At 46.4% G+C, this 288358-nt stretch overlaps 3 protein-coding genes and 1 pseudogene across 3 annotated transcripts; 3 read left to right on the forward strand and 1 right to left on the reverse strand.

Annotated features, from left to right (window-relative positions):
* The first annotated feature begins 14878 nt into the window (after nucleotides 1–14878).
* On the forward strand, nucleotides 14879–32732 carry LOC146355532 (vomeronasal type-2 receptor 26-like; annotated as a pseudogene).
* Nucleotides 32733–116473: 83741 nt separating this feature from the next.
* LOC146355533 (vomeronasal type-2 receptor 26-like) lies at nucleotides 116474–177457 on the reverse strand. The gene is made up of 13 exons (XM_084829930.1): nucleotides 177375–177457; nucleotides 169795–169942; nucleotides 158984–159088; nucleotides 157256–157391; nucleotides 154387–154582; nucleotides 151911–152109; nucleotides 145103–145346; nucleotides 134505–134613; nucleotides 133860–134151; nucleotides 126343–126639; nucleotides 123110–123337; nucleotides 120601–120727; nucleotides 116474–117372 (listed from the first exon to the last, which is right to left on the reverse strand). Exons 1-13 carry the CDS (start codon nucleotides 177455–177457, stop codon nucleotides 116474–116476), a joined length of 3063 nt encoding a protein of 1020 aa, XP_084686056.1.
* Nucleotides 177458–187550: 10093 nt separating this feature from the next.
* Nucleotides 187551–220194, forward strand: LOC146355534 (vomeronasal type-2 receptor 26-like). Its single transcript, XM_084832574.1, has 3 exons — nucleotides 187551–187606; nucleotides 213913–214204; nucleotides 218943–220194. The coding sequence occupies exons 2-3, from the start codon at nucleotides 213923–213925 to the stop codon at nucleotides 219804–219806; spliced, it is 1146 nt and encodes a 381-aa protein (XP_084688700.1). The 5' UTR covers nucleotides 187551–187606; nucleotides 213913–213922; the 3' UTR covers nucleotides 219807–220194.
* On the forward strand, nucleotides 219939–239355 carry LOC146355535 (vomeronasal type-2 receptor 26-like). Its single transcript, XM_084829931.1, has 5 exons — nucleotides 219939–219968; nucleotides 220768–220968; nucleotides 221667–221901; nucleotides 231560–231633; nucleotides 238426–239355. Exons 1-5 carry the CDS (start codon nucleotides 219939–219941, stop codon nucleotides 239353–239355), a joined length of 1470 nt encoding a protein of 489 aa, XP_084686057.1.
* Nucleotides 239356–288358: the final 49003 nt, after the last annotated feature.

Below are 288358 nucleotides of genomic sequence, written 5' to 3' on the forward strand. Positions count from 1 at the left end.
TGTGTGCTAGGACTATTTAATGCGAAAGGAGGGAAAACGCTTCTGTGATGGGTTTCTGACGATCTCAGGCAAGGCGTAGATCCTCCCCCTGTTAGCTCATTTCCAAGAAGCAGAGAGCTTGACTACAGAGTGGATATGCTCTGATAAGTCCTTTGTTGTTGTTCAGTCATTCAGTCGTGTCCGACTCTTCGTGACCCCATGGACCATAGCACGCCAGGCCTTCCTGTCCTGCGCTCTCTCCCGGAGTGTGCTCAAGTCCATATTCATTGCATCAGTGATGCTATCTAGCCATCTCATGCTCTGCCGTCCCCTTCTCCTTTTGCCTTCAGTCTTTCCCAGCATCAGGGTCTTTTCCTGAGAGTTTTCTCTTCGCATTAGGTGGCCAAAATATTGGAGCTTCAGCTTCAGGATCTGTCCTTCCAATGAGCAGTCAGGGTTGATTTCCTTTAGGATGGACTGATTTGACCTCCTTGCAGTCCAGGGGACTCGTAAGAATCTTCTCCAGCACCACAGTTCGAAAGCATCAGTTATTCGCCGCTCAGCCTTCCTTATAGTCCAGCTCTCACAGCCATACGTTACTACTGGGAAAACCATAGCTTGATGGACCTTTGTCGGCAAGGTGATGTCTCTGCTTCTTACTATGCTGTCTAGGTTTGCCATTGCTTTCCTCCCCAGGAGCAAGCATCTTTTAATTTCATGGCTACAGTCACCGTCTGCGGTGATCTTGGAGCCCAAGAAAATAAAATCTGTCACTGCTTCCATTTCTTCCCCTTCCATATGCCAGGAACTGATAAGTCCTAGCCCTGGGCTATTGCCCCATTAAGGCTTTCCTAGCAGCAAGCTGCAACAACTGGCCCAACAGTCAAACCTCCACCCCCAACTCAAACAAGCAGTTTAGAAAAAGAAATTGGGGGGGGGGCAACCATAGTATCAGTCAGGTGACTCAGCAGCTGAAGCAAAGACAGAAAGAGGGAGGTGGATGCAGCCTTAAATAGAGAGAAAGAATGTGTTCCAAATAAGCCCCAAACTCAACTCTAAGTGCACAAATCCACACACACCCCTGCTGCCTTGTTACTTAGTGCAGTCCTGTGCAAGACTTTCTGGTTTGCTCACCCTGATCCCATGAAATGCTGAGAACTGACTCACTCACTCTGGGTGCTCACTCCCAGGAAACAGAGAGCTCTGCTGCAGAGGTAATCTGATTAGCCCCAACTGTGATGGGAAAGTGTCTTCCAGCAAGCCTGAGGCAGTGGACTCGTTTAAGGGGCCCAGTTCCTTCTATGTGACATAGATGGATCTGTCCTCCAATACAAGTGAATAGCCGAGGGGGCTGAAGAGGAATAGCTGGGGTGCTACCACTGCTGCCTCCTAAACTCTGCTCCCCGAGGGGTTCACCACACTCTGCCTAATGGTAGGGCTGCCCCTGCAGACATGTGGGAATGGGCCTAGCTCTCAGCCCAACCACAAGCCAGCCACACTGTCCTTGACTGCTCTAAACGTCTTCCTTCCAGAAGACAGTGAGCTTTTCTATATGAGGCTGTTAATCAGCTGTATCTACTTTCAGTTTCATTGCAGAACTGAGATCCAAGCACTGCACAAAGAGCATTTCCTTTCCGGGTTTTTTAATTACAGAACCTCTAGGTGGCATGGTGGCATCACAAAATAGCACAAATGCACAAGTGAAGACAGTGGTTTCTTTCACTTTCACAATTAAATGCTGCATTTTTCCTGCTCTAAAAATGTGCCCAAAGTGCTGGTTAGACACAGAAGTGAAACTGGAGGGTCATGATATTGTCTAAAGAACCTGTGAACAACCCTGAGTAGGGAATGATGAACACACGATAAATGGCTCATGTAGAGAAGCCCAGTGGAAGAATTAGTAAAAGGTATCTGAATGGTTACTCAAGATGAGATATGGCCTCTCTGATAAGGCCTTCTGGGGCATGGACCTTGAAGTTAGAAGGATGAATGCCTCATCCACAACAAAGCTCAGGGTGATGAAGAATTACCACAGAGGGTTTTTCATCTGTGTGTTTTTAGATCTTTTCTCAAAGTTCAAATGCAAAAACAACACATATTTTAATAATGGGATTCATCTAGGTGTTTGTTTTCCAGTAGAATGTTTCCTTTAAATGCTGAGAGTTCATTACATAGCCCGAGACTGCATTCTTAGGTAGCACCATCTCCAAAACTGTCTCTCCATGCTTTTCCAGGTGTGTTTGGAGGTCTCCTTGTGGTGTTTGTTTCATTATACCATATATAAAATGATACAAGGTTGTCATATATTCATTTGTCTCCTGTTGCCCCCTTGGTGTTTTAGATTGCTTGGCTAGCTGCTCCCCTACTGAAACATTCCATACATTATTCTACTGTTTCCTGCCTCCCAGCTGAGCAGAGCAGAGCAGAGCAAGCTGCTCCAGCTGGTCAAGGGACTACAGAAGCAGGCAAGCTCCCAGAGAGCAAGAGACCAGGGGGAGCAAACAGGGGTTGGCCAGGGGAGTTCGGCAGGGGAGGTCAAGGGGGAGGCCCCTAACATGTTTTTTATTTTTTTAACTAACTTTTTTCCAGTTATTTGTCTTGTAACACACACTTCCACACCAGTGGGACTCTGCTTTTAACCTCTACTGAGTAGAGGAGCAGGCACAGGCTAGTCTAGAACAATCACAAAGCTAGACACAAAAAGGGAAAAGAGGCAATGGAAGGACAAGACTCTCCAGTGGTGGTGACCTGCAAGGTGTGTGCCATGTTTGTTTTCTTGCCTGAGAACAACATGGCCTACACCTGCAACAAGTGCAAGTTGATCACGCTGCTGGAAGAAAAAGTAAGTGGACTGGAGTGGCGACTGTCGACCCTCCGGGGAATAAGAGAACATGAAGAGTTCTTGGACAGAATGGGGGAACTACAGCAGCAAAGGGAAGACCAGAAGCTTGAAGAGCAACAGCAAGATGAGGCAGTGGGAAATGCTGAGGTGAAGAAAAATGGAGTAGAGGATACTCCTTGGAAAAGGGTGACAGTTAGGAGAAGAAGAACTAGACGCCACTCTGCACCAGTGGAAGCAGTGCAGCTGTGGAACCGATTCCAGGTACTTGCGGATGAGACTGGAGGACAGCCTGCAGAGGAAGAATCACAGGGGAACCTATATGAGAGTGAGCAAGAGGCTGAAGGTCAGTCAAACAGAAGCGATGAAACCCAGGCCTACAAGAAGAAGAAGAGAAGAGTGGTAGTAGTGGGAGACTCCTTGCTGCGTGGGATTGAGACCCAAGTATGTCGCGAAGACCCGTGGACTCTCCAGGTAAGTTGTCTCCCAGGAGGACAGATTAGAGATGTGACTGAAAGGTTGCCTGCACTCATAAAGCCCACTGACAGGTATCCCTTTCTTCTCATCCATGTGGGAACAAATGATACGGCCAAGCGGAGCTACGAAGAGATCACGTCAGACTTTGAAGCTTTGGGAAGGAAACTGAAGAACTTTGGGGCCCAGATAGTTTTCTCATCCATCCTTCCAGTAGTTAGAAGAGGGATAGAAAGGGAACGAAAAATACTCCGGGTGAATGACCGGCTACGAAGGTGGTGCCGATGAGAGAGATTTGGATTCTGGGACCATGGGCTATACTTCCTGGAAGATGGGCTGTTGGCTAGGGATGGGTTGCACCTCACAAAGGATGGGAAGAATGTGTTTGGCCACAGCATGAAGAACTTCATCAGGAGGGCTTTAAACTGAATCCTACGGGGAAGGGAGATGTAATGTTGGGGGTAACAATGGACGTAGGCGCATGCACTGCAATGGAGAGAACAGCTCTGATAGCACCCAATAATAGTCTTCAGACACATGTAGGAAGAAAGCCAGACTATGAAGCACATGGTCTTCGATGTCTATATACTAATGCCCAGAGTATGGGAAACGAACAGAACGAACTTGAACTCTTAATACAAGAGGGAAATTATGACCTGATAGGTATAATTGAGACTTGGTGGGATGACTCTCATGACTGGAATACAGCAATTGAAGGATATAACTTGTTCAAAAAGAACAGGAGGAACAGAAAGGGAGGTGGGGTTGCACTGTATGTGAAAAATACATATCTCTGCACAGAAATACAGGAAGAGGAGCTTGGTAGCCCCATCGAGAGGATCTGGGTTGAAATAAATGGAGCAAAGAATAAAAGGAATCTGGTGGTCGGAGTCTACTACCAGCCACCTAATCACGGAGAAGACAAGGATGAAACTTTTGAAAAGCAAATACCCAATGTTTTAAGGAAGCATGATGTAGTAGTAATGGGGGACTTCAATTTCCCTGATATTTGTTGGGAGACAAATTCTGCAAAACATGGCCCCTCCAGGAAATTCCTGACTTGTGTGGCAGAGAACTTCCTCCTACAGAAAGTAGAGGAAGGAACTAGAGGATTGGCTATCCTTGACTTGATACTTACTAACAGAGATGACTTAGTGGATAAAGTAGCAGTTACAGGAACCCTGGGGGAAAGCGACCATGTTGTACTTGAGTTCTTGGTTCTAAGGGAAGCAAAAGCTGAGTGTAGTCAAACGTGTATCCTGGATTTTAGGAAAGCTGATTTTAGTAAACTCAGAACAATGATCAGTAAGGTCCCATGGCAAGCGACGCTAACGAGAAAAGGAGTCCAAGATGGGTGGGAGCTTTTAAAAAAGGAAATTCTCAAGACACAATCACAAACAATTCCAACAAGAAGAAAAGGTGGAAGACAACAGAAGAAGCCAATGTGGCTTCACAAAAAGCTACGAGATGACCTGAAAACAAAAAAGGACACATCTAGGAAGTGGAAAGAAGGCCAAATAACAAAGGAAGAGTACAGGCAGATAGCACAGAATTGCAGGGATGGCGTCAGGAAGGCTAAAGCTGAGAATGAGCTGAGGTTAGCAAGGGATGCTAAAAACAACACAAAGGCTTTCTTCAGCTACGTGCATAGTAAAAGGCAGAGGAAAGAAATGGTGGTTCAGCTATTAAATAAGGATGGCAAAATGATAACAGATGACAAAGAAAAGGCAGAGGTGCTCAATTCCTACTTTGGCTCAGTCTTCTCCCAAAAGAGGGTCTATGACCCCCCTGGCAAAGGCGAAGTACAGGCTGAAGGGGCAGGATTGCAGCTTGAGATCGATAGGCATATGGTCAAGGAACACCTAATGACTTTGAATGAGTTCAAATCTCCAAGGCAAGATGAACTGCATCCTAGAGTAATAAAGGAACTGGCAGAAGAACTCTCAGAACCGCTGTCTATTCTCTTTGAGAAATCATGGAGGATGGGGGAAGTGCTAGATGACTGGAGGAGGGCTAACGTTGTCCTTAACTTCAAAAAGGGTAAAAAGGAGGAACCTGGGAACTACAGACCAGTCAGTCTGACATCAATCCCTGGGAAAATTCTGGAGCAGATCACAAAGCAATCCATCTGGAAGCACCTTGACAACAATGCCATGATTACTCGAAGCCAACATGGATTTGTCAAAAACAAGTCCTGCCAGACAAATCTGATCTCATTTTTTGATCAAGTCACCTCCCTTGTAGACCGTGGGAATGCTGTAGACATCATATACCTCGACTTCAGCAAAGCTTTCGACAAAGTGCCCCATGATGATATCCTGATGAGCAAACTAGCTCCAAGTGGGCTAGATGAAACAACGATCCGGTGGATCCACAGTTGGCTACAGAATCGGACTCAAAGAGTGCTTATCAATGGGACCTTCTCAAACTGGGAGAGGTAACGAGTGGGGTACCGCAGGGCTCAGTCCTGGGCCCAGTGCTCTTCAACATTTTTATTAATGACTTGGAGGAGGAGGTGCAGGGAATGCTGATCAAATTTGCAGATGACACAACATTGGGCGGGATAGCTAATACTTTGGAAGACAGAAACAAAATGCAAAGTGATCTGAATAGACTGGAGCAGTGGGCAGAAAACAACAGAATGACATTTAATAGGGATAAATGCCAAGTTCTGCACCTAGGAAAAAGAAACCAAATGCACAGTTACAGAATGGGGGATACGTGGCTCAACCACACTACAAGCGAGAAGGATCTTGGAATTGTTGTCGATCACAAGTTGAATATGAGCCAACAATGTGATGTGGGTGCAAAAAAGGCAAATGCTCTTTTGGGCTTCATTAATAGAAGCATCGCTTCCAAATCCCGGGAAGTACTAGTTCCCCTCTACTCAGCACTGGTAAGGCCTCATCTGGAGTACTGTGTCCAGTTCTGGGCATCACACTTTAAGAAGGATGCAGACAAACTGGAGAGGGTTCAGAGGAGGGCAACAAAGATGATCAGGGGACTGGAAACAAAGGCCTATGAAGAGAGACTGAAAGAACTGGGCATGTTTAGCCTTGAGAAGAGAAGACTGAGGGGAGGTATGACAGCACGCTTCAAGTACTTGAAAGGTTGTCACAGAGAAGAAGGCCAGGATCTCTTCTTGATCATCGCAGAGTGCAGGACATGGAAGAATGGGCTCCAGTTACAGGAAGCCAGATTCCGGCTGAACATCAGGAAAAATGACCTGACTGTAAGAGCAATACGACAATGGAACCAATTACCTGGGGAGGTGGTGGGCTCTCCCACCCTGGAGGCCTTCAAGACGAAGCTGGACAGCCATTTGTCAGGGATGCTCTGACTTGGATTCCTGCATTGAGCAGGGGGTTGGACTCGATGGCCTTGTAGGCTCCTTCCGACATTACTATTCTATGATTCTATGATTCTATGACATACATATTTATTGTTAGACTTGCCTCTCTCTTCCAGTTCTTAGCAATCACTTGCCATGCTGCTAGAAATAGGAATGCTGTTCTTAGGTAGTTTATCATTATTGCCTTTAAAGATGCCTAACAAAGCCAGTTTAAGCTCCGTATGGATTTCTGTTTTTAATATTTACCATAGTTTTGGAAAATCTCAGTCCAGAATTTTCACATTATGACAAATTCCCATCACAGGCAGTAAAATGTAGCCCGGAAATTATATCACCTCCATAATTAGGGTTGATACCACTATAAATTCTACTCCTTGTTACAGGATGTAGATGCCATTTATGCACCAACTTCAGTGAGTTTTCCATAATTTTCTCTAACAGTGATTTGAAAGGTTGTTTATAGGGATGTCAGAGCATTCCGCCATGGATCTCGGGGAGGCCGAATGCCAGCGCATTCGGCCCCCCGAAATTGGTGGGGGAACGGTCTGCCTCCCCCCGGGATGAGACTTACCTGGGGCAGATCTTCCTGGCGGTGGCTCCGGTGGCGGTTCGGCGGCAGCGGCTGCAGCGGCCGATCTTCCGACCGGCTGATGCCACCACCATTTCCAGTTAAAAAATAAAAAAGAAGAACGTTATAGGCTAGGTAAAGATTTACATAGCCTATCATGGCTACGTTTAAAAAAAACCATGATAGGCTACATAAACATTTAGCGTAAGCATTACGTAAACATTTAGCATCACTACGCTATTTATGTTCCCCTTATTTTCGCCGTCTTAGTCTACGTAAATCTTGACGTAGACTAAGACGTGCCAAAATAAGGAACGCAAATGGAGGCTGCCGTGGCCACCGCTATTTGCGTACGCATGTTGTTGTTGTTGTTGTTGTTTTAAGTCAGCTGTGATAGGCTACGTAAACATTAACGTAGCCTATCACGGCTGACTGCAGGGATGCAAACGACGGCGGCTATGGCCGCCGCCATTTGCGTCCCTGCTAGCCAGCAGCCGGATGTCTGGCTGCTGGCGAAGCTGTCTGGTGGCTCCGCAGAATCCCTGTGAAGCACAGCCGGCTGGCCAGGATTCTGGGGGGGGGGAGGAATGGAGCGCCTCCCCCCCATCCAGGATTCCGGGGGGAGGGACAGAGTGCCTCCCCCCCCACCATCAACATAATCCAAGAAAGGTAAGTACCTTTCGCACATCCCTAGTTGTTTGTGCAAAATGGTATTCCATATTTTGTCATCTAGCTTTCTTTCTGGTCTTTTTCCCATGCTTCTTTTCAGTCTCAAGTACTTAGTTCCCGGTAGCTAGAGTTGGGGGGCTGCTTGGTTTAGGGTATAAACAGAAAGGCCATCCTAGTATTTGGCTGAACATGGTACTGCTGCTATAAGAAATGCAGCCTAATGCCCAACAGCCAATATCCCTGGATGACTGGGCCAAGCACTCAGCAAGCAATCTTGTCATGAGGTCATTAGCCTTTGGTCACAGACCTAGGACAGAAATTCAGCAGTTATAATTCACCCGCACTAGACTGAGAGGCTGCCTCATAATTGGATTAGGCACTGCAGTCAGGAAGTAGAAAACAAATGCACCTGAAGTATAGGGTGGCTACACTCCAGATGTTACATAATTATGGATAAGTGTGGTAGTACAGCTCTTTCCCCAACCTGAAACATCAGTCCTCAAGTCGACATAAATAAATAATAATCAAATTGTTTCAACTTAACAAAATATAAAAAAGAATGTGTTTGAGATTATATGCACCTCTTCTCTTCAATAAAATGTTAAGCCTTTCATTGACTTGTTGAATCTAAAGAAGGGACAGAATTTAGGTAGAATTTCAATCCAGAGGGGAAAACAACAACTGCAAGAACTTCTACACTAAAGAGATGGATTGAAAAGTCCCTCTTTGGAGGAATGATTTGGTGACCTGGCTGGCCATACACCAGACAAACATCTTATGAATAATGATATATAATGGATGAAATGTTGTGTAATGAAAATATATGAATTGTTATATTGCTGGAAGTTTTGTCTTATGCTAAAGATTGAATACTTTATGTGTGTTTTCAAAATGCCTCATGTAGAAGTTGTGGAAATGCTTTTATTGTATATAAAGAGTAATAAACAGTATGAATGGTTTTGAAATGTCAAGAATTTTCAAAATCCCTAGGTATAATCTCTAAATAAGGATGATCATGATGTAGAAAACCAAGGAGAGGGTGTGGCAAATATTTGCCCTAGAACATTTTGCAAGACTCCTGCATCAACCTGCATAATCAGCTACCTTGCAAATATTTATCCTAAGAGAAATGGGTCTTCCACACCTCTATCAGAAGTTAGTATTTTCATTTAAAAACAAAAACCATAAAAAAGGAAGGGCATGATCTTTTTTGGAAACAAGATAAAGTTATATTATTTCCGGATTACACCAAAGAAGTTGCTGATAAAAGAAGGCAATTCACCAAGGCGAAAAATCTGGCAAAACTAGAGATGTCAGAGAAATCCACTGCGGATTCAAATGTAGGGATGGGGGAGAATTTCTCCCCGAAACTTCAGGGGGCCGAGTGCCAACACATTCGGCCCCCCGAAATCGGTGGTGACATTCTCTGCCTCCCCACCGCCCACCGGGATGGGACTTACCTTTCATGAATGTCTTTCCCGGAGGCGGGTCCCAGCGGCGGTTCGGCAGGTTTTCGGCAGGTTTTCGGCAGGGGCGGGGGCGGCAGCCGGTCTTTTGACCGGCTGCCGCTGCCGCCATTACAAGTGAAGTAAAAAAAAAAAAAAAACCCGTGTAGGCTACGTAACGATTAACGTAGCCTATCACGGCTAGATCTCCAAAGTCAGCCGTGATAGGCTACGTTAATCGTTACGTAGCCTATCACGGGTGACTTTGAAAAAAAAAAAAGCGCGTACGCAAATGGCGGCCCCCATAGGGGCCGCCATTCTATGCAAAGATTTACGTAGACTACAGGGACCAAATAAGGAACGCAAATGGCGGTGCCCTATGGGGGCCGCCATTTACGTACGCGCTTTTTTTTTTTTTCAAAGTCACCCGTGATAGGCTACGTGATGATTTACGTAGCCTATCATGGCTGACTTTGGAAATCTAGCTGTGATAGGCTACGTAAATCGTCATGTAGCCTATCACGGGGGTGTTTTGTTTTTTTTTACTTTTTTTTTCGTGGCCGGGTAGACGGGGCGCTTCTACCCGGCCTGAATTTCGCCGGTGAGGGATGGGGCACCTCCCCCCCGGCCTGAATTTCGGCTGGGCGAGGCAGGGTGCCTCCCCCCCTTGCCTGAACTTTGGAGGGAGAACCAAAGCGCCTCCCCCCCACCGCGAAGCAAGCTTCGAGAACAGGTAAGGGACTTTCGTCCATCCCTATTCAAATGAGGAATCCGCAGTGGATCAGGACCACTCACCTCTGATCCAGGAGCCAGAACAGCACTGGAGGTGGAACGGCACTCAGCTGCGTCTTGCCAGCCAGAGCCGTTCGCCTCCTCCCTGTCCCTGCTGATTGTCATGTCTTTAAAAAAAAAAAGCGATTGGGAGGATGTGCCCATAGACTTATATGCAAAATAGAGCAGTGAATCTTCCATGTAAGCCTCTGGACATGTAGATTTATATGCAAGATTCATGACTATTTGTGTATACGTCTATGGGCACATTCTCCTGATCACTTTTTTTTTTTTTAAGACATGGCAATCAGCAGGGACAGGGAAGAAGTGAACAGCTCTGGCTGGCAGGAGGGAAGGTAAGCGCCCCCAAGCCAGTCCTGCTCCCGGAATCCGAGCAGAGCAGAGCTGCTCTGGAGGATTCTAGGGGGGAGGAATGGATTGCCTCCCCCCACCATGGATTCCCCACCAGAACAGATGGTGGGGAATCTGTACAACCCTAGGCAAAACAAATGAACTTACAATAACACTTAAAATATCCTGCTACATTTTGCATTGTTTCTGAAGGTCAGATGAAGAAGTTCCTAAATCATGAAATGGCGGAGGCGTGGCTAAATGCAAAAATGCGTGAGATTTCTGTTCCAGCCCCATGAACTGGAATCTACAAACATGTTTGTTAACTGGCTATGTTTAGTCTGTATGATTCAGGCTAGGCCAGAGATAATGGCTCATACATAGGGATGTACGAAAGTCACTTACCTTTTTGAAGGGTGACATTCGCGGTGGCGGGGAGGTGTTCCGTCACTCCCCCCCCAATTCTCCGTGGCTGGCTTCACTCCGCAGTGACTCCATGGAGCCACCAGCTGGGGCTGCCCACAGCCGGACATCTGCACAGGGACACAAATGGCAGCCGCCGTAGCCGCCGCCATTTGCATCCCTGTATTTTGCCATGATAGGCTACATAAATATTTACATAGCCTATCACGGCCTCCGCAGGGATACAAATGGCATCCCTGCATTAGCCGTGATAGGCTACACTATTATTTCCGTAGCCTATCACAGCTATATTGAAGAAGTGAATGGCGGCCGCAGACGCGGCCGCCATTCGCAAAGCAGCACAAACAGCAGCAGGTAAGTGCTCTGTTTCACATGCCTTTAGCAGGGTGGGGGGTGGGGGGCTTCATTCTGCCATGGATTTTGGGGGGCCAAATGCACTGGCATTCGGCCTCACCGAGATCCATGGCAGAATTCTCTGACATCCCTCCTTATACATATATCCATTTGCTTTCTCTCATTTCTCTCTCTTTTTTCTTTTTTCTTTAAATCCTTTCTCTTTAAAATGGATATGATATACTGTACTTAAGTATACTGTTTGAGCGTGTACAGAAATGTGCACACTCATTTACATATCTAGTATAGGGATGTCAGAGAATTCTGCCACAGACTCCAGTGAGGCTGGTTTCCTTAAAATCCGCCCCCCCCGGAATCCGTGGCGGAACGGCCTCCCCCCCCACCCCACAGAATCCCCCTGGGACAGAGCTTACCTGGTGGTGGATGCAGTGGCAGTGGAGGATGCAGCGGCGGATGCAGCAGTGGCTCCGGCTGGTCTCCCAGCTGCTGCCGGGTTGCGGCGGCCACAAACGGTGGCTGTCATAGCAGCTGCCATTTGCATGGCTTCCTTTTGCCATGATAGGCTACATAAATACTTATGTAGCCTATCACGGCAAAGAGCAGGGATGCAAATGGCGGCCGCTATGCCATTTGCACCCCTGCTCTTTGCTGTAATAGGCTATGTAAATGCTACGTAGCTTATCATGGCAAAAAGCAGCTATGCAAATGGCATAGCAGCTGCCATTTGCCTGGCTGCCTTTTGCTTTGATAGGCTACATAAATACTTACGTAGCCTACCACAGCTTGACAGCCATGCAAATGGTGGCCGGTGTAGCAGCCGCCATTTGCAGCCGCAGCAGGCCGGCCGCAGCTGGAATTCTGGCTGTAGCCATCCCCTGCCTGCGGCTCTGCGGAGTCACCATGGAGCAGAGCCAGCCGGGGAAGATTCCAGGGGGAGGGACAGATCACCTCCCCCTCACTGCCGATGCCCCAGAACAGACGGGTGAGTGGGATTCGTACATCCCTAATCTAGTATAAAATATATTGCTGATTGTTATAAGGTTGTTTCTAAGCTTTATTATTATATAACATTGTAAAATTTATTAGTGATTTGTTATTATTATTATTATTTATCCTTTTTAATCTCCTATTATTATTATTATTATTATTATCACTACTATAAAACTGGTTGGTAAGATTTTTGACTGGTTAAATGGTTAAGCTTTACTATTATATTTTTACTTAAGGGAAATATATGGTTACTGGAAATGAATTGTAGGCTGGCCTGCTTCCTTGCTATAAGACTGATGATATGATATTGAAATATAAGGTTGATTATTTATGCTGTATTGAATTGTAATATTGCCAGTGTTATAGGTATACTTTTTAAGAATGGGATCTGAAGCCCATGCGTACTGGAGTTTAAATTTAATCCTTTAAAAAAAAAACACTTTTTTTCCTTCTCCTTTTTTTATTGCTGTGTCCTCCTAAGAATATTGTATTGTTGGGAAATGGTAGTTACCGATTAGGTTGTTTGTACTGTTTATTTCATTTATAAAGACAAAAATAAAATTAAAAAAAGGAAAGGCATGTATCTCTATATTAATATGAAGCAGTTTGACTGTAACAGAAGCATTCTTGCTGGCATTCTGTCAGTTTCCATTGAAGTTCTCACTGACGTCTGAGCCTGTTATTTTTCAAGTGACATAGGCAAAGCAAGTTGAAAGATTTTCATCATTTCAGTTTGAAATGATGAAATTGATTTTCATCCCATCTAAAGTCAGGAAAAGGCAACAGGCACATTAGAGAAGAAGTTTGAAGGCAGGAGGTCTGCTTAAGTGTAGTATTGTTCATATCTTCTGCTTATGATTAAAATGAGTAAAGATGACATAAAATATTTTGGGAAGTAAATAAAACAAAGAGACAGCTTAGGATGAAAACAGCAAGAACAAAGAAGTTGTGGAAGGGAATACAGATTGTATCCTGTTCTGGGAACTTCAGCAAATGTGTCTCAGCAAAGCTGACAATGATATAAAATAAATATAGTACTCCAAATCGTAGCTGGGAATTTTGGAAAAACCAAAACCAAAAAAACAATTCATTGTTAAAATGCTGAGCTGAAGTTCTGTTCTTTGCGAAATGTCTTTCCCAGCGATGGATATCCATACACATGAATCTGAACAAGCTTTGAGATGGAATTTGGGGGGAGATGAAAGCTGGCAATCTGATATGGACCTGAGTCAGAACAAGCTTTGAGGTTTAACTCAGAGAAATCCAGCAAGCTCAATTTTTCCTGATTCACCCAGCCCCAGTTGTAGCCCATTATATGTATATCAAAGATATGTTTCTTCAGTAAAGGTCAGTTTAAATTTGCACCACCCATGAGTTTAATAACTTCAGTGCCTGAACACATCAGAATCCAGACTTATGGCTTGTACTTAAGAGAGAAGGACAGGCCCTGATTCCCAAGATCCCCCTTAAACTCCTTAAAAACCAGGTTACTTCATGCCAAGTGGTCTAGGTGTAAGTAAGACCAACCTCAACATAGGCCAAATAACTAAATCAACTCCAGTGCCCAATCGCATATGTATGTATTCATGAATCCAGCAGAGAGAAGTTCTGAAATGTTTGGCTACTTTGACAGTAAAAAGAAGCATAAAATTAACTACCTAAGGTCATTCAAACTTTGCTGAACAGCTCCCTCACTGTCCTATGAAATAGACCTACAGTGGTGAGTTGTGCAGGTATGTTTCCTCCTGATGCGCACCAGCCCATGAGCCACAGGGAGCATCAACAAGGTTGCAGAAGTGATTTTTACTCCCTTCTGATTATAAAGATAATAGTAATTTATTCTGCTTCTCATCAAAGCTCAAGGGACTTTTAACTGCAAAGTATTTTGAAACCTATTCAACAAATCTCAACTCAAGAGCAACACTTTCGAACTCCTCATAGACGAAGCTTGAAATGCTGGGGCATAAATACCTCCTGACCCTCTGAGAGCCTGGGGTGAGAGTTAGGGAAGGCAGGGACTGTGCCAGGGTGAGGTTTAATATGATCCCCTGAAGATCTGAAGCCATGGCTGGACTCCATCTTGATTAACACAGAGTCTACAGTGATGCTGCTGGGAGAGGGTTTGGGTTCTAATCAGCTGGCTTTCAGAGCAGTCACATAGGGGGATATGCATGAACACTCAACAGTGAGAAAAAAAGGGGCTCCAACTGGCATCTCCAGCATGATAATGCTGCTGTTACATATTCTGGTGCCCTATGTTTCCTGTGTGATATTTAAGACAAAGTGCCCATTCGATTTGTTAATTAATCAAAAAGATCCATTGAACTATTACAGGCCAGGAGAGTACGTGATTAGTGGGATCACATCTACACTAAATATTAGATATGATCCTTATGTTTTCTTTGAGCCACCATCTCCCAGATTTGTCCTGTAAGTATTAATGTGACCAACTAAGAATTCAGAGTTGCCAGCCGTCCTTTATAGCAGGGTCAGTGCGTCGGGTAAATCTCATCCCTATTGTGCCTTGCTTTGCTTCAGGGAATGTTTTCTCATGGATTGTCAAGTGCTCAGCTTCTGGTCTTTTTTTGCAGTGATGTCATGTTTTTAGTCAAGTATTTTCATTATGCAAGCTACAGCTAGATCAACAGTGCTTCAGGTTAAACATGGAATCTACGAAGAGCAGCGAGGGAGCTAAGTTCACTACTCAGCTTTGCATAATTCAAGACTTTTCCAATGAGAGGTAGCTAACTTTGCTTAACTGCAAAAGTCAGCTGTGACAAAACTTCTGCTGGCTGTCTCTTCACAAGCTGAGTCGCTCTTTAAGTCTTGCCTTCAAGGTGGCTCTCTCTAAGGACTCCTCTCCCAGGTTGCCAGCCTCTTGGAATGTCTCACCTTCTGGCGTCGCATCTCCCTCTTGATCTGATGCCTCACTCTTGGATCTCTCACTCCCAGCTTCTCCTCCTCTTCAAGGTCTTGCATTCTTCTGGGTGGACAGGGCCCTGGTTATAATCCAACTGATTGGTCTGCAGCTGGACATCCCCCTCTCTGTCACTGTCATCTCATCAATCTCTTGCAGCCTTGGCCCCTCACAAACCCCTTCCTCTTCCACCCCATCTGACTTTGAATCAGCCCCTCTGTCTTCTTGCAGTGCATCTCCAGTGGTGCTGGGCCAACCCCTACAAGGACGATGCGGGAATGCTAAGGGACCACTCAGAGCTCTTCTGTCAGGAGCAGCATCAGCAACTACCATCTTTCAGAAGCTGCCACTCCCAGCAGTGGTGCCGTTAGGGCTAGAGCTCAGGGTGAGAGTCCAGGTCGTTGCAGCCCAGGTGCAATGCAGATGAGTACCCAGAGAACAGCACATGATTGGAGCTGTGACCTCAAAAGGCAGGGAATTCCATAGGAAGGGGGCCACCACACTAAAGGCTTTTTTCCTGGTGGACTCTAGTCATGGGTCCATGTGCACATACCAGGGACATGCCCCATGATGACCTCAGTGATCAGGTAGATTGGTAAGGAAGAATGAGCTATCTCAGGTATCCTTGTCCTAAGCTGTTTAGAGCTTTGTACACTAGTACCAAAACCTTAAACCTTGCCTGATAGCAAATAGGTAGCCAGTGCAGTTCCCTCAGCAAAGGAGTTGAATGCAGAAAAGGGGCAGCTCCTGACAACAGTCGAGCTGCTACATTCTGCACAAGCTCTAGCTTCTGGACTGCCCTTAAGGGCAGCCCCACATAGAGCTCATTGCACGATTCTAGTCTTGAGCTTACTAATGCTGGTACCATCATTGCCAAGCTATCCCTGTCCAGGAGAGGCCACAGCTGCTGAACCAGCCAAAGCTGGTGAAAGGCATTCCAAGCTGCTGTGGCCACTTGGGCCTCCAGTGACAATGACAGATCTAGGAGCACCCCCAGACTATGAACCTGATCTTTCAGAGGGAGTGCAACCCCATCCAGAACAGGCAGTGAGCCTATCTCCCAGACTCGGGAACCACTCACTCACAGGGCTTCTCTCTTGCCAGAATTCAGCTTCAGCTTATTGGCACTCTTCCAGCCCATGACTGTGTCTAGGCACTGATCCAGGGCTTGCATAGAGGCTTGGTCTAATATCTCAGGAACGTACAAGGAGATCTAAAGCATGGCCATTGGGATGGGGAGAACAGAAATGGTATCTTTATACTTCACAACTGAAGCAATACACAAGGTCATCTGAAGGGTGGAAGGCCCCTGAGACCATTTGTTCCATGGTCTAGAACCACCCAGCAGCAACACTGTCTAATAGAGCTCCATGGCCCTGGGCCATGGCATGGTCCCCTTGCTGATGCCCCCACCCCAATGTTTCTTCTGGGCAAGGAATCAGAGCAGTGCCAGGCAGCTAGATGTAGCCACCATTTCACTTTCCAAAAGTGCCCTGGAAGTAGTGCCATTTTGGGGGAGTGCGTGTGCGGAATTACAAGGGTGACCAGACACAGAGTGCTGCTCAGAGTGCTGCCAGTGCAGCCAGATCAGATATATGGAGAGCTGATGTATTGTAGTGGAGAAAGTTTAGATTGCTGGGACTAGGAGTGGGGAGACCAGGGTTCAAATGTTCCCACTTTTAAGTAGCACCCACCCAAAACTATCCCTCTTCCTGAAACTCCATCCCACCATCTCAGGAATCTCTTCAGCATATATTTTGGCTGGATCTGCAGTGCAATTATCCTATGCATGCTCACCGAGACATTAATCCCATGTGCCCAGTAAGGCTTACTCCCTAGTCAATGAATTTAGGATCACAGGCCCAGTTCCTTGAAGCTTCTGCATAACCTTTTCCAGCTGCCCTGGGATTGCAAAGGGCTGTGCACTGTGTTATGGCCACGGTGGCTTAGTGGTTAAGACGCTGAACTGCAGACTGGAAGGTCGGCAGGACAGCAATTCGAGACCCGAGTGCTGCGTGATGGAGTGAGCTCCCGTCTTCAGTCCCAGCTTCTGCCAACCTAGCAGTTCGAAAGCAAGAAATTGCAAGTAGATAAATAGGTACCGCTTCGGCGGGAAAGGTGACAGTGTTCCGTGCACCTCGGTGTTCAGTCATGCCGGCCACATGACCACGGAAGCATCTTCGGACAGCGCTGGCTCTTCGGCTTAGAAATGGAGACGAGCACCACACCCTAGAGTCGGACACGACTGGTTGGGGACACCTTTACCTTTTTTTATGCACTTTGTTGCAAGGAGGTCTCCTTTGTGCAAACCCAGTAATGTCGGGATCAACTCTGAGGCTGTCAGCTCTACAGCTGAGTTAGCGGAAGGCTGAAAATAAACAAGACATGAAATTTGTTATATTGCACAATATCCACATATTTTAAAACAGCAATACAAGCTGAGGGGTGCAAAGTGACCCAGAACTGGTCTGGGGCATCTGAGCTTTCACACACTGCCATTATCTCAACAAGAATCACTCCTCTTCTCACTCTGCTATTTGCATTTGGAAGAAAACTTTCATCAGCATCAATTCAATAGGAGTAGAGTTCTAAGAGTAAAATCCATAGTTTCTAAGTTAATATGTAATGTGGACAATTGATATCTTTTCATTGCATAGAGGATGAAAATCTGATGACATCTATTTTGTCGTAGTAAGCAAGGTATAAGCTACTGGTACATCCTTCCCTTCTTGTTTGCCATTCATGAGATCAACCGGAATCCGGTGCTCTTGCCCAATATCACCCTGGGCTACAACGTCTATGAGAACTATTTCAATGCAAGAATGACTTACGAGGCCATGGTAGACATGATGTCTTTCGGGGAGCAGAATATTCCAAACTACAGCTGTGGAAGACAGAATAACCTCTTGGCAGTTTTTCAAGGGGCTGACGCTGAACTCTCCAAGCAGATTTCAACCCTGCTGGACATCTACAAAACCCCACAGGTAGGAAAGGGGATGCAGAAAGAGTATTCTTCCACTTTGCCATCTCTCCAGAGAAGTCCAGTAGGTGGCTTTGGGCTTTGCATCACCAAGCAGGGCTGGAGACAGGCAGTACCAATTTAAAAAGCTGAATATGGATGGAGAGAGGTTTTAGTTTTCCAAGCACACTCCAATGTCTTTTGTCCCTCTGACACCTCTGTATAGGGGAGGTTTGGATGTTTGGAAGAGTACAGAGGGTGCAGATAATTTTCAGTTTTGGAGATTGGGTTGAATCCAGACTAAGGTGCTTCCAAACAGAGGGCTCCTGAGAAAAAGCAGTGGGAAAACATGGGAGGGGTACAAATTGAAGACATCATCCTCTCTAAACCCCATACAAATCCTCATCAGGAAGCACCTTAAATCAGTCACACACAATCCCATAAATTTTCAATTGGACCTGATTTAGACACATGCAGGCTTGATCTGACTTCGTATTCTTAAGGTTTATGTAAAGCACCCTGGAAGCTCTGAAGCTGAAGGGTGGGATATAAGTGATCCAAATATATAAGTAAAAAGAAAGCTGGAATAAGTTTCCAGGAGTAGATACCCCTCTTTCAAATGGCATTCAACTCTCTCTCCCTCCCTCTCTCTCTCTCTCTCTCTCTCTCTCTGGATTATATATAAAATCTCTCATTATTGAACTACCATTGAAACACTTTCTTTTTGTATTAAGGACAAAGAATCTTCTGGCACCTGGAAAAATAAGAGATTGATTATAACATATGCTTTTTTCAACAAAGGTGTCCACTCTTTTTTTTTTCTTTTCTTGTTTTGGTAATGTAAATCCCCCCCCCCCAGTTTTTACATGCAATGTAAAATTGCCCTGGCTTCCCTCCCATCCTAGGACAAAGAATCACTGGTGACCTCTGCCAGAGAAAACAGGGGAAACAACTGCACAGTACACAGTAGAGGAGTCTCCTGACTCCGAGATTCAACTTGGACCCTGATTCGGTGCTCCAGAAATGCCCCAAATCTGCTCAGTACCAAACCTGAGCCGAAATTCAGAAATCCGTGCTACCCTTTGAATATCATGGAAATTGAAAAAAGAAATGAGTATAACTCCCTCACCCCTTTGGCAGAACTGGATGTTTACTTCAGGTGTAGCAGCCACTTAGGAGGGGATTATGCCACCAAATGTCAGGAAAAAACAGTGGCAGGGATTTCTTTCTGAGCTCCCAGGAGACCATGTGACCTTTCCCTCTCCAACAGGCATTCTGGAGGAACTCCTGGCTGGAGAAGAGGCCTCAACTCCTGGAAGTGCAGGGTGTTTGTTTGTTTGTTTGTTTTAAATAAAAATAGAAAGAATAACCCTCAAGCTTCACCTAAACTTAAAAAAAAGGTATGAGGAAACCTTGTCCCCCTCCCCAAAAGGAAAATTCTCTGAGATTCTCCCCCTCCCCACCTGAGAGGCAAAAAGAAGAAAAGAAAAAGCCTCTTCCCAGGGAGAGAAAAAGTTCCCAAAAGAGGGGGCAGGGTTCGGCACAGCATTATATTTGGTGAGGGAGAAACCCATCCCTTTGCATTCCTTGCACTTTCTTTCATTTGTACAAAGTGAGAGGAGTTTCATTTTCATAGAAATCACTCAATCTGTATAACCCATTTTGTTTCCACTTTGAATATTGCTCTTGCTGATCTGCATGAGGAGAAATTGGGTGAATTATTTATCTTATTTCGAATCCTCTGGTGTGACAAAGTATGACTAGAAGTATGATGAAAGTTGAAGGATGTTTTTTTTTTTGCCAGGGGACATGGATAAGACAAAAGGATTAGTCACTAAAATGTGTTTACAACTTACTGAAATAGACACAGATCTGTCAGGTGGATTTAAAATCATCCATGAAGTTGGCATTGGAATAACAATTCAGCAAAATGTAAAGGATAAATCAGGTCTGAAAACCTCCGGTTTGCAGGTCTACTCTCGGGCTGACTTGCTGTGCTGGGAAGAGTGACCACACTGTCTAGCACTGGGCAAGTAGCTTCATGCAGCCCCAGAAGCCATGTGAAGCCAGGGGCTCTGGTAGCCCTGAGAGAAGCAGTTGCTCTTCCTCACACCAGCCAAGTTCCTTTCTTCATAGAATCATAGAAGAGTAGGGTTGGAAGGGGCCTATAAGGCCATCGAGTCCAACCCCCTGCTCAGTGCAGGAATCCAAGTCAGAGCATCCCTGATAGATGGCTGTCCAGCCTCATCTTGAATGCCTCCAGTGTGGGAGAGCCCACCACCTCCCTAGGTAATGAACGTAAGAAGAGCCATGCTGAATCAGACCAAAGGTCCATCTAGTCTGGCATTCTGTTCACACAGTGGCCAACAAGCTGTTGACCAGGAACCCACAAGCAGAACATGAGTGCAACAGTACCCTCCCACCCATGTTCCCCAGCAACTGGTGTACAGAGGCCCTCTGGATCTGGTACTGGAGGTAGCACATACAGAGCAATACTTGTCAAAGTCATTCCTCAGACTAAGGAAAAGGATAAATAAATACAAGTTGTTAGAACCATAAAGAACACTTCAAAGTAGACAATGGATTCTACCTATGTTTTGATAAATGTACTACCCCCTGTCAATAATTAGATTTAAATATGATATTTGTTTCTATTTGTTTATCCTTGTTTTGGAAAAAAAATTAAATTAAAGGAACAGCAAAGGGGCTTCACTAATTTTCATAGTGAAGCCTGTTTGCTGTTGGAAGAAGGGCTATCTCACAGACCCATCTTTGTGATCCCCCAAAGAGCAATGACTGGAGCCCCTATTAAACAGGCCCTAGGATAAGAAGGTGGACCTGTCACTCACTAAACTGCATTCCCTTCTGCACTCATCAGCACTGTAGAGAAACAGAAGCAAAAATAGATACTTGGAGAGGAAGCAGAATGTCTGTGTCGCCAAGCATGACTCAGGAATGCAGCCTCAATCTGGCCTAGGTTCAGTTCTGGTGGCTTGAAAGGAAGTATGATCCACCCTGGGAAGCACCAGAAAAGCTCCCAGGGGGTCTGCTTATTCTTGTGCACTGTGCTTCCTCCAATCCTGTTGCACATCCTCACTGCACACGTGCAGAATATATAGGAGAAGACCTGTACAGGATGCCACTGGGCTGCAAATTTAGAGTAGCTGTGAATACGTCAATTAGAAGTGTGAAGTGAGCATTCCTCCAAGGAGTTATGGATGAATGCCCTTCATTTCTTTGATCTGGACAGTGTATACTTGTGTGCTTAACACAGATATCCAATATGGAAGCACAGGCAGAAATGGGGGGATGGGTTGGGGGTGCTGTGGGGAGAATGGGAATGAGGAAAAGGGCTTTAACATTCAAGATTCATTGAAATTCAGAAAGATCCACGATTTTACAGAAGCTAAGTGGCAGTGGATGGCTGACTATTATTTTCAAATTAACAAACATCTGAGCCTTGTCCTTAAACGCTATATAAAACACCACTGTGTTTCTATCGTCATTAGATCGGTTATGGTTTTGTTAGTCAAGTTCCAGAGCACAGAACAAAGTTCCCATTTCTCTACCGGATGGTCCCAAAACAAGAACCTCCATACCTGGGGATTGTCAAACTGCTCCTGCATTTCAGATGGACCTGGTCTCCTGGCTCCAGAAAATGACAGTGGAGAGAGGTTCCTGAGCACCTTCCCGCTTCTGGTCTCAAAGAATGGGATTTGCGTTGCCTTCTCAGGAAGCCTCCCAGTGCTGTCTCTAAAAAGACTAAACCGGAACTTGCTTTTCAAATTACTGGACACTCAAGTCAATGTAGTTGTTTGTCCAGTAGACTCTCAGATCATGGTAAAAATAGGAGCACTAATGTTTGCAGTTGAAAAAATCAAAAAATCAACTGTGGGGAAAGTTTGGATTGCAACAGCTTTTCAGGACCACACCCTCCGAATTTTATATGACGCATTTGATCTCCAGCACACTCATGTTTCTATCAGTTTTTTAATCAAGGCACCCAGAAGGACACAGCATGACAATAATAACCCATATTTCTTTGCTATTGAGCAGTTTGCGGAGACAGCATTTCATTGTTCACATTCCAGGCATGCGTTGTCTTTAAAAGTCTTGAAAAGATGCAGAGAAAAAGAGAACTGGGAGAACCTGCCCCAGGATGTGATTGAAGGGATCCTGTCTCAAGATGCCTTCAGTATTTACCATTCCATCCAGGCTGTGGCATGGACCTTACATGCTGCATGCTCATCCCAACGGAATCAGATGGGGATGGTGGGAGACAAGATGGGACTTCAGAGGGTACAGTCATGGCAGGTATTCCTTCTCTGTCACAGCTTGTATTTATTCATTTAATGCACTACATTTATAGCCCACCTTTTGAACAGGAGCTGGATTTGTCTTACTGTTGATTGTTTGAAATTGTTTAGATATATGTTGTCTGTGTGTGTGCTGTGTTTTTATATGCTTGTATGTAAACTTAGTATGTATGTAAACAAATGTAATCTTTGAATGATGCATTTTTAGTGGTTTTTAATTTTTGCAAGCTGCCCAGATAGCTTAGGCTATTGAGTGGTATAGAAATGTAATGGATGACATGCAATGAGATGAAAAAAGCTCAAGGTGGTACACTTGGTCCTCCACCGCATTTTTATCTGCGCAACAACCCTGTGAGGCAGGTTAGGAGGAGAGTTGATGATTGTCCCAAGGTCCCCCACTGAGCTCCATGACTGAGAGGGCCTTTGAGCCTACATTGTGGCAGGGATGGGGAAGCAGAGTTGCTGTGGTCTGTCAGGTGCCCCATTCACCAGTCCTCCAGTTTCGAATGTCAGGGCAAAATAGGGATTCTGCTGATGTGCCACCCACCCCACTCCTCAACCATCTGAGAATCTGAGCTATTTGTGCTGTTCCCAGCTGTGGTAGCGCTGTGTCCTGAGCTTATTTTGTTGGGTCAGTTCAACATCCGTGTAGTAGATGTGGTGTTTGGAGTGATACAGGACCAGGAGGGATTCTCTGGACACTGGCTTGCCACTCGTCTCAGGCACAATTCCCCTTCACATTGCAATTGCTGCTCACTCTGCATGAACAAGGAAATTGAGCAAATCGAGCAGGGATCGAATGTGAATTTTGCACAAATTTCCCAGAGGTTCTGCATATTCCCTCCAGAGACAAAAGCGAGGCTGATTCACTCCATGGGGTAAGTTCATGGAAATCCAACAGGGAAAGTTGTGTGCATCGAACACAAGGACATGTCTGCCAATTCACAAACAGTTTTGGCAGACCTGTGTTCACTGTCGCTATTGTGTATGGTTGGAGTTGCAAACAGGCCACGATCGCATGTTTTCTGAGCAAAACTGAAATTCTGCAACATCCTTCCTCAGGACTTCTTGGCCTCCATGTGGGAGTCCCAGTCTCACTCAGGCAGCAGGAGACAGTCTGTTTCTCATTGTTGTATGAGAATGAATGATGGTGATCTGAGGATTGAGGGACAGGATGTCGTCTGTGTGTCATGAAACCATCACTACTTGGTAGTGTTTCAAGACTGGCAAGAGCTGCCTGAATTTGCCTAATAGTGAGACCACCATCCTCTGCTATCAGAAATGCTCTACTCCTGCATCTGGCTTGCCTGGCCACTGGGGGGGGGGTATTGTGGGTGCAGGGGGGTGAGAGGACATGCTTTGCTGCCATTGGTGGACCTTGGTTGTCCCACCAAAGGTGGGTGGGGTTGGAGAGGTGTGTTAGCTCTCCACACCCCTCCCAATCATCTCTTCCTCACGTAGCTTCCTCCAGCCCTCCCTTAGGCAGTGTGGGTTTCAACTGGTTGCCCTTTTGGGGGCCAAATAGGAATTTTTGGCTCACACTCCGATTGGCCTGGGAGGTGTGTCTTTTCACCTACTTCACACTGTTAATGGGGTGGGTGAGTCTTTTAGGTAAATCTGGTCTAATTCATGTTTAAGTTTGGTTCGTATTTACAGATGAGATTAGGGATGGTGGGCATTCAGAGGCACTGTTCTGGTGACAGGTGATGCCTGAGGCCTCGCATTCTGGGTTTTGTGGCACATCAGAGGGATAACGGCTACCTGTGAGGCTGACTCACCCCCGTGTTTTGGGCACAGGAGGGGGTGACAGGGGAAGGCCTGCCTCCCCCATAAGGGGTAGGCCTGAGGGGTGGTAATGCTGACTCGCCACTCCTCAGGCTGTGAATGCTTTCACCCATTTCAGTGCCAGCTAACGGCTGGCACAGTTCAGTACCCATCCTGGGTTTCCCCCTTGCAGATATTCCAATAAATGTGGTCCAATTAGAATCCAAGCACTCGTGTCTGCCTCATTATTACCCAGCTCCACCTGCAATTATCTTTAGGATGCCAGACTAAGCTCATATGACACTGTCACTAGTTCTTCTCCATCACGGTGAATTAGAAAGATGAAAGTCAAGAATAGACCTGAAGTCCAGTATCAATGTGAACAATGAAAAGAAACAATTCTCATAGCAACTGTATGTGTAAGGAGCGGCATGCCCCCCCCGTCCATCAAGTGCACTGTGGCCCCCACCTCATGTGCTCCTGATCCTACTGGATTCGGGTCTGAAGGGGTTTTTTTACTCACTTGAATGTAAGTAGAACTCTCCATGGAATCGGGGACTCTGCATACAGGTTCACATACCAACAGGATTTCCTGTTTCCAAACTGTGTGTGCGTTTTCTATGACATTGCAGTTTCACCCTTTCCTGAGAAACTTCCAGCTCTACAATATTTCTTGGGATGGAACTTCCTTGGATGAAAATGGGGATTTGGCAGCTGACTTCTATATCATGCAACTGGTGGCGTTTCCCAACAGGTCGATTGCTAGAGTGAGAGTTGGGAGCATAGAGAGACAGGCTTCCTCGGAAATAAAGCTCACCATGGATCAGAATGCCATTGTGTGGCCTAGGTGGTTTAGCCAGGTGAGGGGAAGCACTTGTTTCCTTTGATGCCCTTTTACATCTCTTTCCAGGCAATCTAAAACATGTCTTCTCTGAAGTACGTCCCACTGATTTCAATAGGGCTTACCCACTGAATTCAGTGGGGCTTACTCTGAGGTAAATGGGCATGGCTTTGCAGTGCTAAGCTTTATGAATTTATTAGGTATTGCACATAATGATTAAAAGCTGTGATTCCTATCCCATTGATCTCCAATGAAATATCACACTTAACAGAAATAGAAAAGTTTCACATCATTTTAAGGAACCCTCAGAGGCCTGCAGTGAATTTCTTTTACAAATCATCTAGCGTGACGAGGTATGATTGGAAGTGTGCCAAATTTCAAGGAATCGTATTGGGACGTTTGGTTTATACAAAATGATTCATTTCTAACATTTATTAAGACATCATTGAAATATACAGAAGTATGTCAGATGGATTGAAAAAAAAATATATGGGAAAATGATCCTGGCATAACAACACAGCCTAGAAGTATTCTGGGAACATGAAGTTGGAGGCTGAATTTTTAAAAAAATGGTAGGGGTAGAGGGCGTTGCAAGATACTATTAAGATACCTACATTTTATTAAGATAAAATAGACAGAGGTATGTCAGATGGATTGAAAAATAATATGGGAAGGTGATCCTGGGATAACAAGAGAGCCTAGAGACATTCTGGGAACATGAAGCTGGGAGCTGAATTAAAATAAATAAAAATAAAAATGGGTGGGGTAGCGGGCATTATGAGTGCCAAAAGCTTTCTGAAAGCACCCTGGAATCTCTGGGCACCACATTGGATACATTCTGGATGCACATTGGACACACCAGTTGCAATGCACTTTGGTGGCGAAATGGCTCACATGTGCCTAAACATAGATGTGGGTCAGAGAGATGATGTGTCCAGAGCACCAAGAACCATCATTTTGCTGAGTAGATTTCAGTTGCTGCAGTTTGAGGCCAGATGTAAGAGTTGCATATTGGAAAATTGAGGCCTGTTTGTTTGACTGTAGGAATGTACGGGTTTTGCTAAATCCCTTCAGTCTGTGTTTCATAGGTTCTCAGGCATCTTTCACTCCATTGTCCCTGTTCATTAATGGAATCAGATCTTTTTTAGGGGTGTATGAGAATTTCATTCCACTTGCACTGCACTAATGTCAGGTCCAGAGCCCCACAGTTAAGGGGACCCCCAAATCATTGAAGCTTAGAGTTGGAAGGGGCGATTTGGGCCATCAGATTCAACCCCCTGCTCAGTGCAGGAATCCAGTTTAAAGCATCCCTGATGGATGGCTGTCCAATCTCTACTTGAATGTCTCCAGGGACCGATATTGTACAACTGCTCTGACAGTTAGGATGTTTTTCTCAACCAAAATTTCCCTTCCTGTCATTTATGCCAGTTATTTTGTGTCCTGCAGTCTGGGATGAAAGAGAACAGGTTACAGCCCTCTTCTGTGTGTGACAAGCCTTTAGGTACTTGAAAAGTGATATCACATCCTCCCTCAGTCTGTCTTCTCAAGGCTAAACACATGCCTAGTTCCCTCAAACTTCCCTCCCTCATAGATTTTAAGCCCCTCATCATCTTTGTTGCCCTTCCCTAAACTTCTTCCAATTTATCTGAGTCCTTCTTAAAGTGTGGTATCCAGAAGTGGACACAGTAATCCAGGGGAGGTCTGACCAGCACAGAGTAGACTGCAATTATCACTTCCCATGATTTTGAAACTGAACTTCTGTTGATGAAACTAAAATGGTATTTGCATTTTTTGCAGCCATATCACAGTTCCTCAAAAATGTACTTTCAGGATACTATGGAAGAGACACTGAAAGGGTATTATTGATTAAATGGGATTTAACTGGTGTACCAGAATTATGGCATAGGTAGACCTTTTGCCCCTAAGGAAAACTATGGCCTGGAACATCTTGGGAAAGCTTCTTGCAAAGAATTCTTCCTTCCAAGCACCAGCTTGATGCCTACCTCTGCCTTGCTCCATCATCACAAATATAGCCCTCAAAAATAGGTCTGGCAAAACTGGGTGATAAAAACAGGTGTGGGACTCACTAAAGCTTTGCTGTTCTATGCCCACCCCAACTGTATAGGTCATTTCCTCTGATATAGATGAAACCTCCTATCTAACACATTTTTTCTGGATGCTCTTTCTCTTTATGGTTAGACAGTGCCTCTCTCTAGATGTACTAAAAGTTGTCACCCTGGAGACGCCAAGGTAGTTGCGGAAGGAAAGCCAACCTGTTGTTACAATTGTGCCCCATGTACAGAAGGAACCATCTCCACTGAGGAAGGTAGGTGACTCCAGAGCAAAGTGCTCCCCTTGAGGAATAGGACAAACATCCACGGACATGTGTTCTGGGATGTGGTTTTTTTTTTTTAAGCTTTGGGTTCTTTCTGGTTTCCTGTATAGTTAATTGTTAGTATATTCATGAATTAATTTCACAAAGTGAGTTGAAACGAACATCCTGTGGTAATGGAGTTCAGGGAGAAAATTGAGCAGCTGGGGGAGTGTTCACTTTTGCACTTTCTGGCACATGCCCACTGTCCACTCTACACATGAATGGGAGTGAATTTAGAAGCAGTCGTAGGTGCAGTTTGGCCCCAGTAATATGGGGCAGGAGGGTTAATGCTCCTGGCAAGGTAGTAGAACTTGATGAAGCCTGAGGTACTTTTGAAGTATTACAGGGAAGTGGCTACAGTGTGGGACTTTGACTGGGGAGACCAGAGTGACAAGATGGGAGATACTTGGCTCAACGATACTACAAGTGAGAAGTATCTTGGAATTGTGGTAGACCACAAGCTGAATATGAGCCAACAATGTGATGTGGCTGCAAAAAAGGCAAATGCTATTTTTGGCTACATTAATAGAAGTATAGCTTCCAAATCATGTGTAGAACTAGTTTCCCTCTACTCAGTATTGGTTAGGTCTCATCTGGAGTACTGGGTCCAGTTCTCGGTGCCACACTTTAAGAAGGATGCAGACAAACTGGAGAGGGTTCAGAGGAGGGCAACAAAGATGATCAGGGGACTGGAAACAAAGCCCTATGGGGAGAGACTGAAAGAACTGGGCATGTTTAGCCTTGAGAAGAGAAGACTGAGGGGAGAGATGATAGTGCTCCTCAAGTACTTGAAATGTTTTCACAGAGAGGAAGGTCAGGATTGGGGTTGGACGATGGTCTTATGGGCCCCTTCCAACCCTGCTGCACTATGATCTCTTCTGGATCATCCCAGAGTGCAGGACATGGAATAATGGGCTCAAGGTACAGGAAGCCAGATTCAGGCTGATCAACAGGAAAAACCTCCTGATGGTTAGAGCACTACAACAATGGAACCAACCTAGGAAGGTGGTGGGCTCTCCCACCTTGGAGGCATTCAAGATGGGGGTGGACAGCCATCTGTCAGTGATGTTTTGACTTGGACTCCTGCACTGAGCAGAGGATTGGACTTGATGGCCCTTCCAACCCTCCTATTCCATGATTCTATGATTCTAAGCTATAAAATTAACCACTTTGGCTCTCACGCTAAGCTAACACACAGCTTGTGTGGGTAGAATGGGACAACTTTTTTTTTTATCCTGCCCAGAGCTCTGTGGAGGAATGCCAGGATACAAATATAAAATTAATAAGGAATTAAAATATTAAATTAATGAGAACAAAATGTTCATCAACGTCTTGCCCACAGCAACGACACTGCATTCCCAGGACAGATGCAATAGAAATATTTATCTTAACTAATCCACTATTAACCTGTGAATGTAATGCTTTGTTATATGAGTCCAGTCCATTGGATTGTCGTTAGATTCAATATTGTCTGCTTTGACAGTTTCAGGCAAGTGTTGGACTGGGACCTGGGGGATCCGGGTTCTAGTCCCCACTTGGCCACAGAAGCTCTTTGGGTGACTTTGGACCTGTCACAGACTCTCAGCCCAACCTACCTCACAGGGTTGTTGTTGTGAGGATAAAATGGAGCGGAGGAGGTTAATGTATGCTGCCTTGGGTTGCTTAAGGAGAAAAAAGGGTGGGATATAAATCTAATCAATCAATAAAATTAAAAATGGAGATGCTGCATAAGTTTGAACCTGTAAATTTCTGTATACTACACATATCCCAAGAAACTGAACAAACCCTGCTGGATCACACGAGTGAACCATCTAATCCAGTCTCCTGTTCCCAAAGTGGCCATCTGAATACATCTGGAAAGCCCATAGAAAGGATGTGAAGGCCATAGGCCTCTCCTGTGGTTGTTCCTCTCAGCAGATGCTATGCAATGACATGCTGCCTCTGAAACTGAAGGATGTATATAACCATCGTAATTAGGGATGGTGGAGAATTCCGCCATGGATTTCAGTGAGGCCGAATGCACTGGCTTTCGCCCCCCCGAAGCCCATGGCGGAATGGACTCCCACCCCCCACCCCCCCACAGAATCCCCCCCGGGATGAAGCTTACCTGGGGCGGATGTTCCGGTGGCGGCAGCAGCGGTGGCAGTGGCGGCAGCTGGTCTTTCGACCAGCTGCTGTGGCCACTATTTGTGTCTGCTGTTTGCCATGATAGGCTACGTAAGTATTTACATAGCCTATCACGGCAGTAAAAAAAAACAACTGTGTATGCAAATGGCAGCGGCTACGGCGGACGCCATTTGTGTTCCCTTTTTTTCGCAGTTTTAGCCTATGTAAATATTTACATAAGCTATTATGGCGAAAAAAAGGGGACCACAAATAGCGTAGTGGGCGCTATTTGCGTTCCTTTTTTTCCCCACCGTAATAGCTTACTTAAATATTTATGAAGGCTAAAACTGTGGGGAAAAAAGGAACGCAAATGGCGCCCGCTACGCTATTTGCATCCCCCTTTTTTTCACCATAATAGCTTACGTAAATATTTACGTACCATAAAACGGCGAAAAAAAGGGGACCGCAAATAGCATAGTGGGCGCTATTTGCGTTCCTTTTTTTCCCACCGTAATAGCTTACTTAAATATTTATGTAGGCTAAAACTGTGGGGAAAAAAGGAAAGCAAATGGTGCCCGCTACGCTATTTGCATCCCCCCTTTTTTCACCATAATAGCTTACGTAAATATTTATGTACCATAAAATGGCGAAAAAAATAGAATGCAAATGGCGGCTGCCGTAGCCTCCACCATTTGTGTACATGTTTTTTTCTGGAAGGCTGCCCAGCGGCCAGATGACTGGCTGTAGGCGGCCCCGGCCGGTGGCTCTGTGGAATCCCAGCAGAGCGGAGCCAGCCAGATCAGGATTTCGGGGGAAGGTGCGGAGCGCCTCCCCCCCCACGAATCACCCCGTCGAAAAGGTAAGTGACTTTCGTACTTCCCTAATTGTAATTACAGGACACAGATAGAACTACCTTCTGTGAATTTCTCTGACTCTTTTTTGGCCAGAGCCATCACCATATATGTATTTATTTAAAAGTTTCTTGGTCACCTTTCAGGCCAGGAGTCCTCCCAAGGGGGTGTACAACAAGAAAAAATTTAATAAAAGCCAATACCGCATTAAAAACAGTCAACCCACATAATAAAAACAGCAGCACCACCAAACCTAAAAAACAGCAAAGACCAGCATAATACTGGGGAGTGAGTTTTGAAATGACCCTCTTAACATCCCTTTTCCCCATTGGTAATTCATGCCCTCTCCAGCGTCTCTTTCTTTATTATGTTCTTAAGGCATATAAGCTCTCACCCCACAAATACATGTTATAGGGAATAGAATGGACCACAGGCTATAACTGATGTAGGGGTGGACGAAAGTCCCTTACCTGTCGTCGAAGGCCGTTCGTGGTGGGGGGGAGCGCTTCGCTGCTCCCCCCGCGAAGTTCAGGCCGGGGGGGGGAGGCTTCCCTTCTCGCCCGGCCGAAATTCAGGACGGGGGTGAGGCTTCCCGCCTCACCCGGCCGAAATTCAGGCCGGGGAGGAGGCTTCCCGCCTCGCCCGGCCGCGAACGCGAAAGTTTAAAAAAAAACAAAAACGCCCCCTGATAGGCTATGTGACGATTCACGTAGCCTATCACGGCTAGATCTGCAAAGTCAGCCGTGATAGGCTACGTGAATTGTCACGTAGCCTATCACGGGTGACTTTAAAAAAAAAAAAAAAAGCGCGTACGCGAATGGCGGCCCCCATAGGGAGCCGCCATTCGCGTTCCTTATTTGGCTGTAGTCTACGTAAATGTTTACGTATACTACGGCGAAAATAAGGGCAACGCAAATAGCATTGCCCTTATTTTCGCCGTAGTCTACGTAAACATTTACGTAGACTACAGCCACCAAATAAGGAACAGGAATGGCGGCTCCCTATGGGGGCCGCCATTATCCGTACACTCTTTTTTTTTTTTTAAAGTCACCCGTGATAGTCTACGTGACGATTCACGTAGCCTATCACGGCTGACTTTGCAAATGTAGCTGTGATAGGCTACGTGAATCGTCACGTAGCCTATCAGGGGGTGTTCTTTTTTTTTTTTCTTTCATTACAATGGCGGCGGCGGCAGCCGGTCGAAAGACCAGCTGCCGCTCCCACCTCGCTCGAACACCCGCCGAACCGCCGGCCGGACCAGCCACCGGGAGGGACATTCGCAAAAGGTAAGTCCCGTCCCGGGGAGGGTGCGGGGGGCGGGGGGGTGCGGAGGATTTCTCTCCGAAACTTGTTCGGGGGGCCGAACGCGTTGGCGCTCGGCCCCCGAAGTTTCAGGGAGAAATTCTCCACCATCCCTAAACTGATGGAAGGGAAATTCTTGTAATGATGCTGCAGCTGCTCTTGTTCTTTCTTTTCTTTCTTTTTTTCAGATTCTGGTCATTGCAACAAGTGTCCAGACGATCAGCATCCGAACAGGGCCCGGGATCACTGTGTTCCTAAGCGGATCAACTTCCTCTCCTACCAAGAAACTTTGGGGATCACCCTCACTCTCTCTTCCCTAATCTTGTCCCTAACCACTGGCTTTGTTTTAGGAATCTTTATTAAATGCCGGAAAACCCCAGTCGTCAAAGCCAACAACCGTGACCTCACCTACATGCTCCTCATCTCTCTCCTGCTTTCCTTCTTGTCCTCCTTCCTATTCATTGGTCGTCCCCAGAAGGTGACCTGCCTTCTCCAACAAACGGCCTTCAGCATCATCTTCTCAATTGCTGTCTCTTCTTTATTGGCAAAAACAATCACTGTTGTGGTGGCATTTATGGCCACAAAACCAGGGAGCAGGATGAGGAAATGGCTGGGGAAGAGTCTGGCAAACTCCATTGTGATGTCTTGTTCTAGTGTCCAAGTTGGCATGTGCATTGTCTGGCTGGGAATCTCTCCTCCATTTCCGGATATTGACATGCTTTCCCAACCTGGGCAGATCATTCTGCAATGCAATGAAGGCTCTGTCATCATGTTTTATATCACTCTTGGCTACATGGGCTTTCTGGCTGCTGTCTGTTTCACAGTGGCTTTCCTTGCCAGGAAGCTGCCTGGGGCATTCAATGAAGCCAAGTTGATCACCTTCAGTATGTTGGTCTTTTGCAGTGTTTGGGTGTCCTTTGTGCCAGCCTACCTGAGCACCAAAGGGAAATACATGGTAGCTGTGCAGATCTTCTCGATCTGGTCCTCCAGTTTGGGTTTACTGGGTTGCATCTTTATCCCCAAATGCTACATTATCATATTGAAGCCAGGTCTGAATAAAAAAGAGCATCTAACGAAGACACTCTAAAATGGCATCTGATTTTTTTTGGTACATATTTTTTGGACAGCATAGTGGTAGTAAAGCCAATGTATTTCCTTTGGGAGTGATCTATACTGTCCAAATTAGATCTCTTCTTACATGTGTGCACTTTTTTTTTAGGGCCTTCTTTTACATGCTGCAGAAATGGGTTTGGGCCCATTGTAAACATGGTCAAATTGTTTTTGTGAAGATGCCTTGCAAATTCTCAGTGTCATGATTATTTCATTTCCCTTACTGGACCTGTGATCCAATTTTGCAAATATTTGCTCCTCGCCTCTTTAGGGAGCTAATTTATCTATATGTACCAGTTCATCATTACTGCATTAAACTTTCTGCTGTACTGTCTATTGACATTTTCAATTGATTTTCGAGATGGATTATAATGTCTTTTTTGAAATTACATTTGGTCTGGCTTGAGCTTTTGGGATCATTTGTGTTTGTACTGACCCCACTCTGCTCCCAGGTTTAAATGAGTTTAATTATATCTTTATTTGGTGTGTTTTTATTCTAGGGATGGCGGAGAATTTCTCCCTGAAACTTCGGGGGGCCGAGTGCCAATGTGTTTGGCTCCCCGAACAAGTTTCAGGGAGAAATTCTCCACACACCCCCACCCCCCGCACCCCCCCCGGGACGGGACTTACCTTTGCCGAATGTCCCTCCCGGCGACGGGTCCCGGCGGCGGTTCGTCGGGTCTTCGTCAGGGGCGGGGGCAGCAGCCGATCTTTCGACCGGCTGCCTCCGCCGCCATTCCAATAAAAGTAAAAAATAAACAAACACGCCCCCGTGATAGGCTACGTGACGATTAACGTAGCCTATCATGGCTAGATCTGCAAAGTCAGCCGTGATAGGCTACGTAAATCGTCACTTAGCCTATCACGGGTGACTTAAAAAAAAAAAAAAGCACGTGCGCTAATGGCGGCCCCCATAGGGAGCCGCCATTCACGTTCCTTATTTGGTTGCTGTAGTCTACGTAAATGTTTACATAGACTACGGTGAAAATAAGGGCAACGCAAATAGCGGTACCCTTATTTTCACCGTAGTCTACGTAAATCTTTACGTAGACTACAGCAACCAAATAAGGAATGCGAATAGCGGCTCCCTATGGGGGCCGCCATTATCCGTACGCGCTTTTTTTAAAAAAAAAAGTCACCCGTGATAGGCTACATGACGATTGACGTAGCCTATCACGGCTGACTTTGCAGATCTAGCCGTGATAGGCTACGTTAATCGTCACGTAGCCTATCACGGGGGCATTTTTTTTTTCTTTGATTGCAATGGCGGCAGCGGCAGCCGGTCGAAAGATCGGCTGCCGCCCCCACCCAGGACAAACACCCGCCGAACCGCCGGCCAGACCCGCCGCCGGGAGGGACATTCAGCAAAGGTAAGTCCCGTCCCGGGGGGGTGCAGGGGGCAGGGGGTGTGTGGAGAATTTCTCCCCAAAACTTGTTCGGGGGGCAGAACACATTGGCGCTTGGCCCCCCGAAGTTTCAGGGAGACATTCTCCACCATCCTTACCTCCAGTGCCTCAAAGAACTTGGCATTGATGGCTCTGAACTTTGTTCTGGCTTGCATACTGGTTCAGGAGTGGACGGTGTTTGTGAGACCTCTTGTCACTGCATGAAAGATGAGAGATGGCTGTAGGCTGGAGCTAGGGATGCATGAAAGTCACTTACCTTTCTGCGGATTCTGTTGATGGTGGGGGGGAGGCGATCTGGTCCTCTCCCCCGGAATCCTGCCCGGCCGGCTGTGCTCCACGGCGGCTCTGCGGAGCAGCCGGCCAGGCCCAGGCCAGGGCCATCTGCAGCCAGATTTCCGGCCGTGGAGGGCTCTGGGTAAAAAAAAATAAAAAATAAAAATGCGTACACAAATGGCAGCAGCTACGGCTGCCACCATTTCCATTCCTTATTTTTCGCCGTCTTAGTCTACGTAAATATTTATGTAGACGATTATGGCGAAAATAAAGGGGAATGCAAATAGCGTAGTGGGCACTATTTGCATCCTTTTTTGATTCGCCATTTTAGCCTATGTAAATATTTTCGTAGACTAAGACGGCAAAAAATAAGGAACGCAAATGGCGGCGGCCGTAGCCGCCGCCATTTGCATACGCATTGTTGTTGTTGTTTTTTAACCGGGATGTGATAGGCTACATAAGTCTTTACGTAGCCTATCACATCTCTGTAAAAAACAACAACAACAACAACCAACGACCAGACTGCAAATGGTGGCGGCGGCAGCCAGTCGGAAGACCAGCTGCCACCAAAGCCGCTGCCAGAGCCGCCGCTGCCCAGAACATCCGCCCCAGGTAAGTCTCATCCCAGGAGGGATCTGCGGGGTGGCGGGGGGGTGGCAGGCCATTCCGCCACAGATTTTGGGGGGCTGAATGCACTGGCATTCGGCCTCATCGAGATCCGTGGCGGAATTCTCTGACATCCCTAGCTGGAGCTTCCCATGATCCCCTCCGCTATGCAGCTTTGAAGTAGAAGCTCCAAGAGCAGATCCACTTCTCCATCCTGCCAATATGCAAGCCTTCTGGAAGCCATGTTTTTCAGGGAGGTCCAAAGCACCATAGAGGCTAAAATAGTATTTCAGAAAGGACAGCGCCACCTACAGAGGAGGCTTCATTTAGCCAGGTCTTAAGACATGAGCAGAACGAGTGTTGAATCAGGGACCAAGTGTGTTTTTAAACAAACTTTAGTACTAAATGATCACAGTGGAAGTATAACAAAGTATGTGCTGAAACTGCAGGTTATAAACCGACACACAAACGCCACAATGACAGCACAGCGCAAGCAATGTGAGATACCAGCCAGCCGCCTTTCATTTATCGCCCCCTTCGCCCGGTTCTCCCCAAGGAAAGCAGCAATGGCACCACGAGCAGCCTTGCCTTGATCCAAGTGTACCTTGCCATCATTTGTGTAAGGGAGACCCAATGGTCAAGATTCTCTTGGCCCCCTCTTTCCTCAAGCACTCACAACTGCACAAGGGGAGAGCTTCAGTCTCACACCTTTAATTCATTATTCACAGGTTGATTACAGATGCAAATCCCCAAAGACTCTCTGGCAACAAAGGAATGCCTCCTGGGGATTCAAATGGGTTCATTGGAAGTTGCCCGCCATTTGAAAGGGTGGCTGCCTGGCTAGGCTAACTTAGGAAGGGAGGTCCTGCCCCTCACGGCTGCTTCCCTGCATAGCCTCTCACGCATTGCTACCTGGGTCGACCCTCTGAGCTCTGCCTCCAACGCTTCCCTCTCAGCTCTGCATTGCCGCCTCATGTCTCTTAGGTCACAGTCCTCAAGCCCCTCCTCCTCCTGCTTGCTGCTTCTCACAGAGGGGGGTGAGGGGGAAGCTTCATGCCCTGCCATCTGGGAGTTGGGAACTTGAGAAGCACGCCTACCCATATCTGAACTGGCTTGTGAAAAAGCCTCCCCCAGGTCTGGCTGCTCCTCTTCTGAATCTGAGCTGCTAACTATCTCCCTGTGCCCAGAATCAATCCTGACACCAATATTTCCAGAACAATCTTGCTCTGTTGCTCGAGATTCTCAGTCAGAACATGTCCCTTCGATTCACGTATATTGTGGAGGATTGCAGAAGCACTAACTGCTGAGGAAACATTTTCCTCTGCCACATCTAATCTTCCTGCAATGCAGCACCATCTGCTGTTTAGCCTTCCCAAAACCAGCTTCACAACGTTTCTTGCTCTACTGAGACAGCAATTAAAATGAGATTGCTCTGGAGACACGTTGCCGCCATAGGTCTTCATCAACCAGCATCTACCTGGAGAAGCACCATCTAGGACTATTACAGGTAGTACTTGCAGACCTCCCAGAGTCCACGTGGGGTTTCCTGGCACAAACACACCTGTATCCATTGCCTCGCAGATAGCACAAATGAGGAAAATATAGGCATTGTGGTTCTTGCCATTCCATCCTATTTCAGCATTGATGGAGGGACTTGTATGGTCTGTCATTCCTCGGAGGAGCATGGAATAATGCACATTTTTACAATCGGCATGTTACTTTTCAAAAAATTGCAACTGTGGAGCTAGACAAAGCCGCCAGGGTGAGCGGGGCAGGGGCTCGACGAGCAGGGTTCTGCCGGATTCCTGGATGGAATCGGGCTCCTGTGCCATCCCTACATATAAAACCTTTTACTCATGCAAAAGCAAAAAAGGATCTTAAAAACTTGGACAAAGCAGCTTGTTTGGGCTAGGACTGTTTAATGGAAAAGGAGGAGGAAAGGTGTCACCACGATGTGTTCCTGATGATTTTCACACAAGGTGTAGATCCTCCCCCTGTTAGCTCATTCCCAGGAAACAGAGGGCTTGACTACAGAGCTGATCGGCTCTGTCAAGTCCCAGCTGTGGTCTCTGGCCCCATCAAGGCTTTTCTGGCAGCAAGCTGAGTCAAGGGACCCAAAAGTCAAAGCTCCACACCCAACTTAAACAAGCAGTTGAGAAAAATAAATTAGGGGCTGGGGGCAGGGGGAAGCAACCACAGTTGCAGTCAGGTGACTCAGCAGCCTAAGCAAAGAGAGAAGGGGGGACACAGCCTAAAACTAGGGAGGGTGGAGAATTCCGCCACGGAACCCAATGAGGCCGGATTCCAAGAATCTGGCCCCATTGGGGTCCATGGCAGAACACAGCACTCACCTCCACCTCCCTCCAGAATCCATCCATGCCAGCTCCTCTGTGCTGGCTCCGTATCGCTGGCGATACGGCTGGCTGCCATTGCCGTGCCATATCTCTGGGCTAACTCCGGACGCGAATGTCGTAGTGGATGCTATTTGCAGCCATAAAGCTGTTGTTGTTCAGTCGTTAAGTCGTGTCCGACTCTTTGTGACCCCATGGACCATAGCACACCAGGCCTTCCTGTCCTTCACTCTCTCCTGGAGCATGCTCAAGTCCATATTCATTGCATCAGTGATGCTATCTAGCCATCTCATCCTCTGCTGTTCCCTTCTCCTTTTGCCTTCAGTCTTTCCCAGCATCAGGGTCTTTTCCAGAGAGTTTTCTCTTCGCACATAAAGCTGTTAGATTAACCTAAATGCAGCCATTTACATTAATCTAACAGCTTTTCCTCCACAGTTAGCCCAGAGATACGGCATGGCAATTGCGTCCGATCGTATCACTAGCGATGCGGAACCGGCAGCGGCTTCACATGAGCCAGCACGGACGGATTCCAGGGGGACGGAAGGATCGCCTCCCCTCGAGGGGGAATTCCCACCCAGACCAGCAGGGAGGGAATCCGCCCATCTCTACTAGGGATTGTCAAGGGCTCCTTGGAGGCCTCTCTCAGTCTAATCCAGTAGCCAAGTCCAGACACAGACAAAGGGATTCTTTTCAAAGCTTTATTCCTCTTTTACAACTTAACAACTCTACCGTTAGCAACTAGATATGAGCAGCAGAATACCTATGCCCTAAGTTGGAACAGTTGGTCCCCGTTTGAAAGGGAATTACTGGCAGACCCCTGAACTTAAGGACTAGAGAGAGTCCCTCCCCTTTTCCCTTGGATCCTCTGGGCGCAGCCATTGTTTGCGTGCCAAACGGGCACTATGCCTCCTTTCCACGCCCTCCATTTGGCGCCGCTCTCTGCGTCAGCGATGCGCGTCCATCAAGTCTGCTTCCCGCGCTCTGTCACTCCCAGGACTGCTATCTAAGGTAGGAATGCTGGTGGGAGGAATCTCCATCATCAGTTGGCCCTGGGAAAGAGGAGCGCGCTCCTCTCCCAGGAGTGACTGCACTTCTTCAGAATCAGAACTACTCTGGGATTCTATGGGCTCAGTGTCCACCCTGACAGGGATGTCAGAGAATTCCGCCACGGACTGAAATCGGATCCAATTCCTTTCAGTCTGTTCCACAGAATCCTCTGTGGAACAGCACCACAAGGTCCTGCAGAGCCAACAGTCATGTGGCTTTTTTGTTCTTGTTCACAAAGAGTCATGAAATTTTCGTGAATAAAAACAAAGTGTAATTTGTAAATCAGAAGGATATTAATATTACGATAATACATACGTAAGGTTTTTTAAAAAAATGAATTGTGCTTACTGCCTCATTTGTGGGTGCTCTTTCTAAATTGAAATCTTTCTCTGTTGAGGAGTTTTGTTGTTGTTGTTGTTGTTGTTCAGTCGTTCAGTCGTGTCCGACTCTTCGTGACCCCATGGACCATAGCACGCCAGGCCTTCCTGTCCTGCACTCTCTCCCGGAGCGTGCTCAAGTTCATATTCATTGCATCCGTGATGCTATCTAGCCATCTCATCCTCTGCCGTCCCCTTCTCCTTTTGCCTTCAGTCTTTCCCAGCATCAGGGTCTTTTCCAGGGAGTTTTCTCTTCACATTAGGTGGCCAAAATATTGGAGCTTCCGCTTCATTATCTGTCCTTCCAATGAGCACTCAGGGTTGATTTCCTTTAGGATGGACTGATTTGACCTCCTTGCAGTCCAGGAGACTCGTAAGAGTCTTCTCCAGCACCACAGTTCGAAAGCATCAATTCTTCGGCACTCAGCCTTCCTTATAGTCCAGCTCTCACAGCCATACATTACTACTGGGAAAACCATAGCTTTGATTAGACGGACTTTTGTCGGCAAGGTGATGTCTCTGCTTCTTACTATGCTGACTAGGTTTGCCATAGCTTTCCTCCCAAGGAGCAAGCTTCTTTTAATTTCATGGCTACAGTCACCGTCTGCGGTGATCTTGGAGCCCAAGAAAGTAAAATCTGTCACTGCTTCCATTTCTTCCCCTTCTATATGCCAGGAAGTGATAGGGCCAGATGACATGATCTTAGTTTTTTAATGTTGAGTTTCAAACCAGCTTTTGCACTCTCCTCTTTCACCCTCAACAAGAGGCTCTTCAGATCCTCTTCACTTTCTGCCATTAGGGTGGTATCGTCTGCATATCGGAGGTTGTTGATAATTCTCCCGGCAGTCTTAATTCCGACCTGTGATTCATCCAACCCGGCATTTCTCATGATGTACTCTGCATATAAGTTAAATAAGCAGGGTGACAATATGCAGCCTTGTCGTACTCCTTTCCCAATTTTGAACCACTGGGTTGTTCCATGTCTGGTTCTTACTGTTGCTTCTTGACCCTCGTACAGGTTTCTCAGGAGACAGGTAAGGTGGTCTGGTACTCCCATCACTTTAAGAATTTGCCACAGTTTGTTGTGATCCACACAATCAAAGGCTTTAGCATAGTCAATGAAGCAGAAATAGATGTTTTTCTGGAATTCTCTTGCTTTCTCCATGATGCAGCGAATGTTGGCGATTTGATCTCTAGTTCCTCTGCCTCTTCTAAACCCAGCTTGTACTTCCGGTAGTTCTCGGTTCGCATACTGCTGAAGCCTAGCTTGTAGGATTTTGAGCATCACCTTGCTGGCATGTGAAATGAGCGCAATTGTGCGGTAGTTTGAACACTCTTTGGAGTTGCCCTTCTTTGGAATTGGAATGTAAACTGACCTTTTCCAGTCTTGTGGCCACTGTTGAGTGTTCCAGATTTGTTGGCATATTGAATGCAGCACTTTAACAGCATCATCTTTTAGGATTTTAAATAGCTCGGCTGGAATACTGTCATCTCCGCTAGCTTTGTTGTTACTAATGCTTCCTAAGGCCCACTTGACTTCACTCTCGAGGATGTCCGGCTCAAGTTCAGTGACCGCACTATCATGGCTATCAGGGACATTCAGATCTTTCCTGTATAGTTCTTCTGTGTATTCTTGCCACCTCTTCTTAATCTCATCTGCTTCTGTTAGGTCCCTGCCTTCTTTGTCCTTTATCATGCCCGTCTTTGCACAAAACATTCCCTTGAGATCTCCAATTTTCTTGAAGAGATCTCTTATCTTTCCCATTCTGTTGTTTTCCTCGATTTCTTTGCATTGTTCATTTAAGAAGGCCTTCTTGTCTCTCCTTGCTATTCTCTGGAACTCTGCATTCAGTTGGGTATATCTTCCCCTTTCTCCCTTGCTTTTCGCTTCCCTTCTTTCGTGAGCTACTTGTAAAGCCTCCTCAGACAGCCACTTGGCTTTCTTGCATTTCTTTTTCTTTGGAACGGATTTTGTTGCTGCCTCCTGAACAATGTTACGGACCTCCGTCCATAGTTCCTCAGGCACTCTGTCTATCAGGTCTAATCCCTGAAATCTATTCCTCACCTCCACTGTATATTCATCAGGGATATGATTTAGGTCATACCTGAATGGTTTAGTGGTTTTCCCGACGTTCTTCAATTTAAGCCGAAATTTTGCAAGAAGCAGCTCATGATCTGAGCCACAGTCAGCTCCAGGTCTTGTTTTGACTGACTGTATGGAGCTTCTCCATCTTTGGCTGCAAAGGACATAATCAATCTGATTTCGATATTGACCATCTGGTGACGTCCATGTGTAGAGTCGCCTCTTGTGCTGTTGGAAAAGAGTGTTTGCTATGATCAGCATGTTCTCTTGGCAAAACTCTATTAGCTTTTGTCCTGCTTCATTTTGTACACCAAGGCCATGCCTGCCTGTTATCCCGGTGATTTCTTTACTTCCTACTTTAGCATTCCAATCCCCTATGATGAAGAGGACATCTTTTTTTGGTGTTAGTTCTAGAAGGTGTTGTAGGTCTTCATAGAACCGATCAACCTCAGCTTCTTCGGCCTCAGTGGTTGGGGCATAGACTTGAATTACTGTGATGTTGAATGGTTTGCCTTGGATTCGTACTGAGATCATTCTATCATTTTTAAGATTGTACCCCAGTACTGCTTTTCCCACCCTTTTGTTGACTATGAGTGCTACTCCATTTCTTCTAAGGGATTCATTCCCACAATAGTAGATATGATGTTCACCTGAATTAAATTCGCCCATGCCTGTCCATTTTAGTTCGCTGATTCCCAAGATGTCGATGTTCAATCTTGCCATCTCATGTTTGACCACCTCCAGCTTACCTTGATTCATTGATCTGACATTCCAGGTTCCTAAACAATATTGTTCTTTACAGCATCGGATTTTCTTTTCACCACCAGACACATCCACAGCTGAGTGTCCTCTCGGCTTTGGCCCAGCCGCTTCACTCTTTCTGGTGCTACTTGGAAATACCCTCTGCTCTTCCCCAGTAGCATATTGGACAAGAAAGCTGTCTTAGGTGTGCCTGAGAGATAAACTATTTGTTTAAAGCAACACTGTTTTAAAGAAAGAAAAAGGTCCTAGAGCCCTGCACAATGTATTATTCTCCCTGCTAAGCTCCAGGACTGGTGTGGTCATTTAAAATGGTTTTTACTTTCTTTAAAACAGCGTTGCTTTAAACAAGTAGTTTATCTGTCAGGCATACCTAAGACAGCCTTCTTTTGGGAAGCCCAAACAAGGAATAGGAAGTGTTTTGGCTGAAAGTAATTACTGCATGTCAGGGGAGGGAAAAAATACATAAACTTTTACGAGAAATAGTTATCCTTCTGGAAGTTATGCAGACTCATGGTGACAGCTGGGTACAGGAATTACGTTTCTTGATACGGATTTATCTACGTAATTCTCAGGGCGGAAAAAAGAGAGGAGAATTCCGGGGTCTTGTGAACAGCTGAACGGAGCACTGAATGCAAACTACGGAAGTCAAGTGGCATGGAAGGAACACAATTTGTACATCCCTAATTTTCCCTGCTCTAAACAACTTGCCCAAAGTTCTGGTTAGATACAGGAGTGAAACTGGGGGGGTCACAATATTGTCTAAAGAACCTGTGAACAACCATCAGTAGGAAATGCTGAACGCACAAAAAATGCCTCATGTAGATAGGGATGTCAGAGAAATCCGCTGAGAATTCAAATGAGGCCAGATTCTTTGAAATATGGCCTCAAGAATCTGCAGGAAATCGGGACCACTTGCCTCTGCTCCAAGCAGACTGGAGGCGGAACGGCACTCGGCTGCTTCTTCCAGCCAGAGCCATTCGCCTCCACCCTGTCCCTGCCGATTGCCTTAAAAAAAGTGTCTTTAAAAAAAAACAAAATGGCAATCGGGAGGATGTGCCCATAGACTTATACGCCAAATAGAGTGGTGAATCTTGCGTATAAGCCTATGGACACATAGACTTATACGCAAGATTCATGACTCTTTTTGTGTATAATTCTGTGGGCACATCTACCCGATTGCCTTTTTTTTTTTTCTTTTAAAGGCCATTGGCAGGGACAGGGAGGAGGGAAACTGTTCCCTCCTGCTCTGGCTGGCAGGAGGGAAGGTAAGCACCCCCAAGCCAGTCCCCCCCCCTCAGAATCCAAGCGGAGCGGAACCACTCTGGAGGATTCCGGAGGGGAGGAATGGATCGCCTTCCCCGCCACAGATTCCCCACCAGAACAGACAGTGGGGAATCCATACACCCCTACATGTAGAGAATCCCAGAGGAAGAATTATTAATAGGTATCTCAATGGTTTCTCAGATGAGTTAAGGCCTCTTTGATTGGGGCATTCTGGGGCATGAACCTTGAGCTTAGGAGGATGAAGGCCTCATCAACAACAAAGGGCAGGGTGAGGAAGAATTAACCACAGAGGTTGGGGGGGTAGTTCTTTCTCAAAATACAAAATACAGTGTGTGTGTGTGTGTGTGTGTGTGTGTGTGTTTACACAGACACACAGTGTGGGATTTGTTTTCTAGTAGAAAGATTCCTTCAAATGCTGAAGTGCGTTATATAGACTGTTATGTAGAACCATGTCAAAAAGTGTAACTCATCAATAAGATATTAAGTATTTCATTGACATCCTGAAACTAAAGAAGGAACAGAATTTAGGCAGAATTTCAATCCAGCAAAGGGGAGGGGGGACTATTTACTAAATAGCTACATTGAAAAGTCCCTATTTGGAGGAATGACTTGGTGACCAGGATATACACCAGACAAACATCGTATGAGTAAAGATGTACAATGGATGTAATGCTATGTAATAAAAATTATACTAATTGTTATATCGTTGGAAGTTTTGTCTTATGCTAAAGGATTGAATGGGGCCACGGTGGCTTAGTGGTTAAGACGCTGAACTGCAGACTGGAAGGTTGGCAGGACAGCAGTTCGAGACCCGAGTGCTGCATGACGGAGTGAGCTCCCATCTTCAGTCCCAGCTTCTGCCAACCTAGCAGTTTGAAAGCAGGAAATTGCAAGTAGATAAATAGGTACTGCCTCGGCGGGAAAGGTAATAGTGTTCCGTGCACCTCAGTGTTCAGTCATGCCAGCCACATGACCACAGAAGCATCTTCGGACAGCGCTGGCTCTTCGGCTTAGAAACGGGGATGAGCACCGCACCCTAGAGTCGGACACGACTGGTTGGGGACACCTTTACCTTTAAAGGATTGAATAGTTTATGTGTGCTTTTAACATGCCTAATGTAGAAGTTATGGAAATGCTTGTATTTTTCTAAAGAGTAATAGACAGTTTGAATGGCTTTGAAACATCAAGGATGTTCAAAATCCCTAGTTTTAGACTCTAAATGAGGATTCTCAAGGTGTGGAAAATCAAGGAGAGGGTGTGGCAAATATTTTCCCTATAATGTTTGCAAGACTCCTGCACCAACCTACATAATAGGCTACCTTGCGAATATTAATCCTAAGAGATCTTGGTCTTCCACACCTCTGTCAGAAGTTACCATTTCCATAACAAAACAAAAATGAATGACATGTTAAGAATGGTCTTTCTTTATTAATTTGAATCAGTTTGATTCTAACAGAAGCATTCTTGGTGATATTCTGCGACTTTTCATTGAAATTCTCACTGCCTTCTGAGCTTGTTATTGTTAAAGTGACATAGGCAAAGCAAGCTGAAATGATTTTCCCATCTGAAGTCAGGAAAGGCAACAGGTTCATTAGATCAGAAATTTGAAGGAAGAAGGCCTGCTGAAATATAACATTGTTCGTATGTTCTGCTTAGATGAGTAAAGATGACATAAAATATTTTGGGAAGTGTGAAGGATTGCTGGGCCTGGACCAAACAACCCTGCAAGGTAGAACAGGGCAAACCTGGCCACAGATCCCCACAACAACCTACTAGCCTTCCACCTTGGACAGTAGGCACTGAAAATAGCACTTAAGTTATATAAACTCATGCACCAACTAAAAGTTGGGGAAAGTTTATTAACAGAAGGAACAATGGGGAAGGGAAGGAGAGTTTCTTGCACAGGAAATTACAAGTGAGCTTACAAGTACAAGAAGTACTCAAAAATGCTGAGAGTCTTTGTATGCTCCCCCAAGAACAGAACAATACAGCTAGCTAGTCCATCCTATACATACCAAGATGTGGGCCTTCCAGAATAGCCTCCAGACTACAGTGCACCCCGAAAACCATCATGGCAAAAGAAGACACCCTGCATCTAACTCAGCCCCCCTATTTAAGGCCCAGCCCTAGCAACTCAAGACAGAATTCAGGTGGCCAATCAAAGCTCAGCCCCAGGGTACACCATGCTCACCTCAGAAGGGGCAGGATCTTCCCACCACACCCAGCTGTTATCTCTTTCCCAACTGACATGGACTAAGCCTGGCCTTGTGCTGCAGAAACGGTTAGATAACACTTCACTCCAGCTGGCTGATTTGGACATGACAGCCTGGCCTATTCTCATGGCAGAAGCAGGCCTGCCCTTGACAGGAAGGAAATACAACTAAGAGGCAGCTCAGGGTGAAATTAGCAAGAGCATAGAAGTTACGGAAAAGAATACAGATGGTATCCTATTTTGGGAGCTTCAGCAAATGTGTCTCAGCAAAGCTGACAAAGAGATGAAGTAAATATAGGACTCATTATTAAAACCATTATTAAAACCATAGCTGGGATTTTTTTTAATAACTCATTATTAAAATGATGAGCTGAAGTTCTGCTCTTTGTAAAATATCTTTTGACACAGTGTAATTTTGTTTTTCCTATTTTTCTTCAAGTTATACACTTATATTGCCTTCAAATATTTACTTCTATCACTTTTTATTAATTTCTCTCATTCTTTAAATGCACCTTTGTCAATAAAAGTTGCTTCCCACTGTAACTTCCTTCCCCTGCTTGTAATGAATAATCTTGTAGACAGCAGGCACCAAAATGTGGTGTGAAAAGAAATGACATGAAAAGTTTGACCCTGGATAAAAGCCTGAATTGTAAACATCCTGAAAAGTAATCTGTAGCCCCTGATATCAGAGCGGGAATTGAAACACTATGGCATTTTAAACCAATCCATGTCATGTGAATAGCCCAGATCAGGAAAGGGAGGTGTGAAAGGCGGATAAATGGTTTTATTGCAGAAAGGCCAGATGAGGGTGCTCTGGTATGTGCTGAAGATTGCCAAAGTATCACTTACAGAAGATGGGCATGGGCCAATAAAAGAGGGGTATCTACAGATATTCAGATAACAAGGACAGCACTTGATAACCATAGAAATGTTGGGGAGTCTGAAGGAGGTGCCTGGATGTCTACAACAAATGACAATCTTGGGAAATTGAGCACATGATGTATTATCAACAAGGAACATACTGAACCCCCCTTTGATCTCATGAGCCCCAGCAAGGGAAAAGGAGTATAAAACCTCTCAATCTTCCATTGTTCAGGAGGGGTGTGGTTGCATCTGGATCGTTGTATGTGCCCATACAACAGTACCCTTGATCCACGGGACACGTATTAAGTGCTGCACTTGATAGCGTTGTGGTGAGTATGTGTTGGGTAAAATACAGGGAGAAGATTTTACTGTCTAGGGCTTAGGTAGGATGCAGGTCAATTTAACATTGCCATTATCCATGAGATTAATAATCCCAATACCTGGACACATCAGAATCCAGATTTATGGCTTGTATTTACAGAGAAGGATAGGCCCTGGTTGCCAAGCTCCCCCTTAAACTCCTTAAAAACCAGGTTACTACATGTCAAGTGGTCTGGGTGTAAGTAAGACCAACCTAAATCATATCCCTGATGAATATACAGTGGAGGTGAGGAACAGATTTCAGGGATTAGACCTGATAGACAGAGTGCCTGAGGAACTATGGACGGAGGTCTGTAACATTGTTCAGGAGGCAGCAACAAAATCCATCCCAAAGAAAAAGAAATGCAAGAAAGCAAAGTGGCTGTCTGATGAGGCTTTACAAGTAGCTCACGAAAGAAGGGAAGTGAAAAGCAAGGGAGAAAGGGGAAGATATACCCAACTGAATGCAGAGTTCCAGAGAATAGCAAGGAGAGACAAGAAGGCCTTCTTAAATGACCAATGCAAAGAAATCGAGGAAAACAACAGAATGGGAAAGACTAGAGATCTCTTCAAGAAAATTGGAGATCTCAAGGGAACGTTTTGTGCAAAGACGGGCATGATAAAGGACAAAGAAGGCAGGGACCTAACAGAAGCAGATGAGATTAAGAAGAGGTGGCAAGAATACACAGAAGAACTATACAGGAAAGATCTGAATGTCCCTGATAGCCATGATAGTGCGGTCACTGAACTTGAGCCAGACATCCTCGAGAGTGAAGTCAAGTGGGCCTTAGGAAGCATTAGTAACAACAAAGCTAGCGGAGATGACAGTATTCCAGCTGAGCTATTTAAAATCCTAAAAGATGATGCTGTTAAAGTGCTGCATTCAATATGCCAACAAATTTGGAACACTCAACAGCGGCCACAAGACTGGAAAAGGTCAGTCTACATTCCAATTCCAAAGAAGGGCAATGCCAAAGAGTGTTCAAACTACCGCACAATTGCGCTCATTTCACATGCCAGCAAGGTGATGCTCAAAATCCTACAAGCTAGGCTTCAGCAGTATGCGAACCGAGAACTACCGGAAGTACAAGCTGCATTTAGAAGAGGCAGAGGAACTAGAGATCAAATCGCCAACATTCGCTGCATCATGGAGAAAGCAAGAGAATTCCAGAAAAACGTCTATTTCTGCTTCATTGACTACGCTAAAGCCTTTGATTGTGTGGATCACAACAAACTGTGGCAAATTCTTAAAGTGATGGGAGTACCAGACCACCTTACCTGTCTCCTGAGAAACCTGTACGAGGGTCAAGAAGCAACAGTAAGAACCAGACATGGAACAACCGATTGGTTCAAAATTGGGAAAGGAGTACGACAAGGCTGCATATTGTCACCCTGCTTATTTAACTTATATGCAGAGTACATCATGAGAAATGCCGGGTTGGATGAATCAGAGGTCGGAATTAAGATTGCTGGGAGAATTATCAACAACCTCCGATATGCAGACGATACCACCCTAATGGCAGAAAGCGAAGAGGATCTCAAGAGCCTCTTGTTGAGGGTGAAAGAGGAGAGTGCAAAAGCTGGTTTGAAACTCAACATTAAAAAAACGAAGATCATGGCATCTGGCCCCATCACTTCCTGGCATATAGAAGGGGAAGAAATGGAAGCAGTGACAGATTTTACTTTCTTGGGCTGCAAGATCACCGCAGACGGTGACTGTAGCCATGAAATTAAAAGACGCTTGCTCCTTGGGAGGAAAGCTATGGCCAACCTAGACAGCATAGTAAGAAGCAGAGACATCACCTTGCCGACAAAGGTCCGTCTAATCAAAGCTATGGTTTTCCCAGTAGTAATGTATGGCTGTGAGAGCTGGACTATAAGGAAGGCTGAGCGCCGAAGAATTGATGCTTTCGAACTGTGGTGCTGGAGAAGACTCTTATGAGTCCCCTGGACTGCAAGGAGGTCAAATCAGTCCATTCTAAAGGAAATCAACCCTGAATGCTCATTGGAAGGACAGATAATGAAGCTGAAGCTCCAATATTTTGGCCACCTAATGCGAAGAGAAAACTCCCTGGAAAAGACCCTGATGCTGGGAAAGACTGAAGGCAAAAGGAGAAGGGGACGGCAGAGGATGAGATGGCTAGATAGCATCACGGATGCAATGAATATGAACTTGAGCACGCTCCGGGAGAGAGCACAGGACAGGAAGGCCTGGCGTGCTATGGTCCATGGGGTCACGAAGAGTCAGACACGACTGAACGACTGAACAACAACAAGACCAACCTCAACATAGACCAGAAAACTAAATCAACCCCAATGTCCAATTCCATATATGTATTGATGAATCCAGCAGAGAGAAGTTCAGAAATGTTTGGCTTCTTTGACAATAAAAAAGTAGTCTAAAATTAACTGGCTAAGGTCATTCAAACTTTGCCAAGAAGATCCCTTGCTGGCTATGAAATAATCCTACATCGGTGAGTTGTGCAGATATGTTTCCTCCAGATGGGCACTTGCCCATGGAGCCACAGAGCGTGTCAACAAGGTTTTTGTTGTTTATTTGCTCAGTCGCTTCCGACTCTTCATGACTTCATGGACCAGCTTCCTGTCGGCTGTCACCACCCCAAGGTCCCCCAAGGTCGAGTCCGTCACCTCCAGAATATGTGAACAAGGTTGCACAGGTGATTTTTTTCCCCCCGCTATAATTAGAAAGATAATGGTAATTTATTCTACTTCTCATCAGCCTCAAGGGATTTTTAATGCACAGCATTCTGAAACTTATGCAAGAAACTTCAACTCAAGAGCAACACTTTCGAACTCCTCATAGACGAAGCTTGAAATGCTGGGGCATAAATACCTCCTGACCCTCTGAGAACCTGGGGTGAGAGTTAGGGAAGGCAGGGACTGTGCCAGGGTGAGGTTTAATATGATCCCCTTCAGATCTGAAGCCATGGCTGGACTCCATCTTGATTAACACAGAGTCTGTAGCGATGCTGCTGTGAGAGGGTTTGGATTCTAATCAGCTGACTTTGAGATCAGCCACACAGGAGGATGTGCGTGATCACTGAACAGTGAGAAAAGAGGTTCTAGCAGGCATCTCCAGCATGATACTGCTGCTGTTACTTGTTCTGGTGCCCTCTGTTTCCTGTGTGATACTTAAGACAAAATGCCCATTCAATCTGTTAATTGATCGAAAAGACCCATTTAACTTTTACAAGAGAGGAGAGTACCTGATTAGTGGGATCATGTCTACAATAGCTTTTTCATATGATCCACATGTTTTCTTTCAGCCTCCCTCTCCTATATTTGACCTGTAAGTACTTCTGTGGCCAACTATGAATTCAGTTTTTCCAGCTGTCCTTTATAGCAGGGTCAGTGCGTCAGGTGAATCTCATCCCTATTGTGTCTTGCTTTCCTTCAGGGAGCATTTTCTCAGGGAGTATCAAGCGCTCAGCTTCTGCTCTTTTTTTGTAGTCAGAGAGAGATGTCGGATTTTTAGTCAAGTATTTTCATTATGCAAGCGACAGCTGGATCATCTGTGCTTCAGGTTACACATGGAATCTACAAAGAGCAGCGAGGGAACTACATTCACTAGTCAGCTTTGCATAATTCAAGACTATTCCAATGACAGCCAGCTAACTTTGCTTAATGCCCCGTGAAAAACAGTTTTGAGGAGACTGCTGGTGGCTGTCTCTTCGCAGCCTGAGTTGCTCTTTAAGTCTTGCTTTCAAGGTGGGTCTCTCCAAGGACTCCTCTCCCAGGCTGCCAGCCTCTTGGGACACCTCACATTCTGGCATCGCACCTCCCTCCTGATCGGATGCCTTACTCTTGGATCTCTCACTCCCAGTTTCTCCTCCTCCTTAAGGTCATGCATTCCCCTGGGTGGAGAGGGCCCTGGCCACAATCCAACTGATTAGTCTGCAGCTGGACGTCAACCTCTCTGTCACTGTCAATCTCACCAATTTCTTGCAGCCTTGGCCCCTCAAAAACCCCTTCCCCTTCCACCCCACCTGACTTTGAATTTGCCCCTCTGTCTTCTTGGGGGGCATCTCCAGTGGTGCTGGGCCAACCCCTGCAAGGAGATGCTGGAATGCCAAGGGACCACGCAGAGCTCTTCTGTCAGGACCAGCGTCTACCATCTTTCGGAAGCTGCCACTGCCAATAGTGGTGCAATTAGGGGACACAATTTTTTATTATTATTATTATTATTATTATTATTTATTAAATTTATTAATCGCCCATCTGGCCGGTCACCCAGCCACTCTGGGCGATGTACAGCATACAATGAAACAGTTTTAAAAAATAAAATTCTACAGTAAAAACATTTTCTAAAATACCCTAACCCACCCCAAATGCCTGCCTGAACAACCACGTTTTTAATGCACGATGGAAGCTCATTAAAGAGGGGGCATGGTGGAGTTCCCTAGGGAGGGAGCTCCACAGAATGGGGGCCACCACAGAAAAGGCCCTCTCCCTTGTCCCCACCAGTCTAGCTGTCCTGGCTGATGGGACAGAGAGAAGGCCATCCGAGGCTGATCTTGTTAAGCGGCCTGTCTGGTGCTGCTGGAGGTGCTCCTTAAGATGGGAGCTGTGTCAAAGAGGCCCAGCATCAGCACCTTGGGTGGCACTGGCAGGCCGTGGCTCATGGGCTGGCAGTGTTCGCAGCAGCATCCTTTGTTCCTTATTAGTCTAAAAATGCATTCTAAAGTAAGAAGGCTGCAGTCTGCTGGGCATGTATGTGGTTAGAGGTGTTCATTTCATTATTTTTACTTCAAACATAGTAAAGGGGCCTGGGTGGGCCACTTTAGTTAAGGTGAGTTGTAAAGAAAGCTTCCTGGGAAGAGGGGATAGGGAGGGAAACGGTGTGCTGGAGTCCTGTGCAAGCTTACTCAGAAGGAAGACTTTTTGAACATAGAGGAACTATCCATTCATTTACATACATGTACCCAGCTAATGATGTCTGTGTGCTCGTGATGTCTATGTGTGCAGAATAATTCTGTAAGTTGAAAATATTGCAGGGCTATTGCATCAGTATTGTGCCAGTGCTAATTCTTGACCAAATCTATCATAGAGTGCATGAAACAGACTCTCGTGAATGAAGAGTTAATATTTGTAGGAGAAGCCATCTGCCCCTTAAAGGCGGTGTGGGAAGGAGACCCCCTCTTGCTGGTGGTGATTACTGTTAAGATGGCTGATTTTAGTCAAGAGGATCTAGGCCTCCACTGCTCTACACTCAAATAGACAATAAATCAGAATATAATGGCAGCCTCCCTTTGGAATCCACCTTCATTATAAATTGCAGGCAGGGGGGTCTAATCAACATTTCTAGACCCTCCCTTTTTATTATCAGTCAGCAGAAAGAACCCTTTGGGATTTATACTAGGTGTCTGCCTACACTGTGACTTTTGCTTATTCCTAGGAAATGTATGACCCTACTACTGTGCTAATTAGCAAACATGTTTAGCTGCATATTTTGTTTGTTTGAGGTTTACACCTAAAATGATGTGTGTGCCTTGAAATGAAATCAAGGGTACCATTAGTTAACTATTTATAACCTTGTAGTTAATAGTTAACCTCATATCATATAGGTTGACATGCAAAAAGGGAGATTCAAATTCCTCAGGAAGCATTTTCCATTTCAAAACCAAGGGAAATAAAATTATTAAAAACCCCTTCCAGTGAAAGTGGTAGGCCTATCTCTATTGACTGAAGTTCCACCAAGCCAGGAAATTGGAAGCCAAGGCTGATGCCTTCTCTGACATGCCCTGTGATCAGTGAGGATGTGCAATGTCAGAAACTGTGCTTGCTTACAACTTCCCCTGCATGTAGCCACACTTCTTCTTGGTCTTTCGGGTCCACATCCAATAGGGGGGATGGAGTGCCTGGGACCAGTAAAGATGCCCCATGTTCTCCTGGTACTGCATTGCCTTTTGAAGCATCTGAGCCTTGCTGTATTGTTAGAGGAAGCCTCTTGTGAGTTGATTCATGCCAGTCCTTTGATTATATCGGTAGCACTCTGCTGTTGTTCAGTCGTTAAGTCGTGTCCGACTCTTTGTGACTCCATGGACCATAGCACACCAGGCCTTACTGTCCTCCGCTCTCTCCCAGAGTGTGCTCAAGTTCATATTCATTGCATCGGTGATGCTATCTAGTCATTGTATCCTCTGCCGTCCCCTTCTACTTTTGCCTTCAGTCTTTCCCAGCATCAGGGTCTTTTCCAGTGAGTTGTCTCTTCACATTAGGTGGCCAAAATGTTTGAGCTTCAGCTTCAGGACCTGTCCTTCCAATGAGCAGTCAGGGTTGATTTCCTTTAGGATTGACTGATTCGACCTCCTTGCAGTCCAGGGGACTCGTAAGAGTCTTCTCCAGCACCACAGTTCGAAAGCATCAATTCTTCGGCACTCAGCCTTCCTTATAGTCCAGCTCTCACAGCCATACGTTGCTACTGTGAAAACCATAGCTTTGATTATACGAACCATTGTCGGCAAGGTGATGTCTCTGCTTCTGACTATGCTGTCTAGGTTTGCCATAGCTTTCCTCCCAAGGAGCAAGCATCTTTTAATTTCATGGCTACAGTCACCATCTGAGGTGATCTTGGAGCCCAAGAAAATAACATCTGTCACTGCTTCCATTTCTTCCCCTTCTCTATGCCAGGAGGTGATGGGGCCAGATGCCATGATCTTAGTTTTTCTAATGTTGAGTTTCAAACCAGCTTTTGCACACTCCACTTTCACCCTCAACAAGAGGCTCTTGAGATCCTCTTTGCTTTCTGCCATTAGGGTGGTATCGTCGGAGTATCTGAGGTTGTTGATAATTCTCCTGGCAATCTTAATTCTGACCAGTGATTCATCCAACCCGGTGTTTCTCATGATGTACCCTGCATATAAGTTAAATAAGCAGGGTGACATATGCAGCCTTGTCGTACTCCTTTCCCAATTTTGAACCAATCGGTTGTTCCATGTCTGGTTCTTACTGTTACTTCTTGATCCTCATACAGGTTTCTCAGGAGACAGGTAAGGTGGTCTGGTACCCCCATCTCTTTCAGAATTTGCCAGTTTGTTGTGATCCACACAATCAAGGGCTTTAGCATAGTCAATGAAGCAGAAATAGACGTTTTTCTGGAATTCTCTTGCTTTCTCCATGATCCAGCAAAAGTTGGCGATTTGATTTCTAGTTCATCTGCCTCTTCAGAACCCAGCTTGTACTTCTGGTAGTTCTCGGTTCACATACTGCTGAAGCCTAGCTTGTAGGATTTTGAGCATCACCTTGCTGGCATGTGAAATGAGCGCAATTGTACAGTAGTTGGAACACTCTTTGGCATTGCTAGGGATGGGGGAGAATTTCTCCCCGAAACTTCGGGGGGCCGAGTGCCAACGTATTTGGCCCCCCGAAGTAGTTTCGGGGAGAAATTCTCCACCCCCCCGCCCCCTCCCCGGGATGGGACTTACCTTTCCTGAATGTCCCTCCCGGAGGTGGGTCCCGGCGGCAGTTCGGCAGGTCTTTGACAGGGGCAGAGGCGGCAGCCGGTCTTTCGACCGGCTGCCGCCGCCGCCATTCCAAGAAAAGTAAAAAAAAAAAAATGCCCCCGTGATAGGCTACGTGACGATTAACGTATCCTATCATGGCTAGATTTGCAAAGTCAGCCATGATAGGCTACGTAGATCATCACGTAGCCTATCATGGGTGACTTAAAAAAAAAAAAAAGCAAGTACGGCTAATGGCGGCCCCCATAGGGAGCCGCCATTCGCGTTCCTTATTTGGTCGCTGTAGTCTACGTAAAGATTACGTAGACTACGGCGAAAATAAGGGCAACACTATTTGCGTTGCCCTTATTTTCGCCATAGTCTACGTAAAGATTTACGTAGACTACAGCAACCAAATAAGGAACGCGAATGGCGGCTCCCTATGGGGGCCGCCATTTGCGTATGCACTTTTCTTTTTTAAAAAAAAGTCACCCGTGATAGGCTACGTGACGATTAACGTAGCCTATCACGGCTGACTTTGTAGATCTAGCCATGATAGGCTAAGTTAATCGTCACGTAGCCTATCACAGGGGTGTGGGTTTTTTTTAACTTTTTATTTCGCAGCCGGGCGAGGCGAGGCGCCTCCTCCCCTGCCTGAATTTCGGCCGGGCGAGGCGGGAAGCTTCCCCCCCGGCCTGAATTTTGGCCGGGCAAGGAGGGAAGCCTTCTCCCCCCGGCCTGAACTTCAGGGGGAGCAGGGAAGCACCGCCCCCCCACCGCGAAGCAAGCTGAGAGACCAGGTAAGTGGCTTTCGTGCACCCCTAGGCATTGCCCTTCTTTGGAATTGGAATGTAAACTGACCTTTTCCATTCTTGTGGCCACTGTTGAGGGTTCCAGATTTGTTGGCATATTGAGTGCAGCACTTCAAAAGCATCATCTTTTAAGATCTTAAATAGCTCCGCTGGAATACTGTCATCTCCACTAGCTTTGTTGTTACTAATGCTTCCTAAGGCCCACTTGACTTCACTCTCTAGGATGTTCAGCTCAAGTTCAGTGACGGCACTATCATGGCTATCAGGGACATTCAGATCTTTCCTGTATAGTTCTTCTGTGTATTCTTTCCACCTCTTCCTAATCTCCTCTGCTTCTGTTAGGTCCCTGCCTTCTTTGTCCTTTATCATGCCCGTCTTTGCACAAAATGTTCCCTTGAGGTCTCCGATTGTCTTGAAAAGATCTCTAGTCTTTCCCATTCTATTGTTTTCCTCAATTTCTTTGCATTGTTCATTTAAGAATGCCTTCTTGTCTCTCCTTGCTATTCTCTGGAACTCTGCATTCAGTTGGATCTATCTTCCCCTTTCTCCCTTGCTTTTCACTTCCCTTCTTTCCTCAGCTACTTGTAAAGCCTCCTCAGACAGCCACTTGGCTTTTTTGCATTTATTTTTCTTTGGGATGGATTTCGTTGCTGCCTCCTGAACAATGTTACGGACCTCTGTCCATAGTTCCTCAGGCACTCTGTCTATCAGGTCTAATCCCTTAAATCTATTCCTCACCTCCGCTGTATATTCATAAGGGATATGATTTAGGTCATACGAATGGTTTAGTGGTTTTCGCTATGTTCTTCAATTTAAGCCAAAATTTTGCAAGAAGCAGCTCATGATCTGAGCCACAGTCTGCTCCAGGTCTTGTTTTTACTGACTGTATAGAGCTTTGCCATCTTTGGCTGCAAAGGACCTAATCAATCTGATTTCGATATTGACCATCTGGTGATGTCCATGTGTGGAGTCGCCTCTTGTGCTGTTGGAAAAGAGTGTTTGCTATGATCAGTGTGCTCTTTTGGCAAAACTCTATTAGCCTTTGTCCTACTTCATTTTGTACACCAAGGCCATGCTTGCCTGTTTATCCGATGATTTCTTGACTTCCTACTTTAGCATTCCAATCCACTCTGATGAAGAGGACATCTTTTTTTGGTGTTAGTTCTAGAAGGTGTTGTAGGTAGGGGTGGACAAAAGTCGCTTACCTGTCGTCGAAGGCCATTCGCGGTGGGGGGGAGCGCTTCGCTGCTCCCTCCGCGAAGTTCAGGCCGGGGGGAGGAGGCTTCCTTCCTCGCCTGGCCGAAATTCAGGCCGGGGAGGAGGCTTCCCGCCTCGCCCGGCCGAAATTCAGGCCGGGGAGGAGGCGCGTCGCCTCGCCCGGCCGCGAACGCGGAAGTAAAAAAAAAACAAACCCGCCCCCTGATAGGCTACGTGACGATTCACGTAGCCTATCACGGCTAGATCTGCAAAGTCAGCCGTGATAGGCTACGTGAATCGTCACGTAGCCTATCACGGGTGACTTTAAAAAAAAAAAAAAAAAAAGCCCGTACGCGAATGGCGGCCCCCATAGGGAGCCGCCATTCGCATTCCTTATTTAGTGGCTGTCGTCTACGTAAATGTTTATGTAGACTACGGCGAAAATAAGGGCAACGCAATTAGCGTTCCCTTATTTTCGCCGTAGTCTATGTAAACATTTACGTAGACTACAGCCACCAAATAAGGAACGGGAATGGCGGCTCCCTATGGGGGCCGACATTATCCGTACACCTTTTTTTTTTTTTTAAGTCACCCGGGATAGGCTACGTGACGATTCACGTAGCCTATCACAGCTGACTTGGCAAATCTAGCCATGATAGGCTACGTGAATCGTCACGTAGCCTATCAGGGGACGTGTTTTTTTTTTTCTTTCATTGCAATGGCGGGGGCGGTAGCCGGTCGAAAGACCGGCTGCCGCTCCCGCCCCGCTCGAACACCGGACGAACCACCAGCCAGACCCGCCACCGGGAGGGACATTCAGGGAAGGTAAGTCCCGTCCCGGGGGGGGGCATGGGGCGGGGTGTGTGTGGAGGATTTCTCACCGAAACTTGTTCGGGGGGCTGAACGCGTTGGCGCTCGGCCCCCCGAAGTTTCAGGGAGAAATTCTCCGCCATCCCTAGTTGTAGGTCTTCATAGAACTGATCAACCTCAGCTTCTTCGGCCTCAGTGGTTGGGGCACAGACTTGAATTACTGTGATGTTGAATGGTTTGCCTTGGATTCGTACTGAAATCATTCTATCGTTTTTAAGATTGTACCCCAGTTAGTGATGTACAAAAGGGACTTACCTGGTCCCACAGCTCGCTTCGCGGTGGGGGGGAGGTGCTTCGGTTCTCGCCCCGAAATTCAGGCCGGGGGGGAGGCGCCCTGCCTCGCCTGGCCGAAATTCAGGCCAGAGAGAAGCGCCCCATCTCCCCAGCTGCAAAATAAAAAGTGAAAAAAACCCAAAATACCCGTGATAGGCTACGTAACGATTTACGCAGCCTATCACGGCTAGATTTCCAAAGTCAGCTGTGATAGGCTACATTCATCGTTACGTAGCCTATCACGGGTGACTTTGAAAAAAAAAAGCGCGTATGCAAATGGCGGCGCCCATGGGCGCCACCATTTGCGTTCCTTATTTGGTCCCAGTAGTTTATGTAAAGATTTACGTAGACTACATCGAAAATAAGGGCAACACAAATAGTGTAGTAGAAATCTAGCCATGATAGGCTACGTTAATCGTTACGTAGCCTATCACGGGTGTTTGTGTGTTTTTTACTTTATTTTGTAATGGTGGCAACGGCAACCGGTCCGAAGACCTGCTGCCGCCCCCACCCCTGACGAACTACCGCCGAACCACCACCGGGACCCACCGCCGAGAGGGACATTCGAGGGAGGTAAGTCCCATCCCAGGGGGGGATGGGGGGGCGGAGAATTTCACCAACAATTTCGGGGGGCCAAATGCATTGGCATTCGGCCTCCCCGAGATTCGTGGAGAAATTCATGGCCATCCCTAACCCCAGTACTGCTTTTCCCACCCTTTTATTGACTATGAGTGCTATTCCATTTCTTCTAAGGAATTTTTGCCCACAGTAGTAGATACGATGGTCACCTGAATGAAATTCGCCCATGCCTGTCCTTTTTAGTTTGCTGATTCCCGAGATGTCGATGTTCAATCTTGCCATCTCATGTTTGACCACCTCCAGCTTACCTTGATTTATTGATCTGACATTCCAGGTTCCTAAACAATATTGTTCTTTACAGCATCGGATTTTCTTTTCACCACCAGACACAACCACAGCTGAGTGTCCTTTCGGCTTTGGCCCAGCCGCTTCACTCTTTCTGGCGCTACTTGGAAATACCCTCTGCTCTTCCCCAGTAGTATATTGGACTCTTTCTGACCTGATGGGCTCATCTTCCGGCGTCTTATCTTTTAGCCTTGTGATACGTTCCATGGGGTTTTCTTGGCAAGAATACTGGAGTGGGTTGCCATTTTCTTCTCCAGTGGACCACATTTTGTCAGAACTCTCTGCCATGACCTGTCCGTCTTGGGTGGCCCTGCACGGCATAGCTTATGGCTTCACTGAGTTACGCAAGCCCCTTCGCCACAACAAGGCAGTGATCTATGAAGCGCTCAGGGTGGATTAAACTGTGAGAGGGAGCCCTCTTCCAGCAGTAAGGCTAGGTGCTCCATAAGGCAGTGCAGGACCAGGACAGTATGAGGCATCTTTGCTGACCCAGGAAAAGTGTGGGTGCTTGCAAGTTGTAAGCAAGCACAACTTCTGACATGGCACAACATCATCACTGATCACGGGGCACATCAGTTAAGGCATGAACCTCAGCTTCCAATTTCCTGGCTTGTGGTGTTGAGCCAACATGAGATCACCTTAACTCTGGTTGGAAAACAGCAGGGTGCTTTTTAAAAAAACAAAAACAAACAGAAACCACTGACTATTATCTCCACCTTTTCTTTAACAACGAAGTGGTGTTTCTTCCAAAATAAATATGTTAAGCATCAGGGCAGGAGAAGCAAATTGAAATTTGATTCCTGTAGTCATGATGGTGTTATGATTTCAATGAACTCGAAATGTGGAAGCCCACAAGCTCAGAGCATTTGTTTATCGGGGTTGGCAAACACTTAGGTGGTGGGAGGCTTGCTTATTTATTTACTTATTTATGCATTTATCAATATTGGAATACCACTCCACATCCAAACATCTTGGAGCAGTGAACAACAGACATGATAAAAGAATAAAAACGCCATGTTAACATCATATATATATATATATATATATATATATATATATATATATAAAGAAACAATGTTTTGTAGAAGAAGTTTTGATAACCCATGGCTGAACTCTCAAGGAAGGTCTCCCGAAATAATAATGTTTTCAGGACGTGCTGGAAGCAACACAATGTTGTTGCCTGCCTGACCTCCAAAGGGAGGGAATTCCATAGGAAGGGGGCCACCACACTGAAGGCTCTCTTCCTGGTGGACTCTAGTCAGTCCATGGTTCCATGTGAAACCACCAGGAAGGTGCCCTCTGATGACCACAGTCATTAGGGAAGTTGGTAAGGGAGAAGGTGCTGTCTCAGATATCCTGGTCCCAAATTGTTCAGGGCTCTGTACACTAGTACCAAAACTGTAAACTTGGCCCAATAGCGAATAGGAAGCCAGTGCAGTTCGCTCATCAAAGTAGGTGAATGCAGAAAAGGGGCAGCTCCTGAAACAGCCGAGCTGCTGCATTCTGAACAAGCTCCAGCTTCCAGATCAACCTTAAGTACACACAGCCCCACTTAGAGTGCATTGCAGTAATCCAGTCTTGAGGTTACTAATGCCTGTACCTCCATGGCCAAGCTATCCCTGTCCAGGAGACGCCAAGTCACGCCATAGCTACTGAACTATCTGAAGCTGGTGAAAGGCATTCCAAGCTGCTGTGGCCACATGGGCCGCAAGTGACAGTGAAGGATCTAGGAGCACCCCCAGACTACAAACCTGATCTTACAGAGGGAGTACAACCCCATCCAGAACAGGTAATGAGACTATCTCCTGGACTTGGGAACCACTCACCCACAGGGCTTCTGTCTCGCCAGGATTCAGCTTCTGTTTATTGGCCCTCATCCAGCCCACTACTGAGTCTAGGCACTGATCCAGGATTGCACAGAGGCTTGGTCTAATATCTCAGGAATGTAGAAGGAGATCTAAAGCATGGCAGTTTTGGATGGGGAGAACAGAAATGGTAGATTTGTACTTCACAACTGAAGCAATACACGAGGTCATCTGAAGGGTGGAAGGCCCATAAGACCATTCGTTCCATGGTCTACAACCACCCAGCAGCAACACTGTCTAATAGAGCCCCATGGCCATGGGGGCCCTACTGCTGATGCCCCACCCCCATAAATGTTCTTCTGGGCAAGGATTCAGAGCAGTGTCAGGCAGCTGGATGGAGCCACCATTTCAGTTTCTGATAGGGAAGACGGAGAATTTCTCCCCGAAACTTCGAGGGGCCAAGCGCCAAAGTGTTTGGCCCCCCGAACAAGTTTTGGGGAGAAATCCTCCAAACCCCCCCCCACACCCCGCACACCCCCCCGGGACGGGACATACCTTCGCCGAATGTTCCTCCCGGCGGCGGGTCTGGCCGGCAGTTCGGCGGGTGTTCGAGCGGGGCAGGAGCGGCAGTCGGTCTTTCGACCAGCTGCCGCCGCCGCCATTGCAATTAAAAAAAAAAATGCCCCCTGATAGGCTACGTGATGATTAACGTAGCCTATCACGGCTAGATTTGCAGTCAGCCGTGATAGGCTACGTCAATCGTCACGTAGCCTATCACGGGTGACTTAAAAAAAAAAAAAAAGTGCATACGGATAATGGCGGCCACCATAGGGAGCCGCCATTCCCATTCCTTATTTGGTCGCTGTAGTCTACATAAAGATTTACGTAGACTACGGCGAAAATAAGGGCAACGCTATTTGCTGGTCAGGAAGATGGCAAAGCCTGACACCAACGGATTAAATGTTTAGGCATGGTATCCCCTCCCATGACTATCCATGACTCCATGACTATGTTGACTATCAGAGAGGTTTAGAAGGTTTGTGTAAGAGGAGTATTTACAAGTTGGGGGTAAAATGGGATTTCTCTTATTGCCCCAATATTTTTGGGGGTGGGGAAATTTGTTTAGAACTATTATACATGATAGAGATGTCCCTAGCTAAGTAACCTGCCAAATTTCAAAGGTTAGGCTGGGCCTTCTGTAGTAAACTGTCAGGAATGAATCTGAGCATGTGGAGATATGCTCACTTACCTGGGAGCAAGCCCCACTGAACTTAATGACCAAGCCTTATTGAACTCAATGGGATGCACTTCACTTTAGACATGTATAGGATTGCTTGTGGTAGAGCCATTGAAGGGAATTCCTTGCTAAAAAGGAATAGACCCAACAAGAAGGGAGGGGAGAAGCATTATATGTAAGGAATGTGAACTGTGTGGAAATTTGGGTTTCTATTGGAAGTATTTGGAAAAAGATGGAGGGAAGTTGGAACAAGATTGATATTGTTGTAGCAGTTTTTGCAAGACTCCTGCACCAGCCTACATAATCTGCTACCTTGCAAAAATTAATCCTAAAATATATTAGTCTTCCCCATCACTCTCAGAAGTTATGACGTTCATTTTTTTTTAAAAAAGAATGAAATGTAAAGAATTGTATTTCTATATTAATTTGAATTCATTTGATTCTAGCAAAAGCCTTCTTGCTGACATTCTGTGACTTTCATTAAACTTCTCACTGACCTCTGAGCCTGTTTTTGTTCAAATGACGTAGGCAAAGCAAGTTGAAAGAATCTTCCCATCTAAAGTCAGGAAAAAAATGTGATAAGATGTTTGAAGGAAGGAGGTCTGCTTAAGTGTAGTATTGTTCATATGTTCTGCTTATGACATAAATGAGTGAAGATGACATAAAATATTTTGGAAGTGAATAAAACGAAGTGACAGCTCAGGACAAAAATAGCAAGAGAATAGAAGTTGTGGAAGGGAATGCAGGTGGTATCCTGTTTTCGGAACTTCATCAAAGGTATCGCAGGAAATCTGACAAGGATATGAGGTAAATATCTTACTCCAAATCATAGGTGGGAATTTTGAAAAAAATAATAACTCATCATTAGAATGCTGAGCTGAACTCCTGCTCATTGTAAATAAAATTTAAAAAAATCACATAAGCACTCCATAATTAATTATATCAATATGAGAGCCAGAGCACAGGAACTCCAGGACTAGGGATGTTGGAGAATTCCACCATGGACTCCAGTGAGGCCAGATTCTAAGGAATGGACTACCCCCCGCCACCCCCTGAAATCACCCCTGGAACGGACCTACCTGGCGGTGGCTCCAGCAGTGGCGGTGGCTCCGGTGGCGGCAGCGGCTCCAGGTTGTCGCCAGCTGCTGCCAGGCCACTACGCTGGCCACCATTTCCATCCCTACCAAGCCTTGACAGGCTACGTAAGTATCTACATAGCCAATCACAGCAAAAGAAAGGGACGCAAATGGCATAGCGGCTTTTTAAATAAATAAATGGCTTTGCCTTCTGCCTGACCAGCAAATGACAAGATTATGCTCTTTCCTGATTATACTAAAGAAATTGCTGACAGAAGAAAAGGCCAGATGAAAAAGTTTTTAAATCCTGATGTTGTAGAACCATTTCTCACTGGTATTAAAATTAAAACAAGGGATTCAACTTTTTCAGTGCCTTGAATTGGAATCCAGCCATCTTCTTTCTTCTCACTGCTCTTCTGAAGTTTCGTTTGGGTCATAGCTGATAAGAGGTCTGGGCAGTATGCCAGATCAAATGTACTGTATATTACTCCCTCCCCCTCCCCTCACTTCTTCGCCTATCTTATTAAACTTAGCTTAATAATGGTTATGTAGGTTTGTGTGTGTGTGTGTGTGTGTATGTGTATATATGTGTGTGTGTGTGTACGTACTGTATATGTATATCCAACTTTTTTAGTTCCTTGAATTGGAATCCAGCCATGTTTTATCTTCTTCTTTTTTATTGTATCATTTGTCTTTTTTTCCCATCTTTTCCTTTTTTACATTATACTATATTTTATATTGCATATATAGCTTCTGTTTTGGGATGTGTCAAATATACCTCCTGATATATTAGTTAAAATATCCAAACGGCTTTCTTAATTCTTTTTAACTCTTTCTTTATTGCTATTATTATTATTTGCTGGTTAAACTTGTAATGTCTAAAACTATACATTAATTGAATGGTAACACATTGCCAGAGAAAATGGATTTTTTGCACCCGTTTGCTTGCTGTAAGACTGAGGCTATGATATTGAAAGATAAAAGCTCACCACCTATAACACAATGGATTGAAGGTTTAACAACACTTGCAACATTTGAAAGAGTGGCATATAGGCATAACTTACAATTGGACTTATTTGCGGATATGTGGTTTGTTCTTACTGAAGTTTAGGTATAACCCTTCTTTTTTTATCTTCTTTTGTTTTTTTCCCCCTTATTTCTCCCCCAAATATTGTAATGTTAGAAACTGAAGATTTTGAATAAGTCGTTGGTATTGTTTACTTCATTTATAAAAATAAAATAAAAGGAAAGAAAAAAAGGAAATGCATAGCTGAGATTAGGGATAGTGACCTCCACTCCAACACACTATCCCTTCTGAGTTTGGTCTGTTTGGTCTGCAGCTGTCTGCCCTATTTAAAGGCACAGTCAATTTTAAGGAACTATAACTACTCACGAATACTGTCCGTAATGAACACAGAAAACAATATAAGGTGGATAACTCCTTCAGAATGGAGTAATACTGCTAAGTATGTTAGGGCAACATTATGATAACATCAATTTAAAAACTCCTGGTTTAAGACCATAGTTAAGGCTATCTCATGGTGGATTTGGGCCTGAATAGCTAAGGAAAAGTGTGGGTGCATGGAGAGTAAGTTGTCAGCAAGCACCATATATATATATATATATATATATATATATAATCCCATCCTAGAACAAAATGGTGCCAACTACTGAGTAAATGTGTTTAGCATTAGGGGAGCAGACAGAAACCCCATTTTATTCCTGTGGTCATGTTGATGTGCCATGGTGAGCTGAGCTTAAAATGTTAAAATCTGCACATCCAAGGTATCTTAAAAAAAAATCAACAGGTTTGCCCTTACTGTTTTTATTTTTATATTCATTATGCTCTAACATATTAGGAATATAGCAAGTGTGGAATGCAGAGTGGCAAATGGTACCTGTCATGTGAAGTGAAGATCAAGAGGGGGTGGATGGGGGCTGTAAAAGTCCAGAGTTCAAAATTCCCTAACAGCCCCGAACAGGAATGCTAGGCTGTGTCCGATGAAAATAGTCACATAATTGTTGAAAAGAGGCTTGCATTCATCTTGTTCCCAATTCCCAGATCAAGTTGCGCACATTTCCTCAGTAGACTGAACTAGCCCTACTGTAGTCTATGGAGGAAATTTGTGCAGATTTAGAGAGATTTGTACAAATCTCCCATTCATTTGCTGCTCGATTTGCGGCTGGGACACCTGTTGCTGCCTCATGCTTCCTCCTCAAGCCTCCCTCATTTGGCCAAGTTTTCCGGAAGATTTGGTCAAGGTGAGTGGAAGTATTACAGAAGACCCAGATAGCTTGTAATGATAGTATTGCAGATAGGGATGTACAAACTGTGCTCCTACTGTTCCTCTTGACTTCCGCAGTTTGCGTCCTCTGCCCCGTTCCACTGTTCACAATCCCCCGGAATTCTCCTCTCTTTTTTCCATTCCGAATATTGTGTAAATAACTACGTTCCAACCGACAAACAAATCCTTCACCCAGCAGCTGTCTCTGCCAGTCTGCGTAACTTCCGGAGAAACCACTATCTTTTGTAAATGTTTACGTATTTTTCTCATAGCAGGGATTCCCCACATAAGTTCTGTAAGAACTGTGGTTTTTCTTAATTGTTTATGTATTTTTTCCCTTGGCGAGAATTTTCCCTGCCTTCTGTGCGCACTGCCTCTGTCTTGTTTTCTCGGACAGGGACTGTGATTTTATTAATTTCTGAGTATTTCTTGTTTCTGTTCCTCTAGTTTACTGTTCTTGTTAACCTCTGAAAACCCCAAAGAAACGGGACTCCACTTCCGCAAAATCTGTCATAAACTTCCTGGTAACTTCCGGGACATGGTGTACCTGGTGGCCTGGGTCAGTCAAGCTCACAAAACAGTTCTGCTGTCTTGTTGCTGTCTCTTTTTTCCCCCTCCTACAAGCTCTTTCTTCTTGTTGTCTGTTCCACTTTATAATGGCTGCAGCAGGAGCAGCCTTAGGTAGGAGGTGGGGGCGAGAGGAAACTAAGGCCCTGATTATTAATATAAAGAACTGCAAGGCGGTGGGAGTCCTCTTCGGGAGCAGCTCCTGCAGGAATGAAATATATTGGAAGCAAATCAGGAGGCGCATGCAACAGGTAGGGCCTGTGCGCACCACGGGGCAATTGCGCTCAGAGTGGAAGGTCCTGAAGTGCTCCTTTATTAAGGAAGGGCTGGATGCAGCTGAGAAAAGGACATCATTGCCAAACCCACCCCTGTATTACTGGAGGGTCAGGACAGTGTGGCTCGAGGCAGGGAAGCCTACATTCTCCCAGAGGCATATGCTGGGTAAGTTATACCTATCCCATCGTCAAGCTTGAACGAAGACATGATGTGTGCAGTGCGTACCCCCATCTGCCCATCCCATGTCCCATCCCTTTTTGCAACCACCCCTCCCCTCACAGGCTAATGCAAAAGTCCACCTAAAAATAAAGCTCTCTCTTCATGGTCTCAGGTAAAGTCATGTGGAAACAAACAAATGCTGACATTTAGCACGCAATCCTATGCTTGTTTGGAAAAAGGTCCTACAAGCAACTCCCATCATCCTCCAGCCACTTTGGCTGGTTGAAGGGATGCTGGGAACTGTATTACTTTTTCCTGTACAACAGCATGCATGGGATTATGCCCCACTCTACAAATGATATTACACGTACCGTCCATTTGCGGTGAAATGCTGCTGCTGCCACCGCCAGTCTCTGTGCAGTGCACAGAGGGAGACTGGCACAAGCAAAAGTAGCAGGACCAGCCTCTGTGTGTGCACATCCTCCCTATTTATTTAGTGATTTCTGAATTTTTGCACCCCACCTTTCCATCAAGAAACTGGCACTCAGGTAGGGATGTAAGAGAATTTCTCCATGAATCTCTGGGAGGCCGAATGCCAGTGCATTCGGACCCCTGAAATTGGTGGAGAAACAGTCTGCCACCCCCACCGCCACCCCTGGGATGGGACTTACCTTGATCGAATGTCCCTGGCGGCGGTGACTCCGGCGGCAGTGCAGCAGTGGTGCAGCGGCGGCAGTGGCAGCTGGTCTTCCAACCGGCCACCGCCGCCATTTCCAAGTAAAAAAAAACAACAACAACCAGCAAACGTGATAGGCTACGTAAAGATTTACGTAGCCTATCATGGCTAGATTTTTTAAAAAACACCATGATAGGCTACGTAAATGTTTACGTAGCCTATCATGGCTGAGTTTGGGGGGGGGGAAGCGCGTATGCAAATGGCGGTGCCCATGGGTGCCGCCATTTGCGTTCCTTATTTTGGCATGTGTAGTCTATGTAAACATTTACGTAGACTATGGCGAAAATAAGGGCAATGCAAATAGCACTGCCCTTATTTTTGCCGTAGTCTATGTAAATGTTTACGTAGCCTACACGTGCCAAAATAAGGAAAGCAAATGGCGGCGCCCATGGGCACTGCCATTTGCGTACATGCTTTTTTTTTTTTTTTAAAGTCAGCCGTGATAGGCTACGTAAACATTTACATAGCCTATCACGGCTGACTGCAGGGATGCAAACAGCGGCGGCTACGGCCGCCGCCATTTGCGTCCCGGCAGGAGATGAGCTTTCATGGCTGGAGGGATGGGGTGCCTCCCCCCCGGCCAGAATTTTGGCGGGGAGGGATGTGGCGCCTCCCCCCCACCGCGAAGCAAACTTCGGAATCAGGTAAGTGACTTTTGTCCATCCCTACATATATGCCTCAGATTCCCTTCTCTGTAGAATTGTGTTGCTGGCTTTAATGATTCAAAAGACTGCTCTATCTCTGATAGTCCCCTGGCTTTGACTTTGGTTTCCCAGCTCCCCACATCTCCCCCAATGTTTGTGGGAGGCACTTGTGGGAAGTGTATTTCAGTGTGACAGGTTTTTCCTGTCCTGCAATATGATGCCGTAGGAGTTTGGAGTCCTCATCTACTTCTGGCAGTTCTTCAGCTACCGTGATCCTCCCAGAGAAGTATGCAGCTTTTTGGGATGCTTTTGACAAGAAGGAGGCCGATGAGCTCCCTCCCCCACCACCCTTTTGACTGTGCCATTAACCTCATTCCTGGAGTGACCATCCCCGCTGGCCGGTTGTATTCGATGTTGGAGCCAGAACTTCGAGCTCTGTGGGAGTTTTTGGACACAAACCTCAGACATGGTTTCATTCACCCCTCCTCCTCCCCCACCTGTGGCCCTACCATCTTTGTGACCAAGAACTCCATCCGGTGCATGATTACAGAGCATTGAATTCGGTCTTGATCCCCAACAAGTACCCCCTCCCCCTCATACCAGAGATGCTGGAGCGCCTGGGGCGAGCCAAGATTTTCACAAAGTTGGACCTGCATGGCGCCTACAATCTGATTCGCATCCGGGAGGGGGATGAGTGGAAGACCTGTTTCAGCACCCAGTATGGTGCATATGAATACCTAGTGATGCCATTTGGGCTTGTCTCTCCCCCCCCCCATGTTTTCGTGCTCTATGAATGCCATCTTCCGGGACTATTTGGACACTTTCCTCATTGTGTATCTCAATGATTTACTTTTATTTTCTGAGGACCCCCACGCCCATCAGCACCATATCTCCGCCATCCTCCAGAGCCTCCACAAGCACCATCTTCATGCCAAGCTGGAGAAATGTGCATTTGACCTAACTTCTTTAGACTATCTTGGCTACATTATCTCAGCTGACAGTATCAGGATGGATCCTGCAAAGGCAGGCTCCATCCACCAAGAAGGACATGCAATGTTTTCTGGGGTTTGCTAATTTTTACAGAAAGTTCCTGCCCAGCTTTGCTCGGCTGACATCTCCCCTCACAGACCTCCTTAAGGGCAGAAAATCTCCTTTTCATTGGACGGCATCTGCCCAACAGGCTTTCGAGGAACTTAAGACACTTTTTAGTTCTGAGCTGATCCTGTTACACCCTGACCCGAGGAAGCCTTTTGTAGTTCAAACTGATGCCTCTGACTTTGCGGTGGGGGTGGTGCTTTTTCAGCCAGATCGGGTGGGTGGTGGGTTGCAACCCTGCGCCTACCACTCCAGGAAACTGAACATGTCTGAGAGGAATTATACCATCTGGGAGAAGGAACTGTTGGCCATCAAGTCTGCTTTGGAGACCTGGCGTCATCTCCTGGAGGGGGCACAGCATCCAGTTGAAGTTAGAACTGACCATCACAACCTGGAACATCTTCAGACAGCCCGTGCCTTAAACCAGTGGCAGATTAGGTGGTCGCTTTTTTTTCCCCAGTTCCACCTTAAGATTTGCCATGTGAAGGCCTCTGACAACCTACAAGCAGATGCTCTTTCTCATAAGATGGACCTCCAGCCAGGGGTGAGGGAAATCCCCCCTCTCTGATTCTTCCCCCTCAGAGTCTGGTGGCAGACTCTGTCCTTCCAATGAGCACTCAGGCTTGATTTCCTTTAGGATTGACTGATTGGACGTCCTTGCAGTCCAGGGGACTCGTAAGAGTCTTCTCCAGCACCACAGTTCGAAAGCATCAATTCTTCGGCGCTCAGCCTCCTTATAGTCCAGCTCTCAGTTCCTTGCTTAGTCGCTGGTAATTAGCATCTGAAAAAGTCATTAAGTTGTAAAGGAATAAAGCCTTGAAAAGATTCCTTTTCGTCTGTGTCTTGAGTTAGCTATTGGAGGGGACTGTAAGAGGCAGCTGGGGCCCTCCTGACAAAAAGCTACTGATAATGAATGTTATCTAAGGTATAAATATTCTTTGTGGTCATACACACAATGTTTTAGTAAAGGAAAACAATAAAGACACCACCCTCCCATAGTAAGAGGCTAGGGATGTTCGAGAATACTGCCACGGACCCCAATAAGTAGCCTATCATGAGAAAGCGTGGATGCAAGTGGCATCCACTACACCATTTGCATCCCTGTTTTCTCACGATAGGCTATGCTAATATTAGCATAGCCTATCATGTGAAGAAAAAGCAGGGATGCAAATGGCATAGTGGACACCATTTGCGGCCGTAAAGCTGGTGGATTACCCCCCCCTGCAGATGCCCCCACAAACCCAGAGGTAAGGCGTCTGCCCACCCCTATAAGAGTTTATCATTCCGGGAACATTTTTTCTAGGATATACTGTTATGTATTTTCTACTGACATCCTGAGAATAATAGATGTAGTGATACATAGCCAGAAACAAGATGGTGCTTCAACTATTGTACTCTAAATGTCCCGCTATGTCACATCTTCCATCTACTTGTATTAAGGTAATGTTAAAGTCACCCACTGTATTGGGACATCATCACATTTACAAACACAACAATGTGATCTCCCTATGCAGGTCAGTGCAGGTGCAGTTATGGCCAATGACTCAGTGGAATGTAGAAATGAAAGAAGGCAACTTTTATGTTTTCACTGTGTTTTGTATTCAAAGTAGTGCTCTCTATGAGTCTGAAAGTAGTATTTCCTGTGCCATGACATACTGCAACATGTGCATTGAATAACGTTACACAATCACAGAGGGGTGGAGGATACCACTATTTTTTTTTTTGTCATCAGTCCCTGTACAGCTCTCACTGTGACCCCATTCTAATGTAATGATGGTAATGTCTCCTGTAATTCACAGTCACAGTAAACAATCACTGCAAGTAGTGTTGACTCAGTTGCAGGGGCCCTCTCCATTTGGCTGGCCTGGCCTGCATGGACCCACAATTCGTGCAGGCCTGCATAATATGGGGGGTGACCTCTGGGTGGAGGAGGGCCAGAGTATTCCTCCAGTGCCTCAAAGAACTTGGCATTGATGGCTCTGAACTTTGTTCTGGCTTGCATACTGGTTCATGAGTGGACGGTGTTTGAGACCTCTTGTCACTGCATGAAAGATGAGAGATGGCTGTAGGCTGGAGCTTCTCATGATCCTCTCCGCACTACTGCTTTGAAGTAGAAGCTCCAAGAGCAGATCCACCTCTCCATCCTGCCAATATGCAACACTACATACCAGTAGAACATTTCCCATAAGAGATATATTTTTATTACCTCTATTAAGGGCTTATTTGCTGGGTTACTGTTAGTGGATCTCCTTATGAAACTCATGTGTAGTTAGGGATGTGAGAACACACTGCTGCTCACTTCTCCACCCCTTCATTGAAGCATGCAAGCAATCAGCGATCACTGTCGATCATCCCTCAAACTGTTTGAGGCTTCAGCAGGTGTTGTTGTTGTTGTTTTTTACTCAGGAATCCATATGCGCAAAAAGGGTCACGTTCCCACACAAAGCCTCGAATTTGCACACTTTTAAATCCCCCAAATGTGCACTTTCAACTACATCTGCGCAACATTTCAATTCAGTATTGCTCAGTCATCCATTCGCCATTGCATTGCAATGATTTTAGGGAGGAGGGAACATGAGGAGTGTTGAGTTGCTCCTGCCATGTGCTTTAACCTGCCCTTCTGACACAGACGGGCTCAGCAAAAAGAAGCTGGCAGGGTCCCATGTTTCCCATTCAACGATGATGACTCTTTCTTTGTTTTTCTGATCTGGGCACTTGAGTCTTTTGTTGTCTGAGAACATGCACAATTATATGCTAGGGTCTGGTCTGAGCATGCGATGGTCAGTCAGTCACTACCGTCAGTCACACACAGATATTCATTCATGCCTCGCTGGGGTGGTGGTGGTTCTGATGGCTTTCACACTGCAACAGACACACAGAAATGCAAGAAGCAGAAATGTGGAAAATGAGGTTTGTATATAGCCGAAGCTCTCTGGGTCACTATTCACAAAAGTTACACCCAAGCATGCAGTAAAACAATGAATGAAAACAGCCACCATTCAGCTAGCTTGCTCTCATATGATTTATGAAAGAACTCTTCTTCTTTTGGTTTCTTCTGCTTATGAAGGTATTCTCTGAAATGGTGGAGTTAAATTCTAAGTTTTAGGAGAGATTTGCAACATGATAGCACATCTCCTTGGCCAGGGTACTTTCAAATTGTTATGCAGAAATTTAGGACGACGGGCCATTCAATGATTCATTCAGGTGCCTGCAGTGCTCTTATCTTTCTCCATTCCTGTCTCCCCAGCCCCCACAGCAGGTCCTCCTGGAACTCTCTGTGGCTACATTTGCCAATTCCCCCAGAAGGCAACTTATGTCTTTGTAAACCTCAGAAAATGTGCCACTGTGATGTGGCAACCTCCAACAGTCTTTGAGGAGTGGAATGGGGTTTCACTGGGACAGGCACCGGACTGGGCTACGGGGCAAACGCCTGGTAAATCAGGGATATTTGGAGGGAGCTCAAAGAGGAATCATAGAATAGTAGAATAGTAGGGTTGGAAGGGGCCTACTAGGCCATTCTACAAGGAAAAAAGCAGGGGTTGGACAAGAAAAAACAAGGTTTTGACCTGAACGTTTGCATCATGATTTTGCCAACCCACCCCCCACAACACCATCCTGGATAGGGATGTCAGAGAATTCTGCCACGGACCGAAATGGGACCGAATTCCCTTCAGTCTGTGCCACGGAATCCTCTGAGGAACAGCACCACGAGGTCCTGCGGAGCCAGCAGTCGTGCAGCATTTTTTTCATCGTCCTCAAAGAGTCGCCGAATTTTCATAAATAAAAACGCAGTGTAGTATATTCCAATAATAATTTTTTTTTTAAAATGAATTGTGCTCACCGCCTTGTTTGTGGGTGTTCTTTTTCAATTGAAATCCTCCGCCTCCGTCTCCGTTTACTTTCAGCCAAAACACTTCCTCCTCCTAAGGGCTTCCCAAAACAAGGCTGTCCTAGGTGTGCCTGAGCAATGCACTCATTGTTTAAAACAATGTTGTTTTAAAGAAAGAAAAAAACTTTTAAAATGACCATGCCAGTCCTGGAGCCCTGCATAAGGCATTATTCTCCCTGCTAAGCTTTATATTTCCACATCCAACATTGTTGTGGACGTTGTGAGGCTAAAATGGAGAGGAGAACCAACTCTGTGCATGTCTACTCAGAAGTAAGTCTTATTGAGTTCAATGCGACTTACTCCTACTAGGGATGTACGAAAGGTACTTACCTTTCGGGGATTATGCTGATGGTGCGGGGGGAGGCACTCCGTCCCTCCCCCCGGAATCCTTGCCGGGGGGGGAGGCACTCCGTTCCTCCCTCCCAGAATCCTGGCCGGCTGGCTGTGCTCCGCATCGATTCTGCGGAGACGCCGGCCGGCTCCGCCAGCAGCCGGACATCCGGCCGCTGGCTAGCAGGGATGCAAATGGAGTCTTTGATTTCTTTGTAATAACAAGACAGCCTCTTTGGCTGTTGCATCTGAAAGAGGCAGTGAGTTAGTTCACGTCTCTTTCTTGAGTGTGTGTGTGTGTGTGTGTGTATATAAGAGAGTGCATCCGTGTGTGTTCATGTTTTCTGTGTCTGTGCCCTGTATTTTGTAGGGATGGACGAAAGTCACTTACCTGATCCCGAAGCTTCCTTCACGGTGGGGGGGAGGCACTCCGTCCCTCCCCCCGAAATTCTGGCTGGGGGGGAGGTGCCCTGTCCCTCCCCGCCAAAATTCTGGCCGGGGGGGAGGCACCCGGTCCCTCCGGCCGTGAAACCTCGTCTCCTGCCGGGACGCAAATGGCGGTGGCCGTAGCCGCTGCCGTTTGCGTCCCTGCAGTCAGCCGTGATAGGCTACGTAAATGCTTACGTAGCCTATCACGGCTGACTTTGGGGGGAAAAAAAGCACAGACGCAAATGGCGGTGCCCATGGGCACAGCCATTTGCATTCCTTATTTTGGCACATGTAGTCTACGTAAACATTTACGTAGACTACGGCGAAAATAAGGGCAGTGCTATTTGCGTTGCCCTTATTTTCGCCGTAGTCTACGTAAATGTTTACGTAGACTACATGTGCCAAAATAAGGAATGCAAATGGTGGCGCCCATGGGCGCCGCCATTTACGTACGCACTTTTTTTTTTTCAAAGTCAGCCGTGATAGGCTACGTAAACATTTACGTAGCCTATCACGGTGTTTTTTAAAAATCTAGCCATGATAGGCTATGTAAATCTTTACGTAGCCTATCACGTTTGTTTGTTTGTTTTACTTGGAAATGGCGGTGGCGGTGGCAGCCGGTCGGAAGACCGGCTGCTGCCGCCGCCGCCAAACCGCTGCCAAACTGCCACCAGAGCCGCCGCCGCCAGGGACATTCGAGCAAGGTAAGTCCCGTCCCGGGGGGGCAGGGGGGCGGACCTTTTCCCACCAATTTTGGGGGGCCGAATGCGCTGGCATTCGGCCTCCCTGAGATTTGTGGAGAAAATCTCTGACATCCCTAGTATTTTGCAAAAGGAGAAGCTTGTGTTTGTATTTGAGTTTTCTACCATTTAAGAGACATAAGTCTTTTGCTTCCAGGCAGGCATGGAACATGATCTCCACTAAAATATGTAGTGAAGCATGTTTTCCCATTATTATTGTACATTTTTGACTCTCTCTGTTTGTGTATGTATGTGTGTATGTTGAGTGTGAGTTCAGTACTAGGGGCAGAGTAGGAGGCTCACTAGGCACAGCTACTCTAGGGCCCATCATGGCCTTCAGCCTGCCCTTGCTGTGTGGCTTTGAGCAAATCATCATTAGCAGTGGCGGTAGCCATTGTTTCTCATACAAGAGCATGTGGGTCCAGAGGAGTGATTTTGTGTGCTGTGATTAGGGATATCAGAGAATTCCGCCACGGATCTTGGTGAGGCCGAATGCCAGTGCATTCGGCCCCCCGAAATCCATGGCGGAACGGCCTGCCACCCTCCCGCCCCCTGCGGATACCCCAGGATGAGTCTTACCTGGGGCGAATGTTCCAGACGGCGGTGGTGGCAGCTGCTAGTCTTCTGACCAGCTGCCGCCGCCGCCATTTGCAGTCTGGTCACTTCTGTGTGGGGTTTTTTTTTTTACATAGATGTGATAGGCTACATAAAGACTTACGTAGCCTATCACGTCTGGGTAAAAAAAAAGAACGCGTACGCAAATGGTGGCAGCTACAGTCGCCGCCATTTGCATTCCTTATTTTTGGCCATCTTGGTCTACGTAAATATTTATATAGACTAAGATGGCGAAAATAAAGGGGAATGCAAACAGCGTAGTGGACGCTATTTGCGTTCCTTTTTGATTTGCCGTCTTAGTCTACGTAAATATTTCTGAAGGCTAAAACGGCGAATCAAAAAGGAACACAATAGCACCCACTATGCTATTTGCGTTTCCCTTTATTTTCACCGTCTTAGTCTATGTAAATATTTACATAGACTAAGATGGCTAAAAATAAGGAACGCTTATGGTGGCGGCCGTAGCCACCATTTGCATATCCTTTTTTTTTTTACCCAGACGTGATAGGCTACATAATAGCCTAACACGGTTGAAAAGAGGGACGCAAACGGCGGTGGCCATGGTAGCCACTATTTACATCCCTGCTACCCAGAGGCTGGATGTCTGGCTGCTGGTGGAGCTGGCCAGTGAGGATTCCTGGGGGGAGGGATGGAGCACCTCCCCCCCATCGAGGATTCCGGGGGGAGGGAGGGAGCACCTCCCTCCCTTCTTGAAAGATTCCGTGAAGCAGTAAGTGACATTTTTCCTGATGTTGAGCTGGAATCTGGCTTTCTGTAACTTGAGCCCATTATTCCTTGTCATGTGCTCTGGGGTGATGGAGAAGAGATCCTGGCCTTCCTCTCTGTGACAGCCTTTCAAGTACTTGAAGAGGGCTATCATTAGGGAAGCACGAAAGTCACTTACCTTCTCGCAGGGGTGATTCGTGGTGGGGGGAGGCGCTCCGCACCTCTCCCCGAAATCCTAACCCAGCTGGCTCTGCTCTGCAGCAACTCCGTGGAACTGCCAGCCGGATGCATTTGCAGGTGTTTGGAGCCATTTGCGTTCATGTTTTTGGCCATGATAAGCTATGTAAATATTTATGTAGCCTATCATGGTGAAAGACAGGGGTGGAAATAGTGGTCCCTATGCCATTTGTGCCCCTGTTTTTATTACCATGATAGGCTACGTAAATATTTATGTAAATATTTATGTAGCCTATCTAGGGATGTTAGAGAATTCCGCCACGGATCCCAAGGGCGGCGAATTCCAGTGAATTCAGCCCCCCAGAATCCATGGCAGAACGGAGCCCCCCGCCCCTCCACCCTGCGAAAGCCCCACAAAATGGAGCCTAACTGGCTTTGGCTCCGGCAGCGGCTTTGGCTCCAGTGGTGGCGGCGGCAGCGGTGACTCCGGCTGCTGCCAGGCTGGTGTGGATGCAAATGGCATCCTGAGTAGGGGACGCCATTTGCATCCCTATGGTAGCCCGTGATAGGCTACGTAAATATTTACATAGCCTATTACGGCTAAAGCAGGGACGCAAATGGCATCCCATACACCATTTGCGTTTCCGCTTTAGCCGTGATAGGCTACATAAATATTTACGTAGCCTATCTCGGGCTACCATAGGGACTCAAATGGTGTCCCCTACTCAGGACGCCATTTGCATCCACACCAGCCCGGCCACATGTGGAGGCCCCACTGCAGGTTTGCTTGACTGGCAGCTCTGCGGCCTGGCCATGGAGCGGAGCCGGCCAGGCAGGATTCCGGGGGGGAGGAACGGATCACCTCCCCCAAATCGAGGATTCCGGGGGGAGAAATGGATTGCCTCCCCCCACCTGTGGAACCTGGCGGAGCCAGGTAAGCAGGGTTTTGTACACCCCAAAGCCTATCATGGCAAAAAAAAAAAAAACAGGAACGCAAATGGCGGCTATGGCCATTTGCGTTCCCTTTTTTTGCCGTGATAGGCTACGTAAATACTTACGTAGCTATCACAGCCTCCGCAGGGATGCAAATGGTGTCCCTACATTAGCCATGATAGGACATGTAAGTATTTATGTGCCTATCATGGCCTAAATGGGGAAGCGAATGGTGCCAACAAATGCGGCCGCCATTTGCAAAGCAGTGCGAATGGCACCAGGTAAGTGCTCCATTTCTTGTGCCTTTCGCGGAGTGGTGGGGCGGGGGGCTTCATTCCGCCACGGATTTTGGGGGGCCGAATGCACTGGCATTCAGCTTCACTGAGATCCGTGGCAGAATTCTCTGACATCCCTAGATATCTCCCCTCAGTCTTCTCTTCTCAAGGCTAAACATGCCCAGTTCCTTCAGTCTCTCCTCATAGGGTTTTGTTTCCAGTCCCCTGATCATCCTTGTTGGCCTCCTCTGAATGCTCTCCAGTTTGTCTGCATCCTTCTTCAAGTGTAGCGCCCAGCGCCATTAAATGTCCCCTGTAATACTGTGATAACACAGCTATGCACTCTGTACTATGCTGCTTCACTAAGGAAGGCTGTGAAGTTCAAGAACACTTCTGTACTGCAGTTTGGAAACCATGTATTAGGGATGTACGAAACACTTACCTGGTTTTGTCCAGGGCCATCCGCAGTGGGGGGAAGGCACTCCATCCCTCCCCCCAAAATCCTCAACTGGGGGGGAGGCGCTCCGTCCCTCTCCCCTGTAATCCTGCCAGGCCACGGGGCCGCTGGCCAGGCCAACTCGCACCGGGCCTCCTTCCGCTGCCGGGCTGCTGTGGACGTAAATGGCGTCCTGAGAAGAGGACGCCATTTGCATCCCTCTGGTAGCCCATGATACACTATGTAAATATTTACATAGCCTATCACGGAGAAAACGGGAATGCAAATGGCGTAGAGGACACCATTTGCATCCCTGCTTTAGCCGTGATAGGCTACGTAAACATTTACGTAGCCTATCATGGGCTACCAGAGGGATGCAAATGGTGTCCTCTTCTCAGGATGCCATTTGCATCTGCAGCAGCCCGGCAGCAGCTGGAGCTGGAGCCGCTGCCGCCACCACTGCCAGAGCCACTGCTGGAGCCACCGCCGGAGCCGCAGCCAGGTAGGCTCCATTTCGCGGGGCTTTCATGGTGTGGTGGGGCGGGGTGCCCCATTCTGCCACGGATTCCGGGGGGGCGAATTCACTGGAATTCGGCCCCCCTGGGACCTGTGGCGGAATTCTCTAACATCCCTACCAGTACTTTAGGGATGTTAATGCATTGAAATCAGATTCTATTTAACAGAGAAATACATTGACCATTATTTCACAGGGGATCCATCACCGAGAATCCTGCAGCAGACATTGTGTTCTGAAACAGCAATTTCATGAAAATGATATAGTGTGACTCCTTGGCAGAAAAGAACAGAAAAATCGAAATGTAACAGTGGCATTATCCTCTGTCAACTCAGGTTGGGCTGAAGATCAGCACAAGCTAGACGCAGGAGAGAAGCAGGAGAAACCTCAGCACAGGGAAATTCTAGCACAAGCGGAAGCACGCCAACACAGAGAGATGACGTTTTCCATGCTGTCTTGCATGTTGAAGACCTGTGAGGAAAGGAAGTGTGTGTTCCTGCCTGGAGGCAGTTTGTTTAAAAACACACTTGGTCCATGAGTCAACATTCCTTTCCTGCAGATGCCCGAAGACCCGGCTAAATGAAGCTTCCTCTGTAGGTGGCGCCGTCTTTTCTGAAATTCTATCTCAGCCTCTATGGTGCTTTTGCCCACCTCTGGACCTCCCTGGAAAACATGGCTTCCAGAAGGGAATACAGATGGGATCCTGTTCTGGGAACTTCAGCAAATGTATCTCAGCAAAGCAGACAAGGTTATGAAGTAAATATAGAACTCCAAACCATAGCTGGGAATTGTGGAAAAAACAACAAAAAAAAACATTGTTAAATGCTGAGCTGAAGTTCTGTTCTTTGCAAAATGTCTTTCCCAGTGATGGACATCCCTACACCTGATTCTGGACAAGCTTTGAGAAGGAATATAGTGTGTTTGTGGGGGGGGGGGGAATCTAAGCTCACAATCCGACATGGACATGACTTGGAACAAGCTTTGAGGATGAATTCTAGGGATGTACGAAAGCCACTTACCTTGAACGAAATTTGATTCGCAGTGGGGGGGGAGGCGCTCCGTCCCTTCCCCCCGAAATTCTGGCCAGGGGGAAGGCGCTCCGTCCCTCCACCCCCGAATCCTGGCTGGCTGGGCCGCAAATGGCGGCGTCCGTAGCCACCACTGTTTGCGTCCCTGCAGTCAGCCGTGATAGGCTACGTAAATGTTTACGTAGCCTATCACAGCTGAGTAAAACAAAACAAAAAAACCCCACGCGTACGCAAATGGCAGCGCCCAGTTCCTTATTTTGGCATGTCTAGTCTACGTAAAGATTTACGTAGACTATGACGAAAATAAGGGGAACGCAAATAGTGTAGATGCTATGCTATTTGCATTCCCCTTATTTTCGCCGTAGTCTACGTAAATGTTTACGTAGACTAGACGTGCCAAAATAAGGAACTCAAATGGTGGCGCCCATGAGCGCCGCCATTTGCATACGTGCGGGGTTTTTTTGTTTTTTTTTTACTCAGCCGTGATAGGCTATGTAAACATTTATGTAGCCTATCATGGCATTTTTTAAAAATCTAGCCACAAATCCTCCTGGAATCCTCCATTTCCAGTAAAAAATAAAAAAAACCCAAAAAAAACGTGATAGGCTACGTAAAGATTTACGTAGCCTATCACTTTTTTGGTTTTTTTTTTTTTTTTACTGGAAATGGAGGATTCCTGGAGGATTCGCCCAAGGTAAGTCCAGTCCCAGGGGGGGTAGGGGGGGACAGACCATCTCGCCACCAATTTTGGGGGACCGAATGTGCTGGCATTCGGCGTCCCCGAGATTTGTGGCGAAATTCTCTGACATCCCTAATGAATTCAGAGAAATTGAGCAAGGTCAGAGTTGCTGATTCACCCATCCCTAGTTGTAGCCCTTAATACATCGAGGATTTGTTTCTTCAGTAAAGGTCAATTTTACTTTGCCATCAGCTCTGACATTAATAACCACAATACCTGGACACATCAGAATCTGGACTTTTGGCTTGTATTTACAGAGAAGGATAGGCTTTGGTTCCCAAGATCCCCCTTAAACTCCTTAAAAACCAGGTTACTGCATGCCAAGTGGTCTATGTGTAAGTAAGACCAACCTCAACATAGGCCAAAGAACTAAATCCACTCCAACTTAGGGATGTTGGAGAATTCCGCCATGGACTCCAGTGAGGCCGGATTCTTTAGAATTTGGCCCCCTGGAATCCGTGGCAGAATGGCCTCCCCCCCGCAATCCCCCCCGGAATGTACCCACCTGGTGGCGGATGTGGCGGATGTGGCGGCGGCTCTGGCTCATCTTCTGGCCGCTGCCGGGCTGCTGTGGCTGCAAATGGCAGCCATCATAGTGGCCGCCATTTGCGTGCCTGCATTAGGCAGTGATAGGCTACATACATACTTACATAGCCTGTCACGGCAAAGAGCAGGGGCACAAATGGTGGCTGCTATGCCATTTGCGTCCCTGCCTTTTGTCATGATAGGCTACGTAAATACGTACGTAGCCTATCATGGCTTAATGCAAGGACGCAAATGGCGGCCGCTATGACAGCCGCCATTTGCGGCCGCAGGAGCCCGGCAGCAGCTGGAAGTGTGGCTGTGGCTGGCCCCGGCTGGTGGCTCTGTTGCCTTGCCACAGAGCGGATCCGGCTGGGGAGGATTCCAGGGGGAGGGATGGATTGCCTCCCCCACACTGTGGATGCCCCGGACTGGAAGAAGGTAAAGGATTTGTACATCCCTAATTCCACTGTCCAATTGCATATACTTATTCATAAACCCAGCAGAGAGAAGTTCAGAAATGTTTAGCTGCTTTGACAAAACAAAGTATAAAATTAACTGGCTAAGGTCATTCAAGGTTTGCTGAACAGCTCCCTCGCTGTCCTTTGAAATAGGCCTACAGTGGTGAGTTGTGCAGACATGTTTTCTCCAGATGTGCACCTGCCTATGGAGCCACAGAGAGAGTAAACAAGCTTGCAGAAGTGATTTTCACTCCCTTGTAATTATAAAAAAAAATCATGGTGATTTATTCTACTTCTCATCAAAGCTCAAGGCTCAATTGCTCAGCTTTTTGAAACTTATGCAAGAAACCTCAGCTCAAGAGCAACACTTTGTAACTCCTCATAGAAAAAGCTTGAAATTTTGGTGCATAAATACCTCCTGACCACTGAGAGCCTGAGGTGAGACTTAGGGAAGGCAGGGACTGTGCCAGGGTGAGGTTTAATATCATCCCCTTCAGATCTGGAGCCATGGCTGGACTCCATCTTGATTAACACAGGTTCTGCAGCGATGCTGCTGGGAGAGGGTTTGGGCTCTAATCAGCTGGCTCTGAGACCAGTCACACAGGGGGATGTGCGTGAACACTGGACAGTGAGGAAAAGGGGCTCTAGCAGGCATCTCCAGCATGACACTGCTGCTGTTGCTTATTCTGGTGCCCTCTGTTTCCTGTGTGATACGCAAGACAAAATGCCCATTCAGTTTGCTAATCGATCGAAATGACCCATTTAATTATTACAGGCCAGGGGAGTACATGATTTGTGGGATTGTATCTACACTAGATATTACTAGATATGATCCTTATGTTTTCTTTGAGCCACCATCTCCCAGATTTGTCTTGTAAGTACTAATGTGACCAACTAAGAATTCAGCTTTGCCAGCCATCCTTTATAGCAGGGTCTGCACATTGGGTAAATCTCATTCCTATTGTGTCTTGCTTTGCTGCAGGGAATGTTTCTCAGATTGTATGAAGTGCTCAGCTTCTGGTCTTTTTTTGTAGTCAAACAGTGAAGTTGGATTTTTAGCCAAGTATTTTCATTATGCAAGCTACTGCTAGATCAACAGTTGTAAAAAAGCAGGGTGTCTTTTAAAAAAACAAACACAAACACAAACCACTGACTATTATCCCTGCCCTTTTTATTTTTTAACAACAAAGTGGTGTTTCTTCCAAAATAAATATGTTAAGCCTCAGGGCAGGAGAAGCAAATTAAAATTTCATTCCCGTACTCATGATGGTATTATCATTTCAATGAGCTCAAAATGTGGAAGTCCACATGCTCAGAGCATTTGTTTATCAGGGTTGGCAAACACTTATGGTGGTGGGAGGCTTGCTTGCTTGCTATTTATTTATTTATTTATTTATCTATCAATGTTGGAATACCACTCCACAACCAAACATCTCAGAGTGGTGAACAACAGACAGGATAAAAGAATAAAAATACCATGTAAAAATCATTATTATTATTTTTAAAGAAACAATATTTTGTCGAAGATGTTGTGATAACCCATGGCTAATCACTCAAGGAAGGTCTCCTGAAATAATTATGTTTTCAGGAGGTGCTGGAAGCAACACATTGTTGTTGCCTGCCTGACCTGCAAAAGCAGGGAATTCTATAGGAAGGGGACACCACACTGAAGGCTCTCTTCCTGGTGGACTGTAGTCAGACCATGGTTCCATGTGGAACCAACAGGAAGATGCCCTCTGATGCCCTCAGTGATCAGGTAGGTAGGGAGAAGGTGCTGTCTCACCTATCCTGGTCCCAAATTCTTCGGGGCTTTGTGCACTAGTGCCAAATCTGTAAACCTGGCCTGATAGTGAATAGGTAGCCAGCGCAGTTCCCTCAGCAAAGGAGTTTAATGCAGGAGAGCTGCTGCACTGTGAACAAGCTCCAGCTTCTGGATCAGCCGTAAGCGCAGCCCCACTTAGAGTGCATTGCAGTGATACAGCCTTCAGGTTACTAATGCCTGTACCACCATGGCCAAGCTATCCTTGTCCAGGAGAGGCCATAGCTGCTGAACTAGCCGAAGCTGGTGAAAGGCATTCCAAGCTGCTGTGGCCACTTGGGCCTCCAGTGACAGTGATGGATCTAAGAGCACCCCCAGAATACGAACCTGATCTTTCAGAGGGAGTGCAACCCCATCCAGAATAGGCAATGAGCCTATCTCCCTGACTCGGGAACCAGTCACCCACAGGGCTTCTCTCTTGCCAGGATTCAGCTTCTGTTTATTGGCCCTCATCTAGCCCACTACTGAGTCTAGGCACTGATCCAGAAATTGCACAGAGGCTTGGTCTAATATCTCAGGAACGTACAAGGAGATCTAAAGCATGGCCGTTGGGATGGGGAGAACAGAAATGGTATCCTTATACTTCACAACTGAAGCAATACACAAGGTCCTCTAAAGGGGGGAAGGCACCTAAGACCATTCGTTCCATGGTCTAGAACCACCCAGCAGCAACACGGTCTAATAGAGTCCTATGGCCCTGGGGGCCCCACTGCTGATGCCCCCCATAAATTGTCTTCTGGGCAAGGATTCAGGGCAGTACCTGGCAGCTGGATGGACCCACCATTTCAGTTTCCAACAGTGCCCCTGAACTAGTGCCATTCCAGGGGAGTGTGAGAAATTAGAAGGCTGGCCAGACACAGAGTGCTGCCAGTGCAGCCTGATCAGATATATGGAGAGTTCATGTATTGTAGTGGAGAGTGCTGAGGACTGGGAATTCCCAGGTTCAAAAGTCCCCACTTTTAAGTAGCACCCACCCCAAACTATCCCTCTTCCTGAAGCACTAGCCCGCAACCTCATGAATCTCTTCAGCATATATTTTGCCTGGATCTACAGTGCAATCATCCTATGCATGCTTACTGAGACATTAATCCCATTGTTCCCAGTAAGGCTTTTTTGTTGTTGTTTATTCATTCAGTCACTTCCGACTCTTCGTGACTTCATGGACCAGCCACGCCAGAGCTTCCTGTCGGCTGTCGCCACCCCCAGCTGCCCCAAGGTCGAGTCCATCACCTCCAGAATATCATCCATCCATCTTGCCCTTGGTCAGCCCCTCTTCCTTTTGCCTTCCACTTTCCCTAGCATCAGCATCTTCTCCAGGGTATCCTGTCTTCTCATTATGTGGCCAAAGTACTTCAGTTTTGCCTTTCATATCCTTCCCTCAAGTGAGCAGTCTGGCTTGTTTTCCTGGAGTATGGACTGGTTTGATCTTCTTGCAGTCCAAGGCACTCTCAAAATTTTCCTCCAGCACCACAGTTCAAAAGCATCTAACTTCCTTTGCTCAGACTTCCTTATGGTCCAGCTCTCGCAGCCATAGGTTACATTGCTTTAACTATGCGGACCTTTGTTGTCAGTGTGATGTCTCTGCTCTTCACTATTTTATCAAGATTTGTCATTGCTCTCCTCCCAAGAAGTAAACGTCTTCTGATTTCCTGGCTGCAGTCAGCGTCTGCAGTAATCTTTGTGCCTAGAAAGACAAAGTCTGTCACTGCCTCCACATTTTGTCCCTCTACTTGCCAGTTATCAATCAAGCTGGTTGCCATAATCTTGGTGTTTCTGAGGTTTAACTGCAACCCAGCTTTTGCACTTTCTTCTTTCACCTTCATCATGAGATTCCTCTGCTCCTCCTCACTTTCAGGCATCAAAGTGGTATCACCTGCATATCTGAGATTGTTAATGTTTCTTCCAGCAATTTTACCTCCAGCCTTGGCTTCATCAAGCCCAGCATGTCACATGATGTGTTCTGCGTACAGGCTGAATAGGTAGGGTGAGAGTATACAACCCTGCTGTACTCCTTTCCCAATCTTAAACCAGTCTGTTGTTCCGTGGTCTGTTCTTACTGTTGCTACTTGGTCGTTATACAGATTCCTCAGGAGGCAGACAAGATGACTTGGTATCCCCATACCACCAAGAACTTGCCACCATTTGTTATGATCCACACAGTCCAAGGCTTTAGAATAGTCAATAAAACAGAAGTAGATGTTTTTCTGAAACTCCCTGGCTTTCTCCATTATCCAGCGGATATTGCCAATATGGTCTCTAGTTCCTCTGCCTTTTCTAAACCCAGCTTGTACATCTGGCAATTCTCGTTCCATGAATTGCTGGAGTCGACCTTGCAAGATCTTGAGCATTACCTTACTGGCATGTGAAATAAATGCCACTGTTCAATAGTTTGAACATTCTTTAGTGTTTCCCTTTTTTGGTATGGGGATAGAAGTTGATTTTTTTCCAATCAGGTTGCCATTCTTGTGTTTTCCAAATTTGCTGGCATAAGGCATGCATCACCTTGACAGCATCATCTTGCAAGGTTTTAAACAGTTCAGCTGGGATACCATTGTCTCCTGCTGCCTTGTTATTAGCAATGCTTCTTAAGGCCCATTCAACCTCACTCTTCAGGAAGTCTGGCTCTAACTCACTGACCACACTGTCAAATCTATCCCCTATATTATTATCCTTACTATACAGATGTTCTGTATATTCTTGCCACCTTTTCTTGATCTCTTCTGCTTCTGCTAGGTCCTTGCCATCTTTGTTTTTGATCACACCCATTTTTGCCTGGAATTTACCGCCGATGTTTCTGATTTTCTGGAAGAGGTCTCTTGTCCTTCCTATCCTATTATCTTCTTCCACTTCCACGCATTGCTTGTTTACAAATAATTCCTGATCTCTTCTGGCTAACCTCTGGAATTTTGCATTTAATTGGGCATATCTCCCCCTATCACTGTTGCCATTTGCTTTCCTTCTTTCTTGGGCTACCTCCATTGTCTCATCAGACAGCCATCTTGCCTTCTTGGTTTTCTTTTTGTTTGGAACTTTTTTGTTGCCGCCTCCTGATCAATGTTGTGAACTTCTGCCCATAGTTCTTCTGGGACCCTATCTACTAGTTCTAGTCCCTTAAATCTATTCTTCACCTCCACGGCATATTCATGAGGAATATTAGTAAGCTCATATCTAACTGTTCTGTGGGTCTTCCCTATTCTCTTTAGTCTGATTCTAAACTGTGCAATAAGAAGTTCGTGATCTGAACTACAGTCAGCTCCAGGACGTGTTTTTACCAACTGTATAGATGTCCGCCACCTTTGGCTACAAAGGATGTAGTCAATCTGATTTCGGTGTCAACCGTCTGGTGAAGTCCATGTATGAAGTCGTCTTTTAGGTTGTTGGAAGAGAGTGTTTGTTATGCACAGTGAGTTGTCTTGGCAACATTCTATCAGCCTATGTACTGCTTCATTTTGTTCCCCCAGACCATGCTTGCCTGTAATTCCAGCTGTCGTTTGACAACCCAACTTAGGATTCCAGTCTCCTGTAATGAAAATAACATCTCTTTTTGGCATATTATCCAGTAGGTGCTGCAGATCCTCATAGAAGTGATCTGCTTCTGCTTCTTCAGCATCTGTGTTTGGGGCGTATATTTGGATCACTGTGATGTTCAATGGCTTACCCTGAATTTGAATTGAGATCATTCTGTCATTTTTTGGATTGTATCCAAGCACTGCTTTAGCCACTTTATTATTAATTATGAAGGCTACTCCATTTCTTCTGTGTTCTTCTTGTCCACAGTAGTAGATCTGGTGGTCATCTGATGTGAAGTGGCCCATTCAAGTCCATTTCAGTTCACTGACACACAAAACATCTATATTTAATCTTGACATCTCCCCAATAACCACATCCAATTTCCTCTGGCTCATAGATCTTACATTCTAGGTTCCAATGGTGTGTTGATCTTTAGAACATCGTATTCATCATTCACCACCAGCACCGTCAGCTGCTAGCCATCCTTTCGGCTTGGAGCTAGCTGCGTCATCACATCTGGGGCTAGTTGAACTTATCCTCTCTTCCTCTCCAGTAGCAAGACGGGAAGGTCATGGCAGAGAGGTCCGACTAAATACGATCCCTGGGGAAGGTAATGGCAACTCACCCCAGTATTCTTGCAGTGATAACTTAATGGTTCAGTACAACTGGTAAGGCTTACTCCCTGGCAAATGTATTTAGAGTCACAGCCACAGTTCCTTGAAGCTTCTGCATAACGTTTTCCAGCTGCCCTGGGTAGGGATGTCAAAGAATTTTGCCACGAATCTCGGGGAGGCCGAATGCCAGCGCATTCAGCCCCCGAAATCGGTGGCGAAATGGTCTGCCACCCCCCCCGCCACCCCCCGGGACGGGACTTACCTTGGGCAGATCTTCCTGGCGGCGGCGGCTCCAGCGGTGGTTTGGCAGCAGTTCAGCGGCAGTGGCTGCCGCCATTTCCAGTTAAAAAAAAAAAAAGTGATAGGCTATGTAAAGATTTACATAGCCTATCACAGCTAGTTTTTTTAAAAACACCATGAAAGGCTACGTAAATGTTTACATAGCCTATCAAGGCTGATTTAAAAGAAAAAAAATGCGCATATGCAGGTGCCGCCATTTGTGTTCCTTATTTTGGCATGTCTTAGTCTATGTAAACATTTATGTAGAAGACAGCGAAAGTAAGAGGAACGCAAATAGCGTAGACGCTACGCTATTTGCGTTCCCCTTATTTTCGCTGTCTTAGTCTACGTAAATGTTTACATAGACTAAGACGTACCAAAATAAGGAACGCAAGTGGCGGCTCCCATGGGTGCCGCCATTTGCATACACGCATTGTTTTTTTTTCCCTTTAAATCAGCCGTGATAGGCTATGTAAACATTTACGTAGCCTATCATGGCTGACTGTTGGGATGCAAATGGTGGGGGCTACGGCCGCTGCCATTTGTGTCCCTGCTAGCCAGCGGCCAGATGTCCGGCCGCTGGCCGTGGCAGCTGGCGGCTCCGCAGAATCCCTGCGGAGCGGAGCTAGCAGGCCAGAATTTTGGGGGGGAGGGATGGAGCACCTCTCCCTCACCATGAATGTCACCCTTCGAAAAGGTAAGTGACTTTTGTACATCCCTAGCCCTGGGATTGCAAAGGGCCATGCACTTTGTTGCAAGGACGTCTCCTGTTTGCAAACCCAGTAATGTTGGAATCAACTCTGGAGCTGTCTGAGGTCTACATCCAAGTTAGCAGAAGGCCAAAAATAAACAGGGCATGGAATTTGTTTTATTGCACTTAATATCCATCTATTTTAAAATGGCAATACAAGCTCAGGAGTGCAATGTGACTCAGCATTGGTCTGGGCCATTTAATGCTTTCACACACCACTATGGTCTCAACAAGAATCACTCCCCTAATGATGCTATTTGCATTGGGAACAAAACATTCATCAGCATCAGTTCAATGGAAGTGTATTTCTAAGAGTCAAATCCATAGATATCTATGTGAATATGTAATGTGGAAAATTGATATATTTTCATTGTATAGAGAGTGAAAATCTGATTACATCTATTTTGTTGCAGTAAGGAAGGTATAAGCCACTTGCACCTCCTTCCCTTCCTGTTTACCATTCATGAGATCAACCAGAATCTGAGGCTCTTGCCCAATATCACCCTGGGCTACAACATCTATGAGAACTATTACAATGGAAGAATGACTTATGAGGCCATGGTAGACATGATGTCTGTCGGGGAGCGGAAGGTTCCCAACTACAGCTGTGGAAGACAGAATAACCTGTTGGCGGTTTTTCACGGGGCTGACTCTGAACTCTCCAATCAGATTTCAACCCTGCTGGACATCTACAAAATCCCACAGGTATGAATGGGGATGCAAACAGAATCTTCTTCCACTTTGCCATCTCTCCAGAGAAGTCCAGTAGGTGGCTTTGGACTGGGCCTCACCATGTAGGGGTGGAGACAGGGAGTACCTATGTAAAAAGCTGGATAGGGCTGGAGAGAGGTGTTAATTTCCCTAGTATGCACTCTCCAATTTCTTTTGTCCCACTGACACCTCTCTATAGCGGAGTTTTTGATTTTGGTAGAGTACAGAGGGTGCAGTGAATTTTCAGTTTGGGGTATTTTGTTGAATCCAGACTAAGGGTTCTTCCACGTATGTATGTATGTATGTATGTATGTATGTATGTATATGTATATGTATGTATATCTATATATTCTAATAAGAAAAAAGATAGAAGAAGCAGAAGGAAAACATGGGAGGGTTACAAATTGAAGACATCATACTCAGTACATGCCACAAAAATCTCATCAAGAAGCACCCTAAATCAGTCACACACAATCCCATAATCTTCCAATGGGACATATTTTAGGCAAACATAGGCTTGATATCACTTTGTATTTTTAAGATATTTGTAAACCACCCTGAAAGCCCTGAAACTGAAGGGTGGGCTATAAATGATTTAAATATATAAGTGAAAAGAAAGTTGGAAGAAGAGTACAGAGGACAAGATATCCCCCTTTCAAATGGCATTCAACTCTCTCTCTCTCTCTCTGGATTATACATAAAATCTCTCATAATTGAACTATGTTTGAAACACTGTCTTTTTGTATTAAGGACAAATAATCTTCTGGCACCTCGAAATATGAGAGCTTGATTATAACATACACTACTCTCAACAAAAATGTCCATTTTTTTTCTTTTGGGGGTGTACGTTTAATCTCTCCCCCCCCCAGTTTTTACATGCAGTGTAAAATTGCCCTGGCTTCCCTCCCATCCGAGGACAAAGAATCACTGGTGACCTCTGCCAGGGAAAACAGTGGAAACCACTGCACAGAACACAGTAGAGGTGTTTCCTGACTCCCAGATTCTACTTGGCCCTGGATTCAGTGCTTCAGAAATGCTCCAAATCTTCTCAGTACCAAACCTGAGCCATAATTCAGAAATCAGTGCTCCCTTTGACTACCATGGAAATGAAAATACAAATAAAAATGAGTATAACTTTTTTCCCCCTTTGGCAGAACTGGATGGTTTCTTCAGGCATAACAGCCACTGAGGAGGGGATTTTGCCTACCAAATGTAGGGATGTTAGAGAATTCCACTGCGGACTCCAATGAAGCCAGATTCTTTAGAATCCAGCCCCTCAGAGTCCGTGGCAGAATGGAGCAATCCTCACCACCACCCCACGAAATTTCCCCAGGACGGACCCTACCTCTTGTCGGCTGTCCGGTCCGTCCACTGCACTAGTCTGCAGCCACAAATGGCTGTCCCAGTCTGCAGCCACCATTTCCCTCCCTACTTTAGCCTAGGGATGTACGAAAATTCCGCCACGGATCTCGGGGAGGCCGAATGCCAGCGCATTCGGCCCCCCGAAATCAGTGGCGGAACAGCCCACCCCCCCATCCCCCCTTGACAACACTTAACTTGGGCAGATCTTCCTGGCGGTGGTGGCTGCAGCGGCGGTGCGGTGGCGGCTGCAGCAGCCGGTCTTCCGACCGGCTGCCGCCGCTGCCATTTCCAGTTTAAAAACAAAAACAAAACAAAAAAAGTGATAGGCTACGTAAAGATTTACGTAGCCTACCATGGCTAGGGTTTTTTTTTTTAAAAAAGTGATAGGCTACGTAAATGTTTACGTAGCCTATCACGGCTGACTTAAAAAAAAATAATGCGCGTACGCAAATGGCGGCAGCCATGGCCACCGCCATTTGTGTTCCTTATTTTGGCACGCCTTAGTCTATGTAAACATTTACATAGACTAAGACGGCGAAAATAAGGGGAACGCAAATAGCATACATGCTATGCTGTTTGCATTCCCCTTATTTTTGCCATCTTAGTCTACGTAAATGTTTACATAGACTAAGACGTGCCAAAATAAGGAACACAAATGGCGGCAGCCATGGCCGCTGCCATTTGCGTATGCACGTTTTTTGTGTGTTTTTTAAAGTCAGCCATGATAGGCTATGTAAACATTTACGTAGCCTATCATGGCTGACTGCAGGGACACAAACGGCGGCGGCTATGGCCGCCGCCATTTACATCCCTGCTAGCCAGCGGCCGGATGTCCGGCTGCTGGTGGAGCCGGCCGGCGGCTCCGCAGAATTGCTGCGGAGCACAGCCGGCTGGCCAGGATTCCAGGGGGAGGAGGAACGGAGCACCTCCCCCTGGTGAGAATTCCAGGGGGAGTGTTGGAACGCCTCCCCCCCAACCATAAACAGAATCCGCGAAAGGTAAGTGACTTTCGTACATCCCTACTTTAGCCATGATAGGCTACCTAAGTATTTATGTAACTTATGATGGCAAAGAGCAGGGACTCAAATAGCATCTGCTATGCCATTTGCGTCCCTGCATTAGCCGTGATAGGCTACATATATATTTATGTAGCCTATCATGAAAAGAGCAGGGACACAAATGGGATAGCGGGCGCCTTTTGCGTCCCTGCTCTTTGCCATGATAGGCTACGTAAATATATACTTAGCCTATCACGGCTAACGCAGGGATGCAAATGGCAGCCGCTATGGTGGACGCCATTTGCAGCCACAGCCTGGCAGCGGACAGAGGTCCGGCTGTGGGTGGCCCCAGCCGGCGGCTCTGTGGACTCACCGTGGAGTGGAACCAGCCAGGGAGGATTCCGGGGGGAGGGACAGATAGTCTCCCCCCCACCGTGGATGCCCCGTATCGGAAAGGTAAGTTGATTTTGTACACCTCTAACCAAATGTCAGCAAAAACAGTGGCAGGGATTTCTTTCTGAGCTCCCTAGGAGACCATGTGACCTCTCCCTCTCCAACAGGCATTCAGGAGGAACTCCCAGCTGGAGAAGAGGCCTGAGTGCAGGGTTGTTGTTGTTTTCTTTAAAGAAATTGAGAACAGAAAGGCAATCCCCCATAAATCGCCTACACTTTTGCTGTTGGAAGAAGGGGCATCTCATAGGCCCATCTTTGTGATCCCCAAAAGAGCAATGACTGGAGCCCGTATTAGACAGGCCTTAGGATGAGAAGGTAGACCTGCCACTCACTGAACTGCACACCCTTCCACACTCATCAGCATTGTAGAGAAACAGAACCAAAAATTGATACTTGGAGACGAAGCAGAATGTCTGTGTTGCCAAGCATGACTCAGGAATGCAGCCTCAAACTGGCCTAGGTTCAGTTCTGGCGGCTTGAAACGAAGCCTGATCCACCCTGGCAAGCACCAGAAGAGCTCCCACGGGGCCCACTTATTCTTGTGCACTGTGCTCCTTCCAGTTCTGATGCACATCCTCACTGCACAGGTGTAGAACACAGTCAGGGCCAGAAATATTGTAAGAAGGATAACTGTTTTGGCAGTTGGCCTCTGTACACCACCACATTGAAACTGAGAGGAAACACACCCAGATGGGAGCGAAGTCAGGACTTTCAGCTGTAATTCAAGGGGTTTGACAAAAATGGAGCACTAACCATTCAGGAAGGACAGCCAGTGGCATACACACACACCCATCGTTGGTGGCTCATAAGTAATGGAACAAACCAACATCATTTCAAACTTAAGGATCGTCTTTAATACCTGGATGAAAATCCTTTGCAGTCAATGACTGCCTGAAGTCTGGAACCCATGGACATGAACAAATGCAGAGTTTCCTCCCTCGAGGTGCTTTACCAGGCCTTTACTGCAGCTGCCTTCAGCTGCCGCTTGTTTGTGGGTCTTTCTGTCTTCAGTCTTGTCTTCAGTAAGTGAGAAGCATGCTCTATTGGGTTGAGATCAGGTGACTGACTTGGCCATTGAAGAACATCCCACTTCTTTGCCTGGAGAAACTCTTGGGTAGCTTTTGCTGTATGTTTTGGGTCATTACCCATCTGCAATATGAAGCGGCGTCCTATCAGTTTGGCAGTACTCAGCTGAATCTGAGCAGAAAGTATAGCCCTATACACTTCAGAATTCATCCTGCTGCTTTTATCAGCAGTCAGGTCATCAATAAACACCAGTGACCCAGTTCCATTGGCAGCCATACATGCCCATGCCATAACACTCTCACACCATGTTTGACAGATTATGTGGTATGCTTTAGATCATGAGCTGCTCCTTTCCTTCTCAGTACTTTTCTCTTCCCATCATTCTGGTACAAGTTAATCTCGGTTTCATCAGTCCAAAGAATCTTATTCCAGAACTGGGCAGGCTTTTTTAGGTGTTTGCTGGCAAAGGATAATCTGGCCTTTCGGTTCTTGAGCGTTACCAGTAGGGATGGTGGAGAATTTCTCCCCGAATCTTCGGGGGGCCGAGCGCCAATGCATTCAGCCCCCCGAAATCGGCAGTGAAATTCTCCACCCCCCGCCCCCCCGGGACAGCACTTACCTTTGGTGAATGTCCCTCCCGCCGGCGGTTCGGCGGCAGTTTGGCGCTGGCGGGGGCGGCGGCCGGTCTCCCGACCAGCTGCCGCTGCCGCCATTGCAAAAAAAAAAAAACTAAAGTAAAAAAAAAACAAAACACCTGTGATAGGCTACGTAACGATTTACGTAGCCTATCACGGCTAGATTTCCAAAGTCAGCCGTGATAGGCTACGTAAATCGTCACGTAGCCTATCACGGGTGACTTTGGAAAAAAAAAGAAAAAAGTGCGTACGCAAATGGCGGCGGCCAATGGGCACCGCCATTTGCATTCCTTAGTTTGGCTTGTCTAGTCTACGTAAAGATTTACATAGACTACGGCGAAAATAAGGGCACGCTATTTGCGTTGCCCTTATTTTCACCGTAGTCTACGTAAATCTTTATGTAGACTAGACATGCCAAACTAAGGAACGCAAATGGCGGTGCCCATGGGCCGCCGCCATTTGCGTACGCACTTTTTTCTTTTTTTTCCAAAGTCACCCGTGATAGGCTACGTGACGATTTACGTAGCCTATCACGGCTGACTTTGGAAATCTAGCCATGATAGGCTATGTAAATTGTCACGTAGCCTATCACGGGGTGTTGGGTTTTTTTTACTTTTTGTTTCGCAGCTGGGGAGACAGGGCTCTTCTCCCCAGACTGAATTTCGGCCAGATGAGGCAGGAAGCCTCCCCCCCAGCCTGAATTTCGGCCAGGCGAGGCGGGAAGCCTCCCCCCCTTCGCCTGACCTTTGGGGGGGAAAGCAAAGCACCTCCCCCCCACCGTGAAGCCAAGCTGCGAAAAGGTAAGTGACTTTCGTACATCCCTAGTTGGGAGTTCCAGTGAACAGCTACCAAATGCAAATGTAACACTCAGAATCACCTCCAGGCCTTTCATCTGCTGGATTGGTCATGGGGTACCAGGAAACAGGCCACACCTGGCCATGCAGCTGCTTGTCAGCCATTCGTTCCATTACTTATGAGCCACCAACGATGGGTGTGTGTGCATGCCACTGGCTGCCCTTCCTGAATGGTTAGTGCCCCACTTTTGCCACACCCCTTGAATTACAGCTGAAAGTCCTGACTTCGCTTCCATCTGGGTGTGTTTCCTTTCAACTTCAATGTGGTGGTGTACAGAGGCCAACTGCCAAAACAGTTATCCTTCTTCCAATATTTCTGGCCCTGACTGTATATAGGAGAAGACCTGTACAGGGTGCCAGTGGGCTGCAAATTTAGAATACATCAATTAGAAATGTGAAGTGAGCCGTCCTCCGAGGAGTTATGGATGAATGTCCCTTATTTCTTTGATCTGGACAGTGTATACTTGTGTGCTTAACACAGATATCCAATATCAAACAGAAATGGGGGGATGGGTTGGGCTGCTGTGGGAAGGAAGGGAAGGAGGAAAAAGGGTTTAGTGGGGAACCACCAGCGAGTGGGCTAAAAGTTGTCAAACAGGCCAAAAAGGGCCTCTCAATCTGAAAGAACTAAACATTCAAGGTTCGTTGAAATTCAGAAAGGTCTACTATTTTTCAGTAGCTAAGTGGCAGTGGATGGCTGAGTATTATTTTTAAATTAACAAACATCTGAGCCTTGTCCTTACAAGCTGTATAAAACACCACTGTCTTTCTATCTTGACTAGATCAGTTATGGTTTTCTTAGTCAAGTTCCAGAGCACAGAACAAAGTTCCCATTTTTCTACCGGACGGTCCCCAAACAAGAACCTCCTTACCTGGGGATTGTCAAACTGCTCCTGCATTTCAGATGGACCTGGATCGGTCTCCTGGCTCCAGAAAATGACAGTGGAGAGAGGTTCCTGAGCACCTTCCCGCCTCTGGTCTTAAAGAATGGGATTTGCATTGCCTTCTCAGGAAGCCTCCCACTGCTAAGACTAAACCTGAACTTGCTTTTAAAATTACTGGACACTCAAGTCAATGTAGTTGTTTGTCCAGTAGACTCTCAGATCATGGTAAAAATAGGAGCACTAATGTTGGCAGTTGAAAAAATAAAAAAATCAACTGTGGGGAAAGTTTGGATTGCAACAGCTTTTCAAGACCTCAGTGTCAACATTTTACGTGAAGTATTTGATCTCCAGCACACTCATGTTTCTATCAGTTTTTTAATCAAAACATATAAAATGACACGACGTAACATTCAGGAAGAGTATTTATTTCCTAGTGAGTTTTGGTTGGGAACGTTTCATTGTTCAGATTCCAGGCATGCATTGTCTATCAAAGTCTTGACAAGATGCAGAGAAAAAGAGAATCGGGAGAACCTGCCCCAGTATGTGATTGACAGGATCCTGTCTCAAGATGCCTACAGAATTTACCATTCCATCCAGGCCGTGGCACAGACCTTACATGCTGCATACTCATCCCAACGGAATCAGATGGGGATGGTGGGAGTCAGGATGGGGCTTCAGAGGGTACACTCATGGCAGGTATTCCTTTCTTTCACAGTTTGTATTTATTCATTTCATGCATTGCATGTATAGCCCACCTTCTTAATAGGAGCCAGATTTGTCTTATTGTTGATGGTTTAAAACTGTTTAGATAGATGTTGTCTTGTCTGTGTGTGTGCTGTGTATGCAGGACAGGAAGGCCTGGCGTGCTATGGTCCATGGGGTCATGAAGAGTCGGACACGACTGAACGACTGAACAACAACAACAATGTAAATGTAGTACGTATGTAAACAAATGTAAACTTTGAATGACGTCCTTCTAATGGTTTTTAATTTTTGCAAGCCGCCCAGATAGCTTTGACTATTGAGCGGTATAGAAATGTCATGGATGAAATGCACTGACATGAAAGGAGCTCAAGGTGGTGTACTTGGTCCTCCACCGCATTTTTATCTGCACAACAACCCTGTGAGGCAGGTTATGAGGACAGCTGATGGCTGTCCCAAGGTCCCCCACTGAGCTTCATGTCTGAGAGGGCATTTGTGCCTACATTGTGACAGGGGAAGCAGAGTTGCTGTGGTCTGCCAGGTGCCCCATTCACCAATCCACCACTTCTGAAAGTCAGGGCAGAAGAGGGATTCTGCTGATGTACCGCCCGCCCCACTCCTCAGCCATCTGAGAACCTGTGATGGTCTCAGCTGTGGTGGCGATGTGTCCTGAGCTGATGGTGTTGGGGAAGTTCAGCATCCATGCAGTAGCTGTGGTGTTCAGAATGACTCAGGACCGGGAAGGATACTCTGGACATTGTCTTGCCATGCATCTCGAGCACAGTTCCCCTTCACTTGTGCAATGGCTGCTCACTCTGCGCAAATGAAGAAAATATAGAAATTGAACAGCGATCAAATGTGACTTTTGCACAGATTTCCCACAGGTTCTGCACATTCTCTCCATAGACAAATGCGAGGCTGATTCATTCCATGGGGTAAATTTCTAGAAATCCAACAGGGAATGTTGTGTCCATCGAACACAAGGACATATTTGCCAATTCACAAACAGTTTTGGCAGACCTGTGTTGGCAGTTGCTTTATGGAGTTGCAAACAGCCCATGCTCACCTGTTTTGTGGGCAAAACTGAAATTCCCCTACATCCTTCCTCAAGACCTCTTGGCCTCCCTGGGGGAGTCCCAAGCTCACTCAGGCAGCAGGATACAGTCTAGTTCTCATTGTTGTATGAGACTGAATGACGGTGGTCTGAGGATCGAAGGACAGGGTGTGGTCTCTGTGCCATGAAACAATCAGGGCCTGGTTGTGTTTCAAGATTGACAAAAGCTACCTGACTTTGCCGAATAGTGAGACCATCCTCTGCTGTCACAAATGCCCTACCCCCACATCTGGCTTTCCTGGCTATCAGGGGGGGCATTGTGGGCTGTGGGGCAGAGGACGTGACTTGCTGCCATTGCTGGACCTTGGTGGTGCCACCAGAGGTGGGAGGGGATGGAGAGGTGTCTTAGCTCTCCGTGCCCCTCCCAATTGTTTCTTCCTCATGCGGCTTCCTCCTGCCCTTCCTAAGGCAGTGTGGATTTCAACTGGTTGCCCTTTGGGGGGCCAAGTAGGAATTTTTGGCTCACACTCCGATTGGCCTGGGTGGTATGTCTTTTCATTTACTTCACACTGTTAATGGGGTGGGTGAGTCCTTTAGGTAAATCTGGTCTAAGTCATGTTTACGTTTTGTTCATATTTACAGGCAGTTGCTAGGATGTGCAAGGGGGATGAGATTAGGGATGGTGGACATTCAGAGGCACTGTTCTGGTGACAGGTGATGCCTGAGGCCTCCCGTTCTGGGTTTTGTGGCCCATCGGAGGGATAAGGGTTGCCTATGAGTGTGACTCACTGAAACCACCCGGTGTTCTGCATCCTGGGAGTGGGTGACAGGGGAAGGTCTGCCTCCCCCATAAGGGGTAACCCTGAGGGGTGGTGATGCTGACATGCCACTCCTCAGGCTGTGAAGGTGTTTGTCCCATTTCAGTGCCAGCTAGCGGCTAGCACAGTTCAGTACCCATCCTGGGTTTCCCCCTTGCAGATATTCCAAAAAATGTGGCCCAATTTGAATCCAAGCTCTTGTGACCATCTCTTTATTACCCAGCTCCACTTGCAATTATCTTTAGGATGCCAGGCTAAGCTTATATGACACTGACACTTGTTCTTCTCCACAATGGCGAATTTGAAAGATGAAAGTCAAGAATAGACCTGAAGTCCATTATCAATGTGAACAATGAAAAAAAAAAAGAAAAAAGTTCTCATAGCAACTGTGTGTGTGAGGAGCGGCATGCCCCCCCCCCTTCATCAAGTGCATGGTGGCCCCCACCTCATCTGCTCCTGATCCTGCTGGACTCAGGTCTGAAGGGTTTTTTTACTCACTGGAATGTAAGTAGAACTCTCCATGGAATCGGGGACTCTGCATACAGGTTCACATACCATGCTCAGGCAAACCATGTGAAATGGATAATGAGTCTGGAAGAGCCAAGATGTGCAAAAGGACTTCCTGTTTCCAAACTGTGTGTGTGTTTTCTGTGACATTGCAGTTTCACCCTTTCCTGAGAAACTTCCAGCTCTACAATACTTCTCAGGATGGAGTCTACTTGGATGGAAATGGGGATTTGGCAGCCGACTTCTATATCATGCAATTGGTGGTGCTTCCCAACAGGTCAATTGCTAGAGTGAGAGTTGGGAGCATAGAGAGGCAGGCTTCCTCGGAAATAAAGCTCACCATGAATCAGAATGCCATTGTGTGGCCCAGGTGGTTTAGCCAGGTGAGGGGAAGCACTTGTTTCCTTTGATACCCTTTAGCATCTCCTACCAGGCAATCTTAAACATGTCTTCTCTGAATTACATTCCACTGAGTTCAATAGGGCTTACCCATTGAATTCAATTGCGCTCACTCTGAGGAAAATGGGCATGGCTTTGTAGTGCTAAGCTTTATGAATTTATTAGGTATCGTACATAATAATTAAATGTTGTGATTCCAATCCCATTGATCTCCAGTAAAATATCACAATTAATAGAAATAGAAAAGTTTAACATCACTTTAAGGAACCCTCAGAGGCCTGCAGTGAATTTCTTTTACAAATCATCTAGCGTGATGAGATATGACTGAAGTGTGCCAAATTTCAAGGAATTGTATTTGGACATTTGGTTTCTACAAAAGGATTCATTTCTGAAATTTATTAAGATATCATTGAAATACAAGTATGTTGGATGGATTGAAAAGAAATATGGTAAAATGATCTTGCGATAACAACAGAGCCTAGAGGTATTCTGGGAACATGAAGTTGGAGGCTGAATTAAAAAAAAAAATACAAAAAATGGGAGGGCTGGAGGGCACTGTGAGTGCCAAGAGCTTTCTGAAAGCACCCTGGCATCTGTGGGCACCATGTTGGATACATATTGAATGCACGTTGGACACAGCAGTTGCTATGCACTTTGTTGGGGAAATGGCTCACATCTGCCTAAACACAGACGTGGGTCAGTGAGATCATGTGTCCAGAGCACCAAGAACTAGGGATGTATGAAAGTGACTTACCTTTCGTGGATTATGTTGATGGTGGTGGGGGGAGGCATTCTGTCCCTCCCCCCAGAATCCTCGACGGGGGGGGAGGCAATCCATTCCTCCCCCCCGGAATCCTCGAACGGCCGGCTGTGCTCCGTGGCAGCTCCATGGAGCAGCCAGCCAGGCCCAGCCAGGCCAGAGCCGTCTGCAGGCGGATTTCCGGCCACGGAGAGCTCTGGGAAAAAATAACAACAACCCCGCGTATGCAAATGGTGCGGCTACGGCCGCCGCCATTTGCATACTCGGTTCACCCCCCCCAGAGCCCTCCATGGCCGGAAATCCGGCTGCGGACGGCTCTGGCCTGGCTGGGCCTGGCTGGCTGCTCCGTGGAGCTGCCGCAGAGCACAGCCAGGCATGGAGGTTTCTGGGGGGGAGGAATGGATCACCTCCCCCCCCATCGAGGATTCCAGGGGGAGGGACGGAATGCCTCCCCCCCACCATCAACATAATCCGCAGGAAGGTAAGTGACTTTCATACATCCCTATTTATAGGTTCTCAGGCATCTTTCACTCCATTGTCCCTACTATTTAATGGAATCAGAACTTTTTTAGGGATGTATGAGACTTTCATTCCACTTGCACTAATGCCAGGTCCAGGGCCCCACAGCTAAGGGGACCCCCAAATCATAGAAGCATACAGTTGGAAGGGGCCATCTGGGCCATTAGGTCCCAGCCCCTGCTCAGTTCAGGAATCCAGTTTAAAGCATCCCTGATGGATGGCTGTCCAGTCTCTACTTCAATATCTCCAGGGACCAATATTGTATGACTGCTCTGACTGTTAGGATGTTCAAAATGTTGAAAAAAACCATCCCTTCTTGTAACAGATGTTCAAAAAAAAAAGTCCCTTCCTGTAACTTTTGCCAGTTATTTTGTGTCCTGCAGTCTGGGATGAAAGAGAACAGCTTACAGCCCTCTTCTGTGTGACAAGTCTTTAGGTACTTGAAAAGTGATATCACATCCTCTCTCAGTCTGTCTTATCAAGGCTAAACACATGCCTAGTTCCCTTAATCTTTCCTCATAGATTCTAGTCCCCTCTTCTTCTTTGTTGCCTTCTCTGAACTTCTTCCAATTTTTCTTAGTCCTTCTTAAACTGTGGTGTCAAGAAGTGGACAAAGTGTTCCAGGTGAGGTCTGACCAGCACTGAGTAGACTGCAATTATCACTTCCCATGATTTTGAAACTCTACGTTTGTTGATGCAACTTCACATGGCATTTGCCTGTTTTGCAGCCATATCACACTTCCTCAAAAATGTACTTTCACTATTCTTCTAAAGCTACTTTGAAAGGGTATTATTGAGTAAGCGGGCTTAATTGGTGTACCAAAATGATGGCATAGGTAAACACCTTGCTGCTAAGGAAAACTATGGCCTGTAAGTTCATGCAAATAATTTTTCCTTCCAAGCACCAGCTTGATGTTGACCTCTGCCTTACTCCATCATCAGAAATACAGCCCTCAAAAAAAGGGCTGGCAAAACAGGGTGATAAAATCAGGGGTGGCATTCGCTAAAGTTTCCTGTTCTGCCCATCCCAACTGTATAAGTCATTTCCACTGATAGAAATGAAACCTCCTATCTAACTCATTTTCCTGGATGCTCCTTCTCTTTGTGGTTAGACTGTGCCTCTCTCTAGATGTACTGAAAGTTGTCACCCTGGATACGTCAAGGTGGTTAAGGAAGGAAAGCCGATCTGTTGTTTTGATTGTGCCCCATGTACAGAAGGAACCATCTCCACCGAAGAAAGTAGGTGACTCCAGAGCAAAGAGCTGCCCTTGCGGAATAAGACAAACATCCACGGACATGTGTTCTGGGACAGGTTTTTTCTTTTTTCTTTTTTTAGGCTTTGGATTCTTTCTCATTTCACATATAGTTAATTATTAGTGTATTTACTAATTAATTTCACAAAGTGAGTTGAAAGGAACATCCTGTGGCAATGGAGTACAGGGAGGAAACTGGGCAGCTGGGAGAGTGTTCAGTATGACCTAGCTGTGCTCCCCTTTTGCACTTTCCAGCCCATGCCCACTGTCCACTCTACACATGAATGGGGGTGCATTTAGAAGCAGTCGTATGTGCCATTTGGCCCCTGTAGGATGGGGCAGGAGGGTTAATGATCCCTGCAACGGTGCGGAACATGATGAAGCATGAGGCACTTTGAAGTAGTACAGGGAAGTGGCTACAATGTGGGACTTTGACTAGACAGACCAGAGTTCAAATCCTGATAAACTAGAAAACATAATGCTTGATTTTCCTGGAATAGACCCTGGGCTCTCAGCCTAAGTTAATTGTGAGGGTAGAATGGGAAATTTTTGCTTATCCTTCCCAGAGCTCTGTGGAGAAATGGCAGCATACAAATATAATGTTAAAAAAAAAAATAACATTATTAATTAATAAGAACAAAGCATACATGAAGCCTTGCCTGCAACAGCCACACTGCATTCTCAGGACAGAGGGTACAGAAATATTTTAGTAGGTAAGAATATTTAAGTAATTCACAACTTAACTAATTCCATCTAATTCCAAGGAAGCTGTTGGGGTGCTGAACTGGTGTCTGTCGGCAGTAATGGACTGGATGAGGGCAAACAAATTGAAGCTTAATCCAGACAAGACAGAGGTGCTCCTGGTCAGTCGAAAGGTAGATCAGGGAATAGGGATACAGCTTGTGCTGGATGGGGTTACACACCCCTGAAGACACAGGTTCGTGGCTTGGGTGTATTTCTGGATTCAGCCCTGAGCCCAGGTTTCAGCGGTGGCCAGGAGTGCATTTGCAAAGTTAAAGCTAGTGCACCAGCTGCGCCTGTCCCTTGAGATGTCTGACTTGGCCACAGTGACACATGCCTTAGATACATCCCGTTTGGGTTACTGTAATGCACTCTATGTGGGGCTGCCTTTGAAGGGCGTTCGGAAACTTTAGTTGGTTCAAAGAGCTGCTGCCAGACTGTTGACTGGGTCTGGCTGCAGGGATCATTAGGGAAGGACGAAAGTCCCTTACCTGTTCTCGAAGCTTGCTTCACGGTGGGGGGGAGGCACTTCGGTTCTCCCCCCGAAGTTCATGCGAGGGGGGGGAGGCGCCCCACCTCGTCCAGCCGAAATTCAGGCCGGGAGGGAGGCGCCCCATCCCTCGCCGGCGAAATTTGGACTGGGTAGAAGCGCCCCGTCTACCCGGCCGTGAAAAAAAAAGGGGAAAAAAAACACCCCCGTGATAGGCTACGTGACGATTTACGTAGCCTATCACGGCTGACTTTGGAGATCTAACCGTGATAGGCTACGTTAATTGTTATGTAGCCTATCACGGGTTTTTTTCTTTTTTTTTACTTCCCTTGTAATGGCGGCGGCGGCAGCCGGTCGAAAGACCGGCTGCCGCCCCCGCCCCTGACAAAAACCCGCCGAACCACCGCCAGGACCCGCCGCCAGGAGGGACATTCATAAAAGGTAAGTCCCATCCTGGGGCGGGTGGGGGGGCGGAGAATTTCACCACCAATTTTGGGGGGCCGAATGCATTGGCACTCGGCCCCCCGAAGTTTCGGGGAGAAATTCTCCCCCATCCCTAGGGATCATACAACTCTCCTGCTAAAACAGCTTTACCTGCTTCGAGTCTGTTTCCAGGTTAGGGATGTATGAAACTCCCCTTTGGCTCCACCGGGTTCTGCTGGGGGGGGAGGCGCTCCGTCCCTCCCCCCGGAATTCTGGCCGGCCGGCTCCACTCCGCGGGGATTCCGTGGAGCCGCTGGCAAGCTCCTCCAGCAGCCGGACATCCGGCCACTGGCTAGCAGGGACGCAAATGGCGGCGGTTGTAGCCGCCGCCATTTGCATCCCGGTAGTCAGCCGTAATAGGCTACATAAAGACTTACATAGCCTATCACGTTTGGCTTAAAAAAAAACAAAAACCGCCGCTGCCACCATTTGCGTTCCTTATTTTTGGCCGTCTTAGTCTACGTAGATATTTACGTAGACTAAGATGGCGAAAATAAGGGGAACGCAAATAGCATACGTAAATATTTATGTAGACTAAGACGGCCAAAAATAAGGAACGCAAATGGCGGTGGCTGTAGCCGCCACCATTTGCGTACACTTTTTTTTTTAACCCAGCCATGATAGGCTACATAAATATTTACGTAGCCTATCATGTCTCTGTGAAAAAACAAAAACAAAATAACCCTCCAGACTGCAAATGGCAGCGGCGGCAGCCAGTCGGAAGACCAGCCGCTGCAGCTGCCGCTGCCGAAGCCACCACCGGAGCTGCTGCCGCTCGAAAGATCCGCCCCGGTAAATCTCATCCCGAGGGAGAACTGTGGGGGGGCAGGGGGGGCAGGCCATTCTGCCACAGATTTTGGGGGTCCGAATGCACTGGCATTCGGCCTCACCGAGATCCGTGGTAGAATTCTCTGCCATCCTATTCCAGGTACAATTCAAAGTGCTGGTCAGGACCTATAAAGCCCTACATGGCTGGGGTCCAGGTCATCTGAAGGACTTTATTCTCCCCTATGAGCTTGCTCGTGGCCGGAGATCTTCAGGGAAATCCCTTCTTGCAGTCCTGCCACCGTCACAGGCTGACCTTGTGGGAACACCGGAAAGGGCCTTCTTGGTGGCTGCCACAAGGCTCTGCAACTCCCTTCCCAGGGAGGCAAGAGTGGCATCCTCCTGGGTCTGTTTCCACAGGCAGGCAAAAACATTTTTGTTCTGGCAGGATTTGGGGTAGATAGTCTGGACCAGTGAGAATATGATGGATGGGTATTACTGTTTATATTGTTGTTGTTTAAAATTCTGATAATTTATACAGTTTAAATATAATTGATGATTTAATTATAGCTTCAAATTTTCTGTATTTCTATTTATATGTTTTATCTCTACAAATCTTCAATGTTGTAAAGCCACCTTAGTCACAGTATTGGGAAAATGGTGGGATATAAAAATACTGCTACTACTACTACTACTACTACTAATCTACTGCTTTGTTATGTGGATCCAGACCGCTAGATTGACATTGGACCCAATATTGTCTACTTTGGCTATTTCAGAGAAGGAGCTTCCCCAGCCCATTTAGCTGGGGTCCTTTTGGGGTAGTGATGATGCCCAGGGCTGAACTTCTACGTCCAACCCGTGAGCAAGACAGTGAAAAAATGAGAGCACTGCTGGATCACATGAGTGAGCCATCTAGTCGTCTCCTGTTCCCAAAGTGGCCATCTAGATACCTTTGGGAAGGCCATAACAAGGACATTAAGGCAATAGCCCTCTCCCGTTGTTGCCCTCAGCAGCTCCTATGCAGTGACATGCTGCCTCTGAACCTGAAGGATGCAGATAATCATCGTCATTGGCAGACATAGGTAGATTTTCCCTCCATGAATTTATCGGACTCTTTTTTGGCTAGAGCCATCACCACATATGTATTTATTAAAATGTTTCTTGCTCAACTTTCAGGGCAGGGGTCCTCCAAGGGGACGTACAACAAGAAAAACATAAAAACCAATATGGTATTAAAAACACTTAATAAAAACAGCAATAGCACCAAACCTTCTGAAAAACAGCAAACACCAGCATAATATTGTGGGAAAGAGTTTTGAAATGAGCTCCTTACCATCCCTTCTCCCAATTGCTAATTCAAGTCCTCTCTGGCATCTTTTTCTTTATAATTCTCTGATGGCACATAAGCTTTCACCTGGGGATGGCAGGGAATTCCTCCACGGACTCCAATGAGGCCGGATTATAAGAATCCGCCCCCCCAGAGTCCGCGGCGGAATGGAAGACACACCTCCACTACCCGGGGGAATCCGCACCAGCCAGATCCTACCTACCACTGTCTGGCCGCTGCCGGCCGCTGCTGCCTGTCTTCGGATGCAAATGGCGTCTGGCGTAGCGGACGCCATTTGCGTCCCTGCCCTTTGCCGTAATAGGCTACGTAAAGATTTATGTATCCTATCATGGCAAAGAGCAGGGATGCAAATGGGAGGATTCCAGGGGGAGGACCGGATCACCTCCCCACCCCGTGGACCCACGGGTGGACAAGGGTGAGTACAATCCATACACCCCTACACTCACCCCACAAATACACGTTTAGGGAATAGAATGGACCACAGGTGATAACTGATAGAAGGCAGATTCCTGGAATGCTGCAGTTGCTCTTGTTCTTTTCAGATGCAGGTCACTGCAAGAAGTGTCCAGATGATCAGCATCCAAACAGGGCCCGGGATTACTGTGTTCTTAAGCGGATCCATTTCCTCTCCTACAAAGAAACTTTGGGGATCACCCTCACTGCATTTGCCCTAATCTTGTCCCTAACTACTGGCTTTGTTTTAGGAATCTTTATTAAATGCCGGGAAACTCCAGTGGTCAAAGCCAACAACCGCAACCTCACCTACATGCTCCTCATCTCCCTCCTGCTTTCCTTCTGGTCATCTTTTTTATTCATTGGTCGGCCCCAGAAGGTGACCTGCCTCCTCCGACAGGCTGCCTTCAGCATCATCTTCTCAGTCGCTGTCTCTTGTTTGTTGGCAAAAACCGTCATGGTGGTGGTGGCATTCATGGCTACAAAGCCAGGGAGCAGGATGAGGAAATGGCTGGGGAAGAGTCTGGCAAACTCCATTGTCATTTCTTGTTCTAGTGTCCAAGTGGGCATCTGCATTGTCTGGCTGGGAATCTTACCCCCGTTCCAAGACTCTGACATGCATTCCCAGCCTGGGCAGATCATCCTGCAATGTAATGAAGGGTCTGTCGTCATGTTTTCTATCACTCTTGGCTACATGGGCTTCCTGGCTGCCATCTGCTTCACGGTGGCTTTCCTAGCCAGGAAGCTGCCTGGTGCATTCAACGAAGCCCAGTTGATCACCTTCAGCATGTTGGTGTTTTGCAGTGTTTGGGTGTCCTTTGTGCCAGCCTACCTGAGCACCAAAGGGAAATACATGGTAGCTGTGCAGGTTTTCTCTATCTTGGTCTCCAGTTTAGGTTTACAGGCATGCCTCTTTATCCCCAAATGCTACATTATTATCCTGAGGCCTGATCTGAATACAAAAGAGCATCTAACGAAGAAACTCTAAAATGGCATCTGATTTTGTAGTACACTCTTTTTGTACAGCATGGTGGTAGTAAAACCAATGTATTTCACTTGGGAATTAACTATGCTACTCTAAATTAGAGAGCTTCGGCTATTGGGCAGTATGGAAATGAAATAAATAAATAAATAAATAAATAAATAAATAAATTAGATTTCTTCTTTCATGTCTGCATATGTTTTTAGGGCCTTCTTTTACATGCTGCACAAATGGGTTTGGATGCATTGTAAGAATGCTCAAATTGTTTCTGTGAAGATGCCTTGCAAATTCTCAGTCTCATGACTATTTCATTTTTGCTGTTGGAAATATGATCCCAGTTTGCAAATATTTGGGATTTGCCACTTTAGGAAACTAATTTATCTTTATGTACCAGTTCATCATTACTGCATTAAACCTCTTGCTGTACTGTCTATCAGCATTTTCAATTGATTTTCAAGATGCATTTTAACATCCTTTTTTTAAAAAAATACTAATTACATTTCATCTGGGTTGAGGTTTTCAGATTGCATTTTTATTGACCCCACTCTGCTCTCAGTTTTAATTTATTTTGATTATATATTTATTTTGTGTGTTTGTAATGTAAATTATTTTGTGGGTCCTTTTTGGAGCCAAAAGAAAAGATATAAATAACTGTATAACTAAAATAAAAATAAAATGTTGCATCCAAACTTGGTTGTCACTTCTTGCATAAAACTCATTTTCTGCTTTGAGGCATCTTAGGATACATCTCCCCCCGCTTTTCTTAACGATCATCTAGATAAGCACCTGCTTATTTTTGCTTATTTTTCTTACATAGGAACAGAAAATTGCAGAGTTCCCATCCAAGCTTTGTAACCTGCCCCCCACCCCAAATCAACAAGAACCTGGAATAATAATAACGTATTGTTCCAATAACACTCCACTGTGTGGCAAAACAACCCAGCCCAATATGAGGCATCTTTGGGGTCTTGGCAGCTGCAGTGGTGGGCAAGATGCTGCTGTCACTAGCAGAACCGTTAGGCAAGCTGGCTCTCCCCTAGTCCAGATATCACGTCCCGGTACAGTAGGGCAGCAGACAGTTGCAGTCCCTGGAAGTCACTGTTCGAGGAGGCTGGAGGAGGTAGCAGCAGTAGTCACATTCTTGCCAAAGGAGGAGCAGCCGGTCCTTCTGTCGTGGAAGAGAGGAGCCTGCGGATGGACGTTAGGTCAGAGGTGTCTGATGTTCTCAGCATGATAGTGCTGCACATTCTCCAGTTTCAAGGCCAGATGAGTGTTAGGGATGTACGAAACTCACGTACCTTTTCACGGAATCTTTTGCGGTGGGGGGGAGGTGCTCCATCCCTCCCCCCAGGAATCCTTGACGGCCAGCTCCACTCCACGGCCAGGCACGCGGAGCAGCCGGCCAGGGCCATCCGCAGCCGGATTTCTGGCCGTGGCCGGGCTGCTGCCGCCGCCATCACCATCCTTGCAGCTGTGATTGGCTACGTAGGAATTTACATAGCCTATCATGGCTAACCCCCCTAAAAAAAACCAACATAGACAAATGGCGGCGGCTCTGGTGGCCACCATTTGCGTTCCCTATTTTTCACCCATTTATCAAGATAAATGGGCAAAAATTAGGGAAAACAAATGGCGGCTGCCGGAGCCGCTGCCATTTGCATATGCTGGGTTTTTTTGGGGGGGGTGTTAGCTGTGATAGGCTACATAAATTCTTACATAGCCAATCACAGCTGCAAGGATGGCAATGGCAGCGGCAGCAGCCCGGCCCCGGCCGGCCAGGAGACCAGCCCCCGCCGCTGGAACCGCCGCCGCCACCAAATTCGGCACATCCGCCCCAGGTAAGTGCCATCCCGGGGGAATTCCTCAGGGGGCAGGGGGGGGGCAGGAGACCATTCCGCCATGGATTCTGGGGGACCGGATTCTAAAGAATCCGGCCTCACAGGAATCCGTGGCGGAATTCTCTGCCATCCCTATGAGTGATATATGGTTATTCCCTCCCCACTCCCTAGCATGTAGGGACTTTCCTTTCTGAATCTGTCTTTCATCTGCTCTTGTTCTTATCCCCAGGGCAGACGTGGCCCAGGTACTCATGGTCATCCTCTATAAAGGAATATGCCCTCCTTGTGGGCTTGACTCCATGTGTATCTGCCTTTCTGGCCACAGGCCACTCTTCCCTAGAGAATATGCCCTGGTGTTGTCTGGTTTGCGGCCACAGGCTGCTCTTCCCTACACAATATGCCCTAGTGAGCAAGGCATTGCACTTTCGTCCCTCCCTCCCTCCCTCGCTCCCTCCCTCGCTCCCTCCCTCCCTCCCTCCCTCGCTCCCTCCCTTTCTTTCTTTCTTTCTTTCTTTCTTCTGTAGATCCATCATTTAGAAAACCAATGTAAATATTCCCAAGGTCCATGGCCACTCCCCAGGCAGCTCTTCACTATAGAAGCTCTCATTAGCATGTAGTAGCTCTAGAAGTTCGTCAGGTCCTGCCTGGCAGACCTGCTGTGTTGTTCTGCCTCTGTGAGAAGGCCACTGAGAGCCTGAGGTCATCGGAGATCACCAACTCCGTAAATTGTATAATTGTGTGCACTTGCCACAATCTCAGTGCCTTCAGTTCCCTAGACTCAGTTTTATTAAAACCTGTTTGACATTTGGCAAGAGTGGTGTGGCCATACATAGAAAAAAGTCCTCTTCCATTAGGGTTGTTAGATAATTCCACCACGGACTCCGGAGTCCGTTGCGGAACGGAGCAATCCCCACCACCACCACGCGAAACCTCCCCAGGATGGAGCCTACCTTGTGTCGGCCGTCCGCTGGCCTCGTCTGCAGGTACGAATGGCAGCCCCGCTCTGTGGCCACCATTTCCCTTGCTACGTTAGCCATGATAGCTACGTTAGCTACATTAGCCGGCAAAGAGCAGGGAGGCAAATGGCAGCTGCTACACCATTTCCGTCCCTGCTCTTTTGTGATAGGCTACATAAATATATACATATATTTATATGTATATAAATATAAATATACGTATATATATTTATTTATCATATATATAAATATCACGCATATCAGGTATATTATCATGTATATAAATTAAGGATGGACGAAAGTCCCTTACCTGGTCCCGCAACTTGCTTCGTGGTGGGGGGAGGCGCTCCGTCCCACTCCTCAAAATTCTTGGTGGGGGGGAGGCGCCCCATCCCTCCCCACCAAAATTCTGGCCGGGGGGGAGCGCCCTGTCTCCCCGGCCGCGAATCTCGTCTCCTGCCAGGACGCAAATGGTGGCGGCCATAGCCGCCGCCGTTTGCGTCCCTGCAGTCAGCCGTGATAGGCTACGTAAATCCTTATGTAGCCTATCACGACTGACTTTGGGGGGGGGAAGCACGTACGCAAATGGCGGCGCCCATGGGCACCGCTATTTGCATTCCTTATTTGGGCACGTGTAGTCTGCGTAAACATTTACGTAGACTACGGCGGAAATAAGGTTAATGCGTTGCCCTTATTTTCCCTGTAGTCTACGTAAATGTTTACATAGACTACACGTGCCCAAATAAGGAACACAAATGGCGGCGCCATTTGCGTACGCGGTTTCTTTTTTTTTTAAAGTCAGCCGTGATAGGCTACGTAAGGATTTACGTAGCCTATCGTGGTGTTTTTTGAAAATCTATGTAAATCTTTCCATAGCCTATCACGTTTGTTGTTGGGTTTTTTTTCACCTTGGAAATGGCAGCGGCGGCAGCCGGTCGGAAGACTGGCCGCCACTGCCGCCGAATCGCCGCCGGGAGCCGCCAGTGCCAGGGACATTCGACAAAGGTAAGTCCCATCCCGGGGGGGTGGAGGGGGGGTGGCGGGCCATTTCTCCACCAATTTCGGGGGGCCGAATGCGTTGGCATTCAGCCTCCCGGAGATTCGTGGAGAAATTCTCCGACATCCCTAATATAAATGTGTTTGTGTGTGTATATGTGTGTGTGTGTGTGTGTGTGTGTGTGTGTATATATATATATATATATATATATATATATATATATAATGGCCATTTGCGGCCGCAGCAGCCCAGCAGTGGACAGCAGTCCGGCTGCAGATGGGCCCAGCCGGCAGCTCCGCGGACTCACCACTGGGCAGGATTCCGGGGGGAGGGATGGACTGCCTCCCCCCCACCATGGATGTCCCTGAGTGGAGCCAGGTAAGGGATTTGTACATCCCTATCTTCCATACATACAAAAAAGTAGGGATGTACGAATCCCTTACCTTGTTCCATTCCAAGGAACTGCGGTGGGGGGGATCTAAAGAATCCAACCTCACTGGAGTCCATGGTGGAATTCTCCAACATCCCTAGTGGAAACAAGGGGAAGTTATAGCTCTTTGCTTTGGGCATTTTTGCGGGAAAACTCAAATTTCACCTGAGCCCAGCACACAAGGCAGTGAGGAATCCTGCCTGAACCTTGGCAGGTGTGATGTCCCCATGGGGTACTGGGAAGCCCCCAAGTTTCATGACTGTATCATAAAAACTGGAAAGGGTATCGCCATTCATGTTTTCTCATGCAAGTCAGTGGGAAAACACCCAAAACGAATGAAATGGAGTTAGAATCATAGAATAGTAGGGTTGGAAGGGGCCTACAAGGCCATCGAGTCCAACCCCCTGCTCAATGCAGGAATCCAAGTCAGAGCATCCCTGACAGATGGCTGTCCAGCCCCATCTTGAACGCCTCCAGTGTGGGAGAGCCCACCACCTCCCTAGGTCATTGGTTCCATTGTCGTATTGCTCTAACAGTCAAGATGTTTTTCCTGATGTTCAGCCGGAATCTGGCTTCCTGTAACTTGAGCCCATTATTCTGTGTCCTGCACTCTGGGATGATCAAGAAGAGATCCTGGCCTTCTTCTGTGTGACAACCTTTCAAGTACTTGAAGAGTGCTATCATATCTCCCCTCAGTCTTCTCTTCTCAAGGCTAAACATGCCCAGTTCTTTCAGTCTCTCTTCATAGGGCTTTGTTTCCAGTCCCCTGGAAATCTCGCTTCAGATTCAGATCTGAGCCAAAGAAGAAAGTGTCCCAATTGGTCCAAACTAGATAGGGCTCACTATGGAAGATCCAAAGTGGCATCCGAGGAGGAGCAGGGAGTCCTATTTGTAACCACTCCTATTTAAAGGCACAGTCAACTTTAACAAACTGTAACTACTCACAAATACTGTCCGTAATGAGCACAGAAAACAATATAAGGTGGATAACTCCTTCTGATTGGAGCAATACTGCTAAGTACATTAGGACAACATTATGATAACATCAGTTTAAAAACTCCTGGTTTAAGACCACAGTTAAGGCTACATCATGGTGGCTTTGGGCCTGAATGGCTAAGGAAAAGTGTGGGTGCATGGAGAGTAAGTTGTCAGCAAGCACCTTAAATATATATATATATATATATATATATATATATATATATAGCATCCAGTCCTAGAACAAAATGGTGCCAACTACTGAGTAAATGTGTTTAGCATCAGGGCAGCAGACAGAAACTCCATGTGGTCATGTTGATGTGCCATGGTGAGCTCAGTTTAAAAAGTTAAAATCTGCACATCCAAGGAGTCTTTTAAAAAAAATCAACAGGGTTGCCCTTATTGTTGTTATTTTTATATTCATTATGCTGAGGAGTGGCAAATGGTACCTGTCATGTGAAGTGATCATCAAGGGGGGCGGGGCTGTAAAAGCCCAGAGTCCAAAATTCCCTAACAGCCCCAAATGGGAATGCAAGCCTGTGTCCAACAAAAAATAGTTGTCGAAAAAAGGCTTGCATTCTCTTGTTCTCAATTCCCAGATCAATTTGCGCAAATTTCCTAAGTTGTGCACATTTCCTCAGTAGACGGAACTAGCCTTATTCTAGTAGACAGAACTAGCCTTATTCTTATACTGGGGCTTATTCCCAAGTAAATGTGTTGAGTAGCAACCAGAACATGTACTCATGAGGGTGCTATGAGTGAAGTGAATTTAAATATGGAACTGCACATGCTCAGAGGGTGAAGGACCCAGAAGACCATCAAGTCCAGGGCCTGAAATTACCCAGCTACAACACCTGCTGCTAGAGCCCCATGGCCGTGGTGCAGCCCATTGCTGATGCCCCTCCCCCATGAAGTGTTGTTTGTCAGCCTGTGTTCAAAGCTCTCTCAGGAATTTGGGTCTAGCCAGCATTTTTTATTTCCCACAATGCCCCTGAACTGCCATTGTTCTTGGGGCATTGGTGGAAACTGAAAGGATGGTTAGACTCAGCTGTATAAAAATGGTTCGGTTTGCTTCCACTGCAGTAAGAGAAGCTCACCAGGCTCACAGACAGAGGGGGTGGCCCATCAGTAGGGATGTACGAAAGGTAGTTACATTTCGTGGATTATGGTGATGGTGCGGGGGGAGGCGTTCCGTCCCTCCCCCTGGAATTCTCGCTGGGGGGGAGGTGCTCCGTTCCTCCACCCCCCAAATCCTGGCCGGCCGGCTGTGCTCCGCAGCGATTCTGCAGAGCTGCCGGCCGGCTCTGCCAGCAGCCGGACATCTGTCAGCCGTGATAGGCTACGGGATATACCAGGCGCTATGCCTCCTTTCCGCGCCCTCCATTTGGCGCCGCTCCCTGTGTTGGCATCGCGCATCCAGCAAGTCTTCTTCCCATGCTCTCTCACTCCCGGGACCGCTATCTATGTCAGGAATGCCGGTGGGAGGAATCTCTGCCAGCCGTTGGACCTGGGAAGGATGAGCGCGCTCCTCTCCCAGGAGCGGCTGCTCCACCTCAGAATCAGAACTACTCTGGGACTTTATGGGCTCAGTGTCCACCCTGACAGCCAGAGACTGCTCTTGAACTATTTTACCCTAAATGTCCCCCTATGTCACATCTTCCATCTACTTGTATTAAGGTAATGTTAAAGTCACCCACTGTATTGGGACATCATCACATTTACAAACACAATCTATGTGATCTCACTGTGCAGGTGCAGTGATGGCCAATGACTCAGTGGAATGCAGAAATGAGAGAAGGGAACACTTGTGTTTTCACTGTGTTTTGTATTCGAACTAGTGCACTCTATGAGTGTAAAAGCGCTACTTCCTTTCCCGTGTCACCCCGCAATGTGTGCATTGAATGTTACACAATCACAGAGGGGTGGAGAATACTACTGTTTGGTTTGTCATCAGTCCCTGTACAGCCCCCATTGTGACCCTATTCTAATGTAATGATGGTAATGTCTCAATTCACACTCACTGTAAACAATCACTGCGAGTAGTGTTGACTCAGTTGCAGGGCACCCCTCCAGTTAGCTGGGCTGGCCTTCATGGACCCGCAATTTGTGCAGGCCACATAATGAGGTGGAGGTGGGCTGGAGGATTCCTCAAGTGCCTCAAATAATTTGTCCTTGATGGCTGTGAATTTTCTTCTGGCTTACATATTGGTTCAGGAGTGGATGGTGTTTGAGACCTCTCGTTGCTGCACAAAGAATGAGAGAAGACTGTAGGCTGGAGCTTCTCATGATCCACTCTGCTCTACTGCTTTGAAGTAGAAGCTCCAAGAGCAGATCCACCTCTCCATCCTGCCAATATGCATAGGGATGTCAGAGAATTCCGCAATGGATCTCGGTGAGGCCAAATGCCAGTGCATTTGGCCCCCCGAAATCCATCGCGGAATGAAGCCCCTGACCCTCAACCCATGAAAGGTGCATGAAACAGAGCACTTACCTGCTGCTGTCCACATCAACTTGTGAATGGCAGCCGCTCTGCGGCCGCCATTCACTTCCCTGTTTTTGCCATGATAGGCTACGTAAATACTTACGTAGCCTATCACGGCTAATGCAGGGAAGAAAAACAGACACTCTAGCCAGGAGGGGGGGAGAGGGGGGGCTGGGTCTAAGGAAGCTTTTTTTCCTCCTGCTTTCCCTGGTGTGCTCAGGGGGAGGGAAACTGGGGAAGGTAGAGTCTGTCTGTGTTGTGCCCCTGCACAGTACACGGTCTTGAGGGGGTTACATTGAAAAAAAGGCAGCTGCAGGTACCTAGAAGTTAATGGGGCATAAACACTCATGGATTCTGGACAGGCATCTTTGATTTCTTTGTAATAACAAGACAGCCTCTTTGGCTGTTGCATCTGAAAGAGGCAGTGAGTCAGTTCACGTCTCTTTCTTGAGTGTGTGTATGTGTGTGGATGAGAGAGTGCATCCATGTCTGTTCATGTTTTCTGTGTCTGTGCCCTGTATTTTGTAAAAGGAGAGGCGTGTGTTTGTATTTGAGTTTTCTACCATTTAAGAGAAATAAGTCTTTTGCTTCCAGGCAGGCATGGAACATGATCTCCACTAAAATATGTAGTGAAGCATGTTTTCCCATCATTATTGTACATTGTTGACTCTCTCTGTTTGTGTATGTATGTGTGTATGTTGAGTGTGAGTACAGTACTAGGGGCAGAGTAGGAGGCTCACTAGGCACAGCTACTCTGGGGCCCATCATGGCCTTCAGCCTGCCCTTGCTGTGTGGCTTTGAGCAGATCATTGCCTTTAAAAAAAAAAGAAAAAAAAAGAAATGACAATCAGCAGGGAGGAGGCGAACGGCTCTGGCTGGCATGTGGCAAGGTAAGAGGCCCCCAAGCCATGCTCCCCCCCAGAATCCTTGTGGAGCAGAGCTGCTCTGGAGGATTCTGGGGGGGGGAGGAACAGATCTCCTCCCCCCCTCATGGAATCCCAACCAGAATGCATGGTGGGGAATCCGTACATCCCTAGGCTGAAGAACTAAATCAACTCCACTGTCCAATTGCATATGTTTATTAAAAAAACCCAGCAGAGAGAAGTTCAGAAATGTTTGGCTGCTTTGACAATAAAAAGAAGTATATATTTAACTGGCTAAGGTCATTCAAGCTTTGCTGAACAGCTCCCTCGCTGTCCTTTGAAATAATCCTACACTGTTGCATTGTGCAGACATGGTTTCTCCAGATGTGAACCTGCTCATGGAGCCACAGAGAGCGTCAACAAGGGTGCAGAAGGGATTTTCACTCCCTTGTAATTATTAAAAAAAAAATCATGTTGATTTATTCTACTTCTGCATCAATGCTCCAGGGATTTTTAATTGCTCAGCATTTTGAAACATATGAAAGAAACCTCAACTCAAGAGCAACACTTTGTAATTCCTCATAGAAAAAGCTTGAAATGTTGGTTCATAAATACCTCCTGACCCTCTGAGAGCCTGAGGTGAGACTTAGGCAGGGACTGCACCAGTGTGAGGTTCAATATCATCCCCTTCAGATCTGGAGCCATGGCTGGACTCCATCTTGATTAACACAGAGTCTGCAGTGATGCTGCTGCGAGAGGGTTTTGGTTCTAATCAGCTGGTTTTGAGGCCAGTCACACAGGGGGATGTGTGTGAACACTGAACAGTGAGAAAAAGGGGCTCTAACAGGCACCTCTAGCATGATACTGCTGCTGTTGCTTATTCTGGTGCCCTCTGTTTCCTGTGTGATATGCAAGACAAAGTGCCCATTCAGTTTGTTAATTGATAGAAATGACCCATTTAATTATTACAGGCCAGGAGAGTACGTGATTAGTTGGATCACATCTACACTAAATGTGTCACATGATCCTTATGCTTTCTTTGAGCCACTCTCTCCCAGATTTGTCCTGTAAGTACTAATCTGACCAGCTGAGAATTCAGAGTTGCCAGCTGTGCGGTATAGCAGGGTCAGTGCATTGGGTAAATCTCACCCCTATGGTGGGATTTGCTTCAGGGAATGCTTTCTCGGGGAATGTCAACTGCTCAGCTTCTGCTCTTTTTTTGTAGTCCGAGAGTGAAGCCGCATTTTTAGTCAGTTATTTTCATTATGCAAGCGACAGCTACATCAACCATGCTCTGGCTTAGGTGGGAACGCTAAGGGACCACGCAGAGCTCTTCTATCAGGACCATCCAACATCTTTCGGAAGCCGCCACCATTTGCGTCCCTGTACTTAACCGTGATAGGCTACGTAAATATTTACATAGCTTATCACAGCAAAGTAAAAAAAAAAAACGCGTACGCAAATGGCGGCAGCTACGGCGGCCGCCATTTGCGTTCGCTATTTTTCGCCGTTCTAGCCTACGTAAATATTTACGTAGGCTAGAATGGCTAAAAATAACGAACGCAAATGGTGGCCGCTGTAGCTGCCGCCATTTCCGTATGCTGCACCCAGCCACTGCCGGCCAGTAGACCAGCCCCCGCCGCTGCCTCACCCGCTGCAGCACCTTCCGCCCTGCCGCACCTGCTGCACCCGCCGCTGCCCCCACCGCCCCTGCTGCCATCTCCCCTGCCGCACCCGCCCCTGCCACACCCGCCCCTGCTGCACCCGCCACCACCACCCCTGCCACTGCCACCCCTGCCACCGCCGCCCCCACCGCCGCACCTGCCGCCCCCGCTGCTGCCCCCGCCACCGCCATGCCTGCTGCCACTGTCCCCACTGCCCCCGCCGCCCCCGCAGCCGCCGCCCCTGCCACCCCCACCCCTGCTGCACCCGCCGCCGCCCCTGCCACCGCCACACCTGCCGCCACCGCCCCTGCTACCGCCGCCGACCCTGCCACCCCCACCGCCGCCCCCACCGCCGCCCCCACCACTGCCCCTGCCACCCCCACCTCTGCCGCCCCCACTGGCGCTGCCACCACCGCCCCTGCCGCCCCCGCTGCCCCTGCTGCTGCCCCTGCCACTGCCGCACCTGCCACCCCCGCCGCCCCTGCCGCCGCACCTCTTTGGCTGAATACACACATTCCCTGTCAGGCAGGCTGGAAGAGTTCTTTAAACACACACACACACACAAATGTTTTTCTTTACTTATAGCACACAGTAAATGCGTATTTTGTATGTATGTTATACTTTAATGTTGGGGTGTGTGTGTGGCCACATCACTCCTGCCAAATCTCAAACAGGTTTTCATTAATAAAAATGATCCTAGGGAACTGAAGGAACTGAGATTGTAGCAAGTGCACATAATTATCCAGTTTATGCAGTGGGTGATCTCCGATGACCTCAGGCTTTCAGTGCTCTTCTGACAGAGGCAGGAAGACACAGCACCTCTGCCAGGCTATGTAAATCTTTACGTAGCCTATCATGTCTGACTTTAAAAAAAAAACCACACGCATACACAAATGGTGGCAGCTATGGCCACCGCCATTTGCGTTCTTTATTTTGGCCCGTCTTAGTCTACGTAAATATTTACATAGACTAAGATGGTGAAAATAAGGGGAACACAAATAGTGTCCGCTACGCTATTTGCATTCCCCTTATTTTCGTCATCTTAGTCTACATAAATATTTACGTAGACTAAGACGGGCCAAAATAAAGAACACAAATGGCGGTGGCCATAGCCACCGCCATTTGCGTATGCGTGTGTTGTTGTTTTTTTTAAAGTCAGATGTGATAGGCTACGTAAAGATTTAGGTAGCCTATCACGGCTGACTACAAGGATGCATTTGCGTCCCTGCTAGACCCTGGCCGGATGTCCGGCTGCTGGCGGAGCTGGACAGCGGCTCTGCAGAATCCCTGCGGAGCACAGCCGGCCGGCCAGGATTCTGGGGGGGAGTCACGGAGCGCCTCCCCCCTGGCAAGAATTCCGGGGGTGAGGCACGGAGCACCCCCCCCTCCACCGTCAACATAATCCGCAGAAGGTAAGTCACTTTCATACATCCCTACTACCACCATGCTATAGGAAAAATCTGTACTACAAAATCAGATGCCATTTTAGAGTTTCTTTGTTAGATGCTCCTTTTTATTGAGTTCTGGCTTCAGTATGATAATGTAGCATTTGGGGATAAAGATGCAACCCAGTAACCCCAAACTGGAGGCCAAGATAGAGAAGACCTGCACAGCTACCATGTATTTCCCTTTGGTGCTCAGGTAGGTTGGCACAAAGGACACCCAAACACTGCAAAACACCAACATGCTGAAGGTGATCAGCTTGGCTTCGTTGAATGCACCAGGCAGTCTCCTGGCTAGGAAAGCCACCATGAAGCAGATGGCAGCCAGGAAGCCCATGTAGCCAAGAGTGATATAAAACATCAGGACAGACCCTTCATTACATTGCAGGATGATCTGCCCAGGCTGGGAATGCATGTCAGAATCAGGGAACGGGGGAAAGATTCCCAGCCAGACAATGCAGATGCCCACTTGGACACTAGAACAAGAAATAACAATGGAGTTTGCCAGACTCTTCCCCAGCCATTTCCTCATCCTGCTCCCTGGCTTTGTAGCCATAAATGCCACCACCACCATGACGGTTTTTGCCAACAAAGAAGAGACAGCGACTGAGAAGATGATGCTGAAGGCAGCCTGTCGGAGGTGGCAGGTCACCTTCTGGGGCCGACCAATGAATAAAAAAGATGACCAGAAGGAAAGCAGGAGGGAGACGAGGAGCATGTAGGTGAGATTGCGGTTGTTGGCTTTGACCACTGGAGTTTCCCGGCATTTAATAAAGATTCCTAAAACAAAGCCAGTAGTTAGGGACAAGAATAAGGCAAATACAGCAAGGGTGATCCCCAAAGTTTCTTCATAGGAGAGGAAGTTAATCCACTTAGGAACACAGTGATCCTGGGCCTTGTTTGGATGCTGATCATCTGGACACTTGTTGCAATGATCTGCATCTGAAAAGAACAAGAGCAGCTGTAGCATTACAAGAATCTGCCTTCCATCAGTTATAGCCTGTTGTCCATTCTATTCCCTAAAGCATGTGTTTGTGGGGTGAGAGCTTATATGCCATAAGAGCATGATAAAGAAAGAGACGCCGGAGAGGGCATGAATTAGCAGTGTGGAGAAGGGATGGTAAGAGGCTCATTTGAAATCTCATTCCCACAATATTATGCTGTTTTTTGCTGTTTTTTAGGAGGTTTGGTGGTGTTGTTGTTTTTATTATGTGGTTTTACTGTTTTTAATACTGTATAGATTTTTATTACTTTTTTTCTTGTTGTACACCCCCTTGGAGGACTCCTGCCCTGAAAGGCGGCCAAGAAACATTTTAATAAATATATATGTGGTGATGGCTCTAGCCAAAATAGTCTGATAATTTCATGGAGGGGAAATCTATCTATGTCTGCCAATTACGATGGTAGAATTATCTGTGTCTTCTAATTATGATGGTTGTATACATCCTTCAGTTACAGAAGCAGCATGTTACTGCACAGCAGCTGCTGAGAGGAACAACAGGAGAGGGCAATGGCCTTCACGTCCTTGTTATGGGCTTCCCAAAGGTATCTCGTTGGCCACTTTGGGAATGGGAGACTGGACTAGATGGTTCACACTTGTGATCCATCAGGGCTGTCATTGTTTCAGTGCCTTGGACAAGTGGTGTATGCAGATGTTCAGCCCTGAGCAGCATCTCCACCCAGAAAGGATCCAGGCTAAATGGACTGGGGAAGCTCCTTGCCTGACACAGTCAAAGTAGACAATATTGGGTCCAATGACAATCCATCCAGTGGTCTGGGTCCACATATTAAAGCAGTACATTATCATTATCATTATCATTATATTTACTTTTATATTCCACCTTTTTCCCAGTACTGGGACTCAAGGTGGCTTTACAATATTAAAAGTTTGTACAGTTAAAACATATAAATAGAAATATAGAAAACTTAAAAATATAATTAAATCATCAATAGTATTAAAACAGTATAAAATATGAGAATTTAAAACAACAAGAACAATATACACATTAGTACCAATCCATCATATTCTCACAGGTCCAGACTATCTATCCCCAAAGGTCTTCCAAAACAAAAAAGTTTTTGCCTTCCTGCGGAAACATACCAAGGAGGGTGCCACTCTCGCCCCAGTGGGAAGGGAGTTGCAGAGCCTTGGGGTAGCCACCGAGAAGGGCCTCTATAACGTTCCCACCAGGTGAGCCTGTGATGGTGGCGGGACCACGAGAAGGGCCTTCCCTAAAGATCTCAGGCCATGAGGAAGCTCATAGGGAAGAATATGGTCTTTCAGATAACCTGGACCCAAGCCATATAGGGCTTTATATGTCATGACCAGCACTTTGAATTGTGCCCAGAAACAGACTGGGAGGCAGTGAAGCTGTTTTAGCAGGGGATTGTATGCTCCCTGTAGTCAGCCCCAGTCAACAGTCGGGCAGCAGCAACTTGAACCAGCTGAAGTTTCCAAACACACTTCAGAAGCAGCCCCACATAGATTGCGTTATGGTAATCCAAACGGGATGTAACAAAGACGTGTAACTGTGGCAAAGTCAGACATCTCAAGGAACAGGCGCAGCTGGCATACAAGCTTTATCTGTGCAAATGCACTCCTGGCCACCGCTGAAAGCTGGGCATAGGGATGTACAAACTGTGTAAAATCCACTCCATCTGTGTTTTACAGGTTGTCAGGCACCTTTCATTCTGTCATTCACCCACAGACGGATGTGATTTTTTTTTTTTTTGCATTGTGCGGTAAATTAGAGAAAATATTTACGTAAGTATTTATGTATTTACATAAGTTTTTACATAATTTACCTCAGTACATAACATTTAGAGTATTGTCCCCCATTCCATTCAAAGTTTCCTCAGCAGAAACTTAGGTGTTTTTCTATGGATTCATATGCATAAATTGGGGGGGGGGGAATCCAAAAGTCTCCAGGCTCTGCATGGCCTGAGTGGGGTGTTCCGCATTAGATTCTGCAGGTCAGATTCTTGGAAATCTGACCTCATTTTAACGTGCCTCAAATTTCTCCAGCATCCCTACCTGGGCATCCAGTCTCAGGGCTGAATCCAGAAATACAACCCAAGCTGCGAACCTGTGTCTTCAGGGGGAGTGTAACCCCATCCAGCACAAGCTGAATCCCTATTCCCTGATCTACCTTTCAACTGACCAGGAGCACCTCTGTCTTGTCTGGATTAAGCTTCAATTTGTTTACCCTCATCCAGTCCATTACTGCTGACAGACACCGTTCAGCACCCCAACAGCTTCCTTGGAATTAGATGGAAAGGAAGAAGAGTGTTGAGTGTCATCAGCATACTGGTGACACCGAACCCCAAAACTCTGGACAACCTCTCCCAATGGTTTCATGTATATATAAATTAGCATGAGGACAAAATGGAACCCTGGGGAACTCCAGATTCACAGGTTAGTAGTGAATTAGTTAAGCAGTGAATTACTTAACTAATCTTAACTACTAAATATTTCTATTACCTCTGTCCTGAGAATGCAGTGTGGCTGTTCTGGGCAAGGCTTTGATGAACACTTTGTTCTTATTAATTAACAATATTATTTCTTTTCTTCTTAATGTTTTATTTGTATGCTGCCAGTCTTCCATAGAGCTCTGTGCAGGAAGGACAAAGATTTCCAGTTCTACTCTCACAACTAGCTTAGGCTAGTATCTAGTCCAAGACAGCCAAGCAGTTTGTTGTATAACTTAGTAGGATTTGAACTCTGGTCTTTCTAGTCAAAGTCCCACACTGTAGCCACTTCACTTTACTACTTCAAAGTACCTCATGCTTCATCAAGTTCAACTACCTTGCCAGGATCATTAACCCTCCTGCCCCATCCTACTGGGGCCAAACTGCACCTACAACCGCTTCTACGTTCACTTCCATTCATATGTAGAGTGGACAGAGGTCATGCGCCTGAAAGTGCAAAAGGGGAGCACAGCTAGGTCATACTGAACACTCCCCAGCTGCCCAATTTTCTCCCTGCACTCCATTAACACAGGTTATATCTTACAACTCACTTTGTAAAACATAATTAGTGAATACACTAATAATTTATACAGAAAACCAGAATGGATCCAATGCCTAAAAAAAAAAACCCTTCCCAGAACACACATCTCTGGGCGTTTGTCCTATTCCTCAAGAGCAGCACTTTGCTCTGGAGTCACCTACCTTCCTCTGTGGAGATGGTTCCTTCTGTACATGGGGCACAATCGTAACAACAAGTCGGCTTTCCTTCCTCAACCACCTTGGAGTATCCAGGGTGACAACTTTCAGTACATCTAGAGAGAGGCACAGTCTAACCAAAAAGAGAAGGAGCATCCAGGTATGCCAATTAAGCCTGTTTACTCAATACTACCCTTTCAATGTATCTTTAGAAGTATATTGAAAGTACATTTTTGAGGAAGTATGAGCTAGGGATGTCAGAGAATTTCTCCACGAATCTGGCGGGACGGGACTTACCTTGGGCGAATCCTCCTGGTGGCGGCGGCTCCGGTGGCGGTTTGGCGGTGGTTTGGCGGTAGCAGCTGAGGCTACGTAAATGTTTATGTAACCTATCATGGCAGAGTGAGAAAAAAACAACTGCGTGTACGCAAATGGCGGCCTTATTTTGGCACGTCTAGTCTACATAAACATTTACATAGACTACGGCGAAAATAAGGGGAATGCAATAGCATAGACTAAATAGTATAGCATAGCAAATAGCATAGCCAAAATAAGGAACGCAAATGGCGGCACCCATGGGCGCCGCCATTTGCATACGCGCGGTTGTTTTTTGTTTTTGTTTTACTCAGCCATGATAGGCTACGTAAACATTTACGTAGCCTATCACTGTATTTTTTTAAAATCTAGCCATGATAGCCTACATAAATCTTTACGTAGCATATCACATTTGTTTTTTGTTTTTTTACTGGAAATGGCAGCGGCGGCAGCCGGTCAGAAGACCGGCTGCCGCAGCCACCGCCACCACCACCCCGCCACCGAACTGCTGCCGGAGCCGCCGCCACCGCCGCCAGGAGGATTCGCCCAAGGTAAGTCCTGTCCCGGGGGGGGCGGGGGGCAGACCATTTTGCCACCAATTTCGGGGGGCCAAATGCGCTGGCATTCGGCCTCCCCGAGATTTGTGGCAAAATTTTCTGACATCCCTAGATGTTGGATAAATCCTCCGTCGACTCCAGTGAGACCAGATTCTTTGGAATCTGGCCTCTGGAGCCCGCGGTGGGATGGCTCCTCTTACCTCCGCTCTGGGAGGATTCCTGCTGGACTGGCACACCTGCTCCACATCCTCCAGCGATACAGCAGTGGTGGCCGCCATTGCCGTTTTGCTTTGAGAAAGACCACTGTATGAAGATCAAGACAGAACATTTTATCATTTGTGGTGGACTTGTAAAAAAGCTAAAACATTTTGGAAACAAATACAGTCTTTAGCTCAAATAATATTAAAGAATACTATAGAATTGAAGCCAGAAACTTTTTTATTGGGACTAATAAATAAACACATAAAAGAGAAGGGGGGAATCCACTTTCTCTACATGACAGTGGCTGCAAGGTTATTGTGTGCTCAAAAGTGGAAGAATGAAACAATACCAACTGTGAGTGAGTGGATCATGAAAATGATGGAGTTGGCAGAGATGGCAAAACTTACTATTATAATTAAAGAAGGGTCAACAACTAAATTTTTGTTAGATTGGAAACCTTTTATAGAATTTGTACAAGAAATAGAGAAAAACGATATCTATGTACTGTATGTGGATTTTGAACTTTGAGAGGGTTAATTCTCTTTTGTTGTTGCTGTTCTTAAAATTAGGAGAGAAATGAGATAATGACTGTGAACTCAATCTTTGATACACAACAAAGATAAGAACTAGAGAATAATAATGAGCATTTGTTGTGTAAGGGGAACCAAAGGTAGATATCTTATAATCTTAAGTGTTATTTTAGTGTATGCGTATTATGTGTTTAAGTTGTTGTTGTTGTTGTGTTTTGTTTTTTAAAATAAAAATAAAAAAAATCTTTCATTCACAAAGAGAAAGACCACTGTAAAACCCTGAGTTTTATATAAATAAAGCCATAAATGGCTGCAAGGGCTTTATGGCCTCAAGTGACTCTGTCTTTCTCAAAGCAAAATGGCGCTGTATTGTCGTATTGCCGGAGGCGTGCTGGTCCGCAGAACCCAGTGGACGGGTGGACACTGAAGAGGATCTTGGGGGGACGAACAGATCACCTCCTCCCCGCAGAACCCCCCCCCCCCGAATGAAAGGTAGGGGTTCCGCACATCCCTAGTTCCAATACCATTCCTTGGAATTTTGTCACACTTCTGATCATACTTTGTCACGCTACAGGATTTGTAAAAATAGAGGGGACCCCTGGCCTGGCAAACTTCAGTGCAGGCTTCTGGGGGTTCCTTAAAATCAAGCTTAAACCTTTTCTATTCATATTCATTGTGATATTTCACTGGAGATTATTGGGATAGGAATCACAACCTTTAATTAGTATGTACAATACTTAATAAATTCATAAAGCTTAACACTGTTATCATATGCCCACTTACCAAAGTCCCATAGAACTCAATGTGTAAGGCCTATTGAACTTAGTGTTCATACTTCCAAGAAGACATGTCTAGGATTGCCTGGTAAGATATATTAAAGGGCAGCAAAGGAAAGAAGAGTTTTCCGCTCACCTGGCTAAACCACCTGGGCCACACAATGGCATTCTGATCAAGGGTGAACCTGATCTCTGAGGAGGCCTGCCTCTCTATACTCCCAACTTTCACTCTAGCAATGGACCTGTTCGGAAGCTCCACCAAGTTCATGATATAGAAGTCAGCTGCCAAATCCCCATTTTCATCCAAATAAACTCCATCCTTGGAAATATTGTAGAGCCGGAAGTTTCTCAGGAAAGGGTGAAACTAGAATGACATAGAAAAACACACATTTTAGAAACAGGAAATCCATTTGCACATCCCGGCTCTTCCAGACTCAAAAACCCGTTTAATGAGTTATGCGCAAATATGATAAATTAACCTATAAGCAGAGTCCCTGATTGCATGGAGAGTTGTACTCATGTTCAAGTGAATGTGAGTTTAAAAAACAAACAAAAACCCTTCAGATCTCAGTGCAACAGGATCGGAGGAGGAGGAGGCCACAGTGCACCTGAAGGAGGGGGTGGGCCCAGTAAGCATGGCGCCATGCTGCTCCTCGCACATGGACATACAGTTGCCATGAGAATTTTTTTTTTTTTTCTGTTCACATTTATACGGAACCTGTGGTCTTTTCTTGAATGTCATCTTTCTCCTTCACCATTTTGGAGAAGAACTAGTGTCAGTGTCATATAAGCTCAGTCTGGCATCCTCAAGATAATTCTGACAGCAGAGGATGGTCTTACTATTAGGCAAAGTCGGGCAGTTCTTGACAGTCTGGAAACATGACCAGGAAGTGATTGTTTCATGACAGACAGACCACATCCTGTCCCCGATCCTCAGATCACCATCATCCAATCTGATACAACCATGAGAACCAGACTGTATTCTGCTGCCTGAGTGTGCCTGAGACCCCGCCACGGAGGCCAAGAAGTCCTGAGGAAGGATGTACGAGAATTTCATTTTTGCTTGCAAGACTTGAAAGCATGCCCTCTTCGTAACTCCAAATATGACCGTAAGCACATGCACGCCAAAAATGTTTGTCAATTGCCTACATGTGCTTGCGTTTGATTTCTACAATTTTCCCTGTTTGAGTTGTCCAAATTTCCCCCAGAGAGTGAATCAGCTCCACTTTAGTCTAGGGAGGAAATCTGCAGAAGTTGAGGGAAATCTGCACAAATTTCACATTTGATCACTGCTCCATTCGTGCAATTTTCCTGTTCGCACAGAACGAGCAGCAATCGCCAATGCAAATGGGAATTGTGTGTGAGACTAGTGGCGAGCCAGTGTTCGGAGGATCATGCCCATCTTGAATGTATCTCATCCGTCCATCAAAAAACATTTGTCTAGTCCTGACACACTCCAAACGGGGCAGTTTCTGCATGAATGCTGAACTGACCGAACACGATCAGCTTAGGAGACACCGACGCCATATCTCAGGCCACCACAGAGAGCTCAGATTGGCATATGGTTGAGTAGTGGGGTGGGTGGTACTCCAATGGAATCGCTATTGGGTCTTGGCCAAACACTCAAAACTGGAGACTAGAGATGTACGAAAGTCACTTACCTTTCACAGATTATGTTGCTGGTGGGGGGGAGGTGTTCCATCCCTCCCCCCAGAATCCTCGCTGGGTGGGGAGGCACTCTGTTCCTCCCCCCTGGAATCCTCTGTGGCCGGCTGTGCTCTGCGCCAGCTTCACGGAGCAGCCGGCCAGGCCCAGGTAGGCCAGAACCGTCTGTAGCCGGATTTCCGGCCACGGAGGGCTCTGGGTAAAAAACAAACAAACAAACAAAAACCCATGTACGCAAATGGCGGCGGCTACAGCCACCACCGTTTGCGTTCCTTAGTTTGGTCCATCTTAGTCTACGTAAATATTTACGTAGACTAAGATGGCGAAAATAAGGGGAATGCAAATAGCGTAGCGGACGCTATTTGTGTTCCCCTTAATTTCGCCGTCTTAATCTACGTAAATATTTACGTAGACTAAGATGGCCCAAACAAAGGCACGCAAATGGCGGCGGCCATAGCCGCCACTATTTGCATACGCTTTTTTTTTTTTTACCCAGTCCTTTTAGGCTACGTAAGTTTTTACGTAACCTAAAACATCTGGGTAAAAAAAAAAGGCGTACGCAAATGGCAGCAGCCGTAGCCGCCGCCATTTGCATATGCCATTTTTTTTTTACCCAGATGTTTAAGGCTACGAAAAAACTTACGTAGCCTATCATGTCTCTGTAAACAAACAAACAAAACCCTGCAAATGGTGGCGGTGGCGGCAGCCAGTCGGAAGACCAGCAGCCGCGGCCAGAGCCGCCGCCGGAGCCGCTGCTGGAGCCGCCGCCGCCCGGAAGATCCGCCCCAGGTAAGTCTCATCCTGGGGGGGATCCAGGTGTGATCTGCGGGGGGCAGGGGGGCAGGCCATTCCGCCACAGATTTGGGGGGGCCGAATGCACTGGCGTTCGGCCTCACCATGATCCGTGGCGGAATTCTCTGCCATCCCTAACTGAGACACCTGATAGACCACAGCAACTCTGCCTCCCCATCCCTGCCACAATCTCTCTTCAAATCCTCTCTTGGTCATGCAGGTCAGTGGGTGACCTTGAGACAGTCATCAACTCTCAGCTTAACCTACCTCACAGGGTTGTTGTGCACATAAAAATGGGGAGGAGGACCATGTGTGATATCTTGAGCTCTTTGGAGGACAGGTGGGTTATAAATGTAATTCATGAACTAAATAAAATCTACAAAGGAGAAGGAATACCTGCCATGACTGTACCCTTTGTAATTCCAGCCTGTCTCTGCCCACCATCCCCATCCAATTTGGTTGGGATGAGTATGCAGCATGTAAGGTCTCTGCCACAGCTTGGATGGAATTGTAAATACTGTAGGCATCTTGAGACAGGATCCTTTCAATCACATCTTGGGGTAGGTTCTCCCAGTTCTCTTTTTCTCTGCATCTTTTCCAGACTTTTACAGACAACTCATGCCTGGAATATAAACAATGAAATGCTTTCTCCGTGAACTGCTCAATAGCCAAGAAAAATAGGTGATAATTGTCATGTTGCGTCATTTTGTGTGACTTGCCTAAAAAAGTGAAAGAAGCATGGGTATGCTGGAGATCAAACTTTTCTAATAATATTCTCAGACTGAGATCCTGAAAAGCTGTTGCAATCCAAACTTTCCCCACAGTTGATTTTTTGATTTTTTCAACTGCAAGCATGAATGTTCCTACTGTTGACATGATCTGAGAGTCCACTGGACAAACAACTACACTGACTTGAGTGTCCATTAAATTAAAGATCAAGTTCAAGTTTAGTCTTTTCAGAGATAGCAATGGGATGCTTTCTGAGAAGGCAATGCAAATCCCATTCTTTAGGACCACAGGTGTGAAGGTGCTCATGAATCTTTCTCCACTGTCATTTTCTGGAGCCAGGAGACCGATCCAGGTCCATCTGAAATGCAGGAGCAGTTTGACAATCCCCAGGTAAGGAGGTTCTTGCTTGGGGACCATCCGGTAGAAAAAAGGGAAGTTGTGTCTGTAGTTTGGAACATGACTAACAAAACCATAACCAATCTAGTAAAGATGGAAAGAGATTTTTATATATATATAGCTTTTAAGGTCAAGGCTCAGATGTTAGTTGATTTAAAAATATTACTAGTTCAGCCATTGACTCCCATTTAGCTATTTTAAAATAGCAGACCTTTCAAAATTTCAATAAACCTTGAATGTTTACCTTTCTCAGCTTGAAAGCCCCCCCTTTGGGTTAGTTTTTTAATAAATCTTAGCTCACTCACTAGTTCCCCACTAAACCCTTTTCTTTCCTTTCCTCCCCACAACACCCCCATCCCATCCACCCTCTTCTGTCTGGGCTTCTATATTGGATATCCATGTTAAACACCCACGTGTACAACGTCCAGATCAAAGAAATAAAGGGCATTCACATATAGCTTATTTGAGGGATGCTAACTTAAACTTTTTAATCAACATATTCCTCAGTACAAGGGAAGTCCATCGTGGAATCCGGTCCTTTTGGGGCTCAATGGACTCACAGTTGTGCACCAAGCACGGTGCTCCCTGAAATCTGGGAAATAATAATAATAATAATAATAATAATAATTCTTCTTCTTCTTCTTCTTCTTCTTCTAACATAAATAGAAATGTGCGCAAATTTGGGGGCACAATTTGCATGATTTATGCAAATTTCACCTGCAAATTCTGTGATTATGCACATTATGGCCACATTTTGTGCAAATTACGGCTGAAATTCCATTTCAATTCATTTTCATTTATTCTATTTCTGTACTGCCCCATAGCTCAAGCTATCTGGCTATTTTCCCCAAATTAAAAACCATTAAAACAGATAATACAAAGTACAGAAAAGAAAAGCATTCACATAAAAACCATATAGACAGATAACACAGGGAGAGACAACTTATATCTAAAAACCATTTGTTTAACTATCAGCCAAAGATGATCCAAGACCTAATTTAAAACTCATTGCATGCTTCCGAATGCCTGAGAGAAGAAGGCAGTTTTAACCTGGTGCTGAAAAGTTAACAATGTTGGCAGCAGGTGGGCCTCATCAGGGAGTTTTTTTCCGTAACTGGGGGGCCACCAGTGACAAGGCCGTCATCCGAGCACCCAGAGGAGGGCCTTGGATGCTGAGCACAGTGTGCAGGTTATTTCATGCTGGGAGAGGTGCTCCATCAGGCATTGTGGTCCCAAGCCATGTAAGGCTTTATAGGTAAACCCCCCACAATTTGTGCACATTTCTATTTAGGTAAATTTTTTAAACCTGACAAAATCCATGAGCTGGCACTACTCAATGAAGATCGAGTCAGGCTGGCTTATGGGGAAATGAGCTGAAGTCCGGGGGGGGGGGGGCGAGCTGCAGAAAGCTCAGTGAGCTCCACCCCCCAGATGGATTCCTCCAACATCCCTAATCACTGCTACAACTTTTGCAGCCCATTGGCACCTTGCAGAGATGTTGCCCTATATATTCTGCATACTGTGCAGTAGAGTTGTGCATCAGAATTAGATGAAGCCCAAAGCCCAGCCACAACTAGGCCCATAGGACCATTTCTGGTGCTTCCTGGGGTGGAGCAAGCTTCCCTCTGAAGCCACCGGAACTGAACCCAGGCCAGCATGAGGCTGCATTCCTGAGTCATGCCTGGCAATGCAGACATTCTGTTTACCCTCCAAATACTAATTCTTGGTTGCATTTCTCTAAAATGCTGACGAAAGAGTGAAAGGGAGGGAGTGCAATTTACTGACTGACAGGTTCACCTTCTTATCCTAGGACATGTTTTACCATGGGCTCCATTCCATTCATTGTGCTTCAGGGGAGGACAAAGGTCAGACCACAAGATGGCCATTCTTCCAGCACCAAACAGGCTTCACTTTCAAAAATGCCTTACATTGATTTTTTTCCTCGTTTTTACAATTTCTAAAAAATAATTTTCCAAAGCAAAGCTAAACAAATGACAGAAAAAATACTGTATTTAAAACAAATTATGGACAGAGGGTAGTTCATTTACCATGTTTTCTCTTTACTGTACATACCTAAATATAGGTAGAATCCATTGGCTATTCTGAGTTTCCTTTCTGGTTCTTCATAATAACAAATTGTATTTATTCTCTTTTGCCTAGTCTGCAGAAAGGCTTTGACAAGTGTTGCTATATATGAGTAGTATATACAATAAAATCATATCATCTTGTATAAAAAATGGATGTTTTGCCTTTGCCTCTGTCTAGTTTCAGTTGGGACATCATTTTTTCTACCATGACTATTTGCCACAGCTCAAGTTCTGTGGTTTTCCAACTTTTAGCTATGACTCTATGGGCTGCCATCAGCATGAACATGATCAAGTCCTTAGATGTCACTTTTTGAGACCCTCATCTACCATTAGGGATGGCACAGGCACTCAACTGGGTCTGGGAACCTGCCAAATCCCACCATCACCCGCACCCCTGAACCCAGCTTGGCAAACCTTCACTCCTGTGCCACGCAAGTGGCTGGGATTTATGGCAGCCACCAAGTCTCCATGTGAGCCCCACTTTAGCACAAGATGGGGACTCTGTATTTTTCCTAGATCTACTGTTGCATACAACAGTGGCCATAAAGGTTCATTGCAGCCATATTACAGGCTTGTAATATGGTTGAAATGACCCTTCACAGCCACTGTTCTTCACTGCAGTAGATCTCCAAAATGTAGAGTCCCCATCTTGCACTAAAATGGGGCCCGCATGGAGACCAGGCCAGCAGCCAAACAAATGGATGCCTCGCATCACTGATGAACCCCCCCCCCGATGGCCCCATTGGCTTGCCCCATGCTGCTCACTGGGTCAAGTAACTAGCAGGGATTCAGCAGGCAAAGCACAGGTCAGGCATGGGAGTTCTGGCCATCCTTATCTATCATATCGTGTATAGAGCCAATGCTGACGTAACACAGATAGTTTGATGTCTAATGTTTGTCATTTCTGAGAATATGATATTCCAAAACACAGCAGGACCTGCCCACCACATATGACTATGACATATGACCTTGCTGGTTACAATTTCTCCAACATTTTGTATCACTTGTACTTGCTATCCTTGCCAGGCACATTGGTGCAATATACCACCAGTGTAACAATTTTCATGACTGCTCCCTAAGGATTGTTAGGGAGCATGTGAGCCTCCTGTGAGGCCTTGGCAAGGCACTTTGCAGATAAAATGGATCAGATTAGGTGTGTTACTCTGCACACTGTGGATACAGTTAGTGAGCAAGAGGCGGCCTGTGGCAAACCGGTTTTGTGGGATCGGTTCCAGCTTCTTCCTCCTGATGAAGTGGACAAGGTGCTTTCATCAGTACGGCCGACCACCTGCTTACTTGATCCTTGCCCATCTTGGCTCATTATGAGCTGCAGAGAGAGACTGGGTGAGGGGATCAAGGCGGTGGTGAATGCCTCCCTTGAGGAGGGAGTGATGCCATCAGCCCTCAAGGAGGCAGTGATAAGACCGCTCTTAAAGAAGCCCTCCTTGGATCCTCAAGTTCTGAACAACTTTCACCCAGTCTCAAATCTGCCATTTTGGGGCAAGGTGATTGAGCAGGTGGTGGCGGTGCAGTTGAAGGCACACTTGGAAGAAACTGATTATCTAGACCCATTTCAGTCAGTCTTCAGGCCTGGGCATGGGACAGAAACGGCCTTGGTCGCCTTGGTAGATAATATGAGGAGGGCTCTGGATAGGGGTGAATGCTCCTTCCTTCTTCTCCTCGACCTCTCAGAGGCTTTCGATACCGTTGACCACGGTATCCTCCTGGACCACCTGGAGGGGTTGGGCATTGGGGACACTGTATTGCGGTGGTTCCGGTCCTTCCTCTCCGGCATGTACCAGAGGGTAGCACTGGGAGAGGAGGTTTCGGACCCGTGGCCACTTACTTGTGGGGTGCCACAGGGTTCCATCCTCTCCTCGATGCTATTTAACATCTATGTGAAGCCACTGGGGGCTATCATCATGAGGTTTGGGGTGCAGTGTCATCAATATGTGGATGACACGCAGCTCTACCTCTCGTTTAAATCTTCACCAAGGTTGGCCGTAGAATCCCTGTCCAAACGTCTGGAGATGGTGAGTGGCTGGATGGGGAGGAATAGGCTGAAGCTGAACCCTGACAAGACCGAGGTACTTTGGTGGGAGACAAGAGGAGGCTGGGGGATGTTGACCTGGTGTTGAATGGGGCACGGCTACCCTTGAAAGACCAGGTTCGCAGCCTGGGGGTCATTTTGGACTCCCAGCTGTCCATGGAGGCTCAGGTGTCAGCTGTGAGCCGGACAGCGCTGTATCAACTCCATCTGATACGACGGCTGCGCCCCTTCCTTCCCGACCATCTGCTCCCATTGGTAGTACATGCCCTGGTCTCCTCTCGTTTAGACTACTGTAATGCGCTCTACGTGGGGTTACCCTTGAAGACGGTTCGGAAACTGCAGCTGGTACAGAACGCGGCGGCTCACCTGATTAAAGGCAGCCGCCGGTGAGATCACATCACTCCAGTGCTGAAGGAGTTGCACTGGTTACCAGTTGTTTTCCGGGCCAAATTCAAGGTGTTGGTTTTGACCTTTAAAACCCTATATGGTTCCGGCCCAGCCTATCTTAAGGAGCGCCTCCAGCAGCACCAGACAGGCCGCTTAACAAGATCAGCCTCGGATGGCCTTCTCTCTGTCCCATCAGCCAGGACAGCTAGACTGGTGGGGACGAGGGAGAGGGCCTTTTCTGTGGTGGCCCCCACTCTGTGGAACTCCCTCCCTAGGGAACTCCGTCATGCCCCCTCTTTAATGAGCTTCCGTCGTGCATTAAAAACGTTGTTGTTCAGGCAGGCATTTGGGGTGGGTAAGGGTATTTTAGAAAATGTTTTTATTGTAGAATTTTATTGTTTTAAACTGTTTTTATTGTATGTTGTACATCGCCCAGAGTGGCTGGGTGACCAGCCAGATGGGCGATTAATAAATTTAATAATAAATAATAAATAAAAAATAAATTGTTGAATCAGTTTTCTCTGAATGAGTCATCCATAATTTATCCCAGAAGGCCTGTACTGTTTCTGGATGGGGGGACAGATTGCCCCTAGCTATGGGCGAGATGACATCAGGGAAGCATGGCCCTGCCTCTGCCATCACCCCTCTTTTCCCTTTGTTCTTCTTCTCTCCATGCTAGAAGCACAAAGAAAGGAACTTGGCTGGTGTGAGGAGGAGCAACTGCCTCTCTCAGAGCCACTGGTTCCACGTGGCTTCTGGTGCCACATGAAGCTACTTGGCCCATGCCAGAGACAGTGGTCACTCTTTCTGGCATGGGCTAACTCAGGCTGCCCTGCATCCCCACTGTTATCTTCAATCAGAGACTGGAGATAACATGGGGATGGGGAGACAGTGGGACTTGCCTTTGCTGGGAAGAATCACCACTCTTCCCAGCACAGGCCAATCAGCTCCAGGATTAGGCCTGCAGGGTGGAGATTTTCACCAATCATTTATCCTTTGCATTTTGCTCCGTTGTTGTTCCACTGTCATCTTCCTGGATTATTTTCAATCCATCTGATATATCTGGGTCAATTTCAATAAATTGTGAATGAATTTTAGAGACTCATCCTTTTGTACTATCCATACGTTCCAAAATAAATTCCTTCAGCTTCTGATTTCTGTCATACTTCTAATCATACTTTGTCACACTAGAGGAGCCATTAAAAGATCTTACATCCACATTTCGCTCATGCAGATGAACAAGAACAATATGCAAAGTGGAAACAAAAAGGGTAATACAGAATGAATGATTTATATGAAAATGAAACTCCTCTTATGCTAAAAAAATGTAGGGATGTACGAAAGTCACTTACCTTTTCGAAGGGTGACATTCACGGTGGGGGGGAGGCGCTCCATCCCTCCCCCCAAAATTCTGGTTGGGGGGAGGCGCTCCTTCCCTCCCCTCCCGAATCCTGGCCAGCCAGCTCCGCAAATGGCGGCGGCCATAGCCGCCGTCGTTTGCGTCCCTGCAGTCAGCCGTGATAGGCTACGTAAATGTTTACGTAGCCTATCACGGCTGATTTAAAAGAGAAAAAAAACCCACGTTCCCCTTGTAGACTAAGACTAAAACATTTACGTAGACTAAGACAGCGAAAATAACGGGAACGCAAATAGTGTAGCATCTACGCTATTTGCGTTCCCCTTATTTTTGCCTTCATAGTCTACGTAAATGTTTACGTAGACTAAGACGTGCCAAAATAAGGAACGCAAATGGGGGTGCCCATGGGCGCCGCCATTTGCATACGCGCGGTTTTGTTGTTTTCTTTTAAATCAGCCGTGATAGGCTACGTAAAGATTTGCGTAGCCTATCACGGTGTTTTTTAAAAATCTAGCCTTGATAGGCTACGTAAATCTTTACATAGCCTATCATTTTTTTTGTTTTTTTTTAACTGGAAATGGCGGCGGCAGCAGGGGTCGGGGGGGCAGACCGTTCCGCCACCGATTTCGTGGGGCCGAATGCACTGGCATTCAGCCTCCCTGAGATTCGTGGCGAAATTCTCTGACATCCCTAGAAAAATTAAAAGAAAATCTTCAGAGAATGCACATGAATTGGATTCTTCTTCATCAAAGAAGAAGACTCCCCTTGAACATGAACTACTCCATCTATCCTTCTGAAGCTGTGCACATTTACGGCGAAAATAAGGGCAACGCAAATAGCGTTGCCCTTATTTTCGCTGTAGTCTACGTAAACATTTACATAGACTACAGCGACTAAATAAGGAACGCGAATGGCGGCTCCCTATGGGGGCCGCCATTATCCGTACACACTTTTTTTTTTTTTTAAGTCACCCGTGATAGGCTACGTGACGATTGATGTAGCCTATCATAGCTGACTTTGCAAATCTAGCCGTGATAGGCTACGTGAATCGTCACGTAGCCTATCAGGGGATTTTTTTTTCTTTTATTGCAATGGCGGCGGCGGCTGCCGCTCCCGCCCCGCTCAAACACCCGCCGAATCGCTGGCCGGACCCGCTGCCGGGAGGGACATTCGGCGAAGGTAAGTCCCGTCCCGGGGGGGGTGCGGGGGGGTGCGGAGGATTTCTCCCCGAAACTTGTTCGGGGGGCCAAACACATTGGCGCTCGGCCCCCCGAAGTTTCGGGGAGAAATTCTCCGCCAACCCTAGATTTTAATAAGTACTGCCTGTCTCCAGCCTTACTTGGCGATGCCCAGGGCAACCTTCTGAACATCTTTGGAGAAACTGTAAAACAGAAGAAGGTTCTGCTTGTATTCCCATTCATACCTGTGGGATCTTGTAGATGTCCAGAACAGTTGAAACCTGGCTGGAGAGTTCAGAATCAGCCCCTTGAAGAACTGCCAAGAGGTTATTCTGTCTTCCACAGCTGTAGTTTGGAATATTCCGCTCCCCGACAGACATCATGTCTACCATGGCCTCGTAAGTCATTTTTCCGCTGAAATAGTTCTCATAGATGTTGTAGCCCAGAGTGATATTGGGCAAGAGCCTCAGATTCTGGTTGATCTCATGAATGGCAAACAAGAAGGGCAGGATGTACCAGTAGCTTATACCTTGTGTACTGCAACAAAAATAGAGGTCATTAGATTTTCATCCTCTATGCAATGAGAAGATACCAGATTTCCACATTACATATTAACATGTGGATTTTGCTCTTAGAACAACACTCCCATTGAATTGATGCTGATGAAAGTTTTGTTCCCAGTGCAAATAGCAGGATTAGGGCAGTGGTCCCTGTTGAGACCATGGCAGTGTGTGTGAAAGGGTTAAATGCCCCAGTCTAGTCCTGGGCCACATTGACCCCTTCAGCTTGTATTGGTAGTAAAAAAAGAGAAGAAGATGTGGATACTAAGTGCAATAAAACAAATTTCATGTCTTGTTTATTTTCGGCCATCTGCTAACTCAGATATGGACCTGAGAGCCCAAGCGCTGATCCCAGCATTATTCGGGATGCAGAAGGGAGACCTCCTTGCAACCAAGTGCATACCCCTGTGCAAACCCAGGACAGATGTACACTCCAGTGCTGGAAAAGGTTATGCAGAAGCCTCAGAGAACTGGAGCTGTGATCCTAAACACACTTATCAGGGAGTAAACTTTATTGGGCGCAGCAGGATTAATGTCTCAGTAAGCACGCATAGGATAAACGCACTGCAGATCCAACCAAAATATATGTTGGCCATCTGACCTCAGAGTGAAACTGAGTGTGCTTGACAGAACTTTGCCAGCAGTTGCTGCCACAGGCTTTCCTGAGGCAGAAAAAAAATACTTTTGAACGGCTGCTCAGAATGTCACCAAGCCAATGGGAGGCACATTTCATGGAAAAATTGGATGAAAGTACATCAGTAGTGTTCACCAGCATTTGAAATAACTATATGATATGCAGAGCTCCAACTTGGAGCAAAAGGGACTAATGTGTCAATTTTCAGCACTTTTTAACTTGCTGTACCTGTGAACATTTTAATCAGATCATTCTGAAATATTGCACAGCTATAGACCTCATCAGGTAGATCATGGATACCAAGCATCACAGTTAGGGTGTATGGATTCCCCATCGTCCAGTCCAGTGGGGAATCCATGGGGGAGGGGGAGGTGATCTGTTCCTCCCCCCCGGAATCCTCGTAGAGTGGCTCTGCTCAGCGAGGATTCCACAGAGCCGAGGGCCACCCCATTCCGCCATCTGCCTGCCCCGGATTCCCCCCCCCATTTTTTTCCGGCTCCGGAACTTACATACATACTTTCATAATTCCTGCTGAAAAATCCTTCCCACGTGCCCTTGGTCTCTGGAAGAGTAAAGCCTTTTGCGGGGATTCCCCACGTGACTTCCGGTCACCTGGCCTCACCTCACCTGACCTCACCGGAACTGTCCTGACCTCACCTCACCTCACCTCCACAGACAATAAACAGAAAACATAGAGGATTTCCATGGATGACTCAGCCCCAGTGAAAGAAAGCCTCCAGAAAATGCCTCATGAAAAGGGTAAAGCCGCTCGCGCTCTTTCTTCCTCCATTTCCGATGTACGTTTTTATTTTCGTCATTATTTTCGAAAAATCCACCCTTTGGCGGACAAAAACAAAATGGGTCCATGTGAGCTCTGGTCCTGGTCAACCTGGCTGCCCTGTTCCAAGGAGGATTTTGCAGACCGGATTTGTCAGAATCCGATCCTATTTAAAATCTGGGCAGAATTCTCTAACATCCCTAGTCACCGATGGCATCTTTATAAGCAGTAGAATGTTGAGGCTTATAATGCCAAAATGCTTCCGCAGCCAGTGTGGTGCAGCGGCTGCATCACACTGGGAGTGTTGGACTGGGAGCTGGGCAGGGGCATCATTTGCAGAGGGCCCACCTGGGCACAGGCTCCGGATCTTTTTGAGCTGTGCCCCGGATCTTTTCAGCTGTCCTAATTGTCATTTTTTTTTTACATTTTCCCATTGACTTGCATTGGACAATTTTTGCTTTGTATGATAAATACATGAAATTTGGAGACCTTATAGCTCCCATGGAGTTGATTGAACCTGCCCAATTTCAGGCAGTTAGGCCCAGTGGCTTTTGTGAAAGTGTGCATAGGTTTCCAACACAAGTTACTTTTTCAGGGAGGTTTGCATCAGAACCTTGATGTTCTGTCATGTTTACTCAAAAATAAGTCCTGAGTTGTGAGCATGGTATTGCAGGCTTAATGCCTACCCAGTTCCGGTCAATGAATTGACTACCCTTTCAGCTCAGTCCTATGCATGTTTTGTCATTTGCGGGTGGTGGTGGTGGTTTTGCATGAACTCTAGCTTCAGTGGTGAGGGAAAGGCACTTAATACATGCTCAGAGTTTCTCCAAAACTTAGCCCTAGGTTTGAAAGCAGACTCACTGAGTTTTGAAAACAGACTCATTGGCTGAGTCCTGGTGAAGTCTTGGCACAAATGAAGTTATGGGGAGGAAGCTATAATGAGAGCTTGTGCATAACAAGGAGGAGGTAGAGAGGAGTTGCACAAAACAAAACATCTGTTTTTTATGAAGAGTTGCTGGAGGTTGGTAGGATGAGGAGGGATGGTGCATGGAGGGGAATAGAATTGGTAGGGGGAGAATGTAAGTGCTCAGTGGTGAAAGAAAAACATTATGCACATGCTCAGAGGCACTCTCTATTTAAGAACATAAGAAGAGACATGCTGCATCAGACCAAGGTCCATCTAGTCCAGCATTCTATTCACACAGTGGCCAACCCACAAGCAGGACATGAGTGCACTAGCACCTTCCCACCCATGTTCCCCTGCTGCTAACATTGGTGAAATGTAAATAAATTCTAGTAATTCTAAATTTGCATGCATTTATATCCTTCAGAAACATTGCAGTTTTCTTGCCTGGGGGACACCTGTGCAATGACCTGTGCATTTTCATACAAATTTACCCAAAAACTATTGGGGAGGGGGTGAAGGGAAGGGAAAGGAAAGGAAATCACTCCCTCCCACAAATTGGAGAACTCCCATTCCACATGAACTGCTGCACCTATCCTTCTGAAACTTTCCTGGTTTCTTACTTAGGGACACCTCTAGGCTGTCTGTAATTTTTGGAACAATGGTCCACAAAGGACCATATAACCTATTTTGGAGACCTCAAAATGTCAAGGCCACACTTGCACAAAACTCCTTGTGGCTATCATTCTGAAATTTCGTAGGTATCATCTCCTCTGATGGGGCAAAGAATCCTGAAATTTTTATCCCGTTCTTCCAAGGAATAACAATGTTATTGGCAGTTCCCTTTAAAAGAAAATCAAAATATGAACCCTGCACCATTTTGTTTTCTGACATTGGGCAGGTGTAATCCCCTTCTAGTGGGCTACTATGCCTGAAATTATCATCGAGTTCTGACCAAGAGGAATTTCCCAAGGTAGTCAACAGGAAGCATAATGACTCATTTTTCCAAACCTTGACTCAGGGTTGGTGCTGAGCTGAAGTGGAGCGACCACAAATTAGCCCGACCAGAAGTGGGATGTTTTCCAAAATGCTGGATTGGGGACTGAGTTGAAGTGGGGGGGGGGTCAGTGCACACTTATTATGTATGTAATCTATGCACACACACGTAAGCACACCACATGCACCCACACACACACACACACACACACACACCCATATATTAGAGGTTTGCTTAGACTTTGCAATACTTGCATACACATGTAAATTTGTGTCATGGGCCAGATCTTTTAAGAACCTAACAATGCCCCTGGAGCTGGGAGATCTGGGTTCTAGTCCTCACTCAGCCATGGAAGCTCACTGGGTGACTCTGGGCCAGTCACTGACTTTCAGCCCAACCTCCCTCACAGGGTTGTTGCTGTGAGGATAAAACGGATAAGAGGAGAATTATGTATGCCGCCTTGGGCTCCTTGCAAGATGAAAAAGGCAGGATATAAATGAAATAAATAAATAAATAAATAAATAAATAAAGGCATAACTTTTTTTTCTGTGACTCACCTTAACTAAAATGTTTTTCCCATGGCCCTTAAATACGTTCAATGTAAAAATAATACAAGGAGTGTCTTTAACCATGTACATGCCCAGCTGACTATAGCTCCCTGACTATAAAATGCATTTTTAAGCTTTAAGAACTTTTGAACTGCTGCTCCAAACATCACCAAGCCAATGAACGCACATCTCCTTGACAGATCTTGATGAAGTACAGCAGGAGCTTTCACTCAAATTTGAAAGAAATATACTGTATGCTGAGCCACAGTTGGAATAAAAAGGACAAATGTCAGTGTTCAGCACTTTTTAACTTGCCGTACCTGTGGCAATTTTTTTTATCAGACTGTGCAACTGTAGACCTCATTGGGTAAATTATGGATGCCAAGTTTCACAGTATTCGCTGAACAGGTTTCATTCTTATAAGCAGTAGAATTTTGAAACTTATAATGGTGGAACATTTTCTTGAGACTCATCTTTACTAAAGTGGTTCTCCCAGGCCCCTTTAATATGTTCAAAGTTAAAATAATAATAATAAAAGGAGCATCTTAAACCATGTTCATGTATAGCCCCCCTTACTATGCAATGTTTTTTTTAAACTAACAAGAAACATGGATGTGGCCACAAACAGCGTCAGCCCCTGTGAGCCACGGCATGCCAATGCCAGCCAAGGTTTGCCAGCCTGTTTGCCGCTGCTCCCATCATGTGCTGTTCCCCAGGTAGCCATTGGCTGGAACCCTAGGCTGCAGGGCCCTGGACTCTTGCCCTGAGGTGCAGCCCTAACTGCAACACTGATGGCATGGCAGCTTCCCCAAGATTTTAGATGCTGGCTCTAGTCCTGGCAGAAGAGCTCTAGATGTTCCCTCAACATTCAAGCATCCGCCCCATAACAAGTTTCCCTGAAGCAAAGCAAGACAGAATAGGGATGAGATTTACCTGACCCACTGACCCTGCCATAAAGGATAGCTGGAGAGTATAAATTCATAGCTGTTCATATTGGTACTTACAGAACAAATCTGGGAGAGGGAGGCTCAAAGAAAACATAAGCTTCATGTCGAATATTTAGTGTAGATATGATCCCACTAATCAGGTAGTCTCCCAGCCTGTAATAATTAAATGGGTCTTTTCGATCAGTTATCGAATTCAAGGAACATTTTGTCTTCAGTATCCTACAGGGAACATGCAACAGCAGAATAAGCAACAGCAGCAGTGTCATGCTGGAGATGCCTGCTATTGTCTCTTCTTCTCACTCTTCAGTGTTCACGCACATCCACCGAGGTGACTGGTCTCAGAGCCAGCTCATAAGAAGCCAAACCCTCTCACAACAGCACAGCTGCAGACTCTTTGCTAATAAAGATGGAGTCCAGCCATGGCCTTGGATCTGAAGGGGGTGATCTTAAACCTCCCCCTGGCACAGTCCCTGCCTTCCCTAACTCTCACCCCAGGCTCTCAGAGGGTCAGGAGGTATTTATGCACTGACATTTCAAGCTTCGTCTATGAGGAGTTACAAACTGTTGCTCATGAGCTGAGGTTTCTTGCATATGTTTCAAATGTCATCTTTGGAAATAACAATCCCTCAAGCTTTGATGAGAACTAGAATAAATCACCCTAATTTTTCTAATTATATGAGAGCAAAAACCACTCCTGCAATCTTGTTGACTCTCTCTGTGGCTCCATAGGCAGGTGCGCATCTGGAGAAAACATGTCTGCACAACTCACCAGGGTAGCTCTATTTCATATGGTAGTGAGGGAGCAGTTCAGCCAAGTTTGAATGACTTTAGCCAGATACTGTGATAATTTGTTTTATTTTAAAACGCAACCGACATGTATACACTTTTCTCTGCTTGGTTCTGGAATAAGTTGGACACTGGAAATAATTGAGTTCTTTGGCCTGGGTTGAGGTTGATCTTACTCATGCTTGCATCACTTGGCATTCAATAATCTGGTTTTTCAGGGGGTTAAAGGGGATCTTGGGGAATGTGGCCGATTCCGCACCATAAATGCAAGCCATGATTCTGGATTCCCATGTGTCAAAACTACAGGAGGCATTAAAGACATGGGTGGTGTCAAGTTCAGCTGACCTTTAGTGAAGAAACACATTCTTGATATATTATGGGCTACAACTGGGGATGTGCGAACAGGCAAAACTCAAGCTTGCTGAAGTTCTCTGAAATCCATCTCAAAGCTTGTTCCGACTCAGGTCCATATCAGTTTGTGAACTTTGTTTTTGTTTTCTTTTTGCACCAAAATCTATGTATATTTCCCATCAATTCAGTGCATCCTTGAAATGGATGCATTTTTCTCCCATTGAGTAAAGTAGTGCCAATTTCATCCTACATTTCACCACTTCAGAGTGAAGGCGGGGCGGAGCGCCAAGGCGGAGGATGAAATGGACACATTCCAGGGGAGGCTGGTGGCTCTGATGTCAGTGGGGCAGTGAATCTCCTCTGGGTTCCACTCAGAACCAGTCAGACCTCTAAAGGTGCTATTCAAGGTGCTGAAACATATCCCCCAGATAGGTTCGGCACCTTGGGCAACTCCTTTAGAGTTCTGACTGGTTGTGTCAGAAACCCAAAGTGGAGTCACTGACCCACAGAAATAGGAGCCACCAGCCTCCACTGCCCATCCGGGATGCCGTGGGAGTGGATTTTTTGCATCCAAATGCAGGGGGTTGGACTAGATGTCCTTTGAGGTCCCTCCCAGCTCTCCCAGTCGATGAGGTCTTTGAATGCCTTGACACAATGGAATCTGTAAGGGGAGTGAATCTACACAGAATCCCCTGAAAGAAAAGGTTACTATCTCATTTCTGAAAAGAAAAACAAAGATAGTATTATGCTAGTGGAGGCTGGTGGCTCTGACGTCAGTGTGGCTGTTAGTCCACTCCAGGTTTCAGTAGGAACCAGTCAGGACTCTGAAGGGGCTATCCAAGGTGCTCTGCAACCTTGGAGAGCTCCTCCAGAGTTCTGACTGATTCTGACTGAAACCCGGAGCAGATTCACTGCCCCACTGGCATCGGAGCCACCAGCCTCCATTGGCAAGTTCTTTGGCAGATGTGGGATATGGCTCTGCTGAGCCATGTGTGGAGAGGTTGAGGGTTGTCTGAGAAATCCATTGGTGGGTGGGGCTCAACGATCTTTCTTAGGTTCAGCCCCCTGGACTTTGATCCCGTTCCCACTGTGGCACCTGACTCCATCTGCAACAAGCCGTGCCAGTCCACAGATTTCCTGGGGCATTTTTGCGCACCCCCCCCCCCAGATCCTGCAGTTTGCACAGATTTCTATGCCATTTGTGCAAATGGCATAGAGATTTGTGCAAGATGTGTCAGCTGTGCGGGGAAAATGTTCAAGAAGGTTCCTGGAGTTCCAGCAAAAGCCCGGAGCTTGACTCGCAAATGCAGAAGAAGTCATACATGCCGCAGATCTCCAACAAGCCAAAGAAGAACCAGATTTCTCAGGGAGAGACATCCCTAGAGAGGATGAAACTGACAAGGATATTTACAATGGGGATGCAGACCGGAGAGGCAGATTTGCTCAAGGCCTGCAATTATCTATCTCTGTCTCTATATAGAGATATATATACCCCTTCATGGATCACTGCCTTGTTGTGGCGAAGGGGCTTGCGTAACTCAGTGAAGCCATAAGCTATGCCGTGCAGGGCCACCCAAGACGGACAGGTCATGGCAGAGAGTTCTGACAAAATGTGGTCCACTGGAGAAGGAAATGGCAACCCACTCCAGTATTCTTGCCAAGAAAACCCCATGGAACGTATCACAAGGCTAAAAGAGATGGCGCCGGAAGATGAGCCCCTCAGGTCAGAAGGTGTCCAATATGCTACTGGGGAAGAGCAGAGGGTATTTCCAAGTAGCGCCAGAAAGAGTGAAGCGGCTGGGCCAAACCCGAAGGGACACTCAGCTGTGGATGTGCTGGCGGTGAAAAGAAAATCCGATGCTGTAAAGAACAATATTGTTTAGGAACCTGGAATGTCAGATCAATGAATCAAGGTAAGCTGGAGGTGGTCAAACATGAGATGGCAAGATTGAACATCGACATCTTGGGAATCAGCGAACTAAAATGGACAGGCATGGGCGAATTTAATTCAGGTGACCATCATATCTACTATTGTGGGCAAGAATCCCTTAGAAGAAATGGAGTAGCACTCATGGTCAACAAAAGGGTGAGAAAAGCAGTACTGGGGTACAATCTTAAAAATGATAGAATGATCTCAGTACGAATCCAAGGCAAACCATTCAACATCACAGTAATTCAAGTCTATGCCCCAACCACTGATGCTGAAGAAGCTGAGGATGATTGGTTCTATGAAGACCTACAACACCTTCTAGAACTAACACCAAAAAAAGATGTCCTCTTCATCATAGGGGATTGGAATGCTAAAGTAGGAAGTCAAGAAATCACCGGGATAACAGGCAGGCATGGCCTTGGTGTACAAAATGAAGCAGGACAAAAGCTAAAAAAAGAGTTTTGCCAAGAGAACATGCTGATCATAGCAAACACTCTTTTCTAACAACACAAGAGGCGACTCTACACATGGACGTCACTAGATGGTCAATATCGAAATCAGATTGATTATGTCCTTTGCAGCCAAAGATGGAGAAGCTCCATACAGTCAGTCAAAACAAGACCTGGAGCTGACTATGGCTCAGATCATGAGCTGCTTCTTGCAAAATTTTGGCTTAAATTGAAGAACGTCGGGAAAACCACTAAACCGTTCAGGTATGACCTAAATCATATCCCTGATGAATATACAGTGGAGGTGAGGAATAGATTTCAGGGATTAGACCTGATAGACAGAGTGCCTGAGGAACTATGGACGGAGGTCCGTAACATTGTTCAGGAGGCAGCAACGAAATCCATCCCAAAGAAAAAGAAATGCAAGAAAGCCAAGTGGCTGTCTGATGAGGCTTTACAAGTAGCTCACGAAAGAAGGGAAGCGAAAAGCAAGGGAGAAAGGGGAAGATATACCCAACTGAATGCAGAGTTCCAGAGAATAGCAAGGAGAGACAAGAAGGCCTTCTTCAATGAACAATGCAAAGAAATCGAGGAAAACAACAGAATGGGAAAGACTAGAGATCTCTTCAAGAAAATTGGAGATCTCAAGGGAACGTTTTGTGCAAAGATGGGCATGATAAAGGACAAAGAAGGCAGGGACCTAACAGAAGCAGAGGAGATTAAGAAGAGGTGGCAAGAATACACAGAAGAACTATACAGGAAAGATCTGAATGTCCCTGATAGCCATGATAGTGCGGTCACTGAACTTGAGCCGGACATCCTAGAGAGTGAAGTCAAGTGGGCCTTAGGAAGCATTAGTAACAACAAAGCTAGCGGAGATGACAGTACTCCAGCCGAGCTATTTAAAATCCTAAAAGATGATGCTGTTAAAGTGCTGCATTCAATATGCCAACAAATCTGGAACACTCAACAGTGGCCACAAGACTGGAAAAGGTCAGTTTACATTCCAATTCCAAAGAAGGGCAACGCCAAAGAGTGTTCAAACTACCGCACAATTGCGCTCATTTCACATGCCAGCAAGGTGATGCTCAAAATCCTACAAGCTAGGCTTCAGCAGTATGCGAACCAAGAACTACCGGAAGTACAAGCTGGGTTTAGAAGAGGCAGAGGAACTAGAGATCAAATCGCCAACATTCGCTGCATCATGGAGAAAGCAAGAGAATTCCAGAAAAATGTCTATTTCTGCTTCATTGACTACGCTAAAGCCTTTGATTGTGTGGATCACAACAAACTGTGGCAAATTCTTAAAGTGATGGGAGTACCAGACCACCTTACCTGTCTCCTGAGAAATCTGTACGAGGGTCAAGAAGCAACAGTAAGAACCAGACATGGAACAACCGATTGGTTCAAAATTGGGAAAGGAGTACGACAAGGCTGCATATTGTCACCCTGCTTATTTAACTTATATGCAGAGTACATCATGAGAAATGCCGGGTTGGATGAATCAGAGATCGGAATTAAGATTGCCGGGAGAATTATCAACAACCTCCGATATGCAGACGATACCACCCTAATGGCAGAAAGCGAAGAGGATCTCAAGAGCCTCTTGTTGAGGGTGAAAGAGGAGAGTGCAAAAGCTGGTTTGAAACTCAACATTAAAAAAACGAAGATCATGGCATCTGGCCCTATCACTTCCTGGCATATAGAAGGGGAAGAAATGGAAGCAGTGACAGATTTGACTTTCTTGGGCTCCAAGATCACCGCAGACGGTGACTGTAGCCATGAAATTAAAGACGCTTGCTCCTTGGGAGGAAAGCTATGGCAAACCTAGACAGCATAGTAAGAAGCAGACACATCACCTTGCCGACAAAGGTCCATCTAATCAAAGCTATGGTTTTCCCAGTAGTAATGTATGGCTGTGAGAGCTGGACGATAAGGAAGGCTGAGCGCCGAAGAATTGATGCTTTCGAACTGTGGTGCTGGAGAAGACTCTTACGAGTCCCCTGGACTGCAAGGAGGTCAAATCAGTCCATCCTAAAGGAAATCAACCCTGACTGCTCATTGGAAGGACAGATAATGAAGCTGAAGCTCCAATATTTTGGCCACCTAATGCGAAGAGAAAACTCCCTGGAAAAGACCCTGATGCTGGGAAAGACTGAAGGCAAAAGGAGGAGGGGACGGCAGAGGATGAGATGGCTATATAGCATCACGGATGCAATGAATATGAACTTGAGCACGCTCCGGGAGAGAGCGCAGGACAGGAAGGCCTGGCGTGCTATGGTCCATGGGGTCACGAAGAGTCGGACACGACTGAACGACTGAACAACAACAATCTCTATATATCTGATCCCATTTGCGTAAAGTAAAAGACCCACCCCCCAAAAAACATGGTCTCATTTGTCCAAATGAAATAATCTAGGGGGAAAAATGTGTCCATTTAATGTATGCAAAGAACAACAATGAACATTTGTGGAATCGGGGGGAATTTCCACTATAGCCTGCCACAGCTTAATGAAATGGAAACACTGCAAGAGCCCATCAGGTTTAAACAGAATGGAATTCCCAGCATGCACTTGCCTAGCTAAAATCCTGCTCCTCTGTGACTGATCTCCCTTCCACTATAGATGTGAGCAGGGATGTCGGAGGGATCCACCCAAGAGGCCAGGCCCACCAAGCTTTGGGCACCCCTGCCCGCCCGGGCTCCAGCTCGCTTGTCCGTGAGCTGGCTCAGTTCGACCAGTGCCAGGCTGCCCAGCATGTGGGCTTCCACAGCCAGCCAAACCCCTCGCATTCCCATTGCAGACGCTGCTGGCACCAGGAAGGAGAGCGGGATGGTGGCAGAGGCAGGCTGGGAGCCAAGAGGGGAGCGCCATGGTGCTTCCCTCTCAGCTCCCACCCTGCCACTGCTGCCACTGCCACTGCCACTGCCACCGCTAAGCAGCTGTGCGCATCCCTGCCAGGCACTGGCAGAGAGAGGGGTGGTTTTTCGGCAGGGGCAGCAGGGTGGAAGTTGGGATGGAAGCGCCGTGGCTTCAGGCGCTCCCTTGAGAAGGTCCATCTCCACCTGACTTCAGGAGCTTTTTCTTTCCAAGAACTGACTCATGCAACAGCGGCAACCTCCCCCTTGACCCAGTTCCAAGAACACATTTTGCACTCAAAGCTATCTCATAGCATGTGTGGAACTAATCACTCCTATGAAATGCAATTCAATAAACAAAACAACAACAAGAACAAACCCTTTTGGTTTAACATGTTCTGTTAAGGGCTTTCCCTGTTCACCCAAGCTCCAAAACACCAGGAAATTACAGTTGTTAAAGGCCACACACTTTACAGACGTGCTTAGGCAGTATGCATATCGTGTGGTACCCTATGCTGTGGTTAGTTTCAGCTCCACCACTACCTTGCCGCTGACACTCTGTCAGCGGCAGAGTGGTGGACCTTAAAATCCCAGATGTGTTTGTTTCTTGGAATAGACACATATTGGAGTGTATTCAAATGAAGCTACCATTCCATGTTACAAGTACCCAACTGGAAACTAATACCATCCACACAGAATGGTAGCGTTGGAAGGGATCTTGAAGGTCATCCAGTCCAACCCTCTGCTCAGTGCAGGATAAGCTACAGAAAAAGCATATCTCTTTACTCCTCCTGCAGTATTCCCCCACAGGTGTTTGGTTACTATTTTTTAGTTTATAGCACAGGAAGGATTCAAACTTTGGATTTCATAGGTTACTGAACTGCATCCTATAGCAATATGCAAACCTAGTCAAATGGAAGCCAGATGCAAGGACTGAGGTTAGGGCAGAGAAGCTCTCCATAACACTGCAGTGTTCGTTCATGTCATTGGCCACTCAGTAAAATGTCTTGCTGTTTATTTAAGCAATTAGGTAAAGCAATGTATATAAAGGACTCTGAACAACTAGTATAAAAACCGTGCCATCACAGGTGCTAGTAGTCTAGAGTTAACTGGACAAAAATCAGTGCTGTCTGAAAATTTCAATTCGTCCATTTTTGGCATGGGGGGGGATGAAACCTCTGGGGGGGAAGAGACTGGGGAGGTGATAATTTTGAGTACCTCTCTCCTTGGGGAAGAGGAGAGGATTTCCTTTTAGCTTTTTTAAGTTAAAAAGTGCTGAAAATTGACACATTTGTCATTTTTTCTCCAAGCTGCAGCTCGGCATAGCATATGATTATTTCAAATGTTGGTGAAAACTACCGATGTACTTTATTGAGGTTTGTCAAGGAAATGTGCCTTCCATTAGTCGGACACCTCTCTCTAAAGCTCTAGGTGGTAGGGATGTATGAAAGTCAATTACCTTTTCACAGGGGTGATTCGTGGGGGGGGGAGGTGCTCCGCACCTCCCCCCGAAATCCTAACCCGGCCAGCTCCACTCTGCGGCAACTCCGCGGAGCTGCCGACCGGGTGCATTCGAAGGCGTGTGGAGCCTGCAGATGCAAATGGCAGCGGCTACGGTGGCCGCCATTTGCGTTCCTGTTTTTGGCCGTGATAGGCTATGTAAATAATTCTGTAGCCTATCACGGCAAAAGACAGGGGCGCAAATGGCAGCCGCTACACCATTTTAGCCCCTGTTTTTTTACCGTGATAGGCTACGTAAATATTTGCGTAGCCTATCACGGCAAAAAAGCAGGAACGCAAATGGCAGCAGCTACGGTGGCCAGCATTTGCATTCCTTTTTTTTCCCATGATAGGCTATGTAAATATTTATGTAGCCTATCACAGCCTCTGCAGGGATGCAAATGGCGTCCCTGTGTTAGCCGTGATAGGCTACGTAAGTATTTACATAGCCTACCACAGCCTAAATGGGGAAGTGAATGGCGGCTGCAGGCATGGCCACCATTCGCAAAGCGGCGCGAACGGCAGCAGGTAAGTGCTCCATTTCACATGCCTTTCGCAGGGTGGTGGGGTGGGGGGCTTCGTTCTGCCATGGATTTTTGGGGGCCGAATGCACTGGCATTCGGCCTCACTGAGATCCGTGGCAGAATTCTCTGACATCCCTACTAGGTGGCCTCCCTCAGCAGTTTAATGCAGATGTCAAAGTAGCGCTATTTTGCACAGGTGGCATGGAGCTCAGCTATTGTAGTCCCCCAGCATCCAGCAGTCTTCTCGGCCTGGGATGGGTTTCTTTACTACTGGTCTCATCATCTCCTCCTCAAGAGGAATTGTGACCATCTCCTTTCAGTAACCAGTAACCACTTCCCAGATGCAGCCAATCAACCCTCTCTGGATAGGTGCTATAAGGTAGGAGAGGCAAGGGGCAAGTAAACAGGCTGCACTCTTACAAACACCTCATATACATCCTCAGGCTTCCATAACTGAAATTAATCTAACTTAATTGTAGCCCTGTGCAGTGTGGCCCGGTGGTGGAATGCCAGCATCTCAACCCTTTTAGACCCTGATGAGCCACTGTAGGGAGATTCTAAGGGGTCAGTATGAAATGGAGAGAGGGTCTTGCGGATAAATTCTGTGGAGTTTTTGAGGAGAGAGAAGCAGGAAGAGATTGTAAAGGAAGGTTCTGAGGAAACTGTGAAGAGGCAGAAACAGAAAAGAGAGTTGCTGAGGAGGCTGAGTAAAAGAGAGGCAGCAGCAACAGTGTTCTACCAGTTACTGAAGACTCGTACAAAGCTGTACTAGGTTCTGAGTCCTGGATGACACAATTCAAGAGAAGACATAGCCTGCATTTGTGGACCATATCACTATTGGACTCCCTTCCCTCCATTTTATGGTTTAGAGTATTACTTCAAATTGTTCTTTGATTTAAATGTTTTTTTTGCTTTGTCGCTCTTTTCCTCCCATCTTAAATAAGCACTAGTTGTTGTTGCTGTTGTAGTTGTTGTTGTTGCTGTTTTTAATTAAAGTTGCTCACCGGTTTTTCCCACCCGCCTTTCCAGGAACAGGCGTCCTGCTGGGCTGGAGGCACTGACCAAACACTAGTTTGGGGTCTGCATCTTTCTCCCTCATCCACTACTGTTTGAACCAAGATCCTGTGGTTTCCACCACCTCACAGGGGTGCTGGTAAGGAAAGTGGGATTACATAAGGGACATAAGCAGACACCAACAGGAGCTGGTCTAGGTCAGGAGTAGGCAATTTGTGGCCCTCAAGATCTTTTGGCTTACAACTCCCATCATCTCTCACAATTGACTCTGCTGGCTAGGGATGATGGGACTTGTCAGCCAAAACATCTGTAGGGCCAGAAGTTGCCCACTCATGGTCTAGATGATCTCCAAGGTAAGAGGTAGAAAAAAAAATCCAAGATGTCCTCAAAGATGACTTGCGACAATGAATAGATGTGACATTTTATTGTAATCTATATCTCACCTCAGAAGGACCCTCAAAAGTCACTTACAATAAAAACACACCAAATAAATATATAATTAAAATAAATTAAAACCTGGGAGCAGAGTGAGATCAATAAAAACACAACCATAAAAACAGCAACCCAACCCAAAACAAAAACAAAACAGGGCTTAATGGCTCCTCTGAAAAACACTGAAAATGCTGATAGGCAGAACAGCAACAAAGTTGCCACACATCACAAAAAAGGGGAAATAAATCCCCACACACACACACACACACACCTTAAAAGGGACAAAATAGGACACCAATTTGCATATGTTCATTTATATGTATAGGTGTAAATGTGGAAATAATTGCCATATTTTAAATAGAAATACAATTCGTCTCACCACAGAGAAGGCTGTGACAAAGGGACCTGTCTGCCCGCTCAGTCTGCTGTCCAGCTGCTAAGTTAACTTTCACTGGGCAACCTCAAGGCCTCTCCTCCCACTCCTAGGGTTCTTTATCTTCAAACTGGACTTTGACTGGATACTCCTTCAAATAGAAGACTGCCCCCGGTAAAGCAGTACATATATCCAGTTGCGGCTGGTGGGTCCAATTTTGGTGGGACTGTCAATCTATCCCGGGTTTCAGTCAGAACTCTAAAGGAACTATGCAAAGTGCTGAACCCTTGGATAGCTCCTTTAGAATTCTGGTTGGTTCTGACTAAAACCCAGAATGTATTCACAGCCCCATTGAAATCAGAGCCACCAGCCTCCACTGCATATATATCTACCCCTACAGAAGAGTGTTAATGCAGTAAATAGGATTCAGGCTCTAAGTGCAGGGTGAAAATCATGCCAAGGGCTCTGTCTTCCCTAAAATCATGGGGAGCAAATATGTGCAAAAGGAGAGCACATGTCCAATAATGAAAATGAAATAGTTGAGAGACTCAGAATTGGCAAGGCCTCTTTTTCAGAAACAATTTCAGCATGCTTATGATGGGCCAAACTCTATTTCTGCAGCATGTAAAGAAGGACCTTAAAAATATGTGCAGATATGTAAGCCGTAATAGGCTACATAAATATTTACGTAGCCTGTCATGGCTAACGCAGGGACACAAATGGCGTCCGCAGCCTGGCAGCAGACGAAAGTGCAGCTGTGGACGGGCCCGGACGGTGGCTCTGTTGCTTTCCTGTGGAGCACAGCCAGCTGGGGAGGATTCCAGGGGAAGGGATGGATCGCCTCCCCCACCCAGCAGATGCCCCAGAGCGGAACCAGGTAAGTGACCAACCCACCCCTAGATTTTAATACACATTGATACAAAACAGGAGTGGAAGCAAATCCTTTTCAGCCCCTGCATATGTTAAATATTCCTCTTGCACAAAACCCCCACACCTAAATGTAGGATGCATGGCATTCGTTGTCCACACTGAAGAGGAAACAATATTTCCACATTTAATCATTTTCTGTAAAAAAAGAAAAGTTATAGTCATTTGTTGATGTCCCCATTATAGTCTGCAGGTCATATGAAGTTTCTGATTTTCTGAGGAAAGATGGCTCCAGATCCAAGAGGTATGAAGTGGAATCTGAACCAAATTGAAATGGAAGCCTAACTAATATTAGCATGATTCTCCATAAGATTAAGGTTGCAATGAAGTGAGGTTGTAAATCTCTTCTTTAAAAATACTCTGTGGCTGTTCCAGCATCATCAAGCAGTTATCTTCATCAACTAGTTTCTTGTGTGAAGTATTCGGTGGGAAAAGAAATGTGTTAGAATAGCACACAAAGGAGCTCACTCTCAAGGCATGTATTGCCACCATGGTGTACATAATTTGTACTAAAATCAGTTGCAGTCTTATGGTTTGATCATCAGATGCTCTTTGTTATTCAGATCTGGCCTCAGGATAATAATGTAGCATTTGGGAATGAAGATGCAACCCAATAGCCCCAAACTGGAGGCCATGATGGAGAAGACCTGCACAGCCACCATGTATTTCCCTTTGGTGCTCAGGTAGGCTGGCACAAAGGACACCCACACACTGCAAAAGACCAACATGCTGAAGTTGATCAACTGGGCTTCGTTGAATGCCCCAGGCAGCTTCCTGGCTAGGAAAGCCACTGTGAAGCAGATGGCAGCCAGGAAGCCCATGTAGCCAAGAGTGATATAAAACATGAAAACAAACCCTTCATTACATTGCAGGATGATCTGCCCAGGCTGGGAATGCATGTCGGAGTCTGGAAATGGAGGAGAGATCCCCAGCCAGAGAATGCAGATGCCCACTTGAAAACTGGAGCAAGAAATTACAATGGAGTTTGCCAAACTCTTCCCCAGCCATTTCCTCATCCTGCTCCCTGGTTTTGTGGCTAGAAATGCCACCACCACTGTGATAGTTTTTGCCAACAAACAAGAGACAGCAACTGAGAAGATGATGCTGAAGGTGGTTTGCCGGAGAAGGCAGGTCACCCTCATGGGCCGACCAATTGATAGAAAGGAGGACAAGAAGGAAAGCAGTAGGGAGATGAGGAGCATGTAGGTGAGGTCACGGTTGTTGGCTTTGACTACTGGAGTTCCTTGATATTTAATGAAGATTCCTAAAATTAGACCAGTGGTTAGCGAGAAGAATAGGGTACAGAGAGCTAAGGTGATACCCAAAGGTTCTTCATAGGAGAGGAAATCAATAAGCTTAGGAACACATTGATCTTGGTTCTTCTTCGGATGCTGATCATCTGGACACTTGTTGCAATGGTCTGCATCTGAAAAAAACAAGACCAGCTGTAGCATTAGTGTAAACGTCTTTCCACCAGTCATAGCCAGTAATTTATTGCATTCCCTAAAACAGGTATGTGGCACCTCTGGCCAACGGGTGTTCCTCATCGATCCTGCCCCCTGTTTCTGCAGGACCCACCCTGTCCCCAAAACAGAGAAAAGCAATTATCCCATGGAAGCTGATAGTAAATAAGAGCTTTTCTCTGCTCTGGAAGGCAGTCACAGAAACTGCATTCCATCTGTGTGCATGCCATCATCACTGATTTAAAGGCTAAATGGAAGAAGGAACAACCCCCTCCCACAAAGAGGCATTAGACACTTCCTTTAGCCATGGCATCAGTCCCACCTTGGCCAATGTAATCAGCGAAGACGGATAAGGGTCAAGTACACAGCTGGTGGCCCTCATTGCTCCAGACACCCTGTCCACATCCTTGAGATCCATAAGCTGAGAAGATTCCAAAGCAACCAGACAAGCAATTGCTAAGCTTGCATCACTCTGACCTACACCCTTCTTGGAGTCCAAGTCAAGGTGCATCCATATATCTCTATCCTCAAAGAATGAAGTAAATTGGTCATAGTGAGCCACCAGCTGCTTTCTCTTATACTTGTATCCTGACAATCCTTCATAGGTCTTTCGGTAGCATATATGAAGATTTCTGTCAGCCCTCGCTCAAGTGCCAGAGTAAATCTTTACGTAGACTACGGTGAAAATAAAGGCAACGCAAATAGCGTTGCCCTTATTTTCGCTATTTGCGTTGCCCTTATTTTCGCTATTTGCGTTGCCTTTATTTTCGCCGTAGTCTACGTAAAGATTTACGTAGACTACAGGGACCAAATAAGGAACGCGAATGGCGGCTCCCTATCGGGGCCGCCATTTGCGTATGCGCTTTTTTCTTAAAGTCACCCGTGATATGCTACCTGACGATTTAAGTAGCCTATCATGGCTGACTTTGCAGATCTAGCCGTGATAGGCTACGTTAATCGTCACTAGGGATGGCGGAGAATTTCTCCCCGAAACTTCGGGGGGCCAAGTGCCAACGTGTTCGGCCCCCTGAACAAGTTTCGGGGAGAAATTCTCCGCACTCCCCCCACCCCCCGCACCCTCCCCGGGACGGGACTTACCTCTCCCGAATGTCCCTCCCGGCGGCGGGTCCGGCCGGCAGTTTGTCGGGTCTTCGTCAGGGGCAGGGGCGGCAGCCGATCTTTCTCCCTATGGGGGCCGCCGTTATCCGTATGCGCTTTTTTTTTTTTTAAGTCACCCATGATAGGCTACGTGACGATTTATGTAGCCTATCACGGCTGACTTTGCAAATCTAGCCATGATAGGCTACGTTAATTGTCACGTAGCCTATCACGGGGGCATTTTTCTTCTTAGTTTTATTGGAATGGCGGCGGCAGCAGCCGGTCGAAAGATCGGCTGCCACCCCCGCCCCTGACAAAGACCCGACGAACCGCCGCCGGGACCCGCCGCCGGGAGGGACATTCGGGAAAGGTAAGTCCCGTCCCGGGGGGTGTGCGGGGGGCGGGGGGGGTGCGGAGAATTTCTCCTGAAACTTGTTCTGGGGGCCAAACACGTTGGCGCTCGGCCCCCCCGAAGTTTCGGGGAGAAATTATCCGCCAACCCTAACTGTGGTGCTGGAGAAGACTCTTACGAGTCCCCTGGACTGCAAAGAGGTCAAATCAGTCAATCCTAAAGGAAATCAACCCTGAGTGCTCATTGGAAGGACAGATACTGAAACTGAAGCTCAAATATTTTGGCCACCTAATGCGAAGAGAAAACTCCCTGGAAAAGACCCTGATGCTGGGAAAGACTGAAGGCAAAAGGAGAAGGGGATGGCAGAGGATGAGATGGCTAGATAGCATCACTGATGCAATGAATATGAACTTGAGCACGCTCCGGGAGAGAGCGCAGGACAGGAAGGCCTGGCATGCTATGGTCCATGGGGTCATGAAGAGTCGGACATGACTGAACGACTGAACAACAACAAGGGAGGGAGAGAGAGGTGGGAGGGGCCTGTGTGTGTGTGAGAGAGAGAGAGGATTCTGAGGTTATAAAAGGAATGAATTGGCAGTCAGATAGATAGGGATTTAGGGATTGTAGAAATTACATTCTTTGTGTTACAAATAAATCTTTATTTGTCTTTTAAAATACAGACTCCCATGTGTTGGTCTGAATTGCTATGCTACCATTATTAAATCTATTTCCTTGTTACTTCTCCTGTAGTGAATCGAGAGAACCAGTTGAGCATATTGAGTTTCCCTGGAACCCAGGGAGGGAGTAAAAGGGCTGAAACTTGCGTACCAGTGGGGGCAACTGATGCAGGTGAAAGCAGGCATTTCCTGAGGGGTTTGTTTCTCCATTTCAGCCACATTGCTATTTTTTGTTCTGTGTCAGGTTACAGGAGGTTGTCAGAAAGTTGGACCTGACACTTTCCCATTTTATCCTCACAATTGTGCAGTGTGACTGAGAGCCTTGTTGATAGTCCAAGGTCACTCAAGTAACCTTCATGGCTGAACAGGATTTGAACTCTGGTCTCCCCAGCTGAAGCTCCATGGTCTAGACACTTCACTACACCAGCTGATTGAGAAGGACCTCATGCCTTGTCAAGTTCAAATTCCCTGCCAGAAACAGAAATCCTACATGAGCCCTACCTCCCTCATCCTAGTGGGGCTGAACTACACTGCTGTCTTCCAATATAGCTTTCTCCCATTCACATATAAAGCAGACAGTGGTCATGTTATTCAAAGTGAATAAATATGATATACAGGGCTTTAAGCAGAAATGGAATAGGGCATTGAATTGTCCCATTCTACCTAATTACTTGATTGTCACTTTGGCATCTATATGTGTGAGTGGGTCTTTGCCCTCTTCCTCAAGGGCAGCACTTTGCTCAAGGGACTCACCCACCTTCCTGAGTGGAGATTGTTCCTTCAGGACATGGGACACAATCATAGCAGCAGACTGGCTCTCCTTCCTTAATCGCCTTTGTGTATCCAGGCTGACAACTTCTAGTACATCTAGAAAAAGGCACCATCTAACCATAAAGAGAAGGAGCATTAAGCAAAATATTTTAGAGACTAGGCTTTATTGATAATTGGAAATAAATTGTATCATTGGGAAGAGCTTAATGGGGCACCTGTAGTCCCACACCTGATTTTACCACCCAATGACTCCTGCCTTTTTTTGAGGATTGCATTTGTGCTGGACCAAAACTGCATCACAAATACAAGCATCAAGCTAGTGCTTGACAGCAACAATTTATCTACCATGTTACTGGCAGCAGTTTACCCAAGGGGCACTGCCACTGTCCTGGTATGCCATTTAAGCCCACTTCATTAAAAGTACTTCCATTCTATCTTTTGAAGTATATTGAAATAATATTTTTGAGGAGGTGGCTCTAAACATTATACCAGAACCAAGACACATGAAGACCCTTTGACTCCCCAGGAAGGCCACTAGTCAAAACACATTGGACCGTCTTCAGATAGTACCTATCAAATAAGGAGGGCACAAGTTATGCCCCATTCTCTTCCCATGAGTAGGTTGATTAAGTGATTAGATTCAGAAAATGGAAGTGGGCATAATCTCGTCCTCCCACATGGGAAGGGGAAGACAAGAGAGGGAAGAGATCTTGGGGATGGACTTTCTCTCAGGGGTAGAGTGCATGCTTTCCATGCAGAAGGTTACAGGTTCAGTCTCCAGCATCTCCAGTCAAAAGGATCAGGTGGCAGGTCCTGTGAAAGACCTTCACCTGAGATCCTGGAGCATCACTACCAGACAGAGTAGACAATAATTGGCTAGATGGATAAATAATATATGGATGTACTGAATTGCCCTTACCTGTCTCCGCCGGGTTCCGCTGGGGAGGGGAGGCACTCTGCGCCTCCCCCCTGGAATCCTGGCCATCCAGCTCCGCTCCGCGGGGATTCCACGGAGCCGCCGGCCAGCTCCGCCAGCAGCCGGACATCCGGCCGCTGGCTAGCAGGGACGCAAATGGCAGCGGCCTTAGCTGCCGCCGTTTGCTTCCCTGTACTCAGCCGTGATAGGCTACGTAAATCTTTATGTAGCCTATCACGTCTGACTTTAAAACAAAAACGCGCGTACGCAAATGGCGGCGGCTATGGCCGCCGCCATTTGCATTCCTTATTTTGGCCCGTCTTAGTCTACGTAAATATTTACGTAGACTAAGACGGCAAAAATAAGGGGAACGCAAATAGTGTAGCAGATGCTATTTGCATTCCCCCTTATTTTTGCCGTCTTAGTCTACGTAAATATTTACGTAGACTAAGATGGGCCAAAATAAGGAACGCAAATGGCGGTGGCCATAGCCGTCGCCATTTGCATACACGCGTTGTTGTTGTTGTTTTTAAGTCAGACGTGATAGGCTACGTAAAGATTTACGTAGCCTATCATGTTGTGTGTGTTTTTTTTAACCTAGCCATGATAGGCTACGTAAATCTTTATGTAGCCTATCACGTCTTTTTTTTTTTTTTTAACACTGGAAATGGTGGTGGCGGCAGCCGGTCAGAAGACCGACCGCTGCAGCCGCCGGAGCCGCTGCTGAAGCTGCTGCCGCCTGGAAGATCCGCTGCAGATAAGTCTCGTCCCGGGGGGGATCCACGGGGGGGTGGGGGGTGGCAGGTCATTCCAACACGGAGTTCGGGGGGCCGAATGCACTGGCATTCAGCCTCACCAAGATCCGTGGCGGAATTCTCTGCCAACCCTAAAATTATATCAGCTTTATAAGGCAGGGTCTTATGTCCCAGTGGAAAACACAATGCTCACAAGGTACCAGTTAGGTTTTGGCAGGATTGGGTCCCAGAGTCATGTCAACATTCATGAGGAGCTGACTCCACTTTTGCCCAGGCTTCTGAAGCCTTCAGTTTCATCTAGGCCAAGGGTCCCCAAGATCCTTCTCACTTGTAGTATTGTTCTGTAGCCAACTGTGGATCCACCTGATTGTTGTTTCATCTACCCCACTTCGTGCTAGCTTGCTCATCAGGATATCATGGGGCATTTTGTTGAAAGCTTTGCTGGAGCCCAGTGAGTAAATTTGTAATTTTGTGAGTTTGTCATGGTCACTGTCAAAAAGCGGCCAAGTTGGGGGGGGGGGGCTTGCCAATTCACAAAGAACACTCATTTCCCATCAGGCAAACTGCTGAGGCTAAAAGAAAGGTAACTTGTCCAAAAACCTATGTTCAAGACGGAAGTGAGATTCAAACTCCAAAACTCAAAGCCACTTTTTTGAAACAACTGTTTTCTGCTCCAACACCAATTTCACAGAAGGTTAACTACTGAGGTTCACAGGCAAAGAACTTCACCAAGACACTGAGTTCAAGGCAGAGGCAGAGTCTGAGCCCCAAATGCAAAATCATATATTTGTGTGCACAGAGTGCATCAAAAAACCCATTTCACAGATGTCAAACTGGTGGTGCTCAGAGAAACACAGACACGCACACAAGCCTCCCACCCAAATCACACATACCCTCCCAATAAAACACCAAGGAAAAACAAAACACACACATTCAGACAAAAGACAGGCAAAGAGACACAAATTTAGGCAAAACACCACACTGCACTACACTCAAAACAAAAGAAGCTAAGACACACACCACACTTCCCCCTAAAAAAGGCAACACACACAGACAAATACAGCACAGGCAAGCCATCTCTCTCACTCTCCACCACACCCTCTAGATCTCTCTCCCCACCCTCCCCTTCCTTCAATGGGGCTTTGGACATGTTCTCTGAGATCCCTATGCCTACGGTGAGGTGGATGTGAGCAATTTCATCATGGAAGTGTTTAGCAATCACCACAGAATCCCTCTGAGGGTTCCTTAAAAACACACTGGGAAAACTTAGGCCTGGAGTCCAAATCCAGCCCTCCTGAGGTTCCAATCTGGCCATCTGGGGAAGCCCAGATGGCTCCCTTTCCCTGGCCCCACCTCAGTTGCTCACCAGTCACAGATCATGGTCTTCTGGCCCTTGTGCTGTTTTCTCCCCTTTCTAAAAGGCTGGAATGCTTCTCCTGAGGGAGAGCAACAGGCAGTAAGAGTTTTAATCTACTATATGCTGGTATGTTCTGTATTTTCCCCCCACTCCCTTTGCCTTCAGCCCCACCCACCACTGCAATATGGCCCCCTAGAGCTTCTCTGAAACTGAATTTGGCCCTTCGGCTGAAAGAGGTTCCCCACATGTGCACGCTATCCTTTCAATGCATAAAGTAATGGGACAGGAAACTCTGTGAGACATACCTGTGAGTAGACCTGGCTAGCATTAGGGATGGACGAAAGTCACTTACCTGTCCTCAAAGCTTTTCGCGGAGGGGGGGAGGCGCTTCGCTGCTCCCCCTGCGAAGTTCAGGCCGGGGGGGGAGGCTTCCCGCCTCACCCAGCCGAAATTCAGGCCAGGGGGGAGGCTTCCCCCCTCGCCTGGCCGAAATTCAGGCCGGGGAGGAGGCGCCTCGCCTTGCCCGGCCGCGAACTAAAAAGTTAAAAAAAAAAAAACCGCCCCCGTGATAGGCTACGTGATGATTAACGTAGCCTATCACGGCTAGATCTGCAAAGTCAGCCATGATAGGCTATGTAAATCGTCACGTAGCCTATCACGGGTGACTTAAAAAAAAAAAAAAGCACGTACGGATAATGGCGGCCCCCATAGGGAGCCGCCATTCACGTTCCTTATTTGGTCGCTTTAGTCTACGTAAATCTTTACGTAGACTACGTGAAAATAAGGGCAATGCAAATAGCGTTGCCCTTATTTTCGCCGTAGTCTACGTAATCTTTACGTAGACTACAGCGACCAAATATGGAACGCGAATGGCGGCTCCCTATGGGGGCCGCCATTATCCGTAAGTGCTTTTTTTTTTTTTTTAAGTCACCCATGATAGGCTACGTGACGATTTACATAGCCTATCACGGCTGACTTTGCAAATCTAGCCGTGATAGGCTACGTTAATCGTCACGTAGCCTATCACGGGGGCGTTTTTTTCTTTTCTTTTCTTGGAATGGCAGCGGCGGCAGCCGGTCGAAAGACCGGCTGCTGCTCCCACCCCGGACGAAGACCCACCGAACCGCCGGCTGGACCCGCCGCCGGGAGGGACATTCGCCAAAGGTAAGTCCCGTCCCGGGGGGAATGCGGGGGGTGGGGGGCGGAGAATTTCTCCCCAAAACTTGTTCGGGGGGCCGAACATGTTGGCGCTCGGCACCCCGAAGTTTCGGGGAGAAATTCTCTGCCAACCCTAGCTAGGATTGCTAGATATTAAACGAAAAAAGGAAATGAGTGGTTTTTCCTACCTGGTTAAACGTTCTGGGCCACATAATGGCATTCTGATCAATGGTGAACTTGATCTGTGAGGAGGCCTGTCTCTCTATACTGCCAACATTCACTCCAGCAGTGGACTTGTTGGGAAATACTACCCAGTTCATGATAGCAAAATCGGCTGATAGATCCCCATTTTCATCCAAATAAGCTCCATCCATGGCAGTGTTGTAAAGCAGGAAGTTCCTCAGGAAAGGGTGAAACTAGAATGACAAAAAAATCAGGGTGGGAAACACGTTCTTACATTGCAATTCCTGTCAGCTCCAGCCACCATAACCTACGGTGAGGGATGATGGGAGTTACAGACTAACGACATCTGCAAAGCAACATGTTCCCCAGCTCTGTCACAGAAAAGCACATGAATTTAGGAAGCACGAAATCCTGCTGTACATCTCAGCCTTACCCATTTGGAGGTCTAATCTCAACTGATTCTTCCAGGCATCTTCACTTTGCACAACTTTAGCATATTAGGCCACAAATTAAGTATATTACAGCTGAAATTTGTGCAAATTAAGACAATCATGGCCAAAATTTGCATAAATAGTGATTTGGGAGGGGTGGAAATTTGCAAGCTGGCCCAACTCATACGGATCGGGCCAGCTTGTGGATTAGGGAGCCAGACTCCAGGGGGCCAAGCTCCTGAAAGCTCAGAGAACTTCACCGTCCCACCCCCGATGGATTCCTCCAACATCCCTACATATAAGCCTCATTCTGCACCGCAACAAGAATTCTGACGCCAGGAGCTGGTCCCGTTATTAGGAAAAGTGGGGTAAGTCTCTAAACCCAACAAGGCAGTGATCTGTCAGTGACAAACAGACCACATTTGTACCTGCATCCCCACATCTCCATCATCCCATCCAGTACAAAAACCAGAGTGTGTCCTGCTATTGAGGTAAGCCTGGTATTAGGGATGTCAGAGAATTCCTCCATGGATCCCAGGGAGGAATGGAGCAACCCGTCCAACCCCTGCGGAAGCCCCTCGGAATGGAGCCTACCTGGCTGCGGCTCTGGCGGCAGCTCCGGCGGTGGCGCTGGCTCTGGTGGCGGCAGCAGCTCCAGCCACTGCCGGGCTGCAACCGCAAATGGTGGCCACTACACCAGCCGCCATTTGTGTCCCTTCGTTGAGCTGTGATAGGCTACATAAGTATTTATGTAGCCTATCACGGCTCAGTGAAGGGACGCAAATGGCGACCGCTATGCCGGCCGCCATTTGCGTCCGCAGACCTGCCGCAGCCAGTTGTCTGGCTGCAGATGCACCCGGCTGGCGGCTCCGAAGAGTCACCGCAGAGCGGAGCCAGCAGGGGAGGATTCCGGGGGGACGGACGGAGCACCTCCCCCCCACCACAGGTGCCACTTATGAAACAGGTAAGTGGTTTCATACATCCCTACCTGGTATCATTTGGGAAAGTACATGGAGGCCATGAAGCCCTGAGCCACTCCCAACAGGGCAGCCTGTCCAAAATGCAGAAGTGACCCCACACAATCCAACAACAATTGTTGACCACATCAGCTAGCTCAGGGAGTCCGATTGTTGAGCCGAATACCAACAGAATCCTCATTCTTTCCCAGTTGCCTTTTCCCATTCTGTTGGCGAACTCAAAACTGGATTGCTCATTGGGGCTCCTGAGAGACCACAGCAATTCTGCCACCCCCCCATCCCTCCCTAAAGTTGAGCAGTTAATGGTGATTTACAGTGGAACTCTCTGTGAAGGAGAAGGAATACCTGCCAAAACTGTACCCTTTGAAGTTCCAGCCTGTTTCTACCCACCATCCCCATCTGATTCACTTGGGACAAGTATGCAGCATGTAAGGTCTGTGCCACAGCCTGGATGGAATTGTAGATACTGTAGGTGTCTTGAGACAGGATACTTTCCATCACATCCTGGGGCAGGTTCTCCCAGTTCTCTTTTTCTCTGCATCTTTCCCAGACTTTCACAGACAACACATGCCTTGCATAGAAACAGTGAAATGCTTTCTTCCCAAACTGCTTGATAGCCAAGCGAAAAGGCTCAAAATTATCATATTGCGCCCTTCTGTTTGTCTTGATTAAGAAGGACAAAGAAACATGGGTGTGCTGGAGATCAACTATACTGTAAAACATTCTCACACTGAGGTCCTGCAAAGCTGTTGTAATACAAACTTTCCCCACCGTTGATTTTTTGATCTTTTCAATGTTTTGCAAAATTACTGCTAGAGTTAAGATGGCGTTGGAGTCCACTTGACAAACAACTACATTAACTTGAGTGTCCAATAAGTACAACATCAGGTTGACAGGTCTTTCCCGTTTCAGTGTCTCTGGGATCCTTTGTGAATAGGCAATGCAAATACCATTGTTTATGGCCACTGGTGTGAAGGTGCTCATGAACCTTTCTCCACTGTCATTGTCTGGAGCTATGAGACCAATCCATGTCCATCTGAAATGCAGGAGCAGTTTGACAATCCCCAGGTAATTTGGTTCTGGTTTGGGGACCATCCGGTAGATAAAAGGGAACTGATGTTTATCCTTAGGAACTTGACTAACAAAACCAAAACTGACCTAGGAAAGAGTGAAAGGCATTACTGCTTTGACTTGCTTTTAAGGACAAAACTCAGTTGTTTGTTAACCTAAAATATTAGTAACAGCCATCAAGTGCCACTCTTCAATATGATAAAAAAATAAACCTTACTGCATTTCAGAAGGTTTATTTCTCTAATCTTACAAGCCATTTCCAGGCCTGTTTTATAGTATTTAGCCCACATGTTGGTTCCTCACTAAAACCTTTTCCCCATGTCTATTACCTCCCCACAGTTAGGGATGGTGGAGAATTCCACCACAGATTTCAGTGAGGCCGAATGCCCATGGTGGAACGGCCTCCCATCCCCCGCCCCCCCCGCAGATTCCCCCCCGGGATGAAGCTTACCTGGGGCGGTTGTTCCAGCTCTGGCTTCAGCTCTGGCGGCGGCTGGTCTTTCGACCAGCTGCCGTGGCCGCCATTTTCATCTGCCCTTTGCTGTGATAGGCTACATAAGTATTTACGTAGCCTATCATGGCAAGAAAAAGAAAATACCCGTGTACACAAATGGCGGCGGCTATGGCGGCCGCCATTTGTGTTCCTTTTTTTAGCAGTTTTAGCCTATGTAAATATTTACGTAAGCTATTATGGTGAAAAAAATGGGAACGCAAATAGCGTAGTGGGTGCTATTTGCATTCCCCTTTTTTTCGCCGTAATAGCTTACGTAAATATTTACGTAGGCTAAAATGGCAGGGGGGGGAAAGAACGCAAATGGTGGCTGCTGTAGCCACCGCCATTTGCGTACATGGTTTGTTTGTTTGTTTTCGGAAGAAAGGCTGTCCAGCGGCTGGATTTCCGGCTGCGGGCAGCCCGGCCGGCGGCTTTGTGGAATCTCGGCGGAGCGGAGCCGGCCAGAGAAGGATTTTGGAGGGAGGTGTGGAGCACCTCCCCCCCACCGCGAATCGCCTTGTCGAAAAAGTAAGTGACTTTCATACATCCCTACCCACAGTCAACCCATCCCATCTGCCCATTTGTCTCTGAGCTACTATATTGGATAACTCTGTTATGTACACAAGATTACACCTTCCACATGAAAAGGATAAAGACGATTTTTAATGTAATTCATATGAGGTTTAAGCATTTTGTTTTACATAAAGTTTTAATATTTTAACATTTCCAACTGACATATTCATGATCATAACTTCTGCAGCCCACCGAGACCCTGCAGAGGTCTCAGTGCAGAGGTCTTCTCTGCTTCCCTCTGACCTATATTAGAGGTGGGGAACCATTTTTAGTCCAAGTGCCGAATTCCAATCGGGGAAATGTCTTGGGGGGTAAGTTCCACCTGTGGTCAGGGCAAAAGGCACAGTGAGCAGGGGGAAAGTGTGATTCATATCAGTTTTAAGCCTACTCAGAAGTATGCAGGATAAGGCTTCTGCATGTCTGCTCAGAAGTAAGCAGGCATAAATCACTCAGGGGCACTTTCAAATACCATCCCAAATAAAATTATCTGTATGTCTACTCAAAGTTTGTATGAGCAGCATGTCTATTCAAAAGTAAGCAAGACAGAAATCTGTAGGATAAGCCTCAGTAGTAAGGAAGACTGAATCAGTGCAGCTTCCTCCCCAGTCCCTGCCTCCTCTGCCCTCCTTACAAAATATGAATGTAACATGTATTGTTGATACAAATTCATTGTATTTCATAGGAGTGTTCTTCATTATAAGCTCTGTGTGCTGACAGTTAAGTACAGAGCGATTAGTTCTATATGATACAAGCTCACTTAAACAGCAGACTTGTGTTCCTGGAACTTGCCACAGGTAGGTTGGATACTTCTTGGAAGTGAAAAGCTCCTTCACTCATGAGGGATGGACCTTCACAAGGGTACTTCTGGAGTTAGCTGTAAGCCTGGCTGCATGAGGAAGAGGTCCTCCTGAGGTCATGAATAGGAGCTATGACTGAGATCAAAAAGTCAGGCTGCACAGATGTCCATGCCTCAAATTATTTATGTTATACAAGGGATCCCTATACTTATACCTGGCAAATATTTCCAAAAACACAATGCTTTGTTTCATAAATTCTTTTGGGGTTCCTCTCCACCAAGAATATCTTTAAAAAGGATGCAACATCCAATTAATGAAGGCGGGCTCAGTTTTCCAGATCTAGCTATGTACTACCAGCCTATTTGCTGACCTCTACTAAATTTTGGTCTTTTCCACTCAAATTAGATTTTCCTCTGTAGTCAGTATTGGAATCTTCTTGTCTGGAGCCTCTATTTAAATGGATGGCATTAGGTTCTCGGCATATTAGGGTAGATAGAGCTCCTCCCACAATTTTGGTAATTAGTTCAGGTCTGGCATATAATGTCACATCAATAAGACTTTGATCCATTTTCCCATGCCAAATTGACTTTATGGGGAAATCCAGATTTAAAAATTGGCAAGAAAGTGTTGTGATGGTGGATCTGGACAGATAAGGTGATCTTTATTTTAGATTGACTAGTGGGGGTTGATGATGAGTTTTTGGTATTTTCAATTTTGCGGGATCAATTTGATCTGCCAGCTTCAGCAGAATGGCAGTATTTGCAACTGAAACATTTGTTGGTATCTAGATTTGGTTCCCCCTTCATGGATCACTGCCTTGTTGTGGCGAAGGGGCTTGTGTAAACTCAGTGAAGCCATAAGCTATGCCATGCAGGGCCACCCAAGACGGACAGGTCATGGTGGAGAGTTCTGACAAAACGTGGTCCACTGGAGAAGGAAATGGCAACCCACTCCAAGAAAACCCCATGGAACGTATCACAAGGCTAAAAGAGATGACACCAGAAGATGAGCCCCTCAGGTCGGAAGGTGTCCAATATACTACTGGGGAAGAGCAGAGGGTATTTCCAAGTAGCACCAGAAAAAGTGAAGCGGCTGGGCCAAAGCTGAAAGGACGCTCAGCTGTGGATGTGTCTGGAGGTGAAAAGAAAATCTGATGCTGTAAAGAACAATATTGTTTAGGAACCTGGAATGTCAGATCAATGAATCAAGGTAAGCTGGAGGTGGTCAAACAGGAGATGGCAAGATTGAACATCAACATCTTGGGAATCAGCAAACTAAAATGGACAAGCATGGGTGAATTTAATTCACGTGACCATCATATCTACTACTGTGGGCAAGAATCCCTTAGAAGAAATGGAGTAGCACTCATAGTCAAGAAAAGGGTGGGAAAAGCAGTACTGGGGTACAATCTCAAAAACGATAGAATGATCTCAGTACGAATCCAAGGCAAACCATTCAACATCACAGTAATTCACGTCTATGCCCCAACCACTGATGCTGAAGAAGCTGAGGATGATCGGTTGTATGAAGACCTACAAACCACCTAGAACTAACACCAAAAAAAGATGTCCTTTTCATCATAGGGGATTGGAATGCTAAAGTAGGAAGTCAAGAAATCACCGGGTAAACAGGCAAGCATGGCCTTGTGTACAAAATGAAGCAGGAGAAAAGCTAATAGAGTTTTGCCAAGAGAACACGCTGATCATAGCAAACACTCTTTTCCAACAGCACAAGAGGCGACTCTACACATGGACATCACCAGATGGTCAATATCGAAATCAGATTGATTATGTCCTTTGCAGCCAAAGATGGAGAAGCTCTATACAGTCAGTAAAAACAAGACCTGGAGCTGACTGTGGCTCAGATCATGAGCTGCTTCTTGCAAAATTTTGGCTTCAATTGAAGAACGTCGGGAAAACAACTAAACCATTCAGGTATGACCTAAATCATATCCCTTATGAATATACAGTGCACGTGAGGAATAGATGTAAGGGATTAGACCTGATAGACAGAGTGCCTGAGGAACTATGGACAGAGGTCCGTAACATTGTTCAGGAGGCAGCAACAAAATCCATCCCAAAGAAAAAGAAATGCAAGAAAGCCAAGTGGCTGTCTGATGAGGCTTTACAAGTAGCTGAGGAAAGAAGGGAAGCGAAAAGCAAGGGAGAAAGGGGAAGATATATCCAACTGAATGCAGAGTTCCACAGAATAGCAAGGAGAGACAAGAAGGCCTTCTTAAATGAACAATGCAAAGAAATCGAGGAAAACAACAGAATGGGAAAGACTAGAGATCTCTTCAAGAAAATCGGAGCTCTCAAGGGAACCTTTTGTGCAAAGATGGGCATGATAAAGGACAAAGAAGGCAGGGACCTAACAGAAGCAGAGGAGATTAAGAAGAGGTGGCAAGAATACACAGAAGAACTATACAGGAAAGATCTGAATGTCCCTGATAGCCATGATAGTGTGGTCACTGAACTTGAGTCGGACATCCTCGAGAGTGAAGTCAAGTGGGCCTTAGGAAGCATTAGTAACAACAAAGCTAGTGGAGATGGCAGTATTCCAGCTGAGCTATTTAAAATAATAAAAGATGATGCTGTTAAAGTGCTGCACTCAACATGCGAACAAATTTGGAACACTCTACAGTGGCCTCAAGACTGGAAAAAGTCAGTTTACATTCCAGTTCCAAAGAAGGGCAATGCCAAAGAGTGTTCAAACTATCGTACAATTGCGCTCATTTCACATGCCAGCAAGGTGATGCTCAAAATCCTACAAGCTAGGCTTCCGCAGTATGTGAACCAAGAACTACTGAAAGTACATGCTGGGTTTCAAAGAGGCAGAGGAACTAGAGATCAAATTGCCAACTTTTGCTGGATCATGGAGAAAGCAAGAGAATTCCAGAAAAATGTCCATTTCTGCTTCATTGACTATGCTAAAGCCTTGGATTGTGTGGTTCACAACAAACTGTGGCAAATTCTGAAAGAGATGGGAGTACCAGACCACCTTACCTGTCTCCTGAGAACCCTGTATGGGGGTCAAGAAGCAACAGTAAGAACCAGACATGGAACAACCGATTGGTTCAAAATTGGGAAATGAGTACGACAAGGCTGCATATTGTCACCCTGCTTATTTAACTTATATGCAGAGTACATCATGAGAAACGCGGGTTGGATGAATCACAGGTTGGAATTAAGATTGCTGGGAGAATTATCAACAACCTCAGATACGCAGATGATACCACCCTTATGGCAGAAAGCAAAGAGGATCTCAAGAGCCTCTTGTTGAGGGTGAAAGAGGAGAGTGCAAAAGCTGGTTTGAAACTCAACATTAAAAAACTAAGGTCATGGCATCTGGCCCCATCACTTCCTGGCATATAGAAGGGGAAGAAATGGAAGCTGTGACAGATTTTATTTTCTTGGGCTCCAAGATCACCGCAGATGGTGACTGTAGCCATAAATTAAAAGACGCTTGCTCCTTGGGAGGAAAGCTATGGCAAACCTAGACAGCATAGTAAGAAGCAGACACATCACCTTGCCGACAAAGGTCCATCTAATCAAAGCTATGGTTTTCCCACTAGTAATGTATGGCTGTGAGAGCTGGACTATAAGGAAGGCTGGGCACCGAAGAATTGATGCATTCGAACTGTGGTGCTGGAGAAGACTCTTATGAGTCCCCTGGACTGCAAGGAGGTCAAATCAGTCCATCCTAAAGGAAAACAACCCTGACTGCTCTTTGGAAGGACACATACTGAAGCTGAAGCTCAAATATTTTGGCCACCTAATGCAGAGAGAAAACTCTCTGGAAAAGACCCTGATGCTGGGAAAGACTGAAAGCAAAAGGAGAAGGGGATGGCAGAGGATGAGATGGCTAGATAGCATCACTGATGCAATGAATATGGACTTGAGCATGCTCCAGGAGAGAGTGGAGGACAGGAAGGCCTGGCGTGCTATGGTCCATGGGGTCACAAAGAGTCAGACACGACTGAACGACTGAACAACAACAACAGATTTGTTCCTGCTGCTTTTACTGCCTCGGAGTCTCCTTCACTATTGGAAACACTTATTGAAGCTGATCAGATGTATCGACCTACAATTCCTGTTTATAAACATTTATTATCAATGAATAAATATGACACAAGTGGTTTACAGCAGGAATGGAACATGGAATTGGAACGTCCTATTTTGCTTAATCAATGGATTGCCATTTTGGGCTCTGTGTCGGACATTTCAATGGATCTTCGGCTATGCCTTATTCAGCAAAAGCTTTTGTTTCGGGTCTATTGGACACCACAACGTCTTTTTAGTAAAGGCTTATCAAATTTGGCTAATTGTTGGGGGTGTAATGCAGCCAATGCTTCTTTTATCCATATATTTTGGAAATTCCCAATGGCCGCCTCCTTTTGGGAGGAAGTCATTGTAAGGATAAATTTTGTATTTGAAAGCTCTTTAATATTTACTGATGTAAATGTTCTCTTAAATTACTTGCCTGCTTCTTGGAACATAACACATGGTCAGTGTAAACGGATTTTTTGCTCCCTTTTGGTTGCTAAAAGACTGATACTATGATATTGGAAAGATAAATGTTCACAGCCTATAATGCAATGGACTGAAGATTTAACACTAGCAAAATTTGAAAGAGTGGTATATAGACGAAACTTGCAAATGGACTTATATGCAGATATTTGGTCTGCTTTTACTGAAGTCTATGTGTAACTTTTTTTTTTCCTTTCCTTTTTCCTCTGAATATTGTAATGTTAGAAATTGAGGATTTTGAATATGTTGTTGGAATTTTTATTTCACTTTTTTTCTTTTTTCTTTTTACGTTTTGCAGTGTTTTCAGCTTGTTTTGTTTTGTAAAAAATTCACAATAAAAGATTAATTAATTAAGTGGCACAGATGTAAGTTTAAGATAAAGAACTAGACCTAATGTTGGATAGAATGTTATAAATAATAGTAAGATGTTGGCCTGGTTGAGCAGTGAGATCCTTGAAGAATGAGAAGCCTACCTAACACAATTACCTAAGCTCTGCCAAGCATGCCCACCAGATAGGTAAATATAAGAACTTAATGGTGACTGCTTTGTTTAGAGGAATTGAACATTAATTTTAATAAGAAATATGCTAGCCAATATTTGTATTATGCTTCTAATCATCTTAAATATGATTGTATGTCGTAATGTGTGTTGCTTATTTCATCTTTGCAATGTTTTGTTCTCTAATAGCATTTAAGCAATATGTATGTATGTATATGTACGCACACACATACACACCATTTTGTATTATCTGGGTTGAGAGAGGTGCTTCAGGGACCACAACCCAAAAATTTATTCTTGAATTGCAGAACACTCAGCTGAGATGTATCAATCTGTTGCTTAGTGGGGTCTCTCCATTGTTTTCTCTCTTGTCAGGTGAGTCACAGACACACCTGTTCAGGTCAGATAAAAAAGCTATTCAGAATGGAGTGGGAATGTTTGTCTCACCCTGAAGGGCTGCTGATGGGAAATAAAAGCAGCTTCCCAGTGAGTGCTGAGAATGGGAGCCTTTTTCAGAGCCCAGTAGGGAAATTTATTAGGAAAGTGTTCTGGTAGCAAAACAAACAAACAAACAGAAAGAAAGAAAAGAAAAAAGAAAAAAAGAAAAAAACCATGAAAATATGAGGGAAAATTAGGGGAGGGGAGAAATGACAGATCTTAGGTAAGAGGGTGCAGGGTTTTAAGAGGGAGCATGACCACCAGTAAAGGCTTTGCGGCGATGTCACAAAGTATGAATGTAATGTGCATGGTCAATAAGAATTCATAGGAGTGCTACTAATAATAATCAGTGCATGCTAACTGTAAGTGCTTAGTAATAGAGTAGTAATATCTTCCGCAAAGTGTTACGTAGTTTCCCCCTCTGTCCCCAGCAGAGGTCACCAGTGATTCTTTGTTCTAGGAGGGAGGGGAGGGGAGGGAATTTTACATTGGTTGCAAAAAAGTCCAAAAAAGATCTGCATTACAAAAAAAGTGGACTCTCTGATCCACAAAAGCATATGCCATAATAAATCTTATGTGCAGAATGGAGAACACATTGCAACAAGTTGCTGTCATGGCCATTCCAGAGAATATGCAGTTTGAAGCCCATTGAAAAGTTAGTCATGACTGCAATGGGATATTGGGGTGATTAACTCAATCTGGATTCAGATATCATGAAATGAAAGCTCACTGCACACTCTGTATCATTCCAAAAAGACACAAAACCCCCATTTGAAGCTGACAGAAGAACCCGTTTACTCTAGGGAATATCAAACCTCTCTCAAACCATATTCTCAAACTTTCAGAAGCACTGCCTTTCTGCAGCCTTACTTGGTGATGTCCACCCAAGTGCTTCGGGACTTACTTATTTATTTATTTATTTATTTATTTATTTATAATTGCCAAGTAGGAGAAGACTCAGTCTACATCCCTCACCCCTACTCATACCTGTGGGATTTTGTAGATGCCCAGCATGGTTGAAATTTGCTTGGAGAGTTCAGAGTTGGCCCCTTCAAGGACTGCCAGCAGGTTATTCTGTCTTCCACAGCTGTAGTTTGGAACATGCTGCTGTCCAACAGACAGCAGGTCTACCATGGCCTCATAAGTCATTCTTCCACTGAAATAGTTCTCGTAGATGTTGTATCCCAGGGTGATATTGGGCAAGAGCCTCGGATTCTGGTTGATCTCATGAATGGTAAACAAGAAGGAAAGGATGGACCAGTATCTCATACCTCCTGCACTGCAACAGAAATAGATGTGATTGGATTATCATTCCCTAGTCCATGAAAATGTATCACATTCCTGCAACATTTATTAAAATTCAAATCTCTTAGAACTACACTCTCATTCAACTGATGCGAATGGGAGTTTTCTTCCAATGAAAATAGCAGGGTTAGGGGACCAACTTTTGTCAACACCATGGCATGGAGGGAAAGGGTTAAACTCCCTTCTCCAGCCCTAGGAGTTTTGAGCCTAATTGTCCACCCTCCCCAGGATCTATTTGTTTGTTTCTAAACTGAATCCATCAAATGGAAAAACACATTTTGTGTCATGTTCAGTTTAGCCCTGTTTCTAAGTTGAATTGAGAACAGAAAGCATCAGAGCTGATCCTGGGATTATTGGTGCTTTCATAACAGCTGTCAAGAGAATTCAATAAACAAAAAAAACCTTTTGGTTTAGGGTTTGCATGCTCACTAAGCTGCAAAAGGCCAGGAAATTATGGCCGTTAAGGGCCATGCATAAACATGTTTGGCAGTCTTCTCATTCTGATGAGATCTCTCTTCTCAACCATGTCAAAAATCTTGGATGTTGATAGCACTCTACCTAACAGCAGCTCTTAAATAAATATCGAGGCAGATGGACTCAAACAGGAGCTTCAGATCTAGTTGTATATCCTTCACCTACCTTGTGGAGGACTTCTCTCTGACAAAGCCAGGCTTTCAGATAACTTCAGCAGCAAACTTCCTCCCTTTCCTAAGTTAAGGAGCTGTTTGCTTCCAAGAAGTAACTAATGCAACTGCAGCAACCTCCCTTGACTAGGGGTGTATGAACCCCACTCACCCGAGTCCCCTGGGGGGTCCGCGGGGGAGGGAGGTGATCCATGCCTCCCCCTGAAATCCTCCCTGGCCAGCTCTGCTCCACGGCAAGTCTGCAGAGCCACCGGCCGGGTCCATCCACTGCCGGAATTCCGTCTACTGCCGGTCTGCAGACGCAAATGGTGTCTGGCATAGCAGACACCATTTGCATCCCTGCTCTTTGCCATGATAGGCTACGTAAATCTTTATGTAGCCTATCATGGCAAAGAGTCCCTGCTTTTACATGACAGGCTATGCGAATATTTGCGTAGCCTATCGCGTTAATCAAAAGCACAGACGCAAATGGCATCCAGGACGCCATTTGCAGCCATAAAGGCCTTAGTTTAAGGTAAATGCAGCCATTTACAGCTGCATTTACCTGAAACTAAGGCCTTTACGGCTGCAAATGGCATCCCAGACGCCATTTGCAGCCGCAGTTAATCTGCTCCAGAGCCGACTGGCAGGGAGGATCCAGCCAGTAAGGATTCCTCTTGCAGGTAAGAGATCTGATCCTCCACGGACTTTGGGGGCCCAGATTCAATAGTATCAAACCTCATTGGGGTCTGTGCAGGATTTCTCCAACATCCCTAATCTGGCCTCATTGGAGTCCGTGGCAGAATTCTCCACCATCCCTACCTTGACCCAGTTCCAAGAATACATTTTGCGCTCAAAGCTAGCTCATAGCATAGATAGAACTAATCACTCCTATAAAATACAATTCAATAAACAAACAAACAAAAACCTTCTGTCGAACATGTTCTGTTCAGGGCTTTCCATGTTCACCCAAGCTCCAAAACACCGGGAAATTACAGTTGTTAAAGGCCACACCCTTAACAGATGTGCTATTTAGGCAATATGCACGTGGTATGGCACCCTATGCTGTGGTTAGTTCCAGCTCCACCACTACCTTGGAGCTAGAGGGCTGTCAGTGGCAAAGTGTTTGCAGGAATAGCCACACAGTGTCTATGCAGCTGAAGCTACCATTCCACATTACAAATGCCCAACTGGCATCTAATCCACCACTCACATAATGATAGAGTTGGAAGGGACCTTGAAGATCATCTAGTCCAACCCCCTGCTTAGTACAGGATAAAGCATTCCTCTTTGCTCCTCCTGCACATCTCCTCCATGGGTTTTTGGTTAGTTTCGTAATCCTGAAAGAAAACTCCTGTATAGTAGGTTAATATACCCTCATGGAGTGGAATGAACGAAAGAGCTGAAAAAGAGTGTCTTATTTGCAGTATTTTTTTATTTTTTTTTAGTTTTTGGCACTGGAAGGATCGAAACTTTGGACTTCATAGGTTACTGAACTTCATCCTATAACTCTATGCACACCTACACAAATGGAAGCGATACGTAAGGCCTGAGGTTAGGGCAGAGAAGCCTCTCATAGTATTGCAGTGTTAGTTCATGTCATTGGCCACGTAGTAAAAAGCCTTGTCATTGATTTGAGCAATTAGGCAAGGCAATGTATACAAAGGACTCCAAATCATTCCACATGCTTTATATAAGTAGTAAATATTTATCTTCCTAAACTCTCACTGTAATCTTAATCTCCATCATAATATCACCCTTGCGGGGCGGGCACAGGGGACCTTGTGGAATGGATTACAGAGCTTGGAGAGGAACAAATTCCATGAGAAGATATGAGAAAGGAATGAGCAGGACATCAAAACTGGTTTCTAGTCTTAAATATGTTGCTTCTCTTAAAAACAACAACAACATGTTTTGGACCTCAGAACCTTGAAAAGACGGTACACTCCCCGAGCGGAGAACCTATTCCACAAAGTATTGTGGTGACTCATTTAGGGGGAAATTCCATTCTGCACATGATCAAATGTCTTAAAGAATCATGGTTTGCCTCTCTGTGAGTCAGGCCCAGGCACAGAGCGATTGCTGCAATGCGGCTCCAAATCCAGAGGGCACAACAGTGCACAATGTCGCGCTACCTCCATGCATGATGTTGTGCTGGCAGTAGCACAACATCAGCCCTTGTCCTGTCCATTCCCTCACATTAGAAAGAGGAGAAAATTAAGGAGACTGTCAGTCAGGCTGGTGGAATGGCCCTGTTCCCTTCTTATCTCCCTCATCTTTCTTCATAATCCACTACTGTGGGCTCCTTCACACGGAGCTTTTACCCTGCAATTGAGATCGCTCCATCACTGAAGTTTGCAGGCTCTTTAGATGACAACGTGACCTTCCAGGGCATTTCCTACACTAAAGTAGGGATGTACGAAAGTCACTTACCTTTTCGAAGGGTGACATTCACGGTAGGGGGGAGGCACTCTGTCCCACCCCCCAAAATTCTCTCTGGCTGGCTCCACTCAGCAGAGATTCCGCAGAGCCACCAGCCAGGCATGCCCGCAACTGGGCATCCAGCCTCTGGGCAGCCTGCAGGGACGCAAATGGCGGCGGCCATAGCTGCCGCCATTTGCGTCCCTGTATTTTGCTGTGATAGGCTATGTAAGTATTTATGTAGCCTATCACGGAAAAAAAAAACAAACAGTGAAAGCAAATGGCGGCAGCTACGGCATCTGCCATTTGAGTTCCCTTTTTTTTTTGCTGCTTTAGCCTACATAAATATTTACGTAGGCTATTACGGGAAAAAAAAAGGGAACGCAAATAGCGTAGTGGCTGCCATTTGCGTTCCCCCCTTTTTTTTTTGCCGTAATAGCCTGTGTAAATATTTACGTAGGCTAAAACGGCAAAAAAAAGGGAATGCAAATGGCGGACGCTGTAGCCGCCGCCATTTGCTTTCGCTGTTGTTGGGTTTTTTTTGCCATTATAGGCTACGTAAATACTTACGTAGCCTATCACGTCCTTCGCAGGGATGCAAATGGGGTCCCTGCATTAGCCGTGATAGGCTACATAATTATTTACGTAGCCTATCACGGCTATAATGATGAAGTGAATGGCAGCTGCAGACGCGGCCGCCCTTTGCAAGTCAGCATGGACGGCAGAAGGTAAGTACTCCGTTTCGCGTGCCTTTCGTGGGGTGCGGGGGTGGGGGGCTTCGATCTGCCACGGATTTCGGGGGGCCGAATGCACTGTCATTCAGCCTCACCGAGATCCGTGGCGGAATTCTCTGACATCCCTACACTAAAGACCCTTTGTTCCACTTTTAAATAGATTGCAGATAATGGAGATGTAATGAGCAGGGTACCGCATGGCTCAGTCCTGGGCCCAGTGCTCTTCAACATTTTTATTAATGACTTGGAGGAGGAGGTTCAGGGAATGCTGATAAAATCTGCAGATGACACAAAATTGGGTGGGATAGCTCATTCCCTGGAAGACAGAAACAAAATTCAAAGTGATCTGGATAGACTGGAGCGCTGGGCAGAAAACAACAGAATGACATTTAATAGGGATAAATGCCAAGTTCTGCACCAAGGAAAAAGAAACCAAATGCACAGTTACAAGATGGGGGATACATGGCTCAACAACACTACAAGCAAGAAGGATCTTGGAATTGTTGTCGATCACAAGCTGAATATGAGCCAATAATGTGATGTGGCTGCAAAAAAGGCAAATGCTATTTTGGGCTGCATTAATAGAAGCATAGCTTCCAAATCCTGGGAAGTACTAGTTCCCCTCTACTCAGCACTGGTTCGGCCTCATCTGGAGTACTGTGTCCAGTTCTGGGCACCACATTTTAAGAAGGATGCAGACAAACTGGAGAGGGTTCAGAGGAGGGCAACGAAGATGATCAGGGGACTGGAAACAAAGCCCTATGAAGACAGACTGAAAGAACTGGGCATGTTTAGCCTTGAGAAGAGAAGACTGAGGGGAGATATGATAGCACTCTTCAAGGACTGGAAAGGTTGACACAGAGAGGAAGGCCAGGATCTCTTCTCGATCATCCCAGAGTGCAGGACACAGAATAACGGGCTCAAGTTACAGGAAGCCAGATTCCGGCTGAACATCAGGAAAAACGTCCTGACTGTTAGAGCAATACAACAATGCAACCAATTACCTGGGGAGGTGGTGGGCTCTCCCACACTGGAGGCCTTCAAGACGAGGCTGGACAGCCATCTGTCAGGGATGCTCTGACTTGGATTCCTGCATTGAGCAGGGGGTTGGACTCGATGGCCTTGTAGGCCCCTTCCAACCCTACTATTCTATGATTCTATGATTAATGAGCTGTCAAATTACCCTATTGTGTTCTGCTTTTCCTCTGTGAAAAGAGGAAAAGGAGCAAGAAGAGGAGCGAGATCAATGAAAGATAATGGAAGACTCAGGATTTTTCTACATTAAGCAAACCCACTGCAAAAATCCACATCCTTTGCAGAGCGTCCTGCTTTTGGTTTCTTTGCAGGATTAGGAAAGGCTTCTTTACATGGCACCCCTGTGGTTTGAACTGAGGGAGTGCCTTTCTCCCTCCCTGGCATGTGTGCAAAGGAGCGGGGGGGGCGTTCTTGTTTTCATATCTTAACTTCTGCTTTTCTCGCAGCCCCCAGGAAACCCCTGACTTACTTCTGAGTAGACATGTAAGATTGTGCCATAAGTCTGCAAACCTCAGCACACTTACGTGGGAGTAAGCCCCACTTAACCTAAGGGGGTGCTCTGAATCAACAGAAGACGTTGCTCCTGAGCTTGGTGCGGCGGGGGATCAGATGTGTCTCACTTTGTTTCAGGGAGGCATTTTGCCCTGTTCTCCCTCCAACTGAGAAATGTGCTCAAGCATTTACATGGCAGACACCTGCCACCTTCCTCAGCAAGACTTGAGCGGAGGCAGGAGTTGCAATTGGTGGGCGATTCTTGGGCTGGATCTACACTTACTGCCTTTTTTCGCTTCCAATGAGGTTTCACTGCCCGCCTTTCACACTACGCAGTAGCCGCCTCAAATTGGAACCGGAATTTCCCACTTCCGTGTTCCCGCTTTCAATACCCTAATACCCCGGTATTTCCCCTTAACGTGCTCTGATTTTACGCCTTCGCTATCATATCCAGTCGTAGTCCCCTACCCCGCCTGTCCATATGCGGCGGTGTTTGCATTTCCCTCCTGTCCAATCACAGCTCTCGACGGCCCCATGTCTTCTTCCGGCTACCGAATGCATAGCTTCCTCAGCAGCCCCTCTCTCCTTAGCAACAAGCAAAGGGCTGGATGTGTGCTCGCTTGTCTGATCTCGAAAGCTAAGCAGGGTCTGTCCCGGTAAGTGCTTGGATGGTAGACTGCCTGGGAATCAGGCTTTCTGAACTGAGCAGGGGGTTGTTGTATCCCTTCAATGAGATTAAGTTTTACCCCCTCCTATCCCCTGCTCTGGATGTTTTTTTAAACAAATTCAGGTGTTATCCTCACAGAATCGGGGCTTCTCCACAATTTTTTTTTTCTAATTGAGGCATGATCTTCGAAGCTTTGAAGTTGTGAAGCTTCACAAGTTCCACGCTTCAAAGATCATACCTGAAACAGCAGTTTCTCCTGCTACTGGAGAATTTGACGGGGAGGTCATAGCGCTCCTGTTCTGTGGGCTGGAAGAGATACCACATTTATAGCATTTGGGGAAAACACAGGATAGGCTGGGGAAAATTGTGGGAGACACCCTGGAGGGTAACGGCGACATCTAAAGAGCCCACAAACTTCTGTGACAGAGCCATCTCAATAGCAGGACAAAAGCTCTGTGTGATGAACCCCTCAGATATGGGGAGAAGGAGGGGGCAAGGGGAGGGGGAAAGGAAGTGGGTAAAAAATAGGGAAGTACGAAAGTCACTTACCTTTCCCTGCTTGGCTTCGCGGTGGGGGGGAGGCATTTGCTTTTCCCCTCAAAGTTCAGGCAAGGGGGGGGAGGCTTCCCGCCTTGCCTGGCCAAAATTCAGGCCGGGGAGAAGCACCCCGTCTCCCTGGCCACAAAACAAAAAGTAAAAAAAAAAAAAAGACCCCGTGATAGGCTACATGATGATTTACGTAGCCTACCATGGCTAGATTTCCAAAGTCATCCGTGATAGGCTACATAAATCGTCACATAGCCTATCACGGGTGACTTTAAAAAAAAAAAAAGCGCATACACAAATGGCGGCGGCCAAGGGAGTCCAAGAGTGATACGTTCCCAAAAGGTAGGTTAGTTCTTAAAATAAAACCTGGCCCTAGCTGTGCAGTCCAGGACTCTGAAGTGATTGAAAGCCTCCTTTGCTGATGATTGGCTGTCAAGTATCCACTGACTGGCAACTGGCGGAAGGGCCCCATCTTCCTCCGCAAGCTCTGCATCTTTCTCTCCCCTCCGAAAGCATCTGCCCACAGTGGCTCACCGGGGTCGAGAAAGGCTGAGCTGCTGCCATGGCTGCCTGCCTCACACCACCTTCTATGTTCCCTCCCACCTTGCAGATTCGACCTTATGGACGCCATACACTCCACCGGGTGAAAAGTCACCCTTGTTAAAAATCCTACAAATACCTTATACAGCTTCTAGGGGCACTGCACCTACTGCACATTCTTCCTTACCTAAGATGGTAAAATGTTTTCCAAAAGGTGCTGTACAAATGGGAGAGTTGTTACTACAAAGTGAATCCCATGTAAGACTGTGGGGGGGACCTCAAGGAAATACATGTCAAACTGCTGGAGGTCACTTGTATATAAACTTGTATAAATAAAAAATTCTTTACCGTTCTGCCTCAAACTGGCCAAGGATGATCCTCAAGCAGACCTCTCCTACATGGCCAGGTTTCAGATTGATCTGTTCAGCCATTTTCTCAGAATAAGCCATAGAACCTACTGCCCCCAATTTCTGGGTATAACGGCGGAATGTGATTCATCCAACTCACCCTTAACATAGGGCTGAGCCACCATTGTGGCCCTGTAATACCGAAGGCTCTTTTCTAGGGATGGCGGAGAATTTCTCCCCGAAACTTCGGGGGCCGAGCACCAACGTGTTCGGCCCCCCGAACAAGTTTCAGGGAGAAATCCTCCGCACCCCCCCGCACCCCCCGCACCCCCCCCGGGACGGGACTTACCTTTGGCAAATGTCCCTCCCAGTGGCTGGTCCGGCCGGCGGTTCGGCGGGTGTTCGAGCGAGGCGGGAGCAGCAGCCGGTCTTTCGACCAGCTGCCGCCGCCACCATTGCAATGAAAGAAAAAAAAAAAAGCCCCCTGATAGGCTACGTGACGATTAACATAGCCTATCACGGCTAGATCTGCAAAGTCAGCCGTCATAGGCTACGTGAATCGTCACGTAGCCTATCACGGGTGACTTAAAAAAAAAAAAAAAAAGAGTGTACGGATAATGGCGGCCCCCGTAGGGAGCCGCCATTCCCGTTCCTTATTTGGTCGCTGTAGTCTACGTAAATGTTTACATAGACTACGGCGAAAATAAGGGCAACGCTATTTGCGTTGCCCTTATTTTCGCCGTAGTCTACGTAAACATTTACGTAGACTACAGCGACTAAATAAGGAACGCGAATGGCGGCTCCCTATGGGGGCTGCCATTCGCGTACGCGCTTTTTTTTTTTTTAAGTCACCCGTGATAGGCTACGTGACGATTCACGTAGCCTATCATGGCTGACTTTGCAGATCTAGCCGTGATAGGCTAAGTGAATCATCACGTAGCCTATCAGGGGGCACTTTTTGTTTTTTGTTTTTACTTTCACGTTCGCGGCCGGGCGAGGCGAGGCGCCTCCTCCCCGGCCTGAATTTCGGCCAGGCGAGGCGGGAAGCCTCCCCCCCCGGCCTGAACTTCGCGGGGGGAGCAGCAAAGCGCCTCCCCCCCACCGCGAACGGCCTTCGACGACAGGTAAGTGACTTTCGTCCACCCCTACTCTTTTCTTCCTGCTCTATATGCCACATTCATGCATTCTGGAGTAGCCTGCTTGCACTTGCTTGTGAAACAGATGCCTCAGTAAACTTACAGGAACACTTGCCTTCATTTAAAAATTATGAGAAGGTTACAGCACATTTCCACCGAATATATTGTGGATCTCCTCTTTTTTCCCAGCACACTAAACTGCAGATATTATAATTCCCTCTAACTATAATTCAGGTGGTGAGTGATGGCAGACATGGAGCTAAAATGGAGCCACTGAGAAACAAGGGGGAGGGAGAGGTTACTTGGAGAAACCCCGAAGTCTGCAAAAGTACAACAGAGCTTAAAAAACAAACAAAACCCTTAGCGCCGATACGCACACACATGGTCCAGTGATGACTGAGCAGGAGTGTCAGTCTGAAAAGCAAAATGGCAAAGGATGGGGGAAAGAGAATGGAATACCCAGGAGGAGAGCAAGGCTGGCTGGCACCTTGAGCAGGAGAACTGCTTTTCTGGAGTGAGCATTTATTTCAATAAGGATGGAAGAAGAGCCATGCTGGATCAGACGAAGGGTCTATCTAGCCCAGCATTCTGTTCACACAGTCGCCAACCAGCTGCCCATGGGAAACCCACAAGCAAGACATACGTAAATAGCATCCTCCCACCCATGTTCCCCAGCAACGGGAGTTCATAGGCATACTGCCTCTGATACTGGAGGAAGCATATAACTACTGGAGCTAGTAGCCATTCATTCCCTCTCCTCCATGAATTTTCCCAATCCACTTTTAAAACCATCCAAATTGGTGGCCATCACTACATCTTGTGGTAGTGAATTCCATAGTTTAACTATGCACTGTGTGAAGAAGTCCATCCTTTTATCTGTCCTGAATCTCCTACCAATCATCTTCATGGGAAGACCCCAGGTTCTAGTATTTTGAGAGAGGGAGAACAATGTCTCCCTGTCCACATTCTCCACACTGTGCATAATGTTGCACACCTCTATCATGTCTTCCCTTACTTGCCTTTTTCCCAAGCTAAACAATCCCAACTTCTGTAACCTTCCCTCACAGGGGAGATGCTCCAGCCTGATGATTTTTGTTGGCCTTTTCTGCACTTTCTCCAGCTCTACATTATCGTTTTTTAGGTGTGGTGACCAGAGCTGTACACAGTATTCAAAGAGTGGTCACACTATAGATTTGTATGGGCAGTTTTGTTGCAGGTCCCAAATGTGGTTCTTATTTATAATCATTGGCATTACCTTACTGCTGTGAAGTCATCTTAAAACACTTCTTTTCTGATGCTCAAGTTAAGAGAGAGAACAGCACAGACTCTAGTAGGATGCTAAAGACCAATGAAATTCTTTTATTGCATAAGCTTTCATGGACCAGAGGCCAGTTCATCAGATGCTTTTGCCAACACCTTTGCTCTTTTTGCTGCCTCTATCAGATTAAGACAGCCACCCCTCTGGAAGTAGTTAAGAGAGCAGGCATGACCTGTAGTCCACAAACCCTCCAGATAGGGATGGCGGAGAATTCCACCATGGATTTCAGTGAGTCCCCCCGAAACCCATGGTGGAACGGCCTCCCACCCCCCGCTACCCCACAGAATCCCCCCTGGGACGAAGCTTACCTGGGGCAGATGTTCTGGCAGCGGCACCTCCGGCGGCGGCAGCTGGTCTGTTGGCCGGCTGCGGCGGCTGCAAATGGTAGCCGCCGTAGCAGCCGTTATTTGCGTCCTGCCAGGCTGCCATGATAGGCTATGTAAGTATTTACATAGCCTATCATGGCAAAGAGCAGGGATGCAAATGGCGGCCGCTACACCGTTTGTGTAGCTGCCTTTACCGTGATAGGCTACGTAAGTATTTACGTAACCTATCATGGAAAGAGCAGCGGCGCAAATGGCGTAGTGGCCGCTGTTTGCGCCCCTGCACTTTGCCGTCATAGGCTACATAAATACTTACGTAGCCTATCACGGCAGCCTGGCAGGACACAAATGGCGGCCGCTATGGTGGCTGCCATTTGTGGCCATAGCAGCCAGCCATGGCCGGAACTCCAGCTGTGGATGGCCCTGGCTGGTGGCTCCATGGAGCCGCTGCGGAGGACAGCTGGCCAGGGAGGATTCTGGGGGGAGGGATGGATCGCCTCCCCCCCAACCACAAATCAAAGCTGCAAAAAGGTAAGTGACTTTCGTACATCCCTACCTCCAGAACATCCACTGGAAATTTGGTATATAATTTCTATATGCTGCCCCATTAAAAATACCTCTGAGTTATAAAAGTAAATTGATTATGATATCTTTTGCTTATTTGATTTTTAGTATCTCCAAGGATATTTAAAATAAAAAAGAATAATTAGGAGATTGTTTATCAATTTCACAACAGAGGCCTGATAAAGAAACACACACACACGAATTTTCAAACTCACTTAATCATTGCACCATCATGACTACAGGAACAAAATGCTGCCTTGAGGACAAAATGCTGCCTTGAAGACAAACATTTTTATTCTGGAACAAGCACTATTTTGTTGTGGAAAAGATGAATACATTTTAAATTTAAAATAATAAATAAGCATCTGTAACCATGTACGTTTATGGCCAGTTGCCTACAGCCCCATGACTACAACATGCTTGTCAAAATAAGAAAGGGTGCTGTGGTCCATGTCAGCTCAGGTGCCTTTTCCAGGCCTGTTTGCTGCCACACCCATCACCCTCTCTTCTCTGGGCAGTTGTTTGAGGTGCCCCTAGGCTTCAGGGCCCCAGGCTCTGGCCCCAAGGTCCAGCCCTAACTGCACCACTGCTGGCAGCTGCCCAAGGATTTCTGGTGCTGATGCTGATCCTCACTGAAGAACTCAGAATGAACCTCACAAGCTGGAGGGCTTGACGGGGCAGGCTGTGCACTACCTGGATGGTGCCTGAGCATTTCTGCATCCTCCCCAGGAGTTTTTTCCCTGAAGTAAAATGCGCCAAAATAGAGACATGATTTACATGACTTGCCAAGGGCAGCTTCCACCAAGAGAGAGCCACTGTCCCTGCTAAGAAGGGACACCCGGAAAGTGTGAATTTGGAGTCAGGCACCTTATCACTTACAAGGTAAAACTGTGAAAGGGAGGCTTGAAAAAGACGAATGGTCCAGATATAGTAGTGGTTGTCGATATAATTCCACTGATTAGGTAGTCTCCTCCCCTGTAATAATTGAAGGATGTTTCCCGATCCCTTCTCACATTCAGTGGGCATTTCGTCTTTCTCATTCTCCAGACAGCGCAGGGCAGCAGTGGCAGCAGTGTAAGAATTAGCAGCAGCCACCGCATCATGCTGGAGATTCTCTCTGCCTCTGTCTCCCTTTCCTACACACACAGACATGCTTGTGACTAGTCTCAGAGACAGTGAACCGGAAGCCAGAGCCTTTCGCAAGAGCACAGCTGCAGAGACTGTGCTGGTGAAGATGGAGCCCAGCCACGGCTTCAGATCTGGAGGGGGTGATCTTAAACCTCACACTGGCACAGTCCCTGCCTTCCCTAAATCCCACCCCAGGCTCTCAGTGGCTCAGGGGGTCTTTTTTATGCACCAGCTGTTTGGGTTTTGTATATGAGAAGTTACCAAGTGTTGCTCTTGGTTTGAGGATTCTTGCATCAGGATCCCTTGAGCTTTGGTCAGAAAGAAAATAAATCACCATGATCTTGATAATTATCAGGGAGCAAGGCCCACTCCTGCAATGTCACTGACTCTCTGTGTGGGTCCTTGTGCATGTGTACAGCTGGAAAAAACAAGTTGGTGTGACTCAGTAATGTCGCTATTTCATGGGTCACTGAAGAAGAAGAAGTTCAGCAAAGTTCAATTGATCTTCAGTGTAGAAACAAATCCTTGATGTATTAAATATGACACTAAAAACTGTACAGTTACCAAAGTCCTCTCCAGCCATGAATGTTCCAAGATGTACCTGTCTAAGGTGTCTTTCAACTTGATTATAGTTTCCTTGGCAGAGGTGACCCTATATTATTCAAATTAATATAGAAATACAATTCTTAACATGTCATTCATTTTTTATGAAAATAGTAACTTCTGAGATAGGTGTGGAAGACTAATATCTCTTAGGATAAATATTTGCAAGGTAGCCAATTATGTAGGTTGGTGGAGGAGTCTTGTAAAAAATTATAGAGCAAATATTTGCCACACCCTCTCCTTGGTTTTCCTCATCTTGATCATCCTTTTTTAGAGACTATAGCTAGGGTTTTTGAACACTCTTGATGTTTCAAAGGCATTTAGACAGTGTATTACTCTTTATATAATACAAGCATTTCCACAACTTCTACATTAGGCATTCTAAAAACACACAAACTATTCAATCCTTCAGCATAAGACAAAACTTCCAACAATATAACAATTCGTATAATTTTTATTACATAACATTACATCCATTATATATCATTATTCATAAGATGTTTGTCTGGTGTATAGCCAGGTCACCGAATCATTCCTCCAAATAGGGACTTTTCAATGTAGTTCTTTACTGTGGAGGGTTCCCTCCCCGCTTGCTGGAATGAAAGTCTGCCTAAATTATGTTCCTTCTTTAGTTTCAATAGGTCAATGAAAGACAACATTTAATCGATGAGAAGAGGTGCATACAATATCAAACACATATTTTTTCTATCATGTTAAGTTGAAACAAGCTGATTATCATTTATTTACTTCATCTAGGGGATTATGATGTTTAAGGTTGGGGAAAGCTCTGTCCAGCTACCATACTTATTAATAATCATGTAACATCTGGAAGGGAGCCACTCTATGCCTGGGGTGCGTTCCTTTTCTAGTTCCTGACGACAGTGCCTAATCCAATTATGAGGCACTCTCTCAGTCTAGTGTGGTTGATGGAATTATAACTGCTGAATTTGTGTCCTAGGTCTGTGACCAAATGCTAATTATTACAAGATTGCTTGCTGAGTGGTTGGCCCATATATCCAGGGATACTGGTTGGGCATTAGGCTGCATTTCTTAAGTGTCAGTACTGTGTTTGGCCAAATACTGGGCTGGGGTTTCTGTACATACACTATACTGAGCAGCCTCCCAACTATAGCTACTGGGAACTAACTACTTTAGACCTAAAAGAGGCATGAGGAAAATGACCTGAAAGAAAAACTAGATGATAAAAAAAATGGAATACCATTTTGCACAAACAACCCTTCAAATCTGTGTCAGTAAAAATTATGGAAAACTCACTAAAGGTGGTGCATAGATGGCATCTATATCCTGTAACATGGAATAGAATCTATAGTAGTATCAACCCTAATTTTGGAGGTGGTATAATTTCCTGGGTACATTCTATCACATGTGGTGGGAATTTGTCATAATACAAAAATTCTGGACTGAGATTTTCCAAAACTGTGGGAAATTTTAAAACCAGAAATCCATACAGATCTTAAACTGTCTTTATTAGCCATCTATAAAGGCAATAATGAGAATCTACCTAAGAAGGGCAGCACCTGGTCCCCGGGCTGGAAGTTATGGATCGGGGCATCCAACGGTAGGCTCTGGAATGGTGCAGCAAATAGGGATGTGCGAATCACTTACCTGTTCTGGTCGGGGCATCCACTGGGGGGGGAGGCGCTCCATCCATCCCCCTGGAATCCTCGACGGGGGGGAGTTGATCCAGTCCTCCCCCCTAGAATCCTCGATGGCTGGCTCTGCTCCGCAGCCAGTCTGCAGAGCAGCCGGCCAGGGCCGTCCGCAGCCAGATTTCCGGCCGCGGATGGGCTGGTGCAGACGCAAATGGCGGCCTCCATAGAGGCCGCCATTTGCATCCAGCCAGGCAGCCGTGATAGGCTACGTAAGAATTTACATAGCCCATCAAGGCTAACCCCCCAAAAAAAACCCCAGGTATGCAAATGGCGGCAGCTACGGTGGCCGCCATTTGCGTTCTTTATTTTTCGCTGCTTTAGCCTAAGTAAATATTTACTGAGCCAATTACGGCGGGGGAAAAAAGGGAACCACAAATAGCGTAGTGGGCGCTATTTGCGGTTCCCTTTTCTTTTGCCATAATTGCCTATGTAAATATTTATGTAGGTTAGAACGACAAAAAATAGAGAACGCAAATGGTGGCCGCCGTAGCCGCCATTTCTGTACGCTGGTGTTTTTTTGGGGGGGTTAGCCATGATAGGCTACGTAAATTCTTACGTAGCCTATCACACCTTGAAGGATGGCAATGGTAGCCGCAGCTGGCCAGGAGACCAGCCGCTGCCGCTGCCACACCCGCCACCACCGCTGCTGCACCCACCGTCACCGCCGCTGGAACCGCCACCACCGAATCCACCCTAGGTAAGTGCCGTCCTGGGGGAGTCCGCAGGGGGGGCGGGGGGCAGGAGGCCATTCCGCCTAGGGATGGCAGAGAATTCCGCCATGGAGCTCGGTGAGGCCGAATGCCAGTGCATTCGGCACCCCGAACTCCGTGGCAGAACGGCCTGCCCCCCTGCCCACCCGCAGATCCCCCCAGATGAGACTTACCTGGGGAGGATCTTCCAGGCAGCGGTGGCTCCAGTGGCGGCTGCAGCAGCACTGGCTGCAGCAGCCGGTCTTCCAACCGGCTGCCGCCGCCGCCATTTCCAGTGTTAAAAAAAAAAAAAGCCTTGAAAGGCTATGTAAATCTTTACGTAGCCTATCACGTCTGACTTTAAAAAAACAACAGCATGCATACGCAAATTATATTCTTCCATTATGTGTGTGTGTGTGGGGGGGAAATCTCCCTCCATCCAGCTGTTCCCTGGAAACCCCCCCCCCCATTCTCCCAAGGGTCTTCTGAGATAACTAACAGGAGGTTTGATAATGAGCTGGGTGTGGAAATACAAAGCTGAGCAGAGAGGAGAACCAACTCTGTGCATGTCTACTCAGAAGTAAGTCTTACTGAGTTCAATGCAACTTACTCCTACACATGTCAGCACCCCACTTGCCCCCAGCTCAGCTTTGTATTTCCACGTCCAACTCATGATCAAGCCTCCTGTTAGTTATCTCAGAAGGCCCTTGTGTGAATTGGGGGGGGGGTTCCAGGGAACAGCTGGATGGAGGGAAATTATACACACACACACACACACACACACACACACGAAGAATACAGTTCTTCATATTCCCTGGTATGTTTATTCCTCATTTTGTCCATTCCTTGAGCATGTGCAGAGTGTACTTTTTATTCAAACGAAGAGAAGGTTGCTGATCTTTCCCTTCATGCTGCATTTGTACAAGTGTGACTGCTTCAGAAGGAACTTTCCATTATACTGTCTCTTTTTCTCCATGAGTTTCATTTAACAAGTGTGGTGCAGTGGTGAGAGTCCAGCCCAAAGTCACCCAGTGAGATAGCTAACACGAGGTTTGCTAATGAGCTGGATGTGGAAATACAAAGCTGAGCTGGGGGTAAGTGGGGTGCTGACATGCGTAGGAGTAAGTTGCATTGAACTCAGTAAGACTTACTTCTGAGTAGACATGCACAGGGTTGGTTCTCCTCTCTGCTCAGCTTTGTATTTCCACATCCAGCTCATTATCAAACCTCCTGTTAGTTATCTCAGAAGACCCTTGGGTGAATGGGTTTTTGGTTTTTTTTTCCACAGGGAACAGCTGGATTGAGGGAGATTTCCCCCCCACACACACACACACACACACATAATGGAAGAATATAGTTCTTCATATTCCCTGGTATGTTTATTCCTCATTTTGTCCATTCCCTGAGCATGTGCAGAGTGTGCTTTATATTCAAACAAAGAGAAGGTTGCTGATCTTTCCATTCATGCTGTATGTGGAAATAAAAAGCCTAGCAGGGGGAATAATACTCGTGTAGGGCTCCAGACCACCATGGTCATTTTAAAAGGTTTTTTTCTTTCTTTCTTTCAAACAGCGTTGCTTTAAACCAAGAGTGCATCATTCAGGCACACCCAGGGCAGCCTTGTTTTGGGAAGCCCCAAAGAGGAGGAAGTGTTTTGGCTAAAAGTAATTACTGCACATCTCAGGGCAGGGGGGGGGGAACGTAAATATCTATGAATATTTCTTATGGAAGTTATGCAGAATTATGGCTGTCGCTACGGATTTATCTTCGTAATTCTTGGAGCGGAAAAAAAGGAGGAGAATTCCGGGGGCTTGCGAACAACGGTATGGAGCACTGGCTGCAAACCACGGAAGTCAAGCAGCACGGAAGGCACACAATTCGTACATCCCTAGATCAGAATATGGTTTGATTGCTTTAGCTTTTTTTTTTTTTTTTTAAAAGGGGAGCTAGAAAAATTCATTGGAGGTTAGGTTCATCCATGGCTTGCAGTCATAACTGTATATGGCCTTCATGTTCAGAGGCAGCATGCCAGCGCATACTAGCTTCTGAAAGTAGCAAGGAGGGGATGTTGCCTTTATGTCTTGTGTATGGGCTTCCTAGAGGTACCCGGTTGGCCACGTTGGGCTCTTCTTGTGTTCAGAGTAGGGGTGTATGAAACCCCGCTTACCTGGCTCCGCCGGGTTCCACTGGGGGGGAGGCACTCTGTCCTTCCCCCTGGAATCCTCCACCCGGAATCCTGACTGGCTGGCTCCACTCCACGGCCAAGCCGCGGAGCCGCCGGCCAGCTCCGGCCACCTGCAGCCGGACATCTGGCCTCTGGGCAGCCCTGCAGGGATGCAAATGGTGGCTGTCGTAGCTGCCGTCATTTGTGTCTCTTTCTTTCGCTGTGATAGGCTACGTAAAAATTTACGTAGCCTATCACGGCAGTGGGAAAACCAGAGCATACGCAAATGGCGGTAGCTGCCGCCTTTTGCATACGCTGGGTTTTTTCCCCCCTGCCGTGATAGGCTTCATAAATACTTACGTAGCCTATCCCGGCGGGGGGGGGGGGAACCCAGCGTACACAAATGGCAGCGGCTACCGCCATTTGCGTATGCTCGGGTTCCCCCCCGCCGCCGTGATAGGCTACGTAAATACTTACGTAGCCTATCACGGCCTCCACAGGGACACAAATGGCATCCCTGCATTAGCCGTGATAGGCTACATAAGTATTTACGTAGCCTATCACGGCTGAAGAGGAGCAAGTGAATGGCGGCCGCGGGACAGCTGCCATTTGCACAGCAGCGCGGATGGGAGCAGGTAAGTGCTCTGTTTTGCATGCCTTTTGTGGGGTGGGGGGCAGGGGCTTCATTCCGCGATGGTTTTTTGGGGGCCAAATGCACTGGCATTCCGCCTCCCCGAGATCCGTCGCAGAATTCTCTGACATCCCTAGTTCAAAGGCAGGGGACTTACTTTGCATGCAGAAGTTTACAGGTTCAGCCCTGGGTATCTCCACTAAAAAAGGATCCCAGATAGACCAGCTGGAGAAGCTCTTTGTCTGGGACAGTCGAAGTAGACAATATTGGGTTCAGTAACAATCCTCTAGTCTGACTCAGCATAACAAACCAGCTTCAAATAGCAATAGATCAGCAGGTTAGTTGTGGATTAGTTAAGACAAATATTTCCATTACTTCAGCCTCCAGCTTGTAGTGTAGTTGTTAAAGGCAGGGCCTGGATGAACCTTTTGTTCTTATTAATTAATAATATTATTTATTTTCATATTAATTTTATATTTGCATTCTGCCAATCCTCCACAGGGCTCTGGGCAGGATAACTAAAGATTTCCAATTCTACCTTCACAGCTGTGTGTTAGCTTAGGCTGAGAGATCCCAGTGTCTGAGCCAAGGACACCCAAGCAGTAAGCTTCCTAGCGGAGTAGCATTTGAACTCCCCAGTCAAAGCCCCACACTGTAGCCACCTCACTACACAGGCTGCTTCAGAAGTTCATTCATGCTGGTTTATGCATGATCAAGTTTGAATTCCTTGGCAGGAGCATTAATCCTATAGGACTCCTGCCTGCCTCATCCTATTGGGGCCAAACTGCACATAAGACTGCCTTTAAATATGGGTCTCACCCTTTCATGTGTAAAGCAAACTGTGGACATGTGACTGAAAGTGCAAAAGGGGAACACCTCATACTTATCTGGCTGGCCACTTTTCTCCCTATACTTCATTACCACTGGATATTTTTGTCAGTTCATTTTGTGAAATTAATTAGTGAATACACCAGTGATTAACTACACAGAAAGCCAGAAAGAGTCCAATGCCTTATTTTTATTTTTTTAAAAAACCCTTCCCAGAACACATGTCAGAGTAGATGTTTGCCCTGTGCCTCAGGGCAGCTCGTTGCTCTAGAGTCTCTTACCTTCCTGAGTGGAGATTGTTCCTTCTGTACATGGGGCACAAGCATGGCAACAGAACAGATGGGCTCTCCTTCCTTCGTCACTTTGGCATATCCAGGCGGACAACTTTGAGTACATCTAGAAATGACCACAGTCTACTCAGAAGAGAAGGTAACATCAAACAAAATGTGTTACTTAGGAGGTTTCATTTATATCAGTGTATATTAGTTATAGGGGCCGCAGTGGCTTAGTGGTTAAGACGCTGAATTGCAGACCGAAGGTCAGCAGGACAGCAGTTCGAGACCCTAGTGCTCCGTGACGGAGTGAGCTCCCGTCTTCAGTCCCAGCTTCTGCCAACCTAGCAGTTCGAAAGCAAGAAATTGCAAGTAGATAAATAGGTACCGCTTTGGCGGGAAAGGTAACAGCGTTCCGTGTACCTTGGTGTTCAGTCATGCCGGCCACATGACCATGGAAGCATCTTCGGACAGTGCTGGCTCTTCGGCTTAGAAATGGAGATGAGCACCACACCCTAGAGTCGGACATGACTGGTTGGGGACACCTTTACCTTTACCTTTATATTAGTTATAGGTTTAGAATGGGCATAACAGGGAACTTTTAGTTAGTCCAACACCTGATTTTTTCACCCTGTGACCCCTAGCTCTTTTTGAGGACTGTATTTGTGATGAAGGAGCGAAGGGGGGAGACCGGCATCAAGCTGGTGCTTGAGAGGAACAGTTTATTGCCAAAAGATGGCCTAACATGTTTGAGGCAGGTGGAATCCTTAAGGGGAAAGGGAGGACAAATGGGTACACCAGTTAAGCCCACTTACTCAATAATACACTTTCAACCTATCTTTCAAAGTATATTGGAAGTACATTTTTATGGAAGTGTGATATGGCTGCAGAAAGGCAAATGCCATTTTAGGTTGCATTAGGAGAAGTATAGTTTCAACATCGTGGGAAGTAATGGTTCCACTCTACTCTGCACTGGCCAGATCTCATTTCCAATAATGTGTCCAATTCTGGACACCACACATTAAGATGGATTCAGATTAATTGGAATGACTTCAGAGAAGGACAACAAGGGACTAGAAACTAAGTCCTATGAGGAAAGATTGAAGGTATGTTTAGCCTTGACAAGAGACTAGGGATGGACGGAAGTCCCTTACCTGTTCTCGAAGCTTGCTTCGTGGTGGGGGGGAGGTGCTTTGGTTCTCCCACCGAAGTTCATGCAAGGGGGGGGAGGTGTCCCGCCTCACCTGGCCGAAATTCAGGCCGGGGGGGAGGTGCCCCATCCCTCGCCGGCGAAATTCAGGCCAGGTAGAAGCGCCCCATCTACCCGGCCGCAAAAAACAAAAACAAAAAACACCCCCGTGATAGGCTACGTAACGATTTACGTAGCCTATCACGGCTAGATTTCCAAAGTCAGCCGTGATAGGCTACGTTAATCGTTACGTAGCCTATCATGGGTTTGTTTGTTTTTTTACTTTCCTTGTAATGGCGGCAGCGGCAGCCGGTTGAAAGACTGGCTGTTGCCCCCGCCCCTGAGGAAGACCCGCCGAACCGCCGCCGGGACCCGCCGCTGGGAGGGACATTCATCAAAGGTAAGTCCCATCCCGGGGGGGGGGAGAATTTCACCGCCAATTTCGGGGGGCCGAATGCATTGGCACTCAGCCCCCCAAAGTTTCGGGGAGAAATTCTCCTCCATCCCTAGAGGAGACTGAGGGTGGATATGGTAGTACTTTTCAAGTACCTAAATGGTTGTCACACAGAAGAAGGCTGCAAGCTCTACCATGTTCTTTGTCATTCAAGAGAAAAGACTGTAAGGCATGAAATAACAGGCTTAAGTTACAAGAAGGCCGATGTAGGCCAGGCCAGGTAAGGGGAACAAGGGAGAGATGTGTAATCTCTGTTCCCTGTTTCGGGCCTGTCCAGAGCCAAAGGATGGCTGGGGGAGACGTGACTCCATCTTCTGGCCTTTGTTTGCTGCTTTGCAATTCCAGGTCTGTTACCCAGAAAACATCCCTCATTCATTGCATGATCCTTGGCCAGGGGAATCTTATTTGGGCCCCCTCTGACTCCTTTGATTTTCACTGATTCATGGGGAATTACGTTTGCTAAGGTAATTAAATTCTCTCTGATCAGTGTGATTTCAGAACCAGTATCCAGAATACCTCTGCATGGCAGCAGCTTATGTTCCAGGAGAAAGCTGAAAGTTCAGTAGGAACCAGAATTAATTACATTTCAGCAGGATAGGACCCAGACTTCCCTTGGCACTCATGTGGAGCTGACTGCTCTCTTGGCCAGGATTCAGTTTCATCAGGAAGAACTATAAATTGTGCTTCTGAATCCTCAATTCTCTTTAGTAGGCCAGACTCAGGCCTCAGAACTGCCTCATCCAAATTCAGAGCCAGAACCAACCCATTCTGGCTAGATGGTATAATAAACCAGGACAGACAAAGGTCAAGCAAAAAGGCCTCACTTTCCCAATATGCTACTCTTGCATATATACTCTAGCCTCAGGAACTGAAATGTATTTAACAAAATAAGGATTGGTGTCATTCTGAACACAGTATCTGACTAACCCACATTTAGACTTAAGCAAATGTGGGCCATTTTACCACCAAGGGACCTCGGTGGAGTGGGGTGTCCAATGTGGTAACTGCAGGTGGTAGGGTGTTCTCAGAAACCTCTTGGCATCCATGAAGCCCCCTCTCTCTCCATACCTAATAGAAACATTTCTCTTACTTGGCAGCCAGAGCACATAGCAGAGCTACACACCAACCTTCCAGCTGCCATCATTTTCCCACAATGTCTCTAGTCCTCATGTGGACCCAAAGGTCCTTTCAGGAAATGAAGATGGTGCCTGGAGGCCTGGTTGAAGTGCACCCCAAAAGACTTTTAAAGCAAAAAGAAAGAAAGAAAATGCCCGCCACACTTGGGTAGTGATGGGAGCAATGGGGATGATATATGATGATGGAGGAATGGGATGAGTGGTGGAGTGATCACAGGGATGGGAGGGCAGTCAGGAGATGTGGGTGGATTGCAAGGCAATGGTGGAGCTGATTGTCTTTTAGCCTCACCAGTTTGCCAATGGCTGTTATGTGACAGACTGGGCCCACTATGACAGCCATTTTGACAGCCCTTCCAAAGCTATTTTGTGACATCACCCAAAACCCTTCCCCCAAATTCAGATGTGCCCTAAGGACCAAAATTAGTGGGGGGGCCTGGCCTGGCAAACTTCACAGCAGGCCTCCGAGGATACTTAAAAATCATGCTAACCCTTCTGTATTCATATTCATTGTGTTATTTCAGTATAAATTAATGGGACAGGAATCACATCCTTTGGGTACTATACGTAATACCTAATAAATTAATACAGTTTAAGGCCCAATCCTATGGCCGCTGGTCCGCAGCTAGATGGCGAAGGGATCGGTCAGTTCCCAGGAACCAACATCGGAGCCTGCGCTCCAAGCTCGGTTCCTGGAGAACCACTCTCCACCCCATGCTGTGCCGATAGGACCCACACTCTTTTCTTGGAAAAGCAGAGTGGAGCAAGGGAAATGGGGCATTTCTGGGGGCAGGCCAGCAAGATGAGTTTGGAAGTGCCCATTTGACACTTCCTATGTGTTGTCTGGCCTCCCCATGCCATGCTTCACGGTCCCATGGCTAGACAGCTGAATTTGGCTGTCTAGCCACAAAAGCAGGGCTGCTAGAACATGGAGGAGATGCACTCCTCACCAGTCCTTCCTCCCTGCAGTGGATGGACAGTCATCTCCAACTTAGGAGGTGGCCATTCCGCTGCCCCCCCCCCAAGGATTGCTCTCTAAGCCTACAATCGTATGCCCACTTATCTGAGAGTAGGCCTCATTGAACTCAATGGAAAAGCCCTATTGAACTCATTGGGACATACTTCAGGGTAGCAATGTATAGAATTGCCTGCTAAGAGATATTAATGGCCATCAAATTAAACAAGTGTTTCCCCCACCTGGTTAAACCACCTGGACCACACAATGGTATTAGGAGCAATGGTGAACTTGATATCTGAGGATGCCACTCACTCTATGCTCCCAACTTCCACTCGAGCAATGGACTTGTTGGGAAATGCCACCCAGTTCACGATACTGAAGTCAGATGCCAGTTCCCCATTCTCATCTAAATAAGCTCCATCCATGGAAGTATTGTAAAGGTGGAAGTTTCTCAGGAAAAGGTGAAGCTGGAATGACATAGAAACGTACAGTCATTTAGGAAACAGGAAATCCTTCTGCACATCTTGGCTCTTTCAGACCCATAAGTCCAGTTCAGACGTTATGCCTAAACATGATACGTTAAGCTGTAAGCAAAGTCTCTGATCACATGGAGAGTCCTACTCATGTTCAAGTGATGAGGGAAGGACTCCCTTCCAGACCTTGCCACTCAGTGCAGCAGGGTCAGGAACTGATAGGTTGGGGCCAGTACACACTGGATGGAGGGGTTGGCCAATGCCACTACTCACACATCAACATACAGTTGCTATGAGATTTTTCATTGTTTACATTTATAATGAACCTGCGGTATATCCCTGGATTTCATTTTTTCTGCATCATCCTTTGTGGGATGGGGGGCAGGGGGAGTTAGTGTCATATAAGCTTAATTTTGCATCTTAAAAAAATTCTGACTGCAGGGGCTTGTCCTATTATCAGGCAAAGTGGTGAATCATAGAGTCATAGAATAGTAGAATAATAGGGTTGGAAGGGGCCTACAAGTCCATCGAGTCCAACCCCCTGCTCAGTGCAGGAATCCAGGTCAGAGTATCCCTGACAGATGGCTGTCCAGCCTCACCTTGAACGCCTCCAGTGTGGGAGAGCCCACCACCTCCCTAGGTCATTGGTTCCATTGTCCTATTACTCTAACAGTCAGGAAGTTTTTCCTGATGTTCAGCCGGAATCTGGCTTCCTGTAACTTCAGCCCATTATTCTGTGTCCTGCACTCTGGGATGATCCAGAAGAGATCCTGACCTTCCTCTCTGTGACAACCTTTCAAATACTTGAAGAGCACTATCATATCTCCCTTCAGTCTTCTCTTCTCAAGGCTAAACATGCCCAGTTCTTTCAGTCTCTCCTCATAGAGCTTTGTTTCCAGTTCCCTGATCATCTTTGTTGCCCTCCTCTGAACCCTCTCCAGTTTCTCTGCACCCTTCTTAAAATGTGGTGCCCAGAACTGGACAAAGTACTCCAGATGAGGCTTAAACAGTGCTGAGTAGAGGGGAACTAGTACTTCCTGGGTTTTGGAAGCTATGCTTCTATGAATGCAGCCCAAAATGGCATTTGTCTTTTTTGCGGCCACATCACATTGTTGGCTCATATTCAGCTGGTGATCGACAGCAATTCCAAGATCCTTCTCGCTTGTAGTGTTGTTGAGCCACATATCCTCCATCTTGTAACTATGCATTTGGTTTCTTTTTCCTAGGTGCAGAACTTGGCATTTATCCCTTTTAAATGTCATTCTGTTTTTTTCTGCCCAGCACTCCAGTCTATCCAGATCACTTTGAATTTTGTTTCTGTCTTCCAAAGTATTAGCTATCCCACCCAATTTGGTGTCATCTGCAAATTTGATCAGCATTCCCTGCACCTCCTCCTCCAAGTCATTAATACAAATGTTGAAGAGCACTGGGCCCAGGACTGAGCCCTGCGGTACCCCACTCATTACCTCTCCCCAGTTTGAGAAGGTCCCATTGATAAGCACTCTTTGAGTCCAATTCTGTAGCCAACTGTGGATCCACCGGATCGTTGTTTCATCTAGCCCACTTTGAGCTAGTTTGCTTATCAGGATAATCATGGGGCACTTTGTTGAAAGCTTTGCTGAAGTCGAGGTATATGATGTCTACAGCATTCACAAGGGAGGTTACCTGATCAAAAAATGAGATCAGATTCATCTGGCAGGATTTATTCTTGACAAATCCATGTTGGCTTCAAATAATCACTGCATTGTTTTCAAGGTGCTTCCAGATTGATTGCTTTATCATCTGCTCCAGAATTTTCCCAGGGATTGCTGTCAGACTGACTGGTCTGTAGTTACCAGGTTCCTCCTTTTTACCCTTTTTGAAGATAGGGACAACATTAGCCCTCCTCCAGTCATCTGGCACTTCTCCTGTCCTCCATGATTTCTCAAAGAGAATAGACAGCGGTTCTGAGAGTTCTCGTCAGTTCTTGTCAGTCTCAAAACACAACCAGGAAGTGATGTCTCCAGGACACACAGACCATATTCTGTATTTCTATTTGTTTATTTTATTTATTTAATTTCCATATGGCCCAATAACTGAAGCTCTCTGGGTGATTCACAATCACCAGATCAGCATCCAGTAAAAAAAAAAAAAAAAAGGAAGGAAGGAAGGAAGGAAGGAAGGAGAAGGAGATGTCTTGCTATGTGAGCTAGCTAGCCTGATATCAGATGGGATAGCCCCATGAACTCCTGAGCCAGTCTCAACAGGGCAGCCACTACATGAATGTTAAAAGGACCCAACACAATCAGCATAAGAGGCTCCAACACCACATCTGGAACTACCCTGGCTAGCTCAGCTTAGCAGGTCGTTGAACAGAAGTGTGGGTTGTACACCATCAGAATCCCCATTTGGTCATTTTCTCAAGATTAAACATTAAAAACTGGAGGAGTGCTGACTGGGGTAACTCAGCTTTCTCATCCCTGCCCTGCCCTGGGTTCAAATCCCCACTCAGCCATGGAGCTTACTGGGTGACCTTGGGACAAATACCTGAGGAGTGCCACCTTGAGCTCCTTGAAAGAAAGTTGAGGTATAAATGTAATACAGAAATAAATACAATCTGTGAAGCAAAAGGAATACCTGCCATGGCTGTACCCTTTGAAGTGCCAGAACTATCTCCACCCATCCTCCCTATCCAATTTGATTGTGGTGGGTATGCAGCATGTAAGGTCCATGCCACAGCCTGGATGGAATTGTAAATACTGTAGGCATCTTGGGATAAGATCCTTTCAATCACATCCTGGGGCAGGTTCTCCCAGTTCTCTTTTTCTCTGCATCTTTGCCAGAGCTTCACAGACAACACATGCCTGGAATGTAAACAATGAAATGCCCTCTCCCCAAACTTATTCATTGTGAAGTCAAATCTCTCAAAATTGTCATGTTGTCTCATTTTGTGTGCCTTGATTAAAAAAGTGAAAGCAACATGGGTGTGCTGGAAATCAAACACTTCATATAGTACTCCCACACTGATGTCCAGGAAAGCTGTTGCAATCCAGACTTTCCCCACAGTTGATTTTTTTCTCTTTTCAACTACATGCATTAATGCTCCTACTTTTAACATGATCTGAGAGTCCACTGGACAAACAACTACATTGACCTGAGTGTCCATTAAGTTTGAAAGCATGTTTATGTTTAGTCTTTTCATGTTCAGCACTGGGATGCTTCCTGAGAAGGCAATGCAAATCCTATTCTTTATCACCACAAGAGTGAAGGTGCTCAGGAACCTTTCTCCACTGTCATTTTCTGGAGCCATGAGACCAATCCAGTTCCATCTGAAATGCAGAAGCAGTTTGACAATCCCCAGGTAAGGTGGTTCTTGCTTTGGGACCATCTGGTAGAAAAAAGGGAACTTTTTTCTATATTCTGAAACTTGACTAATGAAACCAAAACTGACCTGTAAGGAGAGAAAGGAATTGGTGTTTTGTCTTGCTTTAAGAACAAAATTCAGATGTTTGTCAATTACATTTTTTTATTAAGCAGCCATTGACTGCCACTTAGCTACTCCTTTCTGAATTTCCTTATACCTTGAATGTTTAGTTCTCTCAGATTCCCCTTTTAGCCTGTTTTATAACTTCTATCCTACTCACTGGTTCCCCACTGATCTCTTTTTCCTCTTTCCCTTCCTCCCCACACCATCCTTGATGTATCCATCCATGCATCCCTTTCTGCCTGGGCTTCCAGATTGGATATCCATGTTAAGCACACAATTCTACAGCTTCTAAATCAAACAGATAAAGGATGTTCATATATAGCTCCTATGAGGAATGCTAACTTAACATTTCTAAGTGATGTATTTATACAGTAGGGATGTGCATCAGAATCAGATGAAGCCCAAAGTCCAGCCACAACTGGGCCCATAGGACCATTTCTGGTGCTTCCTGGGGTGGAGCAAGCTTCCCTCTGAAGCCACCGGAACTGAACCCAGGCCAGAATGAGGCTGCATTCCTGAGTAATGCCTGGCAATGCAGACATTCTGTTTCCCTTCCAAATACTGTTTCTTGGTTGCATTTCTCTAATAACAAGTGTAAGGAGGGAGTGCAGTTGAGTGACTGACAGGTTCACCTTCTTATCCTAGCACACGTTTTACCAGGGGCCCCATTCATTGTGCTTCAGGGGAGGGCAAAGATGGGACTGTGGAAAGTAGGGATGGTGGAGAATTCTGCCATGGACCCCAATGAGGCTGGATTCTAAAGAATCCCCCCACCCCGAGTCCATCCAAGAATGGCACAACTCACCTCTGCCTCCTTGAGGATCCATCCAGAGCTGGATCCTCCTCACAGCGATCCTGCGGAGCTGTCAGCCGGCTCCGGAGTGCCAGTGATACGGCTGCCATTGCCATATTGCAACTCCACGGAATTGCCGCGGAGCAGAACCATCCAGAGAGGATTCTGGGGTGAGGAATGGATCACCTCCCCCCCCATGGACACCCCCCATGGAACGGAAGGTAAGGGTTTTGTACAACCCTAGTGGAAAGGCCATTCTTCTAATACCAGACATGTTTCACTATGAAAAATGCCTTAAACCTTCTTCTTCTTCTTCTTCTTCTTCTTCTTCTTCTTCTTCTTCTTCTTCTTCTTCTTCTTCTTTCTGTGTGACCAATATTGCTGTGTAACTTCCTGATTAGCATATAAAACAAAACCATGCCAAATGGTATAAAAACCCAAAGTTTTGACTTTCCCTTTGACTACTTTCAGTGGTACATTTTGTTTTCTTTTTCTTTTTCCTGCCATGGCTATTTGCCACACTGCCATAGACCGAGATTTCGATGATTGAAAGTTCTGCACTTTTCCAACTTTAAGCTATGACTCTATGGGCTGCCATCAGCATGAATAGGATTCAGTTCTTAGATGCCACTTCTGCATTTTTGTTGTTCCTGTATTGATCATAATGCTAATGCTGATGTAACGTATGTAGTTTGGTGTATAAGATTGGCCATTTCTGATACTATGATGTTCCAGAACACAACAGGACCAACCCACCACATATAGGGATGGCAGACAATTCCACCATGGATTCCAGTGAGGCCTGATTCTTTAGAATCTGGCCCCCCAGAATCCATGGCGGAATGGCCTCCTGCCCCCCCCCCACGGAATTGCCCTGGGATGGCACTTACCTGGGGCGGATGCAGCGGTTCTGGAGGTGGCGGCGGCGGTTCTAGCGGTGGTGGTTCTGGCGGCGAGAGCGGCTGGTCTCCTTGCTGACCACGGCCAGGCTGCTGCTGCTGCCATCACCATCCTTGCAGCAGTGATAGGCTACGTAAGAATTTATGTAGCCTATCACAGCTTGGTAAAAATCCCCAAAAAACCAGCATATGCAGATGGCAGTGGCTATGGCGGCCACCATTTGCGTTCCCTATTTTTCGCCGATTAATCTTACGTAAATATTTACATAAGATAAAATGGCAAAAAAGGGGAGTGCAAATAGCGTAGTGGGCGCTATTTGCATTCCTTTATTTTGCGCCATTCTAGCCTATGTAAATATTTACGTAGGCTAGAAGAGCGAAAAATAAAGGACCGCAAATAGCGCCCACTACACTATTTGCGTTCCCCTTTCTTTTGCTGTTTTATTTTACATAAATATTTATGTAAGATAAATCAGCAAAAAATAGGGAATGCAAATGGCGGCCGCCATAGCTGCCGCCATTTGCGTACGTCGTTTTTTATTATTATTGGCTTGCCATGATAGGCTACATAAATACTTACATAGCCTATCACGACAAAGACCAGGACGACAATGGCGGCTGCGGCAGCTGGTCAAAAGACCAGCTGCCACCACTGGACCTGTCGCCGCAGCCACCGCCATCCAGAACATCCGCCCCAGGTAAGTCTCCTCCCAGGGGCAATCTGAGGGGGGGGCAGGGGGGCAGGCCGTTCCACCATGGATTTTGGGAGGCCGAATGCCAGTGCATTCAGCCTCAGTGAAATCCATGGCAGAATTCTCTGCTATCCCTAGTCTATATTCAAAATGCACCCAGTCCCAAATTTCCTGATGAACTCTCCCAGCAGTTTCATGTAAATATTGAACAGCATTGGGGATAGGATGGAGCCCTGAGGGACTTTACATGACAGCTCCTTTTTGAGGAGCAACTGTCCCCAAGGACACCATCTAGAACTATCTTGAGAGAGAAGGGCAGAACCACTGCAGAGCACTGCCCCCAACTCCCTCTGCCAATCCAGAAGGATACCACAGTCGATGGTCTTGAACGCCACTGAGAGATGTCCAGAAAAGCCAATAGGAATGCACTCTCCCTCTTAATACCCAAGCAAAGATCATCCACCAAGGTGACCATAGCAGTCTCAACTCCATGTTCCACTCTGAAGTTGGTTTGAAATGGGTCCAAATAATCAGTTTCATCCAAGACTACTTGGAATTGAATGGACAGCACCTCCTCGATTACCTTTGGGAAGTACATTACTTATGGGCCTACAATTGTTGAAGTCCTGTGGGTCAAGGGAGGACTTCTTCAGGAGCAGTCTAGGAATGGCTTCTTTCACACATAATGGAAAATTACCTTCCATTTGGGAGGCATTGTGTTATATAAAGAAAAAATCAATGTTGACACTGAGCTTGCATGTCCAGTTTCAATACACCCCTTATTTTTTTTCACCCAGAGTGGAAGTGAGAGCTCATAGAGAAATGCAACATTTTTAGCATGCCTGTCATGAAACAGTAGGTGCCCTTCAGAAATCAAGAGCAGCTGCAGAAATGATAGGGGGACTTCCTGCACTTCCTACTTCAAATCACATGATGTTAGAATGGGGCTACTCATTTTCTTTTTGCTTGTCTGGGGCTGGTGTGCCCCTGGGAGCTGCATTGCTGATTCCCAATTTCATGAATTAAAACTTTTGACTTCCTGCCTCTCTGGTGCTTTCTTTAAAAGAAGGTTGTCTCCGATTTGGAAGAGGCCCATGGCAAAATGGCTACTGATAGCAGCTGATGTGATAGCAGTGGCAGACAAAGTTGGAGACGACAGCAATGTTCTCAATCAGGATGAGGTGACTGTGTTGCACAAAATGCTAGTGTCAGCCCCTGGAGGCTAGTCCCATTTTCCCCAAAGAAAAGAGTCAACTTCAGGCTGGGTCTAACTCAATTTTATTGTTTGCAAACAGTTTGACAAAGGAGCTCACACTCAAAAGCAGAGTCGACCCTGGGCAACTCCCACGCTATGGTTTTATCACCTCAGCTTGCATTCCATAGCTAGTGTGTCACTTTGATTGATTGCTAGCAGTTTGCCTAGCTATCTTATCTTAGGGTTACTGCTCACTCATTCCAGGCATGCACAGCTCTTACAATACTATGTGCTGCTTAAGACACATACAATGGCTTTTAGCTTTCATTTTTACTACAATTCCCCCCTCAGAAGTCTTTTCTCAAATTTATACTCTCTTTGGTCCAGTGGTGGACTACACACTTAAAGGCGCAAACTATTATTGCTGTGGCATTGATAGTTTTCTCTAAACAGCAAGTGAGGCCTAGGATGCCTTTGTTTTAGCTACTAGAATGTTAACAACAAAAACACATTTTTGGGTGTAAGTCTGGAATTTGAACTTTTGGAACTCAGTTTTGTTCAGTTCATCAGGAACCCTTGAAACGAGAGTGCACTCTTTCTGTAGAGCTACCTGTGGTTTTCTAATTAAGGCAGGCAACAAAGTAAAGTTTCTGACAGTTGATGAGTGTTCGTAATAGAGAGCAAAATTATCTCTATTCTGCTTAAACATAAGCTCAACATGCCTCTTAAACTAATGGTTTTTTTTGTTGTTGTTGTTTTACTTGAATGGGGAGTGTTAAGACAACTAAACTTAAGGAGAGAATGATGCGCATGAGTAAGCGTTAGGAGAAAGCTCTCTCATGAACAAATACTTGAGTCCCTCCAGGGGTTCATTATTCCAACGGCTGCCTTCAGCTGGGTCAGCTTCCAGTGTTGACCCTCTCTGGTACAGGTGATGCCTTTATTCAGTGTGATGAATCCACTTCTTCCCTTTAGCAACTTTTATAGCAATGGGAGTGGTAAGTAGGATCTGAAACAGACCCTTCCACTTCTGGGTAGGTGGTTCATCTTTCTAGGACTGGATTAGCACCCAATCACCGGGATTGAGATTATGCACTGGAGTGTCTAAAGTTCAGGATTGGTGAGGTGTTGCAAACCTGTGAAAACAAAACAGACTGCAAGGCAGTAACATAATCTTGAATCTTAAAACTCTTACTTCTAAAATCACATTTAAGCTGTCAGCCATAGGTAATACTAGGGATGACAGAGAATTTCTCCCCAAAACTTTGGGGGGCTGAGTGCCAATGCATTCAGCCCCCCGAAATTGGTGGGGAAATTCTCCGCCAGCCCCCCGCCCCCCACGGGATGGGACTTACCGTGACCGAATGTCCCTCTTGGCGGTGGGTCCCGGCAGCATTTTGGTGGTGTTTCGGCAGGGGCAGGGGCAGTGGCCGGTCTCCCGACTGGCTGCTACCGCAGCCATTGCAAAAAAAAAAAAAAGTAAAGTAAAAAAAAAAAATCCCCGTGATCGGCTACATAACAATTTACGTAGCCTATCATGGCTAGATTTCCAAAGTCAGCCATGATAGGCTATGTAAATCATCACGTAGCCTATCACGGGTGACTTTGGGAAAAAAAAGCACGTACACAAATGGCGATGGCCCATGGGAGCCGCCATTTGCGTACACACTTTTTTTTTTTCAAAATCACCCGTGATAGGCTACGTGATGATTTACGTAGCCTATCACAGCTGACTTTGGAAATCTAGCCGTGATAGGCTACATAAATCATTATGTAGCCTATCATGGGTGTGTGGGTGTGTGTGTGTTTTTTTACTTTTTTTTTCATGGCCGGGTAGACGGGGCGCTTCTACCCGGCCTGAATTTCGCCGGCAAGGGATGGGGCGCCTCCCCCCCCAGCCTGAATTTCGGCTGGGCGAGGCGGGGCGCCTCCCCCCCTTGCCTGAACTTCGGAGGGAGAACCGAAGCGCCTCCCCCCCTCTGCGAAGCAAGCTTCGGGAACAGGTAAGGGACTTTCGTCCATCCCTAGGTAATACATGAGATGGGCGCTTATATAACATTTAAAGGGTGTTAATTTAATACTTCCTTTGGGGGTTCACCATACTCGAGTCAAGGTGATTGGCAAGGTCTGTGGCCTTTTAATTTAGTATTTAAACAAATGTTAGTGAGCATTGTCTTTAAGGTGCAGTTCATCTTCTCAACTTGACTTGTGGATTGAGGTTTCCAAGGGGGATGTAGCTTCTAATTAGTTTGTTATGCCTGGGCCACTACTTGCGTCACTTGTCTAACAAAATGGGGCCCCTGATTTGATTCAATCTCTTTAGGTAACAAGAGCCTAGAGATTACTTTTTAACAGGATCTTGGCTACTGTCTGTGTGGTGCAGTCAATTGGTTTTATTATTACTAGCAGGTACCAATAGCCATGAGTCTGGGGCAACTCTGAAAAGTCAGTTTGAAATCTCTGAAAAGGATTGTAAGCCCATGGGCGACTTCTCATTTGAGCTGGGGGCGCAAACATCTTTGAATCGCTTTTGAGACACAAAGGGCAGTTATTCACTGCTCTCAGGTCTTGCACCAACCCGAAGGAGGTGCTATCTGCCTTGGGCACACCCAAAATCAGGGTGTTAAAGGGAGATGAACCCTTTATTAGCCAACTGTAATTTTTTGAACTTCTCAATGAGCGGCTTCAACCCTGCACAGGTAGCTTTCTTCAGGGGATACTGCCTCATGCTCTTTCCCTTCTTTAAGAAGATTTTAACTGGTGTTATGCAGTTGTTCGGCCGGGGTTCTGTCTGCCCACACACATGGATCAACATTTCCTAAAATCTCAGTCCCTTTGGCCTCTGACACAAACTTGATTGCTTGAAGGGTCATCTGATAATTTGAGCCCTGCTTTATTGGCAGCTGTACTACAATCTGATTATCACGGGAGATTTTAGCTTGCAGTTTTGTTAACAAGTCCAGCCCCAAGAGGGCAACCGGGCATGCAGATGAAACTACAAAGGCATGTTCCAGTATGTTATTTTTAATCTTCATGAGGAGGGGCTAACACATGGGCTATTTAGGTTTTTTTTCTTCAATTCCTTCTACAGCTACATGCTTTTCACTTTCTCTCACCGGGGGGGGGGGGGCTTCATAGAAAACATTGCTCCAGTATCATACTAGGTCATAGAAAACATTGCTCCAGTATCTACTAGGGCTTCACAGTCCCTGACATCAACCCTTACTTTTACTTTGGGATTCTCCCTAGTGTTTGTTCATAGGGGACCTTAGATCCCAGTCCCCTTCAGCTAGACTCCCCCTGGAGGACTCTGCCCTCATTAGGCAGCCTTCAGGGTGAGTCTCTTTTCTCTTCTCTTTCAACTCTGGACAATCTTTCTTCTAATGTCTCTTCTCTTGGCTATATGCACATTTATCAAGCACCGGTCAGCCCTTTCCTTTTTTCTGCCCCACCTCTGGTCGCTTCTGTGTTCTCAAGCCGTGGTTTATATTTCTGCCCATGGTGGCTGCCAGCATTGCCTTTTCCTTTTTTTCAGGAATGGCACTCTTTTCATGTGCTCTCACATGCACCATAGCTACTTCTTTTGGCTTCATCAAAGCATCTAAAAAATTTATGATCTAGAGTCTGATAAGGCTAAAGCAGGTGATGATATTAAGGCTTGCTTCAATTTAAGAAAAGCCTTTTTTATTTTAATTGTCCACTTCTAGTGGGTAATATTGTTGTCAAAGCTTCATATGGGGGTTTGCCCCTTTTTATGGCTGCTATAGCCCCCCTCTTGTAACAGGCACACTTATCTTTTGGCTTGCCTGTTCTGCAGATCATGTTTCAAACTCTCTGTGCCATGCACCAGCTTTAACTCTTTATTTGTCTTCTCTGCAAGTTAGGCTGTTTGCCATTGCTTCGACAGAGACTCACTTGCTTAGACCTCCTTACTAATTTCAACGACACACATTTGGGATAAGTAGGGGTGGACGAAAGTCACTTACCTTTTCTCGCAGCTTGTTTGCAGTGGGGGGGAGCGCTTCGCTGCTCCCCCCGCGAAGTTCAAGCCGGGGGGGAGGCTTCCTGCCTCGCCCGGCCGAAATTCAGGCCGGAGAGGAGGCTTCCCGCCTCGCCCGGCCGAAATTCAGGCTGGGGAGGAGGTGCCTCGCCTCGCCCAGCCGTGAACGCGGAAGTAAAAAAAAAGAAGAAAAAAAGCCCCCTGATAGGCTACGTGACGATTCACGTAGCCTATCACGGCTAGATCTGCAAAGTCAGCCGTGATAGGCTACATGAATCATCACGTAGCCTATCACGGGTGACTTTAAAAAAAAAAAAAAGCACGTACGCGAATGGCAGCCCCCATAGGGAGCCGCCATTCGCGTTCCTTATTTAGTTGCTGTAGTCTACGTAAATGTTTACGTAGACTACGGCGAAAATAAGGGCAACGCAAATAGCATTGCCCTTATTTTCGCCGTAGTCTACGTAAACATTTACGTAGACTACAGCGACCAAATAAGGAACGGGAATGGCGGCTCCCTATGGGGGCCGCCATTATCCGTACACACTTTTTTTTTTTTAAGTCACCCGTGATAGGCTACGTGACGATTCACGTAGCCTATCACAGCTGACTTTGCAAATCTAGCCATGATAGGCTACGTGAATCGTCACGTAGCCTATCAGGGGACTTTTTTTTTTCTTTTATTGCAATGGCGGGGGCGGCAGCCGGTCGAAAGACCGGCTGCCGCTCCCGCCCCGCTCAAACACCCGACGAACCGCCAGCCGGACCCGCCGCCAGGAGGGACATTCAGGGAAGGTAAGTCCCGTCCTGGGGGGGGGTGCGGGGGGCGGGGGGGTGCGGAGGATTTCTCCCCAAAACTTGTTCGGGGGGCCGAACACGTTGGCGCTCGGCCCCCCGAAGTTTCGGGGAGAAATTCTCGGCCATCCCTAGGGATAAGCTCTCTTTCTTCTTTAAGCCATTTTGTCTGCTACTTTCTTCTGCCTTCTTTTATACATTTTTCATATCATTAAAATCTAACACCATGACTGGAAAACATTTGTTTTGCATCATAGGGCATGGTGCAGCAGATCTAACCATTATACTGCTCCTCTGACTGCATGGTCAGGGTCCATCAAAATCAAGGGAAGTGCATTCTCATACATGCAAAGAGATCCAAGCCACCATTTTTGCATTGGCAACTCCATGTTGCATGAGTTTTGGCAGAGCATCAGGTTTGCCTCTGAGCAAATGTAATGTCAGAACAGTTCAGATTTTGAGAAAGAGCTGGAACACGTGGGGCAGGAACTTTCTCAGGCTTCAGAAACACAGCTGGGCTTAGAGGTATCATGAGAGGGGGGAATCTTTCCCTCTCACCTCTTAAGTTAAGAGAATTTGCTGCCCCTTTGTCTTCTAAATTGTAGGGATGTATGAAAGTTCCGGCACGGATCTTGGGGAGACCGAATGCCAGCGCATTCGCCCCCCTGAAATCAGTGGCAGAATGGCCCCCCACCCCCCGCCACCCCCGGGATGGGACTTACCTTAGGAGGAACTTCCTGACGGCGGCTGTGGCGGCGGTTCAGTGGCAGAAGCTGCAGCGCCTGGTCTTCTGACCAGCTGCCGCCACCGCCATTTCCAGGTAAAAAAAAAAAAACGTGATAGGCTACGTAAAGATTTATGTAGCCTATCACAGCTAGATTTTAAAAAAACACCGTGATAGGCTACGTAAATGTTTACATCGCCTATCATGGCTGATTAAAAAAAAAACAAAACCGCGCGTACGCAAATGGCGGCGCCCATGGGTGCTACCATTTGCGTTCCTTATTTTGGCACGTCTTAATCTACGTAAATATTTACGTAGACTAAGACAGCGAAAATAAGGGGAACGCAAATAGCGAAAAATCTATGCTATTTGCGTTCCCCTTATTTTCGCTGTCTTAGTCTACGTAAATGTTTACGTAGGCTAAGATGTGCCAAAATAAGGAATGCAAATGGCAGTGCCCATGGGCACCGCCATTTGCGTATGTGCGTTTTTGTTTTTGTTTTTTTTAATCAGCCGTGATAGGCTACATAATCATTTACATAGCCTATCACAGCTGACTGCAGGGATGCAAACAGCGGCGGCTATGGCCGCTGCCATTTGCATCCCTGCTAGCCAGCGGCCAGATGTCCGGCTGCTGGCGGAGCCAGCCTGCGGCCCCACAGAATCCCTGCCGAGCACAGCCGGCCAGCCAGGATTCCGGGGGGGAGGGACAGAACGCCTCCCCCCCAGCATCAGCATAATCAGCGGAAAGGTAAGTACCTTTCGTACATCCCTACTAAACGGAAACTCATGTTGCAGTTTCTCTTTAAACTTCTTGATGGCTGTTTCCTTTGTAGTCTGTGAATCTCTAGCAATTTGCATATGTGTGCTTCATTAGGGTAAATGAAATCAAAGCCTTGGAAATCTTAGAATCATAGAATAGTAGGTTTGGAAGAGGCTTACAAGGCCATCGAGTCCAATCCCCCACTCAGTACAGGAATCCAAGTCAGAGCATCCCTGACACATGGCTGTCCAGCCTCGTCTTGAATACCTCCAGCATGGGAGAGCCCACCGCCTCCCTAGGGAATTGGTTCCATTGTTGTATTACTCTAACAGTCAGGACTTTTTTCTTGAGGTTCTGCCGGAATCCGGCTTCCTGTCATTTGAGCCCATTATTCCGTGTCCTGCACTCCAGGATGATTGAGAAGAGATCCTGGCCTTCCTCTCTGTGACAGCCTTTCAAGTACTTGAAGAGCACTATCATATCTCCCCTCAGTCTTCTCTTCTCAAGGCTAAATATGCCCAGTTCTTTCAGTCAAATGCAGCTTTTTATCTGAGTGTTGAAATCACAAATCAAACTGTACACTGAGCTGATCACAAACAAACACACAATCTACAACAACAGGAGTTCAAGGCTATGACAAGCCTCACAGTACTTTTTATGGCAAGTCTTTAACTGTCCAAAGTTCCAGTCCATGTGCAGAGTGCCTCTCAAAAATCTGAACAATGATAGATCTAAACAAAGAAGGCTTTGGGCCATAAAGATGGGATGTTTTTAGCAAAAGCTCTCTGTCTCTTCATCAGTTCAAATGGGGAAGGTGTAACCTTACACCTCTTCCAGATTACTCCACAGATAAGAACAGAGCAGTGCTGCTCAGCTTTCCAGCTGTGATGCTTTTCTTATTTTTTGCAAATCTCACTCTTTTGTCAGGTCCTCACAGACACCTTCCAGCCTCTCTGCTTGCTAAGGTTAAACCAGAGGCAGTGAGGAGGGTTAGGTAGCTCCCCCTTGGCTTTGCTCTGAGCAGGCTGACAGAGATAAGCTTACACAGACCCTGATATTTTAAGAACTTGCTCTGTCTTTGTTTCTTGATTTTGCCACAGTCTTTAGCACTTCAAACAAATCTCTTTCTTCAGAAGTTGTAACTTTTTCAACTGCTTTTGCTTCTTCTAACAAACTTGGATACGGTGGCAGACAAACTGTCTCTGGAAGGCCCCCTCCCTCACCCAACAACCTCTCCTCCCAACCTAACAGACCGAATAAGATGGAGGGGAGCTCAGTGCACCTTGGGCAGGGTCTCCCAATCTTCAAGCTCCTTCCATGGGGCATGAATCGGGGAGAACAGAGGCTTTGGGCTTTATCTTGGAGCATACCATCATGACTTTACAATACTGAACTTTATATTCAACCTTTTCTCTCCTTCAGTGGATTTTGGTCGGCACTTATCCAAATGCCGATAACCTCACTTTCCCTGAGGCAAATCTATCTCTCTACTTGATTCAGACAGCACCCGGGGTCTCTTGCCCCTGAGGTCCTTTTCCAGTAACACATTTACACTTCTGTAACTAAGGGGGATTCTTTCCGCACCAATTCAACCAACAATCAATATAGGGGAATTGATCCCATTGCCCATTATTCACCACATTTTTTATACCCCGTTTATAAGATTTACATTGAAGGATCCTATGTCTGGCCAACTAATTCCAAATGCTGGCCAGTCAAGTTGGCAAAAGAAGGTCAATTTACCCTTGGCCATCTTAATTCTAAAATCTCTTTTGAACTTCCTAAAGTTCTTGAACATACATTCCAATGGGGTTGCAGAGTTTTCTTAATGGGAGCTACCCAACCCCATTGTGCCTACCTCTATTCAAAACCATACTCGGAGACTGACAAACCTCAGATACTCCGAAGGCAACTCATACAGAAAGACACAAGGGAAATCCAATACTTACTCTGCCCAGCACCCTGGGCAGAAGGGCACCCTTCACACCCATTCAGTCTGGTTGACTCAATCAATGGAGTCCATGCCTTTAACCTCCAGGGTGTCCCGACTAGGGATGTATGAAAGGTACTTACCTTTCCACAGATTATGCTGATGTTGGCGGGGAGGCATTCCGTGCCTCCCCCCGGAATCCTGGCCGGGGTGGAGGTGCTCCGGTCCTCCCCCCGGAATCCTGGCTGGCCAGCTCCGCTCCGCAGGGATTCTGCAGAGCCGCCGGCCAGCTCCGCCAGCAGCCGGACATCTGGCCACTGGCTAGCAGGGACGCAAATGGTGGCGGCCATAGCCACCGCCGTTTGCGTCCCTGCAGTCAGCCATGATAGGCCACGTAAATGTTTACGTAGCCTATCATGGCTGATTTAAAAAAAAAAAAAGCGCCTATGCAAATGGCAGCGCCTATGGGCGCTGCCATTTGCGTTCCTTATTTTGGCACTTCTTAGTCTACGTAAACATTTACGTAGACTAAGACAGCGAAAATAAGGGGAACGCAAATAGCATAGACGCTACGCTATTTGCATTCCCCTTATTTTCGCCATCTTAGTCTACGTATATGTTTACGTAGAGTAAGACATGCCAAAATAAGGAACACAAATGGCGGCGCCCATGGGCACCGCCATTTGCATACATGCATTTTTGTTTTTTTAAAAATCAGCCGTGATAGGCTACGTAAACATTTACGTAGCCTATCATGGTGTTTTTTTTAAAATCTAGCTGTGATAGGCTATGTAAATCTTTACGTAGCCTATCACTTTTTGTTTGTTTGTTTGTTTGTTTTTACCTGGAAATGGCGGCAGCGGCAGCCAGTCGGAAGACCGGCCGCCGCACCGCCGCCGCCGCCACCGCCGGAGCCACCGCTGCCAGGAAGATCTGCCTAAGGTATGTCCCGTCCCGGGGGGGGTGGGGGGTCGTTCCGCCACCAATTTTGCCCATGGGTGTGGCCATTTGCGTACGCGCTTTTTTTTTCCCCAGAGTCACCCATGATAGGCTACGTAACGATTAACGTAGCCTATCACGGCTGACTTTGGAAATCTAGCCATGATAGGTTGCGTAAATCGTTACGTAGCCTATCACGTCTTTTTTCCCCCACTTTGTATTTCGCGGCCGAGGAGACGAGGCGCTTCTCCCCGGCCTGAATTTCGGCCAGGCGAGGCGGGGTGCCCCCCCGGCCTGAATTTCGGGGGGAGAACCGAAGCGCCTCCCTCCCACCGCGAAGCAAGCTGCGGGACCAGGTAAGTCCCTTTCGTACATCACTACATTCGACCTCGTGGTGTTCCAAGAGGACTCCTGACTGAGCTCACCAGATTGTTGCACAAAATGCTGGTTTCGCCCCGTGGAGACTAGACCAATTTGCCCCAAAGAGGAAAGTCAGCTTCAGGCTGGGTCTAACTGAATTTTATTGTTTCCTAACAGTTCGACAAAGGAGCTCATGCTCAAAAGCAGAGTCGACCCTGGGCAACTCCCGCACTACAGTTTTATCACCTCAGCTTGCATTCCTTAGCTAGCGTGTCACTTTGATTGGTTTCTAGCAGTTTGCCTAGCTATCTTATCTTAGGGTTACTGCTCACTCATTCCAAGCATGCATAGCTCTTACAATACTATGTGCTGCTTAAGACACATACAATGGCTTTTAGGTTACATGTTTACTACAACTGGGAGCTGCCATTTTAGTTTTCCATGATGTCCCCAATGCAGATTCACTCTGGGGCCCTGTGGGAAATGTCAAAGGTGACTCTGAGTTCCAGACATTTTTCTTGGAAAGGCTGGGGGGGGATTGCTGGGGAGTGATGAGGGCAGAGCAGTCTTGGCCTTGCTCAAACTCTCCACTTCCTGCATGGGACAATCACATGGGGTAGCAAGACATGCCATCTACTACTGTATGCGGGAAGTTGTATGTTGCCACAGGCAGACATGTGGGAATGGGTCTACCTCTTGGTCCAACGACAAGTCAATCATGCCAACCTTGGCTGTCCAGAATTTCTGCCTTCCAGAAGACAGTGGAAGGTTTTGTGACAAGTGCCTCAGTGGTTAGCCAAGCTGAGATCTGGCCTCCTTGGAGCAAGCTCTAGGACATCAACCCTGTGCATAGGGGGATGAAGGCCTCCACACCAAGAGAGTAGGGAGAGGAAGAAAGATTACCCACAGGTAATTATTGCTACCGAGGTGCTAGTTACCAATTGTTCCATTTACTGGCATGTTGTAGCTGGGGATGGATGAGAAAACTATTTTCATATCATTTTTGATCAGGATTTACCTCATTCTCACCTTCACAACCAAACATGGACTTGAACACAATCTGCGGTGGAAGTCCATAGATTTCTATGCTTGCCCTGTGATTCGGGGATCAAAACAAATGTGTCTATACTTTAGAAAAAGGTGGGTGAAAAATGTGTACTTTGGAAAATGTGCAGAAAGGCACAAAATGTGCACAAATGGGAGAAGAGTGTATACATTTCAAAGCAGTGCACAGCTGATTAGTACATTTGGAAAAAATACGCATGAGGATATGCATGGATTTCCATGTGAATTTTTTTTTTTTTTTTAAACTAACGATTTGATATGGACTTGAGTTGGGCCCAGCTTCAAAATGGAATTCAGAGAACTTTTGTGAACCCAACTTTTGCTGATTCACACATTCCTAGTTGTAGCCCATAATACCTTAAGAATTTGTTTCTTAACCAAAGGTCAGTCAAACTTTGCTCCCACCCATATCTGTAATAATTCCTGTGTCCTCGACACATGGGACTCCAGAATTATGGCTTGTATAGTCCAATTTTTCCAAGATCCCCCTTAAACCACTTAAAAACCAGGTTAGAGCCTGCCAAGTTGTCCAGGTATGAGTAAGACCAACCTAAACACCAAGTGAAATCACTAAGGGAGCACCCTATGGGCGCTAGTCAGCTGCTACATGGCCATAGAATATCTGGTTTTCTGGTCCCTGAGAGTCAACCTTCCCTGCCTTCTGCACTGACTTGCAGGCAGTGCGGAGAGGCCCCATCCTCTGTGCTCGCAAGAGGAGAATGGAGCAGCTGAAACAGGGTGTCCCAGGGTGCATTCTGGGGCAGGGAGGGCGTAAGTGCCAGTACAATGCAGCCACCTCCCCCACTCGGCCCTCCCATGGCTAGACAGCCAAAATCGGCTGTCTAGCCAAAAATGCAGGGCAGGAGGAGCACGGAGGGAATGATCGCCTCCACGTTCGCCTCCAAGTTCGGAGGAGGCCACATATCTGCATAGGACTGAGCCCTAAATCAACTCCAGTGTCGAAATGAGTGTCTTTACTTAAGAACCAAGCAGTGGAACATTCAGCAAGTGTTGGTTGCATTTAAAATCGTACAGAATATAAGCTTAACTGGCTCAGGTCATTCAAACTTTGCTGAACTGTTTCCTCACTGCTGTATGAAATAGAAGTGCACTGATGAGTTGTGAAAACATGTTTTCTCCAGATGGGCACCTGCATGAAGCCCAGTCAACAAGCTTGCAGGAGTGATTTTGTGCTCCTTTATAATTATAAAAATCATGGTTATTTATTCCTCGGCTCATCAAAGCTCAAGGGATCTTTAATTCCAAGCATGACGTTTGAATCTGATGGGAGAAACCTCAAGTCAAGAGCCACACTCGGTGGCACCTCACATACAATGCCTGAAACACCAGTGCATAAATACCTCCTGAGCCTCCAAGATCCTGGGGGGAGATCCAGGGAAGGCAGGGACCGTGCCAGTAGTGTGAGGGTTGCTATCATCCCCTTCAGATCTGAGGCCATGGCTAGACCCCATCTCCATTATAAAGTCTCTGCAGCTGTGCTCCAGTGAGTTGGTCTGGCTTCTAGCTGGCTCTGAGAACAAGTCACGTGTGTGTGTTTGCACACACAGAAGAGAGAGAGGAGAAAGAGGATATAAGAGACACCTCCAGTGTGATGTTTCTGCTGTTTCTGACTCTATTGACCTTTGTTCCCTGTGTGACATTAACAGCAAAATGTCCACTGAATTTGATTAATGATCGAAAAGACCCATTCAATTATTACAGGCTAGGAGAGTACATGATTAATGGGATCATATCTACATCAAATATGGTATTTGAGCCATACGTCTTTTTTGAGCCCCCCTCTCCCAGGTTTGCCTTGTAAGTAATAAAGTGATGAGCTATGAATTATACTCTCCAGCTGTCCATTTCAGCACGGTCAATGAGTCGGGTCAATCTCATCCTTACTCTGTCTGGTTTGGTTTACTTCAGGGATTGTTCATATTATTGTTATTTGGCAGGAAGGATATGCTAAGGCACCATCTAGTTAGTACATGGCCTGCAATTTCAAATGTTGCTGCTTATCTAGTGTCTTTGCACTCTTCTGTCAGGACTGGCATCAGCGTCTTGTTTCAGAGTAATGTCTGACTACATCTGAGGCAGAAAAGAACTGCAAGCTTTAAAAAGGACCTATAGTTAGCAGTAACAGGCATCTTCTTTTAATATCTAGAGTAGGCAAAGTACAGTAGGTAAGTGAAACTAAAGCCAGCATCCCAAACCATGGAGTGGCTTTTCCACCAGTTCTTTTCCTCTCCATGCAGTGGGTTTTAACTAATGGCTGTTGCTTCTTCCAACACCCCTCTCGGTAGACAGACACTTAACCCATTCGACCCAATTCACTCCATCCCTTACAGTGACAATGCCCTGCTAAATGTCTCATTAGAAGCTGTGCTCTCATATCTTCTGTAGGGCAGTGGTGCAGGTCTACAAACCCCTGTTCCATTAATCTCTTAAACTATGACACTTCCCGTCTGTATGCTTGGTTCTGGGTTTTAACTAATGGATGTTTCTTATTCCAACAATCTTAAGGAGTGGGGGCTTCAGACCATCGAGTCCGGAGGCTAAAATAACCTAGCTACAACCTTGGCCCTTAGGTCCCATGGCTGATCTGCCCCCCACCCCATTTACATTACCAGGTAACCATTCGTAGCAGTGCCAGGCTGCTGGATCAAGCCACCATTTCAGTTCCCAGCACTGCCCTGAGCTAGTGCCATTCTGGGGGATTCTAGGAAGGTAAAGGGGTGGCTAGACCCAGCTGTGCAATGTTGCCCAGAGTACTGCCGCTGCAGCCAGATGAGAAGGCCCTTCTCAAGGTATGCTGGTGCCCCAGTGGACATGCTGCCACCACCTGTCCCCTCCCCCCACCGGCTCCTGTTCCAGTTGCCAGTCAGCTGTGCCCTCCTCAAGGACGTTCCATTCCATTCCTCTGCCTTTTCCATTTCAAACTCTGTGGGTGCTCAACATGCTGAGTCCTCCTTCGGCAGTTTTTTTCTGTAGATCTGTTCTACTTTTGCAAGCTTTGCTGTTTCTCCAAGCATGCTGCTTCCTGCATTTTTCTCTATCGCTCCATTTCGGCTCCATTTCTTTTGGCCCTCACCGCCTGAATTTGCTATTACAGGAAGTAAAAGCTTCTGTGGTTCAGTGTCCTGGCAAATGAAGGCAAATGCTGTGCTCTGTTAACTGAGGGGCCTGCCTCAGAAGTAAGTGCAGGCAGCTTATTGTAGAATGAAAGAATATGGCATCCACAGCAGGCAGAGCAGAGTCTTCAGTATCAGCATCCATTCAATGGGAGATCTAAGCATAAAATCCATATATTTCTAATGTAGTGTAATTGAACAGAGGATGGAAATCTGATGACATCTGATGACATCTATTTTTGTTGCAGTAAGCAGGGCATGAGGCACTGGTACGTCCTGCCCTTCCTTTTTGCCATTCATGAGATCAACCAGAATCCGAAGCTCTTGCCCAATGTCACCCTGGGCTACAGCATTTATGAGAACTATTTCAATGCAAGAATGACTTATGAGGCCATGACAGACCTGATGTCTGTAGGGGAGCAGAATATTCCCAACTACAGCTGTGCGAGACAGAATCACCTGTTGGCAGTTCTTCAAGGGGCTGACTCTGAACTCTCCCAGCAGATTTCAACCATGCTCAATATCTTCAAAATCCCACAGGTATGAATGGGGATGCAAGAGGAGACTAATTTCACATTCCTGTCTCTCCAGAGAAGCCCAGAAGGTGGCATGGCATGGGCATCACCAAGTAAGGAGACAGGCAGTGCTTATCACAAGACTTGAATGTGGTTTGTGAGAGATGTTACTTGCCCTTTTGTGCACATCCCATGTTTTTTGTCCACCTCTCACCTCTGCACTGGGGGGGGGGGTGATCTTTGAAACAGTGCATAGTACGTAGTGAGTGTCCAGTTTTTGATATTGGGTTGAATCCAGACTAATGATTCCTCCAGATGGAGGGCTCCAAGCAGTATCACTTCAAAGGCATTCCATTCCCCCCACCCCCGTTAATATCCTTTTTTTCTGTCAGAAGAAGCAATAGGGAAATACAGGAGGGTTACAAAGTGAAGACATCGTCCTCTGTATATCCTGCAAAAATCCTCATCTGGAAGCAATGTAAGCAAGTCACACACAATCCCATTGGAATGGGACTTAAATATGACTCAAATTTGACATATTTAGGCTGAATCCTATGTCATATTTTTTTGGATTGTTGTAAACCACCCTGGAAGCTGTAAAACTGAAGAGTGGGATATCAACATTTGAAATATGTAACTAAAAACAAAGTTAGAATAATATAAAAGGTGAGTGTGTGTGTGTGTGTGTGTGTGTATACACATACACTGATTATATGTATATATCTTTTAATTAAATCACCTTTGAACCACTTTCTTTTCACTTAAAGGAGAAAGAGACTTGTGGCACATGAACAACTAAAATCTTTATTATGGCATATGCATTTGTGGACAAAAGAGTTCACTTCTTGATACATTTTTTTGTAATGTAAGCCTCTCTGTGGGTTTGTATACACAGTGTAAAATTCCCCTTCCTGCCATCCCATCCTAGGACAAGGTATCACTGGTGAGCTCTGCTAGGGAAGGAGGGGGAAACTGCAGCACAGTAGAGGTGTGCACTGACCCCAGATTCTGCTTGGACCCTGATTCAGTACTTCAGAAAGAGCCAAATTCTGTTTGGACCAATTCAGCGGCCATCCGCTTCAACTCAGATCCTGAACCTGAGCTGAAATTCAGAAACCCATGCCTCCCTTGGACTGTCATGGGAGTTTTTCTAAAATTAGGATAACTTTTTTTTTTTCTGTTTGCCAGAATTGGATGATATCTGCAAGCATATCAGCTACTGAGAAGGGGGGATGCTAGCAAATAGTTGCTGGTGTGTTTGTGCTACATGCCTTTATATTTGCTTTTTCTTTAAAGGGAACTGGTGCTGGTTTTTTTTTTAAATTTCATGGCAGATTAGGTCACATTTTCAGGTATAGTTGCCCCTCCTTAGGGGAGTGGTCCTGACAACATTTAGATGAATAGGTGCAGGGGTTTCTCTTCAAGAGCAACATTGATGTTTTGATGGTGTCCCAAAGATGATGTCCTTATCCTCCTATCTTCCTTGTGGTCAATTGTTCTAAAAATGACAGGACACCGAGAGGTCTGCCTAGCTAAGAACTTTGCATGGTTTCAGAAGGATCGGTGTATTGGTTCATGTTGAAAGGGAGTCCTCAATTTCGGGGAAGGGGGAAATAATTTGCTTCCCCTTCCCTCACCTGTAGTACTTTGGCCTGTTAGTATGAAGATGGAACACATCACAGAGATTTTTCTAGGCAAAAAAAACTGAGGAAAAATCAGAAGGGTATGTTCCGGGGCTAGGGAGAAACAATGACTGAAAAACAGCTTAATATAGTTGATGAAGGAGAATCCAGTTCATTTGCATTCCATGAGGTTTTGCTTTTCATTTTGCCCCTGTCAGAGGAATTTCATTTCCATAGAAATCACACATTTTGCATAACCCAATTCATTTCCACTTTGCATCTTGCTCTTGTTTATCTGCATAAGCAATATTGAGATGCATTATCTTATTAGAAATCCTCTCATGTGACAAAGTATGATCGGAAGTATCATGGAATTTGAAGGAATTCTATTGGAATATATGGTTAATACAAAAGGATTCATCTCTAAAATGTATTAACATCTTGAAATAGACAAAAAAAATGTCAGATGGACTGAAAATAATAAAGGGAAATGACACTGGGACAGCAGTGGAGCGGAATGTAAAGAGTAAATCGGGGGGGGGGAACCTCCAACCTGCAGGCCTAATACTGGGGCTGAGTTGCTTGTGCTGGGACGAGCAGCCAGTCTTCCCAGCACAGGAGAGTCACACAGCCCCCCCATCCCCACTGATATATCTCCCACCTCTGGTTGGAGATAACAGTATGGATGCCAGGCAGCCTGACATGGTCCACACCAGGATGAGCAGCCGAATAGCTTTACGTGGAACCAGAAGCCTTGGGAAGCCAGGGACTCCTCCGGCACTGAGAGAAGCAGCTGCTGTCCCTGGCACCACCAGCCGAGACCTTCTCTCTGTGCATCTCACATGGGAGAGGAAGAAAAAAATAAGGATGAAGCCAAGGTGGGGCTATGCTTCCCTCATGTCATCTGTTCTACAGTGGGCCTGGTGAGGGGGAGTGTCTCCCCTCATCCAAACACAGGTCTGCCCTCATGAGATACCTTATGAATGACTCAATCAAATTAAACTGTACCAAACATCATCAGGGAGAATTCATTAGAATCTCAAGACTGATGGTATATTTTGCCAGTGCATCTGTCATGCCCCCACTGGAGAACTCCTCCTCAGAGGAAGGGCTGGAAGACCAGGATTCACCCACTGCAAGCAATGTCCAGGATCTGCCAGTAGACCATGAGGGAATCACCTGTGGAGGACAAGGACTCTTCCTCAGACATGGAGGTGGAGAACCCCCCAAGTTCTTGGGAGAGACACCACCTGAAAGGACAGGAACTCAGACAGAGTGCTAGACTGAGCCAGAGGCCTCCTTTTAAGACACATTCTACTTGCACATGGGAGGCGTGCTCACAAGGAGGACCTTTTCAGCTGCTGTCACTAGCAGCTCACAGCTGAGGCTTGGGTGTGGCTCTGGCAGCCTCTGCATAAAAGCAGCAGTAAGGCTGACAAAGTTGCTGGAAGCACTGTTGGCCAAGACTTCCTGAATCCAGCCTCCCTTGCTTTGACTCTGGACTGCTTCCTGGCATGAGTACTTCTGGACTGAACTTGGACTCCTTCTCTGTGCTCCTGGTCTGCTCTGTTGTCTTGGGACCTGGAAGCTTTTGACCTGCACTGTTAAGACCTTTGCCTTTCCCTGATCCATGTTTGTGCTGGCCTCCTTGGTATTCTTGGATCTCTGAACCTGCAGCTGCTAGGCTCAGACTCAGAAAAAAAAGAAATCCAGGAGAAATTGGAAGTGGCAGGGCTGATGTATTCCTATGTGGTGAGGATGTGCCCTTGTGTTTTGTAACATCACATTCTGAGAAATGGCAAACATTACACATCACACTGCACACATTACACCAGAATTGCCTCTATAGATAATATAGAACCAACAAACGGCCACAGTGACATCGAAGGACTCAATCATGTTCATTCTAATGGCAGCTTGGGAAGGCATAGTTAAGAGTTGGACAATGGCAGAACCTCTAATTCTGAAAACTTGGTATATAGAGCTATTCTAATAGCCATGTCAGAAAAAACAAACATATCAAATGAAACAAGGCAAAGTCAAAACATCTGATTTGTATACATTATGGTATTATATACAATAATCAGGGAACTAAGCAGCAATATTTGTCAAAGCATTTCCTGAGACTAGGGAAAAGGAAATAAATCCAATTATAAATACAAAACAAACACAACCCCTATGCAGCCAATGGATTCTCCCCATATTTGTACAGTAAAGGGAAAAATTTGGTAAATGTACTATGTTCCGGTTTTTTAAAGAAAAAAAAAAGTTAAGGCGCCATAGAGAAGCCTGATTGGTGTTGGAAGAATGGACATCCCATGGTCCCATCTTTGCTGTCCTCCAAGGCACAATGATTGGAGCCCCTGGTAGAACATGTCCTAGGATAAGAAGGTGGGCCTGTCAGTCATTCAACCACACTCTCTCCTTCCCTCTGCTCATCAGCATTTTATAGAAAGGAAAACCAAAAATGCTACTTGGAGAGGAGACAGAATGTTCGTATCCCCAAGCACAAATCAAAAGAAATCCTCCTTCCAGCCCAAGTTCAGTTCTGGCAGCTTCAGAGGGAAGGCTGCTCCACCTTGGGAACCACCAGAAATGGTCCAAAGAGCCCCAGATGTGGCCAGGCTTCAGGCTTCTTCCAATTCCAATGCACATCCCTACTGCATAGTATGCAGAATATATAGGACAACACCTCGGCTGGGTGTCAAGGGGCTGCAAAAGATATTGTAAGCATGAATTTCTCGATGGGGAATTCAAAATCAGCATGTGTCCTATGAATTACATCAGAAAGTCCTTTATTTCTTTGATTTGGAGGTTTAAACTTGTGTACTTAAGAGAAATATCCAACATGGGAACCCTGACAGAAATGGGTGGATGGGATGGGTATGGTGTGGGAAGGAAGGGAAAGAGGGAAAAGGGATTTGTGGGGAAACAGTGAGTGGGTTAGAAATTATAATACATGCTTAAAGGGGAGTCTAAGAGAACAAAACATTCAGGGTATATTGAAATTCAGAAAGGTCTGCTACTTTAGAGTAGTGAAGTGGTAGCCAATAGCTGCTTAGTAATAATTCTAAATTAACAAACACCTGAATTCTGACTTTAAAGGCAAGACAAAGCACCCATTTCTTTCTCTCCTTACAGGTCAGTTTTGGTGTCATCAGTCAAGTTCCAGAGCATAGAAAAAAGTCCCCTTTTTTGTACCGGATGGTCCCAAAACAAGAACCTCCTTACCTGGGGATTGTCAAACTGCTCCTGCATTTCAGTTGGACTTGGATTGGTCTCCTGGCTCGAGAAAATGACAGTGGAGAGAGGTTCTTGAGCACCTTCATCTCTGTTGTCAGAAAGAATGGGATTTGCATTGCATTCTCAGGAAGCATCCCAGTGCTGAATTGGAGAAGACTAAACTTCAACATGATTTCGAACTTAGTGGACACTCAGGTCAATGTAATTGTTTGTCCCGTGGACTCTCAGTTCATCTTTAAAATAAGAGCATTAATGCTTGTAGTTGAAATGAGAAAAAAATCAACTGTGGGGAAAGTTTGGATTGCAACAGCTTTCCCGGACCTCAGTGTAGGAGTACTAAAGGAAATCTTTGATCTCCAGCACACCCATGTTTTTTTCAGTTTTTTAATCAAGGTGCACAAAAGGACACAATATGGCAACTTTGGCCAATTAGCCCTTGCTATCACGCAGTTTGGGGAGAGAGTATTTCATTGTTTCTCTTCCAGGCATGTGTTGTCTGTGAAACTCTGGAAAAGATGCAGAGAAAAAGAGAACTGGGAGAACCTGCCCCAGGATGTGATTGGAAGGATCATATCACAAGATGCCTACAGTATTTACAATTCTATCCAGGCTGTGGCACGGACCTTACATGCTGCATGCTCGTCACAGCCAACTCAGATGGGAGTGGTGGGTGGAGACATGCTGGGATGTCCAAAGGTACAGTCATGGCAGGCATTCCTCATCTTTCATAGATTTGATGTATTTGACTTATTATATTTATAACCCACTGTGACAAAATCAGCTGCTTGTTATGTTGCTCTGTTTTGTTTTGTTGATATGAATGTGTTTAGTTTTGCAGGAAAGTATTACAGGTGAGAAGGGGTTAACTGTGAGCTGGATGGGGCTTGTGCGTGAATGGCCATTTTAGTTCTATCTGTGTTGAGGGTCAGAGAGAGTGATGTCACAGGAGGGTTTAATGCCCATTTTGATAGTTTCCTCATATGGGGTTTGGAGTTTAATAGAGCACCATCTTGGATGGGGAGGGAGGATTTAGTGGGGTAGTGAGGCAGGTTTAGGCTAATTAGCAATATCTATGAAAAAGAAATGATAACATCTATAACTCTGAAATAACATTAGTAAATAATAAATGTTTATTTCATTTTCCTGAGTTAAATCCATGTGCCAGAGCTCTGTCTTCGTTTAGGCTACCTTATTCAGAAACATATAATAGCCAGCACTCACTTCCCAATAGTATTGACATACTTGGCATTAATTGTGGCTGGGTAAAAAGTAAGCCACATCATTGGGTACAGATGACTTGGCAGTGACGTCCCTCCCCTTTAGGGTTATTATCCTAGGCATGAAGGGATAAAAGGGTAAAGCCAGAGTAAACGGAGGGGTGGATGTCACACCCACTTTTGTAATTTCTTCTCAGTAAAGACCCAGACAAGGTCTGGATGTAAACAGAACTTCACTTCATTTATAAACCCTCATTTTATAAACCCTACAGCTATTAAAATACCAAGGCCATAATATGACACAGTCCAGTTCTCATTTTTGTGTCAGATGGGATTACAGTGATCTGGGGATGGAGATTCAGTATGTGTGTCATGAAAAAATAATTACTTGGTTGGATTGAGAAACTGACCAGAACTGCCCTACTTTGCCTAATAAGAAGAAGACCATATAGAAAATAAGGGGTTTTATGTCATTCTAGCTTCACCGTTTTCTGAGAAACTTCCAGCTTTACAATACTTCCAACGATGCGGCTTCTTTGGATGAGAATGGGGATCTGGTAGCCAACTTTGATATTGTGAACTGGATGGCATTTCCAAACAAGTCAATGGCTAGACTGGCCATTGGGAGCATAGAGAGAGGGGCCACCTCAGAGATCAAGTTCACCATGGATCAGAATGCCATTCGATGGCCCAGGTGGTTTAACCAGGTGGGGAGAAACACTAGTTTCATGTGATGCCCTTCAATATCTCCTACCAGGCAATGTCTACTCTGGATTATGTCTCATTGAGTTCAGTGGGCCCTTTCCATTGAGTTCAATGGGGTTTACACCCAGGAAAGTGGGAAGAGGATTGCAGCCTGAAGCTGTATCACTTATTAGGTATTGTGTGTGATACTGAAAGCTGTACTACCTATTCCATTCATCTCTAGTGAAATAACACAGTGCGTATGAACAGAAAGGGTTTAGCATGATTTTGAGGAACCCTCAGAAGTCTGCTGTGAAGTTTGCTAGGCCAGAGGTCCCCAAAATTGTTGGGCTTGAGGGCACGTTTGAAATTTTGCAAAATACTGTGGGTGCTGTTATTGTGGACATAGCTGTACCATGACACCCATTTCACAGAAGGCAAAGTGGTGAGGCCAAAAGGCAAGTAACTCCACCATTGCCCCGTAATCCACCCCAACCTCCTGACAACCCCACACCACTGTGCGCGTTCCACCGCTGACCATTATGCATCATCGCCATCACTCCCCCCCAAGCGTGTATCACTTTCCTTTCTGTTCACTTTAGCCCACATGGGGCTAGAGACATCCTGAACAAGTAAGTTCACAGCTGAAAGATGGGCACATGGCTTTACTTTATCATTTATTTCAGTAGTGTGGGATACGGGGCCTCCTGGGTGCCAACAGGTTTCTGAAAGCATCCTTGTACCTGTGGACACCACACTGGACACCCCAGTTGTTAGACCCTTTGGTGGTAGAATAGCTCACATCTGCCTCAACCAAGACATGGGTAGTCAGATGATGAGTCCAGAGCACCACCAAGACTTGCATATTGGAAAAGTGAGGCAAGTCTGCTTGGCCTTGTCTGTCCTGGTTTATTACAACATCCAGCTGGACAAGGCTGATCAGCTGCTTCTGGGAAGTGATTAATGCCTTCTACTGAGAATGGAATCTCAGCTCTGTTTTTGCTGTCGAAATCACCTTGGACATCTTGGGAGGGAGTGACGGGGAGTTCAGCCCTGCTCATTCTCCTGAACTGGGTCAGCTGGATCAATCAACAACGATTGACATCATAGACTTCAGTATGGGTATTATGGGAAATTAAAAGTGTGGCTAGCCCAGTGCTACTTGGAGCTTGGTCACTGCAGGCAGATAGGCCCAGCGGAGGCCTTTGGCAGTGGGGAGGACCCACCATAGGACATGTTGCCCAGAGGTCCTTCAAATCTGGTTATGGCCCTGACTTTGTATGAGGCAGTTGACCAGGCCTGGTCTGGCCTGGTCTAGGGAACTGCGGATTCAGGAACAAATGCATAGTTCTCCCTGGGAACAGAACAAGGTCAGGGATAGACTGGAAAAGGGCAGAGACTCAGGAAACAAGCCAAGAACAGAATGTCCCTCAGGTGTTGCATACATGAAACAGAAGGCTTTATAAGCCTGGCCAAGTCAGCTCCACATGCATGTCGATTGTTCATTTCTGCTGAAACCTATTGCTGCTTTGTTCTGAGTTTTCTGTTTTCCACTGGAAAATAAGCTGCTGCCTTACGACAGGTCAGATTAGTTGTCAATTTATCCCATTATTGTGTACTCTTTGGGGTCTCAGGTAAAGGTCTTTCACATGATTTCTGCTCCCTGATCCTTCTGACTGAAGACAGTGCCAATTCATTATCTGAAGAGAGCCCAACATGTTTTGATCAAAGGGTCTTTGTGTGTCTAAATGCTGGTACAATGTTTAGAAACATAGATTTGGAAGGAGTAATTGAGGCCTTTGGGTCCAACCCCTGTCTAGTCTCTGCTTGAACACCTCCAGTGATGGAGAGCCCACCACCTCCCTAGGCAGTTGGTTCCATTCTCTGAGTGCTTCGATAGTTACAAGGTTTTCCTGATGGTCAATCCAAATCCTAACCCCCACACACAAATACAGCCCTCAAAAATAGGGCTGATAAACAAGGGTGATAAAATCAGGGGTGGGTCTTCCTTCTTATGCCTTTTCCAACTCTATAACTAATTTCCACTGATATTAATGAAACCTCTGAACTAACACATTTTCCTTGATGCTTCTTCTCTTCATGGCCAGACGGTGCCCTTTTCTAGATGTACCCAAAGTTGTGAGCCTGGATATGCCAAGGTGATTAAGGAAGGAGAGCCCATCTGTTGCTACACTTGTGCCCCATGTGCAGAAGGAACAATCTCTACTCAGGAAGGTAGATGACTCCTTGTCAAAAAGCTGCCATTGAACAGGGCAAACATCCACTGGCATCTCTTTTGGGAAGCTTTATTAGTCATTGGATCCTTTCTAGCTTTTTGTATCACTAACTAATATCAGAAAGTGAGTTGAAATTACCAATGTATTCACTAATTAAAATCACAAAGTAAGTTGACATAAGTATCCTGTGTTAATGCAGGAAAAGTAGCCAGCTGGAAAAGTGTTCAGTAAGAACTATGGTTCCGCCCTTTTGTGCTTTCACTCACATGTCCACTGTCCACTTTACAAAAATGCATCTGTTATGTAACATGCTCTATTTAGACCTGTGTACAAACTTGCACCCATTCTTTTTGATATAATAATTTTTATGTTATTTTTTAAAAAAGAAAAACAAAACACAACAACAACAACAACAACATAAACACACAATACACAAACAATAAAATATCTCTTAAGATTGTAAGATATCTACCTTTGGCTCCCCTTACCCAGCAAATGCTCATTATTTTTCTCTACTTCTTCACTTAGTTTTATATCATACATTGAGTTCACAGACATTATCTGATTTCTCTCCTAATTTTAACAACAACAACAACAACAACAACAAAGAGAATTAACCATCTCGAAGTTCAAAATCCACATACATACATATCATTTTTCCCTATTTCTTATACAAATTTTATAAAAGGTTTCCAATCTAACATAAATTTAGTTGTTGACCCTTCTTTAATTATAATAGTTGTTGTTTATTCATTCAGTCGCTTCCTACTCTTTGTGACTTCATGGACCAGCCCACGCCAGAGCTTCCTGTCGGCCGTCACCACCCCCAGCTCCCCCAAGGTCAAGTCCGCCACCTCCAGAATATCATCCATCCAACTTGCCCTTGGTCAGCCCCTCTTCCTTTGGCCTTCCACTTTCCCTAGCATCAGCATCTTCTCCAGGGTATCCTGTCTTCTCCTGATGTGGCCAAAGTACTTCAGTTTTGCCTTTAATATCATTCCCTCAAGTGAGCAGTCTGGCTTGATTTCCTGGAGGATGGACTGGTTTGATCTTCTGGCAGTCCAAGGCACTCTCAGAATTTTCCTCCAGCACCACAGTTCAAAAGCATCTATCTTCCTTGGCTCAGCCTTCCTTATGGTCCAGCTCTCGCAGCCATAGGTTACTATGGGGAATACCATTGCTTTCACTATGTGGACCTTTGTTGTCAGTGTGATGTCTCTGCTCTTCACTATTTTATCAAGATTTGTCATTGCTCCCCTCCCAAGAAGTAAACGTCTTCTGATTTCCTGGCTGCAGTCAGCGTCTGCAGTAATCTTTGCACCTAGAAATACAAAGTCTGTCACTACCTCCACGTTTTCTCCCTCTATTTGCCAGTTCTCAATCCAGCTGGTTGCCATAATCTTGTTTTTTTTGAGGTTGAACTGCAACCCAGCTTTTGCACTTTCTTCTTTCACCTTCGTCATGAGGTTCCTCAGCTCCTCCTCGCTTTCAGCCATCAAAGTGGTATCATCTGCATATCTGAGATTGTTAATGTTTCTTCCAGCGATTTTAACTCCAGCCTTGGCTTCATCAAGCCCAGCACGTCGCATGATGTGTTCTGCGTACAGGTTGAATAGGTAGGGTGAGAGTATACAACCCTGCCGTACTCCTTTCCCAATCTTAAACCAGTCCGTTGTTCCGTGGTCTGTTCTTACCGTTGCTATTTGGTCGTTATACAGATTCCTCAGGAGGCAGACAAGATGACTTGGTATCCCCATACCACCAAGAACTTGCCACCATTTGTTATGATCCACACAGTCAAAGGCTTTAGAATAGTCAATAAAACAGAAATAGTTGTTTTTCTGAAACTCCCTGGCTTTCTCCATTATCCAGCGGATATTGGCAATTTGGTCTCTAGTTCCTCTGCCTTTTCTAAACCCAGCTTGTACATCTGGCAATTCTTGTTCCATGAATTGCTGGAGTCTACCTTGCAAGATCTTGAGCATTACCTTACTGGCGTGTGAAATAAGTGCCACTGTTCAATAGTTTGAACATTCTTTGGTGCTTCTAGGGATGTCAGAGAATTCCGCCACGGATCTCGGGGAGGCCGAATGCCAGCACATTTGGTCTCCAGAAATCAGTGGCGGAATGGCCTGCCCCCCCGCCCCCCCCCCCAGGATGAGACTTTACTTGGGCGGATCTTCCTGGCGGCGGCAGCGGCTCCAGCGGCAGCTCCAGCGGCGGCTCCGGCAGTGGCTCCGGCGGCGGTTCAGCGGTGGTTTGGCGGTGGTTCGGTGGCTGCGGCAGCCGGTCTTCTGACCGGCTGCCGCCGCCACCATTTCCAGTTAAAAGAAACAAAAAACAAAAAAAAGTGATAGGCTACGTAAAGATTTACGTAGCCTATCATGGCTAGATTTTTAAAAAACACCATGATAGGCTACGTAAATGTTTACGTAGCCTATCACGGCTGATTTAAAAGAAAAAAAAAACGCCTGTACGCAAATGCTACGCTATTTGCGTTCCCCTTATTTTCGCCGTCTTAGTCTACGTAAACATTTACGTAGACTAAGACGTGCCAAAATAAGGAATGTAAATGGCGGCACCCATGGGCACCGCCATTTGCGTACACGCGTTTTTTTTCTTTTAAATCAGCCGTGATAGGCTACGTAAACATTTACATAGCCTATCACGGCTGACTGCAGGGACGCAAATGGCGGCTACGGCCGCCGCCATTTGCGTCCCTGCTAGCCAGCGGCCGGATGTCCGGCCACTGGAGGAACCGGCCGGCGGCTCCGCAGAATCCCTGTGGAGCAGAGCCGGCCAGCCAGGATTCCGGGGAAAGGGACGGAACGCCTCACCACCCGACCATTAGCATAATCCCCGAAAGGTAAGTGATTTTCGTACATCCCTAGGTGCTTCCCTTTTTTGGTATGGGGATATAAGTTGATCTTTTCCAATCTGTTGGACATCCTTGTGTTTTCCAAATTTGCTGGCATATGGCATGCATCACCTTGACAGCATCATCTTGCAAGATTTTAAACAGTTCAGCTGGGATACTGTCGTATACTGCTGCCTTGTTATTAACAATGCTTCTTAAGGCCCATTCAACCTCACTCTTCAGGATGTCTGGCTCTAGCTCACTGACCACACTGTCAGATCTATCCCCGATATTATTACCCTTCCTATACAGATCTTCTGTATATTCTTGCCACCTTTTCTTGATCTCTTCTGCTTCTGTTAGGTCCTTGCCATCTTTGTTTTTATCAGACCCATTTTTGCCTGGAATTTACCTCCGACGTTCCTAATTTTCTGGAAGAGGTCTCTTGTCCTTCCTTTTCTATTATCTTCTTCCGCTTCTGCGCATAGCTTGTTTCAAAATAATTCCTTCTATCTTCTGGCTAACCTCTGGAATTATGCATTTAATTGGGCATATCTCCCCCTATCACTGTTGCCTTTTGCTTTCCTTCTTTCTTGGGCTGCTTCCAGTGTCTCAGCAGACAGCCATCTTGCCTTCTTGGTTTTCTTTTTCTTTGGGATGTTTTTTGTTGCCACCTCCTGAACAATGTTGCGAACTTCTGTCCATAGTTCTTCCAGGACCCTATCTACTAAATTTAGTCCCTTAAATCTATTCTTCACCTCCACTGCATATTCATGAGGAATATTAGTGAGCTCATATCTAACTGATCTGTGGATCTTCCCTATTCACTTTAGTCTGATTAGGGATGGCGGAGAATTTCTCCCCGAATCTTTGGGGGGCCGAGTGCCAACGCATTCGGGCCCCCAAAATCGCTGGTGAAAATCTCCACCACCCCGCCCCCCCCGGGATGGGACTTTTACATAGATTTACGTAAAGATTTACGTAGACTACGGCGAAAATAAGGGCAACGCTATTTGCTTAGGGATGTACGAAAGGGACTTACCTTGTCCCGCGGCTTGCTTCACCGTGGGGGGGAGGCGCTTCGCTTCTCCCCCGGAAATTCAGGCCGGGGGGGAGACGCCCCGCCTTGCCCGGCCAAAATTCAGGCTGGGGAGAAGCGCCCCATCTCCCCGGCCGCAAAAGAAAAAGTGGGGGGGGGGAACCCATGATAGGCTACGTAACGATTAACGTAGCCTATCACGGCTAGATTTCCAAAGTCAGCTGTGATAGGCTACGTTAATCCTTATGTAGCCTATCATGGGTGACTTTGAAAAAAAAAAAGCGCATACGCAAATGGCAGCGCCCTATGGGCACCGCCATTTGTGTTCCTTATTTGGTCCCGGTAGTCTACGTAAAGATTTAAGTAGACTACGGCGAAAATAAGGGCAACGCTATTTGCTTAGGGATGTATGAAAGGGACTTACCTTGTCCCGCAGCTTGCTTCGCAGTGGGGGGGAGGCGCTTCGCTTCTCCCCCCGAAATTCAGGCCGGGGGGGGGAGGTGCCCTGCCTTGCCTGGCCGAAATTCAGGCCGGGGGGGAGGCACCCCGCCTTGCCCGCCCGAAATTCAGGCTGGGGAGAAGCACCCCGTCTCCCTGGCCGTGAAAGAAAAAGTGGGGGGGGAACCCCATGATAGGCTACGTAACGATTAATGTAGCCTATCACGGCTAGATTTCCAAAGTCAGCCATGATAGGCTATGTAAAAAAAAGACTTTGAAAAAAAAGAAAAGAAAAGTGTGTATGCAAATGGCGGCTATTTGCGTTGCCCTTATTTTCGCCGTAGTCTATGTAAATCTTTACATAGACTACTGGGGCCAAATAAGGAACGCAAATGGCGGTGCCCATAGGGCGCTGTCATTTGTGTACGCGCTTTCCCCCCCCCCCCAAAGTCATGATTAACGTAGCCTATCATGGCTGACTTTGGAAATCTAGCCATCATAGGCTATGTTAATCGTTACGTAGCCTATCATGGGTTTTTTTTGTTTTTGTTTTACTTTACTTTGTAATGACGGAAGACTGGCTGCCGCCCCCACCCCTGATGAAAAGCCGACGAACTGCCGCCAGGACCCACTGCCGGGAGGGACATTCGCCAAAGGTAAGTCCCATCCCGGGGGGGGCGGAGAATTTCACCACCGATTTTGGGGGGCCGAATGCATTGGCACTCGGCCCCCCGAAGTTTCGGGGAGAAATTCTCGGCCATCCCTACCTGGGAATTCCATCTTCCAGTGGTATACTGACATATCTCTGGTTGTACTGATCCATTTAGTTTTCATGGCAAGAATACTGGGATGGGTTCCTGTTCCCTTCCCCAGGGATCTTGTTTAGTCTGACCTCTCTGCCATGACCTTCCTGTCTTGGGTGTCCCTTCACGGTTTAGCTCATGACATCATTGTGGTGCTCAAGCTCCAGCACTACGACAAGGTAACGATCTCCTTTGCTGAAGAATTATAATAGTAAGTTTTGCCATCTCTGCCAGCTCCATCATTTTCATGATCCCCTCCATCACAGTTGATATTGTTTCATTCTTCCACTTTTGTGCATACAATAACCTTGCAGCCATTGTCATATAGAGAAAGAGGGTTCCCCCCTTCTGTTTTACATGTTTATCTGTTAATCCTAATAAAGACGTTTCTGGCTTTAGTTCTATAGTACTCTTTAATCTTCTTTGAGCTAAACACTGTATTCATATCCAAAATATTTTAGCTTTTTTACAAGTCCACCATAAATGATAAAACATTCCCTCTTGATCTTCACGTTTCCAACATTTTCCAGAAACACCTTTATATGTTTTAGACAATTTAAACGGTGACATATACCATCTATACATCATCTTATAAAAATTCTCCTTAAGACTTGTACATAAAGTAAATTTTAAATCTTTTCCCCACATACTTTCCCACTCTTCTATTGATATATTATGACCCACATTTTCTGCCCATTTTATCATACAATCTTTTAGTTGTTCATCCTCGGTCTCATACCTTAACAGTAATTTATACAGTTTAGCAATAACATGTTCATCATTTGTACACAGTGCTGTTTCAAACTCAGATTCTGTTTGTTCAAATCCACCATTTTTCTCATCTATTTTAAACCTTTCTTTAATTTGCAAATATGAGAACTGCTGACAGACATGACCTTCTTCCAAGAAGCTTTCCCTTGATTTTAACTAATATTCTCCTTGTGACAGTTCCAGTAAATATTATATCTTATCCATTTATGCGTGCTATCAAATTCTCTTCTATGCATTGCTTCTTGTGAAGGTAACCAGCATTGTATTTTTTGATAGAATCTTTATTTATATTTATTCTAAATTCTTAATACAGCCCTTCTTATATAATGATTATTAAAATCTACATTCACTTTTGTTTTATCATACCACAAATAACCATGCCACCCATAATTCATGCCCTTCTAGTTCTTAAAGTCTTCTATTTTTCAATGTCACCATTCCTTCATCCACATCAAGCAGCAGGCAGAAAAATAGGTTTTAAAATCTGGTAATCCCAAACCACTTCTTTCCTTCGTATCTGGTAAAATTTTTATTTTAACTCTTGGTTTTTTTGCTTGCCATATAAACTTGGTTATATCTCTCTGCCACTACTTCAAAGGTAAATCTGATGTAATAATGGGTATCATTTGAAACAAAAATAACATTCTAGGTAATACATTCATTTTAGTCATTGCAATTCTTCCCAAAGGTGATAGTTGCAATTTTTCCCATTTTAATAGGACTTGTTTGATTTCATTCCACACTTTAACCTAGTTATTTTGAAAAAGCATACAATTCATATTTGTCAAAAAGACTCCCAAATATTTTACTTTCTTTTCAATATGGAAGGCAGTCTTATCCATAAACTTTTTTTCCTTGAACATTCATATTATTTGTTAACATTTTTGTAGGGTTGGCAGAGAATTTCTCCCCAAAACTTTGGGGGGCCGAGCGCCAACATGTTCGGCCCCCTGAACAAGTTTCGGGGAGAAATTCTCCGCACACCCCCCGCCCCCCACACACCCCTGGGACGGGACTTACCTTTGGCGAATGTCCCTCCCGGCGGTGGGTCCAGCCGGCGGTTCGGCGGGTCTTCATCCAGGGCGGGAGGCTATTTGCGTTGCCCTTATTTTCGCCGTAGTCTACGTAAAGATTTACGTAGACTACAGTGACCAAATAAGGAACGCGAATGGCGGCTCCCTATGGGGGCCGCCATTTGCGTACGCGCTTTTTTTTTTTAAGTCACCCGTGATAGGCTACGTGACGATTAACGTAGCCTATCATGGCTGACTTTGCAGATCTAGCCGTGATAGGCTACGTTAATCGTCACGTAGCCTATCATGGGGGCGTGTTTTTTTTAAAAAAAAACTGTTTAGTTCGCGGCCGGGTGAGGCGAGGCGCCTCCTCCCCGGCCTGAATTTCGGCCGGGTGAGGCGGGAAGCCTCCCCCCCAGCCTGAACTTCACGGGGGGAGCAGCGAAGTGCCTCCCCCCCACCACGAAAAGCTTCGAGGACAGGTAAGTGACTTTTGTCCATCCCTACATTTTTGTTTTCTGTTTATTAACATTGAACCCTGCCACTGTTCCAAATTCTTTTAATTTTTTCATTAAAATTTAAATTCCTTTTAAGGTTCTTCCAACATAAATACCAAGTCATCTGCAAAATCCCTCAGGTTATATTTCTCCTTTTTAATCTTTATTCCTGTAATTTGATCATCTTGTCTTATATGTCTGTTCAATAATTCTAAAACTAATATAAACAGTAGCAGTGACAATGGGCAATCTTGTCTTGTTCCTCCTTGTATCTCACAAGGTTTACTCAAATCCCCATCTATAATTATTTTTGAGTCTTTTGATCGGTATATACCTATTTCACCCATTTTGTGAAGTTTTCTCCAAAGCCCAGTTCTTCTAAAGTCTTAATTTAAAATTTCCAGTTGAGATTATCAAATGCTTTCTCTGCATCTAAAAAGATCAGAGCTGCTTGTTTTTCTGGATGTTTTTTCCAAATATTCCACCACATTCAAGACCGTTCTTACATTATCTTACATTATCTTTCATGTGTCTCCTTGGTAAGAAACCACTTTGGTCCTCATATACAAACTCCTGCAATATTTTCTTGAGCCTTTCTGCCAAAATTGTTGCAAATGTCTTATAGTCATTGTTCAATAATGAGATTGGTCTGTAGTTTTTTGTTGAGGTTAAATCCTGTCCTTCTTTAGGTATTAATGTTATATATGCTGTTTTCCATGTTTCCGGTATCTCCCCCTTTTCTAAAATACTGTTCATCATATTTTTCAATGGTTGTAAAATTTCTTCTTCACACTTCTTATAATATAATCCTGATAGTCCAAATGGTCCCAGAGTTTTTCCCAATTTATTTATTTTTATTGCTTCCACCATTTCATGGGCCATTCATCATTTGTTTTTGTTCCTTAGTAATTTTTGGTAGGTTTTGTTTATGAATATATTTATCCATTAATTCTGGGGAGATATCAATACAAATTTGAATGATATTGATAAAAGGCTTTCTGAATTGCCACATTATCAGTTAATTCTAATCCACTTTCACTTATTTTCACAATTGTTTTCTTTTCTTTTTCCTTTCTAAGTTTATAGGCCAACCTTCTTCTTGGTTTATTAGCAAATTCAAAATTTCTTTGTTTTGCAAAGTTTTTTTTTTTTTACATATCCTGAACTGTTAACATTGACAATTGTTGTTGGAGTAATTTAATCTGTCAGAGGACACTTGCCTTTCCTGTTTTTTTTTTCTTTAGGAATTCTTCTTTCTCCTTTATCTGTTTTAGAATATTTTGTACCTTCTCTTCTCTTTTCTTTTTCAGTTGCATGTTTTGTTCTGCAAAAAACTCTCTGACATAGGCCTTACTTGCATCCCATACTGTACGGATATTTGTTCCCTTGTCCAGATTCAATTCAACAAATTATCTCAATTTCTTTTTAGTGTCATCCACAATACTTTTATTTTGAAATATCATTTCATTCCATCTCCACCTAAAAGTAGTGCTTCTTTTCACATATGACATAGATATAGGGTTATGGTCTGAAAATGATCTTGGTAGAACTTATATTTTGCCAATCTTTGTAACAAGCTCTTTAGTTGTCAAAATCATATCAGTCCTTGAAAAAGATTTATGTCTTTCTGAAAAATATGTATATATTTTTGTGTTTCCATTTTAATCTCTCCATACATCTTGTTGTTGTTGTTCAGTCATTAAGTCGTGTCCGACTCTTTGTGACCCCATGGACCATAGCACGCCAGGCCTTCCTGTCCTCCGTTCTCTCCCAGAGTGTGCTCAAGTTCATATTCATTGCATCGGTAATGCTATCTAGCCATCTCATCCTCTGCCGTCCCCTTCTCCTTTTGCCTTCAGTCTTTCCCAGCATCAGTGACTTTTCCAGTGACTTTTCTCTTCTCATTTGGTGGCCAAAATATTTGAGCTTCAGCTTCAGGATCTGTCCTTCCAATGAGCACTCAGGGTTGATTTCCTCTAGGATTGACTGATTTGACCTCCTTGCAGGCCAGGGAACTCATAAGAGTCTTCTCCAGCATGACAGTTCAGAAGCATCAATTGTTCGGCGCTCAGCGTTCCTTATAGTCCAACTCTCAAAGCCATACGTTACTACTGGGAAAACCATAGCTTTGATTATGCAGACCTTTGTTGGAAAGGTGATGTCTCTGCTTCTTCCTATGCTGTCTAGGTTTGCCATAGCTTTCCTCCCAAAGAGCAAGCGTCTTTTAATTTCATGGCTACAGCCACCATCTGCGGTGACCTTGGAGCCCAGGAAGATAAAATTTGTCATTGCTTCCATTCCTTCCCCTTCTATATGCCAGGAAGTGATGGGGCCAGATGCCATGATCTTCGTTCTTTTAATGTTGAGTTTCAAACCAGCTTTTCCACTCTCCTATTTAACCCTCAGCAAGAGGCTTGAGATCCTCTTCACTTGCTGCCATTAGGGTGGTATCGTCTGCATATCTGAGGTTGTTGATAATTCTCCCAGCAATCTTAATTCCGATCTGTGTTCATCCAACCCGGTGTTTCTCATGATGTACTCTGCTATAAGTTAAATAAGCAGGGCGACAATATACAGCCTTGTCATACTCCTTTCCCAATTTTGAACCAATCGGTTGTTTCATGTCTAGTTCTTACTGTTGCTTCTTGACCCTCGTACAGGTTTCTCAGGAGACAGGTAAGGTGGTCTGGTACTCCCATCTCTTTAAGAATTTGCCACAGTTTGTTGTGATCTACACAATCCAAGGCTTTAGCATAGTCAATGAAGCAGGAATAGACGTTTTTCTGGAATTCTCTTGCTTTCTCCATGATGCAGCGAATGTTGGTGATTTGATCACTAGTTCCTCTGCCTCTTCGGAACCCAGCTTGTACTTCCAGTAATTCTCGGTTCACATGCTGCTGAAGCCTAGCTTGTAGGATTTTGAGCATCACCTTGCTGGCATGTGAAATGAGCACAATTGTGCGGTAGTTTGAACACTCTTTGGCGTTGCCCTTCTTTGGAATTGGAATGTTAACTGACCTTTTCCAGTCTTGTGGCCACTGCTGAGTGTTCCAAATTTGTTGGCATATTGAATGCAGCACTTCAACAGCATCTTCTTTTAGGATTTTAAATAGCTCAGCTGGAATACTGTCATCTCCGCTAGCTTTGTTGTTACTAATGCTTCCTAAGGCCCACTTGACTTCACTCTCGAGGATGTCTGGCTCAAGTTCAGTGAGCGCACTCTCATGACTATCAGAGACATTAAGATCTTTCCTGTGTAGTTCTTCTGTGTATTCTTTCCACCTCTTCTTAATCTCCTCTGCTTCTGTTAGGTCCCTGCCTTCTTTGTCCTTTATCATGCCCATCTTTGCACAAAACGTTCCCTTGAGATCTCCGATTTTCTTGGAAAGATCTCTAGTCTTTCCCATTCTGTTGTTTTCCTTGATTTCTTTGCATTGTTCATTTAAGAAGGCCTTCTTGTCTCTCCTTGCTATTCTCTAGAACTCTGCATTCAGTTGGATATATCTTCCCCTTTCTCCCTTGCTTTTCGCTTCCCTTCTTTCCTCAGCTACTTGTAAAGCCTCATCAGACAGCCACTTTGCTTTCTTGCATTTCTTTTTCTTTGGGATGGATTGAGTTGCTGCCTCCTGAACAATGTTACGGACCTCCGTCCATAGTTCCTCAGGCACTCTGTCTATCAGGTCTAATCGCTTAAATCTATTCCCCACCTCCACTGTATATTCATAAGGGATATGATTTAGGTCATTTAGGTTTAGTGGTTTTCCCTACGTTCTTCAATTTAAGCCAAAATTTTACAAGAAGCAGGTCATGGTCTGAGCCACAGTCAGCTCCTCCAGGTCTTGTTTTTACTGACTGTATAGAGCTTCTCCATCTTTAGCTGCAAAGTACATAATCAATCTGATTTCGATACTGACCATCTGGTGATGTCCATGTGTAGAGTCGCCTCTTGTGCTGTTGGAAAAGCGTGTTTGCTGTGATCAGCGTGTTCTCTTGACAGAACTCTATTAGCCTTTGTCCTGCTTCATTTTGTACACCAAGGCCATGCTTGCCTGTTATCCTGGTAATTTCTTGACTTCCTACTTTAGCATTCCAATCCCCTATGATGAAGAGGACATCTTTTTTTGGTGTTAGTTCTAGAAGGTATTGTAGGTCTTCATAGAACCGGTCAACCTCAGCTTCTTCGGCATCAGTGGTTGGGGCATAGACTTGAATTAATGTGATGTTGAATGGTTTGCCTTGGATTCATACTGAGATCATTCTATCATTTTTGAGATTGTACCCCAGTACTGCTTTTCCCACCCTTTTGTTGACTATGAGCGCTACTCCATTTCTTCTAAGGGATTCTTGCCCACAGTAGTAGATACGATGGTCACCTGAATTAAATTTGCCCATGCTTGTCCATTTTAGTTTGCTGATTCCCAAGGTGTCGATGTTCAATCTTGCCATCTCATGTTTGACCACCTCCAGCTTACCTTGATTCATTGATCTGACATTCCAGGTTCCTAAACAATATTGTTCTTTACAGCATCGGACTTTCTTTTCACCACCAGACACATCCACAGCTGAGTGTCCTTTCGGCTTTGGCCCAGCTGCTTCACTCTTTCTGGCGCTACTTGGAAATTCCCTCTGCTCTCACCCAGTAGTGTATTGGACACCTTCCAACCTGAGGGGCTCATCTTCCAGCGTCATATCTTTTGGCCTTGTGATACGTTCCATGGGGTTTTCTTGGCAAGAATACTGGAGTGGGTTGCCATTTCCTTCTCCAGTGGACCACATTTTGTCAGAACTCTCCACCATGACCTGTCCATCTTGGGTGGCCCTGCACAGCATAGCTTATGGCTTCACTGAGTTATGCAAGCCCCTTTGCCACAATAAGGCAGTGATCCATGAAGGGTCTCCATACATCTACTAAACCAAATTGTCCATCAATTCAAAAAAGCTTTTAGGGAATTTCCCTTGATTACTCTTCATTTTTCTGTCTGATAGTCTATCAATTTGAGGTGTAATTACCCAATTCCAATTTCCCATTAAACACCGCAAGTCAAAAGTTAGATCCATGATTTTGGATAAGAGATCCTCACAAAATTCCGCTTTGTGGTCATTAGGTGCATAAACCCCTAAAATCAATGTTGATACACCATGGAGTGTAATTTTAACTCCCACAAAACAACGTTGTTCATCTGACAATACCAATTCCGGTCCCAAATGTGGCTTAATATATAAACCTACTCCATTTTTCTTTTTTCGGCTTGCAGTTATATTTTGCAATGAAGTTCGGCTTCACCTAATTTTTTATTAATTAAATATTTGGTATCTTCTTTCTTAATAAGAGTTTCTTGTAAGCATATTATATCTTGTTTCAATTTTTGCAAATAGTAAAATATTTTCTTTCGTTTTTGAGGACATTTGCCCCATTAATGTTCCAAGTTAAAAATTCGCAATCCATTAAGAAAAAGAAGAAAAAATATTAAGGTACATTCTTAATCTCCACCTGTTGCACCCTGAGTGTTGTCTTCTTCTTGTACATCATGTTGTAGGTCTGTCCAATCTTTTCCATAAGTTCGAAGGAACTCTCTTGCTTTTTGAACTGAGTTCAACTTAAATCTCCGTTCTCGGTAAGAAAAGACCACACCTTCTGGGAATTCCCATCTAAACATGATCTTTTTCTGTTGTTCTTAAAAATGCATAATCTCTCCTTTTCCTCAGAAATCTTCCAGGAATTTCTTTCATGATGATAATCTCTTTGCCCACCATCTTCAGTTTAGTTTTATAGTGCTTTTGGATAATTGAATCCCTTGCAGTTTTCTTTACAAAATGGACAATAATATATCTGGGTAGACCTTTGTTTTTTGCATATGTCGACTTCTATAAGCTCTATCTATTTCCATTTCCATGGTTTTCTCTTCTTTACTCAAAAAGGCTGCTATAGACTTTACCAATTCCGTTCTGAGGTCAGGTTCTGCACTGCCATAACTTTCTGTGACCCCTCTAAAATGTAACGAGCTTTCCTTGTTGTTAAGCTCAAACCAAGCTAAGGCATTCTGCTCACGTTCTAACTCTGTAGTTACGATTTCTGTATTATTTTCCAGTACTTCCACTCTGTTCGTCATTATTTTAAATTCTTCTGTTCTTTGATTTAATGAATCATCTAATTTCTTAAGTTCTTGTCTCAATTCTTCCTTCATGTCTTTAACCTCCTCCTTTACTTCCAATACTTGCCTTCCCATCCATTTTTCTGTACGTTGTTCAAAAGTGCCCATCCTTTGTTTTATGCGTAGTTCAAAAGCCTCCATCATTTTGCTTATAGCATCTATAATATTCTGTATTTGTTCATCCAAGGCCATCTTTTGTATATCTTGCTTCTGCTCAGGTACCTCTTCCTTGCTTATAGGTCTTGCTTTCACCGATAATTTCGTAGCTCCCATCAGAGTCTCTTTTAGAGAGCCTTTCCTGGATTTCGTATTTCTACTTAATTGTTCTGTAGATATCCCCCAGGTATTGTCTCTACTACGAGTTATTCTGATATCATTTGCTGGTTTATCCAAATTCATAGCACGCATTCAATTATCTTCTTCATTACTTCCTTTATAAATTAATCTATCTGGATATCCACTAAACTATTGATCCTCCAATGCCAAAAGAAATCTCTCTCAGTATCAAAAGGAGAAAAAGAAATTAAGAAAAAGAACATGAAAAGAAGAAAGATTTGTCATAAGCTTCTGATTTTTTTAACATCCAACAGGTGTCAGCAATTCCCCTTCTTTAATAAATGTCACTCAGTGAGCCCACAAGTTGATATCATTCCAGCATGTTCCAGGCTTTCTGCCAAAAATTTATTTATTTTGACTTTGTCGTTTTCTCAAGGTGATGCAGAAGAAAAAAGCAACTGGACAAAATCATAGCTTTCAGCCATATAAATTCAAACATTAAAACCTTCAAACAATGATTTAAAGAAATAGAAAGTCAATTAGACCGTAATACTTATTCAAAAATGCAAACAGTCTTAGTACTCTCTCTTTTTTCTTCTTTTGAAAGGACCTCTTGAGCTAAATTCACTTGGTAAAAGTTTGCAACTCCTTGATTTTAATTTTAATTCAGGTTAGATTTATACAACTGCCTTACTTTTGCTTTTTGCTGTGCAAGTGGTGCTTGCTGGTAGCTTAAGTTTCCATATACCATCTGAGATTGGAGATCGCCCATCCTTATATTCTCTTAATTAATTAAGAATTTCAAAACAGTATTTTAGTAGGTGATTATCTCCAGCGACTGACCTTAGTTTTGAGCCCCTTTGCATCCTCTGAAAAGGCAGCTATTCTTCTAAGATTTCATCCAGAAGGTACTGCAGGCTTCCCCTTTATTTTCCAGGTGGGGAAAAAACGGTTTCTCAGCCTTTTCACAGCTGTTTGAAAGAAGTGACCTGTGGAGCCCCACAAGTCACTGCCAGGACGACATGGCTCCTTACCGGAAGTCGAAACTCGCACACATTCTAATGAGTGTCACACACCCGCTTATGAGGAATCTTTAGATATTGGCAGTAGAGTGTCTATGGCTAAGAAGGCGATTCCCACCCAGAGGTACACAGTCAGACAGTTTTGGAGAGGATAATGCCACAATGACACATTTATTCAGGTTTGTGATTACCTCAATAAATGATGAGGTTTTTTAAAGCTGGAGCTGTCACCACATATAGTAGCAATGAATTTTGAAATGAGCCTCTTCTCAGTCTCATTTCACATCATTAGTTCAAGCCCTCCCCCAAATCTCTGACTTCACCTTGTCTTGTGGCATATAAGCTGTAATTGATGGCAACTAAATTCTTGTAATGCTGCTCTTCTTCTTTTCAGATGCAGCCCATTGCAACAAGTGTCCAGATGATGAGCATCCAAACAAGGACCGAGATCAGTGTGTTGCTAAGCTTATAAACTTCCTGAACTACAAAGAAACTTTGGGGATCATCCTAGCTCTCTTTTCCCTTTTCTGGTCCCTAACCACTGGTCTACTTTTAGGAATCTTCATTAAATACCGAGAAACTCCAGTAGTCAAAGCCAACAACCGTGACCTCACCTACATGCTCCTCATCTCCCTCCTGCTTTCCTTCTTGTCCTCCTTCCTATTCATCGGTCAGCCCATGAAAGTGACTTGCCTTCTCCGACAAACTGCCTTCAGCTTCATCTTCTCAGTTGCCATTTCTTCTTTGTTGGCAAAAACCCTCACGGTGGTGGTAGCATTTATGGCCACAAAGCCAGGGAACAAGATGAGGAAATGGCTGGGGAAGAGTTTGGCAAACATGATTGTCATTTCTTGCTCTGGTGTTCAAGTGGGCATCTGCATTCTCTGGCTGGGAATCTCTCCTCCATTTCCAGATTCTGACATGCATTCCCAACATGGGGAGATCATCCTGCAATGTAACGAAAGTTCTGTCATCCTGTTTTATACCGCTCTTGGCTACATGGGCTTTCTGGCTGCCATCTGTTTCACCGTAGCTTTCCTTGCTAGGAAGCTGCCTGGGGCATTCAATGAAACCAAGTTGATCACCTTCAGCATGTTGGTGTTTTGCAGTGTTTGGGTGTCCTTTGTGCCAACATACCTGAGTACTAAAGGGAAATACATGGTAGCTGTGCAGGTCTTCTCTATCTTGGCCTCCAGTTTGGGGCTATTGGGTTGCATCTTTATCCCCAAATGCTACATTATTGTATGGAGGCCAGATCTAAATAAAAAAGAGCATCTGGTGATGAAACTTAAAAACAACATCTGAAATTTCACTACAGATTTTTTGTAAAGCAGGAAATAATGAAAGCAATGTACCGGCCCTGGCAGTGAAGGACATTTAGATGCTATTCTAGCCACTCTCTATCTTCTCAGTGTACCTAAGAAAATACTTAGGCTTTGAATAGTGATGAATGAATAATGAAAATAGATGGACATTTCATTGTAAAGATTTCCATTTCCTTTGTGCCAGCCTACCTGCACATGAAAGGGAAATATATGGTAACTGTGTAGGTGTTCTATATCTTTCCCAACATTTGGGGGTTATTGGGTTGTATCTTCATCCCCAAATGCCAGTTCTGAATAAAAAAAGTGGATCTAATACTGAAACTTTGAAATGGCATCTAATTTTTAGTACATATTTTGTTCAGCATGGTGGCAATAAAACCTATGTACCTTGCTTGGGTAACCAAACAAGTTTTGAATGATAACCACTGAACAATGAGTAAGCTGAAATGCCACAGACCATTTTCTTTTATAGATTGTAGGTTAAAGTGAACTTTTCTATGTTATATTCTCATCTCTCCATGTACATAGTAGTACCTTCCAAGGTGATGTAGCATGCTAGATGTCAGACTTTTAGGTATAAAGGATATTGGGAAGAGGAGTGAAATACTATTTTTTGTAAATGTTTACGTATTTTTTGTTAAGGCGGCAATTCCCCACGTAACTTCCATAATAATTGTTTTTTCGTAAATATTTGTTTTTTCCATTGGCCGAAATTGACCCCCACGTAACTTCTGCCACACTTGCCACTGCCATGATTTTTTCCCTTGGCCAGAACTTTCCTGCAATTTTCATAATTGGGTACGTATTTTTTCCCATGGCCAGAATTTTTCCCGCCCCCTGTGCACTCCGCCGCTGTCTTGCTTTCTCGGACAGGCACTGTGATTTTTTTTTAATTTCTGAGTATTTCTGGTTGATATTCCTCGCATTTACTGTTCTTGTTAACCTCAGAAAACCCAGCATCTCCCAAATAATAAAAAAGGGGCTGTAGCTCCGTTTCCGCAAAATCTGTTATAAACTTCCTGCTAACTTCCTGAATGTCCTGTGCATCTGCATGTGCATGGTGGTGGTTGTCTGGTAATTGTGTGTGTAGTTGAGTGGTGGTTGTGTGTGTGCGTGGTTGTCTGGCTTATGTGTGTAGTTGAGTCATAGTTATGTGCTCTTTGGACTTTGGACTGTTAGGACAAAATAATGGCTGCAGCAGTGCTTGGGAAGAAGTGGGGCCAGGAGGAGACCAAGGCCCTCATAATAAACCATAATAAACATTAAAAACAGCGAGGCAGTGGCAGTGCTGTTTGGGAGCTGCTCCTGCCACAATGAGGCCTGCTGGGAGTGCATCAGGAGGTGCATGGAGCAGGTGGGGCATGTGCGCACCACCGGGCAATTGCACTCCGAATGGAAGGCCCTGAAGTGCTCCTTCATTAAGGAGGGGATGGATGCAGCAGAGAGGAGGGCACCGTTGTTGAACCCCCCCCCCCAACATACTACTGGAGGATCTGGCAAGTGTGGGTCCAGGCGGGCAAGCCTGCATTTTTACAAAGGAATATGCCTGGTAAGTTATATTTATCCCATCCCATCATCCGGCTTGACTGAATATGAAAACAATGATGTGTACGATCTGCCACTCCTCTTGGACACTACCAGTCTTATTATTATTATTCCCATCCCATGTCCCTCCATTCCTAGCCCTTTTTGCAACCACCCCTCCTGCACAAGCTAATGCAAAAGCCCACCTGAAAATGAAGCTCTCTCTTTGTGGTCTCATGTGGAAACAAACAAATCCTGACATTTAGCCTGCAATCCTATGCTTGTTTGGACAGAAAAAGGTCCTGCTCCCATCATCTTCCAGCCACTTTGGCTGGTTGAAGAAGGGATGCTGGGGACTGCATTACTTTTTCCTGTACAACCACATGCATAGGATTATGCGGGCCTGGCTACAAATCATATTACACACTGACACACTGTCCATTTCCGGTGAAATGCTGCTGCTGCTGCTGCGGTCTCTCTGCAGTGCACAGAGAGAGACTGGCACCAGCAGCAGCAGCAGGACCAGCCTCTCAGTGTGTGCACGTCATCCTTATTTATGTAGTGATTGCTGAATTTTTGCACCCCACCTTTCTACCAAGACATTGGCACTCAAGTCAACTGATGAGCAAGTATCGAACTAGGAGCTTGGAGATCTGGGTATAGTCCACTCAGCCATGGAAGCTCGCTTGGTGACTTTGGCCCAGTCAGAAAGCCCCAGCCTACCTCACAGAATTGTTGTTGTGAGGGTTAAATGGAGAGGAAGAGGATAAAGTGAGCTGCCTTGGGTTCCTTGCACTAGGAAAAAGGTCGGATTTATGCAATTCTATTCTATAAACAGAATAAATAAATACCATGACATTGCAAATGTAGAAATGCAGTATCAGTTCTGTGGGGTGACTAAAAGTGCAATCCTGTGCATGTTTACAGAACTCCAACAATCCCCATCATGCAGCCAAAAATGCCCTAACCCCGGCGCCAGCTTGTCTGGCAAAAGGGGGGGGGAACGTTGCGGGAGGGTGGGGTGAGAAGAGGTGGCTGCTGCCTATTGGGTGCCCCCCCATGGCACCACCAAGCAGGGAAGGAGTCGGCAGAGCCCTCTTAAGCTCTGCGCCCCCTCCAAGCCAGCTCCCTTACTCTCGCGGCTTGAGAGACTGACCTGGAAGCGACGACCGACTCCTGGCTGTCAGCAGAACCATCTGTCGCTCCCACCGAGATTGCAGCCGGCGCGCCTGCGGCCTGTCCAGTGCCGGTGCTCACTTGAGCGGCACGCATGCAGTGTGGGCGCCAGCCTTGCTGCTGTGGCGCGTGCACTGGCGCTCGCCGCTGTGGCACGTGCGCCCCTTGCCTCCGGATCGCCCGCGGGGCAGCCCTTTCGCCAGTGCTTGCTGTGCCTCCGGGGGCGGGCGCTCAATGCTGCGGCGGGCACGCCCATCGCCTCCGGCTCGCTGGGAGGGCGGCTGGCTCGCCGGCAGTTGCCGCGCCCCGGCTCGCAGGGAGGTGCGGCCCCTCGCTGGGTCGTGCCGCGTCTTTGGAGGGGGCACCCACGGCTGCAGTACGCGTGCCCCTCGCCTCTGGCTCGCTCGGGGGCGGTGCTCTCACCGGCGTTTGCCCCACCTCAGGGGACACCGACCCTTGCGGCTGCGGCGCGCGCGCCCCCCGCCTCCGGCTCGCTGGGAGGCACGGCCCCGCGCCGGGTCTGGCTGCAGCACTGGGGGCGTCGGCGCCCGCTGCTGCAGTGCGCCTGCCCCTCGCCTCCGGCTCTCCGGGAGGCGCGGCCCTCTTGCTGCGCTGCCGGGTGCGTCGGCCCCTCTCTCAGCGGCGCGCGTGCCCCTTGTCTCCTGCTTGCTGGGGGGGCGGCCCTCTCAGCGGTCTTTGCTGCGCCAATGCTCGTGGCTGGGGCGCACCCCCCCCTTCGGCTCGCTGGGAGGCGCAGCCTCTCCTGGGTCTGGCTCTGGCTCCGGGGCGTTGGCCCTCGCTGCTACGGTGTGCTCGCCTGCGGCTCGCCAGGAGATGTGGCCAGGTGCGCCAGCCCTCCCTCGGCAGTGCACGTGCCCCTCGCCTCCCCTCCCGCTGGCTGCCACGGTGCATGGCCCCTGCTCCTCTCAGCAGCTGTTCTCGCTGCTGTAGGGGCATCAGGGATCAAGACACCCACCCCCCCAAAAAAACAAAAAACAAAACAAACAAACAAAAACAACGTGGTGTAGCTGTGAGTGCATTGGTCTGGGGGCCAGGGGATCCTAGTTCTAGTCCCCACACAGCCATGGAAGCTCACTGAGTGACTTCACGGGCGGGTCACAGATTCTTAGCCCAGCCTACCTCACAGGGTGGTTGTTGTGAAATTGCAGAGGAGGAGGATAATGTAAGCTGCCTTGGGCTCCTTGCAAGTGGTAAATGGGTGGCATATAAATGCAATAATAATGATAATTACTAAATATATATAATGCAATACCTTTTCCGTGAACAACGCGCTCAGCACGTGCCTTCTCTATCCCACCCATCGTTCATATCTGGCAGTCATACTGGCCGTTCATCCTTGGCGTTGCCCTACCTAGGGTGGTGGGCAGTGACCTGCCTGCACTTGCCAGGCATTCGGCCCACTCACACCCTGGGCCTGCCTCCGCCCTACAGTAAAGGGCTATAAGTGCTGCCTCGGTTGACCTGGGGTCCTGCTGGTCAGCTCTCTCTAGGATCTCCTCTCCTGTGGGTTTACGCCCCTGCCTGCGTTTGTGCTTACAGGGATTGGCTGAGTAGTGGTTGGAGTATCGCACTGGGACCTAGGTCCTTGTTATCTTCCCTGCTGATAGGCCTCTGGCAGCCTGATACCAAGCACCGACCCTGGACTCCACCTTCTTGCATCATGCCCCCGAAGGAGGGCCATGGTGCAAGGAGGGGGAAGGGTAGGGCCCCCCGCCAAGAGACCTCAGCTTGGGCCCAACTCCAAGTCTGAGGCAGAGGCGGGCCCAGTTCTGGCCTTAATCCTTGCTTGCCTGAAGGCTGCTGAGCATTCCTCAGGAATCCCTCCCCCTCCCCTGGCCAGGCCTACGAAAACCTCGGCGGTCCAATCCGAAAGGATGCGACAGCAGACCCAGCACGGCTATTTTCTATTTCAGCACGTCGGGATGCCGTTGCAGCTTCCACCTCCTCTTCACCGGCTATTCTCGAGAGCCCACTGCCCCCAGAGGGGCTCTATGCTCTTGCGACTTCCTCATCCCCCGTCAAGCAACGCCATCCACTTTGCCGGTTGGGGATCAGAACATGGTCACAGTGGGTTCAGTGCATCCGGATGCCATAGAGGCATCGCCGAGCCACCTTGTCGGCAGCGCGTCTGGGCGCCATTGCGGCCTCCACCTCTTCTTCGCAGGCTCACCTTGGCAGCACGCCACCGCTGGAGGCAGCCCACCCACCTGAGGCAGCTCCGCCAGCAGCGACGCAAGTAGCATCATTCACCTTGTCTGCTGGGGACCAGGGCGCTGTGGCCCCCGATCCATTGCGCTTGCACACTATTGAGGCTACGCCCCCTCTTCGCAGGGTCTCCCAGGCGGCACACCACCATTTGAGGCGGTTCACCCTCCTGGGGCATCCTGTTAGCAGCGCCGTAAGCGGCATCATCCCCCCTACCCATAAGGGACCCTGGCACGGCTGCCCCGGGTATGGGTGAGACAACCACACACCCTATATATGACTCCCGGGCCACATGTGGCTCCGTCTGTCATATCTCCAGTAGCACTTCACTCTTCTTTCACTAGTGTCTGGCTGAGTCCTGCAGGGTTAACTTAGGATCTCTTGTCCCTACCCCCACACGCCCACATACGTGGCAATGGTAGGTCCCTTCGCTAATCCCGTGAGAGGAGCAATGCCCATCCAGGCTGCTTCTTCTGCAATTGGCCTTCACCTTGGGAGTGGCACAGCTGCCTTATGTCAAGGCCGTCCATGGAAGGGTCGCTACTAACCTTCTATGTGCTGGGACCTGAGAGACCAGGGCCTTTGGGCTACTAGTTATGTCTCCTTCCCTGCCGGATTGCAGCAATAGGTCTGACACCTATCCACCTATTGCGGGCCCAGTGATTCGGCACTGCATGCTGAGCTGTGAGTACAGCCCCATGGTCACATGCTCCCAAACCATTGCCATTTTCCGTCACGTGCTCCCTTGGTAGCAGATAGCACCCATCCATCTCCTGTCCAATAGCCCGGGGGTGGCAAGACTGCGGGAAGCCTGTAGCAGGTTACTGCCCCTCCCAATGGGCCCCAGCCTGGTCGGAAGGGTGCCGCTCCTTCGGTTTTTAAAATGCTACCCCCCATGACATCCTTTTGGGAGTCCAGGCTATTTCATAGCCTCTCTTTCCTGTAAGCCAGCCCATTCTTGACGAGACCCCCTGGGTGTGTGGACCCTGTACGAAACACCTCTTCCGAAGATATGGTTGTCTCGGTCTGGTAGACCAACCCCTGGTCCCTGCTGGGCATGTTGCTACATGGGGTCCAGCGGTGTGGGCAGTGTTCTCACTTAATCAAAGCATTTGTCCCCTTCCCTTTTGTCCTCGGTGTCACTTTCGCCCACAGGACAGTGGGCCTGTATGCCGCATTACATTCTGGGGAATCAAGTCTGATATCCTTGGGCAATGTTCTCTCCCCCCCCCGGACAAATCTCTGGCCTTTGGGCCGACTCCAGGTGGTTTTTACATCTCCCTAGGGTCTCCCTTGGGGGCCCTTGTACGAAGTTGTAGGGCAATTTTCTCAATCTCCCCGTAGGGTAGTGACCCCTCGCCGTGCCTTCCTGTGCCAGCTCTGTTCGACAATGCAGGGACTACAGCGGCCGCACCATTGGACCAAGGTCACTCGCGCTGTGCATCTGGATATGTGGTTGCGGCTTCAATATTGCGGGATTTTAATGCTCAATGCCAACCCGCAGATCTTACCGGGTGCTGCTGGTACCCTGAGTTTCAGAATCGCACGGCTGGTTTGGTGGTGCCCTGGGCAGCAGCCTGAGAGTTGGGCGACCACCGGAATTTGTCAGGACCAGCCTTCTAGAGTCCTTCCCCATTCACCTAGCCGTACACATTGGGGCCGACCTCATAGCCAAGTCGTTAACCCTCTTTGTATGACAACGTGGCCACTGTGCGAGTTACTGAGTCCCTATCCCACAGAAATCGGGGATCATGTCGTTGGGCAGAGCATCCATGCCCCAGTGTCTGGGTGTCTACATCTGATTACGGGCCCACCATGTGCTGGGTTTTGGCACACCCAATTGCCGATACTTGGTCATGGAATCAGAGTGACAGGCTCTGGGCCTTAGCCTCATGGGTGTGTCTGTTACTAGGTACCATCCTTGCAAGACTACATGGGACCGGCGTACCGAAGCTGAACATGTTATCCGAAATTACATAGTTCTACGTGCTGGTGCCACCATGGCCGGTATGCGGTCCCACACCTTAGGAGCAAACGTCAGTCAGGACTCATGGCCCTTCCCTATACAGCCTTGCTGCAATTCTGCATCTCTTGGAGGAATAAAGGGGATATCGGCTAGAGCCAGGAGGGGCGAGCTGGCCGTTTTTAGTCTTCTTGGCCACAGCAATGAGAGTTACTGACAACAAGTCAGCTTTCAGTGCCAGGCATCCACCGTGAGGTGGTGGCGCAGCCGCCTCCACCTTTTAGCAGATTCTGGGCACCCTCTCCAGATTCCCTTTTTGGGTTCCGAGATAATGGCCCTCCATTTGCCCCTCCCCATATGCCGTTTCACTGTCCCACGCTGCAGCCTTAACAGCTCTCTGCGGGGCCCTTGGGATTTTCAGGGTTGTTTTGGGTTCCTTATCTGGCTTGTCCAGAAGGGCCTTCAGATACTACGATGTGCAGGACTTTCACACTGTACTCCACCTACCCATTCAGAGGTTAATGCCCGTCAGGGTCATCACAGGTTATTGGGATACTGGGTCTGGAAGGGACCCTTGTCTTGTCAGTCTGACAGTTCACTATTAACAAAATTTCAGTTGGGTCGTTACCACATCAGCTCTAGCGCACTAGGCCAGGTAATTTTCGATAGGAACCCTTTTTTGGTATTAAGCAATATATTGAAGGCAGCCACTTCAGGTGTCTCCCACAGGCAAGTTTTGGTGGTGGAATGATGGCAGTTCAAAGCATTCCAGCAGGGACCTCACAATTTGACCGCTTTCCTTCTGTTGCAATTTTCCCTTTGCTTGCCCTAATGTTTTCTTCCTCAGACTGCCGGACTCGACGTACACCGGTATGAGTGCTCTCATGCGGGCACAGCATGGTGTTTTGGGCTGCACATATGGTTGTACGCCAGCCTTCGGATCTTAGTTTCCGCTACCCAACACACTACGATCCAGTGGCCTAGCAGATGGAACATGCAGTGGGAGTCCCCCCTCCTCACCCTGTTCCACCACGGTTTGGTCAATCTTCCTCTGCAGGTCCAGGTGCTGCACGATGGAGGGAACAACTTGGGCTGTAAGCCAGGCAAGGACCCGATCGAATGGGCCTTGATTAATGTGAAGGTGGTCCGGCATACCTGGCCAGAAGTAGCCATTACGATTCCCACTGCTACCTGGATCAAGTGGAAGGCTTGGAATGACGTTGCCGTTGGCAGGGCGCGTCAGAAAGTGAACGGAGAAAGGGCTTATGGCCTATGTGAACGGGGTGGTGGATACACCACCCACAGGAAATTCTTTGGACAAGGAGGGAGCATTACAGCCAGGACGGTGTCCATCTGTCTAACGTAGGGAATAGCATAATTTTGTCTGATCTGCAAAGGGGCCTGCGGGAAGTTCTTCTGCGCAGGTGGGGGGAGTTCACAAGCACTAGGCTTGTGACTCCTGTGGTGGCTAGGACGGGCAAAAGCAGAAAGGGATTAGGGGTGGTGTGCATGCAGAGGAACTTTATGGTGACAGGTGACGCCTGAGGCCCCCCGAACGGGTTGTGTGGCTCGGCGGGGGGATAAGGGTTGCCTGGGAGACCAACCCTCCTCACTCACCCAGGTGTTGTGCGGCACCGGGTTGGGGGTGACACCGGAAGGTCTACCTCCCCCAGAAGGGGCAGTCCGGAGGGGCGGCGAGATTGACGCCACCCCTCAGGCTGGGTGTGCTTTTGCCCGAGAAGTGCCAGCTAGTCGCTGGCACAGTGAGATGCCTGTCCTAGGTTCCCCTTTGCAGATATTTCAATAAATGTGGCCCAATTTTTAACCCAAGCCTCGTTGTCTGACTCTTCTTTGACCCATCTCCGCTCGCAACTGTCAGTACTGTCTAATCTGCCTCCCTAATTATCACCTCAATAGACCTTGTGGTGGGAGGACAGAATCAGTGGTTCTTATGGTAGGACTTGGAAATAGTGATAGACGGATCAATGAATGACTGCGTTTTTGTTCACTCACCCCATATATAACTGAAATCATCTGTTACTGTGACATCCCACAGCTGCGCATGGTGCCTTGCTGCCGGAGGAGGCATTGAGGGCTGCCGAGAGAGAGAGGAGAGAGGAGCAAGAGGAGGAGGATCCTGTAGCGCAGCCAGCAGCAGGAGGAGGAGCATCTGTGGAGGAAGGCCACCCTTCTTCTTCCACAGATGAAGCCCCTCCTCTGGTACTCCTCAGGCGTCTGCTGGGGGATGTCCAGAGGCTCAGCAGGACCTGTAAGTACTACAGAAGGGCACCTGAGCTAACAACTCTGCCTGCCAGATGCATATTACCATTGTGCTTTATTCTTCTCTTTCTACACACATGTAATGACCTTCAAAGAAGGGTGGAGGCCATCGAGCAGGTGTTACACATCTGAACTGAGGCCTGCAGCTGGCGACCAACACTGCAATTGTTTTTGTGTTTTGTTTTGTAACTTCTCTTGTTTTCCGGGCCAAATTCAAAATGTTGGTTTTGACCTTTAAAACCCTATATGGTCCCGGCCCAGCCTTTCTTAAGGAGCGCCTCCAGCAGCACCAGACAGGCCGCTCAACAAGGTCAGCCTCGGATGGCCTTCTCTCTGTCCCGTCAGCCAGGACAGCTAGACTGGTGGGGACGAGGGAGAGGGCCTTTTCTGTGGTGGCCCCCACTCTGTGGAACTCCCTCCCTAAGGAACTCCGTCATGCCCCCTCTTTAATGAGCTTCCGCCGTGTATTAAAAACGTGGTTGTTCAGGCAGGCATTTTGGGTGGGTTAGGGTATTTTAGAAAATGTTTTTATTATAGAATTTTATTGTTTTAAACTGTTTTATTATATGTTGTACATCGCCCAGAGTGGCTGGGTGACCAGCCAGATGGGCGATTAATAAATTTAATAAATAAACAAATAAAATAAATTATCTTCTGTTTGTTTAAAGTTCTTTCTCCCCTGCCCTGAAAAAAAGGTAAACAATTTCTTGGTTCAAGTCAAGAGATATAATTTTTACATCTAGATAATTTTACACAATGATCTCTGTATTTGCTTACTGTTCCTCAAACCATAGCAACAAGAATGCTTTCCAGGCTAAACAATCTCAGCTGCTGTAAGCTTTCCTCATAGGGAGATGCTCAGCATCCCTGATGTTACGAAGTATGCTTTATTTTACGTGGAGGTGCATATCACATACATGTAAACTAAACACATACCAGAGGGATCTTTTCACATAGAACTCTCGGTGCTTAGGAAAACCCAAAAGCTGAGGGAGTCAAGAGAGAGACCACAACAAGGTCACATAGAACTCTCAGTGAATTAAAAGCACACATCAGGGGAATTAGAACTATACATACATTTGGGAAATCAGAATCATACTAACATTCAAAGGGATAAAGATACACATATAAAGGCAATAGTGAAGTACACTGGGATGCATAGAAAATTGTATGTGTGTGTTTGTGTGTGTGTGTAGTAGGGATGTATGCTGTATAGGCCGCGAGACACAGTTGGGCAGCACAACTGGACTCTGCATGTCGGTGTACATTATGCAAAGCACCACCATGTATCTGGCTGTGCCCAGGCCAGACAGGACTGCTTGTTTGGACAAAACAAGAACAAGATGGCTACATACGGTGTGGAATATGTGCACTGCTGGTGGTACAACCACCACTCTGTGAGTTGCCTCTTCTACATGCACATTTGGAAATGGTGTTTTCTCTATCAATTGAAAATGTGCATGAACTTGGGGTCACACTCATGATTCCGCCTCATTGGGCCTCAGAACTTTGGGTCACATTAGCGGCAGTATCATCAGCAAAGGGCTCCTCCTCATCACTTCATGACTGCTCTACTATGCTGACAGTTTCAGCTGGCGGTGGTGGAGGGAGGTGCTGCTTGGGAATCCATTTCCTGTTGGAATGTATAAAGGCAAGGGTGGAGACATGTGCTGGTGTGAGTCTACTTTGGCAGTTGGTGACAATGTTCCCAGTGGTAGAGAAAAAGCCTTTCAGAGGACACACTCGGGGGAGGGCAAGATAGATGCCAAATGGCAACTTTGGTCAGATTTGGCCAAACTCCACTTTTTTTCCCCCCAGTATAGGAGAGAATCACTCTCTGGTCTGCTGTGCATTACAGAGAAACTGTCTCTGGCATAAGCTTCCAGTTCCTGGGTAGCCACATCATAAGCAGATCCTTTCCTGGCTCTTTCTGTATTGTTCTCCTGCACAGTTACACTAAGTTCCACTGCGAAGGAGGAGTCCATGTAGAACTTTCCACGAGATGCCCCTGTATGTCGTGGTGGTGCAGCTGCTGTGGCGTCATCGCCCTTCCTGCTGGTGATGTTGCTGCTGAAGATATTATCTTCAGGGGAGGTAGTAGTCCTACTAGCCTCACTCTTCCCCAGCTCCTTCTCATCCAGAACATCTCTCTTCTCGCACTCCAGGATTTTCTCTGTCAAATAGGTTTTTAGACTTTGGAAGTCAGGGTTCTGGTTTTGCTCCACCTCCCTCATTGTGCTATCCCAGAACTGCAGTGCAAGGAATGAGGCAGCAATGTATTTAATGTCCCCCCTCATCAAAGTGATGTGTTTGTCGGTGCCAATCTCCTGCAGAAGGAATTCAGCAAGCCTAACTGCAGGATTGGAGACTTAACTATCTACAGCACTGGTGCGCTTACAAAGCCCAGCACAGCATTTTCTCAGTACCCCCTCCATAATCTTCAGCACAGGTAGAACGTGGCCTAGTGTAGCACAGTCTGCACTTAGTAGTGTTGTGCATTCATCAAATAGTTTTAAAATGTCAACCAGGTCTTGCATCAAGACCCACTGCTCTGGTGTGACAAAAAATTTGGAATGGTGTTGTTTCTCGATAATGTATTCATTTATAGCAGCTCTCTGCTCACAGAGTCTCTGTAGCATATGCAATGTGCTGTTCCAGCATGTGCACACATCCACGATGAATTTGTGTTGTGGAAGACCACAGCTACGTTGGATGGTGCCTATTGCCTCCATTGCTGAGCAGGACTGCCTGAAGTGGGTGCAAATGGATTGGGCCACCTTAAGTAGCTTGCTGTCTGGATCACTGATGAAATTAAGTCGTCTGGCCTTTTTTTCCAGATCACGTGAACCGCTGCCCACGAGGTAATTATCAGCTGGCAGCTCTGGACCTGGTTCATCTTCTGTCCCACTTTCGCTCTCTGATGCAGGGAGGACGCTTGTGGGCGTTTCTCTAAAGATTCCAAATACGTAGATAGAAGTGGAATTTCATGAGAAATGCACCTTTTACACATGAATACTGGCAAAGAGAATAAAACTGTGTACTTCTAGAAATCTATGAAACATAGCTTGGAATTGCGATCAACATTACACAAGGTGCAGATGTAAGCTACTACTGCACTAGCCCTGAGAAAACAATGCACGAAACAAGGTGCAAAAAAAATGTACAGACTTCAAAGCCCCATGAGAGTTATCTAAAACTGTCCTCACTGCTAAAAGTCTGAACAGCATGGGGGAGGATTGACTGAGTCTTACCAGATTCATCCTTCAGAATGATGTAGACATCATTTGGCCGCTGTAGAATCTCCTTGGGAACATTTTCATCTGCTTTGGAGACACTGCCCTTCCTCTCACCATCCATGAACTTTCTTCCTGTTCCTCTGGACTTGTGGCTGGCTGTGCCTGTGCCACTTTCTGTGGCAGTATTTGGTGGTGTGTGCTGCTTACACTTGCAGGGTGAACTGGTACTGGGGCTATTGTCGCTGGTCACACCTTGGGCTTCCTCCTGTTCCAGCTCTTCCAAATATCATGGAACTGCAACCTCAGTGCTGAATCTCGCCCGTCCACACATCTTTTGAGTGCTGGATTGACTACGGGTTCTTCTTTTCTCCATGTTCATGTCTCTGGGCAGGAGGAGACATAAATGCCTGTGGTGGTGGTGGTGGTAAGAGAATTACTCAGGAACATATTTCACTATAGCAAAGCCGAAATCATGTGAACAGCCTACCATCGCAGATGTAAAAGTAGTTTGAGGGTTCTGCTGGAAGATGGAGTCCACGCAGCCTGAAAAACACAGGATGCTGGGAGATGGAGTCCTTCGCTGCTGGCCTCCCCCCCACCAAAAGATCACTAAATAGGGGCACATTCTTGTAAAGCACATTCATGTAAAGCCTGAAAAACACAGGAGGATGGAGGATGGAGTCCTTCTCAGGCCTAAACACTGGAGGATGGAGTCCTTCTCAGGCCTAAACAGAGGCTGCTGGAGGATGGAGTCCATGCAGCACCCCCACACAAGGCCCAAGGGCCCAAACAAGGCATACATTGTGCATCCCATGGGGAGAAGCTGCATAGCAGAGGCTGCTGGAGGATGGAGTCCTTTGCTGCTGGCCTCCCCCCCCCACCAAAAAATCACTAAATAGGGGCACATTCTGGTAAAGTAAATATATCAAAGAACATACCTTCACTGTAATAAAGGTTGAACTCCAGTGCCGCAGGACGGGGACACAAACACACTCCTGTTGCAGCTGGACACAGACACTCTGTCTGCAGCAGCAGTGGCACCTCTGGTATCTGCAGCACCTGAGGTGACATGACACATATGACCATCCCTATGTATGAAGGCGGGAAAAATGGTTGGACTCCCTCCCCTCCTCCTCCCTTGAGTTCCCTCCCCTCAATGACATTATCTTCAGGGGGTGGGGGGTGGCCTGGAGGAATCTCAGTTACCTGACCTCACCTCACCTGACCTCACCTCCACAGACAATAAAAAAAAAGATGGAGGCTTTATGTGCACTTCGTGACTCAGTTCCAGTGAAAGAAAGCCGCGCGGTCACAGGAAAGTGCGTATTTATTTCCGTAAAAATGGGAAACCCATTCGCAGTCTATTTTATTAGTTCCAATTTATGGAGTTATTTTTGTAATTATTTTCGTAAAATCTGTCATTTGGCGGAAACAAACAAAAAGGGTAGGGATGTCCGAAAGTCACTTACCTTTCGCAGATTATGTTGATGGTGGTGGGGAGGCGTTCCGTCCCTCCCCCCGGATTCCTGGACAGGAGGAGAGGCGCTCCGTTCTTCCCCCCCGGAATCCTCCGCGGCCGGCTGTGCTCCGCAGCAGCTCCGCGGAGCAGCCGGCCAGCCAGGCCAGAGCTGTCTGCAGCCAGATTTCCGGCCACGGAGGGCTCTGGGAAAACAAAAACAAAAAACCGCATACGCAAATGGCGGCGGCTATAGCCGCCGCCATTTGCGTTTCTTATTTTTGACGTCTTTATCTACGTAAATATTTACGTAGACTAAGACGGCGAAAATAAGGGGAACGCAAATAGTGTAGTGGACGCTATTTGCGTTCCCCTTATTTTCGCCATCTTAGTCTACATAATTATTTACGTAGACTAAGATGGCCCAAAATAAGGAATGCAAATGGCAGCGGCCGTAGCCGCCGCCATTTGCGTACGCTTTTTTTTTTTTTTACGCAGTCGTTTTAGGTTACGTAAAAACTTACATAGCCTATCACGTCTGTGTAAAAAAAAAGAAAAACTGCAAATGGTGGCGGCGGCAGCCGGTCGGAAAACCAGCTGCCACCGCCAAAGCCGCCGCTGGAGTCGCCGCTGCCCGGATGATCCGCCCCAGGTAAGTCTCATCCCAGGGGGGATCCGTGGGGGGGCGGGGGGGCAGGCCGTTCCACCACAGATTTCAGGGGGCTGAATGCACTGGCATTCGGCCTCACCAAGATCCGTGGTGGAATTCTCTGCCATCCCTAAAAAAGGGTCCACATGAGCTCTGGTCTGGGTCGACCGGGCCACCCCATTCCGAGGAGGAGTTCGCCGACCAGATTTGTCAGAATTTGATCCCATTTAAAATTTGGGTGGAATTCTCTGACATCCCTAGAATTTGCACAGTACAAAAATCCACTTTTGAATTTCTACTCTCAAGTGCGGAGGACTGGATTACTCTGAATTGAGTATGAGAAAGCATACCTGCAAAGCTGAGATTATGGGGCAGTGGGGTTGTATAATAATGAGAGATTACAGGATAACTAATTAAATTGAAAAAGATACTAAAGACGGGGGGGTGAAAAAAAAGAGTCAAATAACATAGGACCCTAAAAAGTGTTTACGTCAACATTTAGCACCTTCAAAATTAGAGAGAGGGAGAGGGTGTGTGTCCTGAATTCAGTTAGTGGGAGAATCAACAGGGATGCACTCCCCCTGTCCCGCTCCCATCAGAGGTCATCACAAATGACGTCTAAGGCACACATATACATAAACCCACCTTCCTCTGGTGTGTGGTATGAATTCAGTCAACTTGCCTCTCTCCACAACTCTCTCTCTCTCTCTCTCTCTCTCTCTCTCTCTCTCACCCACACACACACACACACAGCCAACGTATATGCACAGGACACCCATGACTTAAAGCACATTTTGGGCTTGGCACCTATACAGGAGACCCAAACATTGCCATACAATACCATACATGATGGGAAGCAGAGGGATCGATCCCTTTTACTCCCAAGAATTGCTTGTTGGATATTCTCACTCAGATGCCAAAGCAATTTAGCCACTCAGGGGCCTAGGGAAGGGGGCACCATTTGATCTTCTGCCTCAAGCAGCAAAATGTCATGGCTTACAGATAATTTTGAGAGGGATCCCCACTAGTCAAGCCTTACCAACAACAGCAGAATCCTAACCATGTCCACTCAGAAGTAAGTCCCACTGAGTTTCATGAGGCTCCGCTCTTCCTACAATGGCCTTCTGGTGACTGCACTGAGGTCATTGAAACCCTTCCTCCCAGAAAAAATATCACCTAGGTTAAATGTTCCCTACCCAGCCTTAAGAGGTGACAAGGAATGATCCCCTCACTTCACCCCCTTTTAGCTAAGGTTTCTATCTTAATCACCAACCAGAGGAATATTTTATCCTTTGTTAGACTTTGTGTTTTTTACTTGCATTACATGCTCTGAGCGACTGTGGTTGATGCTTCATGTATCACACTTAATGACATCACCAGCACACACACCCCAGTGCCATCATCAGGGGATGCCTTCCTCTGACATCACCAGGGGCCCATCCCTAAGTCTCAGGTTTGGGCCCTGAAATCTCAGGGCCTGGGATGTTCCAGAACTGGCGCCCTAGTCCTAGAATAACGCTGCACTGGAGGCATTCTGGGAAATGGCAGCTCCCAGTCATGGAACCTGCTGATTCAGAGTTTTGTTGATATCTGCTGTTCCGTGTTCCACTGCTGCCAGAAGGGCTCGGCAATCCCCTCCACCAACACTGGGGAGCATCCAAGAGAGGGCACTTTCCCAAGGGAACATTCAAAACTGGAACCGACCATGTTTGCCAAGAAGGCATAGAAAAAGACAGAAGCATAAAAGTCATCTGAAAATGCTGAAAGGCGGGAAGGCAAGAGGTTTAATGCATCCATTTACAAATCAGGAATGCATCACCTCAAGAACAACAATAGTAGTAAAGGAGGGGTGTTCTCATCAAACTCTAAACCACGCCCCATTTTTGAAGGTGACAGATGTGCCACCCCCTGTTGAGGCAGAAAGTCCCGCCCTAGGCAGAAGTCCCACATATGCGATCAGCTGACCTGGTCATATGACCTTCAGGGTCACCTGATGGGGTCATGTGACCCCTCTATGAACTCATCATGCCGCCATGGACCAATAGGAATTAGTTTTAGAGCCCTAGAGGGTACAGGTGCAGAAATGGCCCACAGGGCCATTTCCAAGCCACATCTGGATTGGCCCAGAGGGGCCATGTGACCCCTCTATGAACTCACCATGCCACCATGGACCAATAGGAAGAGGTTTTAGAGCCCTGAAATGTGCAGGAACTCCAGATCGGCCCATTCTGCCCCACGTGGCCCTGTAAGGTCACACACCCCAACCCCACTGGCCAATAGGGACAGTCTTACCTCCAGAAAAAACAGCCTTTCCTACCAACCAATCCAAAGCAGGGTCGGTCAGATTCCACCCAGGCAACCTTTTTTTCTTACCCAGGCCCATTTTCTGCACAGAGAACATGGAATGGCTAAAGAACGTGCAGTGGCCAAGAGTGACTGAGGGACCTTCGGGTTTTACTCATCCCCTGCTACCCTTGAGCATTCAGCCCAGAAAGGTGGAAACTGCACATTAGGGGTGGACAAAAGTCACTTACCTTTTCTCGCAGCTTGTTCGTGGTGGGGGGGAGCGCTTCGCTGCTCCCCCCGCGAAGTTCAGGCCGGGGGGGGAGGCTTCCCGCCTCGCCCGGCCGAAATTCAGGCCGGGGGGGAGGCTTCCCGCCTCGCCCGGCCGAAATTCAGGCCGGGGAGGAGGCTTCCTGCCTCGCCCGGCCGCGAACACGAAAGTTAAAAAAAAAAAAAAGTCCCCTGATAGGCTACATGACGATTCACGTAGCCTATCATGGCTAGATCTGGAAAGTCAGCCATGATAGGCTACGTGAATCGTCACGTAGCCTATCACGGGTGACTTTAAAAAAAAAAAAAAAGCACGTACGCGAATGGCGGCCCCCATAGGGAGCCGCCATTCGCGTTCCTTATTTAGTTGCTGTAGTCTACGTAAATGTTTACGTAGACTACGGCGACCAAATAAGGAACAGGAATGGTGGCTCCCTATGGGGGCCGCCATTATCTGTACACACTTTTTTTTTTTTTTTAAGTCACCCGTGATAGGCTACGTGACGATTCACGTAGCCTATCACGGCTGACTTTGCAAATCTAGCCGTGATAGGCTACGTGAATCGTCACGTAGCCTATCAGGGGACTTTTTTTTTTTTTCTTTGATTGCAATGGCGGGGGCGGCAGCCAGTCGAAAGACCGGCTGCCGCTCCCGCCCCGCTCTAACACCGGACGAACCACCAGCCGGACCCGCTGCCGGGAGGGACATTCAGGGAAGGTAAGTCCCGTCCCGGGGGGGTGCGGGGGGGTGCGGAGGATTTCTCCCCGAAACTTGTTCAGGGGGCCGAACACGTTTGCGCTCGGCCCCCCGAAGTTTCGGGGAGAAATTCTCCGCCATCCCTACTGCACATATGACACCTGGAGGCATAAAAAATAAACCGGGGAAGGGAGCTGGTGTCACAGTGGCTGTAACAGACAGCTTATCTTTAGCTGTATTTTCCACGGGACAAAACTTTTCCTGAAACCGAGTTACATGCCGATTGGCGTATGAATAGCACTGAGGTGAAGCCTGTTGAAGACATGAATGGTGGGGTGCTTATGAAAATAGCCACCTTGCCTTTAGAGAAAATGGAGCTGGGGGATCCTAACACAGTCTGGTCTACTTACTGCACAGCCCTTGAGGATCTGGAAGAAGAGATGGAAGTTGTGGCAGAGAAAGGAGGCACACTGTTAAGTGTTTATTTCTGAGATTTGTTCTTAATAGTATCTAGAGAGTGATTGCCAGGGCAGTACATGCTGCTGACTCTAAGCTTTTCATTGTATTACACAGGAACATGGAATGTTTGGTGATACTGAGAACCTGAACATCGAGAGTTCACCGACAATCAACATTTTCTGCCTGTCATGTATTTCCCCAGACATGGGCATAGAGAGATAATGCTTTCTGTGATGGCTGTTTCTTTTGCACCAATAAAAATGCTTTGTAGTAACCCTACGCGTCCATTCCTGTGTTAACCTACAAAATGTCAGGGCATGAAGAAATCCTAAAGAAGATTTATTATACCCCCGGTGATGTTGGGAGTTTGGGTGGAGTGAACCCCTTATTTCAGGAGGCAAAGAAACAGAGCAAAATGCTGGTCAGAAGAGAGGTTACCAAGAGGCTCTCAGATCAGGAGGCTTACACACTGAATAAACCAGCCAGGCTCCATTTTAAATGAAATAGGACCATAGTGTCTGAAGTGGATGCACAATAGCAAGCTGATTTAGTCGACATGACGCAATTTTCTCAATACAACAACAGTTACAAGTATATTTTAACGGTAATAGACATTCTGTCTAAATATGCCTGGGCTTGCGTTCTAAAAGGCAAAACAGGCAGGGAGGTGTCTGGAGCTTTTTAAGTGGTTTTCACACAAGACGGAAGACAGTCTATCAAAATACAGATGGACAAAGGAGCAGAGTTCCTAAACAAGGATGTGGGGCATCTATTAAAAAAATATGGGGTACATCACTTCTTTTCCAATAACGAGGTCAAAGCAGGAGTTGTGGAGAGGATCAACAGAACCTTAAAAACAAAAATGTGGAGGTATTTCACAGCCAACAACACCTTCACTTATATAGACGTACCACCACAATTCCTAAAAAGTATAACCATAGCTTTCACAGAACCATCAAAGCTAGACCTGCGGATGTTAATCAGTCTAACTCCTTGGCCATTTGTGGTCTATGGGAGCTCTGTAAAAAGAAAACAGGAGGTGGCATTGTTCAGAAAAGGGGACCATGTGCGGATTTCTAAAAGCAAATGTGTCTTTGCCAAGGGTTATGAACAGAATTTCACCACAGAGCTATTTATAGTGGATCAAGTCATCCAAAGAGCAAAGAGACCTGTCTACCAGTTAAAAGACTATGAAGGAGACACAGTCGTGGGGACCTTCTATCCTGAAGAATTACAGAAAGTTAATGCCACGGAGGATAGAGTGTACAGGATTGAAGAAGTACAATCCTACAAAAGTACTACAAAAGGTAGGGGTAGGAGAAAGTATCACCTAGTGAAATGGGTAAGCTGGCCTAGCAAGTTTAGGGATGTAGGAAAGTCACTTACCTTTTCGATGGGGTGATTCACGGTGGGGGGGAGGCGCTCTGCACCTCCCCCCGAAATCCTAACCCGGCTGGCTCCACTCCACGGCAACTCCGCGGAGCCACCGGCTGGGGCTGCCTGCAGCCGGAGATCCGGCAGCTGGGCAGCCTGCACAGGGACGCAAATGGCGGCCGCCGTAGCCACCACCATTTGCGTCCCTGTATTTTGCCGTGATAGGCTACGTAAATATTTACGTAGCCTATTACGGCAAAACAGAGGGGCGCAAATGGCAGCCACTATGCTGTAGCTGTAGCCGCTGCCATTTGTGTTCCCTTAGTTTTGCCGTGATTTGTTGTTGTTGTTGTTGTTGTTGTTGTTGTTGTTGTTCAGTTGTTCAGTTGTGTCTGACTCTTCGTGACCCCATGGACCATAGCATGCCAGGCCTTCCTGTCCTGCGCTGTCTCCCGGAGCGTGCTCAAGTTCATATTCATTGCATCGGTGATGCTATCTAGCCATCTCATCCTCTGCCGTCCGCTTCTCCTTTTGCCTTCAGTCTTTCCCAGCATCAGGGTCTTTTCCAGAGAGTTTTCTCTTCGCATTAGGTGGCCAAAATATTTGAGCTTCAGCTTCAGGATCTGTCCTTCCAATGAGCACTCAGGGTTGATTTCCTTTAGGATGGACTGATTTGACCTCCTTGCAGTCCAGGGCACTCGTAAGAGTCTTCTCCAGCACCACAGTTTGAAAGCATCAATTCTTCGGCGCTCAGCCTTCCTTATAGTCCAGCTCTCACAGCCATACATTACTACTGGGAAAACCATAGCTTTGATTAGATGGACCTTTGTCGGCAAGGTGATGTCTGTACTTCTTACTATGCTGTCTAGGTTTGCCATAGCTTTCCTCCCAAGGAGCAAGCGTCTTTTAATTTATGACTACAGTCACTGTCTGTGGTGATCTTGGAGCCCAAGAAAGTAAAATCTGTCACTGCTTCCATTTCTTCCCCTTCTATATGCCAGGAAGTGATAGGGCCATATGCCATGATCTTGGTTTTTTTAATGTTGAGTTTCAAACCAGCTTTTGCACTCTCCTCTTTCACCCTCAACAAGAGGCTTTTAGATCCTCTTTGCTTTCTGCCATTAGGGTGGTATCGTCTGCATATCGGAGGTTGTTGAGAATTCTCCCAGCAATCTTAATTCCGACCTGTGATTCATCCAACCCGGCATTTCTCATGATGTACTCTGCATATAAGTTAAATAAGCAGGGTGACAATATGCAGCCTTGTCGTACTCCTTTCCCAATTTTGAACCACTCGGTTGTTCCATGTCTGGTTCTTACTGTTGCTTCTTGACCCTCGTACAGGTTTCTCAGGAGACAGGTAAGGTGGTCTGGTACTCCCATCACTTTAAGAATTTGCCACAGTTTGTTGTGATCCACACAATCAAAGGCTTTAGCCTAGTCAATGAAGCAGAAATAGACGTTTTTCTGGAATTCTCTTGCTTTCTCCATGATCCAGAGGATGTTGGCGATTTGATCTCTAGTTCCTCTGCCTCTTCGAAACCCAGCTTGTATATCCGGTAGTTCTCAGTTCGCATACTGATGAAGCCTAGCTTGTAGGATTTTGAGCATCACCTTGCTGGCATGTGAAATGAGCGCAATTGTGCGGTAGTTTGAACACTCTTTGGTGTTGCCCTTCTTTGGAATTGGAATGTAAACTGACCTTTTCCATTCTTGCGGCCATTGTTGAGTGTTCCAAATTTGTTGGCATATTGAATGCAGCACTTTAACAGCATCATCTTTTAGGATTTTAAATAGCTCAGCTGGAATACTGTCATTTCCGCTAGCTTTGTTGTTACTAATGCTTCCTAAGGCCCACTTGACTTCACTCTTGAGGATGTCTGGCTCAAGTTCAGTGACCACACTATCATGGCTATCAGGGACATTCAGATCTTTCCTGTATAGTTCTTCTGTGTATTCTTTCCACCTCTTCTTCATCTCATCTGCTTCTGTGAGGTCCCTGCCTTCTTTGTCCTTTATCATGCCCATCTTTGCACAAAACGTTCCCTTGAGATCTCCGATTTTCGTGAAGAGATCTCTAGTCTTTCCCATTCTGTTGTTTTCCTCGATTTCTTTGCATTGTTCATTTAAGAAGGCCTTCTTGTCTCTCCTTGCTATTCTCTGGAACTCTGCATTCACTTGGATATATCTTCCCCTTTCTCCCTTGCTTTTCGCTTCCCTTCTTTCTTCAGATACTTGTAAAGCCTCATCAGACAGCCACTTGGCTTTCTTGCATTTCTTTTTCTTTGGGATGGATTGAGTTGCTGCCTCCTGAACAATGTTACAGACCTCCACCCATAGTTCCTCAGGCACTCTGTCTATCAGGTCTAATCCCTTACATCTATTCCTCACCTGCACTGTATATTCATAAGGGATATGATTTAGGTCATACCTGAATGGTTTAGTGGTTTTCCCTACATTCTTCAATTTAAGCCGAAATTTTGCAAGAAGCAGCTCATGATCTGAGCCACAGTCAGCTCCAGGTCTTGTTTTGACTGACTGTATAGAGCTTCTCCATCTTTGGCTGCAAAGGACATAATCAATCTGATTTCGATATTGACCATCTGGTGACGTCCATGTGTAGAGTCACCTCTTGTGCTGTTGGAAAAGAGTGTTTGCTATGGTCAGGGTGTTCTCTTGGCAAAACTCTATTAGCCTTTGTCCTGCTTCATTTTGTACACAAGGCCATGCTTGCCTGTTATCCCGGTGATTTCTTGACTTCCTACGTTAGCATTCCAATCCCCTATGATGAAGAGGACATCTTTTTTTGGTGTTAGTTCTAGAAGGTGTTGTAGGTCTTCATAGAACCGATCAACCTCAGCTTCTTCGGCCTCAGTGGTTGGGGCATAGACTTGAATTACTGTGATGTTGAATGGTTTGCCTTGGATTCGTACTGAGATCATTCTATCATTTTTAAGATTGTACCCCAGTACTGCTTTTCCCACCCTTTTGTTGACTATGAGTGCTACTCCATTTCTTCTAAGGGATTCTTGCCCACAATAGTTGATATGATGGTCATCTGAATTAAATTCGCCCTTGCTTGTCCATTTTAGTTCGCTGATTCCCAAGATGTCGATGTTCAATGTTGCCACCTCATGTTTGACCACCTCCAGCTTACCTTGATTCATTGATCTGACATTCCAGGTTCCTAAACAATATTGTTCTTTACAGCATCGGATTTTCTTTTCACCACCAGACATATCCACAGCTGACTGTCCTTTCGGCTTTGGCCAAACCGCTTCACTCTTTCTGGCGCTACATGGAAATACCCTCTGCTCTTCCCCCGTAGTATATTGGACACCTTCTGACCTGAGGGGCTCATCTTCTGGCGTCATCTCTTTTAGCCTTGTGATACGTTCCATGGGGTTTTCTTGGCAAGAATACTGGAGTGGGTTGCCATTTCCTTCTCCAGTGGACCACATTTTGTCAGAACTCTCTGCCATGACCTGTCTGTCTTGGGTGGCCCTGCACGGCATAGCTTATGGCTTCACTGAGTTATGCAAGCCCCTTCGCCACAACAAAGCAGTGATCCATGAAGGGGTTTTCCATGATAGGCTACGTAAATACTTACATAGCCTATCACGGCTTCCACAGGTATGCAAATGGCGTCCCTGTGTTAGAGGTGATAGGCTACGTAAGTATTTATGTAGCCTATCACGGCTATGGAAGGCCTGGCGTGCTATGGTCCATGGGGTCATGAAGAGTCGGACACGATTGAATGACTGAACAACAACCATCACGGCTATATGGAAGAAGCGAATGGCGGCCACATACGCGGATGCCATTTGCAATGCAGCACGGACGGCAGCAGGTAGGTGCTCTGTTCCAGGCCCATTTCGTGGGGGGGGGTCAGGGGGGCTTCGTTCTGCCATGGATTTCAGGGGGGGCAAATGCACTGGCATTCGGTCTCACCGATATCCATGGCGGAATTCTCTCACATTCCTAAGAAGTTCAACAGTTGGGTGCACACTTCTGATCTTTGTGAACCTGTATAGAAGGGCAGAACAGGATGGGTGACAGTGGTTTTCACATTACCCTGCCTGGCAACACCTGTGCAGAGGTTTTCCCACAGAACACCAGCTCGGTGTTTAATATACGCCTAGCAAGATCTCTGGACCTTCCATGGGAAGTGGGCCTGGTTAAGATACAATACCGACACAGCTTGTACACTCTAACTCAGGATACACGATTTGAAATTAATCAAGGGAAAAGGAATTGGACCTTTTTTCTGCGCAGTGGCTATTATGTGAGCATTTCTGATCTGGTCGAAAACATAAACAATGCTGTACTAGATAACAAGGGTGGCTCGGAATTGATTCTACACTACGACACTGTGTCTTGGAAAATTAATGTTAAAGCCACAGAACCGTATAACTTAGTAGGTAGTAGAGAGCTGATCCGCATATTGGGGGGTATGATACCTGGATATCCTGACATTACAAGTGGCTTTAACACTTTACACATCTACACAGACATTGTTGAACATCAAATAGTGGGGGACTTTTATGTAGGGATAGACAAAAGTGCCTTACCTGTCCTCGAAGCTTGCTTCGTGGTGGGGGGGAGGCGCTTTGGTTCTCCCCTCGAAGTTCATGCGGGGTGGGAGGCGCCCCCATTTGCAAATTTGCTATTTGTGTTGCCCTTATTTTCGCCGTAGTCTACGTAAAGATTTACGTAGACTACAGCGACCAAATAAGGAACGAGAATGGCGGCTCCCTATGGGGGCCGCCATTTGCGTACGTGCTTTTTTTTTTTTAAAGTCACCCGTGATAGGCTACGTGATTATTAATGTAGCCTATCACGGCTGACCTTGCAGATCTAGCCATGATAGGCTACGTTAATCGTCACATAGCCTATCACGGGGGCATTTTTTTAAAACTTTTTATTTCGCGGCCGGGCGATGCGGGAAGCCTCCCCCCGGGCCTGAATTTCGGCCGGGCGAGGCGGGAAGCCTCCCCCCCCGGCCTGAACTTCGGGGGGAGAGCAGCAAAGCGCCTCCCCCCCACCGCGAAGCAAGCTGCGAGACCAGGTAAGTGGCTTTCGTGCACCTCTACATTCCGGGGGGATTCCACAGGGTGGTGGGGGGGAGTCCTTTCCACCACAGATTCCGGGGGTCCATGGCAGAATTCTCTGACATCCCTAAGCTGCACTTCCGTCCCCGGAGGTCCCTGGTATTTTAAACTTAAAATGGTTATCCTAAAAACATGTGGGGACCTTACCCTGTATAGGGGATATTATAGGGCCCACCTGGAAATGCGCTGCCAGGATTCCATGGAACCCCTGTTATGTATGGAGCAGGGATCGGTGGGATTTTCAGGAGCCTTTTCCGAAAAGCAGTTCCCCTTTTGAAAAGAGGCTTTGACATCATCAAACCCCACGCAAAGACAGCTGCTCATAATATTGCTTAAGATGTGGTTGGCCAAGTTACTCAAGCAGTTTTGAATAGAGTGAACACCCCACCTTCTCAAGAGGGGTCAGGACTGATGTACATTAAAAGGGAAAGGGGCCGAAAAAAAAACCCTCATGGGTGAGATTGATTGAACCACCCCGCCACCTTAAAAGAAAAGCTGTGAGAGGAAAGAGATGTCAGAAGAGGCATGTTGCAAGAAAGAAGAGACGTCCAGCTGCATCTAAAAGAGATATATTTTAGACTCAATCATGGCTTTATCCACTGAGTCTCTGAAGAATGCACTAAATCTGAACTGGATCTATTCAGCATTGGCCCTAGGCAGACCAGTATTGAGAGAATTTTGTTTATCCAAGTACCCCCCTTGTCAGCCCTGACAGAATCTGCACCCCTAGACTTCTTCATTGCAGGAAATGGTGAAGATTATATGGATCTAAATAACACCTTGCTCTATGTGTGCTGCAAAATTGTCAATGAAGGTGGAAGCAACATCGTTGCAGATGTGGCAGTAGGTCTGGTGAATTACCCCATAGCATCCATCTTTAGTCAACTGGATGTAACGGTGGGGGATCGACTTATAAGTCAGAGTAATAATTCTTACCCTTATCGTGCTTTCATTGAATCTGTGCTGAACTATAGTGATGATACTCTAGCAACACAATTCTCAGCAGGGCTATTTTACAAAGATACAGCCGGGGGGCATGAATCTGTGGAACTGGAAGGAAACAATCAAGGCTTCATTAAAAGAGCAAACCTGACAGCTCAAAGCAGAAAAATAGACCTTCTGAGAATTGTGTTGCTAGAGTATCCTCACTATAATTCAGCTCATCGGCTGGCTCCGCTCCGCCATGGGCTCTGGGGGGGTGGATTCTTTAGAAATTCTCCATCATCCCTACTCTGTGAACTGTGACAGAAGCAGGAAGGTGAGAGGGAAGGACATCTCACTGCCCTCCTCCCATCAAGCCGCTGCCTCAGGTAGCTGACACAAGGTAGGACGGAGAGACAGGAAGGATCCTTTCTCTCCCCGAGATCCCAGTCACCCAGCTCAGAAATGCCATGTGAGTAAGACATTTTGCTTTGAAGGGAGTGCTCCATAATAATTCTTAAAGATAATAAACTGTGTTCTGGTTGCAACTGCTATGTATTTTGTATTTGTTCCATGCCCTTCTATCATAAAATTTAAATCAGATAGAAACCGCTTGAGATTTTGAAGTAAAAGATGAAAAGCTATGCCTGATCTCCGAGACCTGAATTTCTAAAACCTATGCATGAATACCAGGAATACAAAAAATACAAAAAACATAGGGTCCCAAGTGACACATTTTACTTAGAATATGCATGGGATAGTTAACTGCTGATCTGTAATCAAGGAACACCCAATTTTGGGGATGTCAGAGAATTCTGCCACAGATCGCGGTGAGGCCGAATGCCAGTGCATTCGGCCCCCTGAAATCCATGGTGGAACGAAGCCCCCCGCCCCCCCCAGCGAAAGGCACGCAAAATGGGACACTTACCTGGTGCCATTCGTGCTGCTTTGCAAATGGCGGCCATGTATCCAGCTGCCATTCACTTCTTCATTATGGCCATGATAGGCTACGTAAATACTTATGTAGCCTATAAGGATGTACGAAACTCACTTACCTTTTCGCGATGTTTTTCGTGGTGGGAGGAATTTTTTGCGGTGGAGGGGAGGCGCTACATCCCTTCCCCCAGAATCCTTGATGTGGGGGGAGGCGATCTGGTCCTCCCCCTCCAGAATCCTGCCTGGCCGGCTCCACTCCGTGGCGGCTCTGTGGAGCAGCTGGACAGGGCCGTCCGCAGCCAGATTTCTGGCTGTGGACGGGCTGGTGCAGATGCAAATGGCAGCCACCGTAGCAGCCACCATTTGGGTCCAGCCAGGCTGCCATGATAGGCTAAGTAAGTATTTAAATATTTACGTAGGCTAAAATGGCAAAAAAAAAAAAAAAAAAAGGAACGGAAACAGTGCCCACTACGCTATTTGCATTCCCCTTTTTTTCACCATAATCGCCATAAATATTTACATTTCGCCATAAATATTTACATAGGCTAGAACAGCAAAAAATAGGGAACGCAAATGATGGCCGCCGTAGCCGGCACCATTTGCATACGCTGGGTTTTTTTGGGGGGTTAGCCGTGATAGGCTACGTAAATACTTATGTAGCCTATCACAGCTGCAAGGATGCCAATGGTGGCCACAGCAGCCCGGCCGCGGCCGGCCAGGAGACCAGCCGCCGGAGCCGCCACTGCCAGAGCCGCCGCTGCCACCAGAGCCTCCACCGGAACCGCTGCCGCAGAATCTGCCGCATCCACTCCAGGTAATTTCTGTCCCAGGGGGATTCTGCGTGGGGGCGGGGGGCAGGAGGCCGTTCCGCCACTGATTCTGGGGGCCTGGATTTTTTAGAACAGGAATCCGTGGCGGAATTCTCTGCCATCCCTAGGAGCCTATCACGGCTAATACAGGGATGCCATTTGCATCCCTGCGGAGGCCGTGATAGGCTACTTAAATATTTACGTAGCCCATCACGGTAAAAAAAGGGAACGCAAATGGCGGCGGCCATAGCCGCCGCCATTTGTGTTCCCTTTTTTTTGCCATAATAGCCTATGTAAATATTTACGTAGCTTATCACGGCAAAAGACAGGGGCGCAAATGGCACAGTGGCCACCATTTGCGTCCCTGTCTTTTGCCATAATAGGATACATAAATATTTACATAGCCTATCATGGCAAAAAACAGGAATGCAAATGGTGGCCGCCGTAACTGACACCATTCGCGTTCCCTTCTTTTTTTTCCCGTGATAGGCTACGTAAATATTTACATAGCCTATCACGGCAAAAGACAGGGACGCAAATGGCAGCGGCTATGGTAGCCGCCATTTGCATCCCTGTGAAGCCCAGCAGCTGGATGTCCAGCTGCAGGCAGCCCTGGCTGGTGGCTCTGCAGAGTCGCTGCGGAGCGGAGCCGGCCAGGGAGAATTTCAGGGGGAAGGACAAAGCGCCTCCTCCCCACTGCGAATGTCACCCTTCGAAAAGGTAAGTGAATGTCGTACATCCCTACCCAATTCTGATGGTGTGATGTCACAGGACAAGGACAAATCTGTCACACTAATATACACACTCTAAATCAGCCTTCCCCACAATCGTGCAGTACCAGATGATCTGGAGAAATCCTAGCATCACCTAATGAACCGTTTCTAAGAACAGCACACAACAGAAGTACACACCCAAAGGAAGAATGTTATCACCATACTGTACTGAAGGAGTGTACTTCAATCATACACAGTCTTTTGGTTTCATCATTAGATGCTCTTTCTTATTTAGATCTGGCCTCAATACAATAATGTAGCATTTGGGGATGAAGATGCAACCCAGTAATCCCAAACCAGAGGCCAAGATGGAGAAGACCTGCACAGCCACCATGTATTTCCCTTTGGTGCTCAGGTAGGTGGGCACAAAGGACACCCAAACACTGCAAAACACCAGCATGCTGAAGGTGATCGACTTGGCTTCATTGAATGCCCCGGGCAGCTTCCTGGCAAGGAAAGCCACCATGAAACAGATAGCAGCCAGGAAGCCCATGTAGCCAAGAGTGATATAAAACATCAGGACAGACCCTTCATTACATTGCAGGATGATCTGCCCAGTCTGGGAGTGCATATCAGAATCTGGGAATGGGGGAGAGATTCCCAGCCAGAGAATGCAGATGCCCACTTGAACACTGCAGCAAAAAATCACAATGGAGTCTGCCACATTCTTCCCCAGCCATTTCCTCATTCTGTTTCCTGGCTTGGTGGCTAGAAATGCCATCACCACCATGATAGTTTTTGCCAACAAAGAAGAAACGGCGACTGAGAAGATGATGCTGAATGTGGTTTGTCGGAGAAGACAGGTCACCTTCTGGGGCTGACCAATGAATAGAAAGGAGGACAAGAAGGAAAGCAGGAGGGAGATGAGGAGCATGTAGGTGAGGTCACGGTTGTTGGCTTTGACCACTGGAGTGTCTTGATATTTAATGAAGAGTCCTAAAAGTAAACCAGTGGTCATGGACAATAAAAGTGAAAAGAGAGCTAGGATAAATCCCAAGGTTCCTTTGCAGGAGAGGAAGTTGATAAGTTTAGGAACACATTGATCTCGGTCTTCGTTTGGATGCTGATCATCTGGACACTTGTTGCAATGGTCTGCATCTGAAAAAAAGGGAGCAGCTGCAGCTTTACCACTTCAGCTTTATCCAAAGGCCTCTGGATGAGGCTTACCTGGGGCGGATATTCCGGACAATGGTGGCTCCGGCGGGGGCTCTGGCAGCAGCGGCAGCTGTTCTTTTGCCGTCTGCCATGGCCGCCATTTGCATCCTGGTTTTGCCGTGATAGGCTACGTAAGTATTTACGTAGCCTCTCACAGCTGGGCAAAACACACACACACAAAAATGGCATATACAAATGGTGGCGGCTATGGCGGCCACCATTTGCGTTCCCTATTTTTCGCCGTTTTAGCCTATGTAAATATTTACGTAGGCTAAAACGGCGAAAAATAAGGAACACAAATGATGGCCAGTGTAGCCGCCACCATTTGCGTACACTGTTGTTGTTGTTTTTTTACCCAGCCATGATAGGCTATGTAAATACTTACGTAGCCTATCACAGCAGCCTGACTGGATACAAATTTGCATCTGCAGCAGCCCGTCCGTGGCTGGAAGTCCGGCTGCAGACGGCCCTGGCCGGCTGCTCCACGGAGCCACAGCGGAGTGGAGCCAGCCAGCCAGGATTCCAGGGGGGAGGACCGGATCACCTCCCCCCCACCGCAAATCAATTCCGCAAAAAGGTAGGTGACTTTTGTACATCCCTAGGAATTAGGGATGAGTAGGGTTGGCGGAGAATTTCTCCCCGAAACTTCGGGGGGCCGAGCACCAACGTGTTCAGCCCCCCGAACAAGTTTCGGGGAGAAATTCTCCACACACACCTGCCCCCCGCACCCCCCCCAGGACGGGACTTACCTTTGCCGAATGTCCCTCCCGGCAGCAGGTCCAGCGGGTCTTCGTCCGGGGCGGGAGCAGCAGCCGGTCTTTCGACCGGCTGCCGCCGCCGCCATTCCAATAAAAGAAAAAAAAACAACACCCCCGTGATAGGCTACATGATAGGCTACGTAGCCTATCATGGCTGACTTTGCAGATCTAGCCGTGATAGGCTACGTTAATCATCACATAGCCTATCACGGGGTCTTTTTTTTTAAACTTTTTAGTTCGCGGCCGGGCGAGGCGGGAAGCCTCCCCCCCGGCCTAAACTTCGCGGGGGGAGCAGCGAAGCGCCTCCCCCCCACCGCAAAAAGCTTCGAGGACAGGTAAGGGACTTTGGTGCACCCCTAGGGATGAGAAGCATCCAGATTTCAGAATTCCATGCCACAATATGTTGTGATGGCTTGTAGCTTTCAAGGAGGTTTAGATACATTCATACTGATTTGGTCTATCAGTATCTTGTAATCATGATGGCTATATAGTTCTTCCCAGTCCCTTTTTCTTTGCATGTCACATGTTTTTCAATTGCAAGCCTGTGATTCATTGTAAGCTTCTCAGGCAGCTGTGTGTGTGTGTGTGTGTGTCTGTGCTAGAGATGGCGGAGAATTCTGCCACGGATTCCAGTGAGGTCAGATTCTTTAGAATCCAGCCCCACGGAATCTGTGGTGGAACAGCCCCCTCCCCCCCACCCCCCCGCAGAATCCCCCTGGGATGGCACTTACCTGGGGCAGATGCGGCGGATTCGGCAGCGGCGGCAGCAGCTGCGGCAGTGGCTCTGGTGGCGGTGGCTGGTCTCCTGGCCAGACGTGGCCAGGCTGCTGCCGCCACCATTGCCATCCTTGCAGCCATGATAGCCTACGTAAGAATTTACGTAGCCTATCACGGCTAACCAAAAAACCTCAAAAAACAACCCAGCGTACGCAAATGGTGCCGGCTACGGCGGCTGCCATTTGTGTTCCCTATTTTTGGCCGGTTTGTCTTACGTGAATATTTACGTAAGATAAAACGGTGAAAAAATGGGGAACGCAAATAGAATAGTGGGCTCTATTTGCGTTCCTTTATTTTTCGCCGTTCTAGCCTACGTAAAGGTTTATGCAGGCTAGAATGCGAAAAATAAAGGAACGCAAATAGCGCCCACTACGCTATTTGCGTTCCCCTTTTTTTTGCCATTTTATCTTAAATATCTAAATATTTACGTAAGATAAATCAGCCAAAAATAGGGAACGCAAATGGCGTCCTCCATAGCTGCCGCCATTTGCATACCCTGGGGTTTTGTTTTTGTTTTTTTGATTAGCCATGATAGGCTACGAAAAATCTTACATAGCCTATCATGGCTGCCTGGGTGGATGCAAATGGAGGCCACTACGGTGGCTGCCATTTGCGTCCACAGCATCCCATCCGCGGATGGCAATCTGGCTGAGGACGGCCCGGAGCCGGCGGTTGAGGATCCCGGGGCGGAGGACCAGATCTCCTCCCCCCCATCAAGGATTCCAGGGGGAGGGACAGAGTGCCTCCCCCGCACCATGAACAGAATCCGCGAAAAGGTAAGTGACTTTCGTACATCCCTAGTGTGTGCGCACGCGCGCGCATGCTGATGAGCAGTATAAAAATACAAAAGGGCTGCTTTCCAAGGCTTTAATTCCATTCATCCTAATGAAGCATACTGATGCCGATTGCCTGAGACTCAGAGGAACTACAAAGGAACAGCCAGCTAGGAGTTTCTAAGGGTTAGAAAACACAGCAACTCTCTCAACTTAACGACTGGGAGGGGAAGATCTCCCCCTCTCCCGTGGGGCCTCGGGGCGCAGCTGTTGACATCGAGCCAATTGGGCTGAGCACCTGCAATCTCCTGCAATCTCTCGTTTGTGCCTGCGCCTCATGTCCAAAAGCTTAAGTTGTCCTTCCCTTTCCATGCCTGGGTCACTGTCGCTCCAAGGAATGTGAGCTGGGGGGGGGTCCCCCTCCAGCTGTGCCTCTGAAGTTCCTCTCTGACAAATTGTATCTCCTCCTCAGAATCAGAGCAGTCTTGGGACTCTTTGGTCTCAGATACAACCCTGACAATGTCCTTCTTATGAGGTTCAGGTAACAGGATGCTGGACTAGATGGTCCATTGATGTCAACCAGCAGGGCTCTCTCATGTTCAGTGGTCAGGAAAATGTTTTGCATTGAGAAGATGCCAAGTTCCTTCCATTGCATCACCACCCCAAAAGGATCACAGAAAGAAGGGCCAGGGAATACCCTTGCCTGAGATGTTGGATTCTTTCCCAGTCCAAGTCACCCTGAGGGTGAGTGGCTCCAGTGTCCAGCAACTGGGTCAGCTGCCTGCTCTGGATGGGGTTACTCTCCCCGTAAAGGAGCAGGTGTGTAGTCGGAAGGTGCACATTGAACCAGCACTGTCACTGGAGGTACAGTTGTCTTCAGTGGCCAGGTGTGCTTAAAAGCAGCCCTGGCAGTTAAGACAATTGTGGTCACTTCTGGAGAGAGATAGCTTGACCTCACTGTTCTATACTTTGGTAACCACAAAAGTGGATCCCTGCAATGTGCTTTATGTGCACTTAAGGCTTGTTTGGAAGCAGCAGCTGCAAAAACAAAATCTGCCAGGGCTGAACTGGAAAAATCCATCACCATTTCACTCCTCAAATGGAATTCTCATACATCCCTATCCTGAGCTCTTACGACACCACTCAGCTGCTGTGCTTATCAGGATATATTGTGGGGAACAAGCTGTCCATAACAGTGTCCGTAAATATTGGCGACTTCCTTGATGTGTAAAGCAGGCAGTAGATGGCAGACTGACAGTGTCACAATTAGGGATGGGCAGATTCCCTACCTGCTGCTGGGGGGAGGGATCCGCCCGGGGGGGGAGGCAATCTGTCCCTCCCCCCAGAATCTTCTTTGGCCAGCTTCGCTCTGCAGCGATTCCGCAGAAACAGCCACCAGCTCCATATCACCAACGATACGGCCGGCCGCCATTGCAGTGCCGTATTGCTAGGTTAAGGGCTGACTCCAGATGCAAATCACGTCCACTGTGCCATTTGCAGCCATAAAGCTCTTAGATTAACCTAAATGCAGCTGTAAATGGCTTAATACCTTTGGTGAATTGGTATTATCAATTTCCCCCATCGCGGGAAAAACCACAGATGCAAATGGCATAGTGGATGCCATTTGCAGCCTTAAAGCCCTTGTTGTTGTTTATTTGGTCACTCACTTCCAACTCTTTGTGACTTCATGGACCAACCCATGCCAGAGCTTCCTATCGGCTGTCGCCACCCCCAGCTCCCCAAGGTCAAGTCCGTCACCTTTCCCTTTGTGAAATTAGTTATTGAACATTAATATTTAACTATACACTAAGCCAGAAAGGAACTGGTGCCTGAAACAACTCATCCTAAGATGTATCAGTGCGTCTGTGCCGTACTCTGAGAGAGTAGCTCTTTGCTCTGGATTCTCTTACCTTCCTGAGTGGAGATGGTGCCTTCTGCACATGGGGCACAAGCATAGCAACAGATGGGCTCTCCTTCCTTAGTCCTCTTGGCGAAACCATGCCGACAACCTTCAGTACATCTAGAAAAAGGCACGGTCTATCCATGAAGATAAGAAACATCCAGAAAAAGGAGTTAGTCTGGGAGTGATATTTAAATTGGTGGAAATTAGTTATACAGTTGGAAACAGCATAACAGGGAAATTTAATTCCTTAGTTAAACATTTACTAGAATTAAGATGAGAATTAAGGAGGCTGAATAGATGATTATAATCAGAAAACTGAAATTGGGGCATTATCCCATCCTTCCACCTGAAGAGGGAAAAAAGGAGAGGAGAGAGATCCTGGGGAGGAATTTGTTTCAGTGGTAAAGCCCATAGTTGCCATACAGAAGGTCTCATATTCAAGACCTCACATTTCCAGTCAAATGTATCAGGTAGCAGGTGATGGGAAAAATCTTTTCCTAAAATCTGAGAACCTCACTGCCAGTCAGAACAAACAATAGTAGGATGGATTGACCAATAGTATGGCAGCTTGTTATGGTCCAGTAGAAAACCAAACGCAGAGAAGGAGCCAGAACCAGTTTGGTTTCAGTCAGTTGAGGCTGGTGGCTCCCACAAACGTTGGGGGAGATGTGGGGAGCAGAGGCCACACAGATGAGCATTTTTTGCAACCCAGCAACAAATTGTGACAGCATTCAAATCCAACTGCTTTTAGTGACAATAAAGAGCCTTGTTGGAGTCACCTTAAAGACTGATAAATTCATGCTGGCTTAAGTTTTCTGGGCACCATTCACTTCATCAGATGCAATGGACCCCTTTTCACGCCTATTCAAAAGTAACTGTGAAAATTTGCACAGCACAAAAATCCACTTATAAATTCCTACTCTCAAGTCAGGAGGACTGGATTACTCAGGATTAACTATGAGAAAGCATATCTGCAAAGCTGAGAGTTGGGGTGGTTGGGTTGTATAATAATGAAAGATATTAGGGTGGATTTAACAAATAAAATTGCAAAAGACACTAAAGACAGGAGTTTAAAAAGCCCAAATATATAGGATCCAAAAAAGAGTTTACAGAGACATTTTAAGACCTTTAAGACGTAATTAAGATGTATAATTTCTATACCGCCCAATAGGTGAAGAACTCTGGGTGGTTCAGAAAAATTAAACCACAAAGCACAACATAAAAGAATATATATTATGAGAGCTGAAAACCACAATATAATAGTACAACCAGAATAAAACCTAGCAGCAATGCAGGGATTTAAAATACAGATTTAAAACAAGAAAGCTAAAAGACTAGGAAGTTAAATTGTAAAATACTGGGAGAATAAAAAGGTCTTCACCAGGTGCCAGAAAGAGTACAACATAGGTGCCAGGCCAACCTCTCTAGGGAAATAACTCCACAGCCAGGGGTTCCACAACAGAAATGTCCCTCTTCCAGGTACCGCCTGCCTCACTTCCTTTGGCAAGGGCTCATGGAGAAGGACCGCTGAGGATGGTATTAGGTAGGGATGTCAGAGAATTCCGCCACGGATCTCGGTGAGGCTGAATGCCAGTGCATTCGGCCCCCTGAACTCCATGGCGAAACGGCCTGCCACCCCCCCGCCACCCCGCGGATCCCCCCCGGGACAAGACTTACCTGGGGTGGATCTTCCGAGCAGTGGCGGCTCCAGCGGCGGCTTCGGCGGCGGTGGCAGCTGAGGCGGCTGGTCTTCCGACCGGCTGCCGCCGCCGCCATTTGCAGTCCCTTGTAAACAAAACAAAACAAAACAAAACAACGTGATAGGCTATGTAAAGATTTACGTAGCCTATCATGGCTGGGTTTAAAAACAACAACAACAACCGCGTACGGAAATGGCGGCGGCTATGGCCGCCTCCATTTACGTTCCTTATTTTTGGCCGTCTTAAATATTTACATAGGCTAAAACCGTGAATCAAAAAGGGACGCAAATAGCGCCCGCTACACTATTTGTGTTCCCCTTTATTTTCGCCATCATAGTCTACGTAAATATTTACATAGATTAAGATGGCCAAATATAAGGAACGCAAATGGTGGTGGCCGTAGCCGCCATTTGCGTACGTGGGGTTGTTGTTTTTTCCCCCAGAGCCCTCTGCAGCTAGAAATCCGGCTGCGGATGGCTCTGGCCTGGCTGGGCCTGGCCGGCTGCTCTGCGGAGCTGCCACGGAGCACAGCCAGCCATCGAGGATTTCTGGGGGGAGGAACGGATCGCCTCCTCCTCTGTTGAGGATTCCGGGGGGAGGGACGGAATGCCTTCCTCCCCCCACCATCAACATAATCCGCGGAAAGGTAAGTGACTTTCGTACATCCCTAGTCTTAGGGTCACGGCAGGCACAGATGGGAGGAGGCGATCCTTCAGATAACCTGACCCCAAGCTGTTAAGGACTTTGAATGTTGATACCAGCACTTTGAATCAGGCCTGGAAATGGACTGGCCACCAGTGCAGTTGGAAAAAGACTGGCCTAATGTGATCCCATTGGCCAATGCCTGTTAACAATCTCGCTGTCCTATTTTGGACTAGCTGAAGTTTCTGGACTATTTTCAAAGGCAGCCCCACGTATAACACATTGCACTAATCCAGACGAGAGGTTATCAGAGTGTAGATAACTGTAGCTAAGCTATCTCTGTCCAGATAAGGGCGTAGTTGGTATACCAGCCTAAGCTGATCAAAAGTGCTCCATGCCACAGAGTTCACCTGTGCCTCAAGAAACAGTTCTTTTCTCTCTCTTTTTCTTTTACATTCTAGAGAACATTTAGCATTTATAAAGGAAGAATGTGAAAGGAAACAAAGTAAAGAGACTCAAGCAAGCTATTGATTAATTTGGGAGGGATACAAAGGGTCTCACTTCACAGCATCTTACTAGGGATGTCAGAGAATTCCACCACGGATCTTGGTGAGGTCGAATGCCAGTACTTGCGGCCACCTGAAATCTGTGGTGGAACGAAGCCCTCCGCCCCCCCCCCCGGCGAAAGGAGCATGAAACGGAGCATCTACCTGCTGCCGTTCATGCTGCTTTGAGAATGGTGGCCGCATCTGTGGCCGCCATTCACTTCTTCGTTATAGCCGTGATAGGCTAAGTAAATACTTACGTAGCCTATCACGGCTAACGCAGGGACGCCATTTGCGTCCCTGCAGAGGCCATGATAGGCTACATCACAGCAAAAAAAGGGAACACAAATGGCAGCCGCTGTAGCCGCCGCCATTTGCATTCCCCTTTTTTTTTGCCGTGATAGGCTACGTAAATATATACGTAGCCTATCACGGCAAAATACAGGGATGCAAATGGCGGCAGCTACGGCGGCCGCCATTTGCGTCCCTGTGCAGGCTGCCCAGCAGAGTCGCTGTGGAGCAGAGCCAGTCGGGGAGAATTTCGGGGGGAGGGACGGAGCACCTCCCCCCCACCGCGAATGTCACCCTTTGAAAAGGTAAGTGACTTTCGTACATCCCTACATCTTACAAAGTCGTATCTGTTCAATATAGGATTAAAACAAGAATAGATTAGACCTGAGGTTGGCGTGGTTTATTGGAATCCAGTTCTGGGATTTTCATTCTGTACCATTTTGATACATTTACTAAAGTAAAGCAAATTGTTTGTAGACCCCAAAACACACTGCTGGATACCATGGCAACTATATACTTAATGCACAATACATTGGAAAGTTCTCTGTACAGGACTCACTGAAATTCATGTGATAAAGACTGGAGGCAACTACCCATCCCCCTTCATCTGGATAACAAATGTTATGGAGAAAAGTTAGAATTCAGCATGTTTGGCCTAGAAAAGAGACAATTAAGAGGCAATATGGCAGCTATCTTCATATTTGGAGGGCTGTCACATAGATGATGGAGCAAAGTTGTTTGGGGTTGCGCCACAAAATAGGACCCAAATTAATGGGTTCAAATTCCAAGAAAGAAGATTTCAACTTAACATTAGACAGAACTTCCTGGTGGTGTGAGCTGTTCAACAGCAGAGCAGATAACCTTGGAAGGGGAGCTGTAGTAGTAGATCTCCTGCATAGGCAGGGGGCTAGACTAAATGACCTTTGAGGTACCTTCCAACTCTACAATTCTATGATTCTGTGAATGGAAGCTGTGCAGGAGCAATTCTTTCCCAGTACAATAAGGAATTCCCATTGGATAAATCCTTTGGAAATCAACCTGTCGTATACATTTGTCCTCTAGATGGCGAGCTTTCATCATTTGATCCTCCCTCCCTCTTTCTACTAGCTTCCTTCTCCTTTCCTTTCTTTTCTGGGGGGGGGGTATTTTTTGGGGGGACAGTTCTGGGTCCAAGAGCAACCCCGAACTATGTACTTGACCCTTTAAGGGGAGTGCAACCCCCTCCAGAATAGGTTGAACATCTCCTAGCCTTGCAAATGAACCACCCGCTAACAGTACCTCCATCTTGTCTGCACTGAGATTCAGTTTATTGGCCCTCATCCAGTCCATTAGCATGCCCAGGCCCTGATCCAGAACAGCCACTGCCTCACCTGGGTTTGATGAGAGAGGGAGGTAGAGCTGGGTGCCATCTGCATAGTGATGGCACCTCAGCCCACACCTCTGGATAAGCTCCCCCAGTGGTGTCGTGTAGATGTTGAACAGCATTTGGGATAACATAGAGCCCTGTGGAACCCCATGGCAAAATTGACAAGGCACAAAGCAATAATCCCCCAGCACCACCTTCTGGAATCGGCCATCCAAGTAGCTAGGAGTGGAACCACTGCAGTGCAGTTCCTCCAACTCTGAACCCAGGCAAAGGCAACCTATCCAGAAGGATACCATGGTTGATGGTATTGAAAGCTGCTGAGAGGTCCAGGAGAATCAACAGGGGTGCACTCCCCCTCTCCCTCTCCTGGTAGAGGTCATCATGAACAACGAGTAAGACACACATATACATAAACCTACCTCCTGGTGTGTGGTATGAATTCAGTCAACTTGCCTCTCTCCACAATTCTCTCTCTCTCTTTCTCTCTCTCTCTCTCTCTCACACACACACACACACACGGCCAACGTATTTGCACAGGGCACCCATGCCTTAAAGCAAATTTTGGGCTTAGCACCTATACAGGAGACCCAAACATTGCCATACAATGCCATACATGATGGAGGAAGGGGGACTGATCCCTTCACCATTCTGCTTCTCTGCTCTCTCTGCTCCCTTCTGTGAAATTTGTGTTTTGTGATGGCCATGCTCACCAGAGCAGCCATTTTGAGAATGGGCACACCCCCTAATGGATGCCATTTTGTGACACCTCCCACAACAGTTTGGAATATTTCAAATATGCCCTGAAACAGTGAGAGGAGCAATCCTATGCCCACTTACCTGGGAGTAAGCCCCACTGAACTTAATGACCAAGCCTTATTGAACTCAATGGGACATACTTTGCATCAGACATGTATAGGATTGCCTGGGAAGAGATATTAAAAGGCATCAGAGTTTTTCTCACCTGGTTCAACAGCTTGGGCCAGCCAATGGCCTTCTGATCAATGGTGAACTTGATCTCTGAGGAGGCCTGTCTCTCTATACTCCCAACTTCCACTCTGGCAGTGGACTTGTTTGGAAATGTCACCCAGTTCACGATATAAAAGTCGGATGCCAGTTCCCCATTCTCATCCAAATAAGCTCCATCCACGGAACTATTGTAAAGCTGGAAATGTCTCAGGAAAGGGTGAAGCTAGAATGACACAGGAAAAACACCCATTTGGTAAAGAGGAAATTCAACATCTTGGCTCTCCACATGTTGACTTCTAATCTGCAAAGTCTTCCAGGCTGATGAGGCCTGTCCAAGCATTATGCCTCAACATGGTATCTTATCCTGTCTGCTGAATTCCCAATTGCCTGGAGAGTTCTATTTACATTTAAGTGGATGTGCTTACATGGGTGGGGGTTTCTCCATGAGTGATTTACTCTGAGCTGGCTGTGTTTGAAGGTTGTTAGGGATGCATGATGTCCTGGCCATCCTGCAGCCACCCTGGAGCTTATCATGGGAAAAAAATGGTTCTTCTAAGACTACTCATAGTCCAATTGTTTCCCTTAATTCGGCTTGGGTGCTCTTCTGTTGTGGTGTGCACCCCCATTCCACGTTTACTCTGGCATGATAGCCCTGACCGAGGATGTGTCTTTCACCTGGCCATGACTTCACTGACCCCAGGCAAGGGGTGTTTCCCCACCTGTGTCTCCCCCATGTTTCTGCCATTTCACTGCTGGCCATCAGAGTTCTGAGCTACCTCATACATTTACTTCACCTTGCCTACCACTAAACTCTGGTGGCTATCCCCCAAAAAGTATGGATGTGCTCCAGGTAGCCTGTAACATTTCTTTTAAAAAGTAAAGCATTAAAGTGAAATAGCACTTTTGTCTGTAATACCTACACCCCTTGTGTCACTATCTCATTCTCGCACTATTGTGTGATAGTGAGATAGTGGGTATAGAAATATCTGGAAAATGGGAGATAGTATGATGGGGGTATAGGTATTGCTGGACAAATGCATCATAGTGACACAGTGACATTCAAAACATCTTTGTAGGTGTGGTTTGTTTCACTACTTCCTTTCAGGATGGGTGATTTCCTCGATCTCACTATGCATCTCTCACACAATTGCTCTGCCATGGAATTGCACAAGTGCATGATAGAGCAATTGGGTGATAACAGCATCACGAGATGGTGGTGTAGGTGCTGTTGGACAAAGGCGAGCTAGTGACAAAGTGAGATGATGCTTTTAGAGGGGAAGGGGGGGGGAAAGTAATTCGCGGAATTGGGCATAGCTTGAGGAAAGAGGTGTCTGCTCAGAAGTAACTGACAGTGGTCAATGGGCCTTATTCCATAAATATCCATATTGTGTGTCTTTACTTTTTGCTTTGTTGAAAGGAAGTAATTAATAGGTGGGGAAAGAGAGAGGAAGAGACTGATTTTTGGCAAGACAATTTCATGGGAGGAGACCTCCCAGGATTTTATAGAGTAGCAAAGGATCTGCAGCTGTGTTTCCTTAATGTTTCCTGGTTGGGATAAGGCAGTAATTAGTGCTAAGCTTCGATCCATCGCATTACGGGAAGTATCAGCGGAAGGAGAAAGGAGATCCTGAATGGTCCGGGGGGGGGAGAGACTCTCTTAGGGGTTGCGCAGCGCCGCCAGTCTGATGAGGTTTACTCCCATCCCCCCACCCCACCTGGAAATATGTTGTGTGAAGAGACCGATACTGGTGTGGTGCTCTCGCTTGTGGAGCCCTGCCTGGACCGAAGCGCACAAAAGCCGACTCTTGAAAAAAATCCAAATAATCCTCTATTCGTGTTTCCTTCTGCTCTCAAGGAGAAACCCTCCCTAGTTGTGATCTCTCAGTGACAAATAGACAATCTTCACCTCCACACCCAGATTGCCATCATCCCATTATACATAACTGAAAACCAGTGGGAGATCATCTGATACAGCGAGGGGCAGTGGGTCATAAGTCAGGAGAGACAGAGCCCACCCAGGAGTCATGTAAAATGAAAAAAAAGAGGAGAAAAGGAAGACCCTTCCTTAGAGCCCTGCCAAATCGCCTGCCGTTATTTAAAAAGCAAATTTTTGCCGAGGCACTTCCTTTTGCAGTGACCCTCGGCAGTGGCCGTGGCAAGCACAGCTGTGCCTGACCCATGCTGAAAGCCTCCTCTCCCAGCGTGGCAGCTTCCTTCCTTCACCTGAGGATGCTCACGCACTTGCAGAGCCTTGAAATGCTCTAAAGCTGCCCAGCTTCTCTGGCTGAGCCCACTGCCTTGAGGCACATTAATAATATTAGTAATAGTAATATCAAATTTGCTCAGTGCAAGCGCTGAGCCTGTACTATCCAATTGGAGAAGACCCCTTCCGTCCACAATGGAGGGGTCTTTGGGCTGATGGGGTTGTCTCCCATCAGTGCAGTACTGTCTTGGTCATTGGCTTAATTGTCATTTAGCTAAAAAAGAGGGGGGGGAGGAGAGAGGTGAGTGAGTGAGTGAGTGAGTGAGTATGTGTGCACGCGCGCACGCGCGAGCGAGCGAGCGTGCGAGTGGTGTGCACTCATGCTGGCCTGCTTGCCTGGAGGAGCCAGCTCAGTGCAATCCTGGCACGTAAACCTCTTAAAATAGGGGGGTGGGGGGAGTATTCAATTCATCATCATCAAAATTATTGTTCTCTCCATCCCACTCGTTTCTTGCAATCTGGACTCAGCCACAAATCGTTTTCTCTCTGTTGCCATATACTCTGGAGAAACTGGTGGTGTATTTGTAAGAGAGAAGGGGTAGAGGTTAATGAGACATGTAGCAATCCTAGAGGTCAACTAAGAAGTAAATCTCACTGAATTCCATGGGACTTACTCCATGTAAGTAATGCACAGGATTGATGGCTTAAGGGAAGAGGACAGATGCGCCTCTCTGTGTAAAGGCCTTGTTGTGTGAGGATGGGTGGGGCAGATGAAAGCAAGAGGTTTTACAGATTTTGAATGTTTCACGTGAGTTGTAAAAGTTGGTGTTGGACTTCAGGCTCCCTCCCCAGGTCTGTATAAAATTACTTCATTTCATTACATTTATGTTCTGACTTTCCTCTCCATTTTTACCCTCACAATACTGTAAAGTAGGTTAGGCTGAGTAGTAGTGACAGGCCCAGATAGGCCTTGAGAAATGGGTGGCATTTGCTGGTCCTCCTCAGGAAGCAAAATGTCCTGGGCCAGCAGTGGCTGTGTGTGAGTGTGTCCTGCTTGGCCGTTGCATCCGAACAAGGCAGAGAGTCAGTTTATGTTTCTTTCTTAAGTATATGCATGTATGAGAGAGGGCATCAATGTCTGTTTATGTGTTCTGTCTCTAGGTGCTTTTTGTTGCCAAAGGAAAAGCTTGTGTTTGTATTTGAATTTTCTACCATGGAAGAGATATAAGTCATTTGCTTCTATGAAAGCATGGAAGGTGATTTCCACAAAAATGTGTAGTGAAAAATGTTTTTGCATTACCGTTGTACATTGATGACTCTCCCTCTCTCTCTCTCTCTCTCTCTACGTTGTGTGTGAGTTCAGTATTGGGCCAGAGGCTTACTGCAGACGACCACCCTGAGGCTCACTATTGCCTTGAGCTGGATGGGCTGTGCAGCTCTGACAATATCATCATCTGCAATGCCAGCATCATGATTTGGGGTGATTGTGTGAAACACACACACACACACACACACACATACTTCGTTAATGATTCCATGTAGAATGTATGTTATTTCTGAAACAAGAGAATGTGGGTCCAAATGTGCTTTCGTGTGGCTGTGATTTCCTCACCCCTTATTTTGCATGTACAATCTTAAAGTTCAGGTGCATCTGTTCTTCCTTTTTGTGGTATAGTTTGCCAGCCATTGGGGATACAAACATTGTTCCACCTCCTGTGACCCGTTGGCTCCACCTATGCTGACCTGTCCCCCCACCCCATCGCCTAATCGGATTAGCCACCAGCCTCTAATGGAAACATCTGTGAAGCCCTAAGCCAGTCTCAACAGGGCAGCCTCTGCATGAATGCTGAAGCGACTCAACACAAATATCTCAAGAGACCGCAACTCCACATCGACACCACCTGGCTAGCCCAGGCTGGCAGATAATTCAATAGTAAGTTGTGTGGTACAGTCATGGGATCCCCATTTGCTCCTGGACACCTTTCAAACTGAAAACTCAAAAAGGGAGGGGGTTCTGACTGAGGCACCCAATAAACTGCAGTATGTCCACTGCCACATCCCTGCCCCCAGTTGGGTTCAAATCCCCACTATGGTTTGACTATGAAGCTCAATAGCTTAACCTAATGTACAGGACCGTTGTGAGTTTATTTGAAGAAAGTTTAGGGATAAATGTAGGTGAAGGAATAGGAGTACCTGCCATGAATGGACCCTTTGAAGTGCCAGCTTCTCTCCACCCACCATCCTTCTCATATTCCATGGAGATGAGTTGGCAGCATGTAAGGTCTGTGCCACAGCCTGGATGGAAGTGTAAATACTGTAGGAATCTTGAGACAGGATCTTTTCAATCACATCCTGGGGCAATTTCTCCCAGTTCTCATTTTCTGTACAACTTTTCCAGACTTTCACAGACAACGTATTCCTTGAATATGAACAATGAAATACTGCCTCCCCAAACTGATTGATAGCATTGAGAAATGAGTCCAAATTGCCATATTGTGTCCTTCTGTTTTTCTTGATTAAGAAGGACAAGGAAACATGGGTGTGCTGGAGAAGGACCATTCTGTACAATAAGCTTAAGCTGATGTCCTGCAGAGCTGTTGCAATCAAAACTTTCCCCACAGTTGATTTTGTGACCTGTTGAACTCTCTGAATGATTACTGTGAGAATTAGGATGATCCGAGAGTCCACTGGAAAAACAACTACATTGACCCGAGTGTCCATAAAAGGTGAAACTATGTCGAACTTCCTTTTCCCCCAATCCGCCACTGGAATTCTTCCTGAGAAGGCAAGGCAAATTCCATTTTTTATGAGCACAGATGAAAAACTTCTCATGAACCTTTCTCCATTGTCATTGTCTGGAGCCAGGAGACTGATCCAAGTCCATCTGAAATGCAGGAGCAGTTGGACAATCCCCAGGTAAGGAGGTTCTGGTTTGGGGACCATCCGGTAAAAACAGGGGAACTCATGTCTCTCCCTGGGAACTTGACTGACAAACCCATAACTGACCTAGGAAAGAAAGACAGAGATGGGTGTGTACTCAGAAAAATAATTCGTGTTTTCTCACTTTAGTCTAATGGAGAAAAGTGACATTCTGGCCCTTGAAGGGCACAAACATCTCCTAAGGGGCTATTATGCCTACAAATATCATCCATGAGAGTCAATGGGAGCAGGAAGCCTCAGATTTCCAAACCACGACTCAGGTTTGATGATGACTCAAAGCAGACTGGCTCCAAATCAGTCCAAGCAGAATGGGGCCGGTTTCCAATCATTGAATCAGCGTCAGTGCACAGTCACACTGGGCGTCAGTGCACACCTCTACTCTGCAGCACTTCCCCATCTTTCCCCAGCAAAGGTTGACACTGATGCCTTGTTCTAGGAAGGGATGGGGGGGGGATTTTCAACTGGGTCTATTCACTGGGGGGAAATTACATAACAAAGAAATGTGGATTCTTGTCCACAAACCCATATGCCATAATACATATGTAATTGTTTCAGATGCACAAGGCTCTTTATCCTTATTATAGAATGGCAGTGATTCAAAGGTAATTTAATTATGAGGAATATTTTAGATATATTCTGGAGAAGTCTGTTGGATGCAGGTTGAAAGAGGGCTCTCTCTCTGGACATGGAGCGTACACGCATTCCATGTTTGTTTTTACTTATACAATGAAAAAAAAATTGGATCCAGACTAAAGTAATCTGACTTACATCCCATTGAAATCAATGTGAAATGTAGCCCTGATTTAAGTCCCATTGATTGCAGCGGTATTTCAGTATGACTGACGTACGGTGCTTCCAGATGATGATTTTTATAGGAGGAGCAACAGGTGATGTCATCATTTTGTAACCCTCCCATGTTTCACCAACTGTTGTGGTGGTAGTTGTTTTCATACCATGTAGATATACGTTAAGTAAACAAACAAACACCAGTCCAAATAGCTGCATGACAGCTGAATGACTTTGGAGTGCTAGTATTGGGAGTCCTCCACCTAAAAGCACCCCTAATCTAGATTCAACCCATTATCAAACACTGAAAATTCACTGCACCCTTTGTACTGTTTCAAACTCCCCTGTGCAGAGATGACAGGAGGACCAAAGTAATAAGGAAAGTAAAACCTCTCTCAAACCATGTTCAATTCTTTTGAAAATACTGCCTGTCTCCAGCATTACTTGGTGATGCCCAGCACAATGACACCTCCTGGGCTTCTCTGGCCAAGCGGAAGCAGACTCAGCCTACATCCCTCACCCCCATTCATATATACCTGTGGGATCTTGTAGATGTCCAGCATGGCTGAAATCTTGGTGGAGATTTCAGAGTTGGCCCCTTCAAGGACTGCCAGGAGGTTGTTCTGTCTTCCACAGCTGAAGTTTGGAACACATTGCTCCCCAACAGACAGCAGATCTTCTATGGCCTTGTAAGTCATTCTTGCATTGAAATAGTTCTCATAGATATTGTAGCCCAGGGTGACATTGGGCAAGAGCCTCGGATTCTGGTTGATCTCACGAATGGCAAACAAGAAGGGCAGGATGGACCAGTACCTCGCTTCTTTCCCACTGTAGTAAATACAGGTGTCATCAGATTTTCATTCTCTAAGTCCTTGAAAGTGTATCACATTCTTTCATCATTTATTAAAAGGGATTTTCTAGGCAATAGAAATCTGTGCACTTTAAGAACCACACTCTCATTGACATCAATGGGAACTTTCCTCCCAATTCAGAGGGTCGTATCCACGTGCGGGGGGGCGGGATGATTTCTGTGAGGAGCATGACAAAGAGGGAAAGGTTTACACTCCCCCTCCCTCTCCCTCTCCCTTTGTAGTCATGTACCTAAGAGTCATGCACCTAGTAGAGATTCACTGTGTCCCCTCTGCTAACAAGGAAAATCTGGAGAACAGGTATTCAGAGTCGGGCACGTCATTACTTACGAGGGAAATGGTGTAGAGGGAGGCTCTGAGAAAAAAAATGGATCAAATGCAGTGTTTGCAGTAGATGTGATCCCTCCGATCAGGTACTGTCCTGGCCTGTAAAAATTAAATGGCCTGTTTTCTTCATTTCTCCCACTCAATGGGCATTTTGTCTTCAGCATTCCACATGGAACATGGAGCAAGAGAAGAAGCAAGAGCAGCAGCAGCATGCTGGGAAGTTCAGCTACAGTCCCCTTCTGCTTCCCCTGTGTCTGCACACAGAGACACAAAACCCTGTGGCTGGTCTGAGGAACAACAAATTAGGAGCCAGCCTCTCTCCCCGCTTCAGTGCCTTGTCTAATGAAGCTTTGGTCTGGAGTGGCCTCAGCAATGAAGGGGCCATAGGGTGCCCAGCTACAGATTGCAAAATAAAAGAGGACAAAAACCTTTGCATATGCAATTTTATATGCCTTGGTGCAAATGCAGAAATAATAACTAATGTTTAAATGGAAATATAAGACATCTCACCATAGTGGAGAGACTGCCTAGGTGACCCGTGTACCTGCTCAGTTTGCTGTCCAGGTTCTATTGCTAGGAACCTTCAAGGCCCCTGCATCCTCTCCATCCATGTTGTTCTTTATTTCTAAACCAGACATGGTCTAGAAAGCCAACCTAAGAGAGAACACCTTCAAATGCAGAACTGTCCTCTGCTAGCTCTCCAAAATGGAAGATTGTCCTCTGTAATGTAGGATGCTTGGCCACCCTAAAAGCTGTTGATATGAAACCTCACACTGGTGCAGTCCCTGCCTTCCCCACATCTCCCCCCAGGCTCCCAGAGGCTCAGAAGCTATTTATGCACCAGTGTTTCAAGTTCAGATATGAAGAGTCACCAACTATTGCTCTTGATTCAAGGTTCCTTGCATCATTTTCAAAAGTGATCTTTGGACATCAAAATCCCTGAAGCTTTGGTGAGAAGTGGAATAAACAACCATGATTTGTTTAATTACAAGAGAGCAAAAATCACTTCTGCAAACTTGTTTACTCTCTCTCTCTCTCTCTCTCTCCGGCTCCATGGGCAGGTGCCCATCTGGAGAAAACATGTTTGCATCATTCACCGGTGTAATTCTATTTCAGCAGGACAGCAGCTCAACAAGCTTTGACTGGCATTAGCTAGTTAATATCACATTTCATTTCAGTTTTTTAAAGGAACTGACCATTTCTGAACTTGTGTCTGCTTGGTTCATGAATAAATATACTCCAACATTGATATTGGACATTGAAGTTGGTGTAGTTCTTTGGCCCACCTTGGGGTGGTTTTACTCACACCTGGACCACTTGGCAGGTGCCATTCTGGTGTTCAAGGAGTTTAAAGAGATTACTGGGAAAAATGACTTTTCCTTCTCCCTGGATACAACCCTTAAGTCCGGATTCCCATATGTCCGGGATATAGGAGTTACTAAAGACATGAGTCATGGCAAAATTCAGCTGACCTTCAGGGGGGAAAGAAACAAATTCTTGCTATATTTAGTCTTACAATATGTCAATAAAATTAGTGAATGGATGAATTCATGTATTATTTTATTTATTTATTTATTTATTTATTTATTTATACTATTTCTTGGCCTCCTTTTGTGTCAGCCCCCCCCCATTGCTTACAACAATAGAATACATAAAAACAATTAAAATATTAAAAGTAAAAAAATACAAAAAACATAAAACAACAGTAAAAGTCAACAATAAACCCAACAACTATGTATTAGGGTCATAGATCATAAAAAAATGAAACATATAAAACACAATTAAAACTAGTACAATGACAAAATACAATGTTCCTTCTCTCAAGAAAATAACATTTTTTCCTCGTCTCCATTGAAATCATGAGAAATCAATCCAATGACACAAGAAGTTGCATCCCTCGAACAAGCTGATACCAAAGCAGCGGAGCTGCTTCCTGAGAAGGCTGTTAATCGTGAGGAAATCAGCTTTTCTGTGCATTCCCTATAGAAGTTGCAGTATAAGAAAATGTGTTCAACTGATTCTGTTCCTCCAGCACCATAGAAACATTTCTGTTCACTAATGGGATCTTACTAAATCATCCATTTAATAGTGCCGATGGCAGCACAGCAAAGCAGGCAAGAGCAAATGCTCTTCTGTACTTTGGAATGGTTAATGCATACAGATGTGGTGCTGCAGTGATTCCATAATTTTTAGAATTATTATATTTAGTATAAAGTAATGGAGAACAAACTTCATTTGCAGCAGTTTTCAGATGCTGTAGATCTAAGTCGATTAGTCTTTGAACAACAGGAAATTGGGCCTTCTCAAGCCCATCATTGCAGACTACTTCCACAGAGAAGCCTAGCCTATGTAGTTTCTTCTCAGTTGCTCTCATCCAGCAGGCAACTTAGGAATCCAGAAGCAGTAAGGAGAGATGATTATCAGCAACTGCTAGAAAGCATAAACTTGTTTGTTGTTTATTCGCTCAGTTCCTTCCAAGTCTTTGTAACTTCATAGACCAGCCCACGCCAGAGCTTCCTGTTGGCCGTCACCATCCCCAGCTCCCCCAAGGTCAAGTCCGTCACCTCCAGAATATCATCCATCCATCTTGCCCTTGGTCGGCCCCCCTTCCTTTTGTCTTCCACTTTTCCTAGCATCAGCATCTTCTCCAGGGTATCCTGTCTTCTCATTATGTGGCCAAAATACTTCAGTTTTGCCTTTCATATCCTTCCCTCAAGTGAGCAGTCTGGCTTGATTTCCTGGAGGATGGACTGGTTTGATCTTCTGGCAGTCCGAGGCACTCTCAGAATTTTCCTCCGGCACCACAGTTCAAAAGCATCTATCTTCCTTGGCTCAGCCT

This window comes from Heloderma suspectum, chromosome 2, assembly GCF_057233095.1.
Source record: "Heloderma suspectum isolate Gila_16-S chromosome 2, 16-S_ref, whole genome shotgun sequence".
NCBI lineage: Eukaryota > Metazoa > Chordata > Lepidosauria > Squamata > Helodermatidae > Heloderma > Heloderma suspectum.

Excerpts from the sequence above, each read along its gene's own strand:
- LOC146355533 (XM_084829930.1), bottom strand. The coding sequence starts at position 177,457 with ATGGCTGAACAGATCAATCTGAAACCTGGCCATGTAGGAGAGGTCTGC. Across the intron at positions 159,089-169,794 it reads GAATGACTTATGAGGCCATG|TTTCACCCTTTCCTGAGGAA; the intron begins GTAGACCTGCTG and ends TTGTCATTCTAG. Across the intron at positions 152,110-154,386 it reads GATGCCAAAGTGACAATCAA|AGATATATGGATGCACCTTG; the intron begins GTAATTAGGTAG and ends CTTTGAGGATAG.
- LOC146355534 (XM_084832574.1), top strand. The coding sequence starts at position 213,923 with ATGAGGCACTGGTACGTCCTGCCCTTCCTTTTTGCCATTCATGAGATC. Across the intron at positions 214,205-218,942 it reads ATATCTTCAAAATCCCACAG|GTCAGTTTTGGTGTCATCAG; the intron begins GTATGAATGGGG and ends CTCTCCTTACAG.
- LOC146355535 (XM_084829931.1), top strand. The coding sequence starts at position 219,939 with ATGGCCATTTTAGTTCTATCTGTGTTGAGG. Across the intron at positions 220,969-221,666 it reads GGCCCAGGTGGTTTAACCAG|GTTTCTGAAAGCATCCTTGT; the intron begins GTGGGGAGAAAC and ends GGGTGCCAACAG. Across the intron at positions 231,634-238,425 it reads ATCAGTTAATTCTAATCCAC|CTGCTCTTCTTCTTTTCAGA; the intron begins TTTCACTTATTT and ends ATTCTTGTAATG.